The 267,763-nt window shown below is 37.7% G+C and overlaps 1 protein-coding gene across 3 annotated transcripts; it reads right to left on the reverse strand.

The window, feature by feature from the left end:
- Window positions 1-90,523: 90,523 nt before the first annotated feature.
- On the reverse strand, window positions 90,524-232,591 carry sdccag8 (serologically defined colon cancer antigen 8). Of its 3 annotated transcripts, XM_012963720.3 has the most exons (19): window positions 232,369-232,591; window positions 228,985-229,096; window positions 225,028-225,188; window positions 221,249-221,331; window positions 213,081-213,194; window positions 212,190-212,312; window positions 209,958-210,062; window positions 208,307-208,371; window positions 204,960-205,124; window positions 202,566-202,704; window positions 195,818-195,970; window positions 191,494-191,628; window positions 190,628-190,744; window positions 180,825-180,967; window positions 148,507-148,634; window positions 138,228-138,336; window positions 126,170-126,301; window positions 97,517-97,643; window positions 90,524-90,726 (listed from the first exon to the last, which is right to left on the reverse strand). In XM_012963720.3, the coding sequence occupies exons 3-19, from the start codon at window positions 225,122-225,124 to the stop codon at window positions 90,706-90,708; spliced, it is 1,956 nt and encodes a 651-aa protein (XP_012819174.2). In that variant the 5' UTR covers window positions 225,125-225,188; window positions 228,985-229,096; window positions 232,369-232,591; the 3' UTR covers window positions 90,524-90,705. The 3 variants fall into 3 exon arrangements, with proteins under 3 accessions (XP_012819174.2, XP_012819175.2, XP_012819177.2); XM_012963721.3 differs by lacking the exon at window positions 228,985-229,096; XM_012963723.3 differs by lacking the exon at window positions 90,524-90,726 and having other exon boundaries at window positions 97,589-97,671.
- Between the last annotated feature and the right edge of the window lie 35,172 nt (window positions 232,592-267,763).

The raw sequence follows: 267,763 nt of genomic DNA on the forward strand, positions 1-267,763 counted from the left end.
ACGGTGAGGGCAGTGAGGCTGTGGAATGCCCTTCCTAGAGATGTGGTAATGGCAGATTCTGTTAATGCCTTTAAGAGGGGCCTGGATGAGTTCTTGAACAATCAGAATATCCAAGGCTATTGTGATACTAATATCTACGGTTAGTATTAGTGGTTGTAATTATAGTTTATGTATGTGAGTGTATAGATTGGTAGGTGTGGGTTGTGTGTGCTCGGTTTACTTGGATGGGTTGAACTTGATGGACACTGGTCTTTTTTCAACCCTATGTAACTATGTAACTATGTAGAATCTGCTCCTATGCTCCAAAAAGCTTATTGATGTGCCTGCACCCGGAGCCATTTTGTCGGCCAGGCACATGGAATGGATTTTGGAGCGGAACTGCATTTGTGAGCAGTTTCACACCGAAATCCACTCTGTGTGGCAGTGCCCTGAAAAAAGCCTAAGGATATAATTACAGTTAACTACTGTATTCTCTGACAAATGCATGTGTCTGTTCACGTCTATGGGGGTTGCTTCAGGCTCTTTGGCGCTGCATTCTTGGGCTACTAAAAGAGCCCAAAATAGCCCAGTGTGGCATTACAATAATGGAACTTGAATAACACAATGGCTACATAGTACTTTATATAACAACTATATAGGTATGGGATCTGTTATCCGGAAACCCTTTATACAGCAAGCTTTGAATTACAGGAAGGCTATCTCCCATAGACTCCATTTTAATTAAATAATTCACATTTGTAAAAATGATTTTGAATTAAATAATTCACATTTTTAAAACAATTTTCTTTTACTTTGTAATAACAAAACTGTGCCTTGTACAGTACCTATCTGATCCCTCATGTTCCTCTATGAGGGGGCTGCCATATTTGTGCAGCATTAGAATCTATATCTGACAGGTTGAGAATGGACAGTCAGGTTGACAAAACAGTCAGGTTTAGGAATTTCAAGTGACAATTACTTACAAAAGCAGTCCTATCAATAAAAAATTATCACCATGTACTTTTAATGTACATAAAATATTTTGAAGAGTAACTTATTAGTGTCAGTATCACTTTTAGGTATAGAGATCCAAAGTATAGAAAGATCTTTTATCCAGAAATCCATGAACCTGAGCATTCTGGAAAACAAGTCCAATACCTGTATTAAAACTTTTGAGGTAAACACATTATTTTACCAAAAAAAAGTAGGGATGCACCGAATCCAGGATTTGGCCTTTTTCAGCAGGATTCAGATTTGGAGGAATCCACACTCCTGGATAGACCTAATCCCAATCCTTGAAATCGCTTTGTCACGTAAACACGGAAGTTAAAACATTTTTAACCCTTCCATAACCTAATTTGCATAATTAGAAACAAGGTGGCATCCCTATTTATAAGCCTCCTCACTTTATAACTCATATAAATGTCATTCTACATTCTTTATAACAATGTTGGGTATTATGCTAGTACCAACACACTTTTAACAGCTAACCTTACATTTATGAATGCAATTGGTATGTGCAAAGCACAAAATCATATGCAGTCACATGTTATTTATCGACAATGTTACTTTTCTCCATGATGACATTATAATAGCAAATTAGCATACACCTTGGAAAATCACACACAAGTTGTAGTTCCAACAAAGCCATTAGTGTGCAGGTCATTGGGTGCAAATCTATTGAGTGTGTAGGTGCAATTGTGTCAGATGCAGCAAAACTTCATCAGCAGAACACCTGCTTGCTGCCACAACACTTCCATTCTGGGAAGAAATGCTGCATTGTCATCACTTTGCTGACTGTGTCTGCAGATAGAAATTAGCCCTTTTGTTTATCTAGCATCTTATATTAACATTTCCACTTTGCAGTGCTAAAATTGCAGCAGCAACTATGTTCCTAAATTTATGTTGGTGCCTAGCATGGTGCCAAACCACTTGCTAAATTTGCATTTCAAATTATCCACTTAGTAAATATGAGAGAATTGACCTGAAATCAAATTCAGACATTGATCAATTACCTGGAATGCTTGAGTGCAGTGAACAAAGTGCAATTTCGAGTGTAATCGGCATGTTTTTTTCATTGTGGTCACAAGAGGGCATTGTGCTTGATGTAATTACGTTTGGTGTGATCATGGCCAGTTTGCCAAAATAAACACAACTATGTGTTTGTCTCATCACAGACCTTCCTCAATTACAGAGAATATTTTCAAAGTATGCTTGGTGTCATTTCCAGCGTCTGGCATGAGAGTGACATGTGTACCCTATTCTTTTTGCGCAACTGAATTATGGCAATTGACACAGGGCACTGAGGGAACCCTGAAGCTACTGCCTAATCTGGAGGTGGCGGTAGCTCCAGGGCTCCCGTGCGCTCAATTTGGAATGGCAGACAGGAAGGATTGAATGGCACCAAGTGCAACTATACAAAAATGCAAGGAGTGCATTTTGATGCAAGTACCTGTGTGAACTGCAACTGCACTTGTGGACATACATACATGGCTTTTGCTCCTCCCACTGCCTCATCTGCTTGCCAAAAATGGGCACTAGCAGATTGAAGGTTCTAAATATTTCACAGACTGTGAGAGTGTAATATGATTTCAGTACAGTCTGACAAAATTCCAGTACCCAACAAGATTGTCAGACTGCCTGGTCAAACCACCAAACAAAACATGGGCATGTAGTGTAACCATAAGCAAATGCAGTGAGACTTTACTGCATACAGCCTTCTGCTGCTAGATGGTTAAAAAAAATTTTTTAAGCATGTGAAAAAATATACATATAAAATAACGCTGATCCAGAACAGTTGTATTAAATCCAAAGCCATATCAGAACTAGGCAGGGCTGTATTTAATGTACCTTAATGTAATTTAATATTCCTTAATGTGCCTCCTACATTGTGAAAGTAACGTCAAGAGGCGTGACGCCAACACGCGATCCCCTCCTAGCTCAGTCAGGAGATTTACTTAGGAACTCTGCAGCGGAGGCTGGGGGATTTTTTAGCTCCCCAGCAACTCTAGGAACAGGCCCTTGGGTGTCTATATATATATATATATATATATATATATATATATATTGGCCAGTTTGTCCAATTGTCCTCTTAAAAAATAATGCATTAAAAAATGGCTGATTCATTTTATCTGATCATGTCGTGCAATACCACACATCAGCACAAGATTTTGTAGGATCCTATAGAATCTGATCTCCATAGGCTGTCATGCAATCTGACTTGCAGGATGTGTATTGTTAATCAAACCCCGTGCTATAAAATCTCCCATGGAATTTAGCCCTTGTAAATCTGGCCGTTGTTGTGTGGTTAATGTATTTTTCACATTAACTACAGTATAGTATTGTAAATGCAATGCCCAAATTACTGATTTATTTTATAATTTATTCATAATATGTTCATAGTTTGTGTTTATAACTTTACAAAACATATTTTTGTTTTCCAGCATTATTATTGTATTGAGGATTGCTAATTAATTTTGTCTCTATTTTTTTTTTCAAGTCACAGCATCTAAATAGAAATGTACTCTTTCTTGTGTCCTTCAAAAAGATTTACTTATATTAGGATCCCTGTTATTTTAGAGCTCTGCAATTATAAGAACAATAATCCTTTGCACTGGAAGGAAACAAGTTTTGGCTTTGTTTAAAAAGCCTTTTAATGTACTGATTCCAGATACCTCAGCCATATTTACATTTAGAAACCTTAAAAAAGAAACCCTTCTCGGGAGTATTTTCTGAGCAAGCATAAACATTTCTAATTATATACACTAAACTGATATCTATCAATTGTAGCTTTTAGTGGAAGAATCCAATTTGCAATAAAAAATACTCTTCATTCCAAGCTGAAGCAGTTGGGGGTGGAAATTCTCAAGGATGCGGAGGAAAAAGTTCTTTTTTTTTTAAATGGCACATTTACTAATTATAAATGCTGTTATCTCTCAGCAGCCAAAGCCAAAATGAACATGTGCCTTGCACTAAGAAATCCCAGGATTGTCACAACTTGTGCCAGCTGTTGAGGTTATGACACCTGTGCCAGCATCGCCAGCTCTGCCCACTGTCATCTGTTCCAACTGTTCCATCTGCACTGTTTGTACCAATTCTCCCATTTCTGCATCTGTACCTTCTGCAGAAACTGTTCCAACAATGCCAGCTGTGTCATTGGTGCCAAATATGCCAGATGTTCTATTCATCCACCCAGGGCCAAATCAATGTAGTTTCGTGCTCATTAGTTTTAGCTGGTAGGTTCTATTCACATTATTTCATATTTTATTCTGTGAAATCATTGTGAATTATTGCCAAGACCATTATATGTTGATATTTTTATCTACCTATCTGTAAAGATTCTGTATCTGTGCATATTTTCTGGTCATTCTATTTTCTATCATGCAGTGATAGACAGTTTGGATATAATGATACGACTAGAGGAGGCGTTGTAGTTGCGATCAGTTCTGCAGACTCTGGCTGCTGAGAAATAAACATAAAACTACAATTCTCATAAAACACAGGCTGCTAGTGCTTCACAGAAATACAATAAATCGACCTATATTTTGGCAAATAAAATAAAACTCAAAAGAATATTCTATATCTAACTTAATTGCAATAAAAGGAACTTGATTAGAATTTCACACAGTAGCTAAGAGAGAGAAAGTATTCTCTTGTGGGTATTGCAGGGCATGTTTCATGCCCAATTAAATGCATTTAAATAAGTATCAACTAAATGAACAGATCTCAAAGAATATATATTAAGGCAGTTTCTGTTCCACTATATGGATGATATCTTGATATTTTGTCTTCTACATTCTTTTCCTTAAAGAAAATTGCAAATGAAAGCATACATTGTAAGACTTTATTTTATAAATAATATAGTTATATATTTACTGTGGAAAACATGGTTTAATGCACATTAAATAGTGTATTTAATAGTCATTAAATAGTGTTGTCAATAAAGCAGTACTAAATATGACGTTTAAATATCATATTAATTAAATAATATGATGAAAGATAAGTCTACCAGTGTTTTCTTTACTTCTTTACATGAGTAGATTGTTAGAGAGACCCTTAGGTGTCTCCTTTGTGGACAGACTTCCATATATTAATACAGGTATGGGATCCGTTATCCAGAAAGTTCCGAATTATGGAATGGCCGTCTCCCATAGACTCCATTATAAGCAAATAATTCTAATTTTTGAAAAGAACATTGTACTTGATCCTAACTAAGATATAATTAATCCTCATTGGAGGCAAAACAAGCCCATTGGATTTATTTGTTGTTTAAATTATTTTTTAGCAGACTTAAGGTATGGAGATCCAAATTACGGAAAGATCCCTTATCCGGAAAACCCCAGGTCCCGAGCATTCTGTATAATAGGTCCCATACCTGTATAGCCAACATGTTGGCACAGTGGTTAGTAATAGTTATTCACAATCTGATAATATGAGCTCTAATCTGTATAAACCTAATTTAGTCTAAATTTGCCTAAATGTACCTAATTTAGACTATAACTATATCGAGACTAAGGCAAGAATTGATATAATAATCAGACCTTCTCACTTAAGTGCTACATTAGCACTATATTGTCTGGGTCACACAGCTTAAATTAGAAGTACAAAACTTGGGATGAATCCTGACACCAGAGAACAGTTACAGTCAGAGTCTTTTAGTCAAAATTAAGGCACAGGTTAGGGCAGGCAGCAATCAGGATTGTCAAAAACAGGCAAGAAAACCAGGAAACGTAAAATCAGCAATTGTATATGATATTCACACACCCTGGGTAGCCAGCTTGCCTGGAACTTTGGATCTGCTGGAGATTGGAGTATTTGAGGGAGGGAAATTATGTAGTAGTCTGGATCTGGAAGTCAATGTGATGATGAACTAAGGCAACTATTTTAGAAGAAGGTATTACTGATTCCTTATACTCAGTTAAAAGGTCTACGTGGTAGAAACTTCCAGGATAGAGTATCTACTTAATTTTGCAGCCAGGCAATATGAAATAACAAAATTAAACTAAGATGAAATTGTTTTGGGTTCGGCATTTTGAGAGCTTGCATATACAGGTTTTTAAGATTTTTAAATGTCACCACTCTGCAAAGGTTGGTGGTAAGTAAAGGTGGCCACACACCGTCGCACGAAAGATCGTTCCAAATGGCCACTGACGTTCAGGGCTGAAACGGCAGATATGGAGGTAGAAACAATAGGATTTCTACCTCCTTCTGCCGATTCAGCTCTGAAGGCAGATTTTGCTCAGACGCCTTCTATGGCGCCCGATCAAAATCTTTTAACCCACCCGATCGGCGAGTCGACCGATATCAGTAGCCTCCTGCGATATCGGTCACCTCGCCGACTTGCCATACACGCACCGAATATCGGACGAAACGAGGTTTCGTACAATATTATCGGTGCATGTATGTCCATCTTAACTCCCAATTACTGATATCATAATTTTGATCTGGTTTTGAGAACTTTTTGTCAGAATCTTGTCTCTGGAGGATAAAGGCTAAAATGTAATTTAATGATTTAACGCTATTTGTGAGGAGAAGCCCTTGACAACTTGTTTATAGTAATTAGCAAAGTCAACAAATCTTTGGATAGCCTTTGTGCTGGTAGGAACAGGGCACTGTTGAACAGCTGAGACCTTTGCAGTATCCATTCCAAATGTATCCCTGAAAATGTTGTAACACAAAAATTGTATAGAAGTGACTGCAAAGAAATACTTCTCAAGCTTGGCATATAAGAAATTTTCCCTTATTTATACTTCACATTCTTAGAAACAATAATTACATAAATCTTCATTTCAAATAGAGATGCCAACTAGATAGAAAACCAGTAACCACCCTGACAAATCACTGAATATATTACTGGTGCTATTACCAGGTATTCATAGTGCCCAAAGCTTGTGATGAAAGCTTGTTTTACATTTTTCACAGATTAGAATAAGATTATATGCTTTATAGAGGGCACATTTAGTGAAAATTCTTGACCATTTAAATTGATCAGAGAGCTCAGATATAAGAGGTGAAGGATAATGATCCTTGGTGATTTTGTAGAGGCCTCTATAATAAATACTGGGCGAGAGAGCTCGATCTTTTTTTTTCCCTGAGGAAGAAGCACGCTCTTGCAGGACAGGAGGAAGGCCAAATAAACCCATATTGCAGATTATTTTGAATATACTCATCTGTGAGTAAGTGGAAAGTTTCTACTACAGGAGGGCATAGTTCCAGAAGGGAGATCAATTAGGCAGTCATATGGTGAAGGGGTGGCAGATTCTTTATGTAGTATATCAGAAAAGTCTTTGTGTACTGCAGGATAGGTTTGAAGATCTGTGGCACTATTGCCCAAATGCCCAGTCAATAGTAGGGAAGTGTATGTGGATAGTGATGAGTGGGTTCATTTTTTTTTTTCATGAAACTGCTAATAAAATTTGGTGCTACAAAAAATTCACCATGTGAGAAAAAAAATCACAGTTGCGTCAAATAAGTACATAAAACACGTACAAGTGTTAATATTTCTTTTCCCTCATTTCTTTCCATATAGTCAGAATGGTTGCAGTAGCAGTATGTTTTAATGCTTAGTTACTTTTACAATTAATATATTACATATATATAATTCCTTTGATGACACAAGCTGAGAAAACTAGGTAATACATTAGTTTATATTTTAATAGTAAATTTGAATAGAAGACCAATTATGATATCATTTCATATCAGTTCAAAACATGCACTTCCTTCCTATTACTCTCCACTGTGAGGCTTATCTTTATATTACTCCAAAACTATAAAAAGCAAATTAAAAGGTTGCTTTCAAGATTTTGTTCTTTCTTTTAAAGCATAGAACATATTAACATAAAGAAGAATATCAAGGGACTGCCAAAATGTTAAACATTGCAGGGTCGGTTAATTGGCCATCTGTTACATAAGTACACTGAACAAGAAGGAAAAAATATTTCCTAATCAGATTTAAAATAACATTTAACAGCATACATTAACTGGGGGTGACCATTTCCAACCCCAAGACATCTTTTACCGGCACTTAACAGAATTACAACAATTCACACATATATATATACAGAATTGATGTTTGGGAGACATTTTGAGACTTTAATGGGGTTATGTAATAAAAGGCTCTAAGTTTGCCCAGGAACAGTAACCCATAGCAACCAATCAGCAGGTAGCATTTACTGGTCAGCTATTTAAAAGCAAACATCTTATTGGTTGCTATGGGCTACTGCTCCTGGGTAAACTTAGTGCCTTTTATTACATTTGGGGGTAAGAGTCTAAGGGGGTTATGTAATAAAAGGCACAAAATTTGCCCAGGAGCAGTAACCCATAGCAACCAATCAGCGGGTAGAATTTACTGGTCACCTATTTAAAAGCTAACATCTTATTGGTTGATATTTCAGGTACTGGGCAAATTTAGTGCCTTAAGGTGGCCATACACATTCAGGTTTTAGCCTTCTTCCGACAAATGTTCAGATATCGTAAGTTTAAATGCAAACTAACGTTCAGACTGAAGCTATAGGATAAAGCCTCAGCAGCATAAGATACTTACACAGTGGGACAAAATTGTTGAGTTTCAATCTCCAAATAGAAAGAGACAATACACAACAAGTATTTTAACAAAGGGTGAATACACAAAATTGTGAATACACAAAAACAACAATAATGTGCAAAATCAGCAATACAACTTCAATTTCCAATGTGTCACCACAATACATAAAAATTATATACCCATTCTTCTCCCCTGAGCCTGAGAAGCGAAAATACACATATTACAGCAAAAAGTGAACAAGATTGCAATGCAAAGTGACTTCCTGGAAATGCAGGTAGGTCCCCCAAGGATATTGTCAGATACACAATACATGCACACATTTTATCGTTATCCAACCAAAATTTCTATCCTGTCCAAACGACTTAATGACCAATTGCCATGATGGTACAAAAATTATCGAGACGATAATTCGAAGCCCACACAACGTCTGAAAATTGCACAAAATAATTATATAGGTGCATGTATGGCCAGCTTTACATATGGGGTTTAGTACACTATGGATCTTCTTGAGGAAGGACACAAAGCCTGTCCTGGACTGTAGATAGGTAAATAGTTATAGAACAGTGGTATACAGGTGCTCGCTGGGACTTCATAATGCAGGTAAAGATAAAAACATTTATTTATGTTTCTTTCCCACTTGGGTTTTCTCCATCTCAACCCTGACCAAATGACCAACGTGATTGCACAAGTGAGCAGAAGTTTGGCACTGGGGGAATGCGAGTGTGATCATAGTAACATGCAACCGACACCATACCCACAGAGGAATAAGCAACACAGCTCTTTCAGCAGTTCACAAGTAACTGCAAAAAGCAGATAGGCTCTAATGTATTTTGCATGGAAAAAGTTGCCATGAAAAAATGCCCATTGACTTAAATGTGCAAAATTTCATAATATGCAAACATATTATAGGAGTTTGTTGCTGCAGTAGATACATGCAGAGAATGAGGACTACTAGACATACCATAGGGTCATAAAAGTCTACTTTAATTAGTAGATAGACATCTTTATACATGTTGGGTAAATGCACCAAGCAAACATTGCAGACCCAACTGCATATAAAAGTATGGCTTTATAAACTGATGTGCAACATCCTTTGTTGACATAATGGGCCCGATTCACTAAAGTCCGAAATAAGGAGTGCTATTTATAGCATGCGTTAAAAATCTTATCACTTCTTATTTTTCGCTTGATTCACTAAAAGGACACTTGTCATAATTAAGAAGCTATGTTCTTGGCGTTATTTATCTTACGATGACATATTTTAATGAAAAAAACTATGCGATAAGCGTTATAGGGGCCGATTCACTAAAGGTCAATAACGCTTATCGCATAGTTTTTTCATTAAAAAGCATGCGATAATTAAGTACCGATTCATCAAAGTCATTTCGCATGTGTTAATCCGCATATCGCATGCACAAAAAAAATGCATTGCGTTAATTAGCGAATAGAAATAGTACTAACGCATGATTCACAAACACATATGAAGCGTTAAACGTGCAAAATATCGTGTTAATCTGTGTGAATATTAACCCTACTTGGGGCAGGCGGTACTTAAAGAAAATTGCGGTTGGTGAGCTATTGGCAACACAACATGGAGTTTGCAGTCGTATTTTTTCAAGTATATGTTGGCCCTAGAGTGATGCATCCTCCAGTTTTCAGGGAAATGGTGGTTTTCAGAAAGTAATGGTTACGTGCGTAATATATTGCGCTCTGCAAGTGTCCTTTTAGTGAATCGAGTGAAAAATAAGAAGTGATAAGATTTTTAACGCATGCTATAAATAGCACTCCTTATTTCGGACTTTAGTGAATCGGGCCCAATGTCTCATTTGTTGGAAGTGTTTTGTCTTCCTTTGGGTCAAATTTGCTTTTTTTTTTAAAAATCAAGCTAAAAGACACAGTGAAAATATGTAACCATATGATAAATACCTGAAAAACTAAAGCATGTAATAAAATTTCTAAAAGATTTAAAGAAAGCTGTTAAATAAGTTTTTAAAGCTGAAAATATTACAACTTTAAAAATGTGAGGAATTTTCAAAAATTTCTCTTTACAGCTTCACATAAATGCCCCTAAGTCTAATTGGGACTATGGAAAAACAAACAGGAATCTTAGTCCTCAAAGGAAGGGCATACTAGCAAATTGCTGCAGTGTAGGTTTGGTATTTAGGAATTTTCTTGACATAATGCTTTACATGGGGTCTTCTTAAAAATGCAAATGTTGAATAATAACATTCATGACTAAAGAAGAGCTTTGCAACATCAATGCGTATGGGCTAGGGGAGGAAAAGGGACACCAGATGCACATACAACAGATTACAGAGACCAGTGATGTGAGTGATGCGAGGGCTAGAATATGTAACATAGTTTTGAACACCGTTAATATATGCTGGTATCTTTAGAGGTAGTATTTATCTCTAGGATTTTACAGTACCAAACCTCGACTACTGTACATAATAATGGAAATGAATCATATCCTTTGTATCCTGGTTTGCAGCTGGTTAACAAAGAGGACACAGCAAGTTGTTTTGAAAGGTTTGTATTCTAACTGACAAAATATGCTGTCAATCATCTTTTTGTGACCCACCATCAATGAGCATTTTTCTGGTTAACCAGAAAGAAAAACAGCTTGATCAATTAGCAGCACAGGTGGAATTGTCAGTATTACCCATGCCCTTACTGTGCTGCTTTGGGAACATCTAGAAAGTATGCGCTATCTAATTCTACAAAGATATATTTGAGAAACAATGTTTTATTGCATTATCTCTAGGTGTTGTTTAAACCCACTTCTCTTTAACCTGTCTATTAATAAACCTAGTTTCTTGTAGAAAGTGTAGTTTTAATATTTGCAGGTAATACAGAATTATGCTACGTAATTGTTAGGTAATTAAGTCAGAATAGGACACCTGCTTGATGAGCTAGTAGATAGCAGATGGGACTCAACATAGATAAATGGAATGTTATGCATTCATTCCACTGTGGCTTATAGCAGATTAGTCATTTTATATGCTTGATATTTCTTTCCACTGTCATATTCCTCCATATTTCTATTTAGGTTCATGGTCACAAAGGTCATGAATTTGCACCTAGTTTGTAGTCAACTCCTACAGACCTAAAACTGTCAGAAAAGTTAACTAACAGGTTCAAAGGAATCAAATAAATTAAATATTTATCTATCTATCCGTCATCCATAAGAAATATAAGGATAAGTTCTATTTATTTAAGCACGTGAACTATATTTCTAAATTCTATGGAACATGGTGTGTCTGCTGTTTAATAAATCCTTAGCCTAGAACTATTAACCATTGCACTAAGAGTGCCAACAAACTGAATTAAGGGGCAGTATACCCCCTTGTTCAACCAAAGTGCAGTGTTTTGTGCTAAACATACTTTTCCTCTATTGCTCTAATCACAAAAACTCTATGGTTTTTATTATTTCTTAATCCATGTGAGGTAAATAATTAGGTTACCAGTGGTCAACTCTTCATCCTTGCCCTTTTTGCCTGTTTTGTTACCAGAAGTCCATTATACAGGGGGGCTAAAACATGGAGCAGTTTCATTGTCCCTGTGCAAGGGACAAGATGTGGAGGTTCATTTTTGAAAACAGCATACGAGTTGTGTATATTACTTTCCTAGATTTTGTGAAATGGCGGAAATTTGTTTTAATAACAGAATTAGTGTCTGATTCACTTGCCACATGTCAGTTGCTAGGAAACCCTAAAGTAACAGGTCCATAGTTCCCTTGCATCTATGCATGTCCTTTTGTATAATTCATTAAAGCAAGTTAAAGGGGCTCACAGGAGCCACCTGCAAATATCCACTATTTGCAAATTTCTGACTAGCATAAAGACATGCTAACTTATTCTTGTGACCATAAATAAGCCTTCATACGTATTTCTAACCATAATAGTCCTTAATTTTCCCAAAGGCAAAAAGATTCCCTACCTTGCAAAGAAAAACAGTTGAGTTTACTGATAGTTCTTTTCTACTTCAATCATAGAAAATGTTTCACATATATTGTTTGAATAGCATATACTGTATTGCAAAAGGTATTTTATAAATATTGTACAATATTTTAAATTTACTTTTATTTATTATTATTTATTATTATTTATTTATTTAGATTGTCTATCACCTGGTAGACATTCTAAAATGAAATGCTCTCTGAAATTCAGAGAGCATTTCAGCAGCTGAATTGTCTCATGATGCCATGATAGCCATCAATTCTCTACACTGATTACCTTTACTTTTGCAGGCCACAGGCAACCTTACTATGCTGAGTTCGCCCTTCCTACGTTGATATTTATGAATTGGTACCTGCTTGCCCTCCCCTTTCATGATGTCAGAGAGGGTCCATTTGGGTGCAGGTCTATAAATGCCAAGGCTCAGTGTGTAAGCGTCAGGTGCGGGTCCAAATTGGGTGGGTTAGAGTTGTGTGTGGGTTGATTTTTTTTGCCAACCCACACATCACTAAACTAGTACCCTTAAAAGCTGGTGAGAGTATGAAGGAAAAACTTGGCAGTTGTAGTTTACCTGAAAACTGACACATGAATAGCATTTTTAACACTTACATTACATTGATGATTATAAATTGATAAAGCTTAGTTTACAAAACAGTTCTTTACAAACTGATTTTAGCATCTTCAAAAATAGCTTTACATTCTGGTACAATCTGGTGTGTTGTTTGAGGTTTTTTTTTTTAGCTTTCCAAAGCTGAGACTGTTTGGAATTTGTCACTAGTTGCAAAGCATTTAGGTTGCTCGCTTACAACCCAGTCAAATTCCTAAGCAGTTAGTTCAAGAGGTGTAGCTATAGATTATAGCAAAAAAAGGGAAAGTTATCAAAATCAAAGGATTCATAATGAATCAGATTAAAGTGAGCGTAGGACTGTCCAGACCAAGGATGACTTTGATGTAGTTGAGCTTGAAGTATATTGCAATATATGGATGAACAATCTCCATTTTGCTTAAAGTAGAGGCCATTTCTTGGTAGTATAATATGACAAAAAAAATCAAGTACAAAACAATGCAATGGAACTGCCAAATTAATTGTACTGGTTTATTTTTCCTTTATACAGATGGAATATAATTCAGTTTTTGCATGTGAGCAACCTAAATGCTCTTTAACTAGTGACAACAATGTAAATGTTGATAATTCTGCCTCTATATGTTATCAAATAGCACTGCTGTACCTCTGGCATTATAGAGTGAGCCCTATGCATACAGAATGTTTTCTAGTCTGTTCCCGTTTGGGGATTCTTACACACGGGTGTTTTTTTATGTATTTGATGTGCAATTGACATGCAGGTTTGAGCACACCTTAAGGGGATTCTGTCATGACTTTTATGGTGTACTTTTTATTTCTAGATTACACTGTTTATATGTATAATAAATAATTCAGTAAATAATTCACATCTACCATTTAAAATGTTATTCTTGAACCAACAAATTTATTTTTCAGCTGTAATATTGGTGTGTAGGCAGCCATCTCAGTGCATTGTGCCTGAGTCTGAGCTTTTAAAAAGAGCCAATGCTACACATTAGAACTGCTTTCAGATAACCTATTGTTTCTCCTACTCCCATGTAACTGGAGGAGTCCCAAGCTAGACTTGAATTTTTTACTTTTGAGTGCTATTCTCATATCTACTGGACGCTGCTGTCTTGCTACCTTCCCATTGTTCTGCTGATTGGCTGCTGGAGGGGAAAGGGAGGGGGGCTATATCACCCCAACTTGCAACTCAGCAGTAAAGAGTGTCTGAAGTTTATCAGAGCACAGATCACATGGCTGTGGCACCCTGGGAAATGAAAAATATGTCTAGCCCCATGTTAAGTATAAATAATGAAATAGAAAAAACTCTGTTTGTTCATTTAAAAAATGTATTTCAATGCAGGATTCTGCTGGAAAAGCTCTATTAACTGATGAGTTTGAAAAAATGTTTTCCCATGACAGAATTCCTTCCACACATTTTCTAATTGGTTCCATTGTATTCTGTCTTGTTGTATTCCTGAGCATTCAGAGTTACATTTTATGGCATGTCACGAACGCCACCACAGACGTACGTGACCAGGCGGGCAGCTGTAAGGGTTAACACATCTTCTACACAGTTTCTCGCTAACTCATGCAATCAAACCCCAAAGAGTCCCAACCCGTCTAAACTTGCAAACTGCCACCAATGCGTTTAAAAGCCCGCAAGCACCTAAGTATAGATGTTCTATTGCACACTGACACTTCACAGAGGCAAATCACCCTAGACTTTCTAGCTAAGCACTCTAGCACAGGGGTCTCCAACCTTTTTTGCGCCACGGACTGGTTACTAACAGGAAAAATTTTCCACGGACTGGACTGGACCGGACCGGACGGGGGGGGGGGCAGGCACGGATGTGTGTACGGTGCATTCAGTCGCGTCCCTATGTGCGGCGCGTTTGTTTTACGTCTTCAGTTGCGCGGCGCGCTCATTCACATCCTGCATTGGTCGTCGCTTGCCACTTGGGGGAACGCTGGCGGCCCAATCCCATGCAGTCAACGGCCCGGCGGTTGGGGACCCCTGCTCTAGCAGACACTCCAACAGACAATGCAAGTTAGTCTATAGACAACACACAACTTTATCACAAGCAGACAAAGGGTTAAGTAGGCACAATTTTCTTCTAACTAGCAAGGGGTTAAAACACATTTAACATACACACTCTGCGTAAAGCATAAAGGTTCATTTAGAGCACAAAGACAAACGTATTAAATTTTATATTTAATAATCCAAAATGGACTGCATATATTATGTAAAAACAGTTAAGGTTACAAAAATGACATACAAGTTTAAAACAGTTATAAAATAAAAAGGGATAAAAAAATGCTGAAACCTACATACATCACCAGTAGAATGGTCCTATGTAATTCCTGTTTCCGGGGGGACGGAGAAATTGCGACATATACCTCCCGAGCAGCTCAGTCCCCAAAGGCATATATCTTTCCAGTTGTCTGGGCCATTGATATACAGGCTACAAGGTAGGTCACACCCCCATCCAATGAGAAAGGTAAGGGCGGGTCACCATTTTGTAACTGGCTGTTGACATTTTTATTTTCCAGCTAGCCTCAAATACTTAAGGGTATACAACTAAATTATAGAACCATGAGCATTATGTGGGAAATTGAATTCTCTTTTCATAGGCCTGGTGTGTTTGGTGTCTAACACATATTATTCTGGTTTTATAACAATGTTGGATAATCCCGAGATGGATCATCATAACATGGGAGTGTTTGGAGTCTGTGGGGAGCCCTAGCTACAAGCTAATTGCTGGGCGCCATGATTTTTATCGCTGGTGAAAGATATTTATTTTATGGGCCTAAAGAAATCTGTAGCACAGGTATGATAATTTAGTTACCTTGTTAATTCGTTTGGCCCTGTCTGACTCTTCACACCTCACAGTCCCCTAGCCAGACAGTCTGTCTTCAGTGTCTTTTAGGGGGTATTTGTGAATTACCCCCTACTATGAAGGGTTTCCCTCAAATGTGGATTCCAAAACAGACTTCTAAATTGAAAACTTAACCCTTCCTATGCGAGACCTTACTGCCCCAACACGACATGGCATTTGCGTTTCACCACATTTTTTTAGAAGCCAGATGCTGCATTTTCTTGCACTTGATGTGTGGTCAGAAGACAACAGAATAGAGGGTAGAGCTTACAGCAGACATAATTTGGTAACCAATCTTGTTTTTATTCATCCAAAACTTGCCACCAAGTTAGGAATTCAAAATTAACTACCTGGTTTGGGGGCACTGAGAGCAACATCCAAAGGGGTTGGTGATCCACATGTTGCTCGCGAGTCACTGGTTGGGGATCACTGCTCTACAGAGTGCAATTTTCAACTTTCAGGTACTTCAGAGCAACTATAGGAGGAAGACATGCAGTTAATGAAATAACTAACAATACTGAACTCATCTCTACTGATCCTAATACTGATAATAACATGGTCTCCTTTGAGATTATGTTGCAGAGATAACTATAAGGGAGTAACTAAAACACAATATTTTTGACACGCAAACATTGCCAGTATAGGGGCATGTCTGCAATATATCATCTGGGAAAGGCATTTCACAGTTAAACACGGAAGGAAAATGGAATATCTTTAAAATGTTGCTTAGCAAGTATACAGGTACAAAAGGGTATTGCAGGAAGGAGTAAAAGGAATCCAAAATTATTTTTTAAATATGTAAATTAAAAAAATGAAGCAAGAAGGGATTGGACCTTTATCACAAAGGGGTCAGTTAGTTGATGAGAGTAGCAAAAAAAAGCAGATATACTGAACTGTTATTTTTTTTCTGTCTACACATCTGAGGAACCAGCTAATGAAGGCTTCTTTTTTAATAAACCCAATTCTAGTAATATAATTACTAATGCATGGCTCACTCAGGAGGATATTTAAAAGAGACATGGACATTTAAAGGAAAACAAGTCTGGGCCTGGATGGTATTCATCCCAGGGTACTAAACAAGTTTAGCTTTGTGATTGGCAAACTCTTCACTTGATTTTTCAGGATTCATTGAGGTCTGGCATGGTGCTGGGAGACTGGTGAAATGGTAATGTTTTGGCACTTTTCAAAAAGGGATCCTGTTCTCAGCCTGAAAACTATAGGCCTGTTAGTCTGACATCAGTGGTAGGAAAGATTTTGGATGGGATAATATGGGATAGGGTACTTAAATACATTGCAAATCACAATATTATAATATTATTAGTTTTTGCCGCATGGTATTGCAGTGGATGTCATCAACTTGGACTTCGCTAAAACATTTGATACAGTACTGCACAGAAAGTCAATGATAAAATTGATGAAAATTGATAAATATTGGCCTGGAACATAATATTTGTACTTATATAGTGAAATGGCTGAAGGATAGATTAAAAAGAGTGATAGTAAATGGAATATTTTCTAATTGGGCGAGTGTTGTTAGTGGAGTACCGCAGTGGAGTCTGTCTTTAGTCCTTTGTTTAACTTGTTTATTAATGACCTGAAGGTGGGCATTAAAAGTACTGTTTCTATTTGTGCTTATTATACTAAATTGTACAAAACTATAAGTTCCATGCAGGATGCTGCCACTTTGCAGAGCAATTTAACAAAATTGGAAAAATGTGCAGCAAACGTTAAAATGAGGTTCAGTGTTGATAAGTGTAAAGTTATGTGCTTTAGCAGAAATAATATGACTGCAAGTTATACACTAAATCAGGGGTGGGCAAACTTTTTGGCTCACGGGCCACATTTACTTACCCCCGGGCCGGACCGGGCAAGGGCGGGCAGGGCCAGGCCAGCGTTACGCCCCCTTCGTCTCTTTAATTCCGGCCCGCCAATGACACCAAGTCTCGCGTGATGAGACTTGGCGTCGTCGGCGGGCCGGATTAAAAAGGCCAAGGGGCCGGATGTGGCCCGCGGGCCGTAGTTTGCCCACCCCTGCACTAAATGGTAGTGTGTTGGGGGATCTGGGGATTTTTGTAGATAACAAGTTGTCTAATTCCAGACTGTGTCATTCTGTGGCTACTAAAGCAAATAAAGTGCTGTCTTGTATAAAAAGGTTATGAAATCTCAAATGATGAAAACATAATTTTGCCTCTTTATAGGTCCCTGGTAAGGCCTCACCTTGAGTATGTGGTGCAGATTTGGGCTCCAGTCCTTAAGAAGGATATTAATGAGCTGGAGAGAGTGTGAAGACATGCAATAAAACTGGTCAAAGGGATGAAAGATCTAAACTATAAGGTTAGACTGTCACGGTTGAGCTTGTTTTTCTCTGCCACGTTTATTTGATCTATAGCGAGGGCAGTGAGATTGTGGAATGCCCTTCCATGTGATGTGATGGCACCTGTAAGAGTGGCTTTGATGATTACTTTAACAAGTATAATATTCAAGTCTATTGTAATACTACAATTTACAGTTAGTACTGATGTTGGTATATATAGTTTATGTGAGTGTATAGATAGGTCAGTATGGGTCTGAGTGTGTGCTGGGGGACCGCTTGGAAAGGTTGAACATGATGGACTTTGGTCCTTTTCTAACCCAACTTAACTATGTAAATATGGCCCTTCCCAGTTAAATCCCTTGTAAAATGAGCTCCGGTTTATCTCTAAGCCTTACACATAGTGGCATATTTTAGTGTGATGATACAGTCCATCAAAGAGAAATTTCACAGCTATTTGTTTTCCTCACTTTGATAAATTTGCTGCTAAAATTCCTATGTATTTATTTATAGAGAGCTGTGAAATGTCCCCCAGAAATCTGTGGTGAATTTTAGTTTATCTTTAAATGTCCCTTAGGAGCATTTGCTGAAATAGTAAATTAGCATAGCCTCCCTTCTCTGTCTGTATCCTAAGAATAGGTGCAGGAGGGGTAATTACAAATAGGTGGTACATTAGTATTTTATACTTTGCATCCAGTCGCCTCAAATATGGCGATACGGCGATCTTCCCTCAGCATAATCCACAATGCGACGATCGACATCTCCTCCTTGCCCGACTCCAAACCGGAAGTCATTTATTTGCCTGTACAGAAGGAAGGCTAGGAGGAGATGTCAGTCGTCGCATAGTGGATTGTGCAGAGGTAATATCGCCGTAACGCGTATTTGAAATGACCGGATGCAAAGTTTTACAAGGTATTTTCTAATAAAACATTCAGAATAATAAACACTATGAAGGATAGGGCAATTATTGGTGCAGGGTACAATAGATTTTTTACTTAAAAAAATTTAGTGTTACTTCTCCTTTAATCAAAAGTTTGGAATCACCCAGAAATTCTAAAGTGTTTTAAAATTGCTATGTGTTTGAAATTATGGGGCCGATTCACTAAAGGTCGATAAAATGAGCGCTATTTATAGCAAGCGTTAAAAATTTTATCACTTCTTATTTTTTGCGACTTAACGCTTGATTCATTAAAAGGATACTTGTGATAATTGAGAATTGATATTCTTGGTGTTATTTATCTTGCCATGACCAATTTTCAAGCGGTATTTTCACACATGTGATATTAGCGCGCAATATTACGCACACAACCATTACTTTCTGAAAACTACTGTTCTGAAAATTACCATTTCCCTGAAAACTGGAGGATACATCACTCTAGGATGATCACATACTTGAAAAAATCCGACTGCAAACTCCATCTTGTCCCCACAGACAATCACCAGCTGCAATTTTGTATAGTAACGCCTACTCCTGGGGGGCGTTAAGTTTCACAGTAATTATCCCCACATTTTATGCTTTTAACGCGTCTTATGCATTTGTGAATAATGCGTTAGTATTATTTCTATGCAATAATTACCTCAATGCGTTATTTAGTGCATGTGATATGCGCGTTAACGCATGCGAAATGACTTTGATGAATCGGTACTTATGCTTTTTAACGCAAAAAACCATGCGATAAGTGTTATTGACCTTTAGTGAATCGGCCCCTATGTCTTTTATTCACCAAGGTAGCATTGCATTGATCATAATGTATAGTAAATGCATTATATATAACTGTTCTGCAATCAAATAACCCTCCATTTGCAGCAATTAGAAAATTGGCTGAGATTTGGCATCCTGTAAGTTTTGGAAGATATTCAGGGGAAATTTCAACCCCTGCCTTCTGTAGTCTATTAAAGAAAATTCTCTGGCTTTAGGTTTCTTCCCCAGATAAGTTTTGCATATCTTAGAAATATGCTTTGGATTATTTTCCTTCTGCATAATGAAATTTGCACCAATCAAACTTTGACATGGCATGACGTTGTAAAAACAAATACGTGGATTGAAACTTTGGAACACTAATTAAAGGGGTGGTTCACTTTTAAGTTAACTTTTAGTATTAGTATTTTATATTTTGAATGGCCAGTTCTAAGCAACTTTTTAACTAGCCTCCATTATTTACTTTTTGAATAATTTGCTAAAAAAACGCTAAAAATTATAGATTATGCTAATTAATAGAAACATTTTATTAAGCGTAAAAAAACACGACAATCACTAATGCAAAATTCTGCCATCCAAGAGCTTTCAAGGTCATGTAGAAATCAATGGGAGCAGTGCTAGGCAAATTGTAACAATCTTTTTCTGTGTTTTTTTTTCCTTTGTAAGTGCACAAAAATTCTTACAAAAAAAAGTATTTCAAGGTTTTTGGGCTTAAATTCAACAGTAGCATATGTTAGAATCTGTACAGTGAATTTATATACAAAGTCCTGTAAGTTAAATAAGTGCTGAAGTGTGCATTCAAAATGCAAAGGTTTTAGACAGAACTAAGCTCTGCATTTTTGGTACAAATATCAGAAGCTGGTATCAGAATGTAGTTTCTGGTGCCATTCAGCGCACACCTTGTTACTTGTATCTAGGGATGCACCCAATTCAGGATTTGGTTTGGATTCTGCCAAGAATCAGCCTTTTTCAGCAGGATTAGGCTGAATCCACACGCCTGTCTGAACCATATCCCAATCCTTAAAATCACGCAGAATTTGAAAAATTTTCACAGCATGCATAGCACGTGGTTGTTTTTAACCCTTCAATATCCTTACTTGCATATGAAAATTAGGATTTGGTTCAGTATTCAGCAGACTCTTTCATGAAGGATTTGGGGTTTGGCCAAATCCCAAAATAGTGGATTTGGTCCCTATTTGTATCTGATGTTGAAGCATCCTTTTCAGGGAGTATGTTGTTGTATGAGATTCAGAAGGATAAATCTGCCTTTTGGGTAAGTTATTCTGCAGAATTTAATCAACACCATACTTGGTAAACAGTATGTTGTTTGCCTGGTGCTAGAATTTGACATGTACAGGGGGCGAAAAAAATCAGCCAATGGTGAAATGCAGAAATTCACCACAAATCCATGCCTGGCGAAAAATTTTGCTCATCACTATTAATATACTGCCTGTCGTTTAATAATAATTAATAATCAACCCCAGTATAAAGAATGACTTAGTAGTAGCGGATATTTTCCAGTAAATTTTCCACAAGGAATAATCTAATACAGGATTTCTAGAATAATGACAAACATTATTTATATGGAGAGCAAAAAATTCACCAATATTTATACCAAGGCAACAAGCTATGAACATTTATATCTAAGCTCTAACCCCTATATGTAACAAAAGGCACTAAGTTTGCCCAGGAACAGTATCCCATAGCAACCTATAAAATATTCACGTTTTGTTTGCATGCTGATTGGTTGCTATAGGTGATTAGACCATTAGTAAACTCTGCACTTTTTATTACATTTTCTCTATAAATAAGATAAGGAAGTGTTTGGAGTCATGCACTTTCAGCATACCCTTGGTATACCTCCCTGGTAATGCTACCTCTTCTCATACATGTGGAGGTTAGTAGTATTTTCTTTATCAGAAAATAACTAACACTAAGGGGTGTATTTTTTAACATTTCAGACCAACATCTCCAGTGATGTCACCTATAGCAACCAATAAGATCTTTGCTTTTGTTTTCTAACTTGTAGTTAACCTTTCAAATCTAATTGCTGATTGGTTGGATTGGCTGCTATAGGCAACATCACTGGTAATGTCTGTCTCCAGTTTTAATAAAAACACTAAGAAGGAAGTCTGTGTTGCTTAATTAAGTTTCTCCATTAAAGATTGAGTGTATACATCCTTCCAAGTGATCACAAGATGTAACATAAGACAAAGTACATAGAGTACCATACTATTACCCTGAAAATAGAAGGTAATCACTACACTGCTTAAGCTATGCTGCATAAAACCACTCAGCCAGAACAAAACTCACATTTTTATTTTGCTTGTTTATGTTTCTATAAAAAATTGTGAATAATTTTCATTTCCAATCAATATGATGTATTTTCTCTTTTCTTCATTTTGTTTTGGTACAAACACCCCCATCTTTTTTTTAGTAGGCAGTGTTTTGCAACTTTGTCTTAATGAATTATGCATTTGTACAATATAAAATGTGCTTGTGATCTTCATATAAGGTTTGGAAACTGTCTCTGCCATGCAGAGAAATGATGCCAGAAATACCACCTACAGTACATAAACTATTGAATCACTCCTTCAAGCTTCCACAATTCTAGGTGGAAATGAAGCTAACTTTGGTAAACAGATTATTACAGTGTCCCCTTTTTTCAAAAAACAACAATTTAGTACACCCCAAAGAATAATGCTTTTCTAGGTACAGTAACAAAGAAAATCCTGTAAAATGCACAAAATGTTTTTGCCTCCACATAGACAATTATCAGAACACTGAGATGTAATCTTTGGAGAGGATATTAAAACATTCATCCTAAGCTAAAACATCTTTGTTAATTAGACCTTTTCCTGTCAGGACATAGCTTATAGCTTATAGCCTCCTAGTCTCTCTTTAGCAGATTATTGTTCTTACATATTGTAGTAATATTTTTGGTTTAATGATTTTTATTAACCAGACTTTAACACTGGGAGGTATGGGGAGGATAATTGCCCATCCACTAAATTTCTTATTTTTTTTTTATCTATTGAAATTAGTGATGAGCGAAATTTTTTGCATGGTATGGATCCATGTTGAAATTTTGTATTTTACCATCTCAGAATATTTACTAGCCTTCAACTAGTTTAAAAATGCTAATCACCGATTGGTTGCTATGGAATTACCTTCAACCTAGATATGACAGCAATTCCAGGGTTTGCTTAGAGAGTAAACTGATACTAAGTTAATAGGTCTTTAATGCAAAAATGTGCATTACCAAATAGGTATGCCATATCAAAATAAATGCTAAATGTATTGCAGTGGATGCAACTTAGTATTCATCCGCAATTATGCTTGAATTCTGGTTAAAAGGTTCCATTGTGTGTATGAATAAATGTGGCTGAATTTCGCACACCACACTGCATTCTGCTTAATTTGTGTTTGTGAAATTTTTATAGATTTTTCTACCATCACTAAACTGACTTTTTAAAGCAGCATGAATGTCTACTCATTTATTAAAAACCACAAAAAAAAACATGGAAGAAGAACAAATGCAAAAAAAATTTGAATTTTTTATATTGTCCCACAAATGAAAGCGCCAAAAAAACCTGAAAACCAATAAAACCACAAAGCAACGAAAAGGACACCTGCGACTTCCATATGACCTTGACAGATTTTAGATGGCATATTTTTTCTTTTATATCTGTCACAGGTTTGTTGCATAATAAATCTCGAAATAATGTTATTTTCCATGACAAAATTGTAGTTTTGTGCAAAAAATATGAATCGTGAAAAAAATATGACCTATAGAAAATGCCCCCCTACTGTGAGTGTTATAATCATTAACATTATTATTAACATTTATTTATAAAGCGCCAACATATTCCGCAGCGCTGTACAATAAGTGGGCTTCATACATTCGACATACAGAGTAACATATAAAGCAATCAATAACCGATACAAGAGGTGAAGAGGGCCCTGCCCAAAAGAGCTTACGATCTACAAATACTAACCTGCAGACATACTGTATATAGGTGAGTGTGCATTATGGGTATATGGGTATATATATTAGTTGCATTTGTATAAATGTCTTATATATACTTGTACTTATATGATACTTAAACAATGCCTGGGTCAGATAGACAGAACACGCTACAGTACATACTTAGCAGTAAATTTTCATTCTTAAGGCTAAACAATAATCTTTCCAACAAATGTGGTTTTTATTAGCATTCTAAGGCAAAGTGTGCATTAAACTGTAATAGAAGTGTGACTGGTCTAGCCAAAATGCTTGTATACAAAACAGGGATGTATTAATGCACATTGCCTTTACTACTATTTCCTTATTTGCAAATGCAAAAACAAGGATATTATAATTGCAACTTTATCATAAAGTTGTTAAAACACCATAGCACATCTTGGTAAACCCTACATGTAATATGTGCGTGTGTTTGTATTTATCTATCTATTAAGTTTGGACAGCAAACTTACTCACTAAAGAAAAATGTCAAAAACACAGGTTCATACTGTAAATATGTACACCCATATGTACAGGTGTATATAATAGCACAGCATATGGCAATACTTGTTTTAGAAAGCAGGCAAACAAATTATTACACTTCTAAATATCATAAATAATAATTTGAAAGGTATACTTGTTTATACATGTATCTGATTCCCAAGTTTTAAGTTAATACAGTGCCTAGGTTGGATTCCTACTGTTTATTATCAGAAAGAAGAAACGCTCTTATGGAGACCTCTGCAGGTTTTTTTATGTATTAAAGGTTTTGCATATGGAGACAAAGATTGTTTACAACCCTTAGCTGTAATTCTTTTTCTAATCATTTTCCATCCCGGCAACTATTGGCTTTTGAACTTCCCAAACTTGAGAAGTTTGCAGTTCAGAAACATTATCTGGCAATGCAGAGAGGTGCTTGTCTATGTGAAAAGATCTGACGGAAGGAATAAAAATGTAAAGAACAAAAAAAGACAGGGGTTAATTTATGGGTGTTTAATTGTACCAGTGCAATAACTAAGAGCCACTATATTATATAAACATTTATATGGGATCTGTTATTCAGAAACCTGTTATCCAGAAATCTTCAAATTACAGGATGGCTATCTTTCATAAACTTCATTTCTAATCAATAATTCAAAGGTTTAAAAATGTTTTCTCTGTAATAATAAAACAGTGCCTTGTACTTGATCCCAACTAAGATCAAATTAAACCTTATTGGGTTTATTTAATGATTACATGATTTTTTTAGTAGACTTAAGGTATAGCGATAGAAAGACCCCTTATTCTGAAAACCCCAGGTCCAAGCATTCTGTATAACAGGTCCCATATCTCTATCTATCTATCTATCTATCTCTATATCTATCTATCTATCTATCTATCTATCTATCTATATCTATCTATATATCTATATCTATCTATATATGTATATCTATCTATCGGTATCTATCTCTGTCTATGTCTGTCTGTCTATCTATCTATTTATATATCTATCTAGACATCTTAATTCATTGAAACATCTGACTGCAGTTACATGTAATTAAAGAAAGAAGAGAAAAATTGGACTGATTCAAAGGTGTTAAATGGCACCAGTGCAGTAACTAACAGCAACTAATCAGCAGTTATTTTTCATCACTTTACTATGTTATAAAATAAAAGGAAATATCTGATTGTTTGCTATGTGTACTGATGAAATTTAGCATGAATGTTTTATTTAAATTATCTCACAAGAATTATGTTGGGCAATTATAGATAATATTTAATATCTGAATTCATTGAAATATCAAAACTGTTTTGTCTTCTAATCAAGTATAAGGGTAGTATTGATGAATACTTGATTTATATAAACATTCTCACAAATGTGCCATGAAAGACTTGGTTCACTGTCTATATTGCCAGCCTTATAAATATATTAAATCTGGAAAAAAACTTTAAATACCTTTTGTTTATTTGGCATATTTTGCAGAGATCAACAAGAACCCATAAAAAGCCAAAGGTGAATTTCCAAGATGAAGAGGGCACCACAGTAACCTATAAAAACACGTAACGGACATCTTTATTGCTGCTGAATTTGACACAGCATTAAGAGCGTCAGCCCTTGATACCTATAGAGAAGATTGTTAGAACTCGTTAAAACTCCAGTAAAAAAAAAAGCCTTCACTGAGAGTAAACTGGCAGCTAATTCAGTAACTGAGCTTAGCCCTTAAATTACCACTCAAAATTTCCTGTAGCACTGTTACTTTGAAATCACCCAACGTTATTAAATTACACAGACCTTTCCTGTGGCCATTATCATTTTCATGTTTGCAGATGACAGTTATCCCTTTTTAATATTAAGTGCTTATTTATACTTATTAACACCATAAATGAAAATGAGTAATTTGACTTGACATACTTTTTATGTCTTAATAGTTTTTACTGATTTATAGTTACAAAATGCGGTTGATAAGTCCCCTATGGATGATACATTGGTATCTTGATATACTTTTTCTTTCTTTTTTTGATTTTTTTTTTTTGTTTTTTCAAGTGTAAACATATTTGGTATGGTTATAGTAGCAAAAACTAGACAACTGAGTGGAGAATGTTGTAAGTGGTAAATACTGTTAGGGGCTTATTTATTCATTTTTCACGTTTGTGAATATGTGAAAATGAATAAACTTGCATATCGAATGTTCAATTATTTATTAATAAGGAAAACACTTTGAATAAATAACTGAAATATCTGGAATTTTTCAAGTTTACAAGCTCTATAGCTTGACTTTACCTATGACAACTCCCATTGACTTCAATAAAACTCGCAAGTTTTTAGATGGCGAATTAGTACATTTGAGTTTTTGGGGTTTTTGCACTTAATAAATACCAGACATTAGCGTTTCCAAACCAATACTTGAATTTGAGTATTTTAAGCACAAAAAAATCTTGAATCAAGAAAAAAAAAATCAAACTAAACCATTGATAAATCACCACCTTAGAATAAGTAACAATGATTGAGTACAGGTATGGGATTTATTATCCATAATTTGACCTGGGGTTTTCTGGATAAGGGGTATTTCTGTAATTTGTATTACCATACCTGAAGTCTTTAATTTAAACATTATCTAAACAAATAGGATTGGGTTGCCACTAATATGGATTCATACTGTTTAGTTAGGATCATGTTCAGTTTACTGTTTTATTACTACAGAGAAAAAGGAAATAATTTTTAAAAATATGAGTTATTTGATAAAAATGGGGGAGATGGACTTCCCATAATTTGAAGCTTTCTGGATTACGGGTTTCCGTATAACGGATAGGGTATATACCTGTATGAGCATTATGGAAATTATAATAAGAGTCCAGATACATGCTGGTATGATAATGGTCACTTACAGTAGGTCACCTCAGTTAGACATAAGAAACCAGGGCAGAGAAAGTGCAAGACTATAGGGCCAGCAGTTAGTGCTTGGTTAGAAGTAATGATGCACGCACTATGGAGTGCTATGCTGGTCACAGTTTTCAGATTACAGCATAAAAAGCGAGGGCCTACCAGTTTGTCTTAGAGAAGCATGTAGGTGGCAGTAGCTTACAACTCAAGAGTAATATCACTTCATTTTTGTATATGTTCACCTCAGCCAGACTCAGAGATTCCTATTGGATCAAGATCATCTATTTACTAGCTGTATCAAAGAGTTGACATTATGCATTTGAGTTTAGATACCAATGATAAATATATATATAAATTCACAGGACTTATGAAAAAATAAATATAATTTATTAAAAGTACTATATGACTGGCCTTTCTCAAAATAACAAATCAAATGAACAAACAAACCTAAACACTCAGTGTGGCGGGAAACCCAGAAGTGACGTGACATGACAAAATAACGTATGAACCTGCTTGACTAACTCATGGTAAAATATACACAAACCTTCATTCCAATAAAAAAAGTGTTGCACTTAAATCTTAGTAAAGAACTTTATACAAACTTACTGAGTCTCGAGACACAAAACTAAGACTAAACTAAGGCTAAAGAGATGTCAGAAAAAGCTTGTGAGTTCTAAATGGTGCTTGCATTTCTGGCATCAGCCCTTGTAATGGCATGAACCTGGTGTTCATTTATTTATCGAGAGTTACTGAAGAACCACAGAGTAGTAAAAAGGCAGTCTGTTTGACTACTATATTTTTAGAGTTGAGCAACTATTTTTCAGTTCGGCAGAAGATTGACACACTTCTAAATATTCCCCAGGTACAGAAGTTTTTAAAAAATTAACCCCTTAAACAAAAGGAAAGTTGAGCTGAATCTTGGATAAATATACATTCCCTCAGACATTGCTAGAGATACCAGTTAATGTAATATAGTTGTCGGGTAAAAAAATACTTATTAATTTTAGGTAAAGAAAATTAAAGCAAGACAATACCTTTAATATAGTACATTTCCACATTCACTTATTCACACTCTTTATTGGTCAATATCATCCTACAAAAGAATGAATCAAAGAAGAGATTATTCCATTAGTTAAAAGGGAAAAATAAACCCATTATTCTTTGGGGGTATAAGTAACATCCCTGTAATTTACTCATTTTCCTAGAATCCACATGAGATAGAGTATTTTACTACATAGTGTTATAAAGTGTTATAAATTGGTATCACCTCCTGTAAGCCACTTGACCATAACAAGTACGCCACAAAGTGTCCTAATTATCTCTGGGAGCATCTGTTATTCCTGCATGTCCAGGTAACTGGTAATGTAATGAGTGATGGTGGCCACAGAATGACCTAAATAAGGACATTCCTTTAGTGATTTTGGATGAATGATAATATACAGACAAAGTGACATGTTTCAGGGCATAAAGAGGGTTTAACCTGTTCCTTAATGTCGCAATGCTATGTACACATCAACATGAGAGAAGAATTGTATTTGAGAGGAAAGAGGCAAACATGTGTAATGCAGTAAAATGTGAATGTTTAATTGCCCATGATAATTAGTACTGACTCTCGGTACAAAATAACAAAGAACTTAAATGAGAAAAAAAGTGTGAAATAAAATCTCTATATTTATCATGCTGTGCAAGTATAGGAAAGGTGCCCCATAACTACCATATGTTACTTAAATATGTTATTACAATTTCATCATATGTCTTCAGGAAATTTAATTAGTTTTCTTACAGCTACAACTTTGACAAACATGCCTATTAACATCAAATTTTACATTAAAACAAAGCTTTTAATTATTTCCCCATTTGCAACTGACAGTAAAAAATATAAGCTATATATATATATATAAAGATAGAGAGAGAGACGGATACTTATTTTAATCACCCAAATATTAATAACACAAGCTGTAGGCTTGAAAGCAATGTTTGGCCAAAACTTTGAAAGGCATATACGTATTTGTTAAGTACATTATTGACAGTGACCAGAAGCTGAACTTGTGGGGCATATTAATAACCAAGTGTGCTGTGGGAGGGAATGCTGCATAATTACATTATTAGTTTGGTTTGAAAAAAGACAATTGTTAATCAAGTTCTAGCACGTTTTGTAAAGCAAAAACAAAAATGACTTTTCCTTACTGCAACAAACAAAGAAGCGGTTTCAATCACACACCGGAACAACTTGACTTTATTTATCCATTAAAGGGAACCTGTCACCCTAAGTCAAAAATCAGTTTCCATCAGTCTTGAAATTACACAATCATGCTGGCAGGTGCCATTTTATGGAAACTGTTAGTAAGGCTAGCTTTTATCACCCCAAAATCTTGTTTATGTGCCAGAATGGGGGACCTAGTGCACATGCTCATGCACTTGCTACACAATTATATGGTGAGGAGGGAGAGGGAAAGTGACTGCTTAATGGAAAGTCATAGAGGCGGGGCAGGCAATATATGATTGACAGTTAGGATCTTTAAATGCTTTTATAATGGGTTTGGATGCATTAATATAAAAATGAATTTGGGTTTTATGTTTATTTGAAAAGGACTTTTATTACACAGCTTTTTATGTCTGGGTGACAGGTCCCTTTAAAAGTGATTACACCTGACGCGTTTTGGGTGCATGCACACTTAATCATAGGCATCTACATACCTTCCAACATTTAAAAAATGAAAAGAGGGACAAAAAGATTTGGAGTGTGCAGCGCAGCATTTTTGACCACGCCCACTTTGTGGCCACACCCCAATTACCACACCCCTTTTTTCAAAAAATACTACATTTATATAGTTGAAATGGTGGGATTAGACGCGAATGTGCTATACCCTCAAACTGTACTACCTAAGGAAAACAATATAGCAACTCCTACATATAAAATACAAATATAGAGAGAAGGCAGTCAGTTATAAGTGAGTTATAACTATGTAACATATGTATGTTTAGCCTCCCCATACACAGTGCCCCCCATAGACAGTACCCCCATACATAGTGCCCCCATAGACAGTACCCCCCATACACAGTGCCCCCAATTGCCCCCATAGACAGTACCCCCCATACACAGTGCCCCCATAGAAAGTGCCCCCAATTGACCCCATAGACATTGCCCTTAATTGCCCCAATTGCCCCACAGGGGGGTACTTTCCATGGGGGCACTGTGTATGGACACAGTGCCCCCATAGAAAGTGCCCCCAATTGCCCCCATAGACAGTACCTCCCATACACAGTGCCCCCATACACAGTAACCCCCATAGACAGTGCCCCCAATTGCCCACATACACAGTACCCAAGGCCAGTCCTAGGCCGATTGGACCTATTGGACCCGCTGTCCTCTCTTCTTTCCCCTGCACTTCTTTGTAGCTGGGCCAGTCTGCTTCCACCTCCCTGCTGCCCCATGGCCCCACTGTATGCTATATCCAGTTAAGAATAGGAGACATGGAGAGCAGAGATAGAGGTAGATATTAGATGGAAGAAAATGTAATGAAAAGGTGAGATAAAGTCAGAGAGTAAATATGAATGGCAGAAGGAAAACGTGGAGGTGTGAGATGAAAGGTGGTTGGGAGGAGAGAAGTGTCCAGAAAAGAATATGATAGCAGAAGGGAAGTAGGGACAGGGAAAAGGGAAGGATGGAGACAAAAATGTTGAAAGCAAGCAAAGTATATAGGAAGAAGGATAGAGAGAAGGAATTAAGAAGACTGAGGAAGTCAAGCAAAAAGGTAGGTAGGCCGGTTTTATTTGTCTGGGTATGAAAAACTGTGTTATATTACTGCTAATGTACAGGGTACAGTAACATCCCACATCCTGGAATGTGTAATTGCTGTTATGTAAATTTCATATAGGTGTGGTATATATAAAAATAATGAAGCTTTTAATATATGGTAATAAATACTGAAGGCCTCACTGAAACCCACTGTTGAAATGTTGCAGATGATAAAACTATGGCAGCATAGGGATTCCCCTGTACTAAGCACAATTCAGCAGGAACAGCCCCCTAAGTTTGCTCATAGCCTGTACAGAGAGATACCATAAAACTATGGCAGCATAGGGATTCCCCTGTACTAAGCACAATTCAGCAGGAACAGCCCCCTAAGTTTGCTCATAGCCTGTACAGAGAGATACCATAAAATTATGGCAGCGTAGGGATTCCCCTGTACTAAGCGCAATTTAGCAGGAACAGCCCCCTAAGTTTGCTCATAGCCTGTACAGAGAGATACCATAAACTATGGCACATAGGGATTCCCTTGTACTAAGCACAATTCAGCAGGAACAGCCCCCTAAGTTTGCTCATAGCCTGTACAGAGAGATACCATAACCTATGGCACATGGGGATTCCCCTGTACTAAGCACAATTCAGCAGGAACAGCCCCCTAAGTTTGCTCATAGCCTGTACAGAGAGATACCATAAAACTATGGCACATAGGGATTCCCCTGTCCAGAATTCCAGCACTGGTCACAAGGTAATAAGGCACACAAACTTACAGAAATGGACTCCAGAGTGCTGAAGTGTGTATGTCCTTATGTCATTATGGTTTTAGTGGGAGCATTGCTGCATTCAACAAAATACACACATTATTAAACAGGGGAATAACAAGATACTGAGTAACTGAACACAAACCCTATATTGCCATATGGAATGATAAGCACCTACTGGAGTAGGGTAAAGGTTACTGCCACTGAACTCTGGAAACACATTCTCTAGGTTTATTAATTGTGATTCACGAAATTCTTCTGCTTACATTACCTCATCTAAGCCTCCTTATCTTGTACTCTTACTATTAAACGAGACAAAGGCATTCCAAGCAACTGGGTAGTGAATGTTTGCGAATCATTCAAATAAAGGGTATTTGAGTATGTTTTGGCCTATCAAACAAAAACTCTAATCCTGCTTATATTTAAAATCATTTCTAAAAAACAATAATGCTTCTGTTGTTTGACAGAAAGGAAACTGGTTTATTAAGATGTGTACCAGGAAATCAGGGCCGGAACTAGGGGTAGGCAGAAGAGGCAGCTGCCTGGGGCGCAACGATTGAGGGGCACCAGGCAGGAGCCTCTCCTGCCTACCCCTAGTGCTACTTTGTCATTGCCTCCGCCGCTTGTCATTAACGGCGGAGGCAATGACCGATCTAATCGCCCCGCCCCCCCGCAACGCCTCCTGTGCTTTGGCGCGCATGCGCCGTTCGGGGGGGGGGGGGCGCGGAGGTGTGCGGAGTTGGCCGACCGGGTTGCCTAGAGCGCCCGGTCGGCTGGGCCCGCCCCTGCAGGAAATAGGCTCCTCCAAAATTACACATTTTACACAAAATTTCACATCTTAAATTCTAGTGACAATATCCTTTAAGTTGCTTAGGCACACTTTTTTTTCCTCACCCTCTGACCATTGCTGGGAAATATTCTCAGATTAGTGTTCTAGAATGTGTCAGCTCTGTATTTGGGTTTAATAGGCAACATAAATGAGGTCCTGCTCAAGATGAGACCATTTCTATTGTTTTGCTCTTAGCCATTAAAGGGCATATTTATCATTGCTTGAGCCTTACTGTATGAAACACACAAGTTTTTGAATAGATTAAAGGAGAAGGAAAGACTAAGTCACTTGGGGGTGCCAAAATGTTAGGCACCCCCAGTGACTTTAATCGCTTGCCTTTTACCCCGGGCTGGTGCCCCTGTTAGGAGAAAACCGCACCAGCCCGGGGTAGCTGTAAGCAAACATCTCCTCTTCCTTCTTTTGTCTTTGCATGCTTGCGCATGCGCAGTAGAGTGAGAAACCCAACCTTAACAAAAAAATCGGCTTTTTCACTCTACTGTGCATACGCCGGCCCCGGATTCTGAGGACAGAAGCCGGAAGGAGGAAGTGCATGGCTTCAGGGACCCCGGGCTGGTGCAGTATTCTCCTAACAGGGGCACCAGCCCGGGGTAAAAGGTACCTTTAAATTACATTTTGGGGGGAATGTAATAACATTTATTAAATGTGAAACACTATTTCTTTATGTAAATATGTTTTTCCTTTGCATGAATTAAATATATTTTTTGCAAATCCAGAAACTACTTAGTAGGAGCTTGGACAGTGGAATAATCTACAAGGATAGCATTTGTTACAGTGCTGCACTAATATTTGCTTTTTAAACTAAGGTCTATTAGTCTTTCTTATGCTGTAAACTGACAGTGACCAGTGACCCGTAATGAAGTGTAGGGAGCGTGGGGCATGACAGAGCCGTAGGGGGATTTAAGCCACGCCCAGCTGTTAAGGGATTGGTGGGTTCGAATGATGCAGGCAAGGGTATAAATAAGGGGGATGGATTTTCTCCCGCTCACTTCCATCTTAGGCAGTACAGGAAAACGCCCACCCTCCCTCCCTACACAGGTGAGTTAGTATAGAAGTTTTGAAGCCGGGGTAGTTGAGTCCGGGAACCAATGGTTGCATAGTTATCGGTGGTTGTCATGCCTGGCACCTCAGGGGTAAGGAGGTGTATCAGGAGGTGAAGTGTTTGAGGAGTAGGTGGTTCCGGGATAGGATGGCAGCTGGCAGCGCGAGTGGCGTTGTGCAGTTATTGGATGGTTGCGGTTGTTTGTTATACAAACGTTTCAAGTTAGGTTTATCATATGTTCATGATATGTTTACCATAATTTAATGTTATGTTTTGATATGTTATCATATGTTCAGGTTATGCCATTTGCTTATGGTATGTTCTAAATTTAAAGTCTATTGTTAATAAATGTTCTGCGGCCCTTTTCATCCAAACTGGTGTCTGTGTAATTTATTTGGGATCCAAGGGACAGAAGGGAGTGGTGTGGTAGGTGGTTAAGGGGCAGGGCAAAGTCCCAACGATGCGCCTGTCAAGAGTATTGACTGAAAGATTGTGATTGTTTCAATACATCCTCTAGTTGGAGTAACGTTCTTAGTGGGTGCCACAAGGTTCAGTATTGGGTCCACTTTTATTTTATTTGTTTATAAATGTCAGGGTGGGCATTGCAAGCAGTGTATCTGTGTATGCTGATGACACAGACTATGCAGGCCAGTTAATTCTATCCAGAATTTAGCATTCTTGCTGGGGGATCTGGACAAACTGGCAATCTGGGTACATAAGCGGCAGATAAGATTCAATGTTGATAAACAGCAGATACATTAATTTCAAAAGATGGTTGAATGCTTTTTATAAAATGAGGAAATGAAAAGTTAGTGAAATTAACTCTTAGTACAAAGTTGATCCAGGGAGTGGTCGATTGCCCTTTCGCAGCCAATAGGAATTTTTTTACCCCCTCTGAGGAAAATTAGAGAGGCTTCTTCTTTTCCACTAAGCATACCACTTAATGGCCTAAACCTTTTACCATTTAGACAAGATATACAACATTCTCCTCTTGTTTTGCATTTTTATATTTCTACAAACTTGAATAATAGTACAGGTATGGGATCCCTTATCCGGAAACCCAATATCCAGAAAGTTCCAAATTACTGAAAGGCCATCTCCCATAGACTACATTATAAGCAATTAATTCTAATTTTTAAAAATGTCCTTTTTCTCTGTAATGATAAAACAGTACCTTGTACTTGATCCCAACTAAGATATAATTAATTGTATCCTTATTGGATGCAAAACAATCTTATAAGGTTTATTCAATATTTAAATGACTTTTAACAAACTTAAGTTATGGAGATCCAAATTACGGAAAGATCCCTTATCCAGAAAACCCCAGTTCCCGAGCATTCTGGGTAACAGGTCCCATACCTGTACTAGTACTATTTAAAATACTATGTAATTGGAGGATAACTGAAAAAGAGTAACGTGACCAGTGTTTAATTGAAGTTGCAAAAATTAGTACAATATATTTGAAAGCCTATAGGGAATATGGTGACATTTTCTGTAATAATATTCTCTCTATTCCTTCCTAAATTCAGAAAAACATTACTGTCATAATTACAGTATGTTATTGTTTTCACTACAATTTGTCAATTTGAAATATATTGTAGAGATTAAAGCTTTACATGAAGCTAAGCTGAAGGTTTTGTTGGCAAGAATTATGAAGATGAATGTCTCTTATTCCTTAATTGAATATTTTTGTACTTATGAAAGGCTTTTATTAGCTCTACAAAATATTGCTATCAATTGGCACTGAATTTGCACACACTGACAAACATTTTTATGTCAAATATTTATATTTTGAAAATGTGTCTAGATTTTTAGTATAGATAATTATGTAGTAAGCCTTGTTTAGTCATGTTTCACTCAACTTTACCTACAACTGTCATAACTGCTGTTTTTCTTTAACACCTTTTCTTTAAAATTTTTGGTGTTTTAAAAGGTTGTATTCAGCATGTGGCATTGGCCTAATGTGGTTTATACTGGGTAGATATAAGAATGTGCTGATTTTTTATGCACATTTATCAACAGTCATATAGAATACATCCATTTCTATATTGGAACTCATTTGCCCACTGTTCATAAATGAGCCGTTCTTATGAAACCATTATAATTTTGAACTTACCTTTTTCTGTTTACTTCTCATCAGAAGAAATAAATGGAGAAAGCTTGCTGAGATACAGTTAAGCAAAGGTGGCCATACATTATAAGATTTACTTGTTCAGCGAGATTGCCAAACTAGCAGATCTTTCCCTAATATGCTCAACTGAGGTGGATGATATTGGACTAATTCATTTGGCCCTAGGGACCAATTACAACGATGGAGAGTCGGAGTAAGGACTGCATCAATGAGTCGATGTAGTCCCCAATCTGACTAAAAAAAATTAAACCTGCCGATCAACACCTGGCCAATTTTCAGCAAGATTTCAGTCTGGTATGGCCATCAGTCTAAAGGACTAAAGACCAATTCTGAACATTTAATATCTTTAACAATTCATTTTTATTGACTACTAATTATGATTTCTATAGGTCTAGTATTCTCATGTTAACACTGATTTTTTGACTTCAAGTCATGATAATTGTGATTTTTTTTTTATACTGGCAATAAAAACTCTTGCCTTTGCCTGGGAAATTATTATTAATGTTAGAATTTATATTTCATAGATATTTCATGTTTAATGCAGAGACTTTTGTTACTTGCCGAAAATGTTTATACTACATGTAATCTGTCTTCCCCTCTTAAAACATAAAGCAACATGTTGATTTGGGACTATTACACATGCTGCAGTACACTCTAATTAAACTGCAGTTATTAACGTTACAGACTTTAATGGCTGATTAATTGAGCAAGCCTTTCACAGGCCTCATGAGCTGCCAGAATTTCATGGTTCTAGCAAGCCGTACTACTTTATTTTGCTTTCTTTAATTAGTACTGGTTGGAGACAATGCTTACTATGTTTAGGTTAGTTTGCATTTCTGAATTTCACAATGCTCTTTGCCATCCTTTCTCTATTATATTTTGTAGAACTGTTACATTTCTAACTGGTTTTTATAACTATGCTTTTTCATTGGTAGATCTAACTTTTATTAGTATTTCAATGAATGCAAATTATTTGCTGTACTTTTGTTTTTTTCTTGCTGAGTTCCTGAATGTTGTAATTTGAAAACATTAGTGCAGGAGCCATATACACAACACTGTAGTGGTAAAGGCAGGTAGGAGACACATAGACACCCCTCCCACCCACCCCCTAACATGCACATTAATCCGACATGCAAGTTAGGGAGCCCAGTATGCCTTCCTTACTCTCTGGCAGGGACAGGGCACCACTGTGCCTCCTGACACTGTGCTCTGATTCTTGTGTCAGATTTTCAATCTGGCACAGAAGCAGAGAACAGCTTTCCCCAGGGTGCAAGGGCTTGGTAACTGAGCACTAAAGGGCTCTAGAACTTGCATCCTAGGGTAACATAAATTACCCCTATCAAATATCTCCATGGACCTCATAATCATTTTAGAGAACATATATAACATTACAATAACTGTGACATGAAACAAGGTAAATTGTTATCTCCCAGATGACATTGAGTTAAGTAATGTCTGCTTTTTTGCCCATCCTTACTATCCCTCCCTGTGTATATTTACTAATTTGTCCTTCTGCCAAGGTCAGTCCCAGAATCTAAGATTTATTAGCGTTCATATTTTTTTTTTTTCAAATAATTACACTAAAACCATAAATTTTCATTATTTTATTAAGTGTAAAAACCACGAAAACCTCTAATATTGAACTACGACATTCAAACGCTGGCAAGGTCATATAGAGCTGTCCTTTACAAATTGTAAAATTTTCTTTACTTTTAAGTTTTAAAGTTGTAATTGTGAGAAAAATCCAGAGTAAATGACAGTTTCAAGGTGCTACCAGTGCCAGGAGACTGGGGTATGCCCTTACCTGCAGGCATGCCAGTTCCCTGACTTGTCTTATGGCACGTGCATGCGCAGTAGGTTTGGTGCCACGTCACAACATCAGCAGAGGTGCTGACATCACTTTGGTGCCAAATTTAAACATAAATAGTATGCTCTTGTTTGTTTCGATTGCTGTTTCTGATTATGCAGACCTTAGCTAAGCCTTTTTCTGATTGTTTAACTGGTTTTTGACTTTTTGCCTGTTTTTTTCTATGCTGAATCTTCGCTGCCTCCCCCTTGAACCTTTGCCTGACTCTGACATCGCCTCTGCCCCCTTTTGTACTGCATTTGTACCATCTGTACATTAGTTTTATGGATTGTTCCTGATGGTTCAAAGACTTAAAATATTTGGGTGTTTGTTGATAAATATAGTTCCATGGTTGAGGCAATATAGTTTGCTGGAGGTCAGTTTCCCCGAGTGTTACAGCTTTTGGCTGCATAGTTGCTGTAGGAGGTTGTAGGATAATGCAATCCCTTTTGGTGTGGTAGGGGTCTTTAGGCAGCATCGCTCAAATGCTGTGGCAATATGTAGGTTCAATTTTTTGGGTCATAAGTCAATGCTGTACTTGGAGGTGTGTTTATAATTGCTGATACGATAAGCCATATTAAGTTTGGATGGCAGAGAATATAGGCGGCTGTCTGTTTTGTATAGGTCTCCAAAATTTTGGATACCTTCTTTCCTCCAAGTGGACAGTGGAAGATTTTGTATCATATCCTCTAGCCATCTTAACAGGGTTAATGCTGCTGGGGGGCTTTGTAGAATGTGGGTAAAGCTCGACAGAATTCCATACTCTGAAGGAGGCTTTAAGGGTTATTAGCAGTTGATCCCTTGCAGACACTTTGGGGCTTTGCTGTAGCCACATTGCTGTAGTAAGTGAGGTAGAATATTGGGTGCCGAAAAGCGAGTGTTCCAAATATACCCAACCTTTAGTTCCAGACAGCAGCTACCATTCTGCTATTTGGTCCAATATTGTTGTTGTTTTATAATATGCCGAATATATGTTAGGGCAAGCCAGAGTTGCATTTAGTTTGTTGGAAAACATAATGTTGTTGGGAATCCTAATCTTTTTCACTCCCCATATAAAGGACAGTAGAAGGTGTTGTAGTGAAGGAAAAAAAAATTTACAGCGGGATTGGCAACACAGTGGGATTTGTAAAGGATCATAAGAAAGATGGGCATTTTGAAATATTTTTGTTTGTAATGTGAGAGCTCCCCAAAGTCAGCAAATGGTATAGAATTTTAATTCATTATATTTAGACATTTTGAAAGTTTCTTATTTGATTTTGATTAAACTTATATAAGAGAGAGATTTATATTAAACTTATATAAGAGAGAATTCCTGGGCACAGACTGCAAAAGAGTAAATATAGACTGTCATATAAAGCAGGGCACTCAAGGAAGACCGAAACGTTGTGATAACAAATAAAACTTTTCTTTTTCACTTTATTTCTTCATAAGTCCTGTGAGTGCCCTGCTTTACATAGTAACATAGTAACATAGTAAGTTGGGTTGAAATAAAAAAGACATACGTCCATCACGTTCAACCATAATACCTATATATAACCTGCCTAACTTCTAGTTGATCCAGAGGAAGGCAAAAAACCCCATCTGAAGCCTCTCTAATTTGCCGCAGAGGGGAAAAAATTCCTTCTGGACTCCAAGATGGCAATCGGACCAGTCCCTGGATCAACTTGTACTAAGAGCTATCTCCCATAACCCTGTATTCCCTCACTTGTAGTGAGAGCTATCTCCCATAACCCTGTATTCCCTCACTTATACTGAGAGCTATCTCCCATAACCCTGTATTCCCTCACTTATACTGAGAGCTATCCCCCCTACCCCTGTATTCCCTCACTTATACTGAGAGCTATCTCCCATAACCCTGTATTCCCTCACTTGTACTGAGAGCTATCTCCCATAACCCTGTATTCCCTCACTTGTACTGAGAGCTATCCCCCCTACCCCTGTATTCCCTCACTTATACTGAGAGCTATCTCCCATAACCCTGTATTCCCTCACTTATACTGAGAGCTATCCCCCCTACCCCTGTATTCCCTCACTTATACTGAGAGCTATCTCCCATAACCCTGTATTCCCTCACTTGTACTGAAAGCTATCTCCCATAACCCTGTATTCCCTCACTTGTACTGAGAGCTATCCCCCCTACCCCTGTATTCCCTCACTTGTACTGAGAGCTATCTCCCATAACCCTGTATTCCCTCACTTGTACTGAGAGCTATCTCCCATAACCCTGTATTCCCTCACTTGTACTGAGAGCTATCTCCCATAACCCTGTATTCCCTCACTTGCTAAGAATCCATCCAGCCCCTTCTTAAAGCTATATAATCACAACTGATTCGGGGAGGGAATTCCACAACTTCACAGCTCTCACAGTAAAAAATCCTTTCCGAATATTTAAACGGAACCTCCCTTCTTCTAAACGGAGTGGGTGCCCTCGTGTCCGTTGGAAGGACCTACTGGTAAATAAAACATTAGAGAGGTTATTATATGATCCCCTTATATATTTATACATAGTTATCATGTCACCCCTTAAGCGCCTCTACTCCAGTGTAAACAGACCCAACTTGGCCAGTCTTTCTTCATAACTGAGACTTTCCATACCCTTTACCAGCTTAGTTGCCCTTCTCTGGACCCTCTCTAACTCAGTCATGTCCCATTTGAGCACTGGAGACCAGAACTGAACAGCATATTCTAGATGGGGCCTTACCAGCGCTCTGTAAAGGGGAAGAATAACCCCCTCCTCCCGTGAATCTATACCCCTTTTAATACAGCTCAAAACCTTGTTTGCCCTTGCAGCTGCTGCCTGGCATTGCTTGCTACAGCCAAGTTTATTATCTACAAGGACTCCAAGGCCCTTCTCCATTATGGATTTGCCTAGTGCAGTTCCATTAAGGGTATAAGTGGCTTGCATATTTTTACATCCCAGGTGCATGACCTTACATTTATCCACATTAAATCTCATCTGCCACTTAGCCGCCCAGATTGCCAGTTGGCCAAGATCCTGCTGCAAAGATGCCACATCCTGGATAGAATTGACTGGTCTGCAGAGTTTTGTGTCATCTGCAAACACTGAAACATTGCTTGTAATACCCTCCCCTAAGTAATTTATGAACAAATTAAACAAAAGTGGACCCAGAACAGAACCCTGAGGGACCCCACTGAGAACCTTATTCCAAGTAGAGAATGTACCATTAACAACCACCCTCTGTACCCGATCCTGTAGCCAGTTTTCTATCCATATGCAAATGACTTCACTAAGACCAATAGACCTTAGCTTAGAAAGCAGTCGTTTGTGGGGAACGGTATCAATTGCTTTGGCAAAATCCAAATAGATGATATCTACTGCATCCCCACTGTCCAGCTTCTTACTTACCTCATCATAAAAAGCAATTAAATTGGTCTGACATGACCTGTCCTTCATAAAGCCATGCTGATTACTGCTCATAATGGAATTCTCCAGTACATAATTTTGTATGTGATCCCTTAACAAGCTTTCAAATAACTTGCCCACCACGGATGTCAAACTTACAGGCCTATAATTGCCAGGCTGAGATCTTACTCCCTTTTTAAATATGGGAATGACATTCGCCTTCTTCCAATCCCTAGGTACCATACCTGATGAAAAAGAGTCTGAGAATATCAGAAACAAGGGCCACTGCAATTCTGCCCCTAGCTCTCTCAGTACCCGAGGGTGTATTCCATCTGGCCCAGGTGCCTTGTTTACATTTATCTTGTGTAACCCTTTAAGCACCATATCCTGTGTCAACCACTGTGTAGTTGGAGCTGAGGCAACAGTGCAGCTATTGGGTGGGACTTGGCACTCTGGCTCCTCTACTGTATACACAGAAGAAAAGAACTGGTTAAGCACATCTGCCTTTTCTGTATCTGTTGTAACCATATTGTTACTATAACTCAATGGGGCCACACCCTCAACCTGCATCTCTTTACTATTAATATACGTAAAAAACTTTTTGGGGTTAGAGAGAGAGAGAGAGAGAGAGAGAGAGATGTATATATACATACACATATACACTCATATATTCATATATATAAACTATATCCATTGCGAAAATTAAAATTTGACACAAGTTTAATCAAAATGACATAAGAAACTTTCAAAATGTCTAAATATAATGAATTCAAATTCTATACCATTTCTGAAATAATCAAGTTTATCTTCACTATTCCTCTCTCAGCATCTGTTTCTCTTCATTCTTTCTTCATATAGGAGTTGGGTTTCAGATTTTCATTTATAGATTCAGGATATCTTTTAGGGGACTCCCTTCTCTAGCAGATGTATTAGAGCTAACTCAAACACCTTATTCAAGACAGATGTGAAAGTAAAAACAAAACAAACAAAAATATAACAAAAAATCTACAATTTAATCTTTATCATTTTTTTTCATTATTTCCTGTCCTATTATTCCATTATTTGATGGTTGTTTTTCTCTTTTTTTTGTTTAGTGTCTTTTTTGTGAATCGATCGTTAATTAAGTGATAATATTTTTAACGCATGCTAAAAATAACACTCGTTTTTTCAGCCTTTAGTGAATCAGCCCCATAGAGCTTATTGCGCATATTTATTAAAATTTGTAAGCACAAATGTCTTATTTTTTTTAAAATCTGGATTGATGATGGTACTAGGTAAGGTAACCCCCTATCACCACTGATATATATATTTATTTATTAAGCATGGAACCTCTAGCACAAGCAATCAGACAATCCGCACAAATGCGAGGTCTAACTTTTGGGTCAAGCTGACCCAAGTGCTGCCCTACCAAAACTCTTCCAGCTGCTGACTTTGGGGAGCTCTCACATTACAAACAAAAATGTTTCAAAGACACAAGTCCTTCGAATCTTGATGCAAATAGAAGAAATACTCCAACTGAAATTAAAGTTTGACTTGGACTGGCAAACCTCTGCAATAAAATATTTGGGCATTAACATTACTGCTGACTTTTAGTTACTATACCAATATAACTATACCACATGGCAACAGACTTTACTACAGGAACTAAACTCCTGGAAAACAATATTTAGCTCATGGCTCAGTGGAGTCAATGCCATAAAAATGCCCATCTTTCTTTTTCACACATCCTTACTCTGGACGTAAATTTACCATTAAGGGTCATTAAACATGCGATTCCGAATATGTGGTGTATTTACTCAAATGTCCTTCCGGACTGGCATATGTGGGGGAGACAATTCAACCTGTGCGGGATAGGATCAGCCAACATAAATCCACCATCAGAAAGGAGGTGATTAAGTTGCCAGTTCCAGCACAGTTTTGTACGGCCCACCATACAGCAGCATCATTGAGATTTCTTGTAATAGAGTCTGTTGCCCCCCCACGTTGGGGGGGGGGTGGCAACAGACTCTTACAGCTCCAAAAAAGAGAGTTTTTGATCCACAATTTGCAAACATTGCATCCAAGGGGGCTTACTAGAGAATATGATTTGTAGGCCTTTATTTAAGAAATCTTTTTTTCCAATATGATGGTTATGTGGGCATAAAGATGCACACATGATTCTTTTGCTTACTATAATTGTATAGGATGTTGTATATGAGACTTCACATTTTGGCAATTGTCAACCAGGGTATCAGTATATGGTATGACATTTCCTTGTTTAAGTTATATTAACACTGTTTTTTTTTTTTGTTTTATGCTCCGTATTTTTCTCTGTATTTTGAGGCAGAGTTATACAGTGTTCTATAAGCCCACAGATTCTGCACTATAGTAGTTTTAATTCAGTAAGTTCAAAAAAATAGTGTATCGCACTTAACATTTTGGCATACATTACATAATAATGTCTAATAAGCATATCTGTGAAATTCAACTGAGTGAGACTAAGGATAGCTTTCTTGAATGGGGCTATAAACATGATCTATTGGATCAAGCCCTGACACAAGCCTTAAAAAAATATGAGGGCAAATAAAATGAATGAAGAAAAACAGATTTGTGATTAGGTCTCAGTATACGTCTGCATTCGGGCAATATCTGATATAGTGGACTAGAATTTGCGAACTTTTTCCAGTGATAAAAGTCTGCTGAAATATGTGGGGGTAAAAATTTGAGAGATATTTTAATACCCTCAAATCCCCATCATTGCTATGACAAAAAAATAGACAAAAAATAGAATTGTTTGCCCCTTTGAAAAAAGGTTGTTATAAATGTTCTGGCTGTACAACTTGTCGCAATATGATTACAGGTGAGTTCTTTAGACACATTCAGGGAAAATTATACCGATTAGGCATTGCATAACCTTTACAAGTACTCGTGTTGTCTGTATTATTATCTGCCCCCACCTATGTGGGAAAAACACAAAACAGTTCTGTGACTGGATACCTGTGAATGGATACCTGCTTTGAGCAGTCAAATGTCATTCTGATAGTTCTCAGTGCCATTCAGCAGCAGCACTGAGCGTCACCCATTTGAATTGTTGCTGTCTAGGCTGAACTATCCCAATCACCCATATGAACTATTGCTCTAACTGCTGTAATTTTTTAATGAGCAGTTTAGTTGGTTTAGTTGTTAGGAAGCTTGATAAGGATGGGAGAAATGTTTGTGATGCACTCAATTCATGTGACATTATCCCAACAGTATTAGAAGTGAGATAGAAAGTGTGGATAATTTTGTATAACAATAAATGTGGATTATAATAAGCCACAGAACTATGGGCTTGTTCACACTATGTACAGTCTTTGGCACAACTACCATCTTAGAGATTGCATTTGACTCCAACAGCGGTCTGTGGATACTTGTGCCACTTAACTTATCCGAGCAGTTAGATCTGATTTAACAGTTAAAAGAGAAGGAAAGTCATTTTGGCATTTTACTGCCAATAGATTTGCCACATTAGTGCCATCTAGAACAATATATTTATTCTGCAGAAACCATTACTATACCTGAGTAAACAGCTTTAGAAGCTTTCTTCATTTGCTTAAGACAGCAGCTGCCATTTTAAGTAGCTTCCTTTCTGCAGTCTAGGGAGGGGGGAGGGAGTTCTTAGCATTCTTGTGGGAGGGGGGAGCAGGAGAGATGAGAGAGCTGCGCAGACTCTAGCCATAGGAATTAAGGATGTATCTGAGAGAGCAAGTCAGACACTGGAACATCATGTTTACAAATAAAGAAACAAGATATCCTGTGTTTCTTTTAATAGAGGACTCAGTGCAGCATTACTGTAAGTGCTTATGGCTGTATTTACATAGACCTTTCTGATAAAGTTTACTTAGTTTTTACCTTTCCTTCTTCTTTAAGGTGGCCTAAGGTGGGCATATCGGGAGATGATTTGCTTGTTCGCTGACCTCACCAAATGAGCGGATCGCAATGTGTATGGCCACCTTTAGAAAGGCCGCAATCAGATGATACTGTGTAGTGTGAATGCACCTGTTTTATTTTCAGCATTTTTCTTTCTGTAATTTACAGTTTACTCTAATAAATAAATTCTACAAATCACATTGTTTTTTAGTGAAAGCACAGCACAGTAAAACAGCTAAATATTTATCATGTTTTAAATCTGGTTAATCCTTAATATACACATTCCTGCAAATGGTGCCTTTCCATCTATGTATTTGGCATGTATTCTGGGAAATGATACTATTTTGTTTATTTTCCGTTTTAAAGTGAGTCTATTGTCAGCACTTGTCATTTTTTATATAACATTAGCTTAATCATTTATTGTATTTCTTTGATTTATAACACTGAAGGATTTCTATCTCAGTAAACATTTACTAAGTGTTTTGTTGCTATTGAACATTTTTCCAGAATGACACTAAACAGGTATGGGGAGTTCAGTAGTGTAAGGGAACTGCTAATTATAGTAATTGCAGCTGGTTTAAAAGTACTTGAAACAGTTTGTGCATAATGCGTACTTGAAAGCATCAAGCGGGCGCTACTTGTGAAACAGAACACCTGTTTGTTGTTTTGCATGTGTTTATGCAGATGATTGCTGTTGTCAAAGCACCTTGATGCAGAGTAGGGCTGTTTACATTTTCTTTTTCCCTAAAGGATTAACAACATTCTCTCAATAAATTTGCAGTCTATTCTAATTTCAAAAGCTGCTGTTCCTGGGGTTGTGTGAACCATGCAACAAGTGTTTGTTAATCACTTGAACATACATAATTAGTGACAGGCTGATGCACTGGAGCCACTGTATAACCATAACAATATTGGCTAAAAGCAGCCACTGTGAAAGGATGGTGCTCCTGATTTGATTTGTTTGCACATGGATTCAAATCTAAATGCTAACTATAAATAAATCAATGATTCATGATGTACATGGCCAACCCTTAATGAAGCCTTGTATATGGGCAATATGTAAAGCTCCACAGGGAATATTTTAGGCATGTGTATATACATATATATAATGTGTGTGTGTACTATATGTTTTTTTAAGGGTTATTAATTAAAAAGTAGGCTGGCCAGTCACCATTTTTAGAATTTAAAATTTGGTCAATATAATATTTTTTTTGTATGTATGTATAACTTTATTTATAAAGCGCCACAAGGGTACGCAGCGCTGTACAATCTCACAGAATACAAAATTACACACAGGGAGGACAAGTGATATAATAAATAAATACAATAAATATATATATAAGTGCCATGTGGTATGAGACACAGTAGGAAGGAGGTCCCTGCCCCATAGAGCTTACAATCTAAGTATTGTCAATAATAACTTGTATTTGACCATGAGTTGTACAAGGTACAATTCTATTCTGTGTAATATCCATATCTATCACATGAAATATCATTATAGCAGTTTAGTAAATGTATTACAGCAGTAAAAACTCAATCAACATATTAATTTAAGTGGTGAGATATTCTCAAAAAACATTAGAGAAAACATGTTAGAAAAAGAAGACATGCATTTTAACAAAGTCATAACTGTACAACTTACAAAGTATTCTATGCAACAACAAAAAAAGTGCTTGAATCTTTTTGGCTCATTGTAATTTCCGAAAATATATTGTTTTAGTATGGAAGGTGAAACCAACAGAAAGTGTAAAATACAAACTGCAGGATATTATTGTGTCACCCCTAAAAGTCCTTTCTACATATCAGTCATTTGAAGGCATGTGTGAATTTTGTTTTTCATTGCTGGTGAATTAATAATAACAAAAAAATTCCTGGACCCCTTTGTGATTATTTAAGGACACGTCTATCCAATCCGTGTAAAACACCCTGACCAGTATTTCTAAAATCCTGCAATAGTGGTTTTTTTTTTTTGTTACATTCAGTTGTTAAATAAGATCTGTGGAATACATTTTGGACCATTTCCCTGTAAATACTTAGGGGCAAAAAAGCTTGAACAATCATAATTTTCCCCTCAGGTGTCCAAAAATATACAAAAATAACAAATACAAACTTTGATCAATAAGCCGCCTTGTGTGCACAGAGAGGCAGAAGCCTCAGAATTTTTTATTTGGGGTATTTCCTAGGCAGAAAATGTATTGTATGGAAAAATGACAGAGCTAAAATAAAGAATTCTTTATAATTCAATATAGTAAATATGTCTTTCATCTCTAATTATCTAAATTGCAAATATCTAAATGTAAATTGCAACATCTCTAAAAGTCTACACATAGGGGCACATTCATCAAAGTACGGCAGTATTTTTTTAAAGGTTACAACTTCTGCGTATTTTCTGCAGCTTTTTCGTACATTTGCATGACTTTTTAGTACTTTGCGACAAAAAGCATGACAAAAAGCAAACAAAATCGTATTATGCAGCAGAGTACGAAATTTTCGGATTCATTCAAGCTTCGGTATCATGACTTTCCTTGGGTCAGGTTTTGCTGCAGTTTACAATCATTCAGATTCATAAATCGTACTTTTCGGACATTATATGATAAGATATGATTTTTTCATATTTCAAGATATGTATTTAATACGATTTTTGTATCATGCTTTTTAAAGGTAAGAAAATCGTACTTTGATAAATCTGCCCCATAGAGGCCCATTTTTCAATATCCAAGTTTTTATGGGTTTTTTAATAGGTTTTTAAACACGAAAACACAAATTTCTTGTATTGTTGCACAAATGAAAACATATAAAAAAAAACATGAAGACCTCTAAAACCACAAAGAAAATAAAGATTCATCAATTGAAAAAGGACACCTGCCATTGATTTCAACAGCTTTTAGGTGGCGTATTTTTACTTTCGGGTTTGTCGTAGTTTAAGCACATGAAAATATGAATCATAAAAAAAATTAAATCCGAACGTCAGTAAATGCCCCTGTAATGTGTACCTTACAGCATATTTTCTACTCAGACTACCAACTGGAAATATTTTCCAGCTAACAGCTCTTAAATCGCCTCTTTCACTTTACAGCATGTCATCTTTTTGGGTATTTGGGTACAAAATTACAAATATTAATGCAACCACTTTTTTTGAATACCTAATAAGCACATGATGACAGTACAAAAAGAAGTTAATGCTTGAGTCACGTAACTAAAATTAAGTTAACTGCACACATCTATATATTTTCAGACTCAACACTTCCTGAAAGTTAAAATTGGGTATACCCAGGATTTCCTTTTAGACAAAAATATCAAGCAGCAGTATGTTAAAAGTATTGATTTTTGCAAAGTTTCTGTAACCCAACTAAAAATTGCCAATTTACAGTGTTGTATTTCCTACATATTCTCTGACAGAAGAACAAATAATCATAAATGTAAATATAATGTGTCTTCTGAATTGTTTTATTACTATATATGTATATGATTACCCAACTACACAGCATTACAAGATCCAAAATGTATGGATAGTGCAATGCATTTTTTCTGAACATCACTTCCGGCCCTGCAAAATAAGGCAGTAGGGTTAACCCATGTATGCAAAGTATATATTAAAAAAAAAGATATAGTTTTCAATACAGCACTAACGAACAGCAATACTTTGGTAAATGGAAGAACTTTATGAAGTGGCCTTTTGTCTGTTCACATTATCCCCATATTACCACTTCACAAGAGTCACTATGTATACAAATAATTTCAAATATTACTGGCACAGTAATTACTGGTACAGCATTTTATCTCTCAGTTCTAGTTTCCAATGCCAAAATGCAATAACCCAAATACAAATAACCGAAATGTATAAAATAAAAGAGAACAGACTTGTGTTCAAAACACCTGATTACAATGACACTTTCCAAGCTTGAACAAACAAGTAATTATTAACAATGCAGAATTATAAAAGTAACAAATGCAATAAAATCACTAAAATCACTGAAATAAAAAAATGACCAGGCAGTGTTATTAGTAATGGAAATACCTGATCCACTAGTAACATTGAACAATAAACATTTTTTGTAGGTCAAAAACAAGATTAAAAAAAACAAAAAACCGTGTTTGTGCAAAAAGGATGTAGGGAAAAAATAAAATAAAAAAAGTGTAGTAAAACGTTCTGCATGTGCTACCTTCAGGCATTCAGGCTCCTGTAGTAGGGCATGAGACAGAATCTGCATGGCAAGAAGTGAGGACAGTGATGAGCGAATCTGTCCTGTTTTGTGTTGTCAAAAAATTTCCAAAACTTTAAAAAGATTCATGAAACGCTGAAAAATTTGCAAAACTTTTCTTGATTTTCTTGATGCATGCCACAGTTTCCCACAGATCCAAGCCTAGCAACAAATTTCACCCATCACTAGTGGAGAGTGCAGGACCTTTGTGCTTGGTAGGTACATTTACTGATCTATAAACACCAAGAATAGTGTAAAAACTCTTTTGTGTCTCTTGGGCCACAGTCTCTGAAAGAGCTGAAAAAGTTTTACTGAGCAGAGATTTCAGAATTTACATCTGTAGATGCTGGACTACAGCTCCAGTTATTCATTAAGCCTGAATAATATGCTGCTGTAGAGAAATTTGCAATCACGTAGCACTGGAGAGGCTGCTTTATCAATCTAAAACATCACTTTTATTTTAAATATTAAACACGTAAATCAAACAAAGACTTCATAATACACCAGGTTCATGGTCCCCTATGTGTTCCTTACTAATATGCATGTTTTTCCCCCAGAATTTCAGCATCATTGTGGTCACAAAGAGGCTTTGTTCTGATGCAGTTGCACTGCGCCTACCGCAAGTGCCTCCATTTCACTTAAATTAACGCAACTGTATGCGTACTTTATAGCAAATCGGGAAGAGTTGCTCAGTACCAAATATTTTCACAGCAACTTTTCCCATTCAAAATATATTGACATCAATTTGGGTTTAAGAGATATGCTTTTTAATTAGCAAATTCTAGGGAACAAATAAATATCACAACATTTTGTAGATAACACATTTCCACATGACTCAATCTAAGAATAATTTCATGCCAGTTGCATCTTCCTTGTGTCCAAGTTTTTCTTCTTATGAATCCTTAAAATAGAGCAATCACATCCTTTCCACCTCCTGTACATTGTGTAAAAAGAGGGAAATTGTATAGTGCACATAAAATCTGCTATTTCGATCTTTTGGTCATAAATCAATTAAAATAAAAGCTTTTACGCAGCTCTATCATTGGCATCTCTCAGAGCGGCAATGACTTATAAGCTCTTTAGTGTTTAATGTGCTTGGTTTAAATATTAAAGAAATGAAGACTTAGATTGAAATTAAATCCTAATTATAAACAAGACATATTTATTGAATTTTTCTTATAAATGCTAATAAAGTAAAAGGACATAAGTCATTCTGACCAGTCCTCATCTGCATATTTCTACTGATTATTTGTCTGAATATCTCTATTTGTTAATAACACCTGGGCATTGCTATAACTTCTCTGCCAAGGTGGTGCATCGAATAATTCATATTTATAGTGTTACTTTCACTGCTTGTTGTGATTTAGCTGCATCCCTATTTAAATACTGATCATTACACAGTAATATGCTGGCAAGGTTTCTCCCACCAGTAACTGTTCAGACTGCATTCAGGGAAAAATAGCAAAAAAAATATAATAATAATAACTTTCTTATATAACTTATATACAATAGGTTCTATAGGATGTATATACTGTATATATTTGTTGCCAGATATATATATATTCCCAAAATTATAAAGGCGTTATATTTTCTCTTAATGATGAATTACATTCAGAATAAAGTATTCAGGTCACAGCCACATTTATGAATATTGTGGAGGCAAAAAAAAACTGTAAAACAAAGCAAGATGTGTAAGTGATTTATTTCAGAAGGGATAAATGTACACCATATGCTACAATTACAAGTCCAAGTCTTCAAATTAGCTTTTTCTCATTCTTCTCATTACTATCTGAAAATGGATGGTTAAAGAAGGATATTAAGTGTACAGAAATAGTTCCAAAGTGAAGGAGCTATGTAGCCCCTTTTGTGGTCATTTTTGTGAAATTTAATTTTATTAAAATATCTGTGAAGGACTTCTAAACTTTGTATACTAATTACTGGTGAGTCTTGTTCAACCTCATTCAACTGATAAGCCTTTGTTAAGGGAGGAGCTGTCAAAGAATCACCCTGTTTGCAGCTGTGCTATGCCTTTAGTTTGCTTAAAATTATGTTATTTTGCAGACTTGACAGAAGGTTTTTTTTTTTATTAAGACTGAACAGCATTGCACAAAATGGCTTAAGCAGCTGCATTATGGGGGCACACAAAGGATGTGTTATTTTGTCTGCTTAGAGAGGGAAGAAGGACAAAGTGGGCAGATATTCGACTGCTGTTGATACCGATTGTTGACTTGCCATCTGCCAGCTAATATAGGAAAAAAATGACAGCCCCAGCAGTGTGTTCCAAAGGTTGTTTGGAGATCAGCATAAACATGTGCAGATGTCGAAATTAATAATATCAAGAACTGAAATGGTTTATGATGTTGATAAATGAACAATTGAGTAAGAGCTGGTTTTAAATTTGCATGGATACCCCAAACCCTACTTTTCAGCTTTCATTTGCAGTACATTAATAGTACCTCAGTGCATCAATGAAGAAAAGTGTAAATTCTGTGTTATCATTATATTCTACAAATAAAATCTTGCTATATACAATTTGTTTTATTGCTTATATTTGTGGTAATACTTGCTGCGTAACATATTATGTTCTTATAACAGTTATTATTATCCTAATAAATATACTCTGCAACAGTGATTATTATAGGGGACATATAGGGGCTGACTCATTGGTTGTCAGAAAATTGTTCAAAGTATAATGATAGTTACCAACCCCGTGATTCATTCCAGTGTATAAACTGATTATACAAATTCTTTCTCCCAGCATGCAAGAGGCATCAGGGAGCAAATAATTTGGACAGTGCTTTGTCCTGCTTATGCTCCATAGATTACAATTGTGTATGACTACTCAAAGCAGTCAAACACATTCTGACAAACAAACACAAATCAGGATTGATAAATGTGTCAATTTATTAAAAGACTTTCCTGATTGGCACACCAAACCTTTCCAAACCTTATGAATTGCATGCACAGCACTTTGGCACAGTAATTAGCACAAATGTGTTGCAGTGTCAGTGGTTAATTGCGGTCCAGGGCACTATCTGTGTGAAGTTGCTATAAATATTATTTGGTGGGATTTCTACGGGCTTCATTTCCAAATATAGGTATGGGACCTGTTATGCAGAATGCTTGGGACCTGGGGTTTTCCAGATTAGGAATCTTTTCGTAGTTTGTATCACCACACCTTAAGGCTGCTAAAAAAATTTTTAAGTGGATAACACTCTCTGACACCCAGTACATAAATAAATTAACAACCCCAATAGGATTATTTTGCCTCTTATAAGGATGAATTAGAATTTATTTAGGATCAAGTACAATGTACGGTTTTATTATTACAGTAATAATTCATTTTTAAAAATGTGAATTATTTTATTAAAATGGAGTCTATGGAAGATGGCCTTCCCGTACTTTAGAGCTTTCTGCACAATGGATCCCATACCTGTGTACTTAGACAGGTTAATTGTCTTTTAAATAAAATAAGTTGATGGGAGGTTGCATGTTTTATTAGTCACAGATATGCATTATATGGCCAATAATATTCTGTTTTCTGCCTATTGCACATCTAATTCCCCATCTAATGAAATTAGTCTGATAAAGCAGCATCTATCCTTCTGGGAAGGCTTTCTGCTAGATTTTTAGAAAATTATTGGTGGAATTTGCATTCAGTCAGCATTGGTTGGATGTTGAGTGTTCAATCCTGTCTCACAGTCTGTGTTCCAATTCATCCCACAAGGATTCTAATGAGTTGAGGCTAGGGTTATGTGCAGGCCAGTCAAGTTGTCCACTTATCATCCAGTTCTGTATGGACCTCACTTTGTGGCAACTGTATGGTGAATCCTCATAATGCCCCTGTTAAGAAAGTAGGAAGCAGTGAATAACATTATTAAAAGTGTCATACAAAGTAGCATTAATGTTTACTTTCACTAGAAACAAGATGCCTTAACCCAAACCATAAAAAAGAATCCCCAGACCAATATTACTCATCTACCAAACTTTACAGTGAGTAATATGCATTCAGGCAAATGAGATTCATGCAGGTAAAGTATTTAGACAGGTAATGTGGGATTAATTAGTCCACAAAATGTTTTTCCACTGCTCCACGGCTAAGTCATGGTGACTTTTAAACAACTCCAGCTGTTTCTTGTCAGTGTGCATGGTAATGTTTAGCCTTATGTACAACGGTGTGCCCATAATAATGCATCCTCAATATATACTGTACTCTGCTTCCAGCAGTGACTATTAAAACTAAAGATGTGAGTTTAGAAGGAGTTTATACTTTGGCTAAAGATTTGTCTGGATACTTGTGACTGGCTGGTACTCTACCCTACCTGATGTTCTCTGGCATCTTGACCTGGGATGTTCATGAAACTTCCCAATTGTTGCCTGCCAGAAACAAAAAAAATAAATATTTTTTTGTGTATTGATATATTGTGCATGAATGTGTAGGGAGAACCCGGGTAATAACTTCTTAAAGGGACAGTGCCCTTACCTGTACTCGATAGGCCACGCCGAAATAAGGGGAAGCACTCCACAAAATAATGCAACAAAAATCACTTTAATCCCTCGTCTTGTCTGGGAGTCACAGCATACAGGTCAAATCACAATGTTCAAACAGGCTTTCTTCAATCATGCAATAAACATATACCATGCCCGTGTCTAGAAGACATCAGCCTTACCAGAGGTAGCTACCTTTGGCTCTTCACCACTGTCCCCAGTCTCAGTGGGATTTCCTGTCCCCACCTGGCTCAGCAATCCGGCACTCCCTGCGGTGCCCCTTTGCTATTCCACCAGGAATTTTACTGGCAGACTCCTAGCCGAAGCTCAACAAGCCCTCTTGTAGCCTACCCCTATCCGCTTGGGTCCCTATTCTGTGGATGATCCACTGGAAACACTGTTTCCCTCTACTCTCCTGGTTGGGGCAATAGGCGGCCCATGCTACATAACCCTGACTCAGACACCTAGTGCCTGCTCCACTTTCAGCTGCCCTGTTCTACCCTTTCCTTACCCTATAGGTGGTTCTTCTTTTCCTCCAGCTGGCTTCTTCCGTGTTCTCCCATAAAGACCCTTAATTCTGGGTGTGGTCCCCTTTTTATACCTTCTGCCCCACACTGCCTCTAGTGGTCGGGGTGTGAACTACACTTATACAATCCCAATAAACATTAACTAAATTCTGCTGCCACCTAGTGGTCATACCCAGTAACAACACTTTCCCGCATACAAATTAACACACAATTTTTCACCTTCTTACAAATGCATGCACTGTAAAAAATAACACAAAACTTGCGCTACCAAACTATAATATATCCTAAACAAACAGATAGAATATTTAAATGTAAAAGAGCATTCTCACTTTCTCTTAAACTATAAATTCAGCTTTTTTAAAGCTTAAGCTTTCCTTGCCTTGATAAGCTCTAGTATTTTGTTGAATAATTTACATGTATACATCTGAAATTTAATGCAATGTCAACCAAAACATTGTAAAATGCATTTTCTGCTATTGTTTTTAAATTAAAATGGATGCTTACCTTAAAATGATGTGGTTAACAGCAATAGTCTTGCGCTTGGTCTTCTGTTTCTATATTTGTAGTTTTTTGTTTGTACTTTTATTCTGTCTCTGTCTAACCTGCAATTTGTACAGAACTATCTGATTGCTGGGGGTCAGCAACACCAGCTGATCCCCTTGATTAGATGATTCCCTGATAATTAGATAATTGTTGAGGCTGAAAAAACACATATGTCCATGAAGTCAAACTGTTGACAGAATAAATCCTACCTTACTTCTAGGTGATCAGTGAGAATGTGAAAAACTCCATCTGAAGCTGTTTCAGATTTGCCTGTAATGTGGAAGAACCCTTCCTGGCTCACAAATGAGAATAGGACCACATTCTGAATCATATCAATACATGTACAGGATCCCTTATCTGGAAATCCATTGTCCAAAAAGCTCAGAATTTTGGCCATCTCTATTTTAAGCAAATAATTCAATATTTTAAACAGTTTCCCTATTATAAAAAAAATAGTACTTTGTATCTCATGGTTACTAATCCATGTTAGTAGTAAAACAATCCAATTGGGGTTATTTAATATTTAAATGTTTTTTACTACACTTAAAGCAGAAGGAAAGGTACAATCACTGGGGAGGTGCAAAATGTTAGGCATCCCTCCATTGATTATAATCACTTACCTGGTACCCCAGGCCGGTGCTGAACTGAATTGGCCCGGGGTACCTGCAAGCAATCCTCTTCCTTCCATCTTCTTTCTTCGTGATCCCGGGGCTTCTTTGTCAAAGTTCGGCTTATTACTCTACTGCACATGTGCAAGCAGCGTGAAGAGGATCGATTGCTCGCAAGTACCCCTGGTCCAGTGTAGGTTCCTGCTAACAGGAGCACCAGCCCCGGGTATCGGGTACGTGACTTCAATCACTGGGGGGGTACCTAACATTTTGGCACACCCCCCTACCCCGTGATTTTACTTTTCCTTTGCCTTTAAGGTATAGCAATTTATTACAAAATGCGGAAAACACCAGGTCCCAAGAATTCTGAATATTAGATCCTATAAATTTAGTATAAGTAGCCTTGCAAAAATACATCCCACCTTTATCCCAGTACTACTGTGTGACTGTGGCTCATTTATAAACCGTTGGCAAATTTGCACATGCAGTAGCAAATCTTGCTGTGTTTAGGCAGATTTAGGCTAAATAATGAAAGCAAACATTTGATTGGTTGCCATAGGTAACTGCCCAAAGCAAAATTGCCCATGGGCTTTAATCGGAAGTTTATTTTCAGTATTCATGATATTTTTAAAATAACAAACAACTAAAAAATTGTGAGCCTTTAATCTTTTTCAGTCTTTTCAAAAACCTGCTAGTTGAAAGGAAAAACACTAGATTTCTTCATTCAGCAGCAAGCAAGAGCAATGTATTGTTGAGAAAACAAGTGTTTTTGAGTGTAAACAGACATTCGTTTCCATGAATCCTCTTTATTTTTCCCAAACAGAAACTGCTCCAGCAGCCATTTTAGGAGCATTGGCGCTCATTCTTTCAAAACAATAATGTGTTTAAGTTTCACTTGAAACTGGGTGAAATATAAAACAATGATGGAATTAACTTCCCCTTGAAATGTGGGAAATATAAAACAATGATGGGGTTAACTTCCCCTTGAAAGTGTGTGAAATAGAACTAATAGGATTAACTTGTCCTTGAAAATGCGGGACATATAAAACAATGATGGGATTAACTTCCCCTTGAAATAGAACTATTTTCTAAATTTTAAACTTCCCTTTAAAAATGTGTCAAGGTCACTGACTATTCTATTCCTCTACTATTCTAAGTCTCCATAAGACTCAATGGTACTCGACAGATCAAACCTGGCATGCCAAAAAAAGTTAACTAAATGTTAATAAATCCCAAATTATGGGAGTTATTCTAGAAAAACTTGAATTTTTCTGTGAAAATGTCTCCCATAATTGGTGATTTATTAACGATTAGTTAATCGAGTACTGGCCATTTGTAGAACTCAAAAAAATCTAGAAGTAAAACAAAATTGACCTTCTCAAAATTGTTAGTAAATGCGCCCCTTAGTGTGGATAATTATGAAACCGTGCACCCTAGGTCATAGTATCAAGCAATTCAATAACATTCCGAAAGGTATTTTTATGAATTCACAGCTGCTAAGAGGGAACTTTATTCATGGTGCATATGCAGATCTCTGCAGACAGAGTACAAGTCCCAAGTGTGCAAAATCTTGGTGTTTTGCGCCCATTTTTTCACACTTGCACCCTTCCATGCTTTGCCCTGTCCTTAGTAAATGACCCCTACTGTTTTTTTTAGTTACAAATAATAAATGTAATTGCCTGGCTAAGTGACAGTGCAGCCTAATTTTATTTGCATATCATTGATTCAATTGGCTGAATGCATGAGCCATTCGGAATAATGACATGCCTTACATTACTGATGGCTTCTTAAATAAGGAGGAGTGTGAGAAATGTAATGATGACAGAAGCACTGCTTGCAAGGAACAAGTTTTGAAATTGCAAAAATGAATTTACTAATAAAATGCATGTTTAATTTGTACTAACCAACCATTGCTTTATTATCACATAAGGGTCATTCTGAAAGCCAGGGGGAATGCTTATCTGCCATTTCTAATTTCACAAAGCAGTACACAAAAGGGTTAAAATGATAAAATATGAACAGATGATCATGTCTATTATTATATTTTTTTTGTAACTGGCAGGTTTTAGGCCCTCTAATTGGCTTCCCAGCATTACAGAGTAATTACAGCTTCAAGCAAACTTTGTCATCTGTGGTTCAGAATGGTGTAAAGTAAACAGAACATTTTGAAAATTCTTGTAGACTGAGATTTGAATGCTTTCTGGCAATAGAAATATTACATGAAAAAATATATACCTATAAAAAGGACTAGCACACCGAATCACATCAATATCTTCATTTTATTCACTGTGCGTTCCAATAATAAAAAGAAGATATTGATGCGATTCGGTGTGCTAGTCCTTTTTATAGGTATTTACATATTTTGACCTAGCACCCACTTATTGTACCTGTTTAGAGTGCGGACACACAATTTGATACATATATATATATATATATATATATATATATATATATATATATATACTGTATATATATATATATATATTTATTTTTTATTTTTGCAATTTGCCAGTGGACTAAAGGGTGTGGTGGTCAAATTCTGTGGGGTTTGCATTGCCCTATTTGTAGTTTGCTAAAAACCTTTCCCTGTTAGGCTGTGTGTTTACTAACAAAAACCATCTACAGCTCCTAATGGGAACCTAGCAGAGCTTTCCGGAAGCAAGGCAGTCCGAACTCTAAAAATATATCCTCCATGATTGAAAAGGGCCCTGTGTGGCTAAGAAGATTATACACCAAATACATCTTTGCTTTTTTTTCTGCTTGTTTGTGTGCTTCTTCTATACTCTAAGGTGTACCTTAACATACTGGCTGTAGTGCAGCACTGTATATTTAATTAATTGTTCATATCTCCTGGTTTATGTATTATTTACCTTTTCTTTTTTCCTCTTTAAGATAACAAGAAAGTGTTGTATATTTTATTTTAAGATAATGGCACACTGTTACTAACATACTAAGGGCTGTAGTTAATTTCAAGAAAGTATAAAATATCTTTTTTACCCTGGCCATCTCCATGTCAACTAATCATGGGTGAGCTCCCTGCCTCTGACTGACCCCAGACAGAAAACCTTCCTCTATCAAAACCTTTAAAGCCTTCCCACTCCCTTACACAGGTGTCCTTTTTGCCTTCTGCTTCGAACCTCAGGCAGTAAGTATATATTATATATACTGTATATAAAACTTTTCAAAGGCTGTGGAGACAGCCAAAACGTTAGTTCCACACTAAGGGGGAGATTTACTAATCTAAGAATCCGAAACCTGAATAGCAAAAATTCGGATTGGAAACGAAAATTTCGCCGTCTTTTGATCGACATCGCAACTTTTTCGTATTTGTCGCGACTTTTTCGTCGCCGCTGCAACGTTATCGTATTTTGCTTGACTATTTCGTCGCCGTCACGATTTTTTCGTATTGAGCAATTGTAAACGGCGGAAACACCAATCCGATTTTTTCGCGACGGCGACGAAAAAGTCGCGGAAAATATACGGAAAAGTCGCAAAAATACCGATCATTACGAAAAAACCGCATTCGGACACCTTTGGACCATTCGTGTGTTAATAAATCTGCCCCTAAATGTATATATTTATTTTTAGTTTTCAAGACCTGTGAGTGTGGCACCTTTTCCTTTTTTTTTGTAGTATACTTCAATTCTGCACCCATGCATATTATTCTCCGTAGTACACAAGCGTGCCGGTCCTTTTCTGTGCTATATATATATATTTATTTATTTTTTTTTTTTTTTTTAAGGATCCAACGCAAGGCCTCTTCAAGAAGGTGGCCTTAGGAGGAGTCAGGTTTTAAGGATTTCCCGACAAAGGGCTACTGACTTGTGCAGATAAGATATTGCATCAGATAACATAGGGTCTGTTGGGTCTGTTTAAGAGGAAGAGGCGCTTAAGAGGTGATAACTACAGTGGTGTGAAAAACTATTTGCCCCCTTCCTGATTTCTTATTCTTTTGCATGTTTGTCACACTTAAATGTTTCTGCTCATCAAAAACCGTTAACTATTATTCAAAGATAACATAATTGAACACAAAATGCAGTTTTTAAATGAAGGTTTACGTTATTAACGGAGAAAAAAACCTCCAAATCTACATGGCCCTGTGTGAAAAAGTGATTGCCCCTCTTGTTAAAAAATAACTTAACTGTGGTTTATCACACCTGAGTTCAATTTCTGTAGTCACCCCCAGGCCTGATTACTGCCACACCTGTTTCAATCAAGAAATCACTTAAATAGGAGCTACCTGACACAGAGAAGTAGACCAAAAGCACCTCAAAAGCTAGACATCATGCCAAGATCCAAAGAAATTCAGGAACAAATGAGAACAAAAGTAATTGAGATCTATCAGTCTGGTAAAGGTTATAAAGCCATTTCTAAAGCTTTGGGACTCCAGCAAACCACAGTGAGAGCCATTATCCACAAATGGCAAAAACATGGAACAGTGGTGAACCTTCCCAGGAGTGGCCGGCCGACCAAAATTACCCCAAGAGCGCAGAGACAACTCATCCGAGAGGCCACAAAAGACCCCAGGACAAGATCTAAAGAACTGCAGGCCTCACTTGCCTCAATTAAGGTCAGTGTTCACGACTCCACCATAAGAAAGAGACTGGGCAAAAATGGCCTGCATGGCAGATTTCCAAGGCGCAAACCACTTTTAAGCAAAAAGAACATTAAGGCTTGTCTCAATTTTGCTAAAAAGCATCTCAATGATTGCCAAGACTTTTGGGAAAATACCTTGTGGGCCGACGAGACAAAAGTTGAACTTTTTGGAAGGTGCGTGTCCCGTTACATCTGGCGTAAAAGTAACACAGCATTTCAGAAAAAGAACACCATACCAACAGTAAAATATGGTGGTGGTAGTGTGATGGTCTGGGGTTGTTTTGCTGCTTCAGGACCTGGAAGGCTTGCTGTGATAGATGGAACCATGAATTCTACTGTCTACCAAAAAATCCTGAAGGAGAATGTCCGGCCATCTGTTCGTCAACTCAAGCTGAAGCGATCTTGGGTGCTGCAGCAGGACAATGACCCAAAAAACACCAGCAAATCCACCTCTGAATGGCTGAAGAAAAACAAAATGAAGACTTTGGAGTGGCCTAGTCAAAGTCCTGACCTGAATCCTATTGAGATGTTGTGGCATGACCTTAAAAAGGCGGTTCATGCTAGAAAACCCTCAAATAAAGCTGAATTACAACAATTCTGCAAAGATGAGTGGGCCAAAATTCCTCCAGAGCACTGTAAAAAACTCGTTGCAAGTTATCGCAAATGCTTGATTGCAGTTATTGCTGCTAAGGGTGGCCCAACCAGTTATTAGGTTCAGGGGGCAATTACTTTTTCACACAGGGCCATGTAGGTTTGGATTTTGTTTCTCCCTAAATAATAAAAACCCTCATTTAAAAACTGCATTTTGTGTTTACTTGTGTTATCTTTGACTAATAGTTAAATGTGTTTGATGATCAGAAACATTTTGTGTGACAAACATGCAAAAGAATAAGAAATCAGGAAGGGGGCAAATAGTTTTTCACACCACTGTATGTATAAATATACATAGTTATCACCTCTTAAGCGCCTCTTCTCCAGTGTAAACAGACCCAACTTGGCCAGTCTTTCTTCATAACTGAGACTTTCCATACCCTTTACCAGCTTAGTTGCCCTTCTCTGGACCCTCTCTAATTCAATAATGTCCCGTTTGAGCACTGGAGACCAAAACTGAACAAGCATATTCTAAATGGGGCCTTACCAGGGCTCTGTAAAGGGGAAGAATAACCCCCTCCTCCCGTGAATCTATACCCCTTTTAATACAGCTGAAAACCCTGTTTGCCCTTGCAGCTGCTGCCTGGCATTGCTTGCTATAGCCAAGTTTATTATCTACAAGGACTCCAAGGTCCTTCTCCATTATGGATTTGCCTAGTGCAGTCCCATTAAGGGTATACAGTAAGTGGCTTGCATATTTTTACATACCAGGTGCATGACCTTACATTTATCCACATTAAATCTCATCTGCCACTTAGCCGCCCAAATTGCCAGTTGGTCAAGATCCTGCTGCAAGGATGCCACATCCTGGATAGAACTGACTGGTCTGCAGAGTTTTGTGTCATCTGCAAACACTGACACATTACTTATAATACCCTCCCCCAAGTCATTTATGAACAAGTTAAACAAAAGAGGACCCAGTACAGAACCCTGAGGGACCCCACTGAGAACCTTATTCCAAGTAGAGAATGTACCATTAACAACCACCCTCTGTACCCGATCCTGTAGCCAGTTTTCTATCCATGTCCAAAAGTCTTCACTAAGACCAATAGACATTAGTAGAAAGCAGTCGTTTGTGGGGAAAGGTATCAAATATCTACTGCATCCCCACTGTCCAGCTTCTTACTCACCTCTAGTGATGAGCAAATCTGTCCCATTTTGCTTCACCATAAAATTCGTGAAACAGCAAGAAAATTTGTTGCCCGAGTCTTTTTTGTCGCCCATGTTTTTTTTTTTTGTCGGCCGCACTTTTTTTGCCCCAACCGCACCCAAATTTTGACGCGACTGTGCCTTTTTTATTGACCACGCCCAATTTGACGCACAACAAAAAAACATTTTTACACGTGGAGAATTTTTCCGCTTCGGATTTTCACAGAAGTTTTGCGAAACAATTCACCAATGGTGAAATGCGGAAATTCGCTGCGAATCCATGCCTGACGAAAAAATTCACTCCTCACTACTCACCTCATCATAAAAAGAAATTAAATTGGTCTGACATGACCTGTCCTTCATAAAGCCATGCTGATTACTGCTCATAATGGCATTCTCCACTACATAATTTTGTATGTGATCCCTTAACAAGCCTTCAAATAACTTGCCCACCACGGATGTCAAACTTACAGGCCTATAATTGCCAGGCTGAGATCTTATTCTCTTTTTAAATATAGGAATGACATTCGCCTTCTTCCAATCCCTAGGTACCATACCTGATGAAAGAGAGTCTGAGAATATCAGAAACAAGGGCCACTGTAATTCTGCCCCTAGCTCTCTCAGTACCCGAGGGTGTATTCCATCTGGCCCAGGTGCCTTGTTTACATTTATCTTGTGTAACCATTTAAGCACCATATCCTGTGCCAACCACTGTGTAGTTGGAGCTGAGGCAACAGTGCAGCTATTGGGTGGGACTTGGCACTCTGGCTCCTCTACTTTATACACAGAAGAAAAGAACTGGTTTAGCACATGGCTGTTAAACATGGGTGTAATACCACCTTGATATCAGTTTATAGGTGAATTCTTGCAGTTTGGAATATGTGAATAATTTATTTATCGAAGTGTAAATACCAGAACTCCGGGGTAATCCTTATATCCAATTCCTTTTCTCATTTGCTTTGGTGGCATAGTTTTACTGTAGCTTTTACTGTAGCTTCACTAACTAGGAGTTGCTAATTAATAAATAAAGACACACCCTGCTACGTTCAAGGTCTGGTTCAACTCCTATAAAAAACAAAAGCGATCCTGCAACCCTTTCCCACTCTGATCGCTCATGCTCAACATGGATTTTCCCCCCAGTCTAGAAAAGAAAGCCTTTTATAGATGGAGCATGTACCATAATAGACATACACAAATTAACTTTGTCAAGCACAACAGAATAATTTCCTTGTCTACAGTATAGAACAGATGGGGCACCCACCCAAGAGATCAGTGAAATTACAATAAACTTCATCACTATATTGATAGCTTACACCCACAAGAGATAAATAGACAAACCATGTGTTGGGAAGACTTACTTATCGCACAAATCAAGATCAAACAACCCCAGTCCATTCCTTTTTATGTTGTATATTGTAGCTCCAGGTTGCTGTAGCAACCTTCTCCACTTGTTTTCAGTTACTATAATAATAATGTCCATAAAAAAATTGCATAGCATACAAATATAACAAGTAACTAATGTTTCAAAATTATTAATAATAATAATAATCCTTTATTATAGATATTTAGAAACAATGTAGACTGCTAGCCTGCAAGAGGCTCTACTTGGAGTAAAACTGTGTGTCTATCCTTCCAAAACTTTCCTCCAAATCAGAAATTTAAAATGGGCACCTGCTTTGAGGCCACTGGGAGCAACATTAAAGGGGGTAGTAAACAACATGTTGCTTACAAGCCACTGGTTGGGGATCACAGAACTAGATTATCTTTTTGACTGATCCTCTAGAGGCCATTATGAACAGAATATGCCAGACCTGTTATGTTATGCCTCGAAATCACACAGTTTCTTAGTACCTATTCTTTATAGCTGCACAAACCACTTTACTGTGTGTTCAGTCTTTCTTTACAAAAAGGAAGGCGATTTTGCTCCAACAGCTTGTCCACAAAAGACCTCCACAACAGTCTTCCTCTGAGGTTTTATGTGGGGTCATCTGGACAGCATTAAGTATGTGTAATAATTTGTCACACCCCTACAATCATTTCTTTTCTGTTTGATTGGTGGTGTCAAATCACTGGGTCCCTGTGCAGAATCCACAAATACCTGTCTTTTTCTCATGACATCTCGCTATGTTGAAGTACCACCAATGAGGTATGAGTGCATTCTTTATATTTCAGCATGGTCTTTTCACTTGTACTTTTAAGTACAGTGATGCCTCACAATGCAATCTGGTTTAGTCACTATGGCCAAGCCTTGACTATTCACCTTGATTAGTTTATTTTTTTTTCATAGACAAAGTATGAAGATCCAAATTACAGAAAAACACCAGGAAAAAATGTGGATAATAGGTCCCATCCCTGTATCACCTTTAGAAAGAGACTGGCATGTTCTAGATAACTGCTAGATATGTTGCTGTACACTTATGTAGCATTTGTGCCTGTAAAACAGAAAATGACCAGCTAAAATGGCTATAGAGCATGGGGTACACTGGGCTCTAACACAGAAGATGGGCATTTGCTATGTGGAAGAATTAAGAGGGAGGTAGTGCAACTGCAACTCACTTATGTTGCGTGCTAAATTTAAATATGAAATAAAGGATGCCAGATGGATCCTTTGTCAAGTGGATTCTCGGGGAATAGGTGTGCATTGACCAATTGATTGATTTGTACTGATATTCTATTTGCCCCTATGTGGGTTTGAGAAACAGATTCTCATTTGCACCCTTTTATTCTTTTTAAAGATAGTAATTTTGTTCTAGCAATTGTGGTGTGCCCTCCAAAACTGTATGGTTTGCACTGTAGCCACCTAAAGCTAAATAGACCCAGCTTTTTTAGGGGGTGTTTTTGCTGAGCCCCATTATTCAGCCTATGTTATTCTTCTGCATTGTTTTGGGTGTTATCATTTCTGTGAATTACCATAGATATTCTGCAGCAGTATATACAAACCTTTAAAGCTGTAAACGTTATTTTTTGTTTTGGGTTATTATGTTAAAATTGTCTTGCAATGCAGTAGTCATACAACAGCAGAGTTATAAGCTATGTGTCTTTAATGCATTACTCTGCTTTAAATATATATAGGGTTAAAAAGTAAACCGATATAAGGTGAAAAGCAACTTGACCTAAATTGCTTGTAAATTGCAATTCCTCTTGGTTAATTGTCATTGTATAACTGAATCCAAGTTAAACAAGGAAACTCTAATAGTCATCCAGAACCTCACTTTATTTGGCACCCCAGGTTTTCTCGCCTCAGAGGCATTTATTCGTAATCAAGCTAACAGGAGGTTGCTGAAACATAAGACTGAAGCTGTAGTGCTTTGGGCAAAAAAACATGTAAATTAAACACTGATTGGACCCCAACGCATTGTTCTTTATAAAGCATACTGTGCTCTTTCAAAACCCAAAAAGGTCTTGCACATGACGCTAATTAATATGTTACATGTTTATTCAAATTTGGTTAAGAAAAATCTGAAGTTTGTCTAGTGGGCATTAAAAAGGTCTGTAATTTTCATCCATAAAGAGTAGAAGACACATTATAATTAGAGGTTTGTTTTTTTTAAAGAAGACAGCACGATCAGCAATAGAATTACGTTATAATGGTACACATTTCATTCTAGTTACAGTTTAAAGAAAATGCAAAATGATTCACCTGTAAAGAAGTTTATTTCTTTTTGTGGCTCAAACTAAGATTAAATTCTAAAATAACATTTCATACTTTATATCCAGATTTCTGGAGCACAAGGGAATAAGATAAAAACTGTCTTCATGCATTTCAATATACCCTGATGTTTATTATATAAAAGACAATTACCATCTTTAGTATCTTTGTATGAAGGACGAGCTGACCTTGTTTGTATTGAAAAGAGAACAACTGTTAGCTATAAAATTCATTCTCAAATTCTAAATATATCCAACAACAAAGAATTTTTAAAATTTTAAAAGTTTAAAATTACATTTTTAAAAATCTTAATTTTTTTTTTTAAACTGTGGTACACTGTTTGCATATACATTTAATTCCCACACATGTGAATGGCCTGCAGTGTTAGCTTTGCAGCAATAATACCTTTAAGTCTATTGGGTAACTACATACCGGCTTTGCAAAACATTTTCTATTCCCCAGTATCATGTACCCCTTCTAACTCAATCACCCCACTAACTAATAGTTACCTGCTCCCCAATGCCTGCTGCCAAACTGCTGAAGTGCACATTGAGTTTGGTAGCAACCATGTTTAAACACACATTGCTTCAATTCCCCCATTCCATAGTGGTAACTGGCACCTAGGAGCATGGGGTTTAGTTCACCTTTAAGAATTGCATTTTTCTTTTGCTTTACTCAATTATTACTTTTAATTTTTCTAGTTCCTTCATAAAATATTATGATTGTTACTGCCTATATTTTCATTTTATTCATTTAGATTTTATACTGTTATTTAAATGTTATTTGAATTTACACTGATAGCCTCCTTCTATCAGTGTGCTCATTTTTAGCTTGGATAATGTAATAAAGGGGGTGAACCTTTATTAATATTAATAATTTGTATTGATTGACATTAATAACAAATATTAATACATATGCAGGATCAATGATTAAACCTTCTGATAGACTGTTAGTGAGCAATAACTTACACACACACAAGTAATAATAGATTCAAATAGATTTACTTATCTTTGTATGATTATAGTTACAATTATAGCCAGTTCTGCGTCAATTCAGCACAATCGGGGAGCCCCACAACCTTTGGTGCAAAACCTTCAGGTTCCCGACAACCAAGCGATGATCCAAATGTCCCAGCACTTGTTCAGGAGTCCTAGGCGAAGCTACTGACCCATGGTGGGGGCCCCTCTTTATACCAGAGTTCTTAGCAAAACCCCCAAACACCAAGTGCTGACTTGTGCAATATTGTGTACAAACTTTTGTCATGAACATATACAATTTATTAGCTTTGTAGCAGGCCTTATTTGTTTCTAAAATAAGTTGTACATAGAGTATATTGTCTATCAGCTGTCAGTTTGTTTATTCCAAGGATATTTGCTGGGTAACAATACCTGTGTTTACTGTTTACCCAGCAATATACATAGAACAAAGACACTGTACGTTGAACACTGGACAATAGCTGTCCCAAAATCTGCTATTTTTACTTGACTCAAACCTAAGATTTGATTCATCATGTCAAAGCAGATGTATATATTGTAAATCATTATAAAATCAATAGAAAATCCACCGTACTACAGACAATATCTAAATATTGTGATGTATTTAACATTTTGTTACAGTTTTTACAGTAATATGCAGTTAAAGAACCAGTAGCAAAAATATAAAGGTTTTTTAAATGCATCCAGACATTGTCCTGTTACTCTGCTGTTGTAAAAATTGTGTACACTGTATTTGGTTCACAAGTTCTATAATTTATAATGTTAAGCTACTATACTCTAATTAGAAGTCTTTCAAACTCCAGCAGTGCTACAGGGCTCTCATTAGTGATGAGTGAAACATTTAGGCAGGCATGGATTTGCGGTAAATTTCGACGTCAGGTTTTTTTGCAGAACTGGTGGAAAAATTTGCTGCCAAAATTAACATGCAAATCCAAAAAAATTGTTGTGTCATTTATACAATTATACATGAATAGCCTTACACATTTCGTGCCTTTTGAAAAAAAAAATTCTCTTTGGACAATGGGTTTGCGAATAACAGATCCCATACCTGTTATTAAAATTGCAGCAAAGAACACGTCAAAAATGAATTAAAGTGGTACTATTGCAACAATGTAATTAATGAGATTCATCTTGTGGCAATAGGAAACTTTCTAAATATAATACATTAAAAATTCTGTACTGTTTCTGAAATTCTTCACTATCCCTCTCTCTCGCCTGCACACACAAATGTATCTGACCTAACTGTCAATCCAAACTCTGACTTTGATTCCAGCATGAAGAAAGACAGATTGCTGAGAGTAACTTGATGACTAAAGAAATGGTACAGAATTTTAAACTGACTAACTAGATTTTCAAATGTGAGAATTCCCCATTAATTGAAATGATGAAACCTTAAATCACAATAGGCAATAGTCAGTGAGCAAAAATGCTACCCTGTTGCAGGTCAGTGTTCCTCATCTATACAAAAAAATGAACCAGGTCTAAGGACTTGACTGAAAGGTGTGGCCCCCACCATTTTTTTTTAGCTTCCAGGTATTTCTTGGTTAGGCTTGTGGTGGGCACTCTGACTTACTAAAATTGGCATTCTTTGTACAAGAGAGCTGACAACAAATGATGACACTGCAGTCCCCAGCCAACAATCCTGGGTTAGTTTGCTTTCTATAGTATCGGAAAAGTGAACCGTATAAATCATAAATGTTTTTGCTCACTCAGGAGTGCCTAACATATTGGCACACCCCAGCACCCCTCTTCCTGGTGTACATATATATATATATACATCATTGTGGAATATGTTGACACTTCATAAATAAATTTTAATAATATAATATATATATATATATATATACACACCACTATTACTTTGTGGATTTAAGATATATCATAAAAAGGGATCTTTATATAAACAAATGTAACATTACATAGCGACAAGAGGCAATTCTCAATTTCTAGAAACATCCAACTTTATAATTAGTTTTTTGCATATCCCTATGGTCTCAAAGAAAGAAAAATCAAAACACTTTATGATTATACATTTTTAATATACCTTTGAATAACGTTACACAATGTTCTTAGAATGAAGATAGTCTAAGGCTGAGAACCTGCACCAAAGAACTCTTTGCTGTCCTCAGAGAACAATTTCTCTCTCGACAAATGGAAAAACAGCTGCAGGGTAAACAGCAGGGACAGAATTGTAATAATTACTGATTTAGTGGGGGAAATTAACACAAACATAAAACACCTCTCATCACCATATTGTGATGATAGATAGTGTACCCTCGATGGATTCATGACATTCTTAGACAGCAGCTGGTTTATCTTTCCATGGCTTCCAGGGGGAGCATGCGAGCTGTTAAATCAGCATTTTAATCAATATACCAATCTTGTTTAAGGCATTTTGCGTGCCACCCATTTAACCTTCCGTTAAAAATGGGTTTACAACAATAGCTGTAAGCATTCACTGAATAAATGGGAAAAAAAAAGATTTTCACCTAAAATTTCATTTTTGGTATTGTAACCCTTTCTCAACATAATTACATTCCAATATACTTTGGGCATTTACCTGCTGGGTGACATGTGAACCCTTCTATATTCTTTAGAAGTCACCTGATTAATCACCTCTGGTGGAGCAAGAAGACATGGTTGGGGTTAACAGTGAGTGGGCAAGGTATGATTTGAGCTTAACCAAAAATCACCCAGGAGGAAGACATCTCTACAAACCTGCCAGCCCTCCATGGTATAAGTGAGAAAAACCATTACATCTGGTTCATTTATGATCACTGGTGTAACTAAGCCTGCCCACCCCACAAAACATTTTTGATCCACATAGTGGTTGGCAAGGGATACACTTTGGGGGTCCCAATAGGAATAAAAATGCAAAGATGCCATTCCAGTCATAATGAGAAGCTTTTAAAAAAAAGATTAAACAAGAGGGTATCTAAAACACTACAAATTCTGTAAATAAGACAAACATGGTCTTAATAATTACTAGTACACTTTGTACTACTACCAGTATAAGTTAAGTCACTGGCTTACACAGTCCATTTTAAGTTAATGTAAAGTCACCAAAATGATTTTGATATTATACATATAACAAGAATTTGTGTAATATATTGTACTATAGGTTGATATTTGAGTCAAAGTTTTAATGGTCCAATTCTGCCTGCTCCATCAGGAAAAGCATTTTCTGATCCTCTCACAAGATGTAGGGTAATGAGCAAATAGAAAATTGATCTCTAGACCTGCTTTTTTGCAACTAGCATCAACTTTGGTCAGGGATAGGATATTTTTGGAGCATAGGACCACTGTGATGCTGGCCCAGTGCTGAGGATTGTTTGACCAAGCCAGTGAGTATTACCTCTGTGGTGTTGTGAACACTACAGATGAAAATTGAGAGTAAAATCTTGTGATGAAAGATTTTGAAGTAACTGTAAAGTGATCGATGTTGGTGTCATTATATCAGCACCTACCAAAAAGATTATGAAGCTATTCAGTCAATAAAGAGTTTTATTTGTTATTATTTGTGAGGTCGAGTTCTGTGTGTGGAATCAGTGTGGTCTATCTGAGAGGAAGGAGTCGCATGTAACATGCTGTATTGGGAGTTGCTACTGCACATTGACACCAGAAAAATGCAGAAGCCACTTGGTTGGGATTTACCAATATGGTCATTAATTTGTACATGTACTGGTCAATTGTGCCCAAGTTGCAGTGCACAGTATTTTACTAGCAACTCCTATTCCACCATAGCAACCTAGTAGATGGAAGTGATGTTACTTGCAGCGTCTCACGTCACACCTGCGTACTCCCTCACCCATCCAGCTCCATCACAAGGTATTCAGATGAACTCTCCACTATTATATAGGCACCTGTGGGCCGCCCCCCCAGGAGCTACCGTCCTAGACACAGGCCCTTGGGTGCCTATATATGGTATATGTTGCTTTTTTCCTTCTGTTTCAAATCAAAACCCTGGAGCTACTGCCACCACCTGACCATGGGGTAGCTCCAGGGTTCCCTTCCAGTACAGTGTCATTAGACGCAGCACAAACAGCACTCACACAGCAAACAGTGGAAATAACACCAGATGGACTTCTGTGCAATTGTGTTCAATTTCCAATGTAATGTTCACACAAGTGTATTAATTTTGGTGAATTGGATGCAATTAGAGTAGACACAGTACAGTTGCAGCAAGCACATGGGGACCATGCAACCGCATTGATGCTGGGATTCTGGGAAAAATGCTGCACTGGGGGAAAAACATGTTGACTGTACTAGAATTGCAATTTGCTTACTGCACTTGCAGATGTAAATGATTCCTCATATAATGTATATTTAAGAATAATTCACAAAGCTCTAATAAACCAAAAATTCATATATTGATGGTGATGGAGGTAGGATTTTGGCAAGTTTTGCAATAAAAGGGGGAGCCTGGGTGCCCACCCCTTTACTTTTCTATACCAGATATTAAGGGGGATTAAGGAACATAACTGAAAAATATTGTGGGTTCTTCTAGTTATAGTTGTGTACAAGGTCTCTTATGATCATCAACTGGTGTATAAATGTGTTGGGATTATAGGCAGTATTTTGTACATGTACCCATCCTGCATTTAAGTGGATCAGAGGATTTAACCTCGGCCAATGTCCCCTTACCCCATCTGCTAACAGAAAGGATAAGGAGTAAGTTATGATTCCTAAATGTATTTAGATATTGTGCCTACACAGGGTTATGCTAGTTGCTCTCTAAGGACCTCTGTAAGTTTGTTTAAGTTTGCCGCTATAATAATAACCAAAATATTGGGAAAAGCAGCATCAAGGCATGACCTTCCCATTTGGAAGATACTTGGTGTAGTGTACAGGGCAGCATTCAGAGACACTAGCCATTTATAATAAATTGTTGAGTTTTTACATTAAATTAAATTAAAGCATTTGCTGCAATTCACTGCTTATTTATATTTTGTTTGACTGGTATAAAACAGACAGCATTGTCTAAAGTAAATGTGCTTGACAGAACGTAAAAAAGAAAAAAATACAATTATGAGCATTTAACAAAGAGCCATTTGCTTGAACATATTTGGTAAGGGAAACATGTGTTGATAAAATATAATGAATGTATCCTATGTACAAACTGAAGAGTCTGACATCTGGTACGTCATAAAGAATCAAATCAATGTACAATTAACAGCTTCCCTTATTTGTAACTAAAAACTTTTATAGGTATTAGCAAATGATATATGATAAACTTTTGAAATGACAGACCAATTTAAAACACAAACACTTGTTCTTGCATGCTGCTTGTTCATATTACAAGCCACTGTTATGCTAAACACGGAAAGCTACATTCACATAAATCAGGTTTAGCACTAAAATGGACATTTTTGCAAAGCTGGGTGTACAAAAACATTTCCACTCTGGAACCCCATCACTGCCTTACTCCGGTGTGTCACAGCACAAAAATGGCTACTACACTAGCTTAGAAAATATTTAATTGGGGAGTATTCAAAAATGTAAAATTCCTTCTGCAAAAATAAAAGTAGACTAGCATGCCACTAAGGTAAGCACAAAGTATAATCTGCACATCAGTGCTTACAACACAACAAATCCTCAATAGCTAATAGCTAGCTAATACTAGTAGTATGTGGATATTTGTTTAGTTAAAAAGACCAATAGATTGTATTATATGATTACTGTGAAAATTGCATGTGTACTGATATAACCTATTTTTATAGGAGTGTAATTCACCGCTTTACTTTAAAATATAGTTTTATGGTAAATATATGAGAAATGCACGCGTGTGCATCCAAACATCTATTAGTATACATTTCTATTGATTTTTCTCTTTAACAATTAGTCACCACACTAAAAAAATGTCTGTTTTACAAAGTAATCTTTGAAAAAAAGGTTGTTTTACAAGTAAAACCATTCAAATTAGCTTTTATGAATTTAATAGCAATTTTTAAGCAGACTACTGAATCTGTCATTTTCACCTTACTCAATAAATTATTCCTTATCCTGGCAGCCCTTTCTGTAATTAAATTGTTCCATTATTTATAGTCAAATTTCTAAAGAGATAATCTTGTCATATATATATATATATGTGCTTAACTAGACTAGTAATAACAAATTCACTGGGAGTAACACCCATTTAAAGTGATTAAATTACATCCAACAAAATATTTTACTCAAAAGTCTAAATAATGCCATTTGGCTGGAATGGGCAAAGGATTATACTTTTGACATGTTTTTAGAATTGGTCCTGGGACAGTGCAACTATTCAAGGAACACAGTATCATATACAGGTATTGTATAGGAATTACAGGAAGGCTACCTTCCATAGACTCTGTTTACCTATTACCAAGTATCAAATATTTCAAAAGTTTAATAATGATTTCTCTTTTCTCTGTAATAATAAAACTGTACCTTGAACTTGATCCAAACTATAATTAATACTTATTGGGCACAAAACAATCCTACTAAGTTTATTTAATGTTTAAGTGATTTTTAGTTTAGAAGTATGGTGATCCAGGTTACAGAAAGGCCCCTTATGTAGAATAACCCAGGTCCCAAACATTCTGGAAACCAGGTCTCATACCTGTAGTACATTTTAAGTACAGGTATAGGACCCATTATCCAGAATGCTCAGGACCAAGGGTATTCCGGATAAGGGGTCTTTCTGTAAATTGGATCTCCATACCTTAAGTTTACTAAAAAATCAATAAAACATTAATTTAACCCAACAGGATTGTTTTGCCTCCAATAAGGATTAATTAATATCTTAGTTGGGATCAAGTACAAGGTACTATTTTATTATTACAGAGAGAAAGGAAATCAGCTTTAAAATCTAAATTATTTGATTAATATGGAGTTTGGGCGATGGGCTTTCCGTAATTCGAAGCTTTCTGGATAACGGATCCCATACTTGTAACTCAAGTTTTCAACTCAATATGGAGCTACACATATAAGGTGTATTTTAAGGTAAACTATAATATACATTTAGCCATTGTAAAAATTAGACTTTTTCACGGTTATATTATAGTGAAGAGCTAAAAATGCAAGTTCAACCGTAATGCTGATGGAGTTTTCATGGTATTAAGGTTCCCCACATAAGATGCTACAGTTACAAAATAAAGGTAATCTACAGAAGATATTAAAGATATGTAAGCCTCCTGCAGCAATTAGGGCTATGTTTTATGTTTGGGTTTTCACATTCATGCTGCATTATCCCATTAAATGTTATGCATAGAGTTGAGTGAATCTGTCCCATTTCAGTCCACGAGAAAATTCGTGAAACTTTGGAAAATTGCTAAACGGCGGAAAATTGGAAAACGTGGGTACTGTACATCTTTTTTTACGCAGCCATGGCTATTTCGTTGCAAACGCATCTATTTTGACACCACTGTGCCTTTTTTTACACAACCACAAATTTTAGTAAAACAATTTGCTAGTGCCAAAATGTGGAAATTCGCTGCAAATCCACGCCTGCCGGAAAAATTTGCTCATCACTAGTTATGCACACTAATATATTTACAGCAGTGTTTTCTGTGTCAATAGATATAGATTGGAGGATCCAGCCTTTATTGCACTTAAGATATACTGTAAAATGAGTTATTTATTGCTCACTTTTGGCATGCAAAGTTGTTATGCATCTGTAGCAATATTATAAAAAGTCTAGCGGGCATTGACTTACATCATTACACACTAGAATATTTCTGTGTCCAAATATAACCTCCATTCCAGTCTCAACTATTCTGATGTATTCCGCTGGATCGTGATTTAAGGCTTGTAATACATTTTAAACTTGATCAGCTAGTTAGCTTCATCTGGCCACATACCTGCTCTATAAACAAATGCCTAATTACAGGACAACTGCCTGCTATAGCTTTCATAAGGGAATTATTTGTTACACCGTTTTTCAGTCTACAAGTACATAAAAACAAAATAAATCCATCTCTGGATATTTGGCTTTAGTATCATAAAACATACAGAGGCTGGGTTATTACCAAGAGAACATTTCATCATAATGTCAGCTTGCTGCTGTTCATAAACAAGTGTTAATTAAAGGGTTGAATACTAATTCAGAAAAGTTGGAATGCTAAATTAAAATGCAAAATATTCATACAACAAATAGAGCCAGACCAGTTTAAAAAATGGCATTCATACTTACTATCTATATTTGAAGCCCAGATTGTTAATACTTATTACACTTCCTTTTGGTACTTTTATGTTAACCCTATATTAATCTGTTTGTAATATGAGATGGGGGTTAAAATGAGATGCAGGGGCGAAATTGATTGATCCCAGTACCCCTGGCCAACGCATTTTTAAGAGAAGTGCAAACCCACCATAATATCCTAATAAGTGATGCACTGCCATCTACTTTCTTTTTTTCCTGAGATTGCTTCTGCACTGGGCACAGGCAAATATTTTTCAAAGCAAAATTTCTGCTGTTACAAGTTTGTACAAGTGTACAAGTTTGGCTTTTGCTCTAATGGCAATACTCACAGCGCAGAGAAGGTTCAAGTCAAGGAGATGGTAGCATGACGCTCACTAGCATAGCACCCTGGGCTGGAGCATTTCTCAGCAAGTTTGAGCAAACACACAGCCGTTACCAGTGTAGGAGAAAAGTTATATTAAAATTACATTTTTATTACTTTTTTAGTGTTAATGTCCCATTAAGGGTGAATATGATAACTATTTTTAACATTTTTAAAAAGTATTTTTACAATAAATTCAATAAAACTGCTTCAATTGCCCTCTTAAATCAAGAAGGATTTTTTTCTTTGTAGGAGTAATTCCACTCCTCCCTCACTTTGTTCCTTTGTTGAAGTGACTGAAATGATTTCTAGAAAATGTGCTCACCACCCGACAGGGAAAGCAGATAGGATTCAAGTTCAGGAATCCATCACTTCAGCATGGAAACAACATAAAACAATGTCACACCTAAAACACTGAATGTAAGTTTCGTAAGTTTTGTAATAAAAATATAATTAAAAACCCAATTTCTCAATGGAAAAATTCCAGGCCCAGTTGGCATTCCTTCTAAGTATTAAATCTATATTACATATTCTATCACCCTATTCCAAACCTGACATTATACTTGTCCCTTATCCAAAGCAGGATAAAGCCCTTTCAATGACCATGATCTAAAGGCCAATTATATCTTAAACCTTTCTCAAAGATATTAGCCGATTGTTTAGCCCCAATATTACAAAAACATTAATACATAAGGCTAAAGTGGGCTTTGGTGACAAGCAGGGACAAAACCAGATGCACAATTCACCTTATTGAGATACTCCCTAGGGGAACACTCCCTAAAACTAGGTCTTGACTATATTCCTGTAGAACACCTTAAACTTTCAGGCCCTTACCTATTAGCTGTACGTAACCTCTTTGATAACCCCACAACTTGCTTAATGCTTTCAGGCCACTCCTAGAAACCTATTTTGATTATGAATGGGACACGGCAGGGATGTCCCCTGTCATCTTTCCTTTACTCCCTAAGTAGCAGCAGCAATTAGATCCCATCAGGACATTACTGGCATACATGTTCTTCTCACATTGGCTAGCTCTCTTATTTCATACATAAATTTAATGCAAATCAAACAGAAGGGCTCCACTTAGTATCACACTTAGGTCACTTGAACCACTTAAAGTGAGTTTAATTATAAGTGAAAGACTGACACTCTCACCTACCTTGGGACCCAGATTTTTTGTCGCCTACTGTCAATTATATGATCTTAATTTTAAACCTTTAATACAAAAGACAAAAAATAGTCTTTTGAAATGTCATGGTTTGAGAGAATTGCAGCCTTGAAAATAAATATTTTACCGAAATATCTTTCTTTGTTAGAAACATTACCAATGGCAATACCTTCTGGTTTTCCTTCTTTCTTTTTCATAATCTGGAATCAATGTTGACACAGAATTCCCAAATCAGTCAAGATGACAACGGTGAGGCATGGTGGGCTGGGTGTTCCCAACCTACAAAAAAAATATGGAGTTGCACTACTTACATATATAAACTATATGTATGCACTAACTGTAGATTTTATTATCACAATAGCCTTTCATATTATGCTTGTTCAAATGTGTTTCTAATTTAAAGGGGTGGCCTCTAGTGCATTGATCGTTTTTATGAGAAAAATATATTACCCCCTATCTGTCTATAATCCTCTGGTACTAATCATTCTTTCTACAACAGATGGGTTGAAACAACACTATGCACTGTTTAGGATTTGCTAGATCTCTGGACTCATACAGTAATCCCACTTAAGGCATTACAGGATAAAGCCCCACAGACCAACATCAGACAGCTTTCAATTTCATAATTTCTTGCAGTAATATACCACCTTTGCCAAACATAATCATTCTACAGAATTTGAAGCGCTACCCTTCTATGGCCTTCTGCAAAAAGGACATATTTCCAGTCTCTACAATATTCTCACCATATTCTCATAAAGCTCCCAGACAACACACAAATATATGGACAAATGGGAAGCAATTCTTCCACAACCACTATCTAATATGGAATGGACTGGCATTATTCTTTGGATTTTTATTGTTTCAAAAAATAAAAAGAAACCATGATTTCTGTGTATAATTTGTAAAATGAGCGAATTAGTCAATAAAATAAATGCATTTGCAAAGTACTGCCATTAACAAAACTCAGGAAGTCCTGCATCAATTCAATAGACACAAAAAACCTATTATGTATGTTTTCAAGGATGTGTTACATTCTTTCTCCCTGGTATCACAGACACCTCCATTGTGCTCATTATGATGAAAGTCATGAGTCAACTGGCCCTATGCATCTGTGGGGTCTGCCCTCTCTATAATTAAGCCAGTGGTCTTGAGTCTAGTTTAAGGTGCAGTTGGTGTGGTCTGTGTTAAAAGGTCTCTCTAGGCAGGTAAGATGTTTGTTTAGGTGAGATGTCCTTTAATGTTTGAATGAGTTATTCTCACTAACTTAACCTTACTTAAAATCCCCCCCAAAATTTCTAAACATAAAAATGTCAGATAAACTACTAAAACACAACATTCCAGCAAAAACCTGACATAATCTTTAGGAGAGTAAAACATTTAAAGCAAGAGTCCATAGCTACATTCCAAACAAATTAACAGAACCAAAAATAGAAAAAGATGAATGGAAGGAGTTTTTTCTTTGTGCACTTTACAAAGCAAATAGAAGACTTTTATGCCATGCAGAAAGAATAGACTATAAATAATAATATAATGGGTATAGAACATTCCATTAAATATACAGTATATCTATAAATATAATGAAGTGTTTGGAAAGTCCATGTGGACTTTAGTATCCAGAAAAACAAAGTGAATACTGTGAAACCCCAATTTTACGTTTTCTAGGAGACCAGTAAAAAAACAACCAGATTTAGGAAATCATAAAATGAGGGTATGAAAATTAGGGTTTTTATGTGAAAATGTTATATATAATGTAATATATAATGTTACTAATAGGGGTTATTATTTATTTTTAGAAATAGATAAATAAGCTAATGTGTTGCCATGCATGTTTAAGAATGATAAATTTATTGCTAAGATTTAGATATTGCATATGATCTTCATAGGAGTAAATGTAAATCTAAAGGTTTATTAGGAACACCCGTTCAATTTCTCATTAATGCAATTATCTAATCAACCAATCACATGGCAGTTGCTTCAATGCATTTAGGGGTGTGGTCCTGGTCAAGACAATCTCCTGAACTCCAAACTGAATGTCAGAATGGGAAAGAAAGGTGATTTAAGCAATTTTGAGCGTGGCATGGTTGTTGGTGCCAGTCTGAGTATTTCACAATCTGCTCAGTTACTGGGATTTTCACGCACAACCATTTCTAGGGTTTACAAAGAATGGTGTGAAAAGGGAAAAACATCCAGTATGCGGCAGTCCTGTGGGCGAAAATGCCTTGTTGATGCTAGAGGTCAGAGAAGGGTATTAGTATGGTGTTCCTAATAATCCTTTAGGTGAGTGTATAAGAATAGTTGAATGGATGCCATAGTAATGTGTTGTGGAGCCATTTAAAATAAGGTAAAATGAGGATCATATTGAACACATTGTCATAAGAACTTGGACCTGTTGGTAATTTAAAGGAGGCAATGAGAAAGAATACATCTCTGAAAATGTTGTCCCTAGCAAAACACATCAGATATGCCATCATTTCTGTCTGGACAGGAGTGGAACGTGTACATGGGAAGGAGATTCTGGCAAAATCTCTGCATCCTGCACTGCACCTCGTCGCCGGATAAGTGAATTTATAGGCACTGTTACTTATGTGCAATCATTTAAATATTTTTGTTATTTCATAACAAAATCAAAACAAACTACACTATGGGCGGTGCCCTTGCTTTATAATGTTTCCACAGAAAGAATGAACCTTTTGGAGTTTTTATTGATACACTTCCCTGATATCAGGGGCCTTGTAAGTAGTTAATTATATCATTGACTAGGAAACAAATGAGATAACTCTGCATACTGGTTTCATTGGAGTCAGTGTAGTGCTCAGGGTGGGATTTGAGAATAGGGTGCCCCCCGCCCACCAGCCTCGCCACAAATCCGGGCCTGGTAGCTCTTTAGTTTTTTGAAAACTTTGTCATGATATGACCATACTCACAGGCAATGTGTCAAACATTGACCTCTAACAGGAAATCTGTCTATTGTGACCCCTAATTATTCTGTTTAGAACTAACAACCTTAGACTTGGATTCCACCCAGCTGGACCTTGCCTGGAACCTTCCCCAACAGCTAACTCTTATAACCACCAAGATGTGAATATATTAAAAATTTGGTTTGAATTACTTCTACACTCCAGTGTTAAATGAGAAGGAAAGGTAAAACCAAAGTAAGATTTATCAGAAAGGTCTATGTAAATACAGCCATAAGCATTTACAGTAATGCTGCACTGAGTCCTCTATCAAAAGAAACACAGTATTTCTTGTCTCCTTTTTTGTAAACATGTTCTTCGGTATCTGACTTCAGAATACCTAACTGACCTCTCTCAGAAAAATCCTTCCTCCTCCCTTAGGAATGTGTAATCTGAGCTAAAAGATCTGCTTTCTGCAGAATAAATATAGTGTTATGCTGGCACTAATGTGGCGAATCTATTGACAGTAAAATGCCAAAATTACGTTTCTTCTCCTTTAATTGATGCACCGAATACAGGTACAGATTAGAGATGCACCGAATCCAGGATTCTGTTTTGGAATCAGCCTTTTTCAACAGGATTCAGCCGAATCTATGGTCCTAGCCGAATTGAATCCTTCAAATCATGTGAGTTTTCACCACATAAACATGTAAGTTGAACATTTTTCAACACACACTGTGTGTGCAGTTAATTTCCACCTTGTATGCTTTAGTTTGGTATGCAAATTAGGATTCAGTTCAGTATTCTGCCCAATCTTTTACATAGTATTTCGGCTCGGGTTCGGCTAAATCACAAAATAGTGGATTTGGTGCATCCCTAGTACAGATATAGGGCCTGATTCACTAAAGTGCGATAAAAATTATCGCACGCTTTTTTGCGGTAAAATTGACGCGATAATTTGCACGCGATTCACCATAGTATTATCGCGTGCGATAAATCGGCATTTTCGCATTCGGTATTTCTCGCGCTAGTTTTACCGCATGCGTTAATTTCCGCGCTGAAAAGAATACGATCGCATGATTCACTATAACTTTTGCGCGCTAAATATCGCATTCGGCTATGCGAAAATTAACTCCTACTACAGGCAGGCGAAAAATTATAGAAAAGTACAGTAAATGATTTTTTTGCAATAAAATATGGACTTACAGTGTTATTTATTCAAGTATGTGTCTTTTTACTCAATTTTACTCAAAATTAACACCTACTACAGGCAGGTGATAATTATTGTTGATGCTAGAGGTCAGAGAAGGGTATTAGTATGGTGTTCCTAATAATCCTTTAGGTGAGTGTATAAGAATGGTTGAATGGATGCCATAGTAATGTGTTGTGGAGCCATTTAAAATAAGGTAACATGAGGATCATATTGAACACATTGTCATAAGAACTTGGACCTGTTGGTAATTTAAAGGAGGCAGAAAGAATACATCTCTGAAAATGTTGTCCCCAGCAAAACACATCAGATATGCCATAATTTCTGTCTGGACAGGAGTGGAACATGTACATGGGAAGGAGATTCTGGCAAAATCTCTGCATCCTGCACTGCACCTCGTCGCCAGATAAGTGAATTTATAGGCACCGTTACTTATGTGCAATCATTTAAATATTTTTGTTATTTCATAACAAAATCAAAACAAACTACACTATGGGCGGTGCCCTTGCTTTATAATGTTTCAACAGAAAGAATTAACCTTTTGGAGTTTTTATTGATACACTTCCCCGATAATTATAGAAAAGTACAGTAAATGAGTTTTTTGCAATAAAATATGGACTTACAGTGTTATTTATTGAAGTCTGTGTTTCCCCTAGAGTGACGCAGCCGCCAGTTTGCAGCAAAATGTTCATTTTTAATACAGTAATTTTCCGCAAGTATTGGCGTGTATGGCTAACATGGCGTGCGTTCATTTGCGCGACTATTTATATTTGGCTACAAGTGATGAAATGTTTCGCCAGGCATGGATTCACAGCGAATTTTTGTATGTGCGTTGAATTTTTTCGCGGCGGATTTCTTCATGCGTTTCGCAAAACAATCCGCCAATGGCAAAAAGCATGAAAAAATTTGCCACGCAAAAATTCAACGCACATCCAAAAATTTATACAAGCGTCAAAAAATAATAGTCACGGGCAACAATTTTTTTTCCCGCACAACATTTTTGCTGTTCCGTGGATCTTTCGAAAGATTTGCTAATTTTTCCACTAAAGATAACCAGAACACATTTGCTCATCACTAGTGGCTACAATTTATAAGCATCTACTATTTATATGATACCATTTATATGTGGCTAATATTTATATACACAATTTATATGTGGCGACAATTTTTATACACTATTTCTATGCTACCATTCATATGCGGCATGTACCGGCAAATACCGTATTGAAATAGTCTTCGCGAGTTAAATAACGCATGCAATATCGCGCGTAAAAAAGCGCAAGTATGCTTATAGTGAATCGTGCGAAAAATCGCCAAAATTAAGACGCGGTAAAATTTATAGCGCACACTAAAATCAGGCCCATAGTATATGTAATGTGTAATGCTCAGGGGTTTTCCAAGAAAGGGATATTTCTGCGTTTGGAGCAACGCGCTATAAGTGTAATAAAAACAATTTAAACATTAAATAAACCTAATAGGTTTGCATTGCCATAAATATGGATTCATGCAGCTTAGTTACCATCAAGTCCAAGCTACTGTTATATTATAAGAAAGGAAAAAGAAATTCATTTTAAAATTAGAATCCAGCTTTCTGGATAATGTTTTTCTAGATAAAGAATCCAATCCCTGTACTTCAGATAAGATCAGAAAATTATTTACGAGGGAACTTAAGGAAAACCAATGCACTGCAACCTGGAACACAAAATGAATTGAGTGAGATTATCAATATGAAACAATAATAAAAACAAAAGAAGTGATGCTAAAAGATTGACATGAAAAGGCAGTGCTTGCTACAATTTTGTTATTCCTAAATAACCCTAGGTCACCTCCACTGACCTCTTATGACGACTTCATAATTTTATTTATTAATCTGAGCCCTAAACATATAGTAGATTGAATAATGGCCCTTTTATATACCTACAGTTACGGTATATGCCAACACTGGTCTATATGCAAAGTACATAATCCCCTACATATAACTAATGGCACCAAATAAACTACCCTGTACTTTAAATATAGGGCTGTCATGAATAATCCTCAATAGGAACATGCCTTAAATTAACTGTGCTTAAGTTAATTTCGGTACCCCTGTACTTTTTCACTTTGTAAAAAGGAATACAATCCTCTGTTGAAATCTAATTTATCTTCCAGTATAACTGCTTCAGGAAGTAAATTCCACAACTTTATATCTCTCACAGTAAAAAAAAACCTCTGTGCAAATTGGAGGGATTCCATCACAATAGCATTTTGCAAAACATCAGTTAATAGCACTGCTCCAACAGAATCCTGCAACAAAATCATTTTTCAAAAGAGCAAACAGATTTTATTAATTTTAAAATTTGACATGGGTCTAGACATATTCTTAGTTTCCCAGGTGCCTTTAGCCATGTGTGTGCTCTGCTAAACATCAGTTACTCTTTACTGTTGCACTGCAAGTTGGGGTGAAGTCAAATCTCCCTTCCCCCCAGCAGAACAAGGGTAAGGTAACAAGTTAACAGCTCCCTGATGCCTACATTGATAAAACGGTTATCATTCCCCAGATATAAGAATAATACTAAAAAATAAAACACCCAAATCTGGCCAAGACTCCTCCAGTTACATCAGTGATCCCCAACCGGTGACTTGTGAGCAACATATTGCTCCTCAACCCCTTGGATGTTGCTCTCAGTTCCCCCACACCAGGTAGTTTTTTTTTTAATTGCTGATTTGGTGGCAAGTTTTGGTTAAATAAAAACAAGGTTAACTACCAAATAAAGCCTTTTTACATTTGACTGTAGCTCACGAGTAAGAAAGGTTAGAGATCCCTGAGTTACATGGGAGTAGGAGAAACAATAGGTTATCTGAAAGAAGTTCTATTGTGTCGTGCTGGCTCCTTCAGAGAGCACAGCATCAGGCACAATGATCTGAGATAACTGCCTACACACTATTTTTACAATGTAAAAAATAAATTTATTGGTTGAAAAATAACATTTTAAATTGTAGATTTAATTATTTGCAATGCATTCAGTGTAATTAAGTTATAAAAATGACACCATACAAATCATGACAGAATCCCTTTAAAATAAATCTCCTTTTTTCGAATCTGAATGAACACTAGTAGCACCTTATGTCCTCTGGAAGGATCTACTGTTGAATAAAATATCATAGTTTATTGTATGTAGGCTTGTTTATTTATGCTTACATTCTCATATCTACCCTTAAGCAACTCTTCTCCAGTGTAAAAACTTGGCTGGCCCCTCCTTGTAACGGTGACCTTCTATTCCCTTTATCAACTTAATTGCTCATCTTTGTTCTTTCTTCATTTCATTAAGATTACTTTATGCACTGCAGACTAAAACTGAAATTGTAGATATATTGTAGATGGGACCTTACTAGTGCTTTGTAAAGTAATCACCCTCTTCTCCCATGAATGAAGCATCTCTTGCTTCCGCTATGTTTACTATTCACAAGTGACCCTAGGTCCTTTAAAACTTTGGGGAGAAGCCCTCTGATGGGAGCAGTGGAGAGGGGCTAACTGTTTTCCTGGAATTATCCAGTAAAGAATATTCACAGTAAGTACAATACAATTTTGACTCTTCGGCAACAAGCAAGCTTTAAAGGACAAGTGGTCCCATGACAGACAATTTTCCTGAAACCAAAACATGACTTTTCCCTTTTTTGTATTTCTCTAAAAACTCTGTTCTGTTGCAGAGGATACAACACTATAGCTGAAAATAAATGTGATAAAATAAAATAAACTTGTCTGAATGTTGAAAATAAACTTTTCATTGACTTCTGTGGCACATAAATTATATATATACAGGTATAGGACCCATTATCCAGAATGCTCGGGACCAAGGGTTTTCCGGATAAGGGGTCTTTCCGTAATTTGGATCTCCATACCTTAAGTCTACTAAAAAATCAATAAAACATTAATTAAACCCAATAGGATTGTTTTGCATCCAATAAGGATTAATTATGTCTTAGTTGGAATCAATTACAAGGTTCTGTTTTATTTCTACATAGAAAAAGGAAATCAATTTTAAAATTCTGAATTATTTGATTAAAATGGAGTCTATGGGAGACGGGCATTCCATAATTCGGAGCTTTCTGGATAACGGGTTTCCGGATAAGGGGTCCGATACCTGTATATATACACCTTGAAAAAGGAAATGTAGCCCACACCAAAAAATAAATGATAAAGTCTTATTTCTAACTTGCCTCTAGCCGTGAAATTTGCTAGTAGATAATCTCTACAATGTCAGTTATTTTTTTTCCCAATGCTTATGTGATTGCACAAAAATACATGCTAAAAAGAAGCAGATGGTAACAGATGGTGAAGGTTGAATAAGGTGTTTTTGGAAACTTTAGAGAAATGCTTTACTGTATTATGGTGTTAAAAATACATTTAAAGAAGGCTTGCAATTAAATAAAGAGTATATATTTAATTTTGCCAGCAATGTTTATATAGTGTGCCTCAACAGTTCAGGTTATTTGTACCTATCTACAGGAATACAGGTTAACACAATATATTTACGCAAAAATATAATTAGTGGGTTAAGATAGGAACTTCTACTAACATGGAGGTTAAATTAAAGTGATACTTATTATAACTGAAACTCTGTCCATATTGTATGCATGCAATATGCTTAGGCGCATTGCACCTGTTCCTAAGAAATTGTTGGGTGAATTAAACAAGTGACTTGCTTGTGTCTGTCCATGTGCCTTTAGCTACGCAAAATATCAGTGCACACAATTTTGAGAAAAAGACTGGGAGCAGGTATTTTATGTAAACTAAGTACACAGATCTAGGGACCTATATTAATTCCTACGGTCTGACTCCAGGGAGCTTGTATTTTTTCACCCGTGTCTATGTTGGTTCTCTCTAAGTAATCCAATTTTCTCCCTCAATTAAAAAACATATCAGTACAAGCAGGACATTATTTATGTTCAGGTGGTATATAAATTATCATCTGTCTAATCTTACATTGTTTATTTAACTATTACTAATGATGACACACTAATCAACTTTGTTAACTGATCATGCTGCCTGTTGTTATACATTTACTATTTCTTTGCCTTCTCCTACTAATACCGCTGCTAAAGCCTGTCAGTTTTATATTTGCACTATTGCCAACATCTGTGCCTTTTTGCCTCAAGCAACTATTAAAAACATTCATCCATGCCCTTATCATATGTCGCCTAGACTATTGCAACCTTCTACTAACCAGGTTTCAGACTCCCACCCCATTTTCCCTTTCAGTCTGTCTTTATAGATTCTGCTGCTTGAATTCTTCTGCACTTCAGAGGTAACCATTCCACCACTACAATTGTAATATAGCTACAACAATACACTACAGGGCATATTTATTATGCTGTGTAAAAAACGGCGAGAAAATTCGCCACACATTGCCAGGCTTCACTGTGTAAAAATGGAGTAAAAACGGCGTAAAATCGGCAGAATTGTTTTACACGTTTTTTCTTCCACTGGAACTTATGGAAAATAACGGCGTAATATCCGGCGTTCAGATGGCGATCTTTTCCATTTATTTTACACAGCTTTTTACTCCGTTTTTTCGGCGAATTAGTTTTACACAGCATAATTGATAAAACACCATTGTATTCAAGAGAGCTTATCTGTTAACTGCTATGTGGCTACACAGCAGGGTATTTATATAAACTATATAGCAGTAAACTAGTACAGAAGTAGTAAATTAGGGGCTGATTTATCAAAGTCCAAATTTTGGATCTTAAGAAGCAAAAAATTCGTATTAAATACAATAATTTATGATGTGTGTTAATTGCGCAAAAATCATATCATGGTCGTACGAAAATATTGTGGTACAATCCGAAAGTTCCGAAATGTTCATATTCGAACGATCATAAACAGTGCAAAAAGCTTTCTGACTTTGATCCTTCAGTGCATAATTTTGGAAGCCTCCCATAGGACTCAATGGCACCCTGCAGCTCCAACCTGGCCCAAGGAAGCTTGAATGAATTCCGAAACGTTCGTACTCGGCGCAACAAATACGATTTTGTCGCACAGATTGACACAAAGCAAGAAAAAGTAGTGGAAATTAACAAAAATATCGTAGAAAATTCGCACAGTTCTAAAACTTACAGGGTAAGTTATATCCTATGCCATGTGTGTGCAGTGCTAAAATGAAAGTCTAATCCAAGATGCGGCTTATAATGTCTATGAGTATTTCCGACCTTCGGTGCCTCTAACAAATATTGAAATGTGGACCTGCCTCATCCAATTACACAGATTGGTCAGTATGTTTCTGTCTCAATATCTGGAGAATTTAGTTGGCAGAAACTGAGCATAACAGATCATAGAACACTGAACCCATATCATACAGGCATATTCATGTTAGGTATTTATTTTGAAGCTCACTTGTGAGGATTGGCCTTTAAATGTTGCTGTTATTATGAGTAGTATGCAATAATAGGTGCAGAGAATAGCATGCTTGTAAATGTAAAAGAGGGATCTCCACCACTTTCAATCCACCTTACATGCTCAATGTCTCACTTGGACCACCTATCCTTTTACCACAGCAAGTGCCTGGCCACTGCATGTTTCACTCCAATCTCTGAGCTTTTTTAAGGACACAACTCTTATTGAAAAGAATACCAAACTTGGCACTCGCATTAATTGCGGGTTCTGAATGAATGAAGCAAACAAGGTCTGACTAATCTGTTTAATGCAGGTAAAATGTATTTGATCAAATTGACATTTTTGTTTAACATGATTAAACACAAGGTAATAGGTCTATTTTAATTTTTGTTATGTTTTTCAAGTTATTTGGAACTAGGAAGAGTAAGTTAAAATGATTTGTACCTTTTCCTTACTAAACATTTTATAAATATCTATATATATCTATATCTATATATATATATAGATAGCAAGTAGACTGTTTTGTTTATTTGTTGTTCTGCTTAGACAGTTACAGATGTTGCCTGTTAAAAGGCCAAAGATTTTATATATACACCACATTTACCTTTATTAAGATTGTTGGTAATAGTACACAGAAAACACCTTTTTAGAGCAAACAGCTGTGGTGAAAAATAAATAAAAAGACCTGAAAATAAATTGTGATTTCAAATAAAAAACACGCTAGCAGCCAGTTCAACGTTTATTTTCCTAGGTGTGCACACAGTTTTCTTTGATGGCTTCCCCCATCTGTTCTGTCAAATGTATCAATATTATGAACAAATGTAAACCTATACAGACTGCTGTACAGCTACCAAAAAGGAACAAAAGTTCATGCCAGTTTTCAACTGGATATTAGTTTACAAGATTATTATTTCAGGTAAGCGTAGAAAAACAGTTGAAACAACTGAAAAAATAACAAGCACCTCTGCATTAGCTTAGCATAAATCTCTCGGCAATTTCCAACTGTGGGAATATGTGAAATCATGCTTGTAAATATGAAGTCAATGAAACATAATGATAGTGTATTTCTACAGAAATATTTGTACTGTACCACTCAATAGATTTTTTCTTTAGCCAAGTTGGCATAATACTGCATATTATTACAATTCTGTTGTAAAAATATTAATTTGTACTTTAATATTATTTTGTAAGATCAATATATAAGGCTTAATGCATTCATTTTTTAAAATGAAATAGAGCTAACATGTACATACGCAGATCTCATAATAAATTCTTCTATAATCTGGGCCTTGATATACAAAGATACCAACCAACCCCATGTCATTATGGTGATAATGATCCACTCTGGGTATTTCATATTACCATTTTAGAGTGAAGAAAAGCTAGGTTTTAATGCCATAGGGTTAGATAATACCTTTGAATAAATAAGGAAATTAAACACTTATATAGGGAAATGGAAATGGGAAAAAGTCACAATAAATTGTTCTGAAAGTATCAGGGAAATCCTGTCCTTGTATATTCTATGCCCATGTGCCGCTGTACAACAAATGATAGTTTTGAGTATGGTGCTTGAATGCTAGAAGTGTAACATTATAGCCCTGATGCCATGATGTTAATTGACATCTATGCAATTATCTAATTGCAATCTTGGTCAGGTTAGTTGATTGACCGATGGATAGCATGATAGACTGGTTGACAAAAACAGGGTTTTTGCTTTCTGCAACTTAGGGTACCTGACCAGATTACCAATTAGGTTGGCATCTCATATCTTTAGAGTGGACACATACCTTTCCTAAAGTTGACTCAACTGAACCACATGCCTATCCCAATAGGCTGAATTATAGATGCAAGCAAATACTCCAATGAGTATCAATTATTTCTTGAATTCATTTACCACAACAATAGTCTTTTCTATTTGTTTATCCATATTTGCCTTATAAGGGTTCACACATGTGTTGGTTAAATAGCCATATCATTGAATTTACTAGAGTTTGTGGACAATTAGGAGCAGATTTATCAAAACTCAAGATTAAGAAACCCTGTATGTGAGTAAAAAGAACCCCACAGTTAGTTGCACATAAAAATAGTTTCCTTAAAGGTACTTTGGTCTAAACGTGCTTCTTACACTTCCAAGTTGTGCTCATCGCTGGTCAGTCCTTACTGCCTTCTGTTCCGAACTGAGTGCTGCTCCACCTATTGATGCAGGAGAACCCTGGAGTTACTGCCACTTCCTGACCAGGCGGTAGCCCCAGGGTTCCCTTTAAGCCTAGCTTGTCAGGTTCAGACATCACTTGCACATGAACACCACTAATGATGCCAGATGGACTTCCTTACGATTACATCCAATTTGCTACACATAGGTGCAGTTGTGGTAATCTTGGTGAATTGTGGTAGGCACAGAGCAACTGTACCAGGCATATCGCCTTCTTCTAACCCCAATGATGAAGGATTTCTGGGGAAAAAACATGTTGATTGTGCTCAAAATTGCACTTTGCTCACAGCACTTGCAGCACTTCAGCATATACAATAGAGGAGTCAGAATTTTAAGATCCATGCAAAAGGGACACAGATGCCTCAGCTCAATTAAGTCAGGATATGGTACATAATGGTTTACTCAAAATTAATGTGAACACCAGGGCCAGATGGAATACACCCTCGCGTAGGAAAAGTTTAGTTCCGTTTTAGCCAAGATTTTTTTTTTATATTCTCAGACTTGTTTTAGCTGGCATTCTACCTATGGATTAAAGGAAAGCGGATTAAAATTTTGAAAACAGGATTACGATTTTAGCCTGGCAATTATAGGCTCATAAGTTTGACATCTGTGGTGGGGAACTTATTCGAAGGTTCTTTAAGAGATTATATTCACGATTGTGTTCTGTAGAATGGCATTAAAAGCAATAATCAGCATGGCTTTATGAAAATCAGACAAATTTAATTCTGATAAAGCGTGTAGGAAGCTGCACAGAGTGGGTGCAGTAGATATAGTTCCATCCAGGATGTGGCATGCTTGCAGCAGAATCTTGACAAACTGGCAGTCTGGGTGCAGATAAGATTTTGTGGCAGATTTACTAAAACAGTTCTCATCTTTTCTTTTTAAAACTTCAGAAAAACAAATTTCCATGAATATCTGACATTTACTAAAAAGTCTGAACTGAAAAAGTATGTGCAGGAAAAAGATTTAAAACTGCAACATTTTTAAATTATCGCACTGAAACCTCTACTTTTTTGAACTGTCACATAATAAAAACAGCATCAAAAAAACGAAAACCTCTAAATTTCTGAAGCAAAAAAGGATCATTCAGGGAAGGGAATTCTGCCATTGACTCCTACATTATCTTGACAGGTTTTAGCAGCTTAAGGTGGGATATGATTACAAGTGGACCATACAATAAACTACAGGATGCTTTATTCACCAGTATGTTCTTACAGCTAATACGAGGCCATCCATTCAGATTACAAAAGAGGAGTTTTCATCTTAACATGTGGAAAGGGCTATTTTTACTCAAATTGACTCTTAGTACAAAGTTGATCCAGGGACTGGTCTGATAGTTCTCTTGGAAATCAGATTAGAGAGGCTGCAGATAAGGCTTGGTTTATTTGCCTTCCTCTGAACCAACTAGCAGTTGGGCAGGTTTTGCCTAGTCAAAAACGCTGAACTTTATGGGCATGTGTAATTTTTTCAACTGACTATTTTACTATGTATTAGCAAAAAAGACATATAAGATATTATGCATGACTCTCACATAAAAACCCCTTAAATGCACTATTGTGTAAGATGGAGGAGTAAAAATACCACCATAAACAAGCTGCCATAAACACTAAACAGGTTCTCCTCTTTTCACTCTTGTTATCATTCATGTGCATAACAGAACTGAAAGAATGCTTCAATAAGTGTGATTACAATTATAACTTTTTAAAATATATTCTGTGTAGATGATAAAATTCTGTGTAAGATATAACAATCTTATTTGCAGAAAATCCAATTATAGCTTCTTTGATGAAGAAAAGAAATCAATTTGATTCTCTGGAAAGTATGATTTATTTTGTGACAAATATTTTTAAAGCAGAATGCAAATAACATATTGCAGAAAACTTTTTTTAATAAACAGAAAATCTATGGTTGGTTGGATTTGAATCCAAAAAAACTTTTCACTTGTAGAAACAATATTACTGCAGCAAATAAAGGAAGATTCCCATTTATTCTAATGAGCCATTTGAATTTTCTGAAAGAAAAGAAAAAACACGATTAAAGGAAAGAACTCATCACAGTCCACACCAATAAAAAGAACATCCCACTTGTCAAAGTGCAGCTGCTGTGTGATATGTTTTACATGCTCCCAGGGACAGTCCTGCATGTAAAAAGGAGACCACAGAGAACTAAATGGCTTCATACCCATAAAGATGGAGATGCAAATACACAACAAAACATTCTTGTCTTCATCCCTATTGGTACAGCTCAAATAGTACTGACAGAAAAAGCATCTTCAAACAGTGTGTAAGGCAACCACACATGGGAATGGAAGCCAACAACTGTGTGTAAATTACCTTAGAAGGGATACTGTCAAATGCTAAGACAACAATGATCCATCCAGCAAAAAGAATGAAACAGAATTAGCTTATTTGTATACAAAGTCATTTTTGGCAAATAAAATGTTTACATATGTCCTTCATTTCTTCTACAAGCTACGTGGTCAGGGATATTAGTTCATCTTTCCAAACTGTTTGGCAATGTTTATTTTACTAATAATACTATTCAGATATTTCTTGTCATGGACACATAAACACAGACTATTTATCTGGCTGCCTAGTTATTAGGTCCATCACACTAATAGTACCATGGAAATAAAATTCCCATGGTACCTTGCACATAGTGATTCCCCTTTTTCACAGGTCTATTAAGCAGGGAACATGGAAAGCACTGTCAGAACTGGCATCTTGGCTAGAGGAGAGCTGACTACTGTTACATCACTTTAATAATACACGTAGTCAGGATGAGCAATGCAAAGAACAGAAAGGGGCACATTAATACTGCTTTCAACAACAATTTCATTAACAAAAACTTCTTAAGTATTTGATTGATAAATAAATGTCTACTGTAAAACTCCTTAGAATTTTCTTTCATTATCAAAAAATTATATTTTCCGTATCATATGGCTGCAGTTTCTCTTTATGCATTTCCTATCAATAATAAACAAACATACATTTATTCAGGCTTAAGTTAATTTTATACAAGTATGTCTCATAACAGGCACATTAATAAATGTAGGATATTTTTGCCATTATGCACAAACTACTACATATATACACATGTAAAAAGTTTAATTATTTCAGTCAAGTCAAACAGAAAAAGAGAGCATAGCTATTTTCAGATAAAATAAACCAATTAAAAATATATAAATTTACATACAAACTGCCTCATTGAACCGGCTGTGAGAGTATGATGGACAATGACAACAGCAGATGGTGATAAGGAAAATCTTATTAGCACTTGATTTTAAAATGTTCATGTGTTATTGAAGATTAGTGCCATCTACTGGAAGTGATGCATAGAAAATAGTCATATTTACATTCTCACTTTTTCTTTCTCTCCCACTTTCCATAATTATGGTTTTGAAATAAAGATAAGGTTATTTACTTTGAGATGGGTGTAAGAATAATTATGGATTTGTATACAAGTTCACAACAGAATGGATGAAATGATTATTCAAAAAATGAGGCAAAAAACACACCCTTTCCTTACAGTTTACATCTTGTTTATCTAGCACCTTTCCCAATTTTTTACATGTACACAAAATGCACTAGTAAACAGGGCCCTCTTTATCTCATGTATTGTACTGTTTGTAATTTGCATGTTTGATGGATACACGTACACTATTGCAGAATATGCTGCCACTTTATTACTACATGATAATAATACTGTTATTTTCAGTCATTGCTGTGTATTATACTTTATGTACCTGTACCTGGAAACTATGATGTTACATCTTTTTTAAATCATTGATCAAATAGGAAGGTGGCTGTGTACTTACCATTGGCCTGCAGGTTTCAGGCAAACAGATTATATAACCTACCTCAGCACCCTTGAAAACCCCAACTAATGCGGTTTCTCATCTGCAACAATATGTTTGGCGAGCAGTTTTCCAGTACTATTAAATAGCACAATCTTAGTGGTCAAGTGGGAGGAAAGTAGATTAAAGATGCTCAGTCACTTTTGATAAACCCTAGGTACATGTTCTGCCCTTTTCCATAATGCGTTACTGAGTAGTCCTACAACAACTAAGGAGGGGCAAAATCTGGTCAGGTGGTCAAGCATCTGGTTTTGGGGTAAATCCCCAAGATATATGTCACAGTCAAAAATCCTTTATGAATATTTTAATCAGAATGGGTGCCCTTATGTAAGTAGTTCCTTCCAGCTGACATGGACCACCCAGTAGTTCTAAACTATTTTGATAGAATCCTCCTGCTCTCTGCTAAGAGGGAATCTGTCCATCCCATGGTAAAATCATTATCATAGCTGCCTGAAGCAAATGATAGCATACAAAATCTTTCTGCTTCCATTCAAAAACTTTCATTCCTCTGCTCCTCCCTACATTTCTCCACTTGCATCTATTTACATTCTTGGTCATCTCCTGTGCTCATCTCTCAGCCACTGTCTTTTCACACCACCAACACCCACTGCCATCTCTAGTCCTAAAACTTTCTGGCTTGCTGCTCCTTAATGCTGGAATTCCTTCCCAAAATTCCCCTGTAGGAAACACAGTCTTAATCTCTTTAAAAAGAAACTCAGAACCTACCATTTCCAGCACTAGAGCATTACCTGTTCCAGTCTCTAAACGGAAGGGCCAATGTCCAAACCTTTGCACACTTTTGCCTTCCTATTTGTTTCTGTATGTTCTCTACACACACAGATTGTAAGCTCAGTTTTTTAGCACTTTATTGTTTTTTGAGCTTGTTGATATATTTACATTTTTTGTTCTGCAGTTATCGGGCTTTAAGGGCTATTTGGCTGCTAGATATAAATTTCCCTAACAAAACCTCAGCATTCTATGAAAACTACTCTAAAAAGGGCATATTACTAAACTGGTTGTAGAATTTTATGTGGTAAATTTAGCAACCAATTCTACTTTCACCCTTTGCTTAATATGCACTTAAGGGCAGCATCCACAGGTATTTTAACTTACACTTGCAATGGAATTTTAATGTTTTACACCACAAGGCAAGCGTTAATTGATGGCACTCTGATCAGCACTGGTGTCCCCTCCTGTGGACATGCATGCATACCTCCCAGCTGTCCTGATTTTCACAGGACAGTGCCAATTTTAATAGCTCAGCCCACAGTGTCGGATTGTTACTGAAAAGTCTCTAATTTCCTTTTGATCTCCTGCACTGAAAGCTAAAAAAGATAAAATGTTTTTCAAACTAATTAAATAAGTAGCTGAAAATTTAACAATCTATACAATTGTAACTAATAAGCTAAAGAGGTCTCTTGGGGGAACTAAAACTTGCAGCTTAAAGGGCAATTTCACCTTTTTAGCAAAACTGTAATAACAGATAAAAGAAGACCCCAAAACCACCAGAAAGGTGTTCAAACTTTAAATAACCTGCCAAATCTGGAAAAACGGGAGTGGTATTAAGGGGGTGTGACCACAAAAAATGGGCGTGGTAAAAAAATTGCCACACTACGCGCCATATGTACATGTATAGGGCAGAGTAAGATCAACACTTGCCCTGTGCAGTGGAAGGCATGAAAATGCACTGCAGCCAAACAACTTAAAACGCCCACTAGTACAAAATTATTTTTTACATATTTCACTTTTACATGTTCCACCATTTGACTGTTAGTCAATCTCAATCTGCCCTGTGGCACATTACCAAGGAAGAGCGAACTACTGCTCTACTAATAAAACATTACATGTACTGCATGTACAAATGACCAGCCATTTAAAATGTTTGTGCTTTAATGCCAATGGTAAGTTAAGTTTGATGTATAAAAGCCAATGCAGTCTACAGCAATAGTCTGAAATAACTGCTGATTAATTAAGCAGTATGAGGATTTCAGGTGTGCCCAGTTAAGTGAACTGGCAGTTTTAACCACATGTCTTTTCACATTCATTAACTAAGCTATAGGAAATTAAAATTACACATGTACATTACATGTGTACACAGAATTACATACTGAAGTTAAAAGCAAATGATACTAACCCTTTTGTAAAGCTTAATGGTATGTACCCACACGTGTGTAATGTACAAGGATTTTTATGTTTTTATATTGTGTTTCAACACACAGCAAGTGTTAATTAATTTCCAACTTTCCTGTGAGATTTTACTGGACATCAATGCTAAACAAAAGCAAAACTGTACAAATCTAGAATAGCCCACATCAGGGTCGGACTGGGCCGACCCCTACCAGTGCTCCCTTAGGCCACCGGTGTCGCTCCCCTGACGCACTGAAAGTAAGTTTAACTTACACGCGCTCAGGGGTAGAGATGTAGCGAACCTCACAAAAAAAGTTTGCGAACCCGTTCGCGAACTTCTGCCAAAAAGTGCGAACCCCATAGACTTCAATGAGAAGGCGAATTTTAAAACCTAGAAAAGCCATTTCTGGCCAGAAAACTGATTTTAAAGTTGTTAAAAGGGTGCCACGACCTGGAGAGTGGCATGCCGGAGGGGGATCAAGGGCAAAAATTTCTCTGAAAAATACATTGTTGACACAGCGTTGCGTTTTGTGCTGTAAAGGGCAGAAATCACACTACATTTCTAAACTTGTGTAATAAACTGCTTTTACAGGACTATTGGGTTACAGCAGATGAGATCAGCAGGACAGCTGCCCACAGCAGCTACATACAGAGCAGTAGAAAGTAGATTACTAGTCAGCAAAGCTACCTAAACTGTCCCTCAAATCCCTGCACAGCTCTCTCCCTATGCTAACTCATCAAGCACACACAGGCAGAATGTAAAATGGCTGCTGGGCTTCGGTTTATATATGGAAGGGAGTGGTCCGGGGGTGGACCAGGAGGGAGAGCTGCCTGATTGGCTGCCATGTATCTGCTGGCTCTGGGGTGAGAGGTAAAAATTTGGCTCCAGCTAAGGCGAACCCAAAATTGCGAACATGGCTAAAAGTTCGCGAACCTGCGAACACCCGATGTTCGCGCAAATTAGTTCGCCACATCTCTACTCAGGGGAGGGCATTGGGCAGGTGGCTGGGGCCCATGCAGGGAGTAAGGGGGGGGGCGCAGCAGGGGCCCCTGTGGGGGGTTAGGGAGGGGCACAGTGTTATATAGGTATAAGAGGCTAGGCACTAACAAAATCTGATAACCTGTATATTTATTCAGACTGGATCTAAAATACTAATAAAATATATGAACATTAAATCTATATCTATCAGTTAAATCTTCATTAAAAAAAAATATTTATTACAAGGAATCACAGATTCCAGAATTCACATTTTCTTGAAAATGTTTTACCACTCATCTAAGCAGCGTCTTTAGTTCAGCTGGATGTTTTGTTACCCTACAGCAGGATACAAAGCATCCCTTGTTCCTTCTCCATCAGCTAACATGTGAGGTGCTGCTGATGAAACATACACGGTGTGGCTACTTTCTGAAGTAGCGCAAAGTTCCCTCATCGGAAAACTTCAGGCAACTTTGCACTACATATATATTTCCCCAGTGGCGATTTGCATGTTAGCTGATAGAGTGGAAACAAAGGAGTTTTTTTGTCGCAGAGATTAATCGCAGGCAACAAAACGTCCATCCCTAAAGGGCAATGACACATGGTGCTATTTGTAGCCTGCATTTAGTCACAGCTACAAAATGCTAGAAAAAAACCTGCCATAGATCGCGTAACAGAGCTCCCTTGACAAAGGCTATTAAGCCGAAATGTTGGGGTATTCTCTCATCCAGAATATCTGCCTTCATATCTTTTTTCAATTTTTTTCACTGGGTGGTATGCATTGATATGTTTATTGATGGATATTATGTTTTTTTGTTTTTTTTAAACTACAGTTTTAGGGGTACAACACCCAAACTCTCCACATTTCTTCGCCCTATAGCGGAGCAGGTTGCTTGTGCTTTTCTAAGCGATCCCGCCCCCCGTCTTTTTGTGGCGCCGCTCCGAACCCCCCAATTTTCTCATTGACTTTGACAGGGAAGATTTTCAAACTGCTGCCACACTTACAGCTTTGAAGCTGCATCCCCCAAACTTGAATAACATAATAATGGGGTCACCCCGAATGAAACAGCGACATTTGTTGGATAACCCTAAAGTGGGAGGGGCCAATCAAATTTCACCCATAGACTTTAATGGGGAAATTGAAACTGCTGCCAATCTTACAGCTTTGAGGCTACACTCCCCAAACTTGAATCACATAATCAGATTTTACCTACTGACTTTCAATGGGGAAATTCAACCTGCTGCCATTCTTACAGCATTAACCACAGGGTCCCAAAACATACACAGTTGGTCACTAGGGGACTGCAGTTTTAGTTATGAAAAGTGGGTGGAGCCACCAACAGCCAATCAAATTTCACCTATTGATTTTTATTGGTTTGATGCCAGAGTTCACAAACTTTGACTTTCAGTCACTAGGTGACTATGCATTCAAGTTGCATAGTCACAAAGTGGGAGGGGCCAACAACACCCATTGACTTTTATGGGGAAATTGAAACTGCTGCCAATCTTACAGCTTTGAGGATACACTCCCCAAATTTGAATCACATAGTCATGGGGTCAGCCTGAATGAAAATATGATGTTTGTTGGATGGCCAAAAGTGGGCGGGGCTGTGAACGTGTTGGAATGTCTTTAAAGGGCAAGAGTATCTTAGGCTGGTGTGCCCTCCACTATTCTAAATAGATTGTGTAATTGCATAGAAATTCCATTGTATGCATTTTTGAGAAATTACTTGACTGGAAGTATAAATTGTCGTACTAAATACTGTATATCATGACCTGGATAAATGAAAGTCATAGGATGAGTAAAAAAAAGAATTGTACTTTTTCTGCATTTCACATTACCTGTTTTTTTAAGGCCTGGACTTCTTCTATTAGCAACTGCCTTTCCTCCATTAGCTCATTATATTTATCAAGGAGGTTGACAATCCTTAGGGCGCTATTCATACAATGCTTGTCAAGTTCTTGCAGTCTAAATAAGAGAGTGTTGAAAAGTTAACCTATGAAACAAACCAAAATAAAAGGCAAAAACTGTCACAAATGGTTACAAATGCAAATGCTTTTAAACCACAGTCACACATGGTGTTTCTGCGTTTCTCCACCTGTGTTTCGGAGGCAGGCAGAGAGAAGCCGATCAACTCTCATTCACAACTCTGTCGCTGCACTGGCAGTGCTACACAAAGCAGCAGATAAGGGTGGATCCTCTTCACTCTGCCTGCCTACAAAGCACTGGCAGGGGGAAGTGAACGGTGTGCAATGTGTGACTTTGGCCTAACAAGTAGTATTCTGTCACAGTTCTATCAATGCAGAAAAGAGTAATAAAAGAGTGATGAATTCAATAAACATAATTTTGCATTTATTTACTGCTATATAAAGTCTATTTCACTGGGGGGGGGATTTTAAGCAGCCCCCAGTGAAATAGCTAAGCTTGTTCTTGGGCCGCTGATCCTGTTAGAAAAAAACTGCACCAGCCCATCGAAAAGCTACCTAAGCACTGAACTGGCATCTCTGCGCATTCAATCCTTTGGCACTTGGAGCTTTTCACATGGGCAGTAGAGTAGATTTGCTGAGTTTCTGCGACTGATTTTTGCAAGGGAGTACGGTAGGAAATGTAAGTAAAATGCCAGCACAGAGCTTAGTAAAGTTCTTCAACAGGCTGGTGCAGTTTTCTCCTAACAGGAGCAACAGCCTGGGAAAAAAACTTAGCAGTCTATTTCACTGGGGGAGTAGCTAATATTTTGGCACCACCCAGTGAAATAGACTTTATATGTCCTTTACTTCAGTAAAATGTCATGTTTTCACCCAATGCAAAGCTGTGGAAGAAGCTTTTTGTGGAAAATATTAAAATATTGAAATATTAATATCAGATAAAAAGATTTGATGATTATAGATTTTTAAAATTCAAGACTTTTTCATTTCACACATGACACTTTTGTTATAATGCTCCGACAGATACTCGAGAGTGTTCTATTTAAAAACACTAAATATTGTTTAAATGTAACACGCTGATCTGCAAACACTTCTGTTATAATAGTGGGAATATATATTATGTAAATGTTTATATTGAGTTTACAACCCCACTTTTGTTTCAATGATTTTTATTAGAATTTTTCAAAGAATTAAACACAAAAAGAGAAATATAAACTCCTAGTATTATAACAGAACTATCAAATCTGTACTGGTGGCTATATTGAATCCACGGATCCCAAACCTTCATTAATTGTTTTTTTTTTTTTTTTATCAAGGAGTATGCTAGTAAGTTTTTCCATAATTGAAACTTTATTCTTGCCTTGACCTCCGGGAAGGATAAGTGGGGGGGGAGAGTCAGGCCTTTGCAATAACTTGTTGGGTGGCAGTAAAAATGTGTGATTAATGTATGTCGTGCTTTGGAAATTGTCTATTGTCTTATTTAAGAGGGTCTCCTCTGAACTTTTGGGTATGTAGACCTGAAAAACTGTATAAATTAATTGATAAACCCTGATCCATAAGCATTGTGCTTTATCACAGTGCCAAAATATGTGTGCCATTGTACCTGGGGCAGCACATCCCCTTCATCAATTTGGATTAGCTCCAGGAAGCTATTTAGCTTTACGACTTGGAACCAGGTACCATCTGCTCAAAACCTTGCATGATGTTCCTTGAGCTAAAACATTGACAGGGTTATGCATAGTATTTGTAATAATTTCTTGCCAATCTTGTTTGTTTTGGGCAAGCGACAATTCTATATTCCAGTCTTTTATAGTGTATATTTTAGGGGGTTAATAGACTGAATGCTAGTAGTTTGCCGATAAAGGAAACGAAGAAGACAAATTGAGTTTACAACACCTTTTAAAGCAAGGTCACCCCTAGGAAGTATAACGTTGGACAGCCCTCTTGGTTTACTGACAATGGAACAGCTACTGGTTAATTAATATTTACCAGTAGTTAATATTACATTATTGTTGCTATTATTATTATTATGTTAATATTTCATGGCTTTCTTATGACATTTGTATCAGCAGTGCTGACCAACGTCTAAGAGGCTAAGGGCTGTATAGTACTGTACTTAGATATTAAAGGGCCAGTAGAAAGTTTCTGCCACAGAATATAGCTGGGATCCTATTTTAAGGCCAGCAAGTGTCTTCCACCACATTAATGCAAGTACTGCAGTGGGGAAACTACCATAGAATGTACCCCAAGACTAAAGTAGGTGCAGATGTCACAGCCTCCTTTGCTGGAAAGCCTGACTCCTTAACATAACAGCACTGGAGTGCTACGTAATATGCCAGAACTATAGAAAATAAAGATTAATAAAACAGCATTTCATCCCTTTTCCTTCTTTTTCCACCAATTTATCCTCATTATTTATTCGTTGTTCCTTTTTTATTCTATCCACTGGTTCTCTTCATAATCCCAAATGTTGGTTTCTCCCCTCTGTAATTTATGTCTCCCCAATTCCTCCTCTGCTTAGTTCTTTTTATTTTCTGCGGTCTACTTTATCCACTTCCTTTTATCTTTTGCCCCTTCAATGTAATCTCCCACTTACATTCAGCTCTCCAAATTTCTCTTCTTCCTCTAGTTTATTTTACTTGTTCTCTTTCTAATATTCTCTCTCTTTTTCAGCACTTGTTCCACTTTCATTATGCCCTCCATTTTTCCCTATGCTCCACTCTTTCCTCTGATTATTCCCCAATACCTTGCCCTTCCTTCTCACATTTTTCTAATTCAATCCCTATTACACTTATTTATACTGCTCAGTACGAACTTTTTTACTTCCCAATAGTAAAAAAACAACAAATTGCACCTTATAGCAGCAGGTGCCATTCCACGGGGCAAAATACGTGGAGCTTTATTTTATTGTACTTTGCCCTCTGTTAATAAATGCCACCTTATATTGCCATATTTTTCAAACGAGTTAAATTTAAAGCACTTTTACAAATAAGATACAAAATACATATTTTTGTTTATATACGCAGAAGCCTAAGCAGCAGGTAAAGATGATTGCTTATTAGATCACCTAAATATGAACACCTATAAGATATGCTGATCATCTGCATTGGCTTTCATGCAACCATATGGTATTATCTATTTCAAATAATAGATCTGCCAACCTTCTCTCAATAAAACCAAACAACTTAAAAGTCCACCTAATGTTGCACATAAGCCAGTGCACATATACAGTAATGAGGAAAAAAAGACAAAGCTTAGAGTTAAACATTAAAGAAGAATCATTATTATACAAAACAATTTACTAAATTGTAGTGGATGTTTAATAAATGTAGTTTACAAAAAGCATTTATTATTTTTTCATGCAGTTCTTTAGATAATTAATGATGTATAAAGTAACCTTAACCTGCCGCAAGCAAGATGCATATTGCTGTGAGTTGCTGTAATCATACAATAAAGTTTGGGTGGATGATAATATCAATGACAGTTACCCACTTAATTATTATTGTTATGTCATTAATGCTACAATCTGTAAGCCATTTTTGGATAGATAGAAAGATAATTACCAGCCGTTTTCTGTTTGGTTTTGCTAATGACCAGGCCTATCAATGAAAATTCCTTCTAAGAGGCAGGAGACAATAACAACCTCACTTCAATTTTGGTTATTATGCAGTTGTACTCAGAAATTACCTTTGGAAGAAAATAAAGTTTTGTACACAGGACCACCTTGCTCTTGTAAAAGATGTACAGGGGAGATTTGTAGGAAAAGTGCTGCTAATTCTGGTTCTTTCCTGACAAAGAGGAAGACCACCTTACCCAAGAATAGTCAGAGGCTTACTAAGTGTTCAGGTTCAAAGGGTTCTTGTAGTAGAGCTTGAAAGAGCAGATGAAGGTCCATAGAGGTAAGGGAGTCCACCAATGAGTTCTAATATGCTGAGTCACTTTAATGAAGGTCCTGATGTCTAGTTGGAAAGACAGCTGCTTATGTAATGAAAGTGTGCATAACTAAACCTTAAAATAACTAGTACTTAGGCCTTTGTCAAGGTTTTACTGCAGAAATTTCAGGATGGAGGGAAGATTCAGCTGTGAACTGACTGTCTGCAGGTGAAGGTTTTCCAGCTTTGCTGTCCATATTGCCAATAGCCAAGCTATTAGGTATAACATCTTGAGATTGTGATGTCTATATGGTCTTTGAATGAGGTCTAAAGATAGGGGTAGCCTCCATGGCTCCATTACTAACATCGACTGGAGATCTTAAACCAGATGGGGCTTGATGAATGAAACCTGAAACCATCAGATCTATTTGGGGCCATACCAATTTTTGGGTGATTTGTTTGAATACCTACCAATTTAACTTTCACTCTACCAAATCCTGCATCTGATGGCTCCGAAAGATGCCTGTAATCTGGTGTACATGGGTTTCTGCTTTAGAGAGGATATTGGCTGCCTCTTTCCAGGTGGCATAAGTGTGTGTGTCCCTTTAGTGGTTGATGTAATGGACTGCTGTAGCATGTCTGACTGGAATTTTACTGGGTTTTGCTGTACATGGTCTGTTCAGTGAAGTTTGCTTTCAGCCTCTGAACATCTGCCCTGGACTGGAAGACACCTATTTAGCCAGTCTCTGTGGTAAAGTTGTTCTCTGACATCCACTGCTGTAGTGTCTGGAGAGCTGGGAAAGCTAGATTCTGCAGCAGAGAGATATGTTCCTCTTGTACTTTTAATTTATAGTTGCAGTTATTACATGTTAAATTGTGCAAAGGGCACTAGGTCTATAGATAATAACATAGGAATGTGTAGATGTCCTTATGGACATATCCAAGTCAGAAATGGGCCAGGAATGGTCAGAGTGGGCCACTGCTCTGTGTTTTGTAGTTTTGTCTTTGGTGAGAAAGACGTGGTGAAATGGAGATTACTAGGAAGAAGATTGATGGATCAAGGTAATCTTTTGTGATGCGTATGATCTAGCAGCTTATGTCTGAGAATCTTAAAGGAGAAGGAAAGGCTAGTAAAGAGTTAATCTCAAGCTGCAGGCATACCTTCAGTTGTCTCAATAGTGCCCTAAGTCTTCCCATATTTCTACCGTTCAGATCATCAGAAGCCAGACAGAAAGAAAAAACGCTGAGCTGTGTAAAGAAAGTTCCCATAATGCCTCACTCCTGCACAGAGACCCAGACCAAGTGTACATGCTCAGTAAGTAATACAATGAGTCAGCTTCCTGCTAATTAGCTCAGAGCCACATTCCTAAGGGGGGGAGTGCGTTCTTAGCATTCTTGAGGGAGGGGGAAGCAGGGGAGGGGAGAGAGCAGAGAGCTGCATGTCTCTGGCACAGGAATTACAGACACAAGAAATCTTTTGACAGAACTCAGTGCAGCGTTTCTGTGAGTGCTTATGTCTGTATTTACATAGACCTTTCTGATAAAGCTTACTTAGTTTTTACCTTTCTTTCTCCTTTAAGGACTGAAATATGCTGCAACTAGGGTTGCCACCTTTTCTGAAGATACTAGACTGTTAGATACTAGACTCATTTGTCAACAAGACTTTCTCACCGTTGGAATATCAATTAAAAACAAACAGTAACACAGGTACAGGCACAGAGAATATGTCGTTTCCCGGACACCAGAAAAAGAGAGAGATGCCAAAAATAAGAATGGAACGATGCGGATTGTGAAGATCAGCACTGATCTTCACAATCATAAGGCTGGTAGTGTATGCCCTAAGTTGAGCTCCCGTTATGGTAACTTTAAAGTGGTACATTTGCTCCTTCATAAATATATATATATATTTTTTTAATTCAGGCATTTTATCATACAATCTTCAATTACAGCGGCAGTTACACATAATGTTACAACATTCACAATCAGTGTAACAAGGTGCAAATATAACATTGGAGTGAAAAACAGAGTTTATCAAATGGCTCAGGTGGAATTTTACACATTAAGTATCTAAAATGTAGGAAGCACAATTTTTGTAAACCCTTTTCTATAAATGTTATATATACCATCTTTATGCAGCCCACTCCAACCATTTATCCCATATTTTTTTATATTTTTTTGTATATAAGATTTTCCAGTGCACATAAGTGTCTGATTTCTAAAACCCATTGAGAGGGGATGGGGAGGGGGTGCAGACTCCTTCCATTTTCGTTTAATAATGTTTCTTTAATAAAGATACTTTGATGATGTGTAAATGCCTCCTGTATTCCTATACCATATAGTGATACTCTTGGGGTTCTGGAGTCTCAAAAATTTCCCTCCAGTATGCAGCCAAAGCTGTGCATTCCCATAGCATATGAATAATGGTAGCTTGCTGCACACGGCACCTGGAAAATTCAGAGGGGGATGTGGGGAACAACTTGTGTAGTTTGGCAGGATAATAATAAGCTCAGCATATAAGATATAGTTGAATCATTCGATCTCTATAGCATAAAGAAATTTATATTGGGATGCCTGTAACTCGTCCCAATCCTCATCGTCTAGTTGGTCGATATCACCATGGGGGTAGCTAGAGAGGCATCTCTTGTGCCTACCCCTACTCAGGGATCATTAGCCCCCTGCCATACACTGCACTGTCCCCTAGGAATATAATCGTGCATGCGCGTGTTTGCGTGCATACAGGAGCGGATGGGGGATGTTAGGAAGCAAGGTATCCAGCCCAGTTGCCTAGGGTGCCTGGCCGGCTTGGCCTTCCCCTGCTTTTTTTTCAAAGTATTCAGACTCAGGCAAGGGCAGGAGCTGGCCCAAATCAATAGTCTAAATATTTTATCTAGTGTGGTAAAGAAGGACTTTTTAATTAGGCAAGGGGCTTGCAAAAGAGCATAAGTTAATTTGGGTAGGCGTATCGTCAAGTTGTATTTACCCATTGGGCCTATAAAAAGGCATTCCCAAGTTTTATTTTTCTTGATTATGAAATCTTTTAATTGAAGTATATTTAGGTTATAGTATTCAGAGATAGGTAGCTTAATTACTACCCCCAAGTAGGTAAATGTATCTATTGGGAAGGAGAGGTTGGGCAGAGTGACAAGTGCTGGTATAGGGATCTACTGTTGGAGCAGAAGAAGTCTGTACTACATATGCCAAAAGGAGAATAAAAGTCTAAGCACCAACTTTCTTCATTTGACTTGTTTCTACAATGCACTGCTGAACAGAATAATCATACTGAGATTCAGACAGGCTTAAACATGGCCATGGGTAAATACACTTTGATAACTGGCAAGGAGCATATAAAAAGCACAACACACAGCAAGGCACTCAAAAATTTGCTAAAATTATGAACGAAAAAGCCAAAGACATAACTAATATGGGGGGATTTCATTCCAGGACTGCCGTACCCTACTCTGAAGTGTTATTCACAATTCTTCTATTGAGCTATCATCATTTGGAAAAAATGTATTTTCTAACATACATGTTATTGCTGCTTAAGTTTTTAAACATCACACTATTATATATCAAGTCTAAGTTTACTACCTTTATCTTAAGATATAATATTTAATATAGAACAATTTAAATAGCCCGAAGAGTGCAGGATTTTCATTTTTCAATTTAGAGAGAAATTTTTATTAACAAGAGAGTGATAACTGACTGTGTAAAGAAGCAATTCAAGTTAAATATCTTCCTTTAGAGCATCTGTGCAACACTCTGCTATAGCTTAGCTGAAAAAAACATAATGTAAAGGGAACAGAGTGCCAGCAGTAGTAGATTTGCAATAATCTTTAATGGGATAGTGGATTATCCACAACCTCGTTAAAGATTATTGCAGTTTAACTACTGCAGGAGGAGTTCTCTTTCCTTTACATTATTTTGCCACATACATTTGTTGTCAGCTAAAATCACCCTAACAAAATATTTTAGGACTATCCCATATATACAGCCAATTATTAAAGAAAACAGGAAAAAATACAGTGCCTTTCAAATATAAATATATAAATATTCTAGGGCATATGTTCTTAGTTTGTGTGAATAATATAAAAAATTATTACTGAGCACTGCCAGTGTATATCCAGAGAGAAATACGCCACACAAAGGTGAGAGCTCCTCAGGGCTAAAATATTAATCTAAAAAAAAGTCAACCTGAAAAGTAAAGTCATCCTTCCAGTAGAACAAACATGTATAAGAATGCACCACTTAGACAAAGATGCTGTGATAACAGTAAAAGAAAACAGTTTCTGCCTGGAGGCCAGTTGCCTTTCCAGCAGCGGTAAGGCTGTTACAAGGCCTGCAGTACCATTTGTTCCATTACACAATCTCCTGAAGCCTTTTGTAGAGAGCTAAATCAACTGCCTGTACCAACACGACACATGGCTTTCTATCTTGAATGTTTGCTAATCCAGACGCTCCAACCATCTTTATTTAAGATGCCATATGGTTGGCAGAAGCCTGTAGATCTAGCAGCACATCTGCTTCTATGTTACTTTTCTGTCTCTTTCCATCCTTCTCTACCAAGTAAGATAATAATTTGCAATATTTTAATGAAAGAACAATAATTAAAAATAGAGTAAGTTTAATGAAGGCAATCATTCCTTTATTGTATAATAACAATTGCTTACAAAAATGTGCAAAATTGGAAAAAAAATATTTGTTGACAGTTTTGTTCTACAGTGACTGTTTTACAATAAAAGTTTAGGGTTTATGTAAGCAAGGAAAAGGTTTTATGCACAGCATGTAGCCCTTTACAAAAGCAAGCAACTTAACCCTTTGCCATGTAGCTCCTCTATCTGCTGGCAAGAAAAGGTTCCAATTGCTAAGAACGTACTTGTTACTTTCTTTGCAGTTAGAGGTATTGTAAAGAGTGGTTATATTCCCCTGGGCAACAGGCCAAGGGAGTTGTTATGTTGGTCCTGCAGTGCTATCACTGGAGGACTGACCTTCAAGTTGCAGAAACAATTGGATTGCTTGTCTGCTGAACAACACTCTGCAGAAGCCATCCATAAGGACCCGTCCAGTGATGACAGCTCCCCTTCTGATCAGGAAACGGTATACAGACATTATTTACAAATATATATATTTACACGCAACACACTTTGTAGTAAAGATCGTTTTTTTTTTGGTTTGTTTTTCTATTTTGCACACGTTTATATACACACACTGTCACACAACTTTTAGAAGTGTGCATACATGCATACACAAACAACTTAAGAAAAATTATTTATTGTACCCTTTTGTCTATTGGTTTTAATCTAAAAACTTAATTTGACAGCATGACAATTGGATCAGGTATTTTGAACACTACTTACATTGTAGGATCAGTTATTTTATTTCATAGATTTGCACAATTTTAAATCTTTGTGATTTTATTCCATTTTTAGCCCTGCATTATTGTTCATTAAATGTTTCTAGCATAGTTTTGCAGTTTGGTATAGAAAGTTCTATTTACCCCTGTTAGTTTTTTCAGAATGTGCACTTCCCAAAAATATTTGGCTTCCTGGTGCCTTGCATGTACAGTTAGTGGGTCTTACAGTACATAATACACAGGCACAGGGCTTTGTTTGGAAAAGTTGAATTTTAACATTAATACAAACAGGGGGTTATTAAGATAATAGATAAATACAAAGTATTACAATAAACACAAATAAATAAAATATATAGTTGCAATATGAGTCAAAGACACAAGAGGATGGAGGTCCCTGCCCCGTAGAGCTTACAATCTATATGGGAGGGTAACAGACACAAATAGACAGATATAAGTGCTGTAGGTCACAGTGGGACACTACAATATAAGTGCTAGTTTCCAGATTAGGTGCAGTGCGAATGCTCCAAAAGGTAGTCTTTAAGTTTAGTTTTAAAAAGACTGAGGGAGGATTCTCTCCGGATGAAATCAGGGAGGGCATTCCAAATGTAAGGGGCAGCAAGGCAGAAAGGTTTAAGGCGGGAAACAGCAGTAGTAGTGGGGGGCGCAACCAAGCAGTTGCTCTGCGAGGAACGAAGGCGTCGGCCAGGAACGTACAGAGACACAAGGGAAGAGATGTAGTGATGAGCAGAGGAATTGAGGGCTTTGAAGGTTAAGAGAAGGAGTTTGTAAGATATTCTTTGTTTAATAGGAAGCCACGATAAGGACTTTAGCAGGGGAAGGGCCGGAACTCTCCTGGATGAGAGGAGGGGAATTCTGGCAGCAATATTTAATATAGACGGTAGGTGGGAAAGATGGGAGTTAGTGAGGCCAGTTAGTAGCAGGTTGCAGTAGTTAAGTCAGGATACAATGAGAGCATGCATGAGCAGCCTAGCTGTTGCAGTAGAGAGAAAGGGACGGATTTTGGCAATATTGCGTTAGAAAAAGTGACAGGTTTTGACAGTGGTGTTAATATGGTCAGAAAAGGAGAGACAGGAGTAAAAGATCACCCCCAAACAACGCGCCAAATAGACCGTGTTGATGAGGGTGCCTTCAATAGACATAGAAAAGGGGGGGGGAGGGATCAGGCTTAGGCAGAAAGATAATTAGTTCAATTTTTGTTAGGTTCAGTTTGAAGTGGCGTTGGTTCATCCAATTGGAGATAGCCAGGAGGCAGTTAGAGATTTGAGTCTCAGTTTCAACTGTTAACGAAGGGATCAAAAAGTAAATTTGGATATCATCAGCATACAGATGATATTTAAAGCCAAATAAACGGATAAGATCTCCCAAAGACAGCATGTAAATGGAGAACAACAATGTTGGGGTACCGCAACATTAAGAGGAACTTTTTTGTGTTTTTTATTGTGTGTGACAGATGTGGCAAAATGCAAAATTTTTAGACAATTTTCAGAAATATAAAAACAGCAAAACTTATGAAAGCTTTGCAGTTTGGAGTAGAAAGATATATTTACCTATTTTGGATTAATCAGGATGTGAAGTTTCCAAAAATGTATGGTTTTCAAGGGTCCACATACTTTTCAGTGCTCGTATGGCACATAAAATGCAGCAGGTGAAGTGTTAACCATGAAATTCTGTTTGCATTATTTTCATTTTGGAGCCTATACATGCCATTAACTTGGTTAAACTAAAGCACATTGGCCATCAAACTGCTCATTAGACCCCTGGCATTTATTTTTAACTTGTTTGATCTTGGTACACTTGGAAGATAAGATGCTGTAAAATTCAAGCGATTTTAGAAAACTTAATCAAAAGACATATTTAACCATTTTAAGTTTGGGAGAATGTATACTTTACAAAAAATATATGTTTTTCAGTGGTCAGCATCCTGTTTTACAGCTTCATCCCGCCCTTAAAGCAGTGTGTTTTAGAATTAGTTGAAATGTGAGCCATGAAATTAGAAGCAAGATATATTTTGGGGTCTCCATAAGCCATGTACTTAGATAAAACTATGCACAGTGGGCATCAAACTGTTTAGTGGATCCCTTGCATTCATATTTAGGGTGTTTTATCTTGGTACCTAACAACATGTGAAAGATAAGATGCTTTGAGGCGATTTTCAGAAATGTTATCAAAACTGCCAACTCTAGAAGAGTTTTGCCATTTGGTAGTTTGGAACAGAAAGATATATTTATCCATTTTGTATATGAGAGATTGTGTACTTTGCAAAAATATATAGCTTTCTGTTGTGAACATACTTTTCTTGTGGCTTTAACCAGCACTAATTCTAGGACTGCTTCCACCCCATCTTCACCCACTCATTGCTTACCTATTTGGTTCAAAGGGGGGCGGCACATAAGTAGAAGAGCTGAATTTCTATTTTAAAAAATCTAAATTCAAAACTTAAAAAGTTACCAGGACCACTTTTGTTCTGCCCCTGGAAACTAGCAACTCACTGCCTCGTACATAAAATAAAGTGAATGTGTTCTTTTTGAAATAGCTGAAATAATAGAAATGAGAATATATGTTCTTTTTGGGCAAACCCAGCGTTCAAGGACTTCTTGGTTATGTGGTGATTGTTATAACCTCCTCTCCTGAAATGCTGGGATAAATATTCTCCTCCATTCATTGGCGTTGCTGTATTGTACTTTAAAGCAGAGTTATTGGCTGCCTTTTTCAATTGCAGCGCATCACTTCACCCTTTTTTTTCGACTATGCATGTGTCTAAAGAAGTCCTCCCTGACTAATCATACACACACATCTACATGCTGACCTATGTGCTGTGAGCTTCTACTAATATTGTGTTGCTATGTGATCCTTCGCAGATCAGGCGAGGGGCAGGCAAAATCAACAGTGGCGTTAAGGAGGGTCATGTGATATTGGCAATCAGGTGATCGATTCTTTTGATTGTTCAGGTACATATTGCTGGTAAGCAAATCTGCAAAATATGCCCAATAATTTTAACTGTTTTTATTTTTTCCTTTCATTGCCCTTTAACAGGAAGTCTAGATGAAATGTTAAAATGGAAATTGATGTTAGAATGGACTTTTAGTGTCCCGTAGATATAGAAATTCAGAGCCAATTTGCAACTGACCATCTTTTTCAGATCTCTGTTTTGTAGTCATTAGCGTCTGTTTTCCTTTCTTTATCCTGAATTTAAAGTGTTACCTAGTTGCTGGAAGTCTGCAATGCCTGGACACTAGAACACAGGTTGCAGTGCACTTTGATACCACCTGCCTGAAACAAAGGCATTACACAACCATAAAAAAGTCAATATAATACAGCAATTGCATTGAAACCGGATAATATCTATTTAAAAGCGCATCTTTTAAAAAATGCTTATGGATGTGTCAGAATGCAAGTACTAGTTGGACCCCAGAGCAAACAAAATGTGGCTAGCTTACTATGATTGCTTATTATATAATTTATAGGATGAAATGGAAGAACACAATGCTTCTTTCTTTTTAAAGTACTACCTTCCCCCTCTTTTCCTTCCTCTTCTTCTTTCCTTCCAACTTGCATTAAAATTTCCCCTGCCAACAACCTAAGATCGATGTTGTCGGCAAGCACAATTACAGGCTGCCAACAACTTAACACCTACGTTTTTGGGTTTAAGGTTATGGTATAAGAAAAATGTGTTGCCTAGCAACATGGTCTTCATAATGCAGCCATAACCAGCCAAAATGCTTGCAAGAAAAGGGTCAATCCACCATTTCTTTCAGAAAGGCTGTCTTTTAAGACGGGGGGAGTAGTTGGAAATATACGTAGCAGGACAATAATGGAAACAAACTACGATGCATCTATAGTGCACTTAGGAATGGTACAAAAGCACCTAATTGGTGTGTTTGGAAGAATAATTAGGTAAGTAAAAAGAACCAGCAATAATTAAAAAGCCTATTTACAAAAAATAAAGTAATAAAAAAATAATTTAAAAAACAAGCCCCACAGAGCAGAAATCTATAGTAGCTCCAATTGCAAAACAGTAATACGGGTATGGGACCCGTTATCCAGAATGCTCGGGACCCAGGGTTTTCCAGATAAGGGATCTTTCTGTAATTTGAATCTCCATAACTTAAAAATCCATTTAAATATTGAATAAAACCAATAGGCTTGTTTTGCCTTCAATAAGGATTAATTATATCTTAGTTAAGATCAAGTACAAGGTACTGTTTTATAATTACAGAGAAAAAGGAAATCATTTTAAAAAAATTGAATTATTTGCTTATAATGTCAATGGGAGATGTCCTTTCCATAATGTGGAACTTTCTGGATAACAGGTTTCTGGATAAGGGATCCCATACCTGTACTATGAATCAAAAAAGCTATAGTAATAAACACAGTAAAAGAACACCTGCTGTTACAAACACAAATATTAAATTTTTTCTCCAATGTCTTGGAGAATACCCCAAATAGCCTACAGACTTGAGTATACCTGTATCATATAAATAATTGGGGCCTGTAATTGTCTAGGCAGGTTATCCCAGTATTTCTTAGGACTCATTATCATACTACAGACAGAAAAAAATTTACACAAGGGGTGTGGCTGCACAGCTTAATCATGGGAAAATGCAAAAGATCCGTTCATTCGGCTTTAAATACCATCTGTATGCTGATGATATCCAAATTTATTTGTCGACCCCTTCATTAACAGTTGAAACTGAGACTTCAAATCTCTAACTGCCTCCTGGCCATCTCCAATTGGATGAACCAACGCCACCTCAAACTAAACCAAACAAAAACTGAACTAATGATCTTTCCACCTAAGCCTGGTCCTACCACCACCCCCCTTTACTATCTCTATTGATGGCACCTTCATCAACCCTGTCGATTCGGGGCATTGTTTGGGTGTGGTCTTTGACTCCACCCTCTCCTTCTCTGACCATATTAACACCACTGTCAAAACCTGTTGCTTTTTCTTACGCAATATTGCCAAAATCCATCCCTTTCTTTCTACTTTCTACTGCAACAGCTAGGCTGCTCATGCATGCTCTCATCCTATCCCAACTTGACTACTGTAACCTGCTACTAACCGGCCTCCTTAACTCCCATCTTTCCCCCCTACAGTCTATATTAAATACTGCTGCCAGAATTCTCCTCCTCTCATCCAGGAGAGTTCAGGCCCTTCCCCTGCTAAAGTCCTTATTGTGGCTTCCTATTAAACAAAGAATATCTTACAAACTCCTTCTCTTAACCTTCAAAGCCCTCCATTCCTCACTACACCTCCTCTCTTGTGTCTCCGTATGTTCCTCGCAGAGCAACTGCTTGGTTGCGCCCCCCACTACTACTGCTGTCTTCCAACTTAAACCTTTCTGCCTTGCTGCCCCTTTCATTTCGAATGCCCTCCCCGATTTCCTCTGGAGAGAACCCTCCTTCAGTCTTTTTAGAACTAAACTTAAAGAACTTAAACTTAAACTTTTGGAGCACTCACCCAGCACCTGATCTGGGAACTAGCACTTATATTGTAATGACACCCACTGTGATCTACAGCACTTATAGTTGCCTATTTGTGTCTGTAAGTTACCTTCCCATCTAGACTGTAAACTCTACGGGGCAGGGACCTCCATCCTCTTGTGTCTTTGACTCTTAACTTATTGCAACTGTATCTTGTATTTATTTATTTTTATTTATTTTTATACTGTGTATTTATCTATTATTATCTTAATAACCAGCGGTTTGTATTAATGTATTCTACTGTACAGCGCTGCGTACATAAGTAGCGCTTTATAAATAAAGATATACATACATACAAAGAAAACAATTTTCCACTATTAAGCCAAATCACTGCAAGTAATGTTTTACTTGCAGCAATCCAAGTGTACTCCAATATCACCCACTTTAGGTGGGCATATGAGTGGAAAGATCTGCTCTTTTGACAACCTCGCCAAATGAGCGGATCTTATAGTGTATGGCCACATTAAAAGAGAAGGAACGGCTAATAAATAGTTAATCTCAAGCTGCAGGCATACCTTAAATTCTCTCAATAGTGCCCTTAAGTTGCCCCATATTTCTCCCGTTCAGATGAACAGAAGCCTCATAGGAAAAAAAATGCTGAGCTCTGTAACGAAAGTTCCCATAATGCCTCACTCCTGCACCAAGATGAAGACCGGTGTACATACTTAGTTTGTAAGACTATGAGGAAGCTTTCTGTTGATCACACATTCCTAAGGGGTGGAGAGAGTTCTTAGCATTCTTGAGAAATAGGGGAGCAGGAGAGGGGAGAGAGCTGCGTGTTTCTGGCACAGAAAAACAGACAAGAAATCTTGTATCTTTTGAAAGAGAACTCTGTGAGTGCTTATGGCTGTATTTACATAGACCTTTCTGATAAAGCTTACTTAGTTTTTACCTTTCCTTCTCCTTTAAAGTGATACTGACACTAAAAAACTACTCTTTAAAATTTTAATGTACATTACAAGTTACCTATAGTTCATATTGATCGTTTTCTTGCTGATCTACTTTTGTAAGTAATTGTTACTTGAAGTTCCTTAAGCTGACAGTCCCTTCTCAACCGTTAGTTATAGCTTCTAATGCTAACAGACTACTTCTGCACAAATATGGCAGCCCCCTCATACAGGAAGATGGGAGATCTGATAGGGAATGTAAAAAAACATTGTGCAAATACTTATAAGACAAAATTATAAATAACATGAAAAGACAATGTGGGGGCCACCTTGGATGGATTGGTAAGCCTGGATGTGGACTGGATTTTTTTACCACAAAAGGGGCTTTGAGTTAAAAGGTCTGAAAACCAGCTTCTCTTCTAATCTTCAATGCACATTCAAACAGGATAAAAATGTTATTTTTATAAAGCACAAATACATACCCACATGTGGTCAGGCAGTTTGGCCAATTTTAATTTAAGTACATTGACACATAGCAATGCAGTTTCATCCGTTCACATTTAGCCACACCACTGGTGCACTACACCTTGTAAATGTATTGGTCTTCCAGCATCAATATGCACTAATGTGTCATTGAGCAGTCAAACAGTATGTGTATTCACACATTCAAACACATGTAACTCTTGCACAACTATTGCAGATATTCATGTCAGAAAGGTCCAATACATAATAGTTTGTAAGGCTTTTTTTTTTGTTTTGAAAAGCCACCTGCACTATGATAGCAGCTAATAGATGTAAAACATTCTGGTGTCAGTACCTCTGATATTTGTCACACATAGTAGTGCAGAGTTACCATGGGTGACTAATCTCATTGTCTGCCAGGGCCCTTAAAATAGTGTTTTCTTCAGAACTATGAATATAGTTTATATAAATAGATGGCAGTGTTACCATGGGGGCAACTATTTAAAGTAGGTTTACATAGCAGATAAGATGTATAGAATACAATGAGTTTAGTTGTCATACAGGAAGTATGTATCTAGTAGTACCTAGTATCTAGGAGAATTAAGTCTTAAGCAACCAGACTTTTTTCTTGAAAATGTTTCACTACTCATCCAAGTGGCTTCTTCAATTCCAGTAGGATGAGTGGTGAAAAGTTTTCAAGAAAACTCAAAAGTCCAGTTGCATTAGACTGTATGAATGAAAATCTTCATAGGCATAGAGGACAAATGCCAGTCATGACTCTCTACACAACTAAATAATTAATACTTCTCTAATATAAAATGTGAGATTTTATTGGACCCCTTATCCGGAAACCCATTATCCAGCAAGTTCCAAATTATGGAAAGGCCAACTCCCATAGGCTCCATTTTAATCAAATAATTCACATTTTTAAAAATGGTTTACTTTTTCTCTGTAATAATAAAACAGTACCTTGTACTCCATCCCAACAAAGATATAATTAATCCTTATTGGAGTCAAAACAATTCTATTGGGTTTAATTACTGTTTAAATATTTTTTTAGTAGAATTAAGGTAGGAGATCCTAATTACGGAAAGACCCCTTATCCGGAAAACCCCAGGTTCCGAGCATTCTGGATAACGGGTCCCATAAATGTACTAGAATGCTGCAACACTCTTGGTAGGATTTGCTTCCAAACATATGTAAAAGAGCCTGGCTATCTTCGGCATTCAATTTCATCTCACAGATGTTAAGCTGGGTTGAGGGCTCTGTACAGGCCAGTCAATTTCTTCCACTCCCACACCTGCAAACCAATTCTGTATGGGCCTTACTGAAACAGAAAAGGGCCTTCCTGAAGCTGTTGCCAAAAATAGTAAGCATATAAAAATAATAAGAATGTCAATGTATGATACAGTGGAATCTGTGCCAGCAATGCTGAGTGTAGCTTAAACAGTTAGTTCCAAAAAGTAGAAAGGGTGCCCCCATACTTTTTGCCAGATAGTGTATGTTGGATTTGTGAATGAACTGAATGGGTGTAGGATTTTCCATGGGATATAACTGGCCAGGTTAAGTATTTGTCTGGGAGTTAAAAAATGACCAATAGTCAAACAAAGCACTAAAAGGTTCAGGTCTTGTACCAAAAAGAGATAAAAATGGGGGATGCTTATTACTTTTCTCCAGGAAGGGACATCATACTGTATATCTTTTTTCCTTTTGCATTTTGGTAGTAATTGTAGAACTTGTGTATATAAAGAATCCTGATTCCAGAATTATTTTTGAAAATGAAATATGTAGTTGTATTTTGACAGGTCTTTCTGCAGCACTAAAACAAAATGTGTGCATCAGAAGTGGCAAACATTCAAATTTCAGTTATGTTTATCCAAAATAGCACTGAACCGCTTCACTACTGATGCTATACTGCCTACAGCTTTATGGAAAAAGAGACAGATGGGGCGGATTAAGCAGGGAAACAGCTGTGACTTTAAAGAAGGGACAAGCCTAAGTTTTGCAGTAATGCTTCATTATCCAGTACTTCAAGGTACCAGTAAAATATGTATCTGTAAGGCAGCCAAAAAGGATTGTTTTTCAAATGATGTGATAATTACCTTTCGTTAACAGCTGACAGAAGATACAAAGTAATATAAAGCAGATTATGTAATTTGATTGTGCAATAGATTAGCTTTGTTAAAGTGATATTTTCTTCTGAGCAATACAGTTGTGAATATTTTTCTTTTTTTATACAGTCAGTGAGATAATATCTCATTTATATATTATCATCAAAATCCAAAAACAGAGAAAGGCAAGTTAAATATACATTTTTAAATGCAACTCATTTGGAGTCTGCATATGTCAGAAATGTGCTTTTTAAAGTGTTCCCAGTATGGCCTACCCCTGATTTCATTTAATGGGTGAGAACTGCTACATTTGTCAGAGGAATTAGTAACCCAAAGTTGTATGTTTGGTGTATACACCCTTCTATTGTACAGCACTGCCGAATATGTTGTTGTACATGTTTCTAGTAATAATAATATTTATTATTAAACCATTCTATTTCAAATTTTAATGATTTGCCTGCAGCACAAATCACAATTTTACTTTTCTAATTACGAGGCTTACTACAACACTATCAGTGTGCCAAATCTGTGCTATTGTTTGCTTTTAAACAGGTTATTTGAAAATGCTACCTGTTGAAAGGTTGCAATCGGTTACTGCATCTGGGCAAAAAGTGTCTTTTATTAAGTAATCCCATTACTACGCTGCTTATGCACACAGCACTGGGCCACAGCAAAGATCCCAAGACAGGATAGAAAATTATGGTGCAGCAATCACATAAGGGGGCGAAATCTAAAACACAGGCTAAGTTGCCGGCCAAATTTTTTATTAAGATACTGTACGGTCAGACACAGTCACAGTGCAGTCAGGCGATTGTTGCTGCACGGTCAGGCACAGTCACCAGGGGCCACATAAAACAGCTAGAAGGGCAATATATGGCCCGAGGGCCTTGTGTTTGACACATGTGCACTAGAACAATAACATTATTAATTTTATCACAGGCAGGCAATCATCTCTACTGGTTTATGAGCAAATCTGTAATGTTTTGCTTTGCTGAAAAAAATCGCAAAAGTGCTGAATAATTTGTGAAATTCTTTTTGATGCAACTGTGACTTTTATGATGCGACCGCAACTTTTTTGACATGACTGCAACTTTTTTTTTGTAACTTTTTGTGCCCCAAATTTTTGCAGCAGTTTTGTGAAAAAAATTAGCCAATGGCGAAATGTGGAATTTCACAGAATATCCATGCCTGGTGAAAAATTTCACTCATCACTAATCTCTACACAAGGTTGCCCACTATCCCCATTGTTGTTCAACTTGATACTCGGCCTGTTGATAGTAGTATGAAATTGCTAAAGGATTTCTGTGGTGTTAAACACAGTGCTTTAGAAATTAAAATCTCAGCTTACACTGACAACATGCTGTTTATCTCCATTTCAGGGTCACGTGCATGTGCCAATTTGGATAAATCAGAGGTTCTTTGGCTAGGGACTTTTCCTGATAATGATACTAAGGAGCTGCTATGTTTCAAGAGACCAGCTCTCAGAGGATATGGATAAATTATACACATTGATAATATCTAATTTTAAAAGTTGAGAAAGCCTACCTATTAACTACAGTGGAATATTTAATCTTTTCAAAACGGTCACTTTCTACCACTCCTTCTGACAGCAATGGATTTCACCAAACTTAATAGTAAGTTACAGTCCTTTATATGGAAAATAAAAATCTGAAAACATCTATACTAAAATTAGTACAACCCAGAAGCAATGGCGGGCTTATTCTACTACAAGTCTTATGTGTATTGCCACAGACTGGGTCAGTGGAACAAAAGTATACACTAAAGTCCACACGGATCAAAGTTTACAAAGTGTACAGTATACACTAAGGGGTATATTTATCATGGTGTGTAAAAAGTGGAGCAAAACATTATCGATGATGTTGCTCATAGCAGCTAATCAGATGCTTTGCTTTGGTTTTTTAACTGTTGAAATCTAATTGCTGATTGGTTGCCCTGGGCAACATCACCGGTAATGCTTCACACCACGTTTTACACAACATAATAAATATACTCCTATATGCACAAAAGCCATATCGGAAGCAGATTGTAAAATGCAGCCACTCAGAAGACAATTTGTTGGTCATGTAACAGCGCAATTATTAAGACTATATCCCAAACCCACAGATACAGTAATAGCACCAAAGGCAACACTGGAATGGCAGAAATGTTCATTCTTACAGCAATTAACATTTTGGACTGTTATGCAACCCCCTATAAAATAATTGTTAGAATGCACATTATTGTATACAATGCCACTCAAGTGGGTTCTGGCACTTCAAGATAAAGAATCCAAAGGTTCATTTTATTTTGATATTTAGAAGAAATACCAAGACATGCTGGAAAATTTTGTTTCTCCCTTTCAATATACTAAATGGTGGGCAGAAACCTCTCTTCAGAGGGAACTACCTACTAACCAATGGACCAATTACACATGTAAAGTTCCCATTTCCTCCTCTTCTACTTGCAAAAATACCTTTGGTAAATGTTCTTGGTTTAATGTTATTAAGTAAATCCTCAAAGAATACACCCAATTCAGTAAAATTTATATATATATAGTGTACTAACACAGTCTAATTAGACAATTTATAAAAGAGATCAAAGTTAAAGACAAAAATCTTTACCTAAAACAGGTGTTGACCTGGGTGTATATACCCCAGGTCCCTCGCCAAATATTTCAAATGCTAGCACACATGCAGTGAAGATCACATAAATATACACACACTCACCGATGCCGAAATTTGGTTCGGCTGCTTGGAGCCCCGAACCCGTAGCCCAAGGGAGCAAACTCAAATCTCTGAAGAAAGCGGCTCACAAAGCACCATGGTCAGCCAGAGAATGGATAAAACTCTAACTTTATTTACATTCTTAAAAACCCAGAACGCCTGACACGTTTCGTGCGTGCCCACACTTAATCATAGGCATACATTCTGAGACAGTAACATGGTATATAAAGCCTATCAATTAATGACATCACAAATTTTTTTTTCTCTTCTTAACTTTATGTATATAAAAATGAAACAGAACGAAATAAAGAAAGATAGACTAACATGACATATACAATTCTCTGGCAACATCACTTTGAGGGAACATTTGTGATGTCACCATGTTACGGTCTCAGAATGTATGCCTATGATTAAGTGCGGGCACGCACGAAACGCGTCAGGCGTTCTGGGTTTTTAAGAATGTAAATAAAGTTTGAGTTTTATCCATTCTCTGGCTGACCATGGTGCTTTGCGAGCCGCTTTCTTCAGAGATTTAATGTTATTAAGCCTTGTGACTATTTCCCTTTTATCCTTCTCTTCTCTCTATTCATTTCCTACTTCTTTTTCTCACGTTGCCATGCCTTTACAATTGATACTGTTGCCATGACATCATCTATGAAACATATGCTAAAACTGGCGATTTACACTTGGAATATGGTTACATCACTCAAAGTTTATCGAAATGCTCCCATGGTAATTTTATTCTGTGTGTGAAACCACAAACTGGAGAGAGTTATTTTAACCCACAAAAAGATAACTGCTTCGTAAATATAAAAATCATGCTCTTGTGGGTTATTTCTTTATTCCAAGGTGAGATGCCTATCAGAAGAGATGGTATGGTGGGAAATATAGACACTACTGATTTTTACATAGACTGTGTGCTGTATTTAAGGGAAACAGCCTACTCTGGAGTACCCTTATAACAACTTTAGACTTGAGGGGGACTCACAAATATACTATTTAAATGTCCAACTATCCCACTTGCATTCATGGTTTACCCCTAATCCATAGAACCCAAATATGCCCTCACAAGCACTACTCTGGGATCTATAGAATACACTGTTAAAACATAAGGACTCTCAGGGCATTACCATACAGAGTGGATTCTCGGCCTGAGCAAGCCATAAATCCACCCCTATGCTCTATAAAAGCTTACTGATGTGCAATTTTTCATGTACTGCACATAAAATGTGGTGAAAGCTACTTAACAGGATTATGCATTAGAGTTTTGGTATAAACACATGGTGATTTGCGGCTGAATTTTGTACTTGAAATTGCATGCATAAACGAGTCCTAACTGTATGCAAGTCCATTGGGTGCATGATAGCCATCAACTTAGCACATGCCATGAAGTACCTGTTGCTTCTGAAGATGCCTTGGTGTGATGGATATCCTCGTGCAGCTGATGTACCTAGTGAATTAAATGCTGCCGCCCTCATCAATAGCATGCACAATGGTGGGCTAAGAACAGATGTAATTCTTGCTTGAACTAAATAAGAAAAAGTAGAACCCCAATTTGCATCCATATTACCAATGCAAATGCTAATTTACACATACGTTTAGGCTGATGCCACACGTGGCGTTTTTCCGCTGCATTTTTTCTAATTCTCTCAGCGGCTGAAAAACGCCCGATATCATCATCTATAGAAATAGCTTGAAAAGACTCGAAGCAAACCACACAAAGTGTAAATACGCTAGAAAACGCCTTAGCACGGGTTTTTCAAGCATAGGCCGAAATACGCCAGTATTTGCAAAGCAAGCTATTCCTATGTATACGCAAAGGCAGCTGCCAGACCTAGCGGAAATACGCTGCGTTATTTGCTATTCGCACTATTAGCACCATGGAAAGGGGATTTGCTTACGTCACCAGTACTAGGCTGAAAAACGCCATAGTCAGGGGCTGTGTGGGTTGTGCGGCGTTTTTAGGCCGAGAAAAAACGCAGTGGAAAAACGCCACGTGTGGCATCAGCCTTAAATCAAATGCTATTTTGCGGAAGCCCACTGTTGCTTGGGTAAAATGATGCACTGAAGGGGAATACAATTTTTGCTGATATTTAGAGATTTGCACATGACACTTATTTGATAAATGAGCTATTAAATCATTCTGACCATGCTCAACCCATAACATTACTTTAAGAATTTTCTACCTGCTTAGTCTGAAAACCTGAATTCATGCACAGTACTCTTCTATCCAGATAAGCAAGCTAACAAAACTGCATTTCCTGTTTCATATGAAAAGGTTTAACTTCCATATTTGCATGTGCCTTATCCCTAACTTAAAATGCCAATACTTGAATAGATATTTTTGACTGTTTGAAATTTGGATTCAGCCTAATTTGCATATGAAAATTAGGCCATGGTTGCGTTAACCGTGCACGGAAGCCCACAGTGAAAATTTTTTAATTTACGTGTGTATGTGACAAAAAGTCACGTGATTTTAAGGATTGGGATTTGGTTGTGCATCCTTAGTCCCTACTGCATTCACAGAATATATTCAAGATTATTACAGAGTGTAAGTATGGATTTATAGAAGACACTGAACATAAATATCAAAAGAGTAAACTTGAACGTTGATCCTGTTGAAACATTTGATACTGTTCCTTATCAAATACTGGTACATAAATGTCTTATTTTGCTACTTAATGCACTGCTACATAGAATGTAAGGAAATTAATTTGCCATAACAGATTATCACATGGTGATTCTCTGTAAATATTTTACTCCCAAAAAGTTAGAAATAGAAATATAAAATGAGAACTATTCTCCTATAAAAAAGGACATTTATTCTGAAAAAACTTCTATTGCATTACTTGAACTTTAAGATTTAAGGCTGCAAAAACGAAGGATCCAAGGAACTGTCCATTGATGCTGAATGTAAGAAAGATTCACCATCAGTATAGTAAAGGTTTCTCTGCTATAATGTGTTATTTGTTTTTTTTATTGTACAAAACTTCAAATTCGTAAAACCGAATTGTGAAGCTATTGTATAAAACACAGGTATAGAATCCAGCTATCAAAAATGTGTGGGACCATGGGTTTTCTAAATTATTCAAACCACAAAAAAAGGTGTAAATCCAGCAGCCATAGGGTAGTGACAGAAGCTGAAGTCATTTTTTTAGATAATTAATACTATAGAGATGCTGAAATGTTAGTGCAGTCTGTTTAGTATATAAAATATGGCATTTCTATATTCAATTTTTAGAGTTTAATTCTCCTTTAATATGAAGGTGAACTGCCTCTTTATGTACACAAAAAAAAGAAAAAATTTAGTAATAGAATTTATAAATACATGTAGTGGGAAATATAACTGTGGGGAACAAAAATGATACAAATTACCTATATAATTAAATTCAGTCTTTTCACAAGTAAAAAGAAAAATATATTCTAGGGCTGTAGACACAAAGGGGCACATTCATCAAAGTACGAGTTTGAATCCTGAAATAGGAAAAATTCGGATTAGATATGATAATTTCTGATCGCAAATATCACGAAAATGCTTACGAAAAAATTGGAATAGTCACGATATCGTATTGGCGATCCGAAAGTCACAAAATTTTCGTATCGAATGATCATAAACGGCGGGAAAATCTTTCTGACTTTGATCCTTCAGTGCATGATTTTGGAAGCCTCCCATAGGACTCAAGGGCACTCTGCAGCTCCAACCTGACCCTAGGAAAGTCGCGATACCGAAGCTTGAATGAATCAGAAACTTTCGTACTCGGTGCACAAACTTTGTTGCAAAATAAGTTGCGCAAAAATACGAAAAAGTCGCAGAAAATACACACAGTACGACCAAATACAAATTTTTTGTATTTCATACCTGTCATACTTTGATAAATGTGCCCCAAAGGCATTTACTTCACATGATGTGATGCCATTGCCCTGTAAATAAAAAATGGTCCTATATGACATATATAAAAAGTTAATTAAAAGGCTAGTTCCCATTTAAAGCCTTAGTATGTTAATTTTGTTTAATTTTTTTATGATAGGTTTTTGAAGCCTGAAGCCTTGTACCACTAGAGGGAGCTGCATACCTAACTGTTGTTTCACCTAATATGTATTCGCTCTGTTAGTGGATGTCTTTTTCTAGCCTGACTTCTCTTTGGTTTGTTACACTTCCTGCTTGCAGATGTCTGTACATAGTTAGCCATGTTGGAGCTCTAATAAATGAGTTGTTCAGCATTACCATTGAGTCCTGCACAACTTCCACTGTGAACCCAACAGAGTGGTTCAAAATGTACAGCAGAAGGGTATAGCAAGGTATCTTTTTGTTAAGGTGATACTTCTTTTAAAAAAACACAAACAACCAAATCCATTTGTGGAAATAAACAGCTGAGATAGAGTAGCTAAAACTACATGTATTTATCCAAATTTTAATAAGCTTCCAATTCGGCCTAACACAATTTAAGTAGAAAGAATTTTCACAATTTTGGCTAAAGTATATTATTGAATAATTAAAGAGGAAGTTTTTTGGATAATTTTGTTTCTTAAATAAATGGAGTGATAATTTTAAAATGTGTTATTTGTTCATCTGGGCTCCCTTTATATAATATTAAATTTTTTAAAATAAGAAATAAGTGACAGACCATAAAATGAATGTTCAAAGACTTATAACCAGTCAGTGCAGAAACATACTGCATAGTCTGGGCAGCTTAACTATTCACTACTCAGCTATGCAAGGTCGTCTGTATTTAAACGAGAAATTTGATGAATGACTGTATCACTATAGGGAAAATTCACAAAGTGGAGTAAAGTAAAACTAAAGTAAGGCATTTTTTGTAATGAAATTATTGTAATTGTAATTAAAACATCTTCAGATTCACAAATGCCTTAGTTCATTTCATAAATAAAGCCACTGTGTAAGCCACTGTGTAAGTCTTTTTGCCATTACATATACCACTTTTACTGCATACCTCCCAACTGTCCCGATTTTTGCAAAACAGTCCCAATTTTAAGAGTTCAGCCCACAGTCCCGAAATTTTATTGAAAAGTCCCTCTTTTCCCTTTAATCTGGTGCACTGAATGCCAAAAAAGATACAAAGTTTCTCAAATTGAATTAGATCAGTAGGCTTTTGGAGAATACTCAATAACTGCACTTAGATACAATTGTAACTAATAAGATAAACAGGTCTCTTGGGGGAACTGAGACCTGCAGTTTAAAGATCAATATTACCTTCATTAGAAAAACTGTAAAAAAAAAACTTGAAAAAAAAAACTTGAAAAAGACCCCAAAACCCCCAGAAATGTGTTAAAACTATTTTTTAAACCTGACAAATTTTGTAAAACCTTTAGGAGGTGTGGTCAAAAATGGAAAAGAAAGACATGCAACTAAACTGGTAAAGGGGATGGAAGATTTAAACTACGAGATTTAAACTACGAAATTTTATTGAAAAGTCGCTCTTTTCCCTTTAATCTGGTGCACTGAATGCCAAAAAAGATACAAAGTTTCTCAAATTTAATTAGATCAGTAGGCTTTTGAAGAATACTCAACACCTGCACTTAGATACAATTGTAACTAATAAGATAAACAGGTCTCTTGGGGGAACTGAGACCTGCAGTTTAAAGATCAACATTACCTTCATTAGAAAAACTGTAAAAAAAAAAAAAAAAAAACTTGAAAAAGACCCCAAAACCCCCAGAAATGTGTTAAAACTATTTTTTAAACCTGACAAAATTTGTAAAACCTTTAGGAGGTGTGGTCAAAAATGGAAAAAAAAAGACATGCAACTAAACTGGTAAAGGGGATGGAAGATTTAAACTACGAGATTAGGTCACATGGCTTTAGCACCCTGGGAAATGAAGAATATGGCTAGCCCCATGTGAAATTTCAAAATTATATGTACATTTTTTTTTTAATGTATATTAATACAGGATTCTGCTGAAGAAGCAATGTTAACTAATGCATTTTGAAAAAACACCCCTTCCTATAACAGTTTTCCTTTAAGAACAAATTTGCTAGTGAATATTCCAGGTATCAAAAAACAAAAGACATTCCAGCAAATATGGCATATGGTTTCTATTTGACACATATAATTTTCCTCGTTCAGTAACTCTAAAACAAAATGCATCCTTGTCATATTTATAGAAACAGGCAACAACAGAGTTTTTCAGTCTTCTTACACAGATGGCAACATATTTCAAATTTGTATAGTTATCTTGCAGCAAATGATGCCTAAAGAAAAAAGGCACATCTGCCCCAAACTACCAGTCCTCCAGGCTCTTCTTTTTTTAGTTCAGCAACCAGAAACACATTTAAAAGGTGTAAAGTAATACATTCTAACAATTCTGTAAATACAAATACATTTCTGTATTAAAGTAAATGTTAAAATAATGGGAAAAATAACAGAAAATGAAAGCAAATAACAAACCTGCCAAATGTTTGTACAGTGCAAGCAACTGATGTAAAAAAAACAAACCTTTTTACAGAAAAATAAAAATATTAAGCAAGAGAGACAGCCAGGTAACAAGATACAATCTCAGTGTAAGTGCTTTGTTCCTGTATGGTAAGTATCGTAAAAATAAATGTTATATTTACAGGACTTAAAATTTGTTTATTATTATAACCATTAAAGGACAATGAAAGGTTAATATAAATTAAAAGTAAGTCTAAAGGCATTCTTTTTAAGTACTTACTGCATATCTAAATTCCCAGATCCCTGCTTGCTTCTCTGAGATATGGTGCTGGCAGCCTACAGCAGTGTGAAGACTACAGTGACATCACTGAAATCTCTCTGTCCTTCCTGTAGGCTTCCTATTCTCTGAGCATGTGCGTAACTTGATCCTGTCTCCTGTTCTGAGCTACACTTGCCCACCAGCCAATCAGAAGCGGATCTGGCAGAGGGGAGTGGGGGGGGAGGGAATGAAACACATGTGCAGTATGAAGCAAGGAGGGAAAGGAAGGGAGAATACCTTTTTAGAGATGGCTGCCTGTTCTAGAAAATGTGAAGTGTGACTGAGTAAATATTTGATTAGGTGAGCCAAAAGTGTGGCGTTTTTACTAAATAGGAGGACTATTGGGCAGTATGCTTTTTAAATTTTGACTTGCATTCTCCTTTAAAGATGGTTATATAGGAAAATTTGTACCTTCTGTTGTAGATTTTATAGTGGATATTGTACCCCCTACTGTAATTTCTAAATGTATAATCTACAGCTTGGTAATTTACCTATGGGACCAAACTGTAAATTATATCCTTATAAACGGTGTGTTCCTATGTCAGAACATGCAGTTTATAATGTAAAGAGACAGCAGCTACCAAGACTGCACTCTCCCCACAACTTTTCCTCAGCCAGTCTAATCTGAATTCCTCCACTTCCTTATTTTAAAAGGGGTGCTCTTCCACTCCTCCTTCTCCAGTCTTGCGCCTTCTTTCCTTTCCTCTCAGTTCTTGCTTTCTCCCCCTCTGCTGCTCTCACCCTCCATCCATCAATCTAAGGTCTATCTTGCTCTGTATCTAATTACCTTAGAGTTTATATAGTGAATAATGTACCTGTACCCCCTACATTAATTTATACAAATATTAGAAGTAATAGAAGAGTTACAACTTTTGAAAAAAGTTGCACTCTCACATCACAGCTTCACATAGCCCTGAACAAATATGTTTAAATGTTAAAATACAATACCTTGCCTTCATTCTTTCATGCATTTTCCCATGCTGGATACACTGAGCTTCCAATTCATCCTCTCTCTTCAACAGTTCTTCTATTCTGTTATGGGCATGTACATTTTCATGACAAATAACTTGTACGTCAGACCTGTCAAAAGTAAATATATTCCAACTATAACAACACATTTATATAAAAAATATAGAAGGGCAAGATGTGCGTATAAAATATCTCACATTAAACAGCCCATGTGTAAAACACTGTTTCATAAAAACAAAACTTATTGATAAACATTGATTTTGCCTATAGTATGTTTCACTGGATCATCACATACCAGTTTATTATGATAAATTAAATGTACAAGTTTTTGTTCAGTTTGTATAGTATAATATTGTACAGTTTCTTTTGTATGTATAGTTCTCCTCTACTTTCAACCTGTATTGGCCAACCGGCCAACCTTGTTTAACCAAGTATATCTACAAACAGAAAATAAAAGTGTGAGTTAATTTAATATGAAAAAAAACAAACTAAAAATGCAATTAGGGCTGTGGCACCGTGTAGCCTTATGTACATACAATGACCTTTAAAGTTATTTATTAAAGGGGACATATTGTGTGAAAAACAATATTGTGGCAATGCATTGTACTCATCTAAATATAGAAGGTTGGCCAATAAAGTAGTGTTTTTGGCTATTCCATCTGTTCCAATTCCTGCTGTCTCCTTTACCAGGCTATGCAGGGCTGGCCGGCAGCACTCAGCACACTATTCTCTTGGATAGGAACCAGTCAAAAGCTAGGCTGACCTGATAGGAAACCGAAGCCAGTCTTTGCTTGTGTGACTGCAGGGCTTCGATTTGTTATCCCATGTCCAGTCCTACACTGACTTTCATCTGAATCATTAAGAATTCTACTGCTTCATTATACATTTTTAACAGGGACTAAGTTTTACCTGCAAATTGCTTGATTTCAAGGTCAAAACTAACAACCAAAAAGTTGTCCTTTTTATTGGCCACAAGTGGGATCACCTGACCTAGCTGAGAATGATAGGAACTACAACATTGAGCTGGCCACTGTTTCAGTATAAACTATAGGGAAAAAGGGGATCCAGAGGAAGGCAAAAACCCCATCTGAAGTCTCTCTAATTTGCTGCATTGATCAGTGTGTCCAGTTTTGGCCCGAACAGACAAGCTCCAGTACATGGTAGGGCTACTAAATTCTTTTTCGATTAAGATCAGCCTGAATACGCACAGAAATGAAGCAGCTTAAATTTGCTTAAACAGACATCTCTGGTTCCTTAAAAAAGTCTAATGGGCAGCTTGTGTTTGTCTGAAGCAAAAATACATTTCTTACTTATTTAATGTTCGGTGGAAATAAGGACAAGTAACATTTATTAATTTCTGTGGTATGTAAATGGTTGCCATTAAAAAGATATTTTGACAATAAATGATTGCAACCTGCAGCAACTAGGCAGTAGCTATAAAAAGTATAATTGACTGGGATTAGGGAATGCACTACATTCTATCCCTGGTTATGTCCTCATTTTGGTTTGCCACCAGACACCTTGTCACTATTAAGGAGACTTCTCTCCTGACTTATCCATCAGAGCATACTTCTAGAGGGAAAAAGTAAAAAACAAAAAGCAAATAAAATCATTTACATCTGGAATGTTTCTCTACCACCCAATGTCAAGCTGGCCATAACATTCTCACAGAAAACATTAGATTATTAAGGGGGTTTGTAATAAAACTTGCAAGCGGTGGGTAAAATGGCATTTTTGTGAATGTTTAGCACTAGTGATGAGTGAAATTTTTCAGTAGGCATGGATTCGCTGCAAATTTGTTTTACCATTGGTGGATTGTTTCGCGAAATGGGCAAAAAAAATTGGCACAAAAAAAATTGTAGCATGTGTCATTTTTTGCGCGTGCTATTTTTGCATTTTTTATCGCTCATCACTATTTAGCACTGTTCGCACTGTTTCACGGTTTACTAAATATTTAAACCATTGTGAATGTTTAATACCTGATTGAAGATGGTGTTACATACCCCCATTAGATAAAAATATTTTGCCAGGGTGTCTTCTGAACAGTTTGATGTGCAGTATGCAAAGGATTTCTAAATTACGTGCCATGTAAAGAGCCCTAGAATCACAATATGAATATGATATTTCATGGATGTTGCAAAAATGCGCCCTTTATGTGTATTACGTAACAATGAGAAGACCCATAAAACCATATTTTTATAAAGTACACACCCTGAAAAACCAGAGTATATCTTCAATATGTCTTCAGTATTTTACAAACTACCACTGCAGTGGTGCAATGTGGTGGGAGGAGGAGTGGTAGGAAGGGACTGGGTTGTCTGAAGGGTTTTGTTCTTCTTTAAACCACTGTCTGGTTGCTACAGCTTAATTATCCTTGCAACCAGGCAAACGTTTGAAAGACTGACAGAGGAAGAAATAGAGTGTCAGAAAAGAAATAAAAGCAATTTAGTTTAAGAGTACTTGTTTCAATAAAACCCAACCATAAGAGTTAATTTATTTTTTTGGTTGACAGACTGGCAGCATTTTCAGTCACAGCTGGAAATAGGCAGAATAGCAATGTTAATATTTACATAACAGAGAAAATAAGGAAAATTAACTGAATAGTTGCTTAGAATAGGTAATTTTACACAACACTAAAAGCTAAGATGAACACACCCTTAAAATATTAGCATTATTAACATACTTGTGCACTATTAAATACTGCATCTAGACATATCGAACAAATTAAAATCCAATAACCTCTACTGGTCTGTGTATAAAACCATTCCATAGTCCCCTAGGTACTGGTAATTTTGATATGCTTGCTTCTGCAGCTAGTATTAGACTCTTCTTTTACTGGTGGTGTAGAGGCTTATTCCCAGAATCCCCTGAAGTGTTTAAATTATAATCCTGATACTGAACTAATTGTGTCAACATGTGGGAGATAACTACCTCCATGTGTTTTGGGACAGACTCTCAAATTTAGCTCATGATGTACCACTGTATCCTCTAATACATTTCAAAGCAATCCCTATATAGTAAATACAAACAGGAATGAATACAGCCTGACTGTAATAAAAATTCTGTCGACCTGCAATGCATCATGCCTGTCACATGAGGCTAAAAGTGATACCTAAGTGAAAAGTATAATATAAAGTTTACTTTCTCTTCCTTTGTAATATTCTGTGCAGAATTCCAATGAATAATAAAGTTCATATGGTGGAGTTTTTTTTTTTATTATTTTGTTTGCTGACACAAAAGGTTACCCCGTGCTCTGACACAAAGGGACAACATGTTTAGGGGTTTAACTTGCCTATATATGTAACTTGTATTTTTAATGTTCAGATATTTAAGAAAAAATCAAAAAGTTTTTCAGAAAGAAAAACAAGTAAAGTAAGTATGCAGAATAGCTTTGTGTGTACGATTTGTTGCAATCTTGTCTAAATTAATATGTTGATATTACAAGGTATAGTAAAGAATGCAAACTACTGATAAGGGGCACAGTTATGTGCAGTCTCTCTCTTTATCATACATAAATGGTTCAACTATTTGGATTAATTGTATAACTGGCCTTGTACTTTTTACTTCATTTTAACAGTTGGATGCTTATTGCTGCCAAAGTAGTAAATAATTTATACAAAATAGCCAACAAAGTAATAACTCTACTAAAAGTCATTCAAATATATTTATAACATCATAAAATATAGTTGAAAATATAAGACCAGCAATATGCACCAAAATCATATAATTTGTTTCTCATCATAAGTGATTAGAATGGGGACCATGTTCAAGCCACAATACTTTCAACTCCTGTGACAAATTAGAACTGAAACCTTAATGACCAATTTACAATTAAACAAGACAGAAGTGAAACAAATTAAACCAACCATTACATAAAATGGCACCCCATAGGCACCCAGTGTTCCTCTTGACTGCAAACAGCAATGCACAAATGCACAATAGATGCTATTAACTATTAAACAATAAGCAGCAGTATAGTAAGTGAAAACTCATAGAACTAAATGATTTACCAGTCTAAAAACGATGCACAGTAACCTTGTGCAAAACTGTAATAAAAAACAGCTTGCATTTAATTGTTCATTTATGTTGTCACATTCTGCTGGAACATTAAATTCTATTTTCACTACCAAAAAGAACAAAAACCATTAGATCATGCCAAATTAATCTACTAGCTTTCTATGAGCAGACAGAAACTTAGGACAGATAAATTCAACTAAATATGATTTAATATAAATAAGTTTTTATAGTATCATTTCACACAGAATTGTAATTCTGACAATCTACCTTAAAGGAGAAGTATCTTTTTTTTTACTTTAATATAACTAAAGTTAAACAAATAATAAGATAAGATCATTTGCAAATGGCATTATTAAATGGGTTGTTCACCTATGAGTTAACTTTTAGTATGATGTAGAGAGTAATATTTCGAGAGAATTTGTAGTTGGTCTTCATTTTTTATTATTCGTAGTTTTTCAGTTATTTTACTTTTTGTTCAGCAGCTCTCAAGTTTGGAATTTCAGTATTTATCTGGTTTCTAGGATCCAAATTACCTTAGCAACCAGGGAGTGGTATTAGTTTGGTATAGTATTAGAGATTGGTATAATAGGATAAGACCTAAATGAAAAACAATAACAATAAAACTGCAACCGACAGAGCAATAGGGTTTTGGCTGCTGGGGTCAGCAACACCCATTTGAAAGCTGCAGAGAGTCAGCAGAAGAAGTTAAATAATTAAAAAAAAACATAAAAATATAAATAATGAAGACCAATTGAAAAGGGGCTTTGAATTGACCATTGTACAATATACTACAAGTTAACTTAAAGGTGAACCACCCCTTTAAGTTTTTGCCATTCATATTTCAGTTCTCAAAATAAAAATAATTAAAATAAGAAATTCATTTTGCTTACCGATGTTACAAATTGCCAGCATCCAGAAAAAGAGAGAGATTAATTCTAAGTGTATATGTATACTTTTATTACATATATTCCTTTTTAAATCCTGTCTGATTTAGTATCCAATATGGCAGGGATCCCCAACCTTTTTATACACATGAGCCACATTCAAAAGTGTTGGGGAGCAACACAGACGTGTTCCTGGGGGTGCCAAATAAGAGCTATGATTGGCTATTTGGTATCCCCCTATGTGAACTGGCAGCCTACAGGAGACTCTGACATTATTCTGGGTTTTTATGCAATCAAAACTTGCCTCCAAGCCAAGAAATTAAGAATAAACACCTGTTTTGAGGCCACTGGAAGAAACATTCAAAGGGTTGGTGAGTAACATGTTGCCCACGAACCACTGGTTGGGGATCACTGCTCTATGGCATTTAAACCAGCATCTGGATACTATATAAGTGAAAGAACATGCCACAGATTAAACAGTTAACTAAAATATTATAAAAAATAAAAACAAAATGAAGGCTAGTTACATACTGTCTTGAATACAAAAAATTTTTTACATTTACATACATTTATGTATTTAAAGGACAACATTAAGGCTGTTCAGTTTAACCCAATCATTTAGATGATTAAGTATGCCGATGTCATCAACATGCCGCTATCTCAGCACATGCGCGATTATAATCAACTTCCCCTGATCAGCAATGTCTCTCGTGCACTGAGATAACTATGTATACAAACATTACAGTGCACACGTACAGATTACATCCTGCTGGCATGCCTTCTGTGCATACACAAGATGCTTGGTCTTGGTCTCAGACATAGTATTATGGGAATTTGTCAGGTACAAGTCTGCAGTATTTGTTAAATCATGGTTCTGCAACTTGACTTTTGAGCTGATGCACTGATGAAGGTAAGTAAGGCTGTATGTTCAATTAGCTTTCCTTGTCCTTTAACATTAATTTAACCATTGTTGTGCCAAAAATAATATCACAGTTTTATCTGTTGTTTTTTTATTTGATATTGCCAACCTCATTTCCCACTTCCATTGCCTTCTGCTGGTGCTGATCACATGAATTATAATGCCATTGTTTTCTCTTCTCTGCCTCTGACACTTAAGACCCCTGGGAATTCTAGGGGATAAATCACTGTATATGTATATAACCAACCTTTTCCAAGATTTACATTCCAAGAAGACATCACTCCTTATCTTCTAAATTTAAAGTGCATTTATTGTTGTAGCTCTATATTGGCTGTAAACCATGCTTCTGTGTTATAGTTTACGTCCATGGTGTAAATAAAGCCATTTTTAATTTAGAACTTAGCAAAAAATACAACTGGAATATCCATTTTGTTCCAGTAGTTAGTAACATACCAATTATTTTTTGCCAGATATGTGCTATTATTGCCTTTAATGCATGCATGACACATCTGAAATATGAGAACACAATAGTAAATTCCTTCCCTCTTCTGTAGTCATCCATATATGCTAGCAAGGTAAAGGGTCTGGGTGGGGGTCACCCTAATAGTGGGGTGAGGGCAGGTTCAGATTTGTGGCAAGGCCACAAAGGCCCGGGCCTAGGGTGGCATAAATTTTGGTGCCCAATCGCACTTGAATTTGCTCACACAGAGCACTGGGGACAAGACGTGCAGAAAATTCAGTGCATCCCCTCCCCAGTGCTCCGTATGCATGGTGTAGGATGCGGATGAGCGCGAAAATGAGGAGGGGGACAGGAATGGGGCTGGCCCCTAGGCGCCAGAAAGACAAATCTGGTGCTGGGTGAGGGTCAAACATGATGAAGATTAAAACAAGGGCATCTGAGCCAGAGTCTTCTATTAAGCTTTGAGTGATATTTGTACTAGTCAGTGTGGAACTAGAAAAATGCATAGCTCAAAGTTCTAAAAAATGTTTAATCAGATTAAACAAAGGAATTACTGATCTAATGTAGAGAGAAAAGAGCAACCATTTGATATTTTTATCCTAAGGTTAAAACCTTGGAAGAGATACTAACAATGCATAGAAGTACATACAAGGCATATACAATATATATATACATATATATAGTAGCATGGTTGGGAAAATTATAGAAGGAAGGTATATCCCTCCCAGAATCATCTATTAAGCAGCACACAGGGCTGTGAAATTGAAGGTCTAGTCAGCTGAGAAGGCTGATTGGCTGACCTTTAGTTAAAAGGCGTGCTCTGAGAATATTCTGGCTGCTCTATTCTGAAGAGGTGAGCAACTGAAGCTGTGATGTGGAACTCTTACTATTTGTAAAAGTTTATTTGGGACAAAAACTGTTTGCTGCTATGTTACCTCTTAGACTGAGGATATTTATTCACAAGGGGTGGATTTCCTAGTAGCAAGTACCAGCTACTATTTGATGCCCTTAAGACTTAGGACTACGGTGCTGCTGCTTCTGAGAGAGAACAGGGATCCTACAAAGGACTGTGAGTGTATATTTAATCTGCCAAAGTGTGGCTGTGTGTGTGTCCTCTGAGGACGAGAGTTTTCTTTTTTCAGCAAGATTGATACTTATTTGTTATATTGGGATTTCAGTTTGAAGCCCTGTGTATCTGTGTGAAAGGAGCTGCTGCTTCTACCTAAAGAGCTAATCCTCCACAATTGGTGCTTAGATGTGGGCAGATCCTTAAAGAGCCAGTATTCTAAAAGAGACAGTGGGGGTCATTTATCAACACTGGGCAAAATTGCTCACGGGCAGTAACCTATGGCAACCAATCAAATTTGTTTCATTGTTCTACTTGCAGCTGGCTGAAAAAAGCAAATCACCGATTGGTAGCTATGGGTTACTGCCCAGGGGCAAATTTGCCCAGTGTTGATAAATGAGCCCCAGTGTTCTTAAAGTGATATTCTATTAAGCACCCTGGTGTGATTCACCAAAGCACTGGCAATATGGAAGAGATTATAAAACAGCTGGTACAAGCTAATGCTCAGCTCCAGCACATCAATGCCAGCCAGCAGCAAGCCAATGCTTATCAACAGCAGACTAATCAAATATTGCCGAGGCTGCTCAAACTTAAAGGGCAGCAGGAGATAAAATGTAAGCTTGTGAAACGGATTGAAGCTATGGAGAGGTCACAACCCTCACAAAGAGAGTCTCTGCCTCTGTACATAACAGAGTGTAAGCCTCATTACAAAAGATGACATCAGAGGATGATGTGGAGGCTTTCCTTGCTATATCTGAAAGAGTAGCAGAGCGGGAAAACTTCCAACAGACCAGCGGGCAGGGGTGATTGTACCTTTTCTAACTGGTGTGTCCCAAAAGGCTTATTTTGATTTAAATAGTGAGAATAAAAATCAGTACCTAAAGTTGAAGCAGAAATATTTGCCTATCTGGGAGTAACCATGGCTATGAGGGCACAGCGGGTACATGCCTGGGCATTTGATGTTGACAAACCTGTAAAGTCTCAGATGCATGACCTAAAACATCTTGTCAGAAATAGTGATCCTTGATCGTTTTCTGCATGACTTACCAGTGCGGCTGCAATGCTTTGCAGGCCAAGCTGATGCCAATCAAATGGTGGCCCTGGTTGAGTGCTTCTTACCACAGAGGACTTTCTTCAAGGCTCTTTGCTAAAAGTTCTGGACCTAATAGTACCGGTCAAAGGTAAAGAAGCACCTGCAACTAACAGGTGGAAAGATATTTCAAAAGGCAGAACTGACTGATGTGTTGGCAAAGCCAATAAGATGACAAAACTCTAAACCAGACTTGCAAGTTAGAGATAAGGGACAAGGCATATGGCAGTCAGTTGCCCACTTATTTAGGAACTAATGGACTGCAGCACAGCTCAACAACATATGTCCCTATCTGTATGCCTTGCCCAACCTGATTCACAATTGGAGCAACAAATGTGTACATTTAAAGTGGAAGGATATGAAGTGTCTGCCCTACTAGACTCTGGAAGTCTGGTGACTCTTGTTTATGCCAGCCTGGTGGACACCCAGAAGCTACAGGGAGTTATTTGCATTCATGAGGATGTTAAAAACGATCCCCCAGCTATACTCTCCTTTGAAATTGCTGGTGAAATCTGCATTCATGAAGTGGCAGTGGTAAAAAACTTAATACATAATGTTATATTGGGGTGTGGTTTCCCTGTCTTTTGGGACTTGTGAGGAAAAGTAAAAGGGCCTGCAGGCAGAGGAAGGTGTGCCTCCATTGCCCATTCCTCCGGTGTGCCACAAACAAGGGCCAGAGGAGGGTGAGGTGCCTCAGTTGTCCATATCTCAAAGTATGGGGTTGACCCAAGATGAAAAGAGAGACTTTCCCCCAGAGATGTTAGCGGGAGAGAATGCTGATCTGGAATAGGATCTACAATATTTAACATTCTCCCGTTATAATTTTGGCACTGCTCAAATAAGGGACCCCACCTTAAGCAAAGCACAACAGCAAATAAAGGTTGTGAATGGTGTACCCCAGGAACCAGAGGTAGATAAAAATTATTTCCCCACTTTTCAATGGAAAATGATTTATTGTATTGTAAATGAGGTACGGGGTGAGAGGATAGAACAACTGCTAATTCACCCAATCCCATAGACAACAATGCCAGATCTGGCACATTCCCATGTGTTAGGGGGGACACTTGGGCTATGGAAAAAACAAATGCTACAAAAGGTTTTACTGAATTTGGATACACCAAGATGTCAAACAGTATTGTGATTCCTGTCCTATTTGTTGGTTAATTGCCCCAAGTCCCCTTGTACTGTTACCCATAATTGAGGTACCCTTTGAGAGGATAGCCATGGTTCTAGCAGGCCCTCTAGTCATATCTGCTAGAGGACACCAATATATTCTTCTTGGTCTTCATTTTGCAACTCAATATCCAGAGGCAAAAAGCATTGCAAAAGAGTTAACAATTTAACATAGGGGTATCCCAAAGGAAATTCTTACTGACCAGGGTATGCCATTTATGTCAAAGGTTACCAAAGAATTATGTAAATTATTAAAAATCTCACAACTGCGTACCTTAAGCTGGCCATACACGTGGCGATCTTACGATGTTTCGTGCGACCATCGGTCGCACGAGACATCGTCAGATCCGCCACACACTGTCAGGGCTGAAACAGCAGATAAGGAGGTAGAAACAATAGGATTTCTACCTCCTTCTGCTGATTCAGCCCTGACGGCAGATTTTGGTCAGGCGCCTTCTATGGTGCCCGATCAAAATTTTCTAACCTGGCCGATCGGCGAGTCGTCCGATATCAGCAGCTTCCTGCGATATGGGTCGACTCGCCGACATGCCATACACGCACCGAATATCGTACGAAACGAGGTTTCGTACGATAGTATCGGTGCGTGTATGGCCAGCTTAAGTGTACCACTCCCAAAACAATGGGTTGGTAGAAAGATTCAACAAAATGTTAAAGAGGGTTGTGTCAACAGATGGAAAGGACTGGTATTGCCTGTTACCATACCTCATGTTTGTCATAAGAGAGGTGCCCCAAGCTTTCACATGGTTCTCTCCCTTTGAGCTGGTGTATGGGAGACACCCAAGGGGTCTCCTGGATATTGCCAAGGAGAACTGTGAACAGGAAGCCACTCCCTGTGTAATTGACTATATCAGTCGAATGCAGGAGTACTGGTTCTTGTTCCCAAAGTAAATTCTTAGCAAAATGGCAAGGACCTTATGAGATTGTAGAAAAGGTAAGAGACTTTAAGGTAGGAGTGCATCAACCTGCAGAAACCCTACCAAATACTGTCATCATCAAATCATACCAAATCATGTACATTTGATTAAGCCCTGTAAAAACCTTGGGTCTCTTGCTGCCGTAAATTTCCATATGGAAACAGCAGATAGTTCAATACCAGAGATAAAAATGTTACATATATATGTGTGTGTGTGCGTTATATATATATATATATATATATATATATACCTGTATATACACTTATACATAGGTATGGGGCTTGGTATCCAGAATCCAGACCTGGCATCTTCTGGATAAAGGATCTTTTCCATAAGAAAAGTCATTTTGGCATTTTACTGCCACATCAGTGCAAGCTAGAATGCCATCTTTATTCTGCAGAAAGGTTTACCATACCTGAGTAAACAGCCCTAGAAGCTCCCTCCGTTTGTTTAAGAGAGCAGCTGCCATTTTAGCTTGGTCTCAGTAGTTCCTGTTGGTGGCATAGTTAACACATGGGAGGGGGAGGGAATTCTTATGAATTCTTATGGGAGGGGAGAGCAGGAGAAGGGAGAGAGGAGAGAACTATAGACTCCAGCCCTGGGAATGAAGGATTTCTCTAATAGAGGAAGTCAGATACCAAAGTACAGGTAATACACAACAGACAAATAATCCTGTGTTTCTTTTTCTAGAGGACTGAGTGCAGCTTTTCTGTGAGTGCTTATAGCTGTATTTACATATACTTTCTGATAAAGCTTACTTTTTTTTAGTTCTTACCTTTCCTTCTCTTTTACGTGTACTAAAAATCATTTAAACATTAATTAAACCAATTAGGATTGTTTTGCCACCAATAAGGATATAGCTTAGATGTGATCAAAAACAAAGTACTAATCCCCCTCGCAGGGCCCCACACCCGACGTCCTTCCCCGAGCGCGTTAATGTAATGCGTCGGGGCAGGAGCGGTCGGGCAGGGGGAGCGCCGCAAGGGTCGGGTCTGGCCCGCCGGGGCCCACCGGGATTTTTCCCGGTGTCCCAGTCCGACCCTGGAGATGGCATTCCCATAACTGGGAATGGGAAGCACTCAGGGGCTTTGCAGTGAAAAAAATATGACCTGGAACATAATATATGTACATTTCGAGCCATATTTATTTTTAGTTTTCTTTCAACTTATATCAGACAAGTACTGTAGAGTTAAAATCTATGGGGTTTTCAAATCTATGGATGTATAGATCATAAATCAGGTTGTTCAAAAAATAACAAGGAAATTAAACCACTGATTATTTTTGCTAAAAGATAATGACAATACATATTAAAAATAATAAACATTTTCTGCAGTGCTGTACAATAAAAATAAAACATATCCTGACAGATGCAGAAGTGTATGAGACAAAAGGTGTGTTGAAATTTGAGGTACAAATGTTTTATAGACAAAATTTCTTAGAAATATCTTAAACAAATGTCTAAAATAAAAAAAAATGTAAAAAGGGAAGCATACCTGTTTCTTTCAGTTACATGCTCCAGTTGCTTTGCAAGAACATTGCATTCCTTTTTCAGTCTAGATATCAAAGTATTTTGTGATGCCATCAGCAAAACCATTTCGTTCACTATAATGTTAAAAAGCAAGTTCACAATTAGAAATTTTTTTCATTGTAAGTTTTTTACAGACCAGCTGAATTGTCTTTGTAAACAGGATGTTGACTGCAAAACAGGGGATATGGATGTTAATACTAAGGGACAGATCTCTTAAAAATAGAAAATTTTGAGCTATTGAAAAACTCCATTGCTTTAATGTTAAAAAACAACTGGAATGCAGTGAAAGCACATTCTACCTTTCATTTTCAGTTAACCAAATTTTAAATTAATCATGAAACCTCAAATTGAAAAATAGATTAAAATTGGAAAATACAAGTCATGCTGACTTTTACATGAACTCACTGGCTTATAGATGCTTAATCAAAAATTAGATTTTTTTGGAACCTTGAATTTGCAAATTAAAAAATTCAAATTAAACTTTGATAAAAACTGAAGTAAAAACTTAAGAGGACAAGGAATTCTAGTTATTTGGCTATATGGAATAAAAATCATCACATGTTGATGTGCGCCAGTATGCTCCTGTGGCTTATGATATAGGTTGGCAAGGTAACCACAATCTATAGAGAACGGATGAATATGCACAGATGCTCCATAAGGTCTACCCTCAGAAAAGGGTCAGTTGATTCCCTGCCATATTTTGACATTTGATCACTGATCATGTTGTCGCTTTAGGGAGGCGTGTGAATAGGTAAGGATAGGAACCTGGCATTTCTAAAACGTAAAGCAAACTGGTTGTATATAATTGACACAGTATCTCCAACAGGTCTCAATGAACTGCTAGTGCTAACAATCTTTATATTAGCAACTTTGCCTCTCAAATGTGGACACTTTGGGCCAGAATACATTTTATGGCTTAACAGATATAAATTGTAAGTGTTCTTTGCCACATTTTGTTAGCTTATTTTGTAATATTGAATTTCTACTATATCTCAGATCTCCTAGTGTATTCCATTCCTATGAAATACCTACCTGAATTTTGGTTCATGCTAAAAAGGAGAAAGAAAGGTAGTTGTACAGTCTAATAAATATAGTTTGGGCTAATGCTGCTCTTTTAATTGGCATTATTTTTACTAAAATCTTTGTAATACTAAGCTAATACTAAACTAAGCACCCTTCTGAGTACTTTGCTGCCATGGCCACCATCTTTGTTCCTGGTGACAGCACCTATTGTGCTGGACAGGTCCATCAGGTTCTAACTGAACCCCAGAGCACACACATAGACCCATAATGACCTACCTATATACTCACAGAAAAAAATTATATATACCAACATCAAAACTAACTGTAGATTTTAGTATCACTAAAACCTTGGATATTATGCTTGTTCAAGAAATCATCCAACCCACTCTTAAAAGCATTAATGGAATCTGCCTTCACATGGAAGGGCATTCCACCTCACTGCCCTCACCGTAAAAAACACCTATGCTGCTTCAAATTAAAGTTATGTTCCTCTAATCTAAAGGGGTGGCCTCTGGTGCGATGATCGGTTTTTGGGAAAAGAGAACATCCCCTCTAATGCACTTATAATCATAAGTCATGTCCCTTCACAAGCGCCCTTTTTCCAACAAAAAAAAACATCCCCAACCTTGACAATCTAACCTTAAAATTTAAATCTTCCCTCCCCTTTACCAGTTTAGTTGCATGTTTCTGCACTATCTCCAGCTCATTAATATCCTTCTTAAGGACTGGAGCCCTATTCAGTCCTATTCAAGGTGAGGCCTTACCCAGAGACCTATTAAGAGATAAAATAATGTTTTCATCTCTTGAGTTAAATCCATTTTTTATCCAAGACAGTACTTTCTTTGCTTTAGAAGCCACTGAATGGCACTGCCTGGAATTAGGCAACTAATTATCTACAAAAATCCCCTAAAATTAACCTAATTTTCCAGTTTGTTGCAGTTTTCCAAATTCTTGAAATCGCTCTGCAAAGTCCTAGCATCCTGCATTGAACTTAATAGTTTTACATAATTTAGTATCATCAGCAAAAAATAGAAACAGTTATTTTAATGCCCAGTTAAAAAGCAAAGGACCAAGGCCAAACCCCTGCAGTACCCCACTAACAACACTGGTTCAATTACAAAATGTTCCATTTACCACCACTCATTGTAATCTATCCTTCAGCCAGTTCTCTTTTAAAGTACATATATTATGCCCCAGGTCAATATTCCTCAATTGTATCATTAACATTCTGTGTGGTACTATATCAAATGCAAATGCTTAGCAAAGTCCAAGTAGATGACATCTACAATCAAACCAGAATCGAGGTTCCTGCTCACCTTCTAATAAAAAGCAATTAAATTGGTCTGGCAAGATCTGTTACACATCTGTTAACCATAAAACTCATAGTATTGTGATTTGCAATGTATTTAAGTATCCTATCCCTCATTACCCCTTTCAAAAGCTTTCCTAACACTGATGTCAGACTAACAGGGCTTTATTTTTCAGGCTGAGAACGGGATCCCTTTTTGAATAGCAACACTACATTAGTAATTCACCAGTATCTCGGCACCATGCCAGACCTCAATGAATCCTGAAAAAATATGTGAAGAGATTTGGCAATCACAGAGCTAAGCTCATTTAGTACCCTGAGATGAATACCATTCATCCTGGACTCTTGTTTGCAGTGCTGGGGACAATTCTTTTGTGAATGCATTTAGCCATGGAAGGAGGAATTTAGTCTAGGAATGGATTTGCAGGGACATCTCCCAAGTTGAAATACTTTTGAAGCAGTGTGGAATTATTACAGGCTCTGTGAAAACCATTCAGAAGTGCAGTGAGATAACATTGCTACTTCATGTTGGCCTTTATGCTGAGGTATTCTTCATCTGTTTTTGTCTATTAAATAACATCTAATATAAGCTAACCTTTCTCAGCTCTTTAGTAATTAAAATCCCTTTGCACAAGTGTGTTAGCCATTATATCGCCTATGCTTTGATTGAGATTGAAATAAATTTTCCCATGATAATATATGGGCAGTGATGCCCAAGTCCTAATCTGTTTTTAATAGTGATGAGCTATTTGCAGCGGATTTCCCCATTTCACCATTGGCGAATTGTTTCATGAAACTTCCGCAAAAATTAGCTGTGGAAAAATTTGGTGTATGTCAAAAAAGGTCACGGCGTGTCAAAATAGGTGTGATTACAACAAAGCAAAACGTGACAGATTCGCTCATCACTAGTTTTTACATTTACAGTTGGGTTGCTATGACTATCCAGGACAGGAATATCTTTATCCACTGGATTGCTACTCTCTCACAAGCTATCTATACCCTATGGGTCTCAACTTCTGGGCAGTAGCAAAAGATTGACATGTTTAGTTGTTGCACATCAACTACTACTATATGAGGGTATTGCTATTCAGACAAAGGTGTGTGCTTAATAAAACTGGAGATAAGTACAGTAAAAAGCAGGCTCCATGTAGTTTAATCTTGGATTGGTGTGCCTACAGCCAAGATTTATGCTTTCCAAGAGATTCTCCCTGACGCTAGGGTAATGTTAATGGTGATGCACATTTCACATATTACTAGGCTTCATTAGCCTCAACAAAGAAATATTGGAAATGCACTCTTGGTGAGAATATGTTGTATATTTAATTATTGCTTGGTTTTGTCTTAACTAAGGACATGTGGCTGAATCTTCTATCCAGATAGCCCAAATGCAGAAAGCGTTAAAATATGACAATATTTTGACATTTATTTTTGACTGGTGTTTTTTTTCTCTGATATAACCTATAAAATAATAATGCCTTAGCTTAACTAAGCTAAAACAATCCTTAGTTTTTTAAATGTTTTTATTAACCTTAAGGCATAGTGATCTGAATTACAGAAAGTACCCTTCTTCTGGACAACTCAAGGTCTCAGTCATTCCATAATTTCTTCAAAAAAGTCATGTGGTAGGCGCGTTTTGCAAATTTTTTGCTGTTTCGCAATTTTTTAGACAAAGTGAAGCGGGACAGATTCACTCATCACTACCCATTAGCACAGTGACAGATTCCATAGAAGTTGGTGACTGAATACAAAGGGCTGTACAGGGGACTGAATCAGCATTTTCTCTGTTTGACATTAACCTTAAGGTATTATGAATATTAAGCACAAGTGTGAAAATCAAGAATAAAGCACATTTCAAAGAATCCTGAAATAGGTAAGAAAACGGTATAAAACATACCTCATAAAAACCACACCAATAGTTAAGTATCTAGTGGCAGCATCACTAGTGAGCTGACTTGCATTATCAGGGACTCCATGTAAGTATCCATAAGAGATTCTTGTGGAGTTATGTAATAAAAGGCACTAAGTTTGACCAGGAGCAGTAACCCATAGCATCCAATAAAATGTTTGCTTTTAAGCAGGTGATCAGTAAATGTTTCCTGCTGATCGGTTGCTATGGGTTATTTAACTCCTGAGAAAACTTAGTGCCTTTTTTTTTTTTTACATATGGGGGTTATAGTTCTATGTACTTGTTACTAGCGTGAAAATACCAGCTAACACAAACTCTGCCCCTTTACTATAGCATTTCAGGACTAGTGATGTCAAGTTGCCAAAGGTTTTACCTATCAGTGGATATTTTGCCATTCTTTGGAACAAACATCAAGTCAAGTACTCCAATATAGTACAATCCATTTCAGTATTACAAGAAACTGAAGGTTGGGCTTATATATAAATTAGAGGAAACAATAATCCTAAACAAAAGGTCAATGGGAAAAAAGAATAAATGTTCAACATTAACAATGACCTAATCTCAATCTATCTGAAAATCTGTTCCACTAATTCAGGCCGCACATCCATTATTTGGATAAAATGAATAACCTGCAGAAAATATAACAGGAAAAACTGTCCAAAAGCAGCATACTACAATTTAGCGATGCAACATTCTTGTATGATTTGGCAAAAAGTGTTGCAGATCATTCAGTTTTACTCTCTCAGTCCATTTTCTTTGTGTAGCTAGATTATGGGAAAACCATGGCATCCTTAGTATTGGTGATGCATGGCAAGGGATGGCAACGGTCCCATTTGATATTCTTAAACACGGCAACGTATTTAACAAGCCAATGGATAAACTCAGAGGCAAATGGGAGGTTGACCTGGGTCCCCTATATGATGATGAATGGAAAGACTTTATGGAATCCCCATTATTGGTCACCCTTAACTATAGTGCTCGATTGTCGACTCTATTTGTACGCATCAATCTCCAGCCAACTACACCAGATATTTCCTGGGTCCTAGATGTTACACATAACAAGGCTTTCTTATCTATATTGTATGGGATTGCATGGCTTTAGCAACATTTTGGTCACAAATTCTTAATACAATGGATACAATCCTAGAGACACATAATCCCTATATCTTTTTGAGTCTGTCTTTTATGAATTGGGCTCAAATAGGTTAAACACCTGTGTAACAGCCCAATGTATAAAACCAGAGGTAGCAAAAAAAATACTAAAAAAATCTGTGTTAAATGGAAAGTGGTCATCCCTTCCTCTCAGAGACTGCTACGTTTATATCCAGAAATATCGCTTATGAAAGTAGTTGCTTTAGTCAAGAAACTTTCTACACTTAAGTTCAGTCCTGGCTGCCATCTTTACAGGATTGACATCATCAAGATGGATTTTCACAGCTATGCATACATTTTCACAACCGGTCACCCTGTGCGCTGTCATCAAGCAGCAGCTGTAGAAGGGGGCAAGGTAGGCAAAGTGATGGAAGAACAGACACCAATCAGCACAGATGAATGAATACTATTCTGTTGTTGATCTGTGTGCCTGTTTAAAAGCTGGGAGCATGGGAACCACAGCAAGCTGTTGCGATTGGTTCCTCTTTTAAAGCAGGCAGGCATAGCTGCAAGCAATTCTGCTCACATAGGAGAAAGCGCACACACATTGAAGATGAACATGTGCCTCTTCTGAAATCTATCTACTGCACATGTGTACGGTCTTTGTAAAACAGTATAGGAAAAATAAAATCTCAATGCAACACTGAGTGTTTTTCTGAAAGTGAAGGCTAAGGATCTACTAAAGGGCTTAGAAGTTGACCGAAGTAGCAGCACTCTTAGACACTATTCAGGTTCACATATACATCGACAGATTAGGTTTTGCCTTTCCCTGTCCTTTATTAAAGGAGAAGGAAAGGCGAGTAAAGAGTTAATCTCAAGCTGCAGGCATACCTTCAGTTGTCTCAATAGTGCCCTTAAGTCTCCCCATATTTCACCTGTTCAGAAGATCTGAAGCCAAACAGGAAGAAAAAACTGTGTAAAAAAAGTTCCCATAATGCCTCACTCCTGCACCCACACGCAGACCAAGTGAACATGCTCAGTTAGTTAGACTATGGGGGGAATTCACAAAAGTGGAGGTAGCCCTTTTTTGGAGTAAAAGTGGTGGAAAAACTGATGGAAAACACTTTCTCCAGATTCACAAACAGAAATCCGCCTAAATTCCGACTCAACCGCCACTTTTCTGTTTTTGGTGAAAGAAAGACAGTTTACAGACACTTTTGTGAATTTGTCGTTTAAACGACATTTATACGACGTTTTAACGACATTTTTTCCCGACATTTTCAAAATGGAGTAAAGCTCAGTGTAACTCTGTCAGATCAATTATAAGCTCTTCTGTTTTGTTTGGTTTCACCCAGTCTCCATTTCACACCTAAGGCAGGGGCCCCATGGAGGGATCATTAACATATTAATGGGGATTAGCAGACTATTGTTAGGGGACAAGTTTCTGTCTAACCCTAGAACAATAGGTGCAAAAAGCCTCATTAACATTTTATAAACAAGTAAAGCACCGATTGAAAAAAGTTCAATTTATATCTTATATATAAAAAGTTTTTACCTCACATTTGCATTGTTATGCATTGTTTAGCTTAATCAATGAGGCAATAATAACATGTGTGAATATATTGTAAACATTTTTATTAAAAGGAAAAGTAAAGCCTCCCAGGCAAATTTTTAGTTTTAGCAGCAGTGCCCCCTCTTTAATCACTTCACTGACATTTGCCCCAACTTATCTGTGCCCCCATAGCATGTCCAGAACTACAGAGCTGCTTAACAGCATTGGCCCCCACCTGTTCCCAGTAGCCATCTTGGTGATCAGCAAGCAGCACATACACACTGGCCCCAACGGGGCACTGGATAAAAACCCGCTGGGCCCTAGTTCTGTTGAACCTCTATTCACCGTTCACACATGTTCACACATGTTGGTGTGTGGGCCAGATTGCTGCTGCCCAGTAATGAGTAGGGGCTAGACAATAAGGTATTAAGACCCTTAAATCTTGTTACAGAAGTGGAATTACACAGAAATATAGAAAACATTATAAAGCCCAGATTGTCCTGAAAAAATGATGAGAACAGAAAGCTGCGTGTCTGTGGCACAGGAATTACAGACACAAGAAATCTTTTTTCAGAGAAGTCAGTCCAGCGTTTCTGTGAGTGCTTATGGCTGTATTTACATAGACCTTTCTGATAAACTTACTTACTTTTGCTAAATCCTTATATGCAGGAGTCGTACCACCAAAATTATCATAGTAGGGACATTTAAATTTCAGAGTATTCACCTTTATCTCCTTATCTGTTAAACCTCTAATTCAAACAAGTATCCACAATTAAGTTTTGTATTGATTTACATGACTGTTTGGTGTATCAACACTCTGCAATGATTTTTTACAATAAACTGCCTGAATAAAAAACAAAAAACAGTTGGATCCCTAGTTCTACATACAGAACTGGGGTTAGGCAGCAGAGGTATATGTCTAAAGCACAAAAAGGAGGGGGAGTTATATTTCATGATAGCCTCCATTTTACTGAGGCCACCATTGCCCAATCGAGCCTAGCTGGCTCGCTTAACATTTTCTAGATATAATGTAGGTGCCATCTGCTCTAGAAGGATTGTATGATATAGTGGAGGTACAGTGAAGCAGCAGGAGGGCCGTGGGAAAAGGTTAATGCTGGGTATGACTGATGTCCTTGCTTTGGACACCAATACAACTTGGCCCAGTTCTGCTCACCCCCCCCCCCTTTAGAGAGATAGGCACATGACCCAGTATGGTTTGGGGGTGCTACCCCAGCTCCCCTACCATAGGTGAGTGAAAGAAGATAAAGTGTGCTCACCCACTAAAGCTTCTGGGGTGGGCATTGGGTGATTTTAATAAAAAGTCACAGCTCGCATCAAAGGCATATTATTACCATGCCTAATTATTTGTGCACAACTTGCCCTTGTAGCTACAACCCATTTGCCTTCTACTTGCCAGTGAGCAATCGCATAATAACAATGGTAGCAGCCCTAATGGCCACTAGCATACACAGTGTGGCTCATATTATAGTGCATTTTTAAAAAAACTTTGTCTTAAACTGAGGCATAAAAAAGTCCTATTTATTCCATTCCCAGCATGGGAAGGGGCCATGTTTTGAATTTAGCAGTCCATTACCAAATAAAGTAAAAATAAATGAGCAGGAACACTGGAATACTGCTAAAATCCATATAGCTGCTGAAATTCAATTACATTATATAGGAAAAACTGCCTTACGTAATTGTGCCTGTAAGGTCACTTATAATAGTAGAATGCAGTGCTTAGTGTTTACAGGTTATAGCTCATGCCCATAAGTTCTTAACACTACTATAAACACCTCAAGTATCAAAATAAGTGGTTTCCTTTTAAATAAAAAAAGAGAAACCAAGTCTTATGACAAGTCAGCTTACATACATTTTTTAGGAATCATCCTGATTTTTAATTCACTTAGTCACCTGCAGTAACAGTACAGTCACCCAGTCACACAGATTTGCATGAAAGTTTATTTTAACCCCTGCCATTAAAAAGCATTAAAAACTCAATCAGGGTCCTCTGAAACAAGCAGCTTTTGGCAAAGCAGAGAGCATGATTAGAGGTGTCGCCAGGGCTAATTGGGTCGTGAGTTAGACCAAGACACCCACAATATATAAAAGCATGTCTGGGTCAAGCTATTATTGCTTGGAGAGATGGCAGTAGAATTTTCCAAGCCAAAATTACCCTATCTGTAAGTGCACTGGTAGAACCCAGGTAAATGTAAAGACGTTTCCCAGGGTGTTTTTGCAATCCATGTGGGCATTAATCTGGTAATCTCCTGTGTGCCATTGATCTTAAAGGATCAGACTACAGGCACTCAAGAAGAAGTTCTACAGACTTCAAAACAACCAAAACATAAAATGACTTTCAATTTTTTTTAATTGCTTTTTTCCATACAGCTCCTTTGCTATACATATTAGACACTGAGTTTTACACTGCTGCCTGGTTGTGAAGGTAATACCAGGAACCAAACACCATGAAGTCCGATAGCTGCACAACAAGAAAATGTAAATAATTGAAAAACTATTCAAGATAAAGAATGTGCAGTTGCAGTTTGCATTGCGTTGATGGCATTATACTAAAAGTTAATGTTAAGGCAAATAATCCCTATAATTTTCTCATTGACATTTGGCATTTAAGTGTAAGCAGTTAACATTGTAATTTGTTTTTGATGGAAAGAAACTAATATACACACAATAAATACAAATTTTGTCCAAACTAGTTGTGTTTGACAGTGAACCTGTAAATAGAAACAGTATTCTGTTAAGATTACTAAATTAAAATGCTCATGTTGCCTGCAAAATATAAAGACACACACACCAATTTGAAGTTACTGAACTATATCCAGCTGCTTTAGTAAATTAAGAACCGATTAATGGTTGAAGCTATTCTCTAGTCTGGATGCTGCAGGAAACGCATTAAGCTTTTTAACCAGCTATAATGTGTGTACAATGGGGATTTTTCTCAGTTTTTCTGGAGACTAACTGTAAGCTCAAAGCATTTCCCACAGAGCTTCTGATGCTATTTTCTTTATATAATGTGTGCCTCAATAGCCAGCCAAAAAGAAACCTTTGTTTTCCCACTTTGTTTGGTCTCTCTTAGCTTTACAGTTCTTGAACACAGGTAAATAAACTCATAATGCAGATGGTGCAACAGATGTGTGAGCAGCGCTGTGAATCAACAGACAGTGGGCAATACTTTTCATTTTCCTTTTTAAACACTAACTAATATGTAATTCAAAATCTCTGGTGAACTTAGCATCTGCTCCCTTCGGCCAGCCAAAGGTTACAGGTGTTCCTGATGTCATTTCACAGTATGCCATAAACCTGGCCAGTGAGAGAATGCACAGGCTCTAATCTTTCAAACCACCTACCCATTTGGTCATGCTGGGCTTCCATTTGCTGCATCTTCTGTTTTAGCTCCTGTTCACATTTCTGGGTCTGAAAGGCCAATGACCTTACTTCACTGCTGAGTCTTTGCTGAATATCATCTTTCTCCAACCTTCAAAATAAACACATAAAGAAAAAACATTAAATCATTAATCCATAAACTGGACAAGTTACATTTCTTTTATGTCCCTGAAAATGTATAGAACAGATGTTAATCCTCTGATTGTTAATTTTATTTTTTTTTTCATACACTGAAATGATTGTTTTACTCAATGTAAAATGCTAAAAAAAACTTTTCAATTAAGAGAAAAATAAAAAAGACAACAAATACAAATCAAGCAATTATTTCTGATTTTAAAAAGTGTGTGTGGTTGTCATTCTAACTCCTTTAAGCAGAAGTAAACAATGAATGAGGGTTTGCTGTATGTAAAGCCCATTTAAACTATGAGCACAGCAATTAAACTGCCAAACTACTTGCATTCAAAAGTGCCCTTTGCACTTCTGCATAATTGTACAGGTATAGGACCTGTTATCCAGAATGCTCGGGACCAAGGGTATTCTGGATAAGGGGTATTTCCGTAATGTGGATCTCCATACCTTGAGTCTACTAAAAAATCAATAAAACATTAATTAAACCCAATAGGATTGTTGCATCCAATAAGGATTCTTTATATCTTAGCTGGAATCAAGTACAACGTACTGTTTTATTACTACAGAGAAAAGGGAAATCGGTTTTAAAATTCTGAATTATTTGATTAAAATGGAGTCTATGGGAGAAGGGCTTTCCGTAATTCGGAGCTTTCCGGATAATGGGTTTCCGGATAAGGGGTCCGATACCTGCACTTGGTGCAATTGCTTTTATTCTGCTTACTTTTTGTGAATTGTGCACAGTGGGTCTATTGACACAGTGAGCACTCAAGCTACTGCTCTTGAAAGTCGTGGTAGCTCCAGGGTTCCCACAGTGGCCTGCATCAACTGAATCACCAAACTTGTGCCTAGTGTGCAGATGTCATTTTGAGTGCCGGAAATTACACCTGAAAACTGCAGATTGAGGATTGCACGGGTATCTGCACATTACATTTTTGGCGACTTTTTCGTTAATTTGCGCAACTTTTCCGTACCTTACGACAATTTGCTAAACAATGTATGCGTCAAAATCGTATTTGTCACACAGAGTACAAAAGTTTCGGATTCATTAAAGTTTTGTTATGGTGACTTTCCTTGGGTCAGGTTGGAGCTGCAGAGTGCCATTGAGTCCTATGGGAGGCTTCCAATATCATAAACAGAAGGATCAAAGTTAGAAAGGTTTTCCGCCATTTACGATTTTTCGGATACGAAAATTTTGTGACTTTCGGATCGCCACAACAATATTATCATGGCTATTACGATTTTTTTAGTAAGCATTTTCGATCATCAGAAATTATTGTATTTAATCCGAATTTTACCCATTTCCGGATTAGAACTCTTACTTTGATGAATCTGCCCCTAAGTGTGAAGTTGCCACTACATTCATTATATTGTTTGCCCATGACATTAAATGAGAATCTGGAAATGCATTAATACTGCTATGTGTCCTACGATCAATAATATGTAAATCTGGTGCTGCATTTATAGTGTTCAGGGGAAATTATAGAGGATTTTTTTTTGCATAATGAGATACATTTTAAGCAACTTTCCAATATAGATATTAATTTAAAGTTTTCAGTGGTCTGATATGTGGTTCTGAATCTTGCAACAATGTAGCAGAACTCTCCTCCTGCTAACCAGAAGAAGAGAACACAAACAGCCAGACACATACTTAAAGGAGATGTCAACCCTAATTTTAATTTCACTTCTAATGGATAGGGCAACTTACACCCACTTAAACCGCATAAGTGCTGCTCCCTCAATCTCCTCCTTCAGCCTGCACCACCGCATTCTTTTCTGCTCCGTTTTGCGTGTCACCCTGCGGCCATTTTACCAGGTAATGTCATTGAGAGCGCGTGCCTGACCTCTTCAAGGATTTTTTTTTTAAATGACAACAGGGTATCACAACCTCACTGCCCTAACCACGAAGAACAATTTCTGCTGTTTTATGTGAAAGTTCACTTTCTCTGGTCTAAAGGGGTGTTCTCTTGTTTTCCTTTATGTTTCTATAGTGTCTCTAACAGGGCCGGAACTAGGGGTAGGCAGAAGAGGCAGCTGCCTAGGGCGCAACGATTGAGGGGTGCCAGGCAGGAGAGCTCCTGCCTACCCCTAGTGCTACTTTGTCATTGCCGCCGCCGCTTGTCATTAGCGGCGGAGGCAATGACTGATCTAATCGCCCCCCCCCCCTGCACCGCCTCCTCTGCTTTGGCGCGCATGCGCCGTTCGGGGGGGCGAGGAGGTGGGCGGAGTTAGCCGACCGGGTTGCCTAGGGCGCCCGGTCGGCTTGGCCCGCCCCTGGTCTCTAATGAACTTTTAAAAAGTAATCAAGTTCCCTTTCTCCAGAGAAAATAAAATCAACTTTATACAATAACCTTTTTACATACAGTGGAGGAAATAATTATTTGACCCCTCACTGATTTTGTAAGTTTGTCCAATGACAAAGAAATGAAAAGTCTCAGAACAGTATCATTTCAATGGTAGGTTTATTTTAACAGTGGCAGATAGCACATCAAAAGGAAAATCGAAAAAATAACTTTAAATAAAAGATAGCAACTGATTTGCATTTCATTGAGTGAAATAAGTTTTTGAACCCCTACCAACCATTAAGAGTTCTGGCTCCCACAGAGTGGTTAGACACTTCTACTCAATTAGTCAACCTCATTAAGGACACCTGTCTTCACTAGTCACCTGTATAAAAGACACCTGTCCACAGAATCAATCAATCAAGCAGACTCCAAACTCTCCAACATGGGAAAGACCAAAGAGCTGTCCAAGGATGTCAGAGACAAAATTGTAGACCTGCACAAGGCTGGAATGGGCTACAAAACCATTAGCAAGAAGCTGGGAGAGAAGGTGACAACTGTTGGTGCGATTGTTCGAAAATGGAAGGAGCACAAAATGACCATCAATCGACCTCGCTCTGGGGCTCCACGCAAGATCTCACCTCGTGGGGTGTCAATGATTCTGAGAAAGGTGAAAAAGCATTCTAGAACTACACGGGAGGAGTTAGTTAATGACCTCAAATTAGCAGGGACCACAGTCACCAAGAAAACCATTGGAAACACATTACACCGCAATGGATTAAAATCCTGCAGGGCTCGCAAGGTCCCCCTGCTCAAGAAGGCACATGTGCTTGCAAACAAGGGTTTTTCCACTAAGTATTAAGTCTTTTTTTGTTAGAGGGTTCAAAAACTTATTTCACTCAATGAAATGCAAATCAGTTGCTATCTTTTATTTAAAGTTATTTTTTCGATTTTCCTTTTGATGTGCTATCTGCCACTGTTAAAATAAACCTACCATTGAAATGATACTGTTCTGAGACTTTTCATTTCCTTGTCATTGGACAAACTTACAAAATCAGTGAGGGGTCAAATAATTATTTCCTCCACTGTACCATGATTGTTTTGGTTTGCTATGTCTTTCCTTTGTTAACTAACATTTTGAAGACCAACACTAGGGCTAGAAATAAAGGTATTACCAGGTGCGAAACAGCATATTCTTAAATCAAAGACAAAAAGATGCCATTGAGCATATTCACAAACCTGATTGGTTTCTGAACATGTTTAGCCCATTACTTCAGTTAATGCCTGGATAACTGTAGTCACCCATTATCACAACTTCCTTTAGTTGTGAAGCCTTTTCCATTTGTAAAACTGTCCAGGCTTTATTCTCCTCACTTAAGCTAGGTGGTTTGTAGCATACACCAGTCCCTTGGCAAGTTTAAAACTGCTCCAATATTTTAGTCATCCACTTGTCCCCATTTCATTGAGGTAAAATCCAAAACAGCTATAGAGAATGTAACCCAAAGAAAAATCAGCCCAGTACTCTTGGAACAAAAAACCCTTCTTTCCTACACATTTACACTGAATTTAGCTGCCTAAGCTCCTGCTTTCTTCCTGATAGTAATGAAGTGGTGTAGGTAAAATATTTTTTAATCTAATATTAATCTTCAGGTGTACAAACTTCAAACTTTAAGTATACAAAAAAACAGCTTACAGCAAGGGAACCGCTCACACAGGACTTAAGTTGAACTTATGTTTCGGCTGTTGCAACAGCCTTTTTTTAAATTTACAAAACAAGAGTGCATTAGCCCATATATACAGTGTTTGGCGGGAAACAAAACATGGTGACATAACACCAAATACAGCAGTGCAAGGTCAGTGATGTAACCACCCCCACATACACATGTCCCACATACAAACTTCCAACAAAGATTTGGATAGTGACATGGTTTACTCCCTCCACCAGTCATTTATATGTTGCAAAACAAAACGAAAACAAAAGAATCTAGTCAAAAAATGTATCAACAAGGAAATAAAAAATGTAACGTAATAAAGAACGTAGCAAAATAAAGCATATAGCAAAAATTACCTGGGACGATACATGGGTAGCATATGGGTAGAAAATGAAAGAAAATAGAGATATTAAATGTTGTAGAGCACAGAGGTAGGGGGACATCGAATGTGAAACCCACATCAACCGAACGTTCACAAAATCAAAATACATAAAAGATGATAGTGGGGAGAGGGAGCATAATCAGGCCATAACTAGGAGAATATAAAGTAAATATAAAAATGCAAATATACAAAAAATAAAAATAGAAAATGAAAATAAGAGAGAGGGACGACAGAGTTTAAAAGAAACATAACATTTTGAGTAAAATACTGCATTGATCCCTCCTATCAATGAAATCTCATATTTATTCCCCTCTTCCATTAGTTTAGCAAGACAGCAATAAAGTTTAAGATAATTTACTATGTATAGTCAAGAAAATTGTGGGGAGATGTTTACTCCTAGGATGGAAATGTGATTTGCTTTCCATTTAAAGTTTAATTTAAGTAATTTCACCATATCCTGTGGAAGGCAGATGTTAAGTGAGCTTCAGTTTTGTCATGGTTATTCTATAAACCGGAGAGTTTACCAAATTTATATAATATATTATACAAACTGGGCAATAAATAATTGTTGTGTAATCAGCAGTGTTATGTCATAAGCAAACATTGATATGTAAGGGTGAGTATTGTTGACTATAAGACCTGTAATGTTAGGATTTGATCGTATTAGGGATGCTAGGGGTTCTATAGCCAAGTCGAATAGTATGGTCTTAAGAGGGCATCCCTGCCAAGTGTGTCACATTAAGTTGAAAGGTGATGAAATAAAGCCATTTTTGTAAGGTATGCGCTGGGAGGCTTTTATCTATGTTAGAAAGTTTGATTCAAAACCCCATTTATTCAGGATATAATGTAGGCAAAGATAATGTATCAAAAGCTTTGCGCATACCTAATTTCAAAAGATTTGCTTTGGTTGATGTAAGGTGGGCTTTGTGAATTTAAAATTAGCTGCTGTATAGCATCGCCCTTGTACCGGCAGGTAAGAATCCTATCTCGTCTTTATTAATTCATTGAGATAAGTGCACATTGATTATAAAAGGAGAATGTTTTAACTTACTTGGTGGGAGTACTGAATCCTTGCACATTGTGTAAAAATAATAGTAACAGCCATGATTTAATGATTAATGTTAGTGCCCAATACATATAACAGCTTCTAAAATAATTTGTATATTTAACACTTCGACCCATCAAATTAACTTTAAAAGAGCCGCACCTTGAGGTAAAAACACATTGCACATAATAATGTGACCATATGTTGAGATGTTTCACAGTATATTGTTAGGGGCACATCGTTAAAATCAGGGGCATATAACACACTTGCAACATTACCAGATATGGAACACCTATAGCATTTCTATATATGTCAATACAAATGATTAATGAGGTAACTAAAATAAACCATGTGTCTTACCACTGTGTTTCATTCATTAACTGCATCTTACCTCACATAAAAACAGTAAAAGCATATGCTGGAAAAAAAATCTGTAAAATGTCAAATGTATTATTTGTAGGACTTAAGTAAAAAAAGGCTGTTATAGAAGAAAGTACTCTCTCATATTTTTTTTTTTTTTTTTTTTTTAAAAGGCTTTTTTTCTCCTGCAATTTTCAAAGTTTCCTGCAAGGACACCAGTTCAGAGGTTTATATCTCACTTTCTATATATGGAAGAACTTTAAAGGAGAAGGAAAGGTAACCTGGCATTAGACTACCAATAGATTAGCCACATTCGAGCTAGAACGCTATATTTATTCAGCACAAAGGTTTACCATACCTGAGTAAACAGCCCTAGAAGCTCCCTGTTAAGATAGCAGCTGCCATTTTAGCTTGGTTTCAGTAGCTTCCGTGATGCAGATCTGACTGCTGATTGCTCATATTACACAGAGTTGGGAGGGGGAAGAAAATACTAATGGGAGAGAGGAGCAAAATAAGCAGACTCGTGCCCATGCCCTGAAGAATTTTTCTGAGAGCAGGAGGTCTGGAACAGAACATGTATACACAAAAGAAGAAAAGAAATCCTGTGTTTCTTTTGATAGAGGACTCTGTGAGTGCTATTTACACAAACCTTTCTGATAAAGTTTACTTTGTTTTTATTTTCATATTGTCAGACATATCTGTTAAGACATTCGTTATGGTGTTTTGTTTTACATTCATGTCTCGTGAATCACAAAATGTTTGAAATATAGAACATTTGAAGTTAACATTCATAACTAGGTTAAAACTTTTAGCTCATACCTGTTTTTTTTTACCTTATAAGAGATAGCTTTCACTGCAAGTAGTTAGCCAACATTCTGTTTATTTGTTGGCTCCTGGGGGGTCCGTAGTTTTGTTGTTCAGTTTCTTGATTTTGTTGGTTTTGAAAGTACTAGGTTGCTTCAGTTAGTAGTGGATGTTCCCTGAGTGTTTCCATATCGTACCATGTGGTCTGCCTGAATGTATAAACTGTAAGGTATCTGATTGATTGTGGGAGGGAGGATATGTATGCAAGCAATATGTTGAAGAATTTTGTTGTGTGTGTGTAAAAGATATGATGTAGTTTTTGTTTTACTAATGTTATGGATGGAGTGTCTGGGGTTAACCATTGATGTAATATTGTTTTCCGGGCTGCTGCCGATAGTCTCTCAGCTAGCTGTTTTTTAGGTTTAGTTGCGTGTAGGATGTAGTTTTACTGAAAAGCACCCACTCTAAGTTTATTTGAAGGAGTTTTTCGGTTATCTGGGTCCAATATGAGGCTACTTCTTTCCAAAAGATTTGTATTTTAGGGCACGACCATAAATTATGTATTAGGTGTGCGTTAGAGGTGAGGCATCAGAGGCATTTGTCAGAGGGTAAGTTGCCCATTTTGTATCTCCTTGCTGGGGTGAGATAGGAGTTGTGGAGGATTTGTATTGCCATTTCTTGGTATTTGCTTACTGGGGTCAGTTTCATGGCTCCTATGTGTTATTTTAAAATATCTGTTGTAGTTGTGTTTGGGATATCGGTTGTCCATTTGAAGTTATGTAAATTTTCATTATCAATGTTGATGAGTGTTCGGATAGTTTGGTATATAGTTGATGTAGTTTGTTTTGTATTTTTGTCTTTCCATATTCGTTGGACTATTTTTATCCTTGTCTGTAAGATGTTTCATGATTTGTGTCACAGTGTGTTATTTGCATACGTAGGTATATGTGTAGGGTTGTGAATGGGTATTTTTTAGCCAGATCAGTTTGGGATATATTTGTGAGGTCCTTTCCTGATAGATGTTGTGGCGTCCTTCTTCACTCCATTGGAGTGGGATAGGGTTGTTTAGGCCTGTAGGAAAGTTTTTATTTCCTAGCCATGTTAAATATGGAGATATGTTAAGTGATAATTAGTTTTTTCGCCTCACAGAGTGCCATGCTTTGCGGGTGTCTATGAATAGAGGGTTGTTTTGCGTGGTGAGTGGAAGATTTGTTGAGGGTGTGTGAAGTAGGTAGTTGATGGAATATTCTCCGATTAAATGTTGGTCTAGTGATGTTGATATCTATTTAGTAGCTAGTCTCCAGCATATCTAAGGAGAGTTGCTTCGTTGTATTCTTTAATGTTTGGGAGATTAAGTCCTCCTAGGTGTTTTGGTTGTTCCAGTTTAGCAAGACTTATTGTGGGGCGTTTTTTGAAGGGGAAATGTGTGGTCCAGTTAAGGGATGTTGATTGGGTGAGTTGTAGAGTTTCTGATTTATCTAGGTTTATTTGAAAGCCTGCTACTCTGCCAAATCTTTTTATTATTGTTAGAATTGCGGGTATTTCTGTTTGAGGTTGGCTAAGAAATAGCAAAATGTTGTGTGTGAATGCTGTTATTTTAAGAGTTGTTTGGCCTATTTGGATTCCTTTTAGTTCGGGTTCTTTAATCATGTGCCTTATCAGGGGGGTCTATGGCTTAGTTAAATAGGAGGGGGGCATAGGGGACATCCCTGACGTGCTCCTCTTCCTATGGTGAATCTATCCGAGTTACAGTTGTTGACTGTTATAAATGTGCTAGGCGTATTGTATAGGTTTAATGTTTGTTTGGCAAAATGCTGGAATTTTAGCATCTAAGTTTAACATTTCTTGTTTTCTGTTTTCTAGGTTGCTTTGGGAAACAGCTGTTAGTACTTTCCTAAGTTTGATGTTCGGTGAGTATTTTCGGTAGTGTCTGTTGTAATCTGTCAGCCATTATTTTAGATATTATTTTAATGTCTTGATTTAGGAGTGATATGGGCCTGTATGAGCTTGGTTCTGTTTTGTCTCTGCCTTTGAGGATTAATATTATCCTGGCAACACTGGCTTCGTGTCCCTGTAAGGTATTATTGTACAGCGTTTCTAAGGTAGGGGTTATGTCTGATGCCAGTTGTTTGTAAAATTCTGCTGGGAGACCATCAGGTCCTGTAAATTTCCCACTTTGGATCCTGTGTCCATCCTTCTGGTGTTCTAAGTTTTTGTATAAATTTGTTCCTGGTTTGTCTTTTGCAAGGAGTGTTAAGAGCTTCCCTGATTTATTTCCATGTCTATAAAATTTGTGTGTTGTATAGCTTAATGACTGATATGCTTTTTCTGTTAATAAAGCCTCAAAAAGTGATTTGGTCTTTGTCATTGTAATATTTTGTTTGCTAATTAAATATGATGTTATGTGGCCTCTTAATACCAGTTTTGCCGCTGCCCAAAGTATTTGTGGGTTATCCCAATGATTAATATTGTCGTCAATATAGTTTTCCCAGCTGGTTTTCAGGAAGGTTTGGGAATCCCCATTGGAACACAGGTGAGTTGGAAATCTCCAGTTATATGAGCGTGGCTGGGGTGTCAGTAATTTTAGCTCAGTGGAAATTAGGGCGTGATCTGATATATAGGAGTCTGCATACTGGAGAGAATTCTTTGTGTTTTACTGCTACTGAAGCTGAAAAGTCCTGGAAAAGCAAGATACGGTGTTCTTGGTAGTAAAGATCTGATTTTCCTGTAAGCTGCTAAAATGTTCGTTTTGTCAGTATAGTTGAGTAATTTGAATATTATTTGCCTTGGTCTGTTTGTGTCTTTGAGGGGTGGAGGCCCGATTCTGTGGTATCTTTCATTTAAAAAGTGGGAGTGTGCTTCTTCCATTTTGAGCATTTCTGGGAGTTCTTTTTTTAGTTGTCGTTCGAGTTCTGGACCTTTTACAGACTCTGGTATTCCTACCAGCCGTAGGCTGTTTCGCCTAATCCTGTTTTCCAGGTCGTCTATTTTGTCTGCCATTATGATGATTTTGTGTTGTTGCAGGTCTATCGATTTCTGTGCTTTATCAAGTTCATCTTCGAGTGTGGAAATTCATTGTTCAGCCTCTGTCATCCTTTCTGTCATTGATTCTTTTATGCTTGCTAGCTTTTGTTCTAACAATGGGCCTAGTAATTGTGCTAGGTCTTGGGCTTGAGTCGTTTGTTGTGGTGGAGTAGGTGTTTCATTGCTTGTTTCCATTTGTTCTGGGTCTTGCGCTGCCTTTTTTTCTTTTAATTTCTGTTTTGTTTGTCTTGGTGGCATGGTCGTTGTTGAGCCAAGGTATTTTTCCATTCCAGGATATTTTGGTTGTTTTTTGTGTTATGGGGCTGAGTAATGTTGTTCAGATCTGTTGTTTATGGCTTCCTTCTATTTGGTTGTGACAGTTTGCTGTACTTTGTCTGGTCGGATGGGTATGTCCCCTCTGTCTAGGCAAATAGTTTTACATATATTTACATTCGAACAGCTGGGGTGGTATTTCCCATTTTCAGAAGTGAGGTTTTAAAGTTTTATTGCAATACTGGGTAATGTATCAGCACATTTGGATTTGGTGATTAGCCGTTTGTTCTACAAAGTTAGTGGGTAGAAGCTTCTAGGCCTGTTTTTATCAGAGTCTGTGTTGCCGCTTAACGGTAGATTAATATTGTAGTGTGATAGCGAAGAAAAAAAGTTGTGGAGACTCGTGTACACAGGGTGTGTGTGGCACGAGGAGGTTTTGGCCTGCACATCCTGTTATGGCGGTTAGCGTCAGGGTTAGTAAGTGTAAACTTTAGGCCTGTTTTTAGTAGGATATGTGTTGCTACTTAGAGTAAATATAGAATTGTAGTTCGGTGGCAGGTATTGTTGTGGAGGTTCGCTTATACAGGGTGCTTGTGGTGTGAAGGTGTCTTTGGGCCACACTTCCTGTTGTGCGAGTAGTGTTGCAGTCCAGATATTTTGCCCTCCCGTGACCGGACTTACTTTATGCCTCTGTAGGGGCTTTGGCGATGGGAGCCGCACCTGTCCGCCTTGCTTTCTCATCGTTAGCCAAGTGGAGCAGCATTAGGTGGGACGGTGTCCGGTCCAGGTCCGCGAGGTGGGTGCACTGCTTTCTGGGGTTGCAGGGGAGGGATGAGCCAGACTATGGTATTTGCCTTTTCTCTTCTTTATCCTCTCACCAGGTATGCCTGATATGGTGTATTGGGTGGCTTGTTTTGGCTGCTTAAACGAGCAAATTTGGTCCTGGTTCAGGAGCCCTTCTAAAATGCGGCCATCTGCTGGGTCCGCCCCTGGAAGCCCTGTTTACTTCATTTTTACCTTTTACCTTTCCTTCTCCTTTAAATACCTTTAATAATGGAAAGAACCCCTATAGACTGTACTGTTGCACTGAAAAGTATAGAGAATTCCTCAGTCTAGGCAGGTAAGTTATATGGCAGCTCACACAGTACTGCCTTCAAGGGTTTCAATGCTGGGGAATTCCCTACCAGTCATTTGAACTAAAGAAGCCACTTGGATAAGTGGTGAAACGTTTTCAAGAAAAGACTCCAAGAAAAGTCCAGTTGTTTTAGACTTAATTCTACTATATACATTTTTTCAATAAGACTTTATGTAATAAAATAAACGCTCCTCCTATTTCAGACAAACCAGTCAATGCACAATTTTTAGACAAACATACAGGAAGATTAGAATTATGATAGTACAGTTTAACAGTATTTTGCACATCTGTATGAAATTGAAAAGGGCCTACTAAATTAGTTACATTGAAGACTGGATGGTGGCAAAAACTGCAGGGTACACTTCATCATTAATTCCATATTCCATATATAGTTAGTGTTTTCAGCTTTCTTATTTTAATAAACTGGCTCTTTGTTTATTCCAGCTGGTTCTTCTGTCAGAAGCCTCATACTAAAAAATCTACTTAGATTTCTTGAAAAAAATAAATACATTTGGAACCTGTGAAAGAGGGAAATATCTGCCAAGTGCACTCACAGAAATAAATTTCAATTAACATTCATACATTTATACTACAGTTATTAAAAAAGCCTCATTTTAGCCATTGATCCTATATATGATCAATGTTTTCTGCTTTTTCCTTTAAATAAACTGGCTCTGGCTCATTCCATCTGGTTCCCCTTCCGTCAGCAGCCCCGCACCTGTTCACACCTCCTCTCCTGTTGGATTCCACTGAACATTTCCTCCTCTGCCAGGGCTATTCTGGCACTCACAACCTCTCTGTCATTCAATCCATCTGTCAGAAATGAACTTTGTTTACCACAAGCTTTTGCTTTTTTCTTCAAGAACTGAAGCTCCTAAAGGTCATTGTCAAGGAACTGTCGAACATTTCTAATACTGGACACAAGATCCCTTTGAACATAACTAGGAAATATAAGCTGTGCAACATTGGAATAGATAATAGATAAAATATTACAATTTCTTAACAATCTCTTGAAAATGTAGCAAATAAATGTGTTTCTTAATATCGGTGGTTCCTCGTGCCAAGGTTGGCAAAGTGACTGTGAACGTTTAAACTCCACAAAACAAAAGAAGCATTAGCACATTTGCATCTTTACAGTATGTAGGGATATAATATCACTTTAACATTTTATATTAATTAAGTACACTGTTTATTAACTGACGATAAATAAAAGGTAGAATAATAAGTAACAGATATCATATACAAATAAGCTTTATAAATTTGATAGAAAATGTACTACTAGATCCCTTAGAACCCAAAATTTACAAATCATTACAGTTGTCCTCCAAATGCAAAAAAATATCAATGACTGAAGGGGAAACCTTTTTTTCTCTTATTAAAGAAAACAAAAATTTAAATAAATTTAAAGTGTAGCTGAAGCCAGTTCTCCTCTAGCCATTCCCACAATGCCTGCATGTTTCTGCACATCTCAATTAGCTTCTGATACATTGTTTCAAGAGTAACAACCAGCAGTAAAGAAGGGGCAGGCAAATAATTATTTTTACATTTACATGGTGATAGTTTATTGACAATATTTTACCGACTTTAGTAAACACCTATATCTTTAAATATGGCAGAAAGTGACGTTCAGGTAGTGAGAAGAACTCCTTTATACATCTAAGAAAAACATTTTACCTGCACTTTTCTGCCTAGAGAGAAATTTTTTAACACCGACCACAACAACTGCATCTTAAATCGCAATTAAATAGAGAGCGATTTAATGTCCCTCTGGCAACCTATGGCAATAAATATTTTGCCTTTGATAAATATGACCCATAGACTCTTGCATGCTAGATCTATATTAATGTATGCTAATATTACTATTTTGCAGCTAGACATGAAAATGCAAACAAAATGCACCATTCGACCTGATTTCAAAAAATGGGTAAAAGCTGATCTATTGTTAGGCACTTTCAGAATTTACAAATGTTCTTTCCTGCATCTACACTTTAGGCAAGTTCCCATGAGCTAATAAAATAAAGATACAACAAAATCTAATCCCTCTGTATGTATTTTGCCATTCACTGACATGACTATGCACAATTTTTATTTATGTTATGTGGGTATCTCCCTTAAACCTGTAAGTGGCAGAAGAATTTCACATTTCAGTTATGCACAGTGCCAGACATTTTTTGAACATTTTTGTGTGTGCATTTTAGGGGCATTTACTTGGGGGGTTAGTTTAGGTAGGAAAACTATATATCATTTTTTCAGGGAACCCGAGCTTTCTAAATCTGCTTTTTTAAATCTGTCTTTGTGTATTTCCACCTTTGGAACAAGATTAAGAGCTCTAAATCCAAAAAAAAAGACAAATTGTTCTTTTTCATTATATAGGGATTTATAGCAGAAAAATATTTTTTTATGGACAAAAATTCAACTGATTCGGAAAGCCTCATGTCTCTTGAATGTGCCAATACCATATATGTATAGTTTTATTAATATTTCTGGCTTCTATAGATCAAAAACTCCCAGCAGCAAATTATCAAATTTTAAAAGCATGACAGCAGAATACAGCATACTTTAGATTCCAAAGTCAAAAATCCTGGAACATTAGATTTTCCCCAGGAAACCATACATTTTTGAAAAGTACACATTCTGACAAATACAAAATGGGAAACATTTTAAAACATCGCCTCAAAGTTTCCACTTTCAAGCATCTCATCTCCCACATAGAATTAGGTACAAAGAAAAAACATCCTAAATATGAAAGCCAAGGGTCCACTGAACAGTTTGATGTCCATTGTGCATAGGATCACCAAAGAATCTGGCATTTAGAAACCCCAGGATGAAGTTATTGCATACATATATCATGGAATATACTACCAAAAAACACTGCCTGATTTATGTTTGATAAAAGTGGGAAATAAGTAACTTGACCCCAGAAAACCTCATATTTTCAGAAAATACACATTCTGCTGAATGTAAAATGGGTAAATACAGTGGAGGAAATAATCATTTGACCCCTCACTGATTTTGTAAGTTTGTCCAATGACAAAGAAATGAAAAGTCTCAGAACAGTATCATTTCAATGGTAGGTTTATTTTAACAGTGGCAGATAGCACATCAAAAGGAAAATCGAAAAAATAACTTTAAATAAAAGATAGCAACTGATTTGCATTTCATTGAGTGAAATAAGTTTTTGAACCCCTACCAACCATTAAGAGTTCTGGCTCCCACAGAGTGGTTAGACACTTCTACTCAATTAGTCAACCTCATTAAGGACACCTGTCTTCACTAGTCACCTGTATAAAAGACACCTGTCCACAGAATCAATCAATCAAGCAGACTCCAAACTCTCCAACATGGGAAAGACCAAAGAGCTGTCCAAGGATGTCAGAGACAAAATTGTAGACCTGCACAAGGCTGGAATGGGCTACAAAACCATTAGCAAGAAGCTGGGAGAGAAGGTGACAACTGTTGGTGCGATTGTTCGAAAATGGAAGGAGCACAAAATGACCATCAATCGACCTCGCTCTGGGGCTCCACGCAAGATCTCACCTCGTGGGGTGTCAATGATTCTGAGAAAGGTGAAAAAGCATCCTAGAACTACACGGGAGGAGTTAGTTAATGACCTCAAATTAGCAGGGACCACAGTCACCAAGAAAACCATTGGAAACACATTACACCGCAATGGATTAAAATTCTACAGGGCTCGCAAGGTCCCCCTGCTCAAGAAGGCACATGTGCAGGCCCGTCTGAAGTTTGCCAATGAACACCTGAATGATTCTGTGAGTGACTGGGAGAAGGTGCTGTGGTCTGATGAGACCAAAATAGAGCTCTTTGGCATTAACTCAACTCGCTGTGTTTGGAGGAAGAAAAATGCTGCCTATGACCCCCAAAACACCGTCCCCACCGTCAAGCATGGGGGTGGAAACATTTTGCTTTGGGGGTGTTTTTCTGCTAAGGGCACAGGACAACTTATTCGCATTAACGGGAAAATGGACGGAGCCATGTATCGTGAAATCCTGAACGACAACCTCCTTCCCTCTGCCAGGAAACTGAAAATGGGTCGTGGATGGGTCTTCCAGCACGACAATGACCCAAAACATACAGCAAAGGCAACAAAGGAGTGGCTCAAGAAGAAGCACATTAAGGTCATGGAGTGGCCTAGTCAGTCTCCGGACCTTAATCCAATAGAAAACCTATGGAGGGAGCTCAAGCTCAGAGTTGCACAGAGACAGCCTCGAAACCTTAGGGATTTAGAGATGATCTGCAAAGAGGAGTGGACCAACATTCCTCCTAAAATGTGCGCAAACTTGGTCATCAATTACAAGAAACGTTTGACCTCTGTGCTTGCAAACAAGGGTTTTTCCACTAAGTATTAAGTCTTTTTTTGTTAGAGGGTTCAAAAACTTATTTCACTCAATGAAATGCAAATCAGTTGCTATCTTTTATTTAAAGTTATTTTTTCGATTTTCCTTTTGATGTGCTATCTGCCACTGTTAAAATAAACCTACCATTGAAATGATACTGTTCTGAGACTTTTCATTTCTTTGTCATTGGACAAACTTACAAAATCAGTGAGGGGTCAAATAATTATTTCCTCCACTGTACATATTTGTATGGAAAAACCCAAAACAGCAAAGCTAAGCTAAATGTAGTGATTTCTAAGATTTTTCTCAAAGTTCGCAATTTACCCCATTCTATACCCCACATTTCGTATAATACCAATATAAAACATTATGAACACCACAAACCTACGAACATTTTGATGCCAGGTATGCATAGATTTACTAAACAATGTGGCGTATAGAGGCACACAAATTAAAATACTGCATATGAAATTTCACATCTGACACTCTGGCTCCTGCAATATAAGCTCCCGGTATGTGTATTATGTGTCACAAGACCAAATTCTGACAAAACAAAACTGGGTAAATACATCTTTCTACTGCAAACTACCAAACTACAAAGCTATGCTAAACATCATGAAATTTCTAAAAATTGTCACAAATCTTGCATTTTACTCCATTATATATCCCACATTTCATAACGTACCAACATAAAACATTTTAACTATGAACAACAGGAATCTACTGAACAGTTTGAGGCCCAATATGCGCAGATTTACCATGGCATGCAGACACACCCAAATCGATATATAACAGACAAAATTTCCATGGGCATAAACCTATAACACTAAAATCATTGCTGCTTTTTTTGCCTAGTGTAATCTGCAGAATCACAGTTTGAATATTTTGGCTTTGCTAAAACATTTTTATTTTTTATTTTTTTTCAAAAAAATAAATAAATAACAATGCAAGCATGCGTACACTTGCCAAAATGAGTGTTGTGTGTAAGTATGTGTGACTGCTGTGAATGTGTAAAAGCAAGCCAATGCCCCAAGAATGTATCTGTGTGTATTAGTGTAACAAGTGTGTGTTTGTGTGTTGTCTTGACACTAACCTGGGGTTGGCAGGTAGGCCTGGAGGAGCTGGAGGGGATGCCTTTTTTTCTTCAGATCCAGTGAGTGGGTGGCTCTAGGGGGGAGGTAGAAGAGCAGGGGACAGCAGGCACATAGTTTCCACGTGCCTGCCGTTTACTATGGGCCCCCTGGGACACAAGTGCCACTTGTTCCCCATCTTTGCTCATTGGCTAGGGGCTGGGGAACAAGTGGGGAGCAAAGGAGCAGCTTCATAATGCACTCCTCTGCTCCCAAACCCGAATAAGCTGCAGACTGTAGAATGTACAACTGTGTACTTTTATCCACAGAACGTATTCTATATGTAAAATGTATATGTAAACATTCAAATAAAATGAATGAAAAATTGGTCAGGATGCTTTTTTACATTTTTTTCCGGTTTCAAAACAATTAAACTGTTTATTAACCACTAATATAATTTGTTTTGTAACAGCAACGCCACCTGCCGGTCAATTCCTTTGTATGGTCAGAGAGATAAAGGAAGATATACAAAGAATTGTTTTGATGCTACTCTGCTCAGGTATAAAATCAAAATTCTTAGATGACCATTGAAACATATCTTTTCTGAGCATAAACAGCTATTTTACTTATGATTTAAACAAACGAAAAATGTAAATTGCAAATGTGCTTACAAATGCACCGAGTAATTTTTTGTTTTATTTACATATTCTTTAATTTAAAAAATATAGTATATAAGCACCAAACCAATTTCCTAAACTAAGGAACCTTCCACTAATTTACAAAATGGCACCACTCCTTAGGGTCTGGGGCATCTTTCCACTGAATATATTATTAGAAACATGCCAATACTTGCTAGAGGTACTTAATATAGTTCCCTTCTTTTCCTTACATATGAAAAGCTAATCTGAACATGATTGAAACATTTACTACCTCATTTATTTGGGCTCAGAAGATACTAATCATCTCTAGGCATGTATGATTGTACCCTGTATTATTTACTTCTCAGCTGATGTATGCCCATGAATGGGTTTTCTTTGGATTAAAAATTCTATGATCCTGCCACAAAGTCAACTAAAGTATTACATAACATGGACCTTGCCCAAAAAATAGTAGACACAGAAAAAATAACCTCTGAATGTAAATTTAGCTAAAACACAAATGTCTAAAAAGTGGCGCAGAAAAGGTGACTTTCATTTACTTAATCTAGGACTGTCCACCAGCCCAGAAATACTGGTATGAGGCACTTTATTTTCTTGCTTTGCTGTCATTGCCCAATGCTGTATTCCACAAGTTTGACTATTTAATCTGTTGCACAAATGATTGCCTAATTTAATAAACTGATAAAATATGGGATGTGAAATTCACTGATAACTACAACTCAGCAGAAATAGGATTGATGAAAAGCTTTCGTAAAAGGCACAACCTGTGAATAATTTAATTTATAATTTCTTTTAATGATTTTGTTGTTCCTTATACAATATAAAAAGCAAAACAAAAATCTTTAAAAAAAAAATAAAAAGACATAAAACAGAAAGCACTTTAAACATTATCTTTCAGCTTTGATTGTGGCACTGACATGTTTTAAATAATTGTCCTTACAGTGGTAAGAATTCTGTCTACAGCAGAAGACAAAAAGACAAACAGGCACATGATGTGTTTGGACCACCACTGCTTTCAGCTGTGATCAAATTGACTATTACTAAAACAATGGATCACTTTCAATCTATATAAAACCAACTCCTGAATATCTGTATGGGTCAACTTGTGCTTCTATCTGATGACAGTGGGCACCGATATAAAGCTGAAGTCACGCAACTGAGCAATGCCACAAATAGATTAGATCAAGATAACACATGTGACATAACCCTAAAGCTGCTGTGCTATACAGGACAGCAGGAGTAAAACGTAATTAAAGTAATTTGCAGGAAAGAAATGGGTAACCCAGAGGGTGACTCTTTACACAAATGTTATATATTTGGTTCATAAAAAAAAGTTTAACATATATATTTTAAATAACAAGTACAAAAGAAATCATATACCTGTAAGAAACATGACATAGATTATGTACATGAAGCCCATTATTTTTAATTCAATTGTTCTATCTAGATTTTTTTTTTTCATTTTTATTATACGTTAATTAGGTGGGGAGGAATTGGAGAGGAAGAGATGCCATCTGTTGATAAATGCAGCTGAGAAGCTAGACAGTAAGCACAAGTATAAAAAAAAACACAACAGGAACATTACTTTGCAATTACAACTTTTTCATACCACTATGTGATACAACAATGAACACACTTCTACAGGGAAAAGCTATCAGCATGTGAATTATTTAAAATTTCTGTATTTAAAACTTTTTAATTGATGTTTACTACAATCTGTTTTCAATAATTCAAATTTAAAAGGTAAGCTGTTATATTAACTCTGTACAATTTCCTTTTTGTCCCTAAAACGAATGCCGGTATTACAAATATGGTTCCAGCCAGGGGCGCTTCTGCCATTAGGCGAGTTGATAAACTCGCCTCAGGCGGCAGAAGCGCCCCAGTTACCAGGGGCGGCAAAAAGCCGCTCCTGGTAACTTTAAGAGCCGAATTTCTGGTTTTTAAACCGGAAATTCGTCTCTTCTAGTGCAGAGAGCGCAATTGCGCTCTCTGCACTAGCGATCTCACCGCCCTCGGACCCGCTCCTGCGCTCAGAAGGTAAGCGCTGGGGAGCGGGGGCGGCATCCAGGAGCCGCCTCAGGCGGCGATATGTCCAGAATCGCCCCTGGTTCCAGCACAAGATTAAGTTGTTGTTTAATGGTCCTGGAGTATGTTAAAGGGAAACGTTGCATTAAATACATTTTAGAAGGCAATTTACAGTGGTGTCCTAAACCCAATCATAACTGACTGTATATTTTATATTTCTTGTGCAGGTTAGTAGTAGTCCCAATCATTAGGCTTACTAACAGGCTGGTGGCTTGGCTTACTAACAGGATGGTGGCTGGTTGAATAAACTTGCTTTCAATTCAACAAAAAAGGGATAAGTATTCTTTATTAACTTTTATCAAAACCATTGTGTTTTTTTAACTGTTGGGTTTAATTTTTTTTTCAAAAGTAATTGTTGTTTTTGGTGCTAATTTACAAAGTTTGTGTGATCTATATGGTTTACAGCAGGTTTGCCAGAAGTTACATTCCTTTGTAATTACCCTCAGTTTGAGGTGGGTGGGGTTTGATTAGTTGACCTTTACAGACTGTATAAATAGAACCACTGGCACTCCAGTGGAGCTTGCTCTGGTGGTAGGTGCTCTGTAAGTGTTTGCTCTTTAAGCTGGTGCTCTGTAAGTGGAGTTATAAACTCAGGAGTTAAACACTAAGGGAGTTAAAAACAAGGTAAAACAAGGTAGTTACTACAAGTCCTTTCACCTATTTTTGTTTAACTGTTCTTGTAACTGAGAGAATGAGTGGTAGCAACATTGAAGGTCTGTCTGACACAGTGCACAGCCTGCCACATGTATGCAGTTGTGGAACAACAGTTCCAAAGTGCATACCTCTGTTGTGGATGTGAGCGAATTGCCACTTTAGAGGCTCGCGTTAGAGCACTAGAGGAACACGTTGCAACACTGCGTTCAATCAACAATCTTGCTTACTGAACAAGAGCTAGCGGGGCCAGATAGTATGGGGGGAGAGGAGCAGCAAAAGGATGATAGGGCAGTAATCTGGGTGACAGTTAGAAAATCTAGTGTGGGTAAAAGGAAAAGGGAGGCTGCTCCAGGGTTTGCGCATCCCAACAGATTTGCCAGATTGTGTAAAGAAGATGGGAGTGTGAACTCTGGACTGGCGGTTCTAGAAGAGGCTGATCTCTCTAACAGCCGGGAGACCAGTTTCTCTAGTAGTGGTGGGGAGGAGAGCAGAGCTAGGCCTAAACAGATGGTGGTTATAGGGGATTCAATCATTAGGAATGTGGACAGGGTAATCTGTCGAGTGGATCGCTTCAACCGCACAGTTTGCTGTCTTCCTGGTGCCAGGGTTCGGCATGTGGTTGACCGGGTTGACACATTATTGGGAGGGGCAGGGCATGACCCGGCTGTCTTGGTACATATCGGTACTAACGACAAAATGAACGGTAGGTGGGGGACCTTAAAGAGTGAGTTTAGGGATCTAGGCTCTAAGATTGAGCAAAGGTCCTCCAATGTAATTTTTTCGGAAATTTTGCTGGTGCCACGTGCAAGTTTAAGGAGATAGCGGGAGCTTAGGGAGCTAAATTCGTGGCTAAAGTCTTGGTGTAGGAAGGAAGGGTTTGGGTTCCTAGAGTACTGGGCTGACTTTTCCTTGGGGTACAATCTATACAGCCGTGATGGGTTGCACCTCAATGGAAGGGGGTCTGCTGTGCTAGGGGAGAGAATGGTTAAGAGGTTGGAGGAGTGTTTAAACAAGACAAGGGGGGGGTGGGTGAGCTAGAGTTCTATAGGAAAATTAGTGTAGACGGGGCAGGGGGACTAGCAAAGGGTTGTGGGGGAGGAGTGAGCTGGGCATATAGTTTATCAGATAAGGAGCTTCCGTTACAAGGAAAACAGTCTCATATTTGCCTTAGCTCTAACTCTCCGTTAGCTAATGTAAACATCAGAGAGAGAAGTAGTAATCTCCGCTGTATGCTGGCTAATGCGCGTAGCTTGTTGGGTAAATTACGGGAGCTGCAAGCTATTGCATATATTGAAAATTATGATTTAATAGGTATCACTGAGACCTGGTGGGATGATAAATGCGACTGGGCTGTGAATTTAAATGGTTATACACTTTTTAGGAGGGACAGAGAGATTAAAAAGGGTGGAGGGGTTTGTCTTTATGTAAAGTCAGATTTAAAGCCATGTAATAAAGACATTACCAATGAAACCGTTGAATCTCTTTGGGTAGAAATTTCAGTAGGGCTGAAGGTCACAAAGAAAATGATCATTGGTGTATGCTATAAACCACCCCGTATTGATGAGGGGGATGAGGCCCAGCTATTGTTGCAAATGGAGGAGGCTTCATAACTGGGTCAAGTTGTTATTATGGGGGACTTTAATTATCCGGACATTGACTGGAGTAATGGGGTGGCTAAGTCAGAAAAAGCTAGTAGGTTTGTAAATATGCTAAATGACAACTTTTTATTTCAGGCAGTTCAAGAACCTACTAGGAATGACTCTATTTTGGACCTGGTGATATCTAATAATAATGAACTAATCTCTAACATTTGTGTGGGTGAGCATTTGGGGAACAGTAATCACAACATGGTCTCCTTTGAGATAATGCTGCAGAGACAGCTCTATAAGGAAGTAACTAAAACGCTCAATTTTAGACGTGCAGACTTTGCCAGTATAAGGGCATCTCTGCAATGTGTCAACTGCGAAAGGCTTTTCATGGGGTTAGACACAGAAGGAAAATGGAACATCTTTAAAACATTGCTTTGCAGGTATACACAACAGTATATTCCCCTTGTAAGCAAGGAGAGGCATCGCAAAGCAAAACCTTTATGGCTGACTAAAGGTGTTAGTGTCCAGGTTGGTAAGAAAAGACGTGCTTTTAGGGCATTTAAGTTAGCTGGGACAGCAGAAACTTTCATCAGGTACAAGGAAGCAAATAAAGCATGCAAAAAAGCTATCAGGCAAGCTAAAATAGAAATGGAAAGGGATATTGCAGCTAGGAGTAAAAAGAATCCAAAATTATTTTTTTAATTATGTGAATAGTAAAAAAATGAAGCAAGAAGGGGTGGGAACCTTATTATCACAGGGGTAAGTTAGTTGATGAGAACGGGGAAAAAGCAGAAATTTTGAACTCTTATTTTTCATCTGTCTATACATCTGAGGAGCCAGATAATGAAGGCTTCCCTTTTAATATGCCCTGTTCTAGTAATTTGGCTATGGACGCATGGGTCACTCGGGAGGAAATTCAAAAGAGACTTGAACATGTAAAGGTAAACAAAGGTCCAGGACCGGATGGGATTCATCCCAGGGTATTAAATGAGCTGAGCGCTGTGATTGCCAAACCTCTTCACTTAATTTTTCAGGATTCGTTGAGGTCTGGCATGGTGCAGAGAGACTGGCGGATTGCTAACGTGGTGCCGTTATTTAAAAAGGGATCCCGTTCTCAGCCTGAAAACTATAGGCCTGTTAGTCTGACATCAGTAGTAGGAAAACTTTTGGAAGGGGTAATAAGGGATAGGGTACTTGAATACATTGCAGTTCACAATACTATTAGTTTGTGCCAGCATGGTTTTATGCGTAACAGATCTTGCCAGACTAATTTAGTCGCCTTTTATGAGGAGGTGAGTAGGAACCTCGATGCTGGAATGGCAGTTGATGTCATCTACTTGGACTTTGCTAAAGCGTTTGATACAGTACCTCACAGAAGGTTAATAATCAAATTGAGGAGTGTTGGCCTGGAACATAATATTTGTAATTGGATAGAGAACTGGCTGAAGGACAGAGTACAAAGAGTGGTGGTAAATGGAACATTTTCTAATTGGACCAGTGTGATTAGTGGAGTACCGCAGGGGTCAGTCCTTGGTCCTTTGCTTTTTAACTTGTTTATTAATGACCTGGAGGTGGGCATAGACAGTACTGTTTCTATTTTTGCTGATGACACAAAATTGTGCAAAACTATAAGTTCCATGCAGGATGTTGCCGCTTTGCAGAGCGATTTGACAAAATTGGAAAACTGGGCAGCAAACTGGAAAATGAGGTTCAATGTTGATTAGTGCAAAGTTATGCATTTTGGTAGAAATAATATAAACGCGAACTATCTACTGAATGGTAGTGTGTTCTAGTGTGTTCTAGGGGTTTTTGTTGATAACAAGTTGTGTAATTCCAGGCAGTGTCATTCTGTGGCTACTAAAGCAAATAAAGTGCTGTCTTGTATAAAAAAGGGCATTGACTCAAGGGATGAGAACATAATTTTGCCCCTTTATAGGTCCCTGGTAAGGCCTCACTTTGAGTATGCAGTGCAGTTTTGGGCTCCAGTCCTTAAGAAGGATATTAATGAGCTGGAGAGAGTGCAGAGACGTGCAACTAAACTGGTTAAGGGGATGGAAGATTTAAACTATGAGGTGAGACTGTCGAGGTTGAGGTTGTTTTCTCTGGAAAAGAGGCGCTTGCGAGGGGACATGATTACTCTGTACAAGTACATTAGAGGGGATTATAGGCAGATGGGGGATGTTCTTTTTTCCCATAAAAACAACGCACCAGAGGTCACCCCTTTAGATTAGAGTAACGGAGCTTCCATTTGAAGCAGCGTAAGTGGTTTTTCACGGTGAGGGCAGTGAGGTTGTGGAATGCCCTTCCTAGAGATGTGGTAATGGCAGAATCTGTTAATGCCTTTAAGAGGGGCCTAGATGAGTTCTTGAACAATCAGAATATCCAAGGCTATTGTGATACTAATATCTACAGTTAGTACTAGTGGTTGTATTTATAGTTTATGTATGTGAGTGTATAGATTGGTAGGTGTGGGTTAGGTGTGCTGGGTTTACTTGGATGGGTTGAACTTGATGGACACTGGGTTTTTTTCAACCCTATATAACTATAACTATTTAACTTTTGTTTTTCAGTTGCATTCAAAGCCATATACCGTATATAAGCCAAGTTCTTCAGCACCCAAAATGTGCTGAAAAAGTCACCCTTGGCTTATACTCGAGTCGTGTGCCATGGGTCCCTCCAGACCCCCTGTTTGCGATTCCCGCTGCCCCCACCAACTCGACCTGTTAGTGCGCTCTTCTGCTCGCCGCAGTGGCACCTGAGGCAGAAGTGACGGCCGGCCTCATCTTCCAAGGTGCCAGTGATATATTTATATCTATATATATTTAACGGTTCCCATTATATTTGATAAGTATAGATCCTAATTATAGTTAATCATAAAAATCTTAAAAAAAGTCACCATGTGGTTCTACAAACAAATAAATAAAGTCGAGGAGACCGCCTCTTATTTATTTGTTTGTAGAACCACATGGTGACTCTACCTAAGCTGATCAGAAAACCCTACACTACACTGATGAGCTCCCAATAAGGGCGAAACCGGTCTGTAGTTGGGAATCTGATCAGCTATTGTCCTGGCTTCAGCTTCAAACCCAGTGGGTGAGCTGTAGCCTATAGGATAAACCCATGTAAATGGGATTTTTTTTAAGAGTCTGGAATTCGTTCCCAGAATTCCTTTTGTTTGCTTTTGTCTGTGTGAGGCAGTCTCCTCAACCTTATTTATTTGTTTGTAGAACCACATGGTGACTCTACCTAAGCTGATCAGAAAACCCTACACTACACTGATGAGCTCCCAATAAGGGCGAAACCGGTCTGTAGTTGGGAATCTGATCAGCTATTGTCCTGGCTTCAGCTTCAAACCCAGTGGGTGAGCTGTAGCCTATAGGATAAACCCATGTAAATGGGATTTTTTTTTTTAAGAGTCTGGAATTCGTTCCCAGAATTCCTTTTGTTTGCTTTTGTCTGTGTGAGGCAGTCTCCTCAACCTTATTTATTTGTTTGTGTAAATAAAGAAAGCCTTATGTTTGAGTTATAGTTCTGCGGTGACTGTGCCATTATTTTTGGAACCATTTTCTATCAATTTATATAAGGACTGCTGTAAATTTGGTGTTCCCGGGTCATACATTTGGCTCCGATATATAAAGTCATGATTGGAGACAACCGCATTTTATCCTTTAAAAGATGTTCAGATATATATACATGCGATTTCCCTAAATGCAATCTAAGAACAAAGATATATTACCCAATGGAAGGCAAACCTTGAGACACCGCTCTCTATCCAACAACTGTGATTTCATTTGTGAGTTATAGTTCTGAAGTGACTATGCAACTATTTCAGGATCCCTTTTCCAGCAGTTTATATATGGACTGCTGTGTACTTGGTGTTACTGCATCATAATTTTGGCTTAGATTAATACAGTCATGATTTGAGCTAACTGCATTTTCCTTTTACTGTATACAAACACATCTCACTTGTAGTGATGTCAGTAACAGCGTGTGTATTTATGCTTGAATTTAGGTATCTCATATGTGGCTTAACATATTTTTACCATGACAATGGGGCACTGATTTTATATTTATGGATTAGTCAATTCACTGTGTGCTAATAAAGATAAAGGGTGGTCTGAAAGCTGCAGACTGGGTCTATTTTTTTTCCATTGGCTAAAACTGAGCATGCCCCCTGTTGATACCCCCTAGATAATATATGGGAGAAGAAGTCTATTTATACGCTAGGTATTTATGTGAAATCTGTTGTTTGCAGATACCTTTTACCAATTTATTACCTATCTGGAAGTGTCAAGAACTAAAAACTACACTATGTAAAAAAAAAAAGTGGAGTAGACCAGTCTGAGAGCTGAGGTCCAGTGTACATAGTAATATCAAGAAACTTGTGTACATACTTAGGGCTCTGGCACACGGGGGAGATTAGTCGCCCGCGATTAACTCCCTGTTCACGGGCGACTAATCTCCCCGAGTTGCCTACCCCTGCCATCCCACCGGCGAACATGTAAGTCGCCGGCGGGATGGCAGACGCGGCGGGGCGATTTGCGCGAAATCGCGCCGCCGCGTCTGCCATCCCGCCGGCGACTTACATGTTCGCCGGTGGGATGGCAGGGGTAGGCAACTCGGGGAGATTAGTCGCCCGCGAACAGGGAGTTAATCGCGGGCGACTAATCTCCCCCGTGTGCCAGAGCCCTTAAGGGCTCATACTCATGAGTGTTTGTTCCTGCGCACCTGTGGTGGCGTTCACCTGTGTTCCAGCACAGGGGAGCATAAGAAGAAAAGCACCCTATTCTTTTTAGAAGTGAACTAAACCCTAAAGATGAATATGGGTAGAAATTCCATATTAATTAAATTAGTATTAATGATATAGGTCTTTACAGTTGTCACAGAAACTTCCCATCTTGGAATCTGTTAGAACTGTGTGCCCTGTGCAGCTGTTGAGAAGCTGAGCTTTGCGGTTGTTGCTAATTATCAAGCAGAAAATGAGGTTGGCCTGTAATATAAACTGATGCTACAGGACTGATTATTAAATTCTGATGCTAATTGCACAGGTTTCAGAGCTACCATATAGTATCAACCTGAATGAACTACTAATTAGCCTTATATAATTAGCCATATATATATATAGATAGATAGATAGATAGATAGATAGATATATTTTGCAAGTCAGTCCCTAAGTGCACAGAGCATGAGGTGTATTTACTATGTGGTACACTTATTGATATAACGCAGAGTTTGCTAGACTCTAGAAACTGTCAAATAATACTTTATTCACAAAACAGCAACATGCTACAGGGAGGTCTTAAATGATAATGTTTTCAGATGAATAGGGTAGCAGCCAAAATGTCAGTTTGGATGAACCTGAGATCTGCGCACAGGCAAACTGAACACATGGGGGCTGATTCATCAAAGTACGAGTTTGAATCCCGAAATGGGTAAAATTCGGATTGGATACAATAATTTCTGATGATCGCAAATATCAAGAAAGTGCTTATGAAAAAAGTCAAATCAAAATTAGTCACGATGATATCGTATTGGCGATCCGAAAGTCACAACATTTTCGTATCCAAACGATCGTAGACAGCGGGAAAACCTTTCTGACTTTGATCCTTCTTTGCATGTCTTTGGAAGCCTCCAATAGGACTCAACAGCATTTTGTTGCACTAATTGTCACGCTTTTTGAGGCAAAGTAAAAAAAAAGTTGCGCAAATTAACAAAAAAGTAGCAAAAAATACGCACAGTACGAAAAATATGATTTTTTTTGTATTCAGAAGATATCGAACTTTGATAAATGAGCCCCATGGTGTCGTGAGTGGTGGCATCCTGCTTTAGGCTAATGCCAGATGAGGCGTAGGGCAAGCGGAAAATCGCTTGCTGAAAATACCGCCCTACGCCTCCTACATGTGCCTGCACCCGAATGAATGGAATACTCTTGGGTGCAGGCACATGTAGCCGAAATAAGCATAAAAATGCAAGACTTTCAAACTCTCGTGTTTTTATGCGTAATTCTGTCCGCACCTGAGCGTATTCTATTCATTCGGGTGCAGGCAGGAGGCGTAGGGCGTTTTTCCACTTGCCGAAAATATCCGCCCTACACCTCGTCTGACATCAGCCTTACACTTTACATTTTTCTTTTGTAGTGGCTTATTTAATAAAGCAGAGAGAAGCAGATACAAATTGCATGAATGTGCTATTTGTGCGTTATGCGTATAATGCACCTGTGTGAACAGGTGTGGTGGTTTACACTTTAATTCTGTCAGCTTGAATCCTTTTTAAATATATGTCACTGTGTTACAGTTTAGCAGTGTAATCTATGTATGTTATTTCTGTGATATTTTACAGCTAATGCAACAAGCAAACAGAAATATTTGCTGTGTGTTACTGCGAAAGGATAGTTTGCAAGGTCTCATATGAAATCAATGAACACACCACTGTAAACATCATGGATACTATGGCTACCCAGCAGATTCCTTCTCTGTGGTCAATCTTCCCAGCTGCCCTATCTGTTATTGTCTGATTAGTTCTGATAAACAGCCCCTCCCATGCCATCTTTGAGTACCATCTGTTCTGCACAAGATGGCTTTTGCCCAGAAACCTAATGCTGCCCTCCTACCTGGCACCCAGCTACCATGCTTCCCCTAAGGTGCTAACACAGGTTCTCACTACTGGCACAGTTAGGCTTTCATAAGTACTACTTTGACAAGAGCAGGGTTGCCTGTAATTTCTCTTTTATCTTGGTTTTTGATTGTACAACCACCTCCCACTGATTCCGTTTGCTTCAGTTTTGTTGCTCACAGATTTTACTCTCCACATTAATCTCCCTCTGGCATTTTACTACATCTGCTTCCTTTTTTATTATTCATTTTAAATTCAAGCCACCCCACTCCTAAAAATAATTATAAAATTTATAATCTATGTTGACCCTTCAATTTCTTAATTTTAAAGACAGGTAGACCAGATAGCCAAATTCTTAAACCGCGTTGTGTTTTTTTTTCTTTATTAAATATTCTGGCTTCTAAAGAGGAATTTTAAATTGAATTATATCAGCAGTGCTGTACCAATAAAAAAAGGGCAAGCACTGAAAGCGTAATACTGCAGTTAGAAATTCTAGCAATTATTCTTAGCATAAAATCATTTGTGTGTGATGCAATTATAATATATTTTTACATTTATGTACAAATATATATCTTCATTTCAACTGCATCAGTGAGGTAAAAACTCTACTATTAATACATAAGGGAAAGACACACATTTTGAGAACCACACAAAACACGATAAAAATATAAACGTACACTTATAAGCCTTGTACAGCAGATTTTTTAAAATAAATGCTGGGATAGTTATAAGTACAGTCACAAGTGCATAATAGCCTTGCTTTAATTTTAAAAAATGCTTGATGGGGAATGGTGTTTTAAGAGGTTTCTGGATAATGGGTTTCTGCATAAGAGATCCCATATTTATATTAGCAAGAAGATGCATAAAATAAACTGCTGTTTGCATATTAACAAAGAAAGTAGTATCTTGGCAATATAAGATTTCCTACAAAGAAAGAGAAACAATAATAAAGATACCACAAATTTATCTTTGTAAAATATATCTGTTTAGAATAAAAAACTGACCCATATTTTGCAAAAACACACAACCAAGGTACTTGATTGTGAAAGCATTGCTTTAAACCTTTAAATATAAATAAGTTTGGTTAATATTATTAGTTATATTTATGAATATATTATAATATATAACTATTGATGGTGATATCACACTTGTGCATATCCAGAAAAGGACATTTTTGTGAACACAATAACTATGCAGTTCTATTTAATTATGTGGAAACAAATTAAAATCTTATAATCTTAAAATATATCTCCATTTAAAATGCTAGGTGATAGCAGGGTAAAGTTGCTTTGTGTGCAAAAATTATCATTTCTGTGTATTATTAAAAACTGAAGTTTGTCAAAATAAGTACAAAATAAATTGTTTTGTATATAAAATTCCTTGGGTGGACCACAAATTGATGTGTGCACTTAGAGTAATTATTATTTACTACTCAACAGAGGTGTAACTAGAATAAAGCAGACACAGGGGTCTGGACCACTGGGTGTGCTGTATTGTCTTCCCCCTCTCCAATCCACTAAAATTTTCTGCTCGCCTGCATATAGACAAGCAGCAGGTGGGTGGCCAACTAAGACTAGAGCCGGAGGGAGCATGACATTCGTGCAGTTACCCACTAGTATAGTTAAGATCCTGAGGTCCCTACAGAATAGAAAGAATTTGTATGGTTTTTAGGAGCTATTAAAATGTTAGCAGACATTAAAACCACAAGGGCAACGATAAAGAGCCCCAATTTTTCAAAACCACGTATAATGTGAAGTAAAAATTCTTTAAGTGGCCTTTTTCTGACCACAACCATGGCTGCAATCAGACAAAAATGAAAACACACTTTGCACAAACTGATAGCACTCATTAAAGATGTGTTTACATCACAGCACCAGAGAGTCAATGTCTGGCATTATCTTCCTCATAACAGAACATGTGGAGTCTGTACTAAATAAACTATTTTGACTACTTGTAGATACACCTCTTGTCTCAAATCAATTATTCAATGGCCAAATAGATATAATTTACAATCACATATATATATATATATATATATATATATATATAACTTACAGAAAACAGTATCATATAACCTGCAGAAAGGCAGCCTTCAGTGCCCCATATGGCGCTTAGCCTCTTCATAATTTGAGACATTAGGGGTTAGGAAGGGCATAACCATTTAAAAAAAAAAATAATTTAAACCCACTGTTTGAAAGAAATGGAAGGTTCCCAGACAATCTTTGAAATTACTGTATAGCTCATTCTGCAATTCCCTGCAAGTGTATGTTGGCTTTAATACAAACCCCATTTTCTAGTGAAATACAATAAGAATAAAAAAGGCCTCTATTGCTTTGCATGCATTGTTTCTCTATATTTTATCTGTTGTTTAACTTTGTTAATAATTTATAATTAAAACAAGCTGGATTTACATTAACAGCCAAGGGTATCTTATTATGAATCCCAATTTTTTGGAGGTTCATTAACTTCTAATATTTTTTATCCAGATGCAAGCTGTTTGTGCTACCTTCCATCTGTTACTACAAAATGCTAATAAAAGTATCAGTCAAGCTGAAATTCTTACATACAGATATAGACAAAAAAGATAGACAGACAGAAAATTACAATTGTTTTGGTTATAATGATACAACATAATTTTATTATGCACAATAACAGATATTCTGCTGCTATTTTTTTTTTAATATAAGAATGTTTTCAGTATGCAATACAATGTAAAAATAATAAAAAAAAAAACACAATAATTAAATGGTCACGTTTTGGTGGAGACTTTAAATTCCTTGTTAACATGAAAACAAGAGTGAAGGCTACAGAAAACTTACATTGTTCTGTATATTAAACTGCAGAACACCCTATTGTCTATGCACATCTCAGAGGCAGGAAGGGAGATCATAAATGACAATCCTGAAAGTTTCCTTTTAAATTATGCATAGTACAAGTAAAAATATGCACACATCTTCTGAACTCCCAAAAATATTTCCCTTAACCTTGATGCCTATGTTTGACTTAGCTTGTCCTTGACTGTTCTGCGTTAAAGGTTGGTCTGCTTCTTCTATATTTTAGTGATGTATACACCGGTAAATTCTATTATGTTGTTTTGCATAAACTTTGCTTGTACAGGTATAGGATCCATTCTCCGGAAACCTATTATCCAGAAAGCTCCAAATTATGTAAATATTCAAACAGTACCTTGTACTTGATCCAAACTAAGATATAATTAATCCTTATTGGAGGCAAATCAATCCTACTGGGTTTTATTTAATGTTTAAATTATCTTTTAGTAATCTTAAAGCATGGAGATCTAAGCTATGAAAACATCCCTTATCCGGAAGACCCCATATCCCGAGCTTTCTTAATAACAGGTCCCATACCTGTATTACATTTTTGCTCTGTAACCACTTACAGCTAGCTGGATCTAGGCCAAAGATATACAAGTGTTTTAGCACCTCATCTAGTTAAGGGGGAAGGTGTTTCTGGGAATCACCTGGCCTGACTAAACAGTATTTTGCTACACAACTGCTTCTGAGTAGCACAATTTTTATGATCTAGGATGCTTCAGACAAAAGCCAGATAATATTAGTTATTATGCTCTGGGATTTCTTTAGTAATGCAGACTGTTTTTAGAAATGGCAATAATTTCAATACTTTGCCTGCCACATTTTGCTCAATCTTATGTAATCATTGCTTAAAATAGACAACAAGAATTTTTGTGTGTGTTTGTGTGTATGTGCACTTGCAAATAACATTTGACTATTTTTCAAAAATGTTGCATAAAAAGAACCCATGTTTTTAAATCTGCAATTAAATCCAATGCAATGACTTAAAATATTCAATTTTTTATTTCATTTCTTACAGCTAAGCAATATATATATAATATACATAAACATATAGCATTTTAATTTAAGAATGTTCCTTGCAGCTAATCATTACTATTTTACGGAAATATTAATGCTGTTGTTTGTTAGTATATAACCTTTGTATAGAACTTTCGAAAGCTGCTTAGAATTATTAGAACATAAGGATAACAGTTAAACTGCCTGGAAGCTTTTAGCAAAAAAATGAAAAGAAAAAAAAAAAAAAAAAGAATTTGTGCAATGGCATGTAAAAGGATTAAAGGTACCTGGTGAGGTGCAGTTGGTGCTCAGCATTTCCCAGCAGTTCTGTCAGTCTCAGACACTCATCTTTGGCTCTTGTTGCGTCCAGCTGGGCTTGTTCCAACCATTGCTTGTTTTTATTCAACTGCAATTCATGCTTTTCTATTTCCTATTAAAAAAATGAATGAAACTCTTGAAAAAAAATCACAGAAAACAATCAAAAGAGAAAAATATATAATATATAATATTTTGTGTCCAAATTAATGACAAGTTGTAACATCAAGGAGCACACTTGTTAATCAAAAGCAAAAAGTGTATGTTCAGTGCTGCAGTGTCATTGGTTGGTGGGTCTTTATCAAATATGTAGCACAAAACAAATTCATTTTGACCACATAAAATAGCGTTGAGTTTTAATCTGCCAACCATTTACAATGAAATTGTGAAATCTCATCGGTCAGATGGGAAAGTCTATGATTTGGGGGGGGGGTTAAATGGATAAATGTAGATGGCAGATTAAAACTCAGCACCTTTCAAAACCAACAGGTTCAGGAAACCAGGGATGTAACTATATAGGAAACAGACCCTGCAACTGCTGGGTGTCTAGTGGGACTAGACCAACAGATAGCTGCAGTATATGGTTATGGAGAATGTCTTGTTCCCAAAGTTTAGGAACTTCGTTATCTTTTGGTGGGACCCAATAACTATTCATTCCACTGCTGGAAAGTTAATAAAAGTGAAAACTCATTTAATTAAGCAAATAATTCACCATATAAGCAGTTGACACCCTATAATAACTAGTTCATATAAACAGTTCAATTAATATGCTAATAAGTTAATCAATTCATTAGTTTTTCAGTGGACTCTTCAATCAGTTTAATGAGTTTTATTGGTGGTCTGTGGGGTTTGCCCTAACTTTAAATCCTATATACCCCCCTGCCTCAACTGATGGCAGCCCTGTCATGGAATGCCATAATTTGCCAGTTGAAATAGATCATAAAATTGACTGGCAGTCTGGGGACTAATGTATGGCAAATTTGGCCATATGGGGTTTACCGTGACGTGGTATAGTGGCTTGTCAATTTTATGATCCTAACATTGTAACTAGAAACTCCTGTTTTTGAAAGTTTATGCACTTGCACAGACACTAAATTACTTTTGAAACAGGGGACCAGTGAATGTGCACTGAGCAATCCTCTCTCTTTTGTATACTTAAGCAATCAGTAGCACTTTCATTGTACTTAAAAATTTTTACTTAACCTTGAAAGGTTCCCATAACCTTCTTTTTTTGTATTTCTGTACTTTAGCGCAGTTATTCTGCAGTAAGAATGGCCAGTCTTCCACGTTGTTGTAGCACCACACAAACACCCCTTTAAATTTTTGGTCTTATGCCTTTAAAATGGGTGTTGGTCTGGGCAGTCTGTTCTTTAAAAGCTGCAAGGGGGGAGGAATAAGCCTGTGGAACCAATGCTGTGGTCTTGGCAATTTCTTATCAATAAAAGCTTATGATGAGGGAGGACTAAGGCCTGTAACTGAAAGCAATGCTCTGGTCAGGAGACACTTATCCCAAGAAATGCTACAATGCAGGGAGGTGCTAGCCTTTGAAAAATATAAACAGTTAGGACCACCATAAAATAATCTCTCTGATGCTTTATTTAGCAATAGAACCTTCCAGTGGACACAGGTTTAATTTTAGGTTTTCAGGGCTAAATTTCACACTGCTTCACACTATATTTAAAGGACATGTAAAGCCTACATTTGCCTACAATGTATATCTGTTGGGCACATCTCCGCCACCCAAATGGCATTTATACTGCATATATCCCCTCTGTTTGCCAGCACCATCACATTTTCCTAAAGCACATAGCAGTTCACCCCGTAGCCATTTTTCCTGATACAAAATCAAACACACACAAAGACCCTTATTCAGCATACATTTCATCAAGAACACAGGCTCACACAGGCACAACTGTCTTTGATAAAAGTTCTGCTTTGTTTGAGCTGAGCTCAGGAGAGGAGGTTAGAAGAAAAAAATTAAAGCTAGAGCCGAGTTTCTATGGGAACCAGCAATGCCATCTCTTCACTGGCTTCTAGACTGAAAGTAGTCAAAGCAATTTCCTGAGGAGCAATTTTCAGAAGGAGAAGGAAATCTAAGTGATTAAGGAGATGCTGCAGCCTTACTATTAACCTCTGGACAACCAGTGTGGGCGGCAATGGGGCAGTCGGTTCGGGGACCGCATCAACGAGCCGATGCGGTCCCCGATCCGACTGAATTTTCTAACCTGGCCGATAAATATCTGCCCAATTTTAGGCCAGATATCGGTCGACCAGGCCCCTCGGTTCTGCCCCTACATGGGCCGATAAGCTGCCGAATCGGTCCAAGGGACCGATATCGGCAGCTACTACCGGCCCGTGTATGGGGACCTTTAGGGAGTCCCTAAAGTGTGTAATTATATGCTGGAGGTTGCTGTGCTATCCACAGGGGAGAAGGAGGCATATGGATGTAATGGTGTGGCTTAATACGACTTAATAAACTTCTTTCACATATGAATGAAGGGTGATAGCCCTACAGTGAGCGCCAACCATTTGGGTTTTTGCCTAACCATTAATGTGGGTGGTCTTTAAAGCTCCTGTGATACCATGGGTGTGGTTTGATGTGCGTGTGGTTTACAAAAGGAGAGGGGTCAAACAGACTTCCATTATCGGCCTTTTCCATGTAAGCCAGAAAATTTCCAGCCCTCTATGGGGTAGTGCATATCAATAAGAACATTTTTGTCTTTCTCTTCAAATCTACCCAATTTTCCAAAAAACATACATATGAATTTTTATGGGAGAAACCCTACAAAAACTAAAAATTGTCTGTGTTCAGTGCTTACTGCCTGTGATTTTAGACAATTTTTTTTGGCCCATTATTAAAAATGAGCTTGTCTTTTTTTTTTTTTAATTCAGTTTATTGAGAAGATTTTACAGCAGTTTCAGCATATATACATCACATTATGAGTCACATTATGAGTTACACAATGTAATAAGGTTCTAGTGTGATACATGTTTTGCAGTAACAAAAGTTGCAAATAATGTTGCATCTGAAAATACATTGCAACCTTTTTTTTTGTGTGCATTTTCCTTTCCCCTTCCATTTCAAACTGTTTCCCTCAGGATGTTGGCACATATTGCAGTTTACAAACATATTATCTTAAAAGGACAAAGAAAGGTAAAAAGTAAGTAAGCTTTATCAGAAAGGTCTATGTAAAAACAGCCATAAGCACTCACAGAAACGCTGGACTGACTTCTCTGAAAAAAGATTAGTTGTGTCTGTAATTCCTGTGCCAGAGACACGCAGCTTTCTGTTCTCTGCTCTTTTCTGCCCCCCTCCCTCAAGAATCCTAAGAACTCCCTCCCCCCCCCCTTAGGAATGTGGATCTGAGCCAATCAACAGGAAGCTTCCTCATAGTCTTACTAACTGAGCATGTTCAGTTTGGTCTGGGTGTCTGTGCAGGAGTGAGGCATTATGGGAACTTTCTTTACACAGCTCAGCGTTTTTACTTCCTGTTTGGCTTCAGATCTTCTGAACAAGTGGGGAGTGGGGAGACTTAAGGCACTATTGAGACAACTGAAGGTATGCCTGCAGCTTGAGATTAACTCTTTACTAGCCTTTACTTCACCTTTAAAATGCTTTAATAACATACCACCTATTACACTAAGTGGATTTTTCTAGCCATTTTCCCCATATTTTTTTGTGTTTCTTGGGAGCTCCTCTAGTTTTGTATATATGCCTTTCCAGTGTACATAGATGTTCGACTTCAGAGAGCCAATGTGAATATTTGGGGGGTGTTGAGTGTTTTCATTTTCTTGTTATTGCTTTTTTTTTTCTTGCTAAAAAAAACCAAAACATTCTCTGGTGAATACACTAAGATGTTGTGCGAGTAGTTCTTTAAGTCCTATGCCTAGCAGACACTCCTGGGGGGGTACTTGGGAGTTTCACCTCTAGGATCAAGTCTAGCATATTCAAAACCTTGGTCCAATATTTACCCAGGACCGAACATTCCCACACCATATGCATTAGTGTGGCGTTTTCTACATGGCATGTAGGGCATTCCAATGTTATATTTGGGAATATTTGATGCAGCTTAGCTAGAGTGTAATACGCTCTGTGTACAAAATATAGTTTTATCATCCTATCTCTATAGTTAAGTGATGCTGTGAGGGGAGATCCCAGCACTTCATCCCAGCCATCATCATCTAGCGTACCCAGGTCTGTTTCCAATTTTACCTTAGTTTCTCTAGGGGTTTGTTAAACACTTTGTCATGCAGATTAGCGTACAGTGACGAGATTAGTACCTTTTGAGGAGCCTTGCATTATAAGTCTACTGCTGAGTTTTGCGAAATTTGGATAGTTTCTTCATTGTTTTGTAGTAATATCTTTTTTTTTTGTATCTGCATGTATTATAGCCATTGAGTGGAGCTGAAAGGTTTCTTTAAGGTGATTAAAAGTCTCCTATCCTGAGGATTCCGCAATTCATCCATATTGGCTTTTCCCCTAGTTTAGCAACATGCGGGAACCAGTAGTTACACCATAGGGGGGTCTGCGGAAGGAAGCCTATGAATTTAAGCATTTGTGTCGCCTTAATCCATATTAATCGAGCGTGTTGCATTATTACATTCTGGTATACCGTGTTAGAGGGTTTTTTAATAGACAACTATTGGAAGAAAAATTAGCCTGTCTAATGAATAATTTAAAATGGGTAAATGACTTTACTCTAAGTAAAACTGTAAATGTTTGCTAAATTAGCATTATTTTGCCAAATTTCTGCAAATAAAGCATCTTATATTCCACATGTTTTGGGTACAATGACAAAATAAGATACAGGTATAGGATACATTATCCAGAAACCCGTTATCCAGAAAGTTACGAATTACAGAAAGCCCATCTCCCCTACACTTCATTTTAATCAAATTTAGATTTTTAACACACGTTTTCCTTTTTCTCTGTAATAATAAAACAATACCTTGTACTTGATCCCAACTAAGATATAATTAATCCTTATTGGGGGCAAAACAATCCTATTGATTTTTAAGTGGACTTAAAGTATGAAGATCCAAATTACAGAGAGACCCCTTATCCGGAAAAACCCTGGTCCCGAGCATTCTGGATAATAGGTCCTATACCTGTACTAGCTCTGATTTATGTGTTGCTAAAGCCCCTGTACAGTAAGCAACATCAGAAATCCAAATATTTTCTCTCACACTCTTCTGCATCATCTTATCTTCCACCACAAATCCTGATTCATAATAACTACTGACCTATACACTCTAGCTAACTCCCTCCCATTCCATTTCCTTTTCCACTGATCCCAATTTACCTATAGTTGTATATGCTACTGACTCTAAAACACATTTCTTACACTCCTGTAAACAGTCTGAAAAGTTCACTTGGGAAAATCCTGTACAAATGCTGATATCAACCAATATGAATTAGGCATATATATATATATATATATATATATATATATATATATATATATATATATATATATATATATATATATATATATATATAAATATATACATATATACATATATATATAAATATATATATATACATATATATATAGATAAGTTGCTGATGCCTGGGTGCAGGTCCAAATAATGTTGAAAGTGCTCAAGAGAGGGTCAGCCCTCACAGGACTTATATAAACAAATTATTTTTATTAAAGAGGAGACTAACGTTTTGGCTAGCACTCTAGCCTTTATCAAAGTGGTGATAAAGGCTAGAGTGCTAGCCAGAACGTTAGTTTTTTTTATTATTTTACTTTATGTTTTACAGCTCTCCAGTTTGGAATTTCAGCAGTAATATGGTTGCTAGGGTCCAGTTTGACTTAGTAACCAGGGAGTGCCTAAATAGAAAGATAAGTAATAAAAATAAAAATAATAATAAAATTGGAACCATAACAATAGTTTTTTTTGTTTCTGGGGTCAGTGACCCCCATTTGTAGCTGAAAAGAGACAGAAGAAGAAGAAAAATAATTCAAAAACTATAAAAGATAAATGATGATGACCAATTGAAAAGTTGCTTAAAATTTGCCATTCTATAACATATTAAAAGTTAACTCAAAGGAAAACTATCCCTTTAACTGTAGGATTCCATCTCTGAAGTTTTCCTAAAAGGAACTTGCGCTAAGCCTCTTCAAAATTAAAATTCAACCTCTTGGTAGAACAAGCAGAGTATCTATTTGTAACTGTTGTAACTGTAAATCTGCCCTTTCAAGGAAATATATAACTTGATACCATACAAAACAAATGGCAAGAAAGACTAAGAAAATACATACTATTAATTCCCCTTCCCAGATAGAATTACAGTGCTGTCCAGGGCGTCTGTTGTCAAATCATATACAGCAAATTGTGGGCCAGATTATAATAAACTAATGGCGTCATTCCAGAATCTTTCTTGTCTTTGCACAGTATGAAGGCTATAAAAATATTTTCAACGCCAGAAGCCAGAAGCTTGATCTTAGACAAGAAGGTGTATTTACTAAGAGAAAAATACCCATACCAAGTGAGAAATGTAGTATCTGTGAATAAAGAATTTGCTTTGGTTGAGGAAATTGTTTTGCTGAGAGCTGTGAAGATATCTTCTGTTGTTTATGTTAGTTCACCCATCATAGGGACAATATTGTTTTTGCTTCCTGGATATTATCTCAATTATTATACCTTAAAACTGTCAGTAAATTGGATTCCAGGATTAATTCCTGCCTTCTGAAACTTTTCCACACCCACCCCTCTGACTAGTGAGGCAAAGCACTAAGGAGACTGATCTGATTAGACAGATGTGCTAGAGCCAGTGAGTTCCACTGGAAGAATAGGCAGTAGGAACAGGCAATATACAGCTATTTGTTAACTGAAATCACTTTAGGGCTCTGGCACACAGGGAGATTAGTCGCCCGCGACAAAACTCCCTGTTCGCGGGCGACTAATCTCCCCGAGTTGCCAGAGCCCTTAAGGAGCCTGCTGAAACTAAAGTCTGAGCATAATATTAGGATTTGGTAAGTTTAACCGCAGTAGCCAGGACCTCACCCCTAAGAAACAGCTCTCCGAATACCTGACACCTTTAGGTTACATCTGCCAATTAACTATCTTTTGCTTCTACATTTCTTCCAGATACAGCTAGAGGGCAATATTTACACACAACTGCTACATTTAAATATTCAGCTTTGTAGCCGACATGTGGGATGATAGCTGTATACTTGTGTTAAATATCAATGCCTAAACAAAGCTAAACAGAATACATTATGGCAAATTAGCCCTAATAGTCCCTGGCCAAATGATTGTAGTAAAGAAGAGTAATCCTACCCATACAACCTAAGTCCACAAACATACATTTAGGTCCACTCTAAGGCATCAAAGGTCTTGGGCACATATAGAGAGAGAGAGAGACAACTAGGGTTTATGTAAGAAGAAAATATTCTTTAACCTTCCACAATTATTTTGCCTAATACCATGGATAGTCTAAAAAAGATCTGTGCTAGGATGTTTTTCAGAGGGCAAAGGTCCAAAAGACAAGCTAGAAACTAGCAAATCTTTTTTTTTTCTTTATCTTTATTAAATAAATGATATTATATATATATAAATATAGATTTGAAACCCATATGAATAAGCATACAAATTATTATATACACACTACATAATTATCTATGCATACTAAGGGTTTGTTTGCAATTCAGCAATTTTAAAACAATACTGCAATGTATTTTTAGATTTAGGAATAAATTAGTATTAACATATAAAATTCACACAAACACACTTATATTATTTTTTATAATGCTGGTGTACCCCATTGGCTAGCATTTCCCTTATTACCCCAGAGTTACCAATATGTTTAGCTAATAAGTAAATGCTAATGAGTAAGCACAGGAATGCAGATTTGCAGGATGCAACGAAGGGAGACTTCTTGGATTCTGATAAATCTGTCCTGATCTGCACTGAAATTATTAACAAGGTAAAAACCATGTGTAAAAAAATCTTATTTTATTATACAACTATATTTATGTATGTTATTCACCTAAGTAAAATCACATATGAAAACAGAAAAGAAAGACAATTTTTTCACTTTACATAAAATAATGTTTGTAATTTTCTAAGAGGGTTTAACAGAGGTAAAAAAATGAAGTGAAAATACATTTTATTTTCTTAAGCATATACAAATAAACTCATTTAAGCATATCTAGTTATATGCAGCATATACAATGCTTTAAAATTATGTTTAAAATGTACATTTCAAGTGTTACTGTTACACAATGTCCACCTTTTTGTTCATTTTATAAAGTAAGCTATATTCTAGATGATAAAAAACAAACATGACATATGCTGCTTATTTCATAAAAATATCTTTTGCTTTTCTCCAGGTTTTGTTCAGCAATAGCATTCTTTAAAATCTTACAAACTTTTTAAAACATGAAAAATCCCTTGCAACCTGCAATAACCCTTATTTTTTGCAGACCATCCAAAATTTGTAAACACACGCAATAAAACATTAAAAAAGTTATATTAAGTTATATTTAAATTCTATTCATTTTAATTTATTTTAAGTAAATAAAATACAAAGGAAAATACTATGCACGCAAAAACAATATTCAGTTTAGTAAAAAAAATGATGCTAATTGTTTAATAACGATGGCTAACTAAACAAAATGTATTACAGGTATGGGATCCCTTATCTGGAAACCTGGTATCCAGAAAGTTCTGAATTATGGAAAGACTTCATAATAAACAAATAATTCTAATTTTTAAAAATTTCCTTTTTTTCTGTAATAAAACAGTACCTTGTACTTGATCCCAACTAAGATAATCCTAAAATAATCCTTATTGGAGGCAAAACAAGCCTATTGGGTTTATTCAATATTTAAATGATTTTTAGCAGACTTTAATTATGGAGATCCAAATTACAGAAAGATCCCTTATCCGGAAAACCCCATGTCCCGAGCATTCTGGATAATAGGTCCCATACCCGTACTACTAAAATATGTTACAATTACAAACTGTCTATATTCTTCCTTATATAAATATATTACAATACTGTAATGGAAGTAGCAATGCAAGAAAAGAGATTACACAAGGATATAAGAACTACAATTTAGCAAAAATGTAACAATAAAATACATAGATATTGTCATTCCTTTTAAATTATTATAAATGTAAGATGCAACAAGTTTATTACTCCCTTAAATTAAAACATTAATTCTGACAAAACGCATTTTAATAGTCAAAATTGGATCCCTTAACCAGAAACCTTAATAAAGGCCTTAATAAAATAATTTTAATTTTTAAAAATGGTTTCCTTTTATTCTGTGATAATAAAACAGTACCTTGCACTTGATCCTAACTAAGCTGCATGAATCCACATTGTTGGTAAAACAATCCTACTGAGTTTATTTAATGTTTAAATAATTTTTAGCAGACTTAAGTTATGGACATCCAAATTACAGTATGATTCCTTATCCGGATAACCCCAAGGATTTTGGATAATAGATCATACTGTACTAGATCTGTACTTCACAAGAAAAAAAGGCTACAAGTTCTATAGCAAAATATCCATGACAATGATTTTTATTCACTTTTTCATATGTAACTACATAATATATGTTTTGTTGCTTCACATACAGCTAATTTTATGCTGCCTCTCAAAGATATTTTATATATTGTGCAAGGCCTTACTTAACAGAGGTTTAGGAAATGTAAGCATCTGTTGACTCATTGCAATAGCATCCCATGCCTACATTGTTGCAATGGTGATGTTAACAATAGGACTGTTAGAAAAAAACTCATTATGCTCTCTTACCTTATTTTTAATATCAAGATCCTTCAGATTTTTTATTCTGTATTCTTTGTGCTCCTTTTCAGCTTCTTCTTTCTTCATTTTGATCTGATTTAGCTGAAAGCACATCTCTGCACACACCTGTTAGGAGTACAGAGATTTAAAGGTATTTCTATAGTATTAGAGATCTTCTGCTTCCATCTAGTGGTACCAAAATGAATGCCTTGTGCAGTCAAATTAGATAAAAAATATTAGACATAAAAAACAATGTTGCTCACCAATATCATAAGTAGATAATTATTTTTGCTTTAAGCAAATTAAAAAATTTAGATAATACAAAGCTACTATATTCATAAGAACACATGTAAATTGATCTTCACACAAGGGGTAACATATTACAGGTATTTGGGAGAATACCACAGTTGCCATAGTAGTATGGTATTGTGCAGGCTATTTAAAAAAACATGCAGTTGTGCTTCTTCTATTGCATTGTTTATACTTAAAAATGACTAGCAATTTTTCAGATGCACTCTCATTTTTTAAATGCTTTTTAAACCAACTTCTAAACCATGCATTAATTTCACTATCTCCCACTGCCTTACCTGACATATATCTGTTACAAATGTGTACCAAGACCACCAGGTCTTCCTTGCCCCTTGCAATAATATTTCCACTTTCTTCACCCCTGTCAGCAATCATGCCCATCTGTCACCTATTTGCCATTTAAATTTTAACACAGCTGTCTCCCTCTCAGCTGCCCAATCTCCACTCCCTAGAAGACAGCAACATTCCTATGATGCTGAAACAGTCAAGCAGGAATTAAAGATTGAAGTGAGCGTTCCTAAATAATTTCCACCTTAGCACAAAAAAATTGTATCTGTCAGATTTACCTTAGCAGTTTTTTCTTCCTGAAAGGCAAGCTTCTGCTGAATTTCTTCCAGCTCCCTTACTAGTTCATTTTTCTCTCTTGTAACCCTCTTTAATTGGCTTTCAAGTGTTGATGCATTTTCAGATAATGATGTGATCTGCAAGATATTTTTAAATATCAGCTATGTCGCAATTTAATAAACTTTGCATACAAAGGCAGTACGAAGAGAAATTATTTTGTTAGATTTTGCACTGCAAAAGAAGCAACCTTTAACTATTTGGCAGAGTCAGAAGAAGAGTTTGTCAGAGAGTCTTCTGCTTTTAAAGAATAACCATAAAGTAGAACAGTGTTAGCTATATAAAGCTTTAACTACATTCAACGGTGAAGAAGTAATTTACTGTGAAAAATGTACTAGCAGAAAGAAGCGTTATAGATGCTTAAATAGTGTAATAGATGTTTATGGAGGTCAAGGGTTAATCATACCCATATTTTGGGTCATCTCTTAGTGTAAATATGGCCCGTGATGAGTTAATGGTACCTATCATAGATCACCAGACAAAAAAGTGCCCTGAGGTAAGTATTTGGGATAAGGTTCTCAAGTCAATGTGAAACTGGATTCTGTTAAAGTATGCTAAGAGAGTAAAGGTACAGGATAGCTAGTAGGAAAACTTTCAGATACTGTAGCCTAGACACACCTGTGGGGTGAGATCGCCCCATGAAGGCAACTCTTGATAACTGTGAGCTGATATACTGAGCCTGTGATTAATCCATGTGAAGAAACAAAAATTTGATCCTATTTGGGATTTCGCATAAAACATTCTTCACAACAAGTTATACTAAACTTTATGACAACAGCTCTCATTCCTCATTATACAGGTATTGGATCTCTTATCCGGGAACTCATTATCCAGAAAGCTCCGAATTACGGAAAGCCCATCTCCCACAGACTCCATTTTAATCAAATAATTCAGAATTTTAAAACTGATATCCTTTTTCTCTGTAATAATAAAATCCTTATTGAATGCAAAACAATCCTATTGGGTTTAATTAATGTTTTATTGATTTTTTTAGTAGACTTAAGGTATGGAGATCCAAATTACGGAAAGACCCCTTATCCGGAATACCCTCGGTCCTGAGCATTCTGGTATGGTCCTATACCTGTACTCATTTTCATGTTCATTACTGGACCTATGCCTAAGTACCACCTATAGCAATAAAGGCCCTGGATAGCTTCAAATGTATCACTCCCAGTCATTGATTTCGATATGTGGATGACACCTGGGTTAAAATACACACAAGAGGTACACTGGTCACTGAGCACATCAACAAAGTGGACCACAACATCAAGATTACATGGAAAGATGTGCAAGATAACACGCTGGCTTTTTTGGACTGCTTGGTAAGAGTCAGAGAGGGTGGAAAGCTGGGAATAGAAGTCTACAGGAAACCAACCCACACAGACCAGTACCTGCTGTTTATCTCCCACCATCCACTAGATCACAAACTGGGGGTTATCAGAACCTTACATCACAGAGCAGAAAAGAGGCAAAGGTGAAAGAGTTGGAACATCTCAGAGGGGCCCTTTAGACATGTGGCTATCCAGACTGGGCCTTTGTTAAAACCAGTAGGAAGAGAAGCAATAAAGAACTTGGTCCTCCCATATGTAGCTGGGGTGTTTAATTTTTAATAAACACTGCATGCCTGTCTGCTTTAAACCCAGCAACACACTGAGACAGCAGCTGGTTCATCCAAAAGACCCAATCACAAAGCATAAGAAGAGTAACATTGTATATACAGTACAGTGCAGTGAGGAGTGGGAGAAACCACATACAATGCTGTTTTGGCACATCTCCCTGGAAGGTATAATAACACCTCAAAGCTCCAATCATGCTAATACAATCAACACCTCACCTTCATGAGATCCCTGATCCCCTGCTGGTTATGATAAACAGATTATGCTGATTGGAGCAACATGCCAGGGTATTTATTCCAGGAAGAACTTTCTTCTGAATTGAGAAAGCCAGTTGGATGACTGGCAAAACATCTTCAAGGAAAAAAAAAAAAAAACACAGCAAGTCCAGTTGATTTGACTTATTACTACAGATAAGTCTATATACCAATGGATGCACTTTGCTTTCCGTGGACAGGCTTAATAAACCTCTATGCCATATCTCCTTCTATTCTCTTGAATGTTCTCCTAAAAAATCATAGTTAGTGAGTTAATGATCTATTCCTGGTGTATCCAGTTTGGCTATCCAAACCATGGTTTCCACTGATACTACCTTTAACTTCGGGCAAGAAATTCACACAAAGCTGTTTTCAGGATACACAGGAGACGTTAAAGAACCTACTAGCACTAATGTGGATTGCAGCTCCAATTTATTATTCCAGAACCCCTCTTTGACACAATTTCTTATACCAGAACCCCTTCCTTGACAAAAAGCTAATATACTTCTCCCTAAGAACTAGAATACACGTCATTTTCTTATTTCCGAATTCAAAACTTGGATGTACCCTCACAGATTACAGAAAAACAAGTTTCACTACACTTTGCATTAGATTTTTTTTTTTTTTTTTTTTTTTAAAGGAACTCTTTTGCATATAAACAAGGATAGGGATACAGAAGGAATAAAGGGGGCAGAAGGGGGGGGGGGGGAGTTACAGCCATAGTTGAGTTTTACATTGCATATTTGCTGTTTACACTTACTTTACATACAGTAATTGTTGGCACCCCAGAAATTATTCCAGAAAATCAAGTATTTCTCACAGAAAAGTATTACAGTAACACATTTTGCTATACACATGTTTATTCCCTTTGTGTGTATTGGAACAGAACAAAAAAGGTAAGGAAAAAAGGCAAATTGTACATAATGTCACACAAAACTCCAAAAATGGGCTGGACAAAATTATTGGCACCCTTTCAAAATTGAGGATAAATAAGATTGTTTCAAACATGTGATGCTCCTTTAAACTCACCTGCGGCAAGTAACAGGTGTGGGCAATATAAAAATCCCACCTGAAAGCAGATAAAAAGGAGAGAAGTTCACTTAGGGGCACATTTACTAATCCATGAACGTCCAAAAAGCGTCCGAATGCGGTTTTTTCGTAATGATCGGTATTTTGTGACTTTTTTGCGAATCGTCGCAAATTTTTCTATCGCTCAATACGAAAAAGTCGTGACAATTTGCGAAAGTCGTAATGGCTATGCAAAAGTCACGACAATTCACGAAAGTCATAATGTCTATGCAAAAGTTGCGACAATTCACGAAAGTCATAATGGCTATGAAAAAGTCGCGACAATTCACGCAAGTCGTAACGGCTACGAAAAAGTCACAACGGTGACGAAAAAAATATGAAAAAGTCGCAAAATGTTCGTTTCCAATCCGATTTTTTCCCATTCGGGATTCGGATTCGTGGATTAGTAAATCAGCCCCTTAGTCTTTGCATTGTGTGTCTGTGTGTGCCACACTAAGCATGGACAACAGAAAGAGGAGAAGAGAACTGTCTGAGGACTTAAGAACCAAAATTGTGGAAAAATATCAACAATCTCAAGGTTACAAGTCCATCCCCAGAGATCTAGATTTGCCTTTGTCCACAGTGCGCAACATTATCAAGAAGTTTGCAACCCATGGCACTGTAGCTAATTATCCTGGGCGTGGATGGAAGAAATAAAATTGATGAACGGTTGCAACACAGGATAGCCAGAATGGTGGATAAGTAGCCCCAAACAAGTTCCAATGAAATTCAAGCTGTCCTGCAGGCTCAGGGAGCATCAGTGTCAGCGCAAACTATCTGTCGACATTTAAATGAAATGCTATGGCAGGAGACCCAGGAGGACCCCACTGCTGACACATAAAAAAGCAAGACTACAGATTGCCAAAATGTACTTGAGTAAGCCACAATTCTTCTGGGAAAACGTCTTGTGGACAGATGAGACCAAGATAGAGCTTTTTGGTAAAGCTCATCATTCTACTGTTTACCAAAAACGGAATGAGGCCTACAAAGAAAAGAACACAGTACCTACAGTGAAATATGGTGGAGGTTCAATGATGTTTTGGGGTTGTTTTGCTGCCTCTGGCACTGGGTGCCTTGAATGCGTGCAAGGCATCATGAAATCTGAGAAAGAGTGGTCCAAAATTCCTGGTGAGAGGTGTAAGAAGCTTATTGATGGTTATAGGAAGCGACTGATTTCAGTTATTTTTTCCAAAGGGTGTACAACCAAATATTAAGTTACGGGTGCCAATAATTTTGTCCAGCCCATTTTTGGAGTTTTGTGTGACATTATGTCTCTTGTGTCTCTTCTGCCTACCCTTAGTTCCCGCTATGCAAATACCATTTGGTTTTACCATTGTAAGTAATTGCTCTCTTTCCTTCTTTGCTTCTTCTCTAATTTCTTGTTTTTCTGCAGACATCTTTTCAAACTGGATATTTACTTCTTTCTCAAACTGTGCATTTTTTCTTTCTATTTCTCTTCTTAACTGTTCACAGTTGACTAAAGCCTTAAAGGAAAAGAAATACAATACTTACATATGAATCAAAAACATAAGTATTGGTTTTTTTAAATAATAAATAAATCTAGACATGTAAAAATATTATATATAAACAAGTCCATGGAGGTGCATTCCCATAACAACCACCTTTTTTCCCCACATTCAGATTTAATCATGGAAAAATGCGAAAGGCAATTTTTCACAATTAAATTGGATTACCACATTTAATGTGTTTTACATGCAGCAAACCAAATTTTAGTAAAGGCCAAGGTCTTTTCAGGAGATAAGTTATCTGTGGTAGCCTAGATTTCCTGATTTCAGACCTCAAGCTGTGTTTTTTAGATGTACAAATAAAGGTTGATCGATTTTAATACCAACTGTTGCGGCTTTTTATGCTGACCTTGAGTGAACTGCCAATGTGTGAAGTTTTGTGACGAGATTTGTCCCCTGGCTGTTTGGTAAGCATAATGCTTTCTTGTTTGGAAGTGGGTTCTCCCTGGCCGTGAGTTTTTTCACCTGTTGCCCAAATGCATATCAATCCACATTACAAATAGACCCCTCTTCTGGGAGACTCCAGGTCTTAAATTAGTTAATAGAGCTTTTCCTGCATAATCCTGCATTGATTTTTTTACTTTTTTTTTTATTTTATTTTAACATTTCACATGGTGCTAGCCATATTCTTCATTTCCAAGTAGATGTCAGTAGCTCCCAGTAGATATCAGAATAGCACTCAAAAGTAAAAAATCCAAGTGCAGTTTGGGACTTCTCCAGTTACATGGGAGTAGGAGAAACAATTGATTATCTAAAATCAGTTCTAATGTGTAGCGCTGGCTCCTTCTGAATGCTCAGAATCAGGCACAACACACTGAGATGGCTGCCTACACACCAATATTACAACTATAAAAATACATTTGTTGGTTCAAGAATAACATTTTAAATGGTAGAGTGAATTATTTGCTATATAAACAGTGTAATTTAGAAATAAAAAGTACACCATAAAAATTACAACAGAATCATATTAAGTAAATGTATAAAATATTTGCATACATAAAATGTATGTTTCAGTGTCATTCATACAACAGAAAGTAACATATCTGTTGCACATTCCTAACTTACAAATGCAACCACATAAGCTAATTCTGAAAAAGGTAGCATTCTACAAATAGCATGACAAAATGACTACAAATTACCTTAGCTGAACAAAAACGAGAAGGAACATTATATATCTATCGTCTAAAGAAACTAATGCAGAATAATTATGGCTGCCAAACTGTTACATAGTTAAGTTGGGTTGAAAAAAAGACCAAAGTCCAAGTTCAACCCTTCCAAGTGAACCCCCAGCGCACACGCAGACCCATACTGATATTTATATATTCACATGCATAAACTAGAAAGGGAAGTTTGAGAACAAACTTCATGTTGGGTTGAAAAACATGAAGTCACTGAATGGGCTCTGCCCACTTTCTCTAACCTTGGACCACAGTTATACAGTAAAAACCACTGTGCAAAGTTTGGGGACCCTGGTTTTAATAGTGTCTGAATGGCAGCAACTTAAATTTCCCCACTGAAAGTCAATGACATCTGATTGGTGGTTGGTGGCTCCACCCCCTTTTTCTAATCTGGAACTGCAGTTACCCAGTGACTAACTCTGCGAAGTTTAGGGACCCTAGGATTAATAGTTAAAGAACGGCAGCAATTAAAATTGAAACCAATAAAAGTCAATAAGTAAATTGTGATTGGTGGTTGGTAGCTCCGCCCACTTTTAAACCTTGAGTTGAAGTCAACCAGTGACAAACAGTGGGCATCCTGGCATAGTTTGAGAATGACAGCATTTTAAATTTAAACCAATAAAATTCAATGGATGAAATCTGATTGGCTGTTAGTGGGCACCCTGGCATAAAAATTGTGAGGCTGACAGCATTTTACACTTCACCATTGAAAGTAAATAGGTGAAATGTTATTGGCTGTTGGTGGCTCCGCCCACTTTTTTCTAACTTTGAATGGCAAATACCCAGGGACTAACTCTGGAAACTTTAACAACCCTGGAATTAATATTTAAATAATGGCATCAGTTTAAATATAAACCAATGAAATCTAATGGGTGGAAATGGATTGGCTGTTGGTGGCTCCTCCCACTTGTTTGGGAACCCTGACATAAATAGTGTGAGCAAAGCAACATTTTAAATATAAACCAAAAAAATTCAATAGGTGAAGTCTGATTGGCTGTTGGTGGCTCCGCCCAATTTTTCTTACCTTGAATCACAGTTACCTGGTGCCTAACCCTGCAAAGTTTGGAGACCCCGGTGTTATTACTGTGAGACTGGCAGCAGGTTGGATTCCTGCCAAGTCAATAGGTAAAATCTGATTGGCTGTTCACATCTCCGCCCACTTTTGGGCATCCAACAATCATCATATTTTCATTCAGGCTGAGCCCATGACGGTGTGATTCAAGTTTGGGGAGTGTAGCCTCAAAGCTGTAAGTTTGGCAGCAGTTTCAATTTCCCCATAAAAGTCAATGGGTACAATATGATTGGCTGTTGTTGGCCCCTCCACTTTGCGGTTTTTTTGTTTTTTTAAAAACCCTGAATGCGTAGTCACCCAGTGACTGACTCTGCAAAGTTTGGAAAATCTGGCATCAAACCAATAAAAATCAATAGGTGAAATTGGATTGGCTGTTGGTGGCTCCACCCACTTTTCAAAACTTAAACTGCAGTCCCCTAGTGACCAAGTGTAAAAAGTTTGGGGCCCCGGTGTTATTACTGTGAGAATGGCAGCAGGTTGGATTTCCGCCAAATCAATAGGTAAAATCTGATTGGCGGTTAACAGCTCCTCCCACTTTTGGGCATCCAATAATCATCCTATTTTCATTCAGGCTGACCCCATGACTGTGTGATTCAAATTTGGGGAGTGTAGCCTCAAAGGTGTAAGATTGGCATCAGTTTCAATTTCCCCATTAAAGTCAATGATTAAAATTTGATTGGCTGTTGTTGGCCCCTCCCACTTTGGGGTCATCCAACAAATGTTGCTGCTTCATTTAGGGTGTCTTTCCAACATTATAGCATTTTATAAATGAGACATTTTCACGTTTGTTGATCTGGAAAATATCCTGGTCTTCTCCAACTCCTTATTAGAACTTAGTTTACAATTAAAGTCCTGTCCTGCTTACACACCCATCAGCTTTTTGAGAAACTCAAGAAACACGAGTTTGATCAGGAGGAGATTCATTTCTTATGGTCTCCTATCTTTGACAGGAGCATCCTTATGGACTCGTGGAAGGTCAATGCCATCATTCACTAGCCAGTTCCTACTTAATTTGTTGGGTTTTTTAACTGCTAGAGCAAATTTATTAAAGGGTTTTCTATTATATACCCAATGACTGATTTAACTTCGGCTAAGAGGAGATCTGAATGGTCTACTGAAGCCCAACAAGCTTTTGAAAGACTGAAGAGTTGTTTTATCATGGCTCCTATTGTGTTCCCCTTGTCTTCATCCTGTAGCCTTATTCTTCACAAAACAACAATGTTAGGGATAGAGATATTTTCTGATTATAAGAAATTGAAATACTTGCCAAGCCAGTTGGTCCTTATTTTTTACGACTCAACTTTCACATCACCAACCAACCTGGGCCAAAGGATTCCCTTTTTTGTATGTTTTCTGATAACTCTTCATGCTCTTTCTGGGAATACTTTTTACAATCCTGTAATTTTCCTATCCTTCAAACGGTTTCTTTTTACCTCAAATCACATAAGGATCAAGCTGCTGTGCATTATAAAGAGCTTTTTCTGGAACAATAACATTTTTATTCCCAATGCTTTTCATTTGGAGGCTCTTAAAACAAATACAGGATTTTCTCCTAGTCATTTATTTAAGAATTTTAAAGACTTTTCTTTTAAAAACTGTTTGGCATATGGTTCCTATTGCAAAGGTTGTACTCAAGCAAAAGATCTTCATTGCCCTCTCTTCTAACCCCAGAACCTCCCCGGAGTTCCATTTCTCTTGATTTTATAGTTGAGTTTCCCAAGTCTTCTGGTTGTTACTGCCATTCCAGTCATAGTTGATAAATTTACAAAGATGGCCCATTTTGCTGTTTCAATTGGGCTTCCTTCTGCTACTAAAACTACCATTGTTTTTAATGAAGTGGCTAGGACAAGGAAAGGCTAAGTCACTTGGGGGTGCCAAAATGTTGGCACCAAGTGACTTTAATCACTTACCTTGTACCCCGGGCTGGTGCCCCTGTTAGGAGAAAACTGCACCAGCCCGGGGTAACTGTAGCAAGCAATTCCTCCTTCCGAATTCGCGCTGCGGGCAAATTCCCGGGACAATCGCATGCACAGTATCTGCTATGTAACCTGTGCCTTTTCTCCTTTTTTCCAGCTTGAATGGCTGCCCCCGTGGCTACACAGCAGCTTATTATATCAATTATAGTAGTGTTACTGTAGCAAACACACCAGTTTTACCAGTGCAGGGCAACAGTGCATTATATTTTTAGTACTTTAAAGCGCTTTCATTTTTTGGTGTTATTGTTCCTTTAAGACAACTGGGTTTTTCCTCCTATTTCTGTCTCTGGAGATCGTGCCTGGTTTCCCAATTTGCATCTTAAGTTATCAAATTTTTACTATTACCCAAACAATTAATAATGTTGCTTTAAAGTTGAAGTTGCCACTATCTTAGAAGATTCAACCTATCCCTTTTTTTTCCTAACTAGCAGTTCCTCCTCCAGAACCTGTGTCAATTGATGGAAATCAAGAATTCAAGGCAACATCATTTTGAACTTGTCTCCAACATTTGCTTTGATGGATGATTCTTGAAAACTATCTTTTAATATACATACTCCTAGAAAGATTAATTGTTTTTATAAACTTCATCCTGGGAAACCTTCTGGTTCTCCTGTGGTTAGGCTGCTCCTAGGGAGGGGCACTGTCAAAATACTCATCGGCATCGGTTGTAGCTCTAGGTGCACACCAATGTACACAGTCCCCCCCCGATATGGCATTCAGTGTGTGATTGTTTACATTGTGTGGTGTAACACCCTTTCTGGGAATGCACTTGCCTCATTTATAGACACCATTTCATTAAATCGTGCTTGTTTTGGGGCAATTCTATCTCCCCTGCCTGAAATACCAGCTCTTCTGATTTTGGTGGGGAGTGGCAAAATTTAAATCCAAGGACTTTTGCAAAAACTTGCTTCAAGAATTCTGCATGTAGGAGAACAGAAATGACACCAAAAATGTATATATTTTGTGTGGTTTTGACCTAAAAGATAGAACAGCTACCTACTGAGCACTTTTGGGACTACCCAAATTTTCATCCATATCCTTGGTTGTGTGTTGGCTTTGTCATTATACACACCCATATCATTCTATTCAAGGGAAGCTGCAGATTTATATTTATTTTGTAATTGATACTTATAATTGTGATTTTTAATCTGTTTTTCCCTTAACACTCCTCTTCCTAAAATTCTTTGGTATCCAAAATTCTACATGTAGGAAAACCAGGACAATGTCTGAATATACTTTCAAAGGGGTTCATGTTAGAGGGAGTTTTGACAAAAAAAAAAGGTGCACTAATAGAACAGGCCCAAAGACGTCTCTGTTTCTGAGATGTTTAAAAGCTAAGTGTTTAAAAGCTAAGTGTTTACGTGCATCCATTAATATTGGGTATTTATCCATTAGACTTTTTCATAATCAAAATGGTTTGAGGATTGTTAGTAGTTGTTAGTATTATATTGTCAAATTTACTTTTGATATTGTGTCGGCATTTATATCTTTACAAAATGTAAATGAAACATCATTTTCCTTCAAACTAAAAAGTGACCATGATGATTCATGAATTCAATATGAACATTTAAGGAAATGTGCGATGGCAATGAATGGTTTACTCATGTTCAAATAATTACGGTCTGCTGCTGTCGGTGTTGCACAGTCAGTTATAAATGCTAAAACTGACTCTAAATGGTAACTGCTAAGCTTAGCTGAAAACTGCTAATATCTCAGAGGACACTCATATCAGAAAGATTATCTAATCTGAAAAAATTCTCAGAGGAGCACTCATGTTTACTCATGTGTGCTTATATTTCTGAAAGAGTTAAGGTGGCCATACACGAGCATATCCGCTCGCTTGGCGATGTCGCCAAGCGAGCGGATCTTCCCCTGATATCCCCACCTACGGGTGGGCGATATCGGGGAGCATTTAGGTTAAAAAAAAATAATGTGGGCGGCAATGGGGCAGTCGGATCGGGGACCGCATCAACGAGCCGATGCGGTCCCCGATCCGACCAGATTTTCTAACCTGGCCGATCGAGATCTGGCCAATTTCAGGCCAGATCTCGGTCGGCCAGGCCGCTCTGCTCTCCCCATACACGGGCCGATTAGCTGCCGAATTGGTCCAAGGGACCGATATCGGCAGCTATAGTCGGCCCGTGTATGGCCACCTTTAAACTGTATGCTTATACAAAACAGTAGTTTATTAAACTGCTCTTGCCAACCATTATTTGTATGTAAAAAATGTCATATCATTTGATTAAGGGGAATACTGCATTTAGCATGGCCTTTTCTTAGTTTTAATTAACGTAAATTACAAATGCACAAGTTACAGTTTTTAATACCTTTGTTTTTTTCAAATTTGCCTCTTCTGTCATTTCCACTGCGTGTTTTACTTGATTGTAAGGTTTTAATTCCCTCTGTTGCCATAAAATTTGACTTTTTTTCAAAGAAAGTAAGGCATCCACAAGTTCATCTCTTTCTCTATAGTAATGAAAAGTTTCACATTACATAAAGTTAAACTTAATTTATGAGGGGCAGACAATATATCATCTGTTAAACTGATAGTTTGTATATTGTCAGAAATGTATCCAAACCCTCGGCATACTGCAGTAAGTACAAGTAGATCCTGAACAAGTATATGCAAAACTCTAAAGCCTGGGCCCATATCTCACCTATGAAAAAGGTGCCTGTTAGATGACTGGCTATTTGAATCAGTGAAAGCCAGGAGATGGCTATATCAATGCCAATCCTTTAACAAAAGCTTCTGTTGATCAGAGTATGCATGGGGCACTATCATTTTTCTGGCACTTTCATTTTGTGGCATCACTATTCATTTAAGCTAGCAACACAACAGTAGAATTGATAAAGCAGAGGGCCTGTTGACAGTGTGAAATGTCTGTGGATAACAACACTTAATTTTCTTTTTTGACTTTTCTACCTCTGCTGGCCAGCACAAAAAAAAAAATCTTCTTTGTTTCTTTCCATTGCTTGTGTTTGTCTTACACAATTCTCAGAAATGAAATGTTTCTGTTTCCAGCATAGCAACAACAGGGTTAACACGTGGAAAACTGTTTTTTTTTTTCTGCAATCCTGAAATACTAACACATTTAAACATATGGTATTTTCTAAGAATTATACCTTTAACTTGCTCTTAAAGGACATGTAAACCCCACACACAAATATTTAATGAGTGAACAGCCTCTCTGAAATCTTTCAATAACTGTCACACTGGTTGTGCAGAGGTTAATAGTAAGGCTGTAGCATCTCCTTAATCACTTTGATTTCCTTCTCCTCCTGTAACCCACTCAGCCCCCCCCTCAGGAATATGCTTTGATTTCTGGTTGGTCAGACATGCTCAGTTGTTCTTAATTCAGATTACTAAACACCCCCTCCAGTCTAGCAGCCAGTAAAGAGATGGCATTGCTAGTTCCCATAGAAACTCAGCTGTAGGTGTCTGAATTAATTTTTTTCTCCTTAGCTCAGCTCAGACAAAGCAGAACTTTTATCAAAGACAGTTCTGACTGTGTGAACCTGTATTCTTGATGAAATGTACACTGAATAAGAGTCTGTGTGAGTGTATGCTGTTTGCAGATTTAAATGTATCTGATTATGTATTACAGGAAAAATGGCCAACTGGTGAAAGCTGCTATTTGCCCAACTGATATACATTGTAGGAAAATGTAGCCTTTACATGTCCTTTAACTTGTGCAGTACATCTTTAAATATAATAGAGCAAACTTTAAACATTTATAGTTTAAAACAGTTTTTACCTGATTTATTACAACCAGATTGTTCAGTTTGCTCTGGGTTTTGGTAAAACACAAAGGTGTGTCCTAATACTGATAGCTGTGCACTGGTATCAGATAGTTGGTAACCGATTAAATTAGAATTTTCTTCTTCCCTTTCTTTGTAATCATTGCAAAAGGAACTCTTTCTGTAGAATTCTTAGAATCTAGCATTAGAAACAACAGCTATGCCTCATTAGGAATTGCTTTCCTTTGAATCTCCTCTGCTGAGGAAATGAGAGATCTGCTTAGAGTGGCCACTACAGATAATATTTTTAAAAACCCTCTATGGAGGCAAAAAACTTTCTGAACTTGTGTGTGGGATTGGTAAGCCAACCATGGCTTGTCAGGGCTTGCTTTGAGAAACTAAGCGTTGTGGCAATATGTGAGAACATTTCATGTACAATTTGGGTACATGAGCCTTGCTGGAGCAACTGTAAGACTGAATGCTATGACTCAACTGTACAAATTTTTGAGGATAAGGCCATATAGCAAGAACAAAAGTCAACAGCAAGATATTTTCTTCAGTACCTAATGGCTATGTGTTTAATCCTGTGTTTAATGCAAGACTTCTCAGAAGTACTGAGATTCAGAGGGTGCTGATTTTTGGGATCTCTTTATTTTAAGTCTGCCATGATGGTCTGAAGTTCCAGCTTGTTGACTGTGTTTTTTTAGATACTATTTTCTATTGTTGAATGTTGTATTGCAGAAAATATTCACATTTATAAAGGTGATCATGAAGACCACTCTAAACAGGGGATCCATAGGTTAAAAATCCCTCTTCTAAACAGCTAATCCTTAGTGGGATCTTCGGCCTACTGCCTGAATATGAGTATTCCCTTTAATGTGCAACAATAAAACACACAGAACCATAAACTGTTATACTAAAGCGTACAGACTATACTAGTACAGCGCTGACTAAAACATTTTTTTTTTAAAATTTAAACTTACCGAGTAAGCCTTTCGATAGAAATCTTATACACTGAAACATTTGCACATTTTACACAAAGACCACCCTCATCCACAGAATTTTGAGAACCAGTGAAACTTGTTTCTTGTTTCTTCAACTTGTTTTGCAATTCTTCACAGTTTTTCTGTGAGTCTGCCAAATCCTTCCTAGAGAGAGGCAAATAGAAGAGTGCAATTCTAAGTAACTTTCCAGTGCACATTGTTTGTAAATGTAATTGCAATTTATCACAGGGTATGCAAGTCATTGTGGGAATGAAAATAAGAGTCTTGGCTGTAGAAGAGTTGAACTCTGTTACAATACCAGCAGAGGACAATAAGAATTACATATACAGCTTTCTATAGCAATAAAATGTAGAAATAATTTTAAAATAATTTGTTATTAACATTGAGGAGATAGTTGCCGAGTATTACATTTTCTTTCATTGTGCAGTCATCCCATCCACAGACTGCCATTTCACGCTTGATTCCCAAAATTAAGTTAAATTTAAGACTAATAATATTAGTGCCCATATGTATACTGTACATGACTAAAAACAGAAATTAAAAATATATATAAGATTGTGTGTTGCAATATACAGAAATATATATGATTTATTTAGAATGGAAATCAAATATTACAATAAATAACTTAAAAACAAGGTTTCCCTTTTTATGGTTTGCAAGTACAATACATAGCAGGACAGAGAGTTTAAAGGCAGCTGTTGCATGTTGTTGGGGCTCACTGCGCCATTATTTTCTGGATGTCACTGTACTACAAGTCACTGTGCCATTAAATGCTGAGGCAGCATGCCATTAGTTACAAGGAAAAAATCTGCCTCTAGTGAGAAGATTAGTTGCTTCAAGTCACTTATTTTCGAACCCAAGTGCAGTGTGCAAAGTGCACATTAGGATGTTATTGCCATGTTTTTTTTTTTACCTGTAATGCAGTATTTTTTCGCATAATAACAGTGCTACAAAGTGCTACTTAGCATGAAGCTCAAAGCATCAAAACAACTGGTGCTGCATTTGTAATTCAGCTCTACTGTGTAATTAAATGTCTGTCATTATGCCATTAGTTGTTAGAAGGGCATCTATCAGGGGAGAGAGACCATACTCCTATGGGAGTCAATATACATATGGGTTTGGCCCCCAGTGAGGATCTGGTTAGTGAACTGCTCCCTGAGCTTTAAAGGAGAAGGAAAGGTTAAGTCACTTGGGGTGCCAAAATGTTAGGCACCCCCAAGTGACTTAAATCGCATACTTTTTACCCCAGGCTGGTGCCCCTGTTCAGAGAGAACAGCACCAGCCCGGGGTAGCTGCCGAGCGCTTCCTCTTCCGTATTCGCTGCGCGCGCATGCACAGTTGAGTGAAAAAGCCGAACTTAAACATAGAAGTCGGCTTTTCACTCTACTGTGCATGCGCCGGCCCACGGATTTCGCCGGCAGCGCGAAGACGGAAGGAGGAAGGCTCGCTGCAGGTACCCCGGGCTGGTGCTGTTTTCTCCTAACAGGGGCACCAGCATCTAGGTCCCAATAGTGCTTACAAAGGATACACTGCACTGATCACATTTACTTGAATTTTATGTGCCCATGATTGCTAAGCCACTCTTCGATAATTATTTGTTTAATGAGCCTACAGGAGGCTGTTTGGCAGTACACCTGATTTTTTGCAAAAAAAAAAAAAAAAAAAGCCAGGAATTCAAAAATAAGCACCTAATCTGAGGCCAACTTGGAGCAACAGCCAAAGGGCTGGTGAGCAACATGTTGCTCACAAGCCACTGGTTGGGGATCACTGATCTAGTTACTTAGCTTGCGAATAGAGTCAAAGTCCCAGCATAAGTTCATTTTAGTCTTATTGAGTCAATTGGGCTAAAATCAACTTTTCCAAAGGAACCGTATCTAGTGCTCTGCATTAGGGATACCAAAGAAAATGTTAGAATTTTTTTAGAGGTCTCTACTTACTTTGTGCTTATAATGTTGTTTGAAAAGTTCTCTATAAGGTCAAGTAGTTAATAAAGCCCCCCAAAAATTCACAGCAATTTACAATGGATTGGTGAAAAAAAAATATTTTGACAAACAAGAGCATAAACCAAAACATGTGCTCAGAGCACAACGTGATTGTGAATGTGCAAAGCTACACAACACAGGGAAGTTCCAAGTTTAGAAATTTATGGAAATGCAGGGTAAAAATTCAAGAGGAATGAAACTTCTGGTATGGTAACATAATCCCTGTGCAAAAATAGCAGGTTCAGTTTTTTATCATGGGAATTTTCAACTCCAGGCCTTTAAAGTCCATATCTTCCATGACAGACCAGCACAACATGAATACATCACTTGTGCATACAAAGTTTCAGGCTGCATTGGGGCCTTTATGAAGGATAGAAGAGCTAGTGAATGTGTTATATAATATAACATATTATATACTCTCATATCCCCTCCAATAAGGCACCAAAGTGACATCATCACAAGCCCAGCTAAGCACATTGTGCAATCAGACAGATATTAAGTTGCTAATATTTGGGCAGAGGCCAGACACAGCCCTGCAACATTTAGATTTATGCCAGTAGAATATATCCCCAGTAGAGCAAGGGGAGGGAATTTTAATAGTGTTCATTAAAAAGAGAGGTCTTTTGTATCCATGAGCTGGACTGCATAGAACCAAGGGGGTTAAATGGCGAGCTGGTCTTAAGCTGTCTATTGATTTGATATGTGAATTTTTTCCTAGCCAATTAGGCAGTATAATTGTAATTGGTACTAATAGTGAAAGTGTAAATAGTTAATTTGTTGAAAATTCTAGTAGTTATAATGTGTATAGAAGATTGATTATGACTTTACATTTTAGATACAAATATTGTGTGTCTGCCACTGGAAACAAAGTACTAAAATTTAGAAGCTATGCTTTACTTCACAGTGATACCTTGTACAGAGATTAAAAAAAAAACTTTTCACATTTTAATATATGAGAGATTGCACAATGTGTTTACTGGGCTTGTGATGATGTCACTTTGGTGCCTTATTGGAGGGGGAATTGATGCATAAACAATAACTAAGTAAAAGCGGACGTGTTTATATGGTGCGCTGGTTTGTCATACAAGTTTTAAATAAGCACCCGCAAATATATTTATGGGCTGACACTTTTGTATATATCATATATATTATATATATATATATACACATACATATATATATATATATATATACATATACATATATATATATACATATACATATATATATACATATATATACACATATATATATATATATATATATATATATATATATATATATATATATATATATATATATTAGTAATTTAGTTACTATATTTTACTAGTGTGAATACTTTACCTCAAATATTTTATTTGGGATTCCAGAGTTTCAATTTTGGCTTGATGCAGGCATTGGAGTCTCTCCTTTAAAAAGATACAAATCTTTTAATGAAAAATATAAATCTGATATAAAAATAAAATGTTTCTGTGTTTGTTGTTAAAATAATTGCATGAAAAACTATTCACTAGACACTATCTATGAAAGTGTTTTCAAGGCTGCCGAGATGTTGCAGTTGCTTTGCATACAAACCCATGTAGGGTGTAAATCAACACTTGCCTATTTGGCTTATAGATAAGTGGATGGTCCCTGGAGGGGTGAATACTTGTCCAAGATAACCTACTTTAACTATTTAAACCACTCTTTCATTCTTGTTTTGGCCTTAATTTTGCAGCAACTATAAGTTATTTCTAAGATTAAAAAAATGCTTGAATGATGTCTTGTTAGGTTTCCAGCAATGTGTGAGTTTCAGATCATGGCAGTTTGTGTCATGGTCAGTATGATACAGAAAACAGGGATAAACATTATAACTTGGATAAATCAACATTTTGCTGTATAAAAATACAGAGTGTAGTATTGACTTGGCATTGCAGTGGCTTAAGACAGAAGCAGAATGTGAGGACACGGTGTACAATGAGGGCTTTGACACTGCAAATTAGCTTATATATTGGGCCAAACCGCCATACTTAACACTAAGGGGCAGATTTATTAAAATGTGAGTTTTATACATAAAAATTTTTAGAAGTGTATTTATCAATGGGTGAAAGTTAGAACTCACTGTTTGACAAATACGCTTCTAAAAATCCCATAGGAATGAATAAAACATGGATGAGTTTTTATGTATTAAGCTCCAAACTCACATTTTGATAAATCTGCCCCTTAATCTCATAACAATTATATATTATTAACAAAGGCTGAAACTGTTTGTTGGAAATTATTTTCTTTTTCTTTGTGTGCAAATACTGCTTGTATATTGTTTCTAGTGTGGGTTACACCAAGGACTTGTGATTTGTGTGTATGTATAGTGCACTTCACACTGTAAATGCTGCATTATTCTGATCTTTTTATAATATAAATATCAACTAAAAAAAGTTTGAAAATTAACAGGAGGGTAGAAAGGAGCATAACATCATGAATAAAGAAGGCATAGGTAAAGTACACACAAAACAAAAATAAAGAAGAGTCAAGAAAGAGCTAGTTTAAGCAAGTGACAGCACTGGGTACACATAGCAAACTTGTAGCCGCCAGATAAGAAAGATAAGCCAAATACTATGCCAAACAAAATCAAAGCAAGTCTGCAGTATCAGATGACACAAGCCTATATAATGTGGACAACATTAAAATTAGATGGCCGGCACTCCAAGAGGCAACACAAAACTCACCCATGTAAAAACACAAATGAAAAATGCATGCCTTTTGTACTGTACCTAGTATGGTCATCTCTGTAATCTAATTTTTGCATATGGTTTATCTGCCTCCAGTGCTGTAGATGCTCTGTCTGGTCAGTGCATTAAACTGGGGAGTTACATTGATTCTACAGCTGTTCCATAGGATCTAGTTAATTAAATGGTCAGGGCATGTACTCTACTTACTCAGACGAGCCTTATTAATGTATAATGAAACCAAAAAATTTTTATTTGCACTTTCCAAAAAAAATTAGAAATGTACTAACTAGCTCTTTTTGCCATTTCTGTTCTTCTAAGACGTTTGTTGATGAAAGTGGAGACTGGTATGCAATATCATTCTGGTGTTTTCTGTTCGCAGTCATAGAGTCCGTCTGAAAATATATGAAAACACATAAATATTTGTAAAATAATACTAAAGGTACACATAAAGCACATAATTTTGAATTAATATATATGTTAAGTGATGCATTTTAAACACAAAAGACAGAATTGCAGCTCCTTCATCACACAATACCATACTGAGAGGCCTGCATATTTTTATATCCCAGGTGCATGATATGGTATATATGGTACATGGTATATCAATGAGAAGCACTATGGTTGCATTTCGGACGTCATGCCCTTAATCATAGGCTCACAGAGATGAAGTCACAACAGTTTATATATAACTGAAACAAAAAGTTAACTACAATACCAAAAACTACATATATATGAATTCAATAAAATAATCGCTATTATAACATTGCTTTAAAACCAAATTATTACAATTATCACACAACTTTTGGTGTGCTTAATGATTCTCTCAGATTATAAGACTCAGCCTGAATATTTTCAATATAAATAGTTAATATAGTATCTACAGTTTAATCCATTAGGGATTCTGGTGTCTAAAATAAAAATCCTTTATTCTTAATGGAATTGGCACCTGTTCAATCACTTTTACACTAAGATTCTTGATGCTTACATTTTTTTAAGCCTTCAGGTTATATATAGGCATTATGGTTGAACTTGATGGACGTATGCCTTTTTTTCAACCTAACTTACTATGTTACTATTTCAACAATCTTTAAAGTGTCTACCAATGGGAGTCCTATCATTTGTCATCTCTATGGTGTCTCATATGCTCTTTTATCCTATCTTTCACAATGTACATTGGAATCCACATATTGTTTGGCACAGTGCTTACATTCCAAGCTATGTGCCAAACAATTTGGGGATCAGGTAGAAGATTGGACTCCTATTGGTATGCACTTTAAAGATTGTTCAAATGAAGGCATTGAGATCTTAGTGCAAAAGTGATTGAACAGGTGCCAGTTCCATTAAATAAAGGGGATACTATACTCCCTCTTAATTTGAGGGAAGCGTTTTGGATTTTCACTTTAGAAACTAGAATCCCTATAGATTAAACTATAGATAGGATATTAACTATTTATATTGAAAATATTCTGGGCGATTCTTATAATCTGAGCACACCTAGAACTATTTGATAATTCAGCATGATAAATGTAATAATTTGGTTTTAATGCAATGTTATAATAGACATTGTTATTTTATTGAATTCATATATATGTAGTTTTAAATGGTATTGTAGTTCACATTTTTGTCAAGTAGGGGCTACTGTGTTTCAGTTTTATTTGATATTTGAACCAGGTGTAAGACCTTACATTTATCGAATCTGCCACTTAGCCATTCAGATTGCCAGTTTGTCAAGATCCTGATCCAAGGATGCCACATCCTGGATGAAATTTATTGGGCTGCAAAGTTTTGTGTCATGATCAAACACTTACTTATAATACTGTACCCTAAATTAGTGGTCCCCAACCAGTGGCTCATGAGCAACATGTTGCTCACCACCCCCTTTGATGTTGCTCCCAGTGGCCTTAAAAGCAGGTCTTCATTCTTGAATTTCTAACTTGGAGGCAAGTTTTAGAGGCATAAAAGACCATGGGTACTACCAAACAGAGCCTCCTGTAGGCTGCCAGTCTTTATGGGGGCTACAAAATAACCAATTACAGATTTTTTGGTCGCCCCCAGGACCTTTTTTTATTGCTTGTGTTGCTCCCCAAACTTTTTTATATTTAAATGTTGGGTTAAATAGTTGGGGACCCCTGCCCTAAATCATTAATGAACAAAAGTGGACCCAATACAGAACCCTAAGGGACCTCACATTATAACAACCAAGCATAACTTGATTCCATGGGGAAATAAAAAAAGCACTGAAATACTGGCTGCTCTTCCAAAAATAGTGAGAAACTGAGCTTTTAACCTGAATTTTGCTTATTTTTTAGTAAAGATAAACTGAAAAGTAGGCTATCTCCCAGAAACTTTCCATTTCTGTAAGGTGCATCCAGCTAGGAGTATTTCAATAACACATCTCCATGGCTTCATGCCAATGTCAATATGTTTTTTAATTGCCAAATTATTTAAAAAGTTGGATCATAATCTATATTTAGCAAAAATAAAATTAAAAATACTTTATTAATGACTATAATACTTACAGATGAGTCTAACACTGTTTGCTCTCTTAGACCAGTCTGTGCCATTCTAGAGATGTGTACATGGAGCTCTTCATTTTCCAGAACAACTAATTGCACTCGATGTTTCATAGAGGATAACTCCTCCTGAAAATAAATGTTACTATTAACAAAAATACTGTATAAAAAGGTTTTATAAGAACATCACTACAACTTCATCTTGCAAGCTAAAGACAAAATATTGTCAGTCTGGAGCACAATATTTGTACTTGGATAAAGAACTAGCTAAAGGATACATTACCGAGAGTGGTGGTAAGTGGAACATTTCCTAATTGGACCATTATTGTTCTTGGAGTACCACAGGGGTCTTTCCTTGGTTCTTTGCTTTTTTACTTGTTTATTAATGACCTGGAGGTGGGCATTAAAAGTGCAGTTTCTATTTTATTGATGATATTTAAAGGACAAGGAAAGGCTAAGTCATTTGGGGGTGCCAAAATGTTAGGCACCCCCAAGTGACTTTAATCGCTTACCTTGTACCCCGGGCTGGTGCCCCTGTTAGGAGGAAACGCCACCAGCCCGGGGTACCTGTAGTGAGGGCTTCCTCCTTCCTTCTGACGTAAATTCCCCCGACAATCGCATGCGCAGTAGAGTGAAAAGCCGACTTTATAGTTTAAGTTCGGCTTTTTCACAAACTGCGCATGTGCGTGTGAGTGAAGCCGGAAGGAGGAAGCGCTGCAGCTACCCCAGGCTGGAGCTGTTCTCTCCTAACTTATTATATCAAAGCAATTAATTTGGTTTTATTTTTTTGGGGGGGAGTAACTCATCATATTGTATTTTACAAAATAAATTGGAAATAGTTGTGCATAAAAGAATCCAGAATCCAGTCCAGAATAAACATTGCTAAGTAATACATGCCTTACAGAATTTCACTTCAGCCTCTAAATGCTGTATATATTGGGACTGGTCTTGAATAATTGGAACAAGGTCATTGATGGCAACTGACTTTTCTTCTCCAGTTTTTAAAGGTCTCTGCAAAGGAAAAAAAAATCCAAAATGCTGTATTATCATCAAAACCGTACTAACACATAATCATATAAATATTGCCAGACAGCTAATACATACTGTATTTTTAAAATAGTTAAATACAAATATAAATGTGTTCGAACTAAAACCATTGTTGTGTGATTAATTGACAGAAACTACAACAATTGTGTTTCTATTCTTTAAACGCAACATAAATCTTAAAAATTGGAACCCCAAACTTTTTTGTGAATAATAAATAGTCAGCAAAAAAAAACTGCATTAAAAAAATTAACAGTACAGGGTAATTACACAGCGCTGGTAACCAGGTCTAGAATATGCAGCACAGCTTTCATCTTCAGAACAATGGATTACAACAGAGAACATCCACAAAAAGTGATAAATATAATAAAGTACATAAAAAAATCACAGTTATGAAAATAAGAATGCTAAGTTGGAATAGTTTACACTGAAGAAGAAATGCTTTAAAGGAGATAAAAACAGGGCTGTGGAGTCGGAGGCAATTTTGGGTACCTGGAGTCGGAGTCGGCAAAAAATGAACCGACTCAGACTAAATTTAAATGGGAATAAAAAAAAAAAATAAAGCAAGTTTAAATGTCCCAATTCAGAAACAGTCATAATTAATTACTTCTCTGCTATAAGAATAAAGCCCAATGCACTCAGTGCATAAACCAACACGTTGAGTGACCATGAAACATGCTTTACTAAATGGGACGTAACGCACAGTAAAGGTGCGGCAGCTCCACTGCGTCGTGTTCCTCTGTTACAGGGAACACAATGCCCACTGTGAACCTAGCCTAACTCTCACTGATAACTAATTAAGTAAAAAAAAATCTGCAGGACTAGAAATACTTGTATACGTGAAGGGAATGGATAGTCAATAGTTTAAGACTGAAGCTTTAAAACATTTGAAAAACTGCTGTAATTCAGCTGCAATGTTAGCTTAAACTTTAAACATGACTATGGGATTCTAGGGAAATCATTAGGAGTAGGAGTATAGATAAAATTGTCTGTCAGTTTATTATCAATTCAGTTGTGTTTTAAGTGCCCCTTCCTGGAGCCTTCCACTGTCCTATCTCCACCAGATGATCAGAACACTAAGGAAAAAGCAGCAGTTTCTGTCCAACTACCTCTCTCTGCTAAGAGCTTAGAAGAACTTGGTGGAACAGTTTCTTGGATTCAACTGTAAGTTGTATGCACATGTGTCTGGATAAACCTGCATGACTGCTATCTGTATGAGGGAAGGCTGTATGCACATGTGTCTGGATAAACCTGCATGACTGCTATCTGTAGGTTTGTGAGTGTGGTGCAGGAATGTATAAAAGTTTATGTATAGTGCAGATTGTTTATATGCTTCTGAGTACTAAAATGTGCATAGGACAACTCATATCTAGGTTTAATGCTTTGCTATATAGCTTATTTGTATGTATAGCCATGTTGTATGTACATTTGCATAGAACAAGACTGTGTATGCTTATTAAAAATCAAAGTATATGCCAGTTAGTATAACATATTTTATATTTTAGTGAAAGAGGCATTCTATTAAGAATGGCAAAAAGACTGTCAACAACAACAAACACGACTAAGTCTATTGTTTATGAGCACTTTGCATTATCAAGTGATGGGAAACATTACGTGTGCCAATGTATTAAAAAAGATGATGATGGTGAAAAACAATGTGATGCAAAAATTAGCAGTTTCAGTGGGCCTGATAAAAATGCACCTACGAGAGCATCAAATTAGAAAAGACACTTACAGCATTTTCATCCCAAAGTGTTAGAAGCTGTGAATGAGAAAGATAGCAATGAAAACATTGCATCCGCTTCTGTGACAAAAAATGTTCAGAAATCTTCTACTGGAGCCCAATCACAATTAAGAAAATTCTTTACATCTGACAAAGTTACCATTACGATGACACCAGAAAAATTCCAAACCCACATTATTGAAATGGTAGTAAAGAATAGTCTACCACTTTCCTTCTTTTCACAGCCAGCCTTTTTAGGCCTGAAATGGAGAAATGGCTAAAAAACTTGGTGTTTCTCTGGAAAGAGAAAGTATAAGGACACTTATAACTGAGGATGTCAAATGTAAAAAGGAAGAACTAAGGAAAGGTCTTAAAGGACGTGGACACAAATAAAAGAGCTGGAAAACCTTCTTTCGCACCCCTTTACTGTCACCAAGAGGTTGCAATGCGACGATCTAACCCCTGGTAAATTCTTCTTGGAATGGAGGAGCCTGATGTATCGCCTAAACAAAAGTGAAGGGTTCATAGCTAATGGCATTGCATCTTCAATGAAGAAAAGAGAGAGTCTTTTGCTGGAAAATGAAATCTTGCTAGCAGCTATTTTTGTCGACCCAACAAGCCAAATTTTGTTGACCAGTGACCAGACTGCTACAGCAAAAAAGGCACTCCACGAATTAGCAGTTCGCATGAAGGGATTATTACTACCTGAAATACATCCAGAGAGTGACGTTTTAAGCGCTGGTAACTCAGGATCATCCTCTTCAAATGAAGAATTAGACTTTGATTCCTTCTTGGACAAGATGGAAGTTCAAGTTTCAAAAGGAAAGCAACGTCGCATAAGCATTAAAGAACCAGTGAACGTCCAAATGAAGAAATTTCAAGTTTTTTAAAGAACTAAAAGAAGTGGAAAAATATGATCACTCATCAAAACTGAGCGTTGAAGAAGCCATCCTTCTTTATACAGATATTATTAGTGATGTGGCAAGAATTGTAACGGCATTGCCACCCACACAAGTCAGTGTTGAAAGATTATTTTCAGCTCTGAAAATAATTAAGTCAGATTTAAGAGCCTCTATGAAAGAGGATCTGGCAGAAGCAATTCTGTTTCTTAGAGCTCAACATTGATTTATTTTTAGATTGCATTTAAAGGGAACCTGAGGTGAGAGGAATATGAAGGCTGCCATATTTATTTCCTTTTAAACAATACTGGTTGCCTGGCTATCCTGCTGATCCTCTGCCTCTAATACTTTTTGCCATTGACCCCGGACAAGCATGCAGCAGATCAGGTACGCTGACTCTGGATTAACCATATGCTTGTTCCAGGGTTATGACTCAGACAGTACTTTTGCCAGAAAATCAACATGGCTGCCAGACAACTGGCATTGTTTAGAAGGACTTAAATGGCAGCCTCCATATCCCTCTCGACTCGGGTTCCCTTTAACTAGAACTATAATCCAAGTTTAAAGTAAACCATTTTTAGGCTTTCCAGATTTTGTTTTTGGTTCATAGGTTTGTTTTTGTTTTAAAAGTTAAAACTACCAAAGAATGTGGTTTGTTTTGAACTGGTAAAGTTGCTGTTCCTGATTTTTATGCCAGCTATTACTATCCAGCCACTTGTTTAAAAAAAATAAAAATAAACAAAACCTTGTTGTTTTCATTGTGTTTGTCTTTTGCTTTAATTGGGCAATACAGTAGAGTGTTGGCTTCCTAGCCAATAGTTCTGTGGTTAAATGATATGTATGTCTCCTTCCTTTCCTTCAATGAATGTATAAAATACATTAGCATATTAAAAACAGAGGAGTCGGAAGTATCAGAAACTGAGGAGTCGGAGAATTTATCTACCGACTCCACAGCCCTGGATAAAAACACTGTGTATTAATATACAAAGGAACCATACAGTAAACTCTCTGATGCTTTATTGAAAAGGACAGCTATCTTCAGAGGCTGCTTCTGAAGAAGCTGTCCTCAGTGAAACGTGTCAGGCGTGACATCTATTACAGTTGCAGCAGTGAGTGGATGCACAGTTGAATCGCATGAGAGAGAGATGCTGGCAGAATCCATCTCTTTGTATTGCAAAGGTTACTTCCATGATCTCCATCATAACCAGAGGCGCTGCTGCCACCTGAGGCGAGTTGAGATACTCACCTCAGGTGGCAGCGGCGGACAAGTTACTAGGGGTGGCAAAAATCCACTCCTGGTAACTTAAAGAGCTGAAATTCCAATTTATAAATTGGAATTTCCACTCTTCTAGTGCAGAGAGCACTACTGCATTCTCTGCACTAGCGATGCCCCCCCCCCTCTGATGCAAAATAAGCTACATGGGGGCTGGGCGGCCAGGACCCAAGACAGCACCAATCATAACACTGGAGAAAGTGACTGATATGCACTCAGAAGTGTGACTTATGTAAGTGCAATATATTTTATAACCTTTTTAAGAATAAAGTATGGGTGTTGCCCCTGCTTTTTAATGCCTTTACAGAAAAAAGGAATACTCTGAAGTTGGAACTGATATGCTGTTTCGAAATCAGGAATCTTGTAAATTGCTAATCCCACAGGAGAGAAGCTGCTTGCTAAATTTTGTTTTCTGGAGAAAGCACTATAGCACTTTGCTTTATTATTTTGGTTTGAAAAACCCAACATACTGTGTTCTTCAACCTCAGCTTATTCTGCCGATTCTTCTTTTTCTTCTTATTCTTAGCACCCCCCTTTTTCTAAATGCTACTCCTCCTACAGTTTTAGGGGTACATCACCCATCATCACACTTCTTCATCCCGTAGCGGAGAAGGTTGCTTGTGCTTTTCTAAGCCATCTTGCCAGTCTATTTGTGGCACCGCTCCGAACACATTGACTTGAAAATTTTCAAACTGCTGCCACTCTTACAGCTTTGCAGCTACACTCCCTAAGGAGGGAGGAGTAAACAACAGCCAATCAAATTTCACCAATTGACTTTAATTGGGACATTTAAACTGCTGCCACTTTTACAGCTTTGAGGCTACACTCACCAAACTTGAATGACATAGTCATGGGTCATCCTGAATGAAAATATGATATTTGCTGGATGCCCAAAAGTGGGCAGAGCTACAAACAGCCAATCAGATTTTACCTTTTGACTTTCAGTGGAGGAAATTCAACCTGCTGCCATTCTCACAGTAATAAGATCAATGTCCCAAAACTTTGCAGAATTAGTCACCAGGTAACTGCGGTTCAAGGTTAGAAAAATTGGGCGGAGTCACCAACAGCCAATCAAATTTGACCTATTGACTTTCAATGAGGAAATTCAACCCACTGCCATTCTCACAGTATTAACACCAGGGTCCCCAAACTCTTCACAGTTGGTCACTAGGGGACTGCAGTTTTAGGTTTGAAAAAGTAGGCAGAGCCACCAACAGCCAATCAGAGTTTGTGAGGTTTGATATAATATCCTGTATTTTCATATCGATATAATCATATATTCGTATAGGCATGTATTTTGATAACTTTGATGCTTAGTATATCATACTCCATTTTAGAAATGTATCTCAATTTTGTAACAGCAACCAGCAAGGCTTGAACATCCCATAATAGTTGTTTTCCCAAATAGTACTCTTGCACAGCTTGCACCTTGCGAAATATATGCCTTGAAAAAACAAATAAATCTTATCTATCCACTGACGCCTCTTCTACTCCTTGTGTCCTCCTTAAAATTCCTGTCCCACATTAGCCATCCTTGAAGGCCATCTCTGAAGCTAACGAAGTAGGCCATTTTTTTTTTAAGCTAATGAGGTTCTACTCAATCTTTTTTTATAATGATTCCTTTGTATCTGCACGTACACAAGGGGTATAAAAACGTAAGAATAAACTGAACAAGTTTGAACTTCCATTGTGGTTGTGTCCTTCTTGTTCCCGTATACGTCTTTGTCCTGGCAGGAGGTCTCCCACGGATTACTAAATTTACAGTTTGCGGTCAGGAACCCTAACACCTATTGAATTTTATTGGTTTAATGCCAGGGTTCCCAAACTTTGCACAGTTTGTCACGGGGTGACTATGACCAAAGCTTAGAAAAGTGGGTGGAGTCAACAATAGCCAATCAGATTTCAACTATAGACTTTCACTGGTTTAAATTTAAACTGCTGCCATTCTTTAAATATTAATACTAAGGTCCCCAAACTTTCCAGAGTTAGTCACCAGGTAATTGCAGTTCAAGGTTAGAAAAAGTGGGAGGAGCCACCAACAGCCAATCAGATTTTACCTGTTGACTTTCAATGGGAAAATTCAACCTGCTGCCATTCTCACAGTACCAGGGTACCCAAACTCTTCACAGTTGGTCACTAGGGGACTGCATTATAAGGTTTAAAAAAGTGGGTGAAGCCACCAACAGCCAATCAGATTTCATCAACCAAATTGTTTTGTTTTAAATTTAAAATGTTGTAATTCTTATACTATTTACGTCAGGGTCCCCAAACTTTGCACAGTCAGTCACTGGTGACTACTTTTTCAAGTTTAGAAAAAGTGGGCAGAGCCACCAACAGCCAATCACATTTCTTTAATTGATTTCAGAGGGGAAATTTTAACTGCTGCCATTCTCACACATTAAATGCCAGTGTCCCCAAACTTCAGAAAATCAGATTTCATCCATTGAATTGTATTGGTTTACATTTAAAATGCTGTTTCTCACACTATTTATGCCAGGGTGCCCAAACTTTGCACAGTTTGTCACTGGGTGACTTCAACTCAAGGTTGGAGAAGGGGGCACACTCAGCAACCACAATTTACCTATTGACTTTTATTGGTTTAGTTTTAAATTGCTGCAGTTCTTTAACTATTAGTCCTAGGGTCCCTGAACTTTGCAGAGTTAGTCACTGGGTAACTGCAGCTCCAGGTTCAAAAAAGTGGGCGGAGCCACAAACAGCCAATCAGATGTCACTCATTGACTTTCAGTGGGGAAATTTAAATTGCTGCCATTCAGACACTATTAAAACCAGGGTCCCCAAACTTTGCACAGTGGTTTTTACTATATATCTGTGGTCCAACTGGGTGGAGCCAACAGCAGCCAATAGGATTTCATTCAAACCAACATGAAGTTTGTTCTCAAACTTCCCTTTCTAGTTTCATCTTACTTTTAGAGGAAAGCACTATAGCACCTTGTTTTTTTATCATCTGCTTTTGTGAGAAAGCACGATACACAATTTGCAAAAATCACTACAGCACAAAAAAAATCTATGTATAGACTATGGTTTTGGACACATACAGAATTGTGTTGGAACAACACTGCCTGTGCCTAAATACTGGGCTCACATAACATAACATAACGGAAGACAGGAAGTTGAAATGCTCCCCTGAAACTTTTCTTTGCTTGCATTTTAGCCATGATAAAAGGGGTAAACCCTCCTTCTGGTGATCAAACTGCTCTTTTTATTATTTGGCATTGGGGTCCTGCTGGTGATCTTGCTAGCCACCAGCATTATATTAACAAAGAAAGATGGCTTGTAGTTAATTAGGGCTCAACATGACTGAAGGGTGAGAAGGACAAACCTAAAAAAGAAAGGATAGGGGCATATCCAAAAAGCAAGTTCAGTTTGTTCCGTCATCAGTGCAAGTAAATAAAACCTGTTGCCCTGGTATGGAGAAAAAATACTTTTAAGTAGGGTCTTAATTTCTTTTAAACAAGAATAAAATATGATATTAACATTCATAATACAATACTGACCAAGTCTCTGGTCCCTTCGCCCCTTTGAAGTGAGGAAAAAATGTGACTCCTTACCTAAAACAGTTCTATAAGTAGTTAATTCACCTTTTAGCTAGGACAGCGGTACTCAACCTGTGGGTCAGGACCCCTTTGGGGGTTGAACGGACCTTTCACAGGGGTCGCCAAAGACCATTGGGAAACACATATTTCTGATGGTCTTAGGAATAATTTTATGGTTGGGGGTCACCACAACACGAGGAACTGTATTAAGGGGTTGCGGCATTAGGAAGGTTGAGCTAGGAGTTGTTTGAGCAAAGAAACATGATTGATCTTTATGACATGACTTACATAAAGAAGATGTGCAACATATGCTTATTTACTTGCTAGAATATGTTGAGGTTGAATTGCTCCCTATTCAATGCATTCCTATTGACGTTGCAAATATTTTGACACATGAAAAAAAAAAAATCTACTGTTACTAAGCATCCAAAGAATTTATTGTAGGGTATTGTGGGTTAAAATCTTAAAAGGCATCAGATTTACAGAATTTCTGGCAATCATTTGACAACTCCTCCAAGCTGCATTATACCCCTACACCACAATATACATACAGAAAAAATAAATTAGCATACGGATGTGGACGTTCTTCTTTGCATAGGTGGAGAGTCTTCATATTCCTGTTCATGTATTTTCAACAAAGTTTTTAGTTGGCTTACTGTAAAGAAGAAAATATTTGTTACCAAAACATAAGTTTTACTTTTTTCTACAGGCAAAATATTTTAAATTGATTTATCTGTCAGGAAAAAAGTGAAACCAGAAGATATTTGAACAGCAATAAAAGCTATTGCTGAGAATAATGTTGTGCATAGATTTCCTCCCCTGCAGAATTGGATGATATCAAATAAGAGAAATATATGAAGACAGTATGGCTTAATAGGCAGGCTTTGGTTTGGTTTTAAATATTACTTGCATGCAGATAATATCTACCTCCTCACTGACCTCTAAATTCAGACCTAGATCTTTCTCTTTTACTTATCTCATTCTGGGATGAATCAACATTTCAAAATAAACCTAACAAATTTTTTCACATAAGCCTGATTATACTTCCACCTTTATATATGCTACTAATGGTATAATTATAACAACTACTGATTACACATGCTGTCTTGATGTAATCTTTCTTTCCTCACTTTTCTTCCTTAGTTTTTCCCTTTAGTCTTTTATTCTAGGCATAACCGCAAGAAAAAGATAAAAAAAAACACAGTCCTACTAAAAAAAAAAAACATCCTTTATGCTTCTGTTAAAAACAGGAGTGCCTACTGCGATGTAAACAGCCACAGTAGCCACTCATGTTTTTAATGTAAGAATAAAGGATTGTTTTCTTAGTAAAAGGGGCACTTTTTTTGGTGTTATGGTTATGCAGAGTTGGAGCACTGCACTGAATTGGCCAGGACGCATATTCAGTTTTTTCCTGAAGGCACAACAAGAAGGAGTAAGTCTGTGCAGACTAAATTTTCTTTATTTCTAGGCAGCAGAATTACTGTTATGGCAGTAGCTGGCTGTTGTTTAGGTTTTTTAAGTCTGACTGCCACTCATCTATTAGACAAGTTTAACAGACCATTGGCCCCTATTATGAAAACAAGAATGACAAAATAGGGTTAATAGGTCATAACTTAGTGACCTTTCCAAAGAAGATATTTCCTGTATAGCTATATTTATACATGCAATGACAGCAGGTATAAAATATATTGATTTATAAACTTTTCAACGTTTATATCAGTACAGTTAAATCAGAGAAAGCATTTAATAAATTATTATGTCAACTGCAGAACAGGCATAGGACCAGTTATCCAGAATGTTGGACCTGGGGTTTTCCAGATAAGGGATCATTTCGGAATTTGGATCTCCATACCTTAAATCTACTAAAAAAAATAATTAAAATGTCAATTAAACCCAATAGGATTGTTTTGTCTCCAATAATGATTAATTATATCTTAGTTGGGATCAAGTCCAAGGTACTGTTTTATTATTACAGAGAAAAAGTAAAACAATTAAAAAAGCCTGAGTCTATAGGAGACAGCCTTCCCTAAACTGGAGCTTTTTGGATATGGGTTTCCAGATCCTAATCATGTACTGTGATCTGTCTAAGCCTTGTGTGTATCTGTGTTTCTCACAAGGTGAAGATAGAAAATGAAGGCAAAGAAAAAAATGACAAACTCATCATTTGGCAGGCAAAAATAACAAAAAGATGCAGATTGGGATGTGGCTCCACTAAAAATGGAAACATTTGGTTAAACAAGGCACGTGAACAAGGCACGATTAAATATACACTTGAGTGCTTTATTTTAGCAAAGCAGCTTTTTTATTTTTTCAGAATTCCTTTTGTTTGGTATGGTATCTATGGATTGGAGGAAAGCTAGCGTAGTTGCAATATTTAAAAAGGATTACAATATCAGCCTAGCAATTATAAACTTGTAAGTGTATCATCTCTAGTATGACAGAAAGCCATTTAAAAGTTTGTTAAAACATCACATTAAAGATTATATTTTAGAAAAACGCATAAGTCGTAATCAGCATGGCTTTATGAAGGACAGATCATGTATACTTGGGTTTACTTGGAAGGGTTGAACTTGATGGACTCTGGTCTTATTTCAACTCTATGTAGGAATCTTGTCATTTGGGGTTGCAGAACATCTAAACAACTACAATTTTCTAAAGTTTTTGATACAGTGATGCATAAACAACTTTCTAAACTAAAGTCTTTTAGTCTTGGTAATGATGTTTCTTAATGGATAGCAAACAGGCTGAAGGACTGTGTACATAGGGTGGTATTCAATTACACAATTCCCTGCAGGTAGGGTTTTTAGTAGAGTGGGATGACAAAAAACTATGCAGACCATCCAGGGTGTGGCATCCTTGCAACAGGCTCTGGGCAAGTTGGCACTCTGGAAGGTTAAGCAGCAGATGAGATCAGTTTTACTAATTTTAAGCAGGTAATTCACCTGGGATATAAAACTAAGCAAGCTACTTATGACCTTAATGAGACTATGTTAAGCAAAGGGCTATGAGGCAAATGGCTAGAGGTATTTTTGATATTGATAAAGATAATAAATTTGGCTGTTGCATGCAATGCCAGTCACCAGTTACAAGGGTAACTAAGTTTCGAGCTGTATTAAAATGAGGTAAATGCCTCGTCTGGAGCAGACAAAGCAGTTTTGGTCTCCAGTGCTCAAATGGGATATCACTCAGAGTCAAAAGAAGGACAACTAAGCTGATAAAGCGTATGATCTGATGCTTTATTCACCAGTATATTTTCCAGCAGACAGTGGGATAAAAGATTAAAAGAAAGGTGGTTCCATCATAATATTTAAAAATAAAAAGGTTTACCGTGAGAGCTGTACAACTGTGTAATTTTCTCTCTGAAGCAGGTGTACTGTTAGACAGTTTCAAAAAAAGGTTGGCTATTTTTTAAGCAAGTGAGTAACCAAAAGATTAGATGTTAGCACAAAATTCATCGAGGGCTTGGTCCAATTACCATCTTGTGGTCAGGAAGGAATTTTCACCCTTCTGAGGCAAACTGAAAAGGCTTCAGGTTTTTTTGTTTGTTTTGTTCGGTTTTGTTTTAACCGCTTTTATTTGAATCAACAGTTTTAACTTGTTGGATGTGTGTCTTTTTCCATCCTAAATTACTGTTGGCAAAACTCCTGGTCCAGAATTGGGTTTACAGAATAAATTGATGCCACTTTGAGAGGTCATAAAAGAGTTTTTTATTATTGATAGGATTTTTACTAACATAAGAAAAGAAGAAACCCATAGGATATTAAGTATGAAGCTTAATGGATTTTTGAAGAAAAAAAACAGAAAACCAGGTAGGAGGGTAAGTTGCATCCACCACTCCTATGGATGCATGCGCATAACAAGTAAGCAGGAGAGATTCGCTCATTATGCGCATGAGCACCAAACATGGTCACCCACCAGTTGCAGGATGGCAGGGGCTATTTTTTTCAAGAACAACTATTGTTTCCCCCAACTGGAGTGCTAGCTTTTATTAACCTGCACCTCTGGCAGGGGGAAACAATATAGCGATGATAGGTTTACTTTAAGGTACTCAAATTGGGAGCCTCTGTCACTATTTTCTTACATCTCCCATTGATTCACCATTCTGTATAACCCAGTACCACAGGCTGTTTTACAGACGCCCATTCAAAATCAATTATATTTATTAAGGGGAGGAGTGGCTAACAAACTGGTATCCCCACCATTTTGATGAAACCTGCTGTGGAAACTCTGAAATTACCACCATATTCAGCATAGGAGCAGCTCTTGGGTTCCACAGTGTTACTAGGCGCACGTGTAATGGAAGCACCTTTAATGAATAGCATTAAAAAACACTTTCCAATAATAAACTAACCTGCTTGACTCTGCTGTAGCTCTCCCGATGGAAGTCCAGTTATAAACTGTTCATTATTTGATTTATATGGATACACTTCTAAAGAGTTATCAGTCATTTTTAAGTGTAAACCTTCTTCTTCCTTTCCTTTTTTAATTACTTAATTCTTCTGGAAGCTTCTCCTGCAAGAAAAAATAAAAATGATATGCAGTTAAGCTAAAATATATCAAATATATCAATTTAGTGTTGTAAATTGTGCATGTCTGACCAAGCTTAACACAGAACTTAACTGTAAATTCCAAACACAAAAACAGCAGAATAAAAAATTAAAAATTTTAAAAAAATTAAAATTTAGGGGGGCATGGCGTCATTCTGATCAGATGCAGCAGAGTGAAGATTCCGTCCAACATATCATTTTACTACTTAAAGGAGAATGAAAGGCTAATAAGGAGTTAATCTCAAGCTGCAGGCATACCTTCAGTTGTCTCAATAGTGCCCTTAAGTCTCCCCATATTTCACCTGTTCAGATGATCAGAAGTCAAACAGGAAGAAAAAACACTGAGCTGTGTAAAGAAAGTTCCTGCACAGACACCCAGACCAAGTGGACATGCTCAGTTAGTAAGACTATGGGGCAGATTTACTAAGACACGAATGCTCCGAGCGTATTGTCTCTGAATTTTTAGTCGTTTGCGCGACTTTTCCGTACACTTGCGTGAAAAAATAGGAAAGGTTTTCCCGCTGTTTACAATTGTTAGGTACGAAAATTTTGCGACTTTCGGATCGCCAATATGATATTATTGTGACTAATATGATTTTTTTGGAAGCATTTTCGTGATATTTGCGATCTTCAGAAATTTTCGTATCCAATCCGAATTTATCCCATTCAGGATTCGTGATTTCGTGAATCTGCCCCTATGAGTCAGCTTCCTGCTGATTGCCTCAGATCCACATTCCTAAGGGGGGGTGGGTGAGTTCTTAGCATTCATGAGGGAGGGGGGAGCAGAAGAGAGGAGACAGCAGAAAGCTGTGTCTCTGGCACATGAATTACAGGCACAAGAAATCTTTTCCCAGAGAAGTCAGTGCAGCATTTCTGTGAGTGCTTATGGCTGTATTTACATAGACCTTTCTGATAAAGCTTACTTAGTTTTTACCTTTCTTTCTCCTTTAACCTGCTGCGCTGTCTCCTGTTATTCTTACCTAACAAAGCCTTCGGCTGGCTGCAAACATCAGTGAAGATAAACAGCACTGAAAAACAACAGGAAAAAGCCCAGCAGCTTAAAACTTTAAGGCTCATGCCACACGCGGCGTAGGGCTGATTTTTTCGGCAAGCGGAAAAACGCTTGCAGAAAATTCAGCCCTACGCCTGCTACTTGTGCCTGCACCCGAATGAATGAAATACGCTCGGGTGCAGGCACATGTAGCCGATATACGCATGAAAATGCGAGAGAATGCAAAGTCTCCCGTTTTCATGCGTATATCAGCTACATGTGCCTGCACCCGAGCGTATTCCATTCATTCGGGTGCAGGCACAAGTAGCAGGCGTAGGGCTGAATTCAGCCCTACGCCACGTGTGGCATCAGCCTAAAACTACTGTTCAGTCAGTACAAAAAGCAGGGGGAAAGGGCTGATTTAATAAAATTTGTTTGTTTTTTTTTCTGGCCTTCAAAGTTGCATAACCTCAACATGATATAAATTCAAATTAAACTTGATCATTGTAAAATTTTGCGATAAAGCTGTTGTCAGTCGTACGAAAATTTTGAGTTTACAAAAATCACAAAATTTTCCAGTATCACTAAATCTCAAAAAATTCTATATATTGTCTCAAAAATTTTGTTTTTAAACGGATGTTCATTTCCATTAATCCTCTTTCTTTTTCCCAAACAGGAATTGCTCCAGTAGCCATTTTAGGAGCATTGGTGCTCATTCTTGGAAAACAATGTGTTTCACTTGCAACTGGGTAAAATAGAAAACAATGAGGGGATTAACTTCCCTTTGAAAATGTATCAAGGAAAGGCCATCACTGACTATTCTATACCTCTACTTTTCTAAGCCTCCATAGGACTCAATGGTACTCAACAGATTCCTTTTTTTTTTGCCAAAAAAGTTAACTAAACGTTAATTAATAATGAATTATGGGAGTTTATTTTATAAAAATAGACTTTTTTGGCGAAATCACAAATTTTTATTGAAAAAATATCAGAAAAATAGTGAACTGGTGAATATCCATTCATAAATCTCGAAAATATCTACACAAAACGAAAAAAAATTTTCTCAAAATAGCTTAGTAAATGTGCCCCTTAGTGTTTAAAGGGGAATAATCATGAAAAATGTTTTAAAAAAATTTAAAATATTAAGTCTAGAAAAACATTTTGACACTATATTTTGCACCGTTACAAAGTTATAGCTAATTATTGAAGCAGCCTCCCATCCTCCAGAATCTCTGGCTCCCTGGCCTGCGTCAGTGACAAAGAAATGTGTGAGTGACAGAGCAGAGTGAAAGCTGATTTGCTGTGGCAGGTCATGGGGCCACACCCCTCAACAGCAAAAAAGTGCAAAGGAAAAGTAAAGGAATGGAGCGGGGCTGGGTGCTGATGAAGCTGCATTTGTACATATAACAGTAAAGCAACTTATTGTTTATACCCACATATACACAGCACTTCAGGCTTAGATCAGCTGCCAGACACCCTCCTGCAATTTACACATGTACAAATCTTACTTCAATAGCCAGATACAGGTGTAGCAAAATAGTGTATATGCCAGTTACAGTAATACTCCAGCAGCAGCAATATTACAAACTTCTGCACAAGCAACTGTGTGTACAGGCACATAGACTTCTATATGTTGGATTCACAGACACCTCTCTATGTCTCTCAGTCAGAGCTCTCCCGTAGACCAACAAGCCAAGCTTTCAGGCTTATAGATTAGTCAGCTAATAAGTTGAGTCTAATCAGGCCCACCTGGTCAGTTTTTAGCATTTACTTTGCTATGGCCAGTCTATGTACTCAAGAAATAGCTGTATATTCTGCTATCGATTAGCTTGCATTCACATAAATAGCCAGTCTGTGTATTCTTAAGAAATGGCTGTATATATGTATGCAAGCTAATCGATAACAGAATAAAGAGTGACAACAATTTTATTGCACAAACAGTTGCGCAAGTTACTGTTCCTACAACATTTATTTATAAGTTATACAAAAGGCATTGTAGTTTTATGGGAATGTGCAAGTGGATGCCCTAAAGTTATTGTTTAACTACAACTCCCATATGACTTGGCATGTATGTTTCAAATTGCTGGACCTTTGATTGCTGCTGTTCAAAAAAGCAAGAGATATGTGGCTTCTTTCATGGTTTTCTGATAAATAATCAAGAAATAAAGTAATAGGGTGAATTGGGTTGCATTTTTAAACCTTCTTCAAAGTCTTTTCCAGGTTTTCTATCAGATAGGAAAGATGGGCAAGTGGGGGTTGAACTTAAGATATCAGTCAAGGTTGGACCACTCCTACTCCTCTGCTCAGTGCAAAAGTTGCGTGTCAGAACTGAGCCAAGTTAAGCAGATTCCCATTCATGATAGTTCAATACTGTGTCACAATAATTTTACTTACTCAATGCTTTTAAAATTCTGCGCTACTGTGCATTATATATCCCTCCCCCCACTCCCGGCTACTTTTTCATCCCACCCAGCAAAAAAAAAAAAAAAAAAAAAAAAAAACTTCCTGGGGAGAACACTGAGGAGAGAGAGAGCAAATCAAGAAGGTGAGATTACAGTATGAAAAACAAAAACTGTTAGGCGGTCCACCAGTGGAGAATGAACTTATGGATAGCCAAAAATAAAAGATAACTGATATATGCCCCTAGTGCATTTGAATAAATTAAATACATCAAACTGTTGTATTTCATAAAGCCCTTTATTAAAATAACATTTTGAAGGGTCAGAGTTTATATGGGAGCCATCTTAAAGTCACTAAGTTGATCTGATACCTGCATTAAAAAGTAAGGTTTTTTTTATATTCTGAAAGGTCCTCTGGATTTTCTAGGGCACAGTAATAATGGCTCAGGCATCTATGAAGCTTTTCTTCTGTAGAGCTGGTTCCTTTAAAAGAAGACAAAATATGCCATTAGCTCATTCAGTAGGGCTCATGAAAAAAAGATGCTTTAAGTCCTGTGCCTTCAGCAGTGAGTGTGGAACAAACTCTGGAAGATAAGATACCATTATGAACTTTTTATAAAAGCCAAACTGAATGAGTTCATGTAAAAAATTGGGTCTTTATTCCCCTTTAACAAACCCTATTGGCATGCAAAGCAGAAAACTACAGAAGTGTTTAAAGGAGAACGAAAGCTAAGTCACTTGGGGGTGCCAAAATGTTAGGCACCCCCAAGTGACTTTAATCGCTTATCTTGTACCCCAGCTGGTGCCCCTGTTAGAGAGCGCTTCCTCTTCCGTCTTCGCTCTTGCACATGCACAGTAGAGTGAAAAGCCGAACTTTACAAAGAAGGGATTTTGCCGGCAGAGCAAACACGGAAGCGCTCGCTACAGGTACCCCGGGCTGGTGCGGTTTTCTCCCAACAGGGGCACCAGCCCAGGGCAAAAGGTAAGTGACTTAGCCTTTCCTTCTCCTTTAACCGAGATTGCTGACCCTACAGTTAAGAGGGAGGGTAACTGCTAAAATCTGTCTTTTTCTCTTCCTTTTTAGTAAACTACAAAGCTGTTTTAACATATCATTTGGTGTGTCAACTCTGGGGTAATTTGTCCTTAATGTTTTCTGCAACCATTCCCAAATCATAAACACTAATGGGGTTTAGTAAATAAAAGGTACTAAGTTTGCCCAGGAGCAGTAACCTACAGCAATCAGCAGATAGTTTGCTTTTAAACAGGTAATCGGTAAATACTATTAGTTGCTATGGGTTACTGCATCTGGGTTAAGTTAGCTCCTTTTATTACATATGGAGGTACAAGTCTTCACTTCACCATCTTCCTCTTCTTAAAGGAGAATGCAAGTCAAAATGTAAAAAGCATACTGCCCAATAGTCCTCCTATTGTTTAGTAAAAACGCCACACTTTTGGCTCACCTAATCAAATATTTACTCAATCACACTTACTTCACATTTTCTAGAACAGGAAGCCATCTCTAAAAAGGTATTCTCCCTTCCTTTCCCTCCTTGCTTCATACTGCACATGTGTTTCATTCCCTCCCCCCCTCCCTTCTGCCAGATCTGCTTCTGATTGGCTGGTGGACATGTGTAGTTCAGAACAGGAGACAGGATCAAGTTACACACATGCTCAGAGAATAGGAAGGCTGCCGCTGGCAGCCTACAGGAAGGGGAGAGAGATTTCAGTGATGTCACTGGAGTCTTCACACTGCTATAGGCTGCCAGCACCACATCTCAGAGAAGCAAGCAGGAATCTGGGAATTTAGATATGCAGTAAGTACTTAAAAGGAATGCCTTTAGACTTACTTTTAATTTATATTAACCTTTCATTGTCCTTTAATTCATCTGTGACCAAAGTGTGCGTTATTACGCGCAGAAATTATCTGTGCACTTGTCATCTAATTATCTACCTCCCAGTGATCATACATGGAATAATTTTCAATTTCCCAGTTTGTCCTTCTTAGCTCAATAAATAGAACTCCACCCAAAAACTTCTTGAGTTTTTGAAAAGTAAACAATTTCAAGAAACTCTGCAATATATAATTAAAAATTATGCTGCCTTATCATGATTTGTAATATAATAATATGGTATGGAACAGTAAGCCTAGCCCTCTATTCTCCTGCTAATCTGGACGACTACTTTGAGACTCCAAAAAATGAAACACTAAGTGACTGTCCTCAGCCTAAATCTTTCAAATTACACAATTTCCTGCACACATGATGTCAATAAGAAAAAAAAAGGAACATCATAGTGCAATGTATTGTGGGTTGTGTAGTTGCTACATGCTGTCTGTAAACTGTGGAGAAGTTGTTACAATTTGTAACATAAATATTTTAAGTCCCTCCTCCCCTGCCATAATTTAAAATAATGCACAAAGAGAAGAACAGTTTTGCAGCTAGATTTCAGCATATAAAAATGCTATTTATACAAACTTTCTGAATGGAGAGATTACAGTGATTGGTATATTAGGAGTTTCTGTGTTGTGTGGGTCTCTAACAAATTTTGGTTCAGAAGCCGGAATTCCTCTTTAAAGGAACAGTAACACCAAAAAATGAAAGAGCTTTAAAGTAATAAAAATATAATGCACTGTTGCCCTGCACTGGTAAAACTGGTGTGTTTGCTACAGTAACACTACTATAATTTATATAATAAGCTGCTGTGTAGCCACGGGGGCAGCCATTCAAGCTGGAAAAAAGGAGAAAAGGCACAGGTTATATAGCAGATAACAGATAAGTTCTGTAGAATACAATAGTGTTTTATCTGTTATCTGCTATGTGCCTGTGCCTTTTCTCCTTTGAATGGCTGCCCCCATGGCTACACAGCAGCTTATTTATATAAATTATAGTAGACTTTCTGAAGTAAACACACAACTTTTACCAGTGCAGGGCAGCAGCACATTATATTTTAGTTACTTTTATACACTTTCATTTTTTGGTGTTACTGTTCCTTTAATACAATAGGCAAAAAAATGTTGATCAGCCCAAGCCCTATTCATTGCAGTTATGTTGAAAAAGGGGTTATACTGACCCTTTAAAGCGAATACTGCAGCAGAAGAAAATGTGCCATGTTGCATTTCTAATGACTGTCAACAGCCATTCCATTATTTATTTAATTTTTTTTAGTAGAAAAACTGCTATGGCAATATTGAATACATCTCTAAACCTGTTACAAGTTAAATGCATTTAAACATGTCTTTCTGGCATATTTTATATAGTGTGTAAGCCAACATCACCTGTGATGTTGCCTATAGCAACCAATCACATCCTTGCTTTAGTTGTAGGTGACAGTTAAATTCTAACTGCTGATTGGTTGCTAAGGTCAACATCACCAGTGATGTTGTCTTACACACTATAATACATATGCCCCTTAGTCCACTAAGCAATGTTTCAGACCCAAAAAGCCCAAAAGCAACGTATAAGACATTTTAAACATTGCAACTAAGCACCACAACGATAATAAACTATATTTAATGTAAATAGAAAAGTAATTTTACTATATGCCCATCTCTCAAACTGCCCTGACAACTTTCTAGGAAAATAGATGCTAGCTAAATCCCGTCACGCCTGCAAAACTTTACCTCACACGCAATCCAACAAACGAAGAAATATCTAAATAACCTCAACTGGTGTAAATCCTGTTGATGCGAAAACGTATTTGATCCACAAATATATACCTTGAGAGCTGCAAGCGTGAAGTTTACAAGACCCATTTACCTTTATTCAAGTAAATCCGACAACTGACTGCTCGCTTAGTACAATGAGCCGTACTTCGTTGCTGTAGCCTCCTGAGTTCTTTAAGAGCCGGATGGACTTCATCTACCAAAAAGCAATACGTTACACCTGGCGCCAAGAGGCGCGTAGAAGGAAGCACAGGCTTCTAGTAAACATAAGCGCCGGGCAGGAAGTTGTGGGGGGAGGGGTGCGTTGTTCAGTTACGGTTGTGTTTCTATGTGCCGCACTTTTAACCCATAAACGCCATCCCTTTCTCATTACCACCCTCTGCAGTATCGGAGTAGACTTGATGCGTCCTGTTTCCATGTTTAATTTACTTCAGAGTTGTTTCTTATCCTTATTTAAGTTTAAAGTATAATACTTTAGGTCGAATTTACCAAAGTGGGGAAAGCATTTTTTGGTGTAAAAGTGGTCTTAACGCAGGTATTCAGACTAACTCTCCACTTTTAATGTTCTGGTGAGCAAAAGACATTTTACATATACTTTTTTTAACTCTGTCTTTTTAATAGATATTGACACCAAAAATGTAATAGTTTTTTTTTTTTATTAAAACATTTTTTATTAGTAAATGGAAATAGGTACAGAAAAGAAAAGGGAGGGGAAAATAGAATGAAAAGTACATTTCACATCAGGCATTACAGTATGTACACTGTATTGCATGCAGTTTTCAATAAAGTTTTCTTATTCAAATCCAATTTTGTTTTTTCTCAATTTTTTCTTTTCAAAGACATTGTTCATATTTAGAATATGTAAAAGGTTCAACAGTATCATTTATATGGCATTTATTATTACATTCATTATTTGTTTATTATTCTTTATTGACTGGCGCTCTTGATTATACCAAGAGGTTTCCTGGAAGCACTGTGCCAACATCTGCTGTTTTTCAGTAGGTAGTGTTGCTATGTAGCTTTCCCATGTTTCAAAGAACATTTTAACTTGTAATTCTTTTTTGCAAGAAGAGAAGTCTCTGACTTCTCGCCAGAATTTTTTAATTACTTGGTACTTCCAAAGGGCCTGAAATATATCTGCTTCGGTTTGATTGCATTTGGGGCATCTGCTATGTTGCCATAATTGCAACTTGTATAGTTTTAAAGGAGAAAGAAAGGCAAAGTCACTTGGGGGCACCCCCAAGTGACTTAAATCGCCTACCTTTTACCCCGGGCTGGTGCCCCTGTTCGGAGAGAACAGCACCAGCCCGGGGCAGCTGCAGTGCTTTCTTCTTCCCCTTTCTCGTGCACGCACATGCGCAGTAGAGTGAAAAGCCGAACTTTAACAGAAAAGTCGGCTTTTCACTCTACTGCGCATGTGCCGACTGCTGGCATTTTAGGAAAAGGAAGGAGGAAGCGCTCCGCTACAGGTACCCCGGACTGGTGCTGTTTTCTCCGAACAGGGGCACCAGCCCGGGGTACAAGGTAAGCGATTAAAGTCACTTGGGGGTGCCTAACATTTTGGCACCCCCAAGTGACTTTTCCTTTCCTTCTCCTTTAAAGGAGAATAATAAGAGCAATGAAAAATCTTTAGGAACATTTCTCTATAAGCAGGGATGCGAGGTGTTTTTATACATTGGCACTGTGCTTCCAGGACATCTTTCACATCCAAATCAGGTAACCATTGTGTCCATTGTCTTGGACTGCCCTTTTCCTTTGTGTAATCGTATGGTTTGGAGATTGATCTGAAGTATTGGGATATTGCTTTTTTGTTTAAGCTTCCCCTTTCTAAGAGTCTGTCTAATGGGTTTTCCCAGTTTGTATCAGATAAATACATGCTTATTCTTGTAGTGTAACTCTGTAGTTGCATGAAGGCTAGGTTATGTGAGTGTACTATTGGGTATTTTTCCAGAAGCTCTTGGAAAGTTAAGTATCTCTTTAGCTGTTAATTTACTGTATGTTTTACAGCTGAGAGCACTTCTATTTTCCATTTTGTGAAAGGATAAGTTGCCTTACAATTTTGGATTTACTCATTGAAATAGTTTTTTTTTATCATAACATTGTCTTTGTATGCTATTTATATGCCTTAGAAGTATTTGCACAATGCTTTTACATATACTACCTATATGATCCCCCATATTTGTGCAACAGTAGTCCAATAGCATAAGAAGCTATAACTGACATGTGGAGAAGGGACAGTCAGGTTGGCAAAACAATTAGGCTAATGCCACACTTAGCGTATGGCATACATTTTTGGCATAAATTTTGGCAAGCAAAGGCTTTCAGGCCAGGTAGGGCATATGGTAGACAACCCTTTTAGAGGAGTCAGTTGCAGAACCAGGGCAAGAAGGACTCCAAACAAGATAAGCCCAAGTCCTTCTGATGGTGTCGGAACCCTGCAGCCACCAGTAGGGGCAAGGTTGCGCCAGTTTCAGGCTGTCTGGGCAAATATCACGTTAGACAAATGGGTGTTGGAAGTAATTGCGCAAGGCTATCACTTGGAGTTTGTAAAGAAACCAGGCAAAGATGTATTTTGGACATCAACTTGGCCAAGAACTTTAGAAGCAAAGTCAGCAATGGCAAGCATCATATCAGACCTAATGTTAAAAAACGTAATCTCGGTAGTGCCAACAAATCAAAGAAGACAAGGAATCTACTCTCCCTTATTCCTCAGGAGAAAAACGTTGGGAAAGTTTCGTGCTATTCTGGACCTCAGGTACTTGAACAAATTTTTGAAGGTGAAATCGTTCAAAATGGAGACTTTGAAGGTTATTGGCCAAAGCTTACGCCAGGGCGATTGGTTAGTAAAGATCGACCTTCGTCCCGCGTATCTTCATGTTCCCATTGGAATGGCCCACCAGAAATTCCTCAGGTTTGCAGTGCAAGGGAATCATTACCAATATCGAGCCCTTTCCTTTGGACTGGCATCTTCTCTGAGGACATTTTCAAAAGTTCTGGCCCCAGTGATAGCCCAGTTACGCCTGCAAGGTGTGCAAATCTTCAGTTATCTGAAAGCAGCAAGTGTGCAGGAGCTGAAACTTCTGAAAGCAGCAAGTGTGCAGGAGCTGAATCAACATCTACGGCTCACCTTAGCGGTGTTAACAGAACACGGGTGGTTGGTAAACCAGAAGTCCCAGTTCGTACCAGCTCAACAGTTGATGTTTCTAGGAATGCACATAGACACTTGTCAAATGAAAAATTTTCTCCCACAGGACAAAGTGGAGGATATTATCTGTCTTGTTGGCAGTCTAAGAAAGTCCAAGGTTACGACGGCTCAAGTATGTCAACAAGTCAAATAAGTGGCAACGAAGGAGGCTGTCAGATGGGAAATGGTCCATCTTCGTCCCCTACAATTCGAGTTTCTGTACAATTTCAGGGACCTGAGTGCAGTGCTGCAGGCATTACACGGGTTGAAACAGTCACTCTAGGGGTCGGCAATCTGACAACCTCACAACAGTAAGTTATATCAGGAAGCAAGGAGGCACACATAGCAGGAAGCTATTGGAGCTGACTCTTCGGATTTTCAATTGGGCAGAAGCCAATTTGAAGGATCTGTCAGCATCCTATATCCCAGGTCATCAGAATGTTTGGGCATACAGACTGAGTCGGGAGAACCCCCCATCCTGGGGAGTGGGAGCTGTCGTAGCAAATGTTCAATGTCTTAGTGAACCTTTGGGGGTGTCCCCAAATAGACCTTATGGCTACAGCCAACAACAGGAAGGTCAAGGCCTTTTGCTCACGGTTCCCAGAGGAGCAAGCACTGTTTTGGGATGCATTCAGTCAGGAATGGAACTTCGACCTGGCTTACATTTTCCCTCCTTTCCCGCTTATTCCCAGAGTACTGGAGAAGATCCGGGCAGACCAGGCTACACTCATAGCAGTGTTACCATGGTGGCCGAGGAGGCCTTGGTTCACACAGCTATTCTCGATGGCATTGGCCAAACCAATCAGACTGCCATATTGTCAGAAGATGCTGACTCAAGGCAAGGTGTGGCACCCGATCCCTCACAGCTAGGCTTTGACAGGGTGGCTTTTGAGCGGCAAGAACTGACAGAGCTAGGTTTGAGGGATTCTTCTGTCCATACATTATTGGCATCAAGGAAGTCGTCAACGGAACATACTTACCACAGAGTTTGGGGGAAGTTCAGAGAGTGGTGTTCGCAGTCTACAGTGGTCGGCAGTGGTCAATTTCCTTCAGTCAGGTCTGCAGAAAGACCTTAGCTTGGCCACTCCGAAAGTTCAGGTATCAGCCCTTTCAGCGTTGACTAAAGTTAAGTGGGCTGACCGGCCGCTGGTGTCTAGATTTCTGCAAGGGGTGAAAAGGCTGAAACCGCAGGTTAGGCCTGTTGTGCCATCCTGGGACTTAAAATTCTTCAGGCACTTGTGGAGCCACCGTTTGAGCCTCTAGAGTTTGAACCGAACAGAGGAGTTCAAAGGATCAGGCATTGGTAACCAAGCTTCGAAGCGTACAATTGCAAAGTGGATTACCAACTGTATTAAGAAGTCTTATCATCTCAGAGCTCTGCAGGCTCCTCCCGTTAAAGCTCATTCTACCAGGGCGGTGGCAACGTCTTGGGCTTTCAAGGCTCAGACAACGCCAGAGGAAAGTTGCAATGCTGCAGCATGGTCCTCAGTGTCGACTTTTTGCCGTTTTTAAAAGTTCAATGTTTTTGCAACTGAGAAGGCTTCTTTTGGACATAAAGTCCTTTCTTCTGTTTTATCAACCTAAATAAATTCAGCATGAGTAGGGGGGAGGGAGAATTCATTTTATGGGTCTTCCTGTCATTCCGCATCGTGAGGGGTTAACGCATTAGTGCCCACTGCCATGCTTTAGTCCAGGAAAAGAAAATTACGGTAAGTTGGATAGAATTTTCCTCTTTTGCTGACTAATCACTCAGTTATATTTTTAATTATTGATTTTACTTGTTTCATTGCTTTCTCAGTGATTTTACTGAGTTCTCAGTTCTGCATTGTTCTTTTTAACTTGATTTTGCTTGTGCAATCAGGTAGCCTGAACGCATATCACACGGCGTAATCACTGGGTTTTTATTGCGTTTAATATTGTGGTGTTGTTCATTCACTGGCATTTGCTTGTTCTTGACTGTATTTACTGAATTTTCAGTTCTGTGTTACTCCATTACTTTTTTATTGCTTGCTTTACTGTTATTTTTTGACTTTTCAGTTACTTTTATTGCATTTTTGTTGTGTATTGGCAATTTACTGGATTTTACTTGCTTGTTTGTGATTGTTTTTGATTGTTGATTGTATGATTGAATTATCAGTTCTGCTTTGCTCTTTTTATTGCTTGCGTTAGTTATATTTCACTAGTGGTGAGGTATTCTGAACTTGAAACACACACATATTCACTTTCTTTGCGTCCTATACTGCAGCACGTAGGGGGTTAAATTCCCCTTCAGCCTGGTAAGACAAATGAGAGTTTACACATTATAAAATACCCAGATTCTCTTTATGATGCATATTTTTTTTTGTCCTACCTCTGTGGTAGTAAGTGAGCTGTGTGCTGCACTGAAGTTTTTGGTAGCGCCAGTATTTTCTGTGGCCAGAGTGCTTGGGGGACTTCTGAAATAGAGGTCTTCCCAGGCCCGGTGTTGTGGAGAGGCCACAAAGGCCCAGGCCTAGGGTGGCAAAAATGTAAGGGCGGCATGCAGCCCCGACGCAACAATATTTTTAAATTTTGCTCCCATATGGAGCAATGGGGACCTCTCCCCACTGCTCTGTATGGGACTTTAAATATATGCGCACTCGCGGGTGGGGGGCGATCAAGAGGGGCGGCCTAGGGGCGTCCGGAAGATATATCCAGTGGTGGGTGTTCGCCACGGAGCCTCCTCTTCCGCACGGGGCCTTCTCTTCCCCACAAGTTGTGGCTACAGACAGAGGACAGTAAGTAGTTTGGTGCATGCACAGTAGATCTGCTTGGGTTTCGGCAAGTTCTGATGATGTCAGGGAGCAGCCAGTCTGAAAAATTTTACTGCTTCCATTATTTGCTGCCCTAACTGGCAGACCTGGTATTTCTGCTCCCTAGGGCTGCAGTTGCCTGCAAGCCTCTCAAGGTACTGATAGTAGCCTTACTATGTTTTTCCTTCTGCCTATTTTCACTGATGTCCAGCCAAATGGAACAGTCAAATGGGAAATGGGAATATCCGCATTAGCCTTATAGGAGCTTTCGAAGCATAGGAAGGGAAAAGTACTGAGGCTGAGAAATCTCAGGATCAGGCTAAAAAATCGAAATATTTTTCTTTAAATTTGGTCATAACAGATTGGATTGAATTTGAATGGAAAATCCAGATAAAGCTCTGGTCATAAACAAGTCATTATTACTGATACATGAGGAAACTAAGAATTGGGAATCCTCTCAATCAGTAGACAAAGCTGTTGCTCATCTTTCTAAGCCCTACTACTATCCCTGTGTAGGATGGGTTGGGTCTGAAAGATCCTATGGACCGCAGAAGAGAGTGTTCATCAAGGCGTATTTATACTTCTGCCTCAGCCCAGTTCAAGCCACTGGTTGCCGCTTCTGCCATGTCTAGAGCTAGAGGAGGATATTGAAGCTAAAGTCCCTAGGAGCCGGCCATTTAAATTCCTTAAAGAGAATAAAGCAGGCATCCACATTTTTGTGTGACTCCTCGACTGAGTCCTTAAAACTGGCTTCTAAAAATATGGCCCTTTCTACTGCAGCCAGGAGGGCTATTTGGCTTAAGACAACAACAAGAGATCCTCTGCATTCACCCATTATCAATATACTGTATATAGGACATTAAGACATTCTGTGCATTAACCTACCAAGATATGCCATCCCCTTCAAGCAAAACATAATTGTTTGTTCATATATTGCAATATAAGCTGGCAAACTACGTCAAAGTCATCCACAGTCTGGCCAGTGCTACACTCACTTTTATCTGATTCATTAGAAATTCTACTGCTTCAATATACATTTAACAAAGGAACTGAGTTTTACCTGCAACTTACTTGCTTTCAAGGTTAAAACCCCCAAATGGTTGCCCTTTTATTGGCCCTTTGGAATCAACTGACTGTACCTGGAAAGGGTGGGAGCTACAACATGTAGCTGGCCTCTGCTCCTGAATAAACTATAGCAAAAAAAAAGGAAATTTGTGCAATGAGGCTGTGACCACAAAATTCATACAGACAACAAGAGGTCCTCTGCACTCACCCATTATCAATATATAGTATATAGAACATTAAGACTTGTCAATGCAGTCGCACTCTGAACTGGTCCTTATTACTGTGGGTACTGGGTCAATACATGGTATATAAAACAGTTCAGAGGGACCTGCACTCCGATTATAGAGAATAAAAACCTTTAATTATTGCATCTGTACATCCCATGTATTGGCCCACGCTAGTGCCTTTATAATGGACAAACAGGAGTGAACAAATGAATGTATTTATAACCAAGCCTCCCCATTTCAAAAATTCTGCCAAATATTATGCCACACATACCAATATCTAACACAATAAACTGTCAACTGTATAAATCTTAATCATAGTATATACAATCTACTTTGTCACCACATGATGTCACTATTGAGCAAGTAAAGTGAAAAAGATAAGACGTCCATTCAAATAATGTCCATTTATGAAACCTGCACAGTTTATAGAATTTTTGTGAGAATAATTTGTAGCTGTCATTTCTGAAACTAAGTATACACTTAGGGGCAGATTTATCAAAATGTGAGTTTAGAGCTTAATACATAAAAACTCACCCATGTTTTATTCATTCCTAGGAAATTTTTACAAGTCTAGTTATCAATGAGTGAAAGTTAGAATTATTTTAGAAATACCTTCTTAAAATGCCCCTGCTGCACCAGCCCGGGGTAGCTGTGTGGGAGCGATCCTCTTCCATCTCTCTTCATTCTTCTGAATCCCATGGCCGGCACTTGCATAGTATGGTGCAAATTGCAACTATCTTGTTAAAGTTTGGTTTTCTACTCAAATTGCGCAAAGACAGAAGAATGAAGAGAGAAGGAAGAGGATTGCTCCATCGTTGGTGCGGTTTTCTCCTAACAGGAGCACCATCCTGGGGTAATAGGTAAGCAATTACAATCACTGGGGAGTGCCTAACATTTGGCTCCCCCCATTGGTTTTTACCTTTTCATCTCCTTTAATACCTTATGAAACTTGTCAGTTGGGTCATACATCAATTTACCATAATTCCCTTTATCACTTATTTGGGATGGGAGCTCATTTTTGTACTAACAATAATCAAGTATTACAACTCCTCCTTCCTTGTCAGCACTTCTAATACTCTGTTTGAGAGATTGCATCGGTTCTCACTGGTGCAGACGAGTTTCCCAGTCATTTGTATTTTATCTTATACCATGCAGGGATGTCCACATTCAGCATGCCGCTAAAGGACATGTAAAGCCTACATTTGCCTACAATGTATATCAGTTGGGCATGTCTCCTCCACCCAAATGGCATAATTTGTACTGCAAATATCCCCTCTGTTTGCTAGCACCAACATATTTTCCTAAAGCAAATAGCAGCTTTTACCCAGTGGCCATTTTTCCTCTGATACATAATCAGATACATTTAAATCTGCAAACAGCATACACATACACAGACCCTTATTCAGCATACATTTCATCAAGAATACAGGCTCACACAGCAGAACTGTCTCTGATAAAAGTTCTGCTTTGTTTGAGCCTGAGCTCAGGAGAGGAGGTTAGGAGAAAAAAATTGAAGCAGACAGCTACAGGTTAGTTTCTATGGGAACCAGCAATGCCATCTCTTTACTGGCTGCTAGACTGGAGGGCGTGTTTAGTTTAGAAAAACTGAGCATGCCCACAAGCCAACAGTCAAAGCAAATTCCTGAGGGTGGGAGCAGAGTGGGTTACAGGAGGAGAAGGAAATCTAAGTAATTAAGGATATGTTGCAGCCTTACTATTAACCTCTGGATAACCAGAGTGGCAGGTATTGAAAGATTTCAAAGAGGCTGTTTACTTATTACATTTTTGTGTGTTTTTGTGTGTCCTTTAAGTTTTTATGGACAGGTTATTGCTGACAAGGTCATATGTGCTGTTGATTTTAAATCTTCAGGGGACCTAACCTGTATTAACAATAATGAATTAAAGATAAATGTATCTCAAAATACCGTATATACTCGAGTATAAGCCGATTCGAATATAAGCCGAGGTACCTAATTTTACCTAAGAAAACTGGAAAAACTTATTGACTCGAGTATAAGCCTAGGGTGGGAAATGCCGCAGCTACTGCTAAGTTTTTTTTTTTAACTGTCAGGCAAGTTTGGGAAGGCTTATGAAGCTGGCATACAAAGTATCAAGTACTTGCCATCCTGCTGTGTGCGCTCCCATCGCAATGCAGCATGTCTCCCAGCACAACTGACAGCAAAGCTTCTACTTGTGATAGTGCATCAGGGTAGACTTACAGTTTGTATCCGCACACACTCATGTACGTGCGGATGTGCACACTTACGTGCCATAAGGAAAATATGTGCAAATGCTTAGCCAGAATGGCAGCAGCTTCTGTGGAACTACACATCCCAGGAGGCCATTAATATGCCATTAATATGTAGGCAGGAGGGGAACATGAGCCGAGCCAGGAACAAGATAACACTTCCCATTGGCAGTTATACCCTCACTGTAGCCACAAAGTCAGGTGTCCCCCTGATATATATATAATTTGATATGACAAATCTATCATATCAAATTATATATATAGTCTGTTGAGAGCCGGCACTCACGTTTAAGGAAACACTGGACGCCTGGGTGCAGTATTAACAATTCAGGAAACATGTCACAGGAAAGATACCACACTCACAGGTCTTAGTAGAGGAAAACGATAATTTATTTTCACAGCATACAACTGACGTTTCGGCTGTCTCCACAGCCTTTCTCAAAGTGAACACCAAGTAAAACCACCCACCATTTAAACCATCTATGGCACCTAAACTACCTGATGACATCATACAGCCCAAGAATCTTGCTCCCCCCTCCCATGTACAGCAAAAAACAATATAAAACATACAAATAAAATATAAGGATAGGAAAAAAGTATATAGTGAAGGATTACCTAACAGAAATGTGTAGACCGTGAAGGAGAAAATCCACAGTGTAACACGTAACCTGCGCAGGCTGAACTGTAACTCTCCATAGTGGAGTCAAGTGACTGTTAGTAGAAATCGTGGAGCCGTTATAGTAATAAGAGGCGCGAGTCATACCTGTATCGCCACCCTTCGGTAGTGTCAAGTTGAGCCGCCCCTGGTTAATGTGCAGCTTCCGTGCTGTGTAGCGGTGGCCCTCGTATCGGCCGCTGGGGTGTTAGGCTACGTCAATGTTACTATGGTAACGAGGACGCGTGTCGTCCTTTCCGAGCTATGCCCGGTTCTCATGTGAAAATGAAGGTATCCTTAGGTATCTATAGTGACCGTGTAGGCCATCACACCCAGGGCTTTATAAGCTCCTACCCCCTGCCACCTTCTCAGTTAGTGGCCATTTTCGATTGTGGGGTCTTAAGGTGTGTTAACAAGGGTACGTGGGGATACGAGGCGAGCGTATATTCACAGTTTATCGCTGTGTATAACACTAACCACATTGTCCACCTTGCCCTATGTATATTTAAGTGTAGTCCACACTGATATCGCCAAGGAATGTAGCCATATTCACCTCCTAAATCGCTTATTCCACAGTCTGTTGTTTGTTGTGCTTTTTCCAATTCGTCTTCCAAGGTGGATATCCGGTTTTCTGCTTCTGTGATTTTTTGTGTTTGTTCCGTAAGCTGTTGGAGTACTTCCCCAATAGAGTCTTTTATGGTAGCAAGTTTTTGGTCCAGTAATGGACCTAGGATTTGTATTAGTTCTTGTGTTGGTGTTGTTTCTGCCATTGCTGCAGGTTGAGATTTTTGTGGTGAGTTTTGTTCTGTTGTTCCTTTTTTGTCTTTTTGCTTTGTTTTAGGGATTCTTTGTGGCATTGTGTTAGGTTGTTCCAGATATTTGTCCATGTTTGTAGGATTTATCTCCTGTTATTTGGTTATCCTCATTTTCATTTGTTGTTTTCTCTTTTTTCTTTTGTTTTTGTTTTATTTGGTTAGTCCCCTTTTGCAGTTTTCTTTGTTGTAAGGCAAGGTTTTCAAGGAGTGTTACATTTGTGGTATTTTCTTCGGTTTGTTGTATTTAGCGCTGTTTTGATTTGGTAAGTTTGTGTTGTTGTGTTTCATTTGGTAGTCTGCCCTCCCGTGACTTGATTTGGTTGTTATGTGGGTAGTTGTTTTCCCAGTAAAGTTCCAAATCTGTCCGGGTCCACAGTATGTATATAAAGTTGTTTGTTTTCTAGGCCTTAGTTTAGGACCGTTGTGTTTAGATCCTATGTTGATTTAGGCCGATTTATTTAGTTTTGTTTTGTTTAGCAGTCTGCCCTCCCGTGACTCAATTCGGTTATTGTATGGATAGTTGTTTTCCAACAGCGTTTCGAATTAGTCCGGGTCCACAGTTAGCTATTTTTGGTTGTAGGATTTCAGAGCCTTAGTATTATGTTCTGTTTCAGCGCGTTACGTATATTTTATAGGATTTATAGGATTTTTTGGTTTATAGTCCAGTTTTAAGTTTGTTTCTGCCCTCCCGTGGCTTTATGTATTTTCCTTCCCACTTTCTTTTATGTATAATTCTTTTAGTGAAGGTACCTGTGCCGTTCGGGTCCGCAGTGTCTCAAAGTTTGCTGTTGCGCACTTACAAGATGGCGCAGTAGTGTCTCGTCTGGGCCTTGGCTTTGGGGTTTGTTAGCCTGCCGTCTCCGCGTTGCCTATCCGAGTGTCAGCGGTAATATTGTTGCCGTGATTTTGTTAGCAGTTTCGCCCTGCTCTCCCTTTGAATGTGTGTCGCTGTCTCTCTGTTGTACCTGTCGGTTGCTCGGTATGGCGTGGGTCCGCAGTTTCTGTGCGCTGGCTTCCGGGGTCGCAAGGTGAGGGGGGCTGGTGGATTGTATTTCCTTTGCCCTCAGTCTTATCCCTTATCCTTTTACCCAAGTTTTTGTCGAGTTTTGTTCGTTTTTCTATCTTTGATAGCGGGTGTTTTGGGTATGTCGGCGGGAGCCTCTGTAAAATGCGGCCGTCTCTTGGGTCCGCCCCCCGGAAGTTTTTTCGCTTATTCCACAGTCTGGAATAGAAAACATATAGTGGAAGACTACTGAGTTTTTGAAATGTTCTAGTCAGGTTCCACCAAGGTTCCACAGAAAAAGGTTTGTTACAGATGTTACAGTCGCGCACAGCCAGATTCTCTGCGCAGGTTAAAGTGTATAAAGAGAGCAGAGAAAAGATAAAATCAAGTCAAACTGATCGTGTTGTCCCGTGTAAGTTCAGTGAAAAGAAACAATATTCCTGGAGAAAGAACACCAGCACAAGGTATTAAGTTCAGGAACTGAAAGTAGAGACAAAAAGTAAAGTCAAGAAGTAAAATCAGTCCCCAGAGAGATACATATGCCACACTTCTCGTTGCTATTATTAAAGCTCTATTGGGCTGTTCTCTCCCAGGCGTCCAGTGTTCCAGTGCCGGCTCTCAACAGACTATTTCACTATTTTTTGAGCAGTGCACCCGAGCTTGAGTATTCTGTACTTTCTGTGACACCCTTTACTGAATTAACCATACTATGGCTTCTGCTGATGGCCATGATCTGATTGACGTTCCATTAACGGGTCTCCAGTTTTCTGATGTGGAAGCAGCGGAAATACTTTTTGAAGAGACTGCAGATGATGTGACACCACTTTCCTCCAACGCAGATCTATACCAACAATTGCTGAGACTGAAGGAGCGCGAGATTGACCTCAAATTACACGGTATCTACTGATTTTTATAAACGACAGCATATTCCCAGAGGGTTCAGAATCCGCAACATCCCCACGATTGGACGCAATAACATTGACTTTTGTAAGAAATGGTGCCAAATCTTGAATAAGTGTTCAATGGACTTAATACTTTTGGTGATAGACGAGGTTAGCAAAAACCTTAAGGTCACACACACTGACATCTCTGCATTTGAAACAGCACACCTACAGACACTTTCACGGACAAGGACCATAAATGGTTAGACAGATTACAGACCCAACTTACACAATACACTACTGATCTTCATAAGTTTAAAAAACAGAAAGTTAACACAGTCACGGGGGACTACCAAAATAGAAGGGTCTACAGGTGGCTGACTGGTGGGGAGACACACATGGGGGGCAACAAGGTACGTTTCCAACAGCAATTCCGCTCAGACCGTATTGACTCCTCTCCATACACCTCCTCCACAGATTCTGACACCCCTATACGAGGTAGGGGATCCAGAAGGGGTAGATTCATCCGTACCCCTATATCACACACCCCCAGCCCTCCACAATCCCACTTTTTAGGACATCACACAGGGGCCGCCCAAATAAGAGAAGGGGTGGGTGTAAGCACTCGGTCCACAAAAAACAAAAGAATATGGAACAAGTAGTGTTTAATCTCAGCACCCATACTCTCACTGATGCAGAAACAAGCTTACTTTCCAAGGGACTGTCATTTGTACCCATGCACAAGACACAAACATTAGATACTATGATAGACTTACACAAATTTCAGCGTACCATGAAATTAAAAGAACATTTTCGCACTCCCTCTGAATCACTACATGTATTTAAGCCTCGGAGCCACTATGAACCCCCAAACACACCAAAATCCATTGAGGCCTATACGAGACTTCTTATAGATGAGACCTACAAACATGTCCAGAAAACTCATCAGTACTCTAACCTCACCATTGCAGAGAGGGAAGCCACCAAAAGTCTGACATTGAACCCCAACATCATTATCAGACCAGCAGACAAGGGGGGTGGAGTAGTAGTTCTGGATTACTCTGATTACAGACAAGAAATCTTGGGTCAATTATCGAATGTTGCCACCTATAGAAAGCTGGACAAATATCCCACTAGGGTATTCAAAAAACAAATAGACTCTTTTCTTCAACTAGGCCTGACCAAAGGTTGTATTAATACGGACGTCTTCAATTTTTTGACTAATGACTATCCAGTATGTCCTATTTTTTACACTTTGCCGAAAATCCATAAAAGCTTGCACTCACCCCCTGGAAGACCGATTGTTAGTGCAAGGGACTCTCTACTACAGCCTCTGTCGGTATGTATGGATTACTACCTCCAACCAATTGTAAAAGGGACAGATACCTATATTAGAGACACCAGCGATCTGCTCCTTAAACTACAGGATTTATACCCCTTACCATCAACTATTAAATTGGCCACAATGGATGTGACATCTCTGTATACCTTTATGGTTTATGGTTTATGGTATTCCAACGTCGGAAGGCATTGAAAACATCAAACACATGCTAGTTACGCATCCAGATGTCAAGAGACCTCCAATTGAATTTCTCATTGAGATATTGACATTCTGCTTGACCTATAATTACTTTAAATTTGAACACTCATATTATTTGCAGATCGGTGGCATCAGTATGGGGTCTAACGTTGCTCCTTCGCTAATTTGTATATGGCCCACTACGAACAGTCTCATATAATACCAGTATATGGTAAATTTATACACAAGATGTACCGCTTCATTGACGACCTGCTCCTACTTTGGACAGGGACAGAGGATCAATTCTGGTCCATGATCAACGACTTAAACCAACTCCCCTCGTCTATACGCTTCACAGCGCAAATTGACAACACATCGATTGTGTTTTTAGATCTGGGACTGACAGTGACTGGCCCAACTCTCACCACAACTACACATAGGAAGGACACTGACCGCAATACATTGCTACATTTTACATCATGTCACCCTCCTCATATTCTACGAAGTATCCCTTACTCACAGATGGTAAGAATGGTGAGGAATAACTCTGACCCTGTGACTCTACAAGACCAACTAGGGGACCTGAGAACACGCTTTATTCAGAGAGGATACAAATCTTCTATTCTGGACACGGCAGAGAGCAAGATCTCAACTCTCACACAAGATTCGGTTCTGAAGCCTAGAACAATAACCACACCAACTAAGACAGAGGACAGACTGACCTTTCTCACCATGTACACCCCGGACAAAAGGCCTCTGATAGATGCCATCTTTGATCATTGGTCTGTCCTGGAAAAAGACCGAACTCTCCCCCTTATTTTTAGGCACCCCCCATGGATTGCTTATAAGAGGGGGCGCAGTCTGAGAGATATACTTGTGAAAACAGACCCCGATCATTGTTATCAGTCCCCCACATCCAATACTTGGCTGCCCTCCACTAAACTGGGTTGTTATAAGTGCCCAAACTGCACCACCTGCAGTGCACTAATCTCTGGACACTCGTTTAATCACCCACACACGGGAAAGGTTATTCAAATCCAACACAGATTGACGTGCACATCCAAATACATTATTTATTTTATTAAATGTCCCTGTGGTTTGATGTACATAGGGAAGACCGTTACCACATTCAGAGACCGTATGGCCAATCACAGGTCTGCTATCCGTGCAGCTCTGTCTTCAGGTGAAGCCAGTACCCCAGTGGCAGCCCATTTTTTGGCTCACAAACATACACTGGCTAGTCTCTTATTACTATTATTACTCTTATTACTATAACGGCTCCACGATTTCTACTAACAGTCACTTGACTCCACTATGGAGAGTTACAGTTCAGCCTGCGCAGGTTACGTGTTACACTGTGGATTTTCTCCTTCACAATCTACACATTTCTGTTAGGTAATCCTTCACTATATACTTTTTTCCTATCCTTATATTTTATTTGTATGTTTTATATTGTTTTTTGCTGTACATGGGAGGGGGGAGCAAGATTCTTGGGCTGTATGACGTCATCAGCTAGTTTTGGCGCCATAGATGGTTTAAATGGTGGGTGGTTTTACTTGGTGTTCACTTTGAGAAAGGCTGTGGAGACAGCCGAAACGTCAGTTGTATGCTGTGAAAATAAATTATCGTTTTCCTCTACTAAGACCTGTGAGTGCGGTATCTTTCCTGTGACAAATTATATATATATGTATTATTGGCATGTCTGCCCCCAGGACTCTTCCTCTACCCTGCCATGGTTATGCTTCTATATATGATTTTTTATCTGGAAACCTGGTACCCCCCCCCTTTTTTTTTTTACAGCTATAAGACCCCTTAGTGCTTTCTAAAAATGTGTTTTTTTAATTAAAATAATAATCATAACACCATATTCTAGCAACTTGTAGGGGGTCTCCTGTACTTCATATCTTCACAAGCAAATCCTTATTACATCAGTGGAGTGGGCGGAGCTAGAAGAGATCAAGTTACACAGGGCGACCCGCACAGCGACACAGTGTCTTCCAGGGCACTGAGTGAGCTAGCTGGTTGCTGGAGCTCACAGCCCCCTCTGCCTTCAGCGGGCGGAGAGGGAGGTACGGGGGGGTCACTAAGGATTTTATAACCAGGGGTCGGTCCGTGTGAGCGAGCGCACACACGGGGCGGGGTGCGCACGCAACGAATTACAAAACCATATACTCGAGTATAAGCCGAGGGTGACATTTTCAGCACATTTTTGGTGCTGAAAAACTCAGCTTATACTCGAGTATATACGGTTAACAAATATGATACAATGAACACATAAAGAAAGATTGGTGAGAGGAGGATAATATCATGTATTTGTTTACACTTCCTACCATCCAATTTCTAAGGTATTGCCTCACCTTAAGCATCTGCTGGCCACTTATCTAGGGTTGACACCTGGCCAGTATTTTACCAGCCTAGCCGAATAACCACTTGCCAAGTCCAGGGAAGGTATTACAAATTTACCAGCAATATAGCTGATGGTAAATTTGTAATACCCTTAAAATGAGCCCCTAATCTTTTCTAACCAAGTGTTCTCATAAGAACAAGCTGGCACAAAAACTGGACTGAAAAAACATTGTGGTGCAGTTAAAACATATTTAGCTATATTTAAAGAAAAAAATCCTAAACATTGAAGCCTGATGTATTTCATGCCTAAAGGGGCACTTAATCATAGGCTAAAAGAATTCCTGAAAAAAACATGATTTTTAAAGCTAAAATCAGAATATATAATTACATGTCCAATCATAGGACTTAGTATCCACCAATCAAAACACATTTCTTAAAATACAATGACTATATGTTCATCATAAGAATGGATATATACACAAGTTTGAGAGTTACTTTTAACCTTTTTACAGCTAAAGCTGCATATTACATATAAACAAAATGTAAAGGCTTGTTCTTGATCTTTTGCTATTTAAACTAGATATGGTACCTTTCATAAATAAGTAAACCTTAGTGGGTAAATATGACATTGACTACTTCCTATTACAAGTATATGGATAAACAAATAGAAATACTGTATATATATATATGGTACCTTTCATAAATAAGTATATGAAATAGTGGTATATGTGAATGTATTAAATTACCACCTCTTTTATTTAAACTAACTCTTTCAATTCCCACCACTGAAAAGTAATTCAAGGATCTATCTGTACAATCCACAAATTGTCTGGCCACAGTGGTTTAAAACTTCATATATCTAATGTTAAATCCATGTTCCCTTATTATTTCTTTAAAAGGACAGGTGGTTTGACCAACATATTTTTACATGAGGCATTTTTTTACATTTGATTAGATAAATTACATTTTTCGAATTAAAGTTAATATAATGTCTAATAGTACAGTATATACTTTTCCTGAAACCAAGGAAAGAAAGGTTTTAGTAACAAGTACATAAGTGTACAAAGTTTTAGTAACAAATACATAAGTGATGCATCTGGTTGAAACACATTTAACCATTTAAGTGCCAGCCGAATTCGTCATTTCGGTTCCCCCCAGTGCCAGACGTTTTTTAAGCATTTTGTACTCATTCACTTTAACAATGTTTTTTGGTAGAAAAACCTCCATGAAACTAGGGAAATTATATATCGTTTTTTTCGTCACTAATTGGGCTTCGACATACATACCAAATTTTATAACTTTTCTGGAGATATGATGTGTATTTTGGGTGAAATATGTAAAAAAAAAATAAAATTATGAAAAATTTCTGTATATTTTGAGTTTTTTTTCCATAGAAAAGTTAATTTTACACACTTTTTTTTGTTGTTTGTAAAAGCCCTGATACTCCCAAGTCCAACGATACCAAATATGTGGTGGTACCCCACAGTTCCTGTCCAGAAGTAACCCCCAAACTAAAGCAATACTTTGTACAATATCACACCAGAACAAAGCAGAAAAGCGCTTGTAACAGTTAATGCAGCATAACTTATATGTAAATCTAAAATATCCCCTCATGTTTGGTATCTTTAGAAACTACAGACCTTCAGGTTTCTAGGTGCAATGTAGTTTTCACTCAAAAGCCAAATACCTTTTGTCAGTGCATTGTGAAATTTGGAACTTTTTATGACATTTTTTTTTTTTTCTAAAACGTAAACTTGGACGCATGATCAAATGTGGATTTGACAAAAAAAAATCTCATAAAAATTTTCTAACAAAGGCATATTTGAAAGACAAACTTCTCCTGAATAAAATGATGCCCCATATGTATGGGTGCACATAAAGACATGGGCACCAAACACTCCAAAGCAGGGGCAATGCACAAGGGCAATTACAGCTAAAAATGTGGGGGCTGCGCTCTATATGCACTTCCTGCAGTTTTTCAGTGTTAACCCCCCTACCTGTGAAATAACCCCCACAAACTATATATTTCTGAAAAGTGCACACCTTCAGCTATTCAGAGACACCACTCTTCTCTTTCTACATGGAAAATTGTGGCCGCAGTCCCTTGCAGAAGTCAGCGCTTTGGTCAGAAATCAAGGAAAAACCAGATAAAAAACCTAGATTTCTCCCCAAAATCTCCATGGCAACTACCAAAAACTTACTAAACATCAATCTGCAAGTTCCCCTGAATAAAACGATACCCCATATGTATGGGTGCACATAAAGACGTGGCCACCAAATGCCCCAAAACAGGGGCAATGCATAAGGGCAATTTCAGTTGAAATTTTGGGGGCTGCGCTCTATGTGCACTACCTGCAGTTTTTCAGTGTTAACCCCCCCTAATTGTGAAATAACCCTCACAAACTATATATTTCTGAAAAGTGCACACCTTCAGCTATTCAGAGACGCCACTCTCCTCTTTCTACATGGAAAATTGTGGCCGTAGTTCCTTGCAGAAGTCAGCGCTTTGGTCAGAAATCAAGGAAAAAACAGATACAAACCTAGATTTCTCCCCAAAATCTCTATGGCAACTACCAAAAACTTACTAAACATCAATCTGCAAGTTCCCCTGAATAAAACGATACCCCATATGTATGGGTGCACATAAAGACGTGGCCACCAAATGCCCCAAAACAGAGGCAATGCAAAAGGGCAATTTCAGTAGAAATTTTGGGGGCTGCGCTCTATGTGCACTACCTGCAGTTTTTCAGTGTTAACCCCCCCTAATTGTGAAATAACCCTCACAAACTATATATTTCTGAAAAGTGCACACCTTCAGCTATTCAGAGACACCACTCTTCTCTTTCTACATGGAAAATTGTGGCCGCAGTCCCTTGCAGAAGTCAGCGCTTTGGTCAGAAATCAAGGAAAAACCAGATAAAAAACCTAGATTTCTCCCCAAAATCTCCATGGCAACTACCAAAAACTTACTAAACATCAATCTGCAAGTTCCCCTGAATAAAACGATACCCCATATGTATGGGTGCACATAAAGACGTGGCCACCAAATGCCCCAAAACAGGGGCAATGCATAAGGGCAATTTCAGTTGAAATTTTGGGGGCTGCGCTCTATGTGCACTACCTGCAGTTTTTCAGTGTTAACCCCCCCTAATTGTGAAATAACCCTCACAAACTATATATTTCTGAAAAGTGCACACCTTCAGCTATTCAGAGACGCCACTCTCCTCTTTCTACATGGAAAATTGTGGCCGTAGTTCCTTGCAGAAGTCAGCGCTTTGGTCAGAAATCAAGGAAAAAACAGATACAAACCTAGATTTCTCCCCAAAATCTCTATGGCAACTACCAAAAACTTACTAAACATCAATCTGCAAGTTCCCCTGAATAAAACGATACCCCATATGTATGGGTGCACATAAAGACGTGGCCACCAAATGCCCCAAAACAGAGGCAATGCAAAAGGGCAATTTCAGTAGAAATTTTGGGGGCTGCGCTCTATGTGCACTACCTGCAGTTTTTCAGTGTTAACCCCCCCTAATTGTGAAATAACCCTCACAAACTATATATTTCTGAAAAGTGCACACCTTCAGCTATTCAGAGACACCACTCTTCTCTTTCTACATGGAAAATTGTGGCCGCAGTCCCTTGCAGAAGTCAGCGCTTTGGTCAGAAATCAAGGAAAAACCAGATAAAAAACCTAGATTTCTCCCCAAAATCTCCATGGCAACTACCAAAAACTTACTAAACATCAATCTGCAAGTTCCCTTGAATAAAACGATACCCCATATGTATGGGTGCACATAAAGACGTGGCCACCAAATGCCCCAAAACAGGGGCAATGCATAAGGGCAATTTCAGTTGAAATTTTGGGGGCTGCGCTCTATGTGCACTACCTGCAGTTTTTCAGTGTTAATCCCCCCTAATTGTGAAATAACCCTCACAAACTATATATTTCTGAAAAGTGCACACCTTCAGCTATTCAGAGACACCACTCTCCTCTTTCTACATGGAAAATTGTGGCCGTAGTTCCTTGCAGAAGTCAGCGCTTTGGTCAGAAATCAAGGAAAAAACAGATACAAACCTAGATTTCTCCCCAAAATCTCCATGGCAACTACCAAAAACTTACTAAACATCAATCTGCAAGTTCCCCTGAATAAAACGATACCCCCTATGTATGGGTGCACATAAAGACGTGGCCACCAAATGCCCCAAAACAGGGGCAATGCAAAAGGGCAATTTCAGTTGAAATTTTGGGGGCTGCGCTCTATGTGCACTTCCTGCAGTTTTTCAGTGTTAACCCCCCATACCTGTAAAAAAACCCCCACAAACTATATATTTCTGAAAAGTGCACACCATTAGCTATTCAGAGACGCCACTCTCCTCTTTCTACATGGAAAATTGCGGCCGCAGTCCCTTGCAGAAGTCAGCGCTTTGGTCAGAAATCAAGGAAAAAACAGATACAAACCTAGATTTCTCCCCAAAATCTCTATGGCAACTACCAAAAACTTACTAAACATCAATTTGCAAGTTCCCCTGAATAAAACGATACCCCATATGTATGGGTGCACATAAAGACGTGGCCACCAAATGCCCCAAAACAGGGGCAATGCAAAAGGGCAATTTCACTGAGCTCTATGTGCACTTCCTGCAGTTTTTCAGTGTTAACCCCCCATACCTGTAAAATAACCCCCACAAACTATATATTTCTGAAAAGTGCACACCATCAGCTATTCAGAGACGCCACTCTCCTCTTTCTACATGGAAAATTGCGGCCGCAGTCCCTTGCAGAAGTCGGTGCTTTGGTCAGAAATCAAGGAAAAAACAGATACAAACCTAGATTTCTCCCCAAAATCTCTATAGCAACTACCAAAAACTTACTAAACATCAATCTGCAAGTTCCCCTGAATAAAACGATACCCCATATGTATGGGTGCACATAAAGACGTGGCCACCAAATGCCCCAAAACAGGGGCAATGCATAATAATGGGGCTGCAATTTATGTGCACATCTCAAAGTTTTTCAGACAAAATTGCCCCTTAACTGTAAAAAAACCCATATAAACTATACATTGATTAAAAATAGACAACTTCAGCTATTTAGAGACACCATTCTTGGTCTGAAAAAAAATATAAAGTTAGATTTCTCCCCAAAATCTCAACGGCAACTATCAAAAAACTTGCTCAGTATCAATTAGCAAGTTACCCTGAATAAAATTACACCCCATATGTCTGGTTGCACATAAGTACATGGCCGCCAAACCTGAAAATGCACTCTATGCACCCCTTGCAGTTTTTTACTTTACCCCCCCCCCCAAATAAACCCCTAAATTGTACTTTACTCACCTATTTCTGTTTTGTGGAGCATCTTTGATTTGAGTTCCATCTTTCCTGTGGTGTTATGATACCAGTTTTTTGCTTCTTCCTACACTACTTTAGAAATGACAAAATCTGCACCACATTTAGAAGGATATTTGCCAAAAAATCCATAGTAATTTGGCCCATAAATGATGCAAATGTCCTTAGAAGTTGCACTAAAGGTTAGGAATTTAGGTGCCAACAATAAAGCTTGGGGCATTAGCATCAGAGATAAAATTATGTGCACCATTACGTGCCGTGCAGCAGTCACCAGTGGCACACCAGTATTACGCAAAGTTTTTATATTTAGAGAGCCACTGCAACTTGTGTAACCTAACCAGAACATACAGTAGATATTCAATTTGTACTACAAGCACAAAAAACCATAATGTATCTGTCATCCTGTGCTCAAGAACCTTTGCAAAAAACTCAAGGCCTACACTTACAGTAGTTAAATGCTGCCCAGAAATGCAAAGTAATATACAAAACTATGCACAGATAACTGCGCTGACAGGCAAGCTTTTGAGGTGCCAGTAAAAGGACTTGTGGCATCAGCTTTAGAGATAAAAACATCTCATTGATTCATCACACACCACAAGTTTTATCATGCGCCCTGTCAGTCACCCAGCACCTCAGTTCGCTATACCAACAGCACAATATAAGTCCTACCCCATAACCAAAGAAACACTGCAACTAGCCTGAATAACCATAGCTCAAACACAAAAATCTGAATGCCCAAGAACAAGTCGAACAAGTCTAAACAAACACAAGCTACAAGCACACTTTGTTTTTCTGACAACCTGTGCAAAAAACAAAATCACACACCATAAATCCCTACTTTACTAAAAAAAAAACAACACTTTTGCCAATATGACACACCTTACCAAACTTTTCATCACATATATCTATAACCTAGTTATTAGTAAAGTACGGACCTGCCAGAATAGATAAACTCAATAAATAAAAAACAGCGTCACTTTGCCAGCACAGCTAAGTTTGGAGTCCTGAAACCTTGTGCATAAAAACCTAGAACATGCCAAGTTCACTATTCTGATATGCTAAATCCTTATTCCACCAACAAACCCAGAGAACCATAACCTACCTATAAAAACACAAAATTCAAGTCCTCTCATAGTGTACCACAGTATGGTACACTTCAAAACATGGGTGGAAACACAAAGCAGGCTTGCTAGGACACTTGGGACAATAATACCGGACATCTCGCCTAACACCCTTGGAACGGCAAACCTTACATTTTCTCTGGGCATATGTTTTTTTAGGTGTTGGTGGAATTTGTGCTATAAAATGCTTACCCACCATTCGGGCAACATTGTCATTACCTGGCATGTCAGGAACCTCCTCTACATCACCAAACAACAAGGAAGGGAGCAACTGCAGCAAATAATTGTAATAAGACAATCTGGGGCCTGGTACTGCCGCCTTGTAAACGACATAAGAATTATAAAGGGCCATTTGGATCATATAAATTGCTGCTTTTTTGTACCAGGCCCTGGTTTTTCGGGTGGCATTATAATAATGTTGTATTTGGTCGGATTTATCAACACCACCCATATGCTTACTATATTCTTTACTACACAGTGGCTTTGTTTTTGAGGGCCTACCGCCACTTCTGTGTTGGACAATCATGGTCTCATCGTGGATAGTAGTAAGCATAAAAACAACTTTGGTGTCTGAATATTTTATGGCCAAGAGCTCATTGCTTCTTAGAGCATGTACTTCTCCACGCTTCAGTTTCTTATCCAGCAATTCCCTGGGCAGTCCTTTGCGGTTACGGTTGACTGTGCCGCAGGCTGGGGTGTCCAAAGAATTTAGGGCTCTAAATAAAGGGATGCTTGTGTAAAAGTTATCCACGTATAACTGGTAACCTCGGCCCAGCAGTGGAGTTATGAGCTCCCAAACAATTTTACCACTGGTAGTCAAGTCAGTGGGACAACCGGGGGGGTCCAAATTAGTGTCCTTTCCCTCATACAGCATGAAATAACTAGTGTAGCCCGTGCTGCTTTCACAGAGTTTGTAAAATTTCATCCCATAGCGAGAACGCTTACTTGGGATATATTGGCGAAATTTTAGGCGCCCTTTGAAGAGCAAAAGGGACTCATCAACACAGACATTTTGGGAGGGGGTGTAAACCTCTGCGAAGCGCTGAGACAGGCTATCTATAAGGGGCCTCAATTTATAAAGCCTGTCATAACCGGGCTCATTAGGGGCAACAGCCGTTGTGTTGTCGTTAAAGTGAAGAAACCGCAATAAAATTTGATAACGGTTTCTTGGCATAACGGCTGAAAAAAGAGGGATGGAAAGGACTGTATTGGTATCCCAGTAGGAAGCTAAAGAATTACGTTCTACGAGTCCCATTGCCAATGTAAGAGCCAGGAATCTTTTTATTTCGTTTATATTTGTGGGATACCATGCCTGGGCTCTTGAAAAACCCGGTAAAGGGTTGCTGGCAAGATACTGCTCAGCATACAAATTTGTGTAACGGACCATGTCCTGTAGGATGGCCTCTGTAATATAGAGATTAAAAAAATCTATAATTTCAAAATTAGTGGTGTCCACACTGAGGCCAGGGACTGCAGTGAAAGGGGGAATTTCAGGGACATAATTACAGGGAGGCCCCCACGCAGGCTCTCCAACTGCTGCATCAGTGCTACCCTCACCCTCTTCTACTTCCATGGGTACATCTTGGGCACTACCACCAGCCTCTGCCTCTTCAGCAGTAAGCGTGCCACCACTACTAACCTCTGCGCTAACCGTGTCACTATCGTCTATCTCTGATTCCTCAGTAGAGTGGTCAGATGGAACATACTCAGACCCAGAATCGCTAAATTCTTCTGAGCTGGAGTCCATGCAATACCTAGCAGCTTCCTCGGTGCTGTAAAACCGTTTGGCCATTGTGCCAGAAATATACCGACAACTGCAAATCTAGCAATCAGCAGGCAAAGTGAAAACAAGCAAGCAAAAAAAAAAAAAAAAAAAAAAAAGCAGCAAGCAAGACAGCACTTGTAATAGGAGAAGCTAGAAAAAAAAAACCTCACTGTAACCTTTTGATAAACTCAAGCCAGCAAGGGATGACCAGGAGTTAACCTTTGGCAATAGAAACTACTAGAACAATCTGAACTTAGCACCTCTGGATCTTTCTAGAACAACTGAAACCAAATGGAATAAAACCACTAAAAGCAATCAAAGAACAATAATTACAATGAAATCGGTGGTCAGAGCCCTGGATCCACCAATGTCACTGCAAAAGCAACCTTTTAGGGGCACTAAATACACAATAAAGAACAATGCAAAGATAAAACACCATAAAATCAGTAAATTCAAATAAAACCACCCAAACCAACAAAAGAACAATAATTGCAATGAAATCGGTGGTCAGAGCCCTGGATCCACCAATGTCACTGCAAAAGCAACCTTTTAGGGGCACTAAATACACAATAAAGAACAATGCAAAGATAAAACACCATAAAATCAGTAAATTCAAATAAAACCACCCAAACCTACAAAAGAACAATAATTGCAATGAAATCAGTGGTCAGAGCCCTGGATCCACCAATGTCACTGCAAAAGCAACCTTTTAGGGGCACTAAATACACAATAAAGAACAATGCAAAGATAAAACACCATAAAATCAGTAAATTCAAATAAAACCACCCAAACCTACAAAAGAACAATAATTGCAATGAAATCTGTGGTCAGAGCCCTGGATCCACCAATGTCACTGCAAAAGCAACCTTTTAGGGGCACTAAATACACAATAAAGAACAATGCAAAGATAAAACACCATAAAATCAGTAAATTCAAATAAAACCACCCAAACCTACAAAAGAACAATAATTGCAATGAAATCGGTGGTCAGAGCCCTGGATCCACCAACGTCACTGCAAAAGCAACCTTTTAGGGGCACTAAATACACAATAAAGAACAATGCAAAGATAAAACACCATAAAATCAGTAAATTCAAATAAAACCACTCAAACCAACAGAAGAACAATTATTGCAATGAAATCAGTGGCCAGAGCCCTGGATCCACCAACGTCACTGCAAAAGCAACCTTTTAGGGGCACTAAATACACAATAAAGAACAATGCAAAGATAAAACACCATAAAATCAGTAAATTCAAATAAAACCACTCAAACCAACAGAAGAACAATTATTGCAATGAAATCGGTGGTCAGAGCCCTGGATCCACCAACGTCACTGCAAATTCAGCACCCAATAGCAATAAAAAAGTTACAGTGCAATAGAATAATTCAAAAACAGAAATCAATTATGAAAATGCCAAAAAAACACTAAAATGCAACCAAATAAATCAGATAATTATAGAGCAAGATCAGAAATAAAGTTTTAGTAAAAAAAAAGACTGCCAAAGAAAGCAAAGAAAGAAAGAAAAGAAAAGAAAGAAAGATTTTTTTTTTTTTTTTTTTTTTTTTTTTCTAAGTGTAAGTGTGTGTGTAAGTGTCTGTGTGTGCTTGGGAAAGTTGTAAATAAGTGTGTATGTGTGTAAAAGTGTAATAATGACAAAGATAGAAGAAGAAATGGAAAAAAAAAAATAAAAAAAATTTTTAGACAGTTGAGATAGAAATAAGCAAAATAAACAGTGGTTAGAGAGTTGTAGTTCAGCTCACACAATGCAGGCAGGCAATCAGGGCGACCAATCCAGCAGGAAGGCAGCAGGAAGGCAGCAGGGGGGCTCCAGCAGTCACATGTGCTCAGCAGGAGTGAAGAGGCGACGCGGGGGCGGCGACATTTAAAGGGACAGCAGTGGACACGTCATCAATGCGTGTCCACTGCTGTCATTGGCTGAGGGACCGGATCGGTGCGGCTGGGCGACCGGATCCGTGAGTATGTGTTCATTCGCTCGTTGCCTAGGGGGTTGTGCAGGCTTTACAAGCGCTGCGCTGCTTTAAAAGCGAGCGCAGCGCTTGTAAAGCCGACAGTGCCATGGGACGTAGATTCTACGTCCCATGGCACTTTGGTCCCTTGGTACCTGGGACGTAGAATCTACGTCCCTTGGCACTTAAAGGGTTAAACATACCCTTTGTGGTTCATCATGTAGAAGATGCCTGTTCACTGTTAGTCACATAGCTTGGTAACAAAGTATCTCTAAGGGTTTTAGAGTGCTTAATAACAAAATTACAACTTGTTCCCAAAATTTCATGTAGGATTGGATCAGTGTGAAGTATTGCTATATTCCTTTTTAATTTGTTTGATCTTATTGAACTATTAACTGAAAGCATATTTATCCTTATTAGAGGACAAATAGAACTAGAAAGAGAAGTTTGAGAACAAACTTCATGTTGGGTTGAAAAACGTGGTTTTAATAGTGTCTGAATGGCAGAAATTTAAATTTCCCCACTGAAGGTCAACGAGTGATGTCTGATTGGTGGTTGGTGGCTCCGCAGTTGGTGGAACTGCAGTTAACCAGTGACTAACTCTGCAAAGCTTAGGGACCCTAGGATTAATAGTTAAACAACGGCAGTAGTTTTGGCTGTTGTTGGCCCCTCCCACTTTGGGGGTCATCTGACAAATGTTGCTGTTTCATTTGGTGTTACCCCATTATTATGTTATTCAAGTTTGGGGCTTCATGTAGCTTCAAAGTTTGAAAATCTTCCCTGTCAAAATCAATGGGAAAATTGGGGTGTTCAGAGCGGCGCCACAAAAATACGGGGGAGGAATCGCTTAGAAAAGCACAAGCAACCTGCTCTGCTATAGGGCGAAGAAGTGTGGAGAGTTTGGGTGTTGTACCCCTAAAACTGTAGGAGGAGTAGCGTCTAGAAAAAGGAGGACGCTAAGAATAATAAGAAGAAAAAGCGGAAGAATAAGCTGAAGTCGAAGAACAGTATGGGTTTCTCAACCCAGCATAATGATCACGTTCATCACTAACAATATACTTCCTGAATAGCAAATTTCTTTTAATTTTCTAGCTCTTTCAAATTCTCAATTGTATATCCTCCTTTTTAAACAATCTCTTAACTGACAGGATGTTAAATTGTAGTTGTCAAATTCTTCTCAACCTTAAAAACTGGCTATATGGAATACTTTTGAATAAGTGCTGTGGGTGAGCTGACTGAGCATGCAATATAGTGTTAGCAGCAAATTCTGGGACAAAGTGTTACAGTTTATTTGCCCTCCCAAATATTTGCTCTCCATATCTTTGTCTGCTAGGAATGACTGGAGACCTGCAACTCCTGATCTCATTGTAGACTGTGCTATCTGCAGATGCTTTACTATGCTAAGAAGGAATTCATTCTAATGTATTGGACGCCTTTAGATCCTCCTCCCCTTCAATTTTGGCAAAAATTGGTGAATGATTCCCTTCCTAGTCAGAAACTGACTTACCTAGCCAGGGGGTGCCTGGAGAAATTCAGTGCCATATGGGGCACGTGGTTGGACCTATAAAGTCTATGAATATGGAAAACTGTTAATCCTGTACATCCATAACTGTTACCTTATCCTCACCCCTCTCTTTTCTTGCCCTTCTTTCTCTTGTTCTTCTCGTGCCTAGCACAATGGGATGTCCAGGAGGAGGTTCCTGTTGTTTATAGATTTTAGGGAAATGGTAAAAAGAATAAGAATTTTTGGATATTCTACATTTAAAAATTGTGCCATACTTTTTTTAATAATACTGTTTAGGACAGTCTCATCAATCAGTTCGAAAAGAGCTTTTTAAAAATGTTTTATAGAATTATAGGAGAGTGGTTTATAAGATTCAGTGTCAGAAAGTTTTTGAATGCCTCTGTAATATATGCTTGATTATAGAATAAAAAATAACAATCTGACCTGCTTTTCTTATTATTGGGTTTGAAAAACCCAACATACTGTTCTTCGACTTCAGCTTATTCTTCTGATTCTTCTTCTTAGCGCCCCCCATTTTCTAAACGCTACTCTCTAAAAACGCTACAGTTTTAGGGGTACAACACCCAAACTCTCCACACTTCTTCGGCCTATAGCAGAGCAGATTGCTTGTGCTTTTCTAAGCGATCCTGCCCCCCGTCTTCTCGTGACGCTGCTCCGAGCATCCACATTTTTTCATTGACTTTGACAGGGAAGATTTTTAAACTGCTGCCACACTTACAGCTTTGAGGCTACACTCCCCAAACTTGAGTTAGATAGCCATGGGGTCAGCCTGAATGAAAATATTATATTTTTGGATGCCCAAAAGTGGGTGGACTTAAAAAGTGACCTTTTCACTTTCAGTGCAGGAAATTCAACCTGCTGCCATTCTCACAGTAATAAACCTTGTAGAGCACCAAGTAACTGCGGTTCAAGGTTAGAAAAATTGGGTGGAGCCACCAACAGCCAATCAATTTTTACCTACCTCAATGGGAAATTCAAGCTGCTGCCATTCTCACAGTATTAACACCAGGGTCTCCAAACTCTTCACAGTTGGTCACTAGGGGACTACAGTTTTAGGTTTTAAAAGAGGGTGGAGCAACCAACAGCCAATCAGATTTCACCTATTGAAATTAACTGATTTAATGCCAGGGTTCCCAAACTTTGCACAGTTTGTCACTGGGTGACTACATCCCAAATTTAGAAAAGCGGGCAGAGCCAACAACAGACAATCAGATTTCACCTATAGATCTTTAAATATTAATATCAAGGTCCCCAAACTTTGCAGAGTTAGTCACCAGGTAACAGCGGTTCAAGGTTAAAGGGCATGTCAACCCCAAAAAATTTTTTTTGCCTAAAAAAAAAACATTCCAATATCAATTTATTAAAAATTGTTAGTGCTTTAAAAGTTATTTGCAATTGATATAGAAAGCAGCATTTGCTGAACTCCTTGTTGTTACTTTTTTTTTAATTTTTTTATTTTGCATATAAACAGAAGGAAAAAGGGGGGGAGGAGGGGGGATTACAGCCGTAGTTGAGTTTTACATTGCATATTTACCGTTTACACTTATTTTTCATACATGCAGAGTATATAATCTACATCATGGTAATCTTATCAGATGTGTTTCTAGCCATCCACCCCAAACATTGTCAAACTTGTTCGGTTGACCTCTGGCTTCATACGTGAGTTTAAATTAGGGGAAGCATTTTATTAACCAGGTCTATCCACCCAGTTTTTTTTGGCAGCAAGGGGGCCATCCATTTCATGATCATCATTTTTTTTGCATAGTATAGTAATGATGGTACCATAATTCTGGCATAATTGGTGGGTATGAGCTCGTCAATAAGCCCTAATAAGCATATTTCAGGTTGGCATAGTGGAGGAAGGGCTAAGGTCGTTGTTATATATCTGGTGACTTTAACCTACTACCTACTGATAATGGGACAGGTCCAGACCATGTGCCAGTATGATCCATTTACCTCTCCGCACCTCTTGCATATGGGAGATTTGATTAGACCCATGCGGACCAGTCTGTTCAGGGTATAATACGTTCTAAGAATGAATTTATGTTGTATCAACCTGTCTCTGGAGCAAATCAGAAACTGATATAGATTCCCAGTCGCTTCTTCCCACATTGATCGTTCCCTAGCCCAGGGATATCATCATGCCATTGTTTGTGTGCCGCCTGAAACAGGGCTGGGGTGGTGGAATTTACTTGTGCATATAGCTTGGAGATCATTTTAGGAGAGTCTGTTCTCCTAAGTAGTGAGAGAGTGGGATGGTCTGTTAACGTCAGTTCAGTTGCCCCAAACTGTGCTCTAAACATATGTCGCAACTGTAAGTATCTATACATGGGCAAGTGTGGCATGTTAATTTTGTCCCTGAGTTCCACCATATCTATAAACTTGGAATTAGTGACTAGGTCTCCCAGGTACTTGATTTGTTTGGGTGCCCAGAACCATATAGCTTCCGATTGTGAGAATTCTGGTAGGTTGGAATTTTTCCATAGAGGCAAGGTAGAGGTAAGTATCGGGTGTTTTGTTTTTGTTAAGTTCAGTACTGTACACCAGGCAGCCGCTGGAGCCTTCATGTGGGGTGGGAGAGGTAGATGATCTCTAGGCTTTCTATATAGGTAGTTTTTGAGGGCCTCCAATGACCCTATTGTATTGGCTTGGAGTATCACATTTTGGTTCTTTAGTTCTTGTGTGAGCCACCAGTTAATATATGTAAGTTGGCTTGCTAGATAGTAGAAGTATAGATTTGGGAGTCCCAAGCCCCCTTTATTGTATGGGGCCGTCAAGGTGGTAAATGAGACCCTTGGTGGCTTGTTGTTACTTTTTAAACAATGTTGCAAGTGCCAGGCTTCCCCAGCAAGGCAGGTCCACCAGTCTGCTGCCCTGTGTTACATTGTTTCAAACACCAGAGCCACCAGGGCAGAGAAAAGAAAGGACAAGCAGTTTTATATACAAATAACTAAAAAAAATTACAAATATGTTATGAATGTATATTGCAAAGTTGCTTAAAATTAAGTTTTCTTTTATTAGGGAAAAATTAGTTTTGGGGTTGACATGTACTTTAAAGGAGAAGGAAATGTTAATATAAATTAAAAGTAAGTCTGAGGGCTCTGGCACACGGGGAGATTAGTCACCCCTCGCAAGTCAGACTCGCAAGTCTTTTTCGGCGATTTCGGGAAATCGCGCCGCCGTGTGTGCCTTCCCGCCGGCAACTTACATGTTCGCCGGTGGGATGGCGGGTCATGGCAACTCGGGGAGATTAGTCGCCCGTGACAAGGGAGATTTGTTGCGGGCGACTAATTTCACCGTGTGCCAGAGCCCTAAAGGCATTCTTTTTAAGTACTAACTGCATATCTAAATTCCCAGATCCCTGCTTGCTTTTCTGAGATATGGTGCTGGCAGCCTACAGCAGTGTGAAGACTACAGTGACATCGCTGAGATCTCTCTTCCTTCCTGCTAAAATGTTAGGCACCCCAAGTGACTTTAATCGCTTACCTCGTACCCCGGGCTGGTGCACCTGTTAGGAGAAAGCAGCACCAGCCCGGGGTACTGGAGCGATGTGCTTCCTCCTTCCGGCTTCGTTTCACTAGGCGCATGCGCAGTACAGTGAAAAGCCGACTTCTCTGTTAAAGTTCGGCTTTTCACTCTACTGCGCATGCGCGCGCGCGATACAGGAAGGAGGAAGCGCTGCACCTACCCCGGGCTGGTGCTGTTCTCTCTGAACAGGGGCACCAGCCCCGGGGAAAAGGTATGCGATTCAAGTCACTTGGGGGTGCCTAACATTTTGGCACCCCCAAGTGACTTTGCCTTTCTTTCTCCTTTAAAACTATACAAGTTGCAATTATGGCAACATAGCAGATGCCCCAAATGCAATCAAACCGAAGCAGATATATTTCAGGCCCTTTGGAAGTACCAAGTAATTAAAAAATTCTGGCAAGAAGTCAGAGACTTCTCTTCTTGCAAAAAAGTATTACAAGTTAAAATATTCTTTGAAACATGGGAAAGCTACATAGCAACACTACCTATTGAAAAACAGCAGATGTTGGCACAGTGCTTCCAGGAAACCTCTTGGTATAATCGAGAGCCACCAGTCAATAAAGAATAAATAATGAATGTAATAATAAATGCCATATAAATGATACTAACATTTTGGCACCCCCAAGTGACTTTGCCTTTCCTTCTCCTTTAAGAAAAAGGGGACAGTGCCACCAACAGCCAATTATTACCTGTTGACTTTCAATGGGGAAATTCAACCTGCTGCCATTCTCACAGTATTAATACCAGGGTACCCAAACTATTTACAGGGGTCTGCATTTTAGGTTTGATAGGAGAGAAAGAAAAGGAAGGCCAGCCACCACATTCTTGCTAAAACATGCTATCAGAGCTATCAAAGTCAGTTTAAAAAAACTGGCAACTGAGAACTTTAAGATGGACTCATGAACTTATTTTTATTTTAACTGAATAATACCTGGAACTTAGTGCTGTGATTGCCAAACCTCTTCATTTAATTTCTCAGGATTCATTGAGGTCAGTCTTGGTGCCGAGAGACTGATGAATTGCTAATGTGGTGCCATTATTTAAAAAGGGATCCCATTATCAGCCTGACAACTATAGACCTGTTAGTCTGACATCAATGGTAGGAAAGCTTTTTCAAGCAGTAATAAGAAATAGGATACTGGAATACATTGCTGGCACAAACTTATAAGTTGTTGGTATATATGGTTTATGTATGTGAGTGTACAGATAGTTCAGTATAGGTTTGGGTGTGCTGGGTTTACTTGGAGGGTTGAACTTAATGGGCTCTGGCCTTTTTTTTAACCCTATGTAACTATGTATATGGATGTCCTAGCTTTCCTCTTGTTCATATATTCCAACCAATTCAAAAGTTATTGTCATCATAATCAATTTTATCTCGTTTTAATTTATTAGATTTTCTGTCCATTATTTCCTTCTCTATCAAATCCACACGTTTATTTAGATTCTCTGACATTCTCTTACATCTTGATATATTTTTCTTCCTGGATCCGCTACATAACTCACCCAATGGACATCCTATGTCATTATCACAATCCGTCACATCATGTCTTGCTCTCTTTTATGTCCAATCACCCACTAGCAAGTTAAAATTATTTTGAAAGGGTGCAACCCTACGTTCATTTCTGTGTCCAGCGTAGCATCAGGTTACACTTTGTGCATCATGATGCAGACTTGGCTACATTATCACAAAGGCACATGCAAGCATAGTGCACTTAAACGGAAAGTGGATTGATTGCAAAGTAATCTCCCTTGCCTAATCTGTGCGTAACTGAACCCTGTTTTTACTAATATTTCTGCTATTGCCCATTTATTACCTGCTCTACTGGACTTTTTGTCCTCGGCCTGACCTTTACTGATCTGACCCAATCTATGCTTAAAAATTTGGTACCAGGCTTACTCCTGAAGTTTGCTGTCAGCCTCAAATTCTTTCAATAATTTTTTGGTTTGACAGGCACTTTTGACACTCCTTCACTGGTGTGTGCAGTTTCTGCAAATAAATGAGTTAAAGGCATTGCTGGCATATTGGTGTGCTTCTACCCCTTTGCAAAGATGCGTTCAGTTCTGTCTTCATCTGAGGCGCTGTTATCTGTGGTTTGGTCCAGGAGTGGCTTAAAGAACAAGGAAAGCCACCTTTCCTTCCTTGTCTAATAGTAGTCCACCCCTGCCTCTTGCTAATTGCTAACTTATTCTTCTTGAAATCCCCTTACTTTTAATATGGAAAAGCCAAAGAAAATCCTCCTTGCTCTCAGATTACAGACACCATCTTGAGTCTGTTAACATTATCCTCCAGATTTTAAGTTCTTTGTGCACATGCACGACCTAGTGGTGAAACTGCAGATCGTGTTGGCTGTAGTGTGGTCCTGTGTGCTGAAAGACTTATAATGGATGCTCTGCGCATGCACCCCAGTCTTGGTCTTAGTCCCGATCTCACTGTTCGCTCGATGTGACATCATTCTATACTGTTAAAGTGCCCAGTTCCTTTGAGAGTTTAAGGGGATATTGTGCAGAAAATAGATGCTGGGTAAGCAATTTCAGTATGCTTTTTATGCATTCTGTCAGATGGGCAACATTTATGGTGAGGTTTTCCTTGTCCTTATAACTTCCAGTAACACCAGTTAAGGTACATAACCCATGACACAATTAGTTAAAAGGAATAATGAATAATGTATTGTCTGAAACTGAGAGTGTGAACATTTTTATTATATTAATTTGACCAAACCATGAGAAACCTGGTTATGTCAAAGTCTTAAGAGTCCTTCTGTATTGTTTTGAGTAGTGGCTTTAGAATAGTTAATATGTTTTCTTTTGGATTTAATGAAATTTTTATATCATTAATCTCCATCTTAGTTATTTTTCAGGTGATAACTCTGCTTCTTATTTACTGAAGCAGTACTAAATAAGAGGGAAACGGGGGCATCTTTATCTGGTTCTATTTCTGATTTCAAATGGTTTTAGACAAAGTACCAAAGATTTGTACACAGGCTTAAGGATATATGTACAGACTTTAAATATTTTTTATGAATTTGGGACCGAACCTTATCCAGGTTGGGCACCAAAATATGAAGTCCCAATCAACCCCATCAAATGCCTTTTCAAAAGGTAAGTAGGCTTTACAGCTAAAGAAAGTTATCTCATACCTCTCCTCTGGGGATAAAGCCCACTTCTGGATGAATAAGTTTAGATATGAATGTTTTTAATTGATTAGCTAGGACCATAGAATTAAGTTTTTAGAAACATACAGTAGCAATATATTACCTTATAAGGGGACCTAGCCTTGCTTGTTGCAGAGGCCGCCAAGTCCGACGATTTTTTACTAAAAGAAGAAAGGATATGTTGGTGTTAAGGTGGCCACACACGTGACGATTTTCGTTCCCACCCTTCATAGGGGGGAATCGTCAGATATGGAGGTAGAAACAATAGGATTTCTACCTCCTTCTGCCAATTCAGCCCTGAAGGTAGATTTTGCTCAGACGCCTTCAATGGCACCCGATCAAAATCTTTGAACCCGCCTGATCG

The sequence above is a fragment of the Xenopus tropicalis genome, chromosome 5 (assembly GCF_000004195.4).
Source record: "Xenopus tropicalis strain Nigerian chromosome 5, UCB_Xtro_10.0, whole genome shotgun sequence".
In the NCBI taxonomy this organism is placed as follows: Eukaryota; Metazoa; Chordata; class Amphibia; order Anura; family Pipidae; genus Xenopus; species Xenopus tropicalis.

Bases quoted from the DNA above. Each gene is read 5' to 3' on its own strand.
- sdccag8 (XM_012963721.3), bottom strand. From the start codon at position 225,124: ATGACTGATAACTCTTTAGAAGTGTATCCATATAAATCAAATAATGAA. The intron at 195,971-202,565 runs GTATTAAAAACT...TTTTCCTTTAAG, and splicing joins CAAATTTGAAAAAAACAAAG to GCTTTAGTCAACTGTGAACA. The intron at 148,635-180,824 runs GTACCTTTAATC...TTTATTTTGAAG, and splicing joins CACCAACTGCACCTCACCAG to GTTGGAGAAAGATGATATTC.